This window comes from Neoarius graeffei, chromosome 8, assembly GCF_027579695.1.
Source record: "Neoarius graeffei isolate fNeoGra1 chromosome 8, fNeoGra1.pri, whole genome shotgun sequence".
Taxonomy (NCBI): domain Eukaryota; kingdom Metazoa; phylum Chordata; class Actinopteri; order Siluriformes; family Ariidae; genus Neoarius; species Neoarius graeffei.
Genome location: NC_083576.1, coordinates 73,589,666 through 73,810,383, shown reverse-complemented (window position 1 = coordinate 73,810,383; position 220,718 = coordinate 73,589,666). Strand labels below are relative to the sequence as shown.

Genomic DNA, 220,718 nt, shown 5'->3' with positions numbered 1-220,718 from the left:
CTGATACATAGAGACAAACAACCATTCACACTCACATTCACACCTACGGTCAATTTAGAGTCACCAGTTAACCTAACCTGCATGTCTTTGAACTGTGGGGGAAACCGGAGCACCCGGAGGAAACCCACGCAGACACGGGGAGAACATGCAAACTCCACACAGAAAGGCCCCCGTCAGCCCCGGGGCCCGAACCCAGGACCTTCTTGCTGTGAGGCGACAGTGCTAACCACTACACCACCGTGCCGCCAGAAATGTGAATACATGTTTTTCAAAATTGACCCAAACACCAGTTTATAGAATCAGAATCAGTCAATCAAGCAAGATAAGTACATTTTTCACTTCAGTTCAGTTTAGTTTAAACCTCAGTACAGTACTTCATGGCAATAGACAGGATACCTACACATATAAACACACACATACTGTATATACATTTCTGCAATGTTCAAGTGTTTCAACAGCTTTACTCAAAAACACTTTATGTGTTTTCCCCACAGATAGATTTACCACACAAAGGGAGCAGTGTTACAGCATGAGGACATCTCAGCTGTTCTTGGGGGGGGGGGGGGGGGGGGGGGAGGTCACTCTCTTTTTATCTCATCTCATCATCTGTAGCCACTTTATCCTGTTCTACAGGGTAGCAGGCAAGCTGGAGCCTATCCCAGCTGACTACGGGCGAAAGGCGGGGTACACCCTGGACAAGTCGCCAGGTCATCACAGGGCTGACACATAGACACAGACAACCATTCACACTCACATTCACATCTACGGTCAATTTAGAGTCACCAGTTAACCTAACCTGCATGTCTTTGAACTGTGGGGGAAACCGGAGCACCCGGAGGAAACCCACGCAGACACGGGGAGAACATGCAAACTCCACACAGAAAGGCCCCCGTCGGCCCCGGGGCCCGAACCCAGGACCTTCTTGCTGTGAGGCGACAGTGCTAACCACTACACCACCGTGCCGCCCACTCTCTTTTTATCTGACTCAAAATCTAATTTATAATTTATATCTTCCTCTTTCTTTCAGATAAGCTGTGCTTCAACACTCTGTTTCATAATGAGGACATGCAGGAGATCACTAAACACTTTGTGGTTTGCCACATTGATGCTCCTGGCCAACAAGTTGGAGCCCCTCAGATGCCAGCAGGGTAAACATCTGCACTAATACATATCACATGTATGCCCACAAACACAGGTACAAAAGCCCCTTTGTCTATCTATTTGAAGGTACCAGTACCCCACCATGGACCAACTGGCAGGTATGCTACCCAGCGTGGTGCAGCACTTTGGGTAAGTATGATTAAAATAGCTTGATTTAGAAGGAATGAATATGGTTAGATGACTATGATTTAAAGTGTGTGAGTATGGCTAGAAAAGTATTAGTTAGGATATGAGAGTGTGCTGAGAGTAATATGGATTAGGGTTTGTTAGTATTGTTAGATTAGTATAATTTATTCTATTCACATTCATTGGATATGAGCAATCATGTGCTCTGATTGGCTACTCTACTACTGTACTTGGCGATCAGCTCATATACCGTGAGTAGAGAAAATCAAAATGGCAGAGTGTGTTGCTGAACCAATTAAGGATGAAATAAAAACTCTACTCGAAAACAAAACATTACATTTAGCAGACACTCTTATCCAGATCAATGTACAACATGCCCAGAGCAGCCTGGGGAGCAATTGGGGGTTAAGTGTGTTGCTTAAGGGCACTTCAGCCATTCCTGCTGGTCTAGGGTATTGAACCAGCAACCTTTTGGTCCCAAAGCTGCTTCTCTAACCATTAGGCCATGGCCTACCCCCCCCCCCCAAAAAAAAAAATACAAAAAAAGCAACAAAATATGGAACAAAAGTATTTGATGGTAAGAACATGTCTTTTTTATTTTTCAATAATTATTATAGCATTTTTCACAAATTGCTACTCTGCTCTGTTTCTCAAAATCCAGTGAATGTTGATATAACTAGAAAAGCACTCGGAGAGCGCAGACCTCCGCCAAGAATCCTTAAAAAAAATCCGGGATCCAGAAGGTGATCCGGATCACCGCCAAAATTTAATGGATTGTTACTTGTGCCCAGTCACACCTCTGGAAAAAATTTCAGAGCAATCCGTTCATTACTTTTTCCGTAATGTTGCTAACAGACAAACCAACAAACAAACCAACGCTACCGAAAAAATAACCTCCTTGGCGGAGGTAATAAACAGTTATTCCACTCAATCTTGTCGTACATGGCTTATAGCCAACTCAGTGCTACGCACCTCATTGGCAGTCAGTTCATGTACGACTCGATTTCGTGGAATATCTGTTAAATATAAGTTAGAACAAGTAGTATGGCTTAAACTGAGTTAGTATAGTCAGAGTGAATGGTTGTTGTTAGATCAGGGATTGATTAGTATGTGTAGAACAAGTGAGTATGGCTGGACTAATATGTTTTAGAGTGAGTCAGCATGATTCAGTTAGCATGGTTAGAATGGGTGAGGTATAGTTTGATCAATATTGTTTATTAGAATAGTATTGAGTATTGTGAGTATTGTTATATTGGTATGGGAATGATTTAGTATGGTTGGATTAATAGTGGTTCGAGAGTGTGAGTATTGTGAGATTAGTGTGCGTAGAATGAGTTAGTATAATTAGATTACTATTGGTTACAGTGTATGGGTATGTTTACTAGTATGGTTTAGAATTAGTGTTAGCATCAGGAAGATTGTACTACTTGTGAATATATGCGTGATCATCTAATTTTGTGGTGTTATCACAATGATTATAATCCATCTCCAGATTTAAGAGCATTGTGGGAATTGGAGTAGGGGCTGGTGCATACATCCTCGCCAAGTTTGCTGTGAGTGTTGCTCCCTCCTTCTCTTTCTCTCTTTTTCTCTCGGTCTCACTCAGCTGGTTGATATTCACTTAACCTTTGAAGCGGACTCGCAGTTATTGAGTAGTTTAATAGTGCACAAGCTTTTATTCTTTAAATAACATGCATGCATAGAAACAGAAAGGCTGATCATGGTGAGAGTAGCCATCATTATGATCATCATAACTCTCTCTCTATCTCTAGCTGATCTTTCCTGACCTTGTTGAGGGTTTGGTTCTGCTCAACATCGACCCAAATGGGAAAGGTTGGATCGACTGGGCTGCTTCCAAACTATCTGGATTGACCAGCACGCTTCCTGACATGGTTCTACCTCACCTCTTCAGCCAGGTGGAAACACATACAAACTGAAAATCTAAAAACTTGCCAGGGAATGTTCTGTCTCCTCGATTTAGACTTGACTGAGTCTCAAAGCTCTTAAATATTCAATAAGATGTTAACGTCAGTGAGTAAAAGCTGCAGTGCAAAATGTCCCTGGAAAAGTAGATAAGTAAATAAAAGCATAGTTTTGGTGGTATCTAGAGTGTAATTATAAAAAGTATTTCACAAAATTCATTCTGGCTACAATGGTCCCAGTGAGATTAATGTCTCCAGTACAGGCAGTGAAGGTCTCCCTGGTCCTACAGACTGATGAATCTGTTTGGCATGCAGCTGAATATAGAAGAAATGACATGCTGGTTTGCAAAGTGTCTAATGCAGTGGTGATTGTTGGTTGTAGCATTAATGTGGCGTCTCTGTAACTGCAGGCAAAATAGGTACATACATCCTGTAGACAACACTTTAAAGCAATGGGAGACATTGGAGGGATGTAGGGTATTGCACTCATTGAAATGCTAAATAATGGATGAAATAAGTCCAAATTGAACAAAATGGACTCCAGTACTTATTGATTCACCACTCATCGAGATGGGTTCTGATACATTTGCTAAGCCAGCCATCATCACTTAACTCACTCATTGAGTCTTATCAGTTGGGTGAATTGGTATCTGTCATGTTTGACTCAGGCGGCACGGTGGTGTAGTGGTTAGCGCTGTCGCCTCACAGCAAGAAGGTCCGGGTTCGAGCCCCGTGGCCGGCGAGGGCCTTTCTGTGTGGAGTTTGCATGTTCTCCCCGTGTCCGCGTGGGTTTCTTCCGGGTGCTCCGGTTTCCCCCACAGTCCAAAGACATGCAGGTTAGGTTAACTGGTGACTCTAAATTGACCGTAGGTGTGAATGTGAGTGTGAATGGTTGTCTGTGTCTATGTGTCAGCCCTGTGATGACCTGGCGACTTGTCCAGGGTGTACCCCGCCTTTCGCCCGTAGTCAGCTGGGATAGGCTCCAGCTTGCCTGCGACCCTGTAGAACAGGATAAAGCGGCTAGAGATAATGAGATGAGATGAGATGTTTGACTCAAAATCAACTCAAATTAGTCAAGATGGCATGTTTGTTCACAAAGATGCATAACAGGCTAGAGTAGCTATCGCAAATCTAAAAAAAACAACCAAACATATGCACAGTCACACTATTTTTCACAACTGAGATCATTCATAAACATGAGTCAAAGTTGGAAAGGCTCATTACACTTAAAGATAAAGATACTACTACTACTACTACTACAACAGTGTTTGAGCATTGGGTGTTGTTTAAACAGCATGTACAAATATGGATTGCAATAAGTGGTTGTTGCACGTCATAGGAGTGGGTGGAGCACAGAAGGACGACAGGCCAGAACTGAGTTCTCAAAACTTTTATTTTTGCTTTTCAGCTTTGCAACCACACTCTCCCAGTCACCCGCGCACGCACACACAAGTCATCTGGTTGGGGAGAGAGCCCCTTTCCTCTACTCTCTCTCTCCTTATGTAGGGCGCGGTCACTGGGGAAGACACACAAACACACGTTAATAGACATCAGGTGCAGTGATTCTGCCACTTATCTTCCCTGACTCCGCCCTCCGGTCACAGACCGACGCTTGACCACACCCCCGCTGCCACATACCCCCACCGCCCGACTCAGGCCTGGCGGCTGTCCGGCCTGCAGCCAACTCCCCCCCCCGACGGGAGAGGAAGTCCGCCACAACCATCTGCGCCCCCGGTCTGTGGATCACCTTGAAGTTAAAGGGCTGGAGTGCCAGATTCCAACGGGTGATCCGCGCATTGGCATCCTTCATGCGGTGGAGCCACTGGAGGGGCGCGTGGTCCGAACAGAGGGTGAAAGGGCGTCCCAGCAGGTAGTAGTGGAGGGCGAGGACCGCCCACTTGATGGCAAGGCACTCTTTCTCGATGGTGCTGTAGCGCCCCTCACACCGACAGCTTTCTGCTGATATACAGCACTGGATGGTCCTCCCCCTCCACCTCCTGGGACAAAACAGCCCCCAGCCCTCTGTCCGACGCATCTGTCTGTAACATAAAGGGGAGAGAAAAGTCAGGGGAGTGTAACAGTGGCCCCCCACACAGTGCAGCCTTCACCTCAGAGAAAGCCCGCTGGAATTGCTCTGTCCACTGGACCGGATCTGGTGCCCCCTTTTTAGTGAGATCAGTCAGCGGGCTGGTGATGTCCGAATAATTAGGTATAAACCTACGATAGTAGCCAGCCAGCCCCAAGAACTGTCTCACCCCCTTTTTGGTCTTGGGCCTCGGGCAAGCCGCAATCGTGGCTGTCTTGTTAATTTGGGGACACACCTGCCCATTGCCCAAGTGGAAGCCCAGATACCGTATTTCCACCCGCCCAATCGCACACTTCTTCGGGTTGGCTGTGAGGCCCGCTCACCTCAGCGACCTAAGGATGGCCCTCAGGTGTTGCAGATGCCGCGGCCAGTCATTGCTACAGATTATTATGTCATCTAAGTATGTGGCCACGTAGGTGGCATGGGGGCGGAGGACCCTGTCCATAAGCCGCTGGAACATAGCGGGCGCCCCAAACAGCCCAAAAGGAAGTGTAAAAAATTGGTGTAAGCCAAACGGTGTGGAAAAGGCCATTTTTTCTTGGGATAGTGGAGTCAAGGAGATCTGCCAATAACCCTTTGTTAAATCCAGTGTCAAGTAAATGCGAGCCGTGCCTAGTCAATCCAGCAACTCATCAATACGAAGCATTGGGTACGCATCGAATTTAGACACCGCGTTGACTTTTCTATAGTCTACACAGAACCGGACCGACCCATCAGCCTTGGGCACCAAGACCACCAGGCTGCTCCAGTCACTGTGGGACTCCTCGACGATGCCCATTTCGAGCATGGCCTCGAGTTCTTCCCGAACCACTTTTTTCTTGTGTTCGGGTAGCCTGTAAGGGTGGCTGTGCACTACCACCCCCGGGGGCGTCTTGATGTGGTGTTCTATGAGGTCGGTGCGGCCGGGCAGGGGCAAGAACACGTCCGAAAATTCGGTCTGCAACTGGGCAACTTCTGCGAGTTGGATCAGGGAGAGGTGGTTTCCCCAGGGGACCGGAGAGGTACGCAATGTCAATGTTCCCTTTTGAACCCCTGGCCCCAGCTCCGCCTTCTCCGGAACCACTGACACCAATGCCACGGGGACCTCCTCGTTCCAGAGTTTGAGCAGATTGAGGTGGTAAATCTGTAGTGCCCCACCCCTGTCCGTCCGCCTCACCTCATAGTCGACGTCCCCGACTCGCCGTGTGACCTCAAAGGGTCCTTGCCACTTGGCGATCAATTTGGAGCTCAATGTGGGCAACAGTACGAGTACTTTATCTCCCGGTGCGAACTCCCTAAGGCGTGTACCCCTGTCGTACAGGCGGGTTTGCCGTTCTTGGGCCTGCCGCAAATTCTCCTGGGTTAGGTGTGTGAGTGTGTGGAGTTTTGCGCGCAGGTCAATCACGTATTGAATTTCATTTTTGCTCGGGGAAGGTCCCTCCTCCCAATTTTCTCGCAGTACATCTAGGATGCCGCGCGGCTTACGCCCATATAATAATTCAAACAGGGAGAACCCCATGGAGGCTTGTGGGACCTCTCACACTGCAAATAACAAGGGTTCGAGCCATTTATCCCAATTATGTGCGTCCTCGCGAACAAATTTTTTAATTATGTTCTTGAGTGTGCGATTGAACCGTTCGACTAAACCATCCGTTTGTGGGTGATAAACGCTGGTGCGGATTGGCTTAATACCTAATAACCCATACAGTTCGCTCAGTGTGCGTGACATAAATGAGGTGCCTTGATCAGTCAGAATCTCTTTGGGGATTCCGACTCGGGAGATGACGCAGAAGAGCGCCTCCGCAATACTGCGTGCTGAGATATTGCGAAGAGGCACTGCTTCCGGGTATCGCGTTGCATAGTCCACCAGAACTAAAATAAAGCAGTACCCTCGTGTTGACTGATCTAATGGCCCGACGAGATCCATCCCAATTCTTTCAAACGGGGTCCTGATTAATGGTAGAGGATGCAAAGGCGCTTTTGGAATGGCCGCTGGATTTACTAACTGGCATTCATGCCGTACACCACCTATGGACATCGCCGCGAATCCCTGGCCAATAGAACCGGGCCATTATTCGGGCTAGTGTCTTATCCTGCCCCAAGTGTCCAGCCATGGGATTAAAGTGAGCTGCCTGGAATACTAATTCCCGGTGGCTCTTTGGAATCAAAAGCTGTGTAATCAGCTCCTTAGTCTGAGTGTCGTGTGTCACTCGGTATAACCTATCCCTCATAATGGAGAAATAGGGGAAGGACGGGGCGGCGTTTGGCTGGAGCGTTTGACCATCGATTACTCTCACTTGGTCAAATGCATGCCGCAGAGTCGCGTCCTGCGACTGTTCTAATGGGAAATCCGCAAAATATTCCCCAAGAGAAGGAGGAGGAGCCTGCGGCTCCTCACTCTGACGGGGTGATGATGTAGACAGCTCTGTGACAGCTGCTCCTGCCAATGCCACACCGGGACCTCCCCCTGCTGAACTACAGCAGGACCCACTCTTCACTAAAAAAGCAAAGGGGGGTCCCATATACGTTTTTCGTACATCGGGGGAGTGCCTGTTAGAGAGCGCACTTGTCCTGGGCCATCGGCATAGTGAAGTAGGGTGGCCAGTTCCTTTCTTTGCCACCTTTAACTTCCCCAGTGTTTCCACCAGGTCCCCATTCACTGCTGGGTGGACAGGGAGCGAGCCCCAGATCCCCGTCGAGCCGAGGTTCGAACCAGGGACCGTTCGCTTAAGCGCTCTAACCACTTGGCCACCTGCGCTCCACTCTTCACTAAATGCCTCATTAACTCCCCAAATCCCGGCCAATCAGTCCCCAAAGTTATCGAGTGGGTAAGGCAGGGATTAACCGCCGCCTTTACACAAAATTTTTCCCCTTGAAAAAAAATTTGGACCGCCACTAAAGGGTAGTTGTGAACATCCCCGTGCACACAACACCTTCACCAATTGTGCTCCCCCCAATGCCTCGTCTTGCACCAGGCTTTGGTGGATTGAGGTCTGATTACAGCCAGAGTCCACCAATGCTTGATATGTATCCCCTTGGACACGCACCGGTATGCGATACGCTCCGGCCCAATCGAGGGCAGCTCCTGGCGCGTCGGGGATCCGAACCACTGCGCCCACCTCCATTGCCGAGCACTGCTGCTGGAGGTGGGCCATCTCCCCGCAGTGCCAGCAAACCGGCCTGGGCTTTCTCTCTGCACCGGCGCTCTGGGGCTCACTCACCTGAGGGGGGGAAGAGACAGACACAGAAGTGGGAAACGGGAGGGCACCACGGGTGCGGCGGGCTGGCTGGGGTGGAGCCGGCCCCCGCCTCTGCGGTGGGGGAACGGGGCGAGGTCAAGACACAGAAGGAGAGAGAGAGAGAGAGAGAGGAGATCTGCCGTCCTGCCATCGGAACAGCTGCCAAATGGTCCTCCGCCAGCTCGATGGCCTGATCCAGCGACGCCGGGCGATGGCACTGGACCCACTCCGCAGTCCCTTCGGGTAGTCGGGCGATGAACTGTTCCAGTACCACCTGATCGACAATTCCCTCAGCGTTGTGGTTGTCAGCCCTCAGCCACCGCCAGCAGACGTCCCGGAGTTGCTGGCCAAACTCATAACGGCTGGCCAACTTCCTCCAGGCACAGAGCGCGGAAGTGCTGTCGGTGTTGTTTGGGGGTGCGCCCCACACCCTGGAGGACAGCCCGGCGGAGGTCCGCATAGACCAGCCGGCTGTTGGTGGGGAGCTGTAGCGCAGCCAGCTGTGCCTCGCCCGTTAGCAGAGGGAGGAGGCACGCCGCGCGCTGTTCCACCGGCCAACCCGAGGCCTCTGCTGCCTGCTCAAAGAGCGTGAGGAAGGCCTCGGGGTTGTCATGCGGGCCCATATTCATTAGGGTGAGGTGGGAATGGCCCGTGGAGGTGGTGGACCCCGCCGACACAAGGAGGTGCTGGAACGCCTGTTGATCTTCCTGCTGTGCCAGCACCAGGGCCTCGAACCTTTGCTCCTGCTCCTTCCGGAGGGCAACTAGCGCCTGGTGCTGGCTCTGCTGGGCCGTGGCAAGGGCATGGACCAGGTCCGCAAAGGGGAAGGACTCCATGGGGCTGTTCTCTGTGCTTGGTCCCGGGTTTCAGCACCACTGTGGCACTTCGTAGGGGTGGGTGGAGCACAGAAGGACGGCAGGCCAGAACTGAGTTCTCAAAACTTTTATTTTTGCTTTTCAGCTTTGCAATCACACTCTCCCAGTCACCAACGCACACACACACAAGTCATCTGGTTGGGGAGAGAGCCCCTTTCTTCTACTCTCTCCTTATGTAGGGTGCGGTCACTGGGGAAGACACACAAACACACATTAATAGACATCACATGCAGTGATTCTGCCACTTACCTTCCCTGACTCTGCCCTCCGGTCACAGACTGATGCTTGATCACGCCCCCGCTGCCACAGTGGTACAGTCTTACAGATGCATATAAAGGCTAGAATTGTATCTGGAACAATTTGGGGGTTGATATTCCCCCAGGACAAATGGAATTATTCTATCCACATTCACTGGATATGAGCAATCATGTGCTCTGATTGGCTACTCTACTACTAGGCTATCAGCTCATATATCATGAGTAGAGAAAAACAAAATGGCAGAGTGCATCAAGTCAGATATATCACTTTGTTCTAAAATATTTAAAAGAAACAGAAATAGCTAAAATAATATAGCCCCCCTGAAAAAAAAATTCCTGTTCCACAGTCCAGCCCAGTCAGTGGTGATAATGCACTTTTAAGTTGGTTTGCCAGTCGCCAAAAAACCTTAAAGAAGAAGAAGAAGAAAATGGTGGAACGTGTTGCTGAACCAAATGAGGACAAAATAAAAACTCTACTTGAAATGAAAACCTCCCCAAAAAATTACAAAAAAGCAACAAAATATGGAATAAAAGTATTTGATGGTAAGAACGTATCTTTTTTTATTTTTCAAGAATTATTATTATTGGGCGGCATGGTGGTGTAGTGGTTAGCACTGTCGCCTCACAGCAAGAAGGTTCCGGGTTCGAACCTCACGGCCGACAGGGGCCTTTCTGTGTGGAGTTTGCATTTTCTCCCTGTGTCCGCGTGGGTTTCCTCCGGGTGCTCCAGTTTCCCCCACAGTTTAAAGACATGCAGACTCGGTACAATGGGGCCACTGTAATTGGCGCAAGCTGTTGTGGTTTCCCATGCCATGATGTATGTATGTGTATATATATAGATCTTCCTATGGCAAAAGCTAAATAAATAAATTATAGCAATTTTATAGCATTTTTCACAAGTTGCTACTGTCATTTTGCCAGTTTGTTTACATTCTAAGTGGAAATTATTTTGTTGGATGTTTTGTACAAAGTTTTTATTTATTGAATTTGCAAAAAATATAAATAAAAATGCTCTGTTTCTCAAAATCCAGTGAATGTGGATAGAATAAAAGAGTTATTCCATTCAATCTCATCGTACATGGCTTATAGCCAACTCGGCGTTACGTGTCTCATCGGCTGTCAGCTCATGTACCACTCAATTTCGTGGAATAACTGCTAATTGTTTGATTCAGATATACAATCTGTTGAAATGGACAGTTCAAAAGAATCGGTTTGGTAAACTGAATTGAACTTCAAAGAATAATGGTGAAGAACCTGTGTCGGATCATAATATCTTCTTTGAAGAGAGAGGTCAACTAGTGGGATTTAAAAACTAATGAAACACAGGATTGATTGACAATGATTAATTAATGTAGGCCAAGACAAAGATAAGGTAAACTAAAAGCAGAGAACATACTTCACAGAAGACCCATTTCATCCATCTTTAACAGAGAAATTGCTTATTGCACCTTTAATCTGCAGGAGGAGCTGATGAACAACAGCGAGCTGGTGCAGAGCTACAGGCAGCAGATCAACAACACTATCAACCAGTTCAACCTGCAGCTCTTCTGGAACATGTACAACAGGTAATTAGCATTGCAAATTAGACACCATCATGAATAAATTATATTGGGTGTAACAGTTTGTGAAGGTTTATCAGTCATCAGTCAGTAATATACAGTAAAGGGGAAAGTAAACTGTTAGCAGTTAAATATAACACAGAGACCAGTGTACTGAGTAAATGTCAGATGTTAGTAATTTAATTTAGTGCATAGTGTCTCGACCATTTGAGTAATATATCAGGGACAGAATCAGTCCGCTCTATATCTCTGAAGAATATTCAGGATGGTCAGACATTTCCATTTTATGCAGAACTATGAGTTTAAAAGCATCTAGACATGCAGTTAGGTTGACGTGGGGCGGCCTTGGGCTGAGGTGCCCTTGAGTCAGGTACCTGACCCCTGACTGCTCCCTGGGCGCTTTGGTGTGGCTGCCCACTGCTCTGAGTGTGTGTGTGTGTGTGTGTGTGTGTGTGTGTGTGTGTGTGTGTGTGTGTGTGTGTGTGTGTGTGTGTGTGTTCACTGCTTCAGATGGGTTAAATGCAGAGGATGAATTTCACTGTGCTTGAAGTGTGAATGTGATGAATAATAATAAAGGTTTCTATTGGATCAGAAATGATTTATTAATGTGAACTATCTGTGTATTCGTCTCTTAGCCGCAGAGATCTGGAGATGAATCGCAGTGGGACTGTACTCAACGCCAAGACACTCAGGTGTCCCTTCTCTCTGCCTTTCTATTGCTTTATTTATTTATTTATTTATTTATTTCTGTTTTTGATTCATTCTTTTTCTATCTCACACCTTCATTCATCTTTTTCTCTATTACTATTTCCACTACTCATTTCTTCTTCCTCTTCCTCTTCTTCTTCTGTTTCTATCACTATATTCTCATTGTCTAATTATTTCTTTCTCTCATCCACACTGTCTCAAAGTTTACTGCTCTCTCTACATAACAGTATCTATTATCTCTTTTTCCTCATGTGGTTTTCCTTCTCTTTCACTTCCTCACTTGATAAATAACTATAAAAGTCATGCAGCATCTCTAAATGGCTTGATGCATTATGGGTATCTTTCTTGCAATAGAATACAACCGAAATGCAGAATGTAGAACTATAGAATTGCAGAATTGCATGAGATACATATTCCCAAAGTAGTGCACTTCCTCACATTTCTCTTTTTGTCTTTTTTCCAATCGCTTTCGCTGTCTTTATAGCTTTATGCATAATGGTATACATCGATCAGCCATAAAATTAAAAACACTGACAGGTAAAGTGAATTACATTGATTATCTCATTACAATGGCACCTGTCAAGGGGTGGGATATATCAGACAGTGAGAGAGCAGTCAGTTCTCGAAGTTGATGTGTTGGAAGCAGGAAAAATGGGCAAGCGTAAGGATCTGAGCGACTTTGACAAGGAACAAATTTTGATGGCTAGATGACTGGGTCTGAGCATCTCCATCTTGTGGGGTGTTCCTGGTATGCAGTGGTTAGTACCTACCAAAAGTGGTGCAAGGAAGGACAACCAGTGAACTAGCAAAAGGGTCATGGGTGTCGAAGGCTCACTGAGTCACATGGGGCATGAAGGGTAGCCCATATGGTCCAATTCCACAGAAGAGCTACTGTCGCACAAACTGCTGAAAACATTAATTCTGGCTAAAACAGAAAGGTGTCAGAATTAACTTTTTCAGCAGTTTGTGCTACAGTAGCTCTTCTGTGGGATTGGACCATATGGGCTAGCCTTCGTGCCCCATGTGACTCAATGAGCCTTCGACACCCATGACCCTGTCACCGGTTCACCGGTTGTCCTTCCTTGGACCACTTTTGGTAGGTACTAACCACTGCATACCGGGAACACCCCACAAGATGTGCCATTTTGGAGATGCTCAGACCCAGTCATCTCGCCATCACAATTTGGCCCTTGTCAAAGTCGCTCAGATCTTTACACTTGCCCATTTTTCCTGCTTCCAACACATCTACTTCGAGAACTAACTGTTCTCTTGCTGCCTAATATATCCCACCCCTTGACAGGTGCCATTGTAACAACATAATCAATGTAATTCACATTACCTGTAAATGTTTTTAATTTATTATTGATTGGTGTAAATGCTCTGTCTAATCTGGTTCTTTCTCTCTCTGTTATATCTGTTTGTCTTCTAGATGCCCCGTGATGCTGGTGGTTGGAGATAATGCTCCAGCAGAGGAGGGCGTGGTAAGTGTTTTTCTTTTCCATTTCTTCCCTACTTTCCTTATCCTCACCCCTTCCTTTCCCATCTATAATCAAGCACTTATAGTACATTGTACTCAGCTGATTCTTGTTATTCAGTTCTTTTAAACTGAGACAAATATGTTTGTATAAATCTTTATATAAGATAGAGCTTTATTGTCATTGTTTTAGAAACAACGAAACACAGTTTAGCAGCTCTCGGTACTGGCAGTGCAAAATGCAAGGAACAGGGACTATAATAGACACATAAGAACAATAACACAAAAGAAACACAATAAATAGACATGTAAGATGGCGGCATGTCCAGATGCAGCGGCCCAGCATTTGTCACTTTTTCTTTTTTTTATTAACATGAAATATATGTAGATATTATGTCTTCACACTATTTATTTCATTCTTTGTGACACCAAATTTTCATTTAAACAATCACACTGTAGGCTCCTAACACACTGATTACGAAGTAAAAAGTCTTTAAGATGTGTGTTTGGCATCGACAACCAAAACTCTTCTTATTCCATCTATACTTTCTACACATTCTCTTGTGTCCCTATGGAATTTCTGGCAGTTTTTCAGAAAAACCGCGGTAAGCCAGCCTTCCCACTCTGTCTCTTTCTCACTGGGACAGATGGTACGGGATTTAGGTCAGTCTCCTGGACCGTGTGATCAAACATTTTAGCTATATTTTAAAGCTATGTATGAATCCCAGGTCACTGCACCATCACATCACATCAAGCCAGTGTGTGAGTGCAAGAGAGACAGTGAGAGAAAGAATAAATAAAGTAGGGCAAAGAGGAGGAATGGAGAAGGAGATGCCATGCAATCGAGAGAAAAGAGAGCAGGGATTACATATACTGTATAAGAGAAAGAAAAGAACAAGACGGAGTAAGAATGGGAGCATAATACAGAAGAATAGAGTGATAGAGACAAGCTGTATGAAGTGGAGGACAATTCAGTAGAGATGGAAAAAATAATTGATCCTTATATTCTTTGTACATATGCATACACATTTTTAATTGAAAGTTTGAAAAAAAAAACGTACATGATTTGTTTTTAATTTAAATTAAGGCTGAAAACTAAATAACTTCATATTCACTTTATATGTCCACTATGTAGTGTATCATATTCAATGAACGAATTGGCGTTTGAATTCAGTTATAGGAAAGATTTTGATAATGCCTGCTTTGAACTGGCTAGTTCTATGAAGGATTATATGATTTATATACTTTTATTAAATGTACTTTATAAATAAATAAATAAATATGTGAAAAGAAAGCACACCTTTCCACTGTGGACATGTCCCATATCATGCAGCATCTCCAGTTGTCTCAGTGCATTCTGGGTATTCTACTCCCACTAGGGTACATTGTTTGTATGCAGGCAAAATGCAGAACAGGTTGTAGTAGTCGTGTAGGAGTGCTTTCTTAACTTTCTGACTAAAACAAAGACACAATCCTAAAATAGTGCACTACATAGTGAGTAGGTTTGGACGGAACACAACTAAGCAGACTGTGTCTGATTGTTTGCATTAATAGTGTGTGTGTGTGTGTGTGTGTGTGTGTGTGTGTGTGTGTGTGTGTGTGTGTGTGTGTGCACATTTCTGCATAAATCTGACGCCTCAGGGATTTACAGCTGCGCAGCTACTGGAGTGGCTCGTAGTACTGAAATATCTGGGTCAGCACACACACATACATTGTGTGTGTGTGTTTATATATATATATATATATATATATATATATATATATATATATATATATATATATATATATATATATATATATAGACACCCACAAATACAAACTAGGACAAACGCTCAAGCACAACACACTCACTCAAAACTAGGTCGTTCAAACACATACTGCTACACTCAATAAATTGATCGACAGTTTCTCAAGTTTCAACTCAAACAGATCCAAACTACACACCTTATTCACTCTACACAGATCAGCTGTAACATTAAAACCTTTATCCTAATATTCTGAAGGTTCCCGTTGTCCCACCAAAACAGCTCTGATCTGCTGAGGCATGGACTCCACAAGACCTCTGATGCTGTGCTGTGATATCTGGTACCAAGATGTTAGCAGCAGATCTTTTAAGTCCTGTAAGTTGTGAGGTGGGGCTTCTGTGGATCGGACTTGTTTGTCCAGCACTTCCCACAGATACTTGAACAGATTGAGTTCTGGGGGATTTAGAGGCCAAGTCAACACCGTGAACACTTTGTCATGTTCCTCAAACTATTCCTGAACAATTTTTGCAGTGTGTCAAGATGCATTATCCTGCTGAACGAGGTCATTGCCATTAGGGAATACTGTTGCCATGAAGGGGTGAACTTGGTCTGCAACAATGTTTAGGTAGGTGGTACGTGTCAAAGTAACATCTACATGAATGCTAGGACTTGAGGTTTCCCAGCAGAACATTGCCCAGAGCATCACACTGCCTCCAACGGCTTGCCTTCTTCCCATAGTGCATCCTGGTGCCATCTCTTCCCCAGGTAAGCTGCGTACACACACCCGGCCATCCACGTGATGTAAAAGAAAATGTGATTCATCAGACCAAGCCACCTTCTTGAATTACTCCATGGTCTAGGTCTAATGCTCATATGCTCATTGAAGGCGCTTTCAATGGTGGACAGGGGCCAACATGGGCACTCTGACCAGTCTTCAGCTACACAGCCCCATATGCAGTGAGCTGTGATGCACTGTGTGGTCTGACACCTTTCTATCATAACCAGCATTAAGTTTTTCAGCACTTTTTGATTCGGTAGCTCTTCTGTGGGATTGGACTAGACAGAGTAGCCTTCACTCCACACGCACATCAATGAGCCTTGGGCCCCATTACCCTGTTGACGGTTCGCCAGTTGTCCTTCCTTGGTGCATATTTGGTAGGTACTAACCACTGCATTCTGGGAATATACGTGGTGTTGGCTGGGAGACAGCATCCCTCAGTGGCTGAAATATGTCACTACATTGAGTAATATAGTCCATCCAAACATTATCTGTAGCTGCTTATCCTGTTCGACAGAGTTGCAGGCAAGCTGGAGCCTATCCCAGCTGACTTATGAGAGGCAGGGTACACCCTGGACAAGTCACCAGGTTATCACAGGGATGACACAGAGACAAACAACCATTCACACTCACATTCACACCTACGGTCAATTTAGAGCCACCAATTAACCTAACCTGCATGTCTTTGGACTGTGGGGGAAACCGGAGCACCCGGAGGAAACCCACGCAGACATGGGGAGAACATGCAAACTCCACACAGAAAGGCCCTCTCCGGCCACTGGGCGTCTTCTTGCTGTGAGGCGACAGTGCTAACCACTACACCACCTGAGTAATATAGTAACACATTAAAATAAAAATGGTTGAAAGAAATACATCTGAATTCTTTTGTGTTTAGTTTTGTAATCAATTCATTTTTGAGCACTAATGGTATGTTGTGATAGTAATGTTAGATGTGAGTTTCCTCTCTTTCGTACATTCTGTGATTTAGCTAGAGTTCTGTTATACAGTGAGCAGTTATGGACATTCAGTGATTTTCTGCATTGAAGGATGCAAAAAAAAAAAGGCTTTTATTTCTGCATTAGAAAAGACACAGACAGTACTTTGCAAAAGTCTGAGGCCCCTTTTTTTTCATACAAACTTTGTTATAGATTTCTATTTTATGACTTCTACATTATCGAGTCAGGACAAAAACATTTTAGAGTTCAAAACATTCATTTGCCAGCACTATATTACAACCCTGATTCCAAAAAAGTTGGGACAAAGTACAAATTGTAAATAAAAACGGAATGCAATGATGTGGAAGTTTCAAAATTCCATAATTTATTCAGAATAGAACATAGATGACACATCAAATGTTTAAACTGAGAAAATGTATCATTTAAAGAGAAAAAGTAGGTGATTTTAAATTTCATGACAGCAACACATTTCAAAAAAGTTGGGACAAGGCCATGTTTACCACTGTGAGGCATCCCCTTTTCTCTTTACAACAGTCTGTAAACGTCTGGGGACTGAGGAGACAAGTTGCTCAAGTTTAGGGATAGGAATGTTAACCCATTCTTGTCTAATGTAGGATTCTAGTTGCTCAACTGTCTTAGGTCTTTTTTGTCGTATCTTCCGTTTTATGATGCGCCAAATGTTTTCTATGGGTGAAAGATCTGGACTGCAGGCTGGCCAGTTCAGTACCCAGACCCTTCTTCTACGCAGCCATGATGCTGTAATTGATGCAGTATGTGGTTTGGCATTGTCATGTTGGAAAATGCAAGGTCTTCCCTGAAAGAGACGTCGTCTGGATGGGAGCATATGTTGCTATAGAACCTGGATATACCTTTCAGCATTGATGGTGTCTTTCCAGATGTGTAAGCTGCCCATGCCACATGCATTAATGCAACCCCATATCATCAGAGATGCAGGCTTCTGAACTGAACGCTGATAACAACTTGGGTCGTCCTTCTCCTCTTTAGTCAGAATGACACGGCATCCCTGATTTCCATAAAGAACTTCAAATTTTGATTCATCTGACGACAGAACAGTTTTCCACTTAGCCACAGTCCATTTTAAATGAGCCTTGGCCCAGAGAAGACGTCTGCACTTCTGGATCATGTTTAGATACGGCTTCTTCTTTGAACTATAGAGTTTTAGCTGGCAACGGCGGATGGCACGGTGAATTGTGTTCGCAGATAATGTTCTCTGGAAATATTCCTGAGCCCATTTTGTGATTTCCAATACAGAACCATGCCTGTATGTGATGCAGTGCCGTCTAAGGGCCCGAAGATCATGGGCACCCAGTATGGTTTTCCGGCCTTGACCCTTATGCACAGAGATTCTTCCAGATTCTCTGAATCTTTTGATGATATTATGCACTGTAGATGATGATATGTTCAAACTTTTTGCAATTTTACACTGTCGAACTCCTTTCTGATATTGCTCCACTATTTGTCGGCGCAGAATTAGGGGGATTGGTGATTCTCTTCCCATCTTTACTTCTGAGAGCTGCTGCCACTCCAAGATGCTCTTTTTATACCCAGTCATGTTAATGACCTATTGCCAATTGACCTAATGAGTTGCAATTTGGTCCTCCAGCTGTTCCTTTTTTGTACCTTTAATTTTTCCAGCCTCTTATTGCCCCTGTCCCAACTTTTTTGAGATGTGTTGCTGGCATGAAATTTCAAAATGTCTCACTTTTGACATTTGATATGTTGTCTATGTTCTATTGTGAATACAATATCAGTTTTTGAGATTTGTAAATTATTGCATTCTCTTTTTATTTACAATTTGTACTTTGTCCCAACTTTTTTGGAATCAGGGTTGTACATAAGATCCCATTTTTCAGATGAAAAAAAACCATAATGAAGGCTGCTGGGTTTTGGTGCAAAATTAAGAAGCAGGTGTGACAGTCAAAGTGTTCAGAAGAACTGTGGCTGGTTCTGCAAGATGCCCAGTAAAACCTACAGCTCATTTCCTTATCAAACTGCACTCACTGTACCGGAGACAATTTTTTTTTAAAAGCAAAAGGTCGTCTCACACCAGATATCAACTTTGTTTTGTTTATTATGGTTTACTGCTGTTAATAGTATTTTTTAATGTTCACATTTCATTTCATTATTTTTAAAGCCATTTTTGGTCATATATATATATATATATATATATATATATATATATATATATATATATATATATATATATATATATATCAAGCTTGGCACTATTGTCTTCTGATGCTGTATGTACAGTGGGGCAAAAAAGTATTTAGTCAGCCACCAATTGTGCAAGTTCTCCCACTTAAAAAGATGAGAGAGGCCTGTAATTTTCATCATATGTATACCTCAACTATGAGAGACAGAATGGGAGGAAAGAATCCAGGAAATCACATTGTAGGATTTTTCATGAATTAATTGGTAAATTCCTCGGTAAAATAAATATTTGGTCACCTACAAACAAGCAAGATTTCTGGCTCTCACAGACCTGTAACTTCTTCTTTATGAGGCTCCTCTGTCCTCCACTCGTTACCTGTATTAATGGCACCTGTTTGAACTCGTTATCAGTATAAAAGACACCTGTCCACAACCTCAAACAGTCACACTCCAAACTCCACTATGGCCAAGACCAAGGAGCTGTCAAAGGACACCAGAAACAAAATTGTAGACCTGCACCAGGCTGGGAAGACTGAATCTGCAATAGGTAAGCAGCTTGGTGTGAAGAAATCAACTGTGGGAGCAATTATTAGAAAATGGAAGACATACAAGACCACTGGTAATCTCCCTCGATCTGGGGCTCCACGCAAGATCTCACCCTGTGGGGTCAAAATGATCACAAGAACGGTGAGCAAAAATCCCAGAACCACACGGGGGGACCTAGTGAATGACCTGCAGAGAGCTGGGACCAAAGTAGCAAAGGCTACCATCAGTAACACACAACGCCACCAGGGACTCAAATCCTGCAGTGCCAGATGTGTCCCCCTGCTTAAGCCAGTGCATGTCCAGGCCCATTTGAAGTTTGCTAGAGAGCATTTGGATGATCCAGAAGAGGACTGGGAGAATGCCATATGGTCAGATGAAACCAAAATAGAACTTTTTGGTAAAAACTCAACTTGTCGTGTTTGGAGGAGAAAGAATGCTGAGTTGCATCCAAAGAACACCATACCTACTGTGAAGCATGGGGGTGGAAACATCATGCTTTGGGGCTGTTTTTCTGCAAAGGGACCAGGACGACTGATCCGTGTAAAGGAAAGAATGAATGGGGCCATGTATCGTGAGATTTTGAGTGAAAACCTCCTTCCATCAGCAAGGGCATTGAAGATGAAACGTGGCTGGGTCTTTCAGGATGACAATGATCCCAAACACACTGCCCAGGCAACGAAGGAGTGGCTTCGTAAGAAGCATTTCAAGGTCCTGGAGTGGCCTAGCCAGTCTCCAGATCTCAACCCCATAGAAAATCTTTGGAGGGAGTTGAAAGTCTGTGTTGCCCAGCGACAGCCCCAAAACATCACTGCTCTGGAGGAGATCTGCATGGAGGAATGGGCCAAAATACCAGCAACAATGCTGAAAACCTTTTAAAGACTTACAGAAAACATTTGACCTCTGTCATTGCCAACAAAGGGTATATAACAAAGTATTGAAATGAACGTTTGTTATTGACCAAATACTTATTTTCCACCATAATTTGCAAATAAATTCTTTAAAAATCAGACAATGTGATTTTCTGGATTTTTTTTCTCATTCTGTCTCTCATAGTTGAAGTGTACCTGTGATGAAAATTACAGGCCTCTCTCATCTTTTTAAGTGGGAGAACTTGCACAATTGGTGACTGACTAAATACTTTTTTGCCCCACTGTATATATGTAACACGCCACGCAATAGTTGGACTGTGTACTGACATCAGTTAAAAAATCTTTGCAAAATTGAACTCATAAAATAATATATGCATGAAATGAGTCATATTTTGATGACTCATGAATAATAGATGAAATTAGTCATATTTTGATGCTGGCGCTAAGAAAGAAAGAAAGAAAGAAAGAAAGAAAGAAAGCACAACTTTATTCATCACACATTTGTGAAATTCCTCTCTGCATTTAAACCATCTGAAGCAGTGAACACACACATGCACACACACGTGAGCAATGAGCACACACACATACGCAGAGCAGTGGGCAGCCATGCTAACAGCGCCTGGGGAGCAGCTGGGAGTTAGGTGCCTCGCTCAAGGGCACCTCAGCCCAAGGCCGTCCCATATTAACCTAACCACATGTTTTTGGACTGTGGGGGAAACCGGAGCACCCGGAGGAAACCCACGCAGACACAGGCAGAACATGCAAACTCCGCACAGAAAGGCCCCCACTGGCCACGAACCCAGAACCTTCTTGCTGTGAGGCAACCATGCTAACCACTTACACCACTGTGCCACCCACTGTATTTCTATAGTAACTATTCTTTATTTAAAAAAAAACAAATTGTGCAATTGTGTATGGAAAACATATCATTTCAGTATTATGAGCAACCTTGTAATAAATTGATTGTTCCTTTTCCATGCGAAAATAAGGTGTAAATCCAGATACCGAGAATGCAAAACATTTGATTTTGTTCCTGCAAGGATTTCTCTGCTGATTTGAGTGTTCTTTTGGGTCTTTCTCTTGTTGGAAGATCTTATCTTCATGGCAGACTGTAGGTATCATGCCGCCATCTTGTGTCAGAACTACAATTCCCAGTCCACTTCCGTGTGACCTACGTCACGCGTGGGCGGGATCATCTACGTCATCATACAAGGAAACATAAAACAATGGGACAACGCTTCCATCTTTGTCTCTCACGGTTGGCTCCCGATGGATCTGGACGTATAAAGAGGCGCTCTCCACCCCAAAAAGACGTCTTCTTTCTTGCAAGATCCATCACTCAGCGCGATTTTACCTTCTTACCCTTGGCAAAGGTAAACTCTAGAGTCGCGCGATCTCTAAACTCAGCCTGAGTTACAACCGGTTTACTTGCATTAGAAGTGACGTCACGACTGCAGCCCAGGCAGTCAGAAGTTAAGAAGCGATTGAATCCTTTTTAACTCAAAAGCGCTGTGCATCTTATTCTGATCAGAGACTTTTCCTCACAAACGCTGAGGTTCGGACCAAGAACCCTCTGCTTTCCACGGGAACCACCCAAGTGCTCCGTTCGACCCGAAAGTTTCTCCGCCTCCATCACGAGCGGCTCACGTGCTCCCACGGCGAGGCCCGAGACTACACCGGCGAATAGTTCTTCATATCTTGCTAAAGGCAGGATTAAGTAAGATTTTGGCATTTGGGCATAATTAGGATAGTCTTAGGAATTTGCTTTTATTTGAAATAGTGTGAATTTAAACCCAGGTTTATTGTTACACTGTTGAACACGCAGCGTGTTGATTTATTTTGGTTCTATGTTCTCTCAATTGTTTAATAGATAGGCTGCGCATGCTTCTCTCTTTTATTCTTTACTACTAACATATAGTTCTCATTATTATACATCTTGATGTCATTAAGATTTCAGTGGATTCAGTATGGTTATGAGCTAGTGGGTTAGCTACAGCTTCGCTTTTGTCTGCTTAGCAACACAAAGCTAATCAAGGCCTACCATGTGCTCAGCAAGCCATCAGGCCTAACAAACACACTTTAGCTAGGCTATAGGGCCTTTCACAAACACATACTAGCAACACAAGGCTAATCTAGGCCTCCACCACGTGTAGTTAGCTACACGAGGCTAAACACAGAGCTAATCCTTTGTTCTGTTTAGATAACATTCTTTTGTTTAGCTACCAACAAGCTAGGCCTCCACCACGTGTAGTTAGCTACACGAGGCTAAACACATGGTCAAGTCCTTCACACTCCCTCTCTCTCTCTCTCTCTCTCTCACACACACACACACACACTTCACTGCTTGTATATATTGATTTATCTTTTTATCTTTGTATAATAAATTCATTTATTAAACAAACTGTGTTTATTTGTGTGAACAACATCTGAAGTCCCCAATTTTCTCAAAGAATTCAAAAAGGGTGCAAATGTTATATAATATGGTAAGTGATCTTAATAATTTGGAAATATACCATAATTTAGCTGTTTGGTAATTTATTATTAAGCACCAGGATTAATGGTATGATTCACTAAATGATTCCCTAAATGATTCATTGAACAATTCCCTAAATGATTCATTGAACGATTCACTGAACGATTCACTTCAAATGAGAGTGATTCTATGGTATGATTCAATTCAAACGAGTCAAATTAAATGATTCAATGGGATTGATTCATTTTAATTATTGACCTTCAAAATTTAATGAGACTGATTTAACGAGATTGATCACTTAATATCAATAATTAACTGATTGCACCCACAGTTAAAATGGTGCCCCGTGTGAGGCGATTGGTTTGTTGACTTCTGGATTATTGTTCAACAACAAATAAACTATCAGTTTAATTCAGCAACTGCTAAGGTATATCCCCAGGTGTGTTAAAACGGATAACAGTAGTGTGATAACCATATCACCAATACTCATAACCTATTCAACTTAGGATAAGAGAGCATTTCCAAATAAACCTTCATAATTAATTACATAATTAATTAATAATGATTAAATTAATAATTAACTTGATTAATTATCTAACATCCAGCCTAAGTAAAATGGCATCCCCTCATGTCTCAAAAATGGAAGACAACGCTCAAGACGTGTCTCTCCTTGAGGTCATTGCAGACCTCATTCACTGCTCTGCCTCCGAAAAGGCAAACATTAAGTACATGAGTGAGAGTGAATGCCAAAACAACCTAGACAATTCAAACAAACATATGAGAGATCCAAAAAGAACAACTATTAGTGTCCAAGTGGCACTAGGTAAGCTATTCCTATCATACTTCCAAAATGCTGATTCAGAAATCAGATGCCTTCGCGGAGAGGTTGAAAGGCTGACCACCAGCAACGCCAAGCTGACAGCCGATCATAATGATTTACATAGGGAGTGTGAGCTCTTGAAGACCTCCCTTGATAATTGCACCAAACGGCTAGAGAAAGCCGAAATGGTTGCTAAGAGGGCTGCCCAGGAGCAGACCCCCCATGAGCAGCGCGAGGGGCGTGAAAGACCCCCAACAATGCGCCAAAGCTCAGAGCGGGAAGAGGCGTCCGAACCGGACACCGTAAATGATCTGGTCGAGGACCAGACACCCCGCCAAACTCCATCAACTCGCTACTCGACTCCGTCGTTTAGCCAAGATGGAGCCATCCTGCGCTCATCCGAAGCCCAGGCCCGTAGCACACCTAGGTCAGTGCGCTTCAGTCTCCCTGATCCATCTCCAGACGAATCAGACCACGCATCTCGTGCGAAGCGGGAGCGATTCCAGAGTAGCTCAGACAGTGAGTACTCAGAAGAGCCAAGAAGGTCGCACAAGGACGTGCACCAAACCCTTCGTTTACGGCAAATTGACCTACTTGCCAAAGATGTCGAACAATTCGATCCCGACAATCAAAGAACAAATGTAAATAACTATTTACGAGAAATTGATCGATGCCTGATGGACCTGCCGAACGCCACAACACGTGAAAAACTTAAACTAATCTGGAAGACCTCCAGTAGTAGCGTTCGTGCCTTTTTAGAGACACTACCCCCAAACATTCGCGATAGTTATTCGAAACTTCGCAATTACATGAGGGAAGAATATGCACCATACACGGACGAAACCTCCGCGATATTGTGTGCATTACAAGTCAAACAAAAACGGTCTGAGGCGCCTCGTGAATATTACAGACGGCTACGTACTGCCTATTTCCAAGGTAGTAGTGCACCAGGGTTGGAAGAAGATAGAGGTTTCATATCTCTCTTCTTGCATAACCTCCACCCAAGCGTGCGGACCCATGTCACACTGACGTGTCGACAAGGTCGCTATTCGATGAGGGAAATTAGGCGACTAGCCCAAATGACCTGGGAGACCATTGTCAAAACCGCAAACGGAAATGATGATGAACCCAGAGTCCTTAGTCTCCAGGGTGAGGACAAGCCCCCGCTAACCTTAGGAGGTGAAGCACCGAAAGGGGGACCCACCTGGAAGAATTCCGGTCCAGCCCGATCCTTGCCGAACCATCACAATGGTGAGTGGAAAAATCGACAAGGTAAGGCCAGGAGGGACCGAGGGCGAGTCCACAGTGACGATGGCAATCGCCCATCAAATGAAAAGGGTCGTAGGGAACAAAACGGTTGGCAGCAAAACCGTCATCCCCGCTCTGACCAGAAACGGCAGAAGCGTTCCGACCGTAGCTCTAAAAGCAAGGGTAGAGACGACCAACACAGTGACTCAGACCAACCTGGTGAGTTCCACTCAGAGCTGGACTCTTTAAAAGCCCAGTTGGCTGAGATTAAAGAACTGTTACAGGAGACGTCAGACCCCTCAACAGATAAAACAAAAGAGCCCAAGAAAAATGGCAAAAGGCCATTCACTGGCATGACTAGGCCAGGAACCACGGGTATATCTCGTGAAAGGGGAAGGAGATCCCTCTGAAACAGCAGGCGAGGGTCAGGATGTAGGGCCCCCCCTGGTGGCGAAGGCAAACACACAAAACGCACTTCATGTGCGCTAAAGTCTTCACCATCATCTCTCAGACACACGGCTCTCACAAGGCGACCCAATCCCAACCAAGCCCTGCGACATAAACTTAGTCAACTTCACACAAAACAAAACCCCACAGTCGTTGAATCCCACAAAATATGCACAAACCCGTTGCGACGAGATCAGTGCGAACACCGATCAACCGAGCGCCACGCGAGATCAAATTTCTGAAGAACTTCAGTTCATGTCTTTGCACACCGAGTCCGGTGTCGAAACACCTGACATCGCGACTCCCCCTAGTGGCAAAAATCTCCCTCTATCCATCGACTCAGACACAGACACCCATTTCACCGCTGGTGTAATGGCTGCGCTGTGGAACATGTTAGGCGTCAAGGCGAAATTCCATATCGCGTACCACCCTCAATTCTCTGGTCAGGCTGAACGAGCCATTCAAACCATTGTGAGCATGCTGCAAAAGTATATCACAAACCATGGTAAAATTTGTGATGTGAAACTTCCCTTGGTGCTAAGGGCCATTCGGTCCACCCCTCATTGCGCCACTGAAGTCACACCCTTTGGGATGATGACTGGGCGAGAGTCGGTTCTTCCCCCGCATCTCCTATACAAACCAGAGGCCATGAGCGTCGCGATTGCATACACTGCACATCAACATGTCGCCGACCTACAACGCCACCTACAGTCAATCTTTACAGGTGCCCAAAAGAATCTCGATTCGAGAGTAGAAGGACACAAAGCCTACTACGCCCGAATCTCAGAGAAGTTCCTACCACCCTGGTCGAGACCTTTCGATCGTGGGAAAACCGTTCCCCGTCGCGTATCACATTAGGATATCTAGGCCTAATCAAATGCTTTCATATCGATTTCCATGATAATCGAATCAAACCTTTTGAACAGTTCTCACTCCAAAAGGGGGTGGACGACAGCTAGGCCCATCCTGTCCACCTAGCTTGTACGCATCACTCAACCATAAGCGTACACTAACATTCCCGGTCAGACTTCACCAACCCAATGAAGTAATAACCCTTCGGTATAACATGGTAGATAAAATACTAAAATCCGCTATTATTACTAGTGTGTATTCATCGCAAATACACCTGGCATATAGTCTTGGCAGTGCTATCCTCACTTTTGTGAATCCACAAAACTTAGAGATGTGCACCTTCACGAAAGACATCCACTGGGTCTGCCCAGGCAACCCATACATAACACTACACACCTAGCTAGATAAGATGGTCTGTGTCCCCGACAGCTAGCTGCAGTAGCGCATGCTTTCTAGCCAAACCCCCCACTGCTATCACCTTCCCAGAAGATTAGGTTTGCCAACCCAAACACTAATACTTCTTTCCTTCCTTCATTTCTTCTCTTTTCTTGTTTTTTTTTTTTATGCATAGGAAATTAAACGCTACATGTTTCATGTTCAATGTTTAATTTTTTTTTTTTTTTGATGTGGTTTTGATCTAGTTAGTTAGTGATTATATGCCCAAAATGCCCATAGTGATTATATGCCCAAAATGCCTCTGTCTCCAACTGTCTTACTGGAACTCACAAGTTTACACAGTCTTCACAGGACACCATGGACTGTGCAGAGCAACTCTACCTCAAGGACTATGGACACGGCGATGATACGATACGGTGCTCTCAGTGCTACGACTCCGTCATACCCCTGAGACCAAAAGGGGGACTGTAGGTATCATGCCGCCATCTTGTGTCAGAACTACAATTCCCAGTCCACTTCCGTGTGACCTACGTCACGCGTGGGCGGGATCATCTACGTCATCATACAAGGAAACATAAAACAATGGGACAACGCTTCCATCTTTGTCTCTCACGGTTGGCTCCCGATGGATCTGGACGTATAAAGAGGCGCTCTCCACCCCAAAAAGACGTCTTCTTTCTTGCAAGATCCATCACTCAGCGCGATTTTACCTTCTTACCCTTGGCAAAGGTAAACTCTAGAGTCGCGCGATCTCTAAACTCAGCCTGAGTTACAACCGGTTTACTTGCATTAGAAGTGACGTCACGACTGCAGCCCAGGCAGTCAGAAGTTAAGAAGCGATTGAATCCTTTTTAACTCAAAAGCGCTGTGCATCTTATTCTGATCAGAGACTTTTCCTCACAAACGCTGAGGTTCGGACCAAGAACCCTCTGCTTTCCACGGGAACCACCCAAGTGCTCCGTTCGACCCGAAAGTTTCTCCGCCTCCATCACGAGCGGCTCACGTGCTCCCACGGCGAGGCCCGAGACTACACCGGCGAATAGTTCTTCATATCTTGCTAAAGGCAGGATTAAGTAAGATTTTGGCATTTGGGCATAATTAGGATAGTCTTAGGAATTTGCTTTTATTTGAAATAGTGTGAATTTAAACCCAGGTTTATTGTTACACTGTTGAACACGCAGCGTGTTGATTTATTTTGGTTCTATGTTCTCTCAATTGTTTAATAGATAGGCTGCGCATGCTTCTCTCTTTTATTCTTTACTACTAACATATAGTTCTCATTATTATACATCTTGATGTCATTAAGATTTCAGTGGATTCAGTATGGTTATGAGCTAGTGGGTTAGCTACAGCTTCGCTTTTGTCTGCTTAGCAACACAAAGCTAATCAAGGCCTACCATGTGCTCAGCAAGCCATCAGGCCTAACAAACACACTTTAGCTAGGCTATAGGGCCTTTCACAAACACATACTAGCAACACAAGGCTAATCTAGGCCTCCACCACGTGTAGTTAGCTACACGAGGCTAAACACAGAGCTAATCCTTTGTTCTGTTTAGATAACATTCTTTTGTTTAGCTACCAACAAGCTAGGCCTCCACCACGTGTAGTTAGCTACACGAGGCTAAACACATGGTCAAGTCCTTCACACTCCCTCTCTCTCTCTCTCTCTCTCTCACACACACACACACACACTTCACTGCTTGTATATATTGATTTATCTTTTTATCTTTGTATAATAAATTCATTTATTAAACAAACTGTGTTTATTTGTGTGAACAACATCTGAAGTCCCCAATTTTCTCAAAGAATTCAAAAAGGGTGCAAATGTTATATAATATGGTAAGTGATCTTAATAATTTGGAAATATACCATAATTTAGCTGTTTGGTAATTTATTATTAAGCACCAGGATTAATGGTATGATTCACTAAATGATTCCCTAAATGATTCATTGAACAATTCCCTAAATGATTCATTGAACGATTCACTGAACGATTCACTTCAAATGAGAGTGATTCTATGGTATGATTCAATTCAAACGAGTCAAATTAAATGATTCAATGGGATTGATTCATTTTAATTATTGACCTTCAAAATTTAATGAGACTGATTTAACGAGATTGATCACTTAATATCAATAATTAACTGATTGCACCCACACAGACGCAACCACGTTGTTGGCAGAAATATCCTGGGATGTAGTAGAATTCAGGATACCATCAATCATAAGAGTTCTCACACTACACGTTGCAAAACAGTCTGATGCATCAGTAATCCATGGCCATATCTGACAGTGGAGTTAATGTTTTCTTGTTTCCAGTCCTGTTTTTTCCCACAAGTTTGATTTTGGTCTCATCTGACTGCAACTCACAGTTCCAACTATAGATCCACTAACGCTTCCTTCCTTATAATCAGCTGCTTGTTGTGTTGATGGTGTTTAATACTTAATTTCATAACTGCACTACACTGTTCCATTTCAATGGTTTTTACTAATTCTTTTTAATAGAGTCATTAATTCTGGATTTATATACCTAAATATTATATGATCCAATAATACTGTATATTGTGTTTTATCTAAGCTTGATTTATTATCAGTACTGTATAGCATGATGTTAAGGATATATCTATTTCAAGTTTTATTACATTAGACCAGTATTTCATGGCTCCCTGTTGATCTGCAAGTATGTCCAAGTATAAATACAATTTTAAGGAGTAAAATAGGAATCTGTATTTTAAAGATTTCTGTCCTTTTCTTATTTGTTAACCTTCAGGTTGAATGCAACTCCAAACTGGACCCGACCAACACCACTTTCCTGAAGGTAAAAGACAGTCAACACCTTGCACATCAACTTAAAAGCAGACGGCCTTTCGATTTCATAAAATCTGTGAAATTTAGCTCCCTCTGAAATTTGGTCATTATGATATATATGTTATTTACCAGCTGGGAGATCCGTATCGTGAAATACCGTGACCGAGGTTTTGAAAGGGCCTCGGTCAGTATTCAAGGCCGAGGTCACGGTATTTCACCATACAGACCGACCTTAAGCTGGTAAATAATATATTTATTTTTTTTCTTTACCAAATTCTAACAGAAAACGAGAGCGCCCAAAAGGGAAAACCGAGCTGAGCCGAGGCGAGCCGCCATTTTGAATCCTCATTCATGGCTGTAATGCACATTGCTTCCTCCTCGGTATACAAGTGCACTTCCATGGCAGGAAAAAAACTACATTTTGCCGCCTATGTAGTCCCCTATTTATACAAAATTGAGTCATTCAGGATTCAGCCATGTTTTTGCTCGGCATTAGCAAGTTACAGGTTTTTAGCTTTCTCTTGAAATGTTTTCTTTTATTTCTTCTTCCTCAGGGTAGTAAAACTCGCTTTCGCTGTGAACACTGTCATTATCGCTATCCATGCTGTAAAATTAATGCTATTTTCCTGAGAAATGCTGGCAAAAATTTATAAGATTTTTGATAATCTTATAAATTAACCTCATTAAAAAAAGATAAATGTTGACAAAAAATGCTACTATGTTTGTTGTTGTTGTGAACGAATGAGTCGCCAGAGGTCCGTAACTGGGGTCCGTAACTGGGACCCATATCGTAGGATACAGACCCGCTCTCCAGCCAATCAGAGCGCAGGATTTGATGGAAACCGGACCGCGAAAAAAAATAAATATGTTTATTTCTGTAATATCTCACAAAATATCAGGCCATTCTATGACTGGGAAGTTATTTAATTTGAGGGGATTATTTCCCGAGCAAATAATGTGCATGAAATCGCTTGCTTCGGGCAGTCAAGCAGACAGAGGAAGTCCGTGTGCACATGCACAGGTTTACCTGCTTCTTCTTCTTTTCCTTCTTCTTTTGGGTTTTCCATCATGCGGCATCCAGTGTTGCATTACTGCCATCTACAGGTTTACGTTTGGCTGTGCACTGGCAGTTCCATCATTCTGTCACTAAACAAACAGCTGATCACACCGAGGTGCTCGCTGAGCGCCGATATTTATTAGTTTGGTCCTGCGTTTCCTTTCCTTCGTATATAACATAACGGCTTTTCTTCTCGCTTTCCATTACTGTAGTCGGTCTTTCACGTTTCATTAGCACACTCACGTCCTCCATTTTTCTCTCCTGTTTCAAATTTGTACCCCACAATGCCTTGCACAAACAGGGAAAGCGCACCACATGATGCATGACGTAGTATCTTGTATTGGGTCATGGTGAAGCAAGAAATAATAGCAGAGAATTTAGGGCCACCTGGCCCAAAATTAATTAATTGTTCTATTTAAATAATAATAATAATAAAATTGGAAGTCTGTGATTTGAATTCAGTAGCTTTCGGTCCACTAAACAAAAATAATTGGGTGTCAGGGAAAATTCTTTTTATGACCTAAACTTGAAAAATCTGAAAGTCAGTCTTCCTTCAAATCTAAACAAATTACACAAATAAAAATTTCTTCATCAATGATGCACTGATTTCAAAACCATTCAACGAAGGCTATAACTCCTGTGTGTTTTGTTTCAGATGGCTGACTCGGGTGGACTGCCTCAGATCACACAGGTCAGATTACTGATCCAGGATCAGTATGTGCTCTGTTCCTATTGAGCTTTCACTTCATAGTCTAAATGAGCCCAGTGATCAGTGAAATCAATTTTATTGAAGCATTTTTATAAACTAAGTTCAAAAGTAATTAAGGCTTATGACATATCAAGTCTGTTCCATGTACCAGCTTGAACTCTGTTTCCCAGAATCCTCAGCCAAAGAGCAAACTACAAACCTAGTCACATGACTGCTCACATGATCAGTTACCCCACAGTCACCTGTTCCTAATCAGCACTCTGTATAAATACCCTAGGTTTATTGACTCTTGTGTTCCTTTGGTATTTTTTTTTTTGTGCACTGTGGAGACGTGTGCCATTGGAAATTTGAATTCAAATACAGACATTTGGAATTTAGTTGTTGGATTGAAATTGAATTTCAATTGGTTTGTAAAAGAGCAATGTAAAACCGTCAACTTAGTTTCATGCACAATGAAATTCAAATTGAACTACATGTACAATCATTTTCTAAAAAGTATTCAGTCTCTCTGCTCATTCATATTTTTGTTTCCAAATTAAAAATTTGGTTAACATACAGAGACAAAAGGGCGGCACGGTGGTGTAGTGGTTAGCGCTGTCACCTCACAGCAAGATTGTCCGGGTTCGGGCCCTGTGGCCGGCGAGGGCCTTTCTGTGCGGAGTTTGCATGTTCTCCCCGTGTTCGCGTGGGTTTCCTCCGGGTGCTCCGGTTTCCCCCACAGTCCAAAGACATGCAGGTTAGGTTAACTGGTGACTCTAAATTGACCGTAGGTGTGAATGTGAGTGTGAATGGTTGTCTGTGTCTATGTGTCAGCCCTGTGATGACCTGGCGACTTGTCCAGGGTGTACCCCGCCTCTCGCCCGTAGTCAGCTGGGATAGGCTCCAGCTTGCCTGCGACCCTGTAGAACAGGATAAAGCGGCTAGAGATAATGAGATGAGACAGAGACAAAAGCAGTTGAACACAGAACCCCTGCCCTGCAATTGCATCCAAACCCTGTCCATGGCTGACAGGACAAAAATAAAACATAAATTACAATAAATAAATTTCATGATTGCATGAAATTAGAAGCACAAAACACCCAAACGAGAACAGCTCAGCAGTTATATTTCTGTCCTAGTGCCTTGGAGGTCGTGAGTTCAAAACCAACAGTCGGACCAAAAATACAGTTGACACAATTTTAATCACCTAGAACAGTGTACTAGTTTAAGGTTGCTTCTTTATTTGATACTGGAGCTAGTAAGGTAATGTAAATTATTCTGTCCACATTCACTGGATATGAGCAATTGCGTGCTCTGATTAGCTACCCTACGACTAGGCTATCAGCCTAGTAGTAGAGCAAGAAAATATGCTAGCGTAGGAAGTAGTTGCATTTTTGTAGAAATGTTCATGTTGCTAACTTATTACATAAAGATAAAATATATTGGGTATTATTCTATCCACATTCACTGGATATGAGCAATTATGTGCTCTGTTTGGCTACTCTACTATTAAGCTATCAGCTCATATACCCTGAGTAGAGAAAAACAAAATGGCAGAGTGTGTTGCTGAACCAACCGAGGATGCAACAAAAACTCGACTCGAAAACAAAACCCCAAAAAATATTTTTAAAAAAGCAACAAAATATAGAATAAAAATATTTGATGGGAAGAACGTATCTTTTTTCAATTTTTCAAGAATTATTATTATTATAGCATTTTTCACAAATTGCTAGTCATTTCACCAGTTTATTTACATTCTAAATGGAAATGATTTTGTCGGACGTTTTGTATAAAGGTTTTATTTATCGAATTTGCAAAAAATAAAATGCTCTGTTTCTCAAAATAGAGTGAATGTGGAACGAATAAAACAGTTATTCCACTCAAACTCGTCATACATGTCAGCTATCAGCTCACGTACGACTCGATTTTGTGGAATAACTGTTAAATGTATTAGCTCAGTAGCATAAATAAACAGTATAATTTATTTCATCATTTAAACAGTTTTTTCAACATTTTCTCCAAAATTTATTCACCTGCAAATTCCTACCTGCTGACATGAAATGAATAAAATCATATAAAACCAGGCTGAATAATCTTATATTTGATTAATTAATAATAATAATAATAATAATAATAACAACAACAACAACAACAGGGGCGGCACGGTGGTCTAGTGGTTAGCACTGTCGCTTCACGGCAAGAAGGTCCGGGTGCGAGCCCCATGGCCGGCGAGGGCCTTTCTGTGTAGAGTTTGCATGTTCTCCCCGTGTCCGTGTGGGTTTCCTCTGGGTGCTCCGGTTTCCCCCACAGTCCAAAGACACGCAGGTTAGGTTAACTGGTGACTCTAAATTGACCGTAGGTGTGAATGTGGGTGTGAATGGTTGTCTGTGTCTATGTGTCAGCCCTGTGATGACCCGGCGACTTGTCCAGGGTGTACCCCGCCTTTCGCCCGTAGTCAGTTGGGATAGGCTCCAGCTTGCCTGCGACCTTGTAGAACAGGATAAAGCGTCTAGAGATAATGAGATGAGATGAGAAGTTATATAAGAGACTAACCTAAAAAACTTAAAATACACCAAAAAAAAATACACTGAGAGGAAAAAAATGCACATGATAATAGAACGTAATGAAAAGTAATATTTCATGTGGTGAAAGTAAATATTGCACATGGTGTTGGGAAAAACAATATTAGACATGACCGCTCAGTATAAATAAAGTGCATTTGGCTGATAGATTATATCTGCAAAAGTAGACAACTTAAGAACATTTAATTTTCGTACTGATTGTGTGTCAGTGATCATGATATTGTGAGTTCATTAACTCTCAACTGTTTTTTCCTCAGCCTGGAAAACTGACAGAAGCCTTTAAGTACTTCCTGCAGGGGATGGGTTACAGTAAGTGTTATTAATACTTGTTGTTAGTCTTTTTGAATTAGAGTAATTTAATTCTGGCTACTAATTTCATTTGAGATCTGTAATTCGAGTGAAATTTCTAAATCTGATCCTAATTGCATTCAGTCTGTGTGTTTAATATTATCAAGTCGTCAGCTTGTGTGTAAAGGGATGGAGAGATGTGTGTGTGTGTGTGTGTGTGTGTGTGTGTGTGTGTGTGTGTGTGTGTGTGTGTGTGTGTGTGTGTGTTGGTGCTTCTTGTGTGTGCAGGAGTACATAGTTTTGTTGTAACCTTTCCCTTTGTGTTTGTGTGCGTTTTCCTGTCCTCTCTCAGTCGCGTCTATAAAGGATCGGAGGATGAGTGGAGGGCCAGGTATTTCCTGTTTCCTCTCCTGCCTCCTCCATCTGAACCAAAATGATTTGTATTTTTCACTCTGTTGGATCTTACCATCCCTTCTTTCTTTTGTTGTCCCTGTTTAATGTATGATTTCTGTTGGTTTGGTGCCATTTTGCAGACCAGCCATCAAATGTCCCATCATGCTCTCTGCATGGCCGACTATGGTGGCTGCGGCCAAAACCAGAGATGCTTGTGAACAGGAGGCTTGCTTATCCAGAGAGCATGTAAACGTGTGTTAGGAAGATTGACGCTTGAGAATGTTCTTATGAGAGTGTTGTATGACCTGAGGATCTGATAAAGGCAAAAATGTACACAGAATAAGACCTGAGAACAGACTCCTCAGCTGCGAAACCAATGCATCGCTCCAACGCTGCTTCTGATGCACCCTTTTCAATGTCTTCCCAGATTTAAAATATACCATCGAACACACACATGTTAACATATAAAGATTCCAGTCAGTACTACAACTCCATCCTCCACTCAAAAAAGTCCTATCATACAATATATAAGAGTTTTAAACTTTTTCGAGGGATATTTCAACAAGACAATGCCAAACCATATTCTAAAGGCAAGTCACAGTTGATATGTTGAATTATTATACATACAGGACACTTTTTTGATGGAATAAAAACATTTATTTTTTTCGTGGTCCGGTTTCCATCACATCCTGCGCTCTGATTGGCTGGCGAGCAGGTCCATATCCTACGGTACGGGACCCAGTTACGGATCCCGGATACGGACCTCTGGCAACTCGCTCGTTCACAACAACAAACATAGTAGCAATTTTTTGTCAACATTTATTTTCGCATTTCTCAGGAGAATAGCATTAATTTTACATCATGGATAGCGATAACGACAGTGTTCACAGCGAAAGCGAGTTTTACTACCCTGAGGAAGAAGAAATAAAATAAAACATTTCAGGAGAAAGCTAAAAACCTTTAACTGTTGCTAACGCCGAGCAAAAACATGGCTGAATCCTGAATGACTCCTATTTGTATAAATAGGGGACTACATAGGCGGCAAAATGTTTTTTTTTTCCTGCCATGGAAGTGCACTTGTATACCGAGGAGGACGCAATTTGCATTACAGCCATGAATGAGGATTCAAAATAGCATTAATTTTACAGCATGGATAGCGATAACGACAGTGTTCACAGCAAAAGCAAGTTTTACTACCCTGAGGAAGACAAAATAAAAGAAATTTCAGGAGAAAGCTAAAAACCTGTAACTTGCTAACGCCGAGCAAAAACATGCCTGAATCCCGAATGACTCAATTTTGTATAAATAGGGGACTACATAGGCGGCAAAAATGTAGTTTTTTTCCTGCCATGGAAGTGCACTTGTATACTGAGGAGGAAGCAATTTGCATTACAGCCGTGAATGAGGATTCAAAATGGCGGCTCGGCTCGGTTTTCCGTTTCGGCCTCTCTCGTTTTCTGTTAGAATTTGGTAAAGAAAAAATATATATATTATTTACCAGCTTAAGGTCGGTCTGTATGGTGAAATACCGTGACCTCAGCCTTAAATACTGACCTCAGCCCAGAGGGCCTCGGTCAGTACTTTCAAGACCTCAGTCACAGTATTTCATGATACGGACCTCCCAGCTGGTAAATAACATATATGTATTCTATTCCCTTCTAGTGGGTTTTGTTCATTTGGTTTGATAGCATGCAATACTGTTAGCATATCGCTTATCCCACGTGTATTACGTCACTCTACCCAATGGAGAATGAGCGCTGAATATGGTTTTCGATATTGCATGGTTGTCAAGACAACATGACGTCACATGCCGGAGATGTAAAACTTCCACACTAGTGAGCGACTGTGACAATTTGTAAACAAACATGGCCGCCAGGTTTGCTTCGTTAAATACGGAAGATTTTGAGAGAATTTTGAAAGAGAAAGATGCGTTGAACACCCGAAAGGAATGTATATGTATAATAATAATAATATTGGCTGGCTTTTTTTCATGGTATATCAGATATATTCCATTCAGCCAGCATGATATTGAACACATCTTCGACTTGTTCAATATCATGCTACCTGAATGGAATATATCTGATATAACACTCAGCGCCAGACAATATTATTTTATTATATGGCAGCGCCATTGAATTCTTGGTTCTGATTGGTCAGGAGGTATTCATTTTCCGTAAGCAGCTCTGACAATAGTTCAAATAACATAATAACATGATAAATAACTTGGTGTGAGACTGTACACAACATTAATTCATAAAATTGTACGATATGTATGACGTGTCGCTCTTTAATAAACAGCTAATTGTTAGTGTGGCTAAATTGCTGTGTAATAAAACACTTTGGGACATGCTGTTATTGGGAAAAAAATACATTTTTGGATGGTAATGATACTGATTCACTCAATCACGCACTTTCAGTAAGCTCTTCATGTTGGACAGGGTCAGTGTGGATCAGAAGCCTATCCTGAGATCACTGGGCGTGACGTGGGAATGCTACTGAGTGATGAGGGGAAGTGGACAAGGGCCTGCTAAGAACTGTATTGGAATGAAGGACTGGATTTGCTCTTTGCTATTGCATGAAACTGTTATTTAAGAAAAAGAAAACCTTTTTTTTTCTGACATTCACTCTTGAATTCAGGTCAATGAACTACTATCAGGAACACTAGCATGCCATCCTAACCACCCTCCTTGCATCATAGCATGCAGATCAGTAACATTATACTACTGTTTTCACCTCTCTCTCTCTCTCTCTCTCTCTCTCTCAGTGCCATCGGCCAGTATGACTCGGCTGGCACGCTCTCGCACTGCCTCTCTGACCAGCGGTGGCTCCATGGATGGCACCCGCAACCGAGCGTGCACACACTCGGACAGCACTGAGGGTGTGGGTCAGCTCAGCCACACCATGGAGGTGTCTTGTTGAGCTCACACACACACACACACACACACACACACACACACACACACACACACACACACACACACACACACACAAACATGTGTAGTTGGAGGGCATGAAACAGACACCCGTAGGGGCTGAGTTGAAGGAAAGGGCAGAGATTTGTTTCTGTTCTGTAAAACGACACACTCCTCTGTTCTCTCTCCTGCCTGTTTCATGTTTATGCTCTAAGTGTATTCGTGGTTTTGCTCCCGTGTCTTCCTCTGTCCTGCTTACATCATACAAGCCCCGACAACAACTCCCACCATCCCCTGCTCTCATGTCCTATCACAGTCTCCAAGTGTGACTGGTGGCTTTAAAGCACTGTAGATTTGGAGTAGAATGAAAGAAATCTATAGCGTACAATAGTCAAGTGTTCTTTTTCCCCCCTCGGATACATTTATGACTAACTAATGAACTTGAGTGCTTATATTCTATCAACAAAACATAACAAGTCTGCATAATCTTCCTGAGATTCCTTTCATGGCAGATGTTTGCAATGTTGCAAATACACCAGTAATGGAACTTAAGGTATTTGCACCTTCATTTGTCAAAAAAATTATATATATATATATATATATATATATATATATATATATATATATATATATATATATATATATATATATATATAAATTAAGGCCTTTAAAGCTTCTATGCGTAAATATTTTTTATTCAGATTGAAATTACTGAGTGAAGAGAGCGTTGCTGGTGTGGCTTTCTCTGGAAATCCTGTCACAGTAAAGTAATTAGGCAGATGGCAGCAAGCTAGCTGGCTAGTATTAGGTGGCTAGCTAAAAGACAAGGAAAAATACACATTAGGTTGAATAACAAACTATACAAAGGGCACAAAGCAGAAAACACACACACACCAAAGGCAAACAGGCCTGTGCGTTTTCTTTTCATTCTTTTGTGTGTGTGTTTTAAAAGCTAGCTAGCAAGCTAATCATGGCCAGAGAGCAAGCTACTCTTGAGTCTGTGTGATATACTGTAGAACGGCTACTAAATTTCTCCATCTTTATAAGGGTTTATAAGCAGGTCGAAGGATATCCTGTGGCAGCATACTCTAACTCCAGGTCTCTGTCTTAGCCATGTGCAAAAGGATCGTTTGATCGAGGCTACAGCCAATCAGGATTGAAGATGTCAGTTCTTAGCCAATCATCACAGCTCATTTGCATTTTGAAATACTTCTGATAAATATGTGCTTGAAATAGCATCCTCCTCTCCTTTCCCTGTAAAAATCGGTTATAGGTGTTCTGTACCTCCTAAGCTATGTTGTTCTGACGTCAACCTAGTGTAGTGTGTTGTTGTGGGATGTCAACAGTACATGATTTCTAAACTCTAAACTCTAAAACAGTAAAATTGTGTGCACTCCTCTGCATGTTAATTGTAGTGTGCACTCCTCTACCAGTGATTCCTTCAGGTAAATGTAGTGTATTCATTGTAGTGTAGTAGTAGTAGTGTACACTATTCTAGTAATGACGACTCTGTCCGCTCTTTCTAGTACACTAAATGTAGCTCTAGTGGTGCCTACATTAGTAACTGTAGTATACTCTTTGTCATGTATACTGTTTTAGTGATGCCAACTCTATCCAGCTTTAGCATACTAATAATAGTGCACTACTCTGAAAGTGACGATATCCTTTAACTGTAGTACACTCAGCGAAGTGTGCACTAATCCTGCCATGATCATTCCATCCAAATCTAGTTTACTAACTATAGTGTTCGCTAATCTACCCGTAACTTCACATAAAGGTAGCGCACTCCTCGTAGTGTGCACTACTCTATCAGTGACTACTCCACCTGTAGTACACTGATAATAGTGCACACTACTCTAGCTGTAGTTGACTTAAGAATACTATTTTGCTGAGAATACTGTTTTAGCCATGACCATTTCATCCTACTCCAGTACACCAACTATAGTTTGCACTATTCTAGTGACTGCTTTATTTACATGTTGCATACATTACATTACATTACAGGCATTTAGCAGACGCTCTTATCCAGAGCGACATACAGCATACCCAGAGCAGCCTGAGGAGCAGTTGGGGGTTAGGCGCCTTGCTCAAGGGCACTTCAGCCATTCCTGCTGGTCCAGGGAATCGAACCAACAATCTTTTGGTCCCAAAGCTGCTTCTCTAACCATTAGGAAGTCTAACCATGACTTCCCCATGACTACTATGGACACTCCACTAGGGATGACAACTAAATTTGAATCTACAGTAGTTCACTAGGCGTAGTGTGCATTACTCTACCAGTGACTACTATTTGACTTGAGTATTCTCACTGAATACAGTGGTGCTTGAAAGTTTGTGAACCCTTTTGAATTTTCTATATTTCTGCATAAATATGACCTAAAACATCATCAGATTTTCACACAGGTCCTAAAAGTAGATAAAGAGAACCCAGTTAAACAAATGAGACAAAAATGTTATACTTGGTCATTTATTTATTGAGGAAAATGATCCAATATTACATATATGTAAGTGGCAAAAGTATGTGAACCTTTGCTTTCAGTATCTGGTGTGACCCCCTTGTGCAGCAATAACTGCAACTAAATGTTTCCAGTAACTGTTGATCAGTCCTGCACACCGGCTTGGAGGAATTTTAGCCCATTCCTCTGTACAGAACAGCTTCAACTCTGGGATGTTGGTGGGTTTCCTCACATGAACTGCTCGCTTCAGGTCCTTCCACAACATTTCCATTGGATTAAGGTCAGGACTTTGACTTGGCCATTTCAAAACATTAACTTTATTCTTCTTTAACCATTCTTTGGTAGAACGACTTGTGTGCTTAGGGTCGTTGTCTTGCTGCATGACCCACCTTCTCTTGAGATTCAGTTCATGGACAGATGTCCTGACATTTTCCTTTAGAATTCGCTGGTATAATTCAGAATTCATTGTTCCATCAATGATGGCAAGCCGTCCTGGCCCAGATGCAGCAAAACAGGCCCAAACCATGATACTACCACCACCATGTTTCACAGATGAGATAAGGTTCTTATGCTGGAATGCAGTGTTTTCCTTTCTCCAAACATAACGCTTCTCATTTAAACCAAAAAGTTCTATTTTGGTCTCATCCGTCCACAAAACATTTTTCCAATAGCCTTCTGGTTTGTCCACGTGATCTTTAGCAAACTGCAGACGAGCAGCAATGTTCTTTTTGGAGAATAGTGGCTTTCTCCTTGCAACCCTGCCATGCACACCATTGTTGTTCAGTGTTCTCCTGATGGTGGACTCATGAACATTAACATTAGCCAATGTGAGAGAGGCCTTCAGTTGCTTAGAAGTTATCCTTGGGTCCTTTGTGACCTCGCCAACTATTACACGCCTTGCTCTTGGAGTGATCATTGTTGGTCGACCACTCCTGGGGAGGGTAACAGTGGTCTTGAATTTCCTCCATTTGTACACAATCTGTCTGACTGTGGATTGGTGGAGTCCAAACTCTTTAGAGATGGTTTTGTAACCTTTTCCAGCCTGATGAGCATCAACAACGCTTTTTCTGAGGTCCTCAGAAATCTCCTTTGTTCGTGCCATGATACACTTCCACAAACATGTGTTGTGAAGATCAGACTTTGATAGATCCCTGTTCTTTAAATAAAACAGGGTGCCCACTCACACCTGATTGTCATCCCATTGATTGAAAACACCTGACTCTAAGTTCACCTTCAAATTAACTGCTAATCCTAGAGGTTCACATACTTTTGCCACTCACAGATATGTAATATTGGATAATTTTCCTCAATAAATAAATGACCAAGTATAATATTTTTGTCTCATTTGTTTAATTGGGTTCTCTTTATCTACTTTTAGGACTTGTGTGAAAATCTGATGTTGTTTTAGGTCATATTCAGATTAGATTAGATTAGATTAGATTAGATTAGATTAGATTAGATTAAATTAGATTAGATTAGATTAGATTAGATTAGATTAGATTAGATTAGATTAGATTAGATTAGATTAGATTAGATTAGATTAGATAAAACTTTATTGATCCCTTTGGGAGGGTTCCCTCAAGGAAATTAAGATTCCAACAGCATCATTACAGATAAACAGAGAAAAGAAATAGAGAAAAACTTCTAGATAAATTAAATTAAATTAAGTATTTACATATACAAATATAAAAGAATAAGATATGAGGAAGAGAGGGAGGGGGGAAAGGGGGAGAAGTGGGGTTAGGGTAAGTGTGTGTGTGGGGGGGAAGCAGGAAAGATATTGCACTTTATATTGCACATTATATTGCACATTGTCCGGTATTGCTTATTGTTAGGCTAGGCTACTGCTCCTTCCCATCCTCTGTCCTCCTGTTACTCCTCCTCCCCCCCCAGAGAGGAGTTGTACAGTCTGATGGCGTGAGGGACAAAGGAGTTTTTGAGTCTGTTCGTCCTGCACTTGGAAAGGAGCATTCTGTCACTGAACAGGCTCCTCTGGTTGCTGATGACAGTGTGCAGAGGGTGATTGGCATTGTCCATGATGTTCAATAGTTTGTCCATAGATCTCTTCTCTGCCACCATCACCAGAGAGTCTAGCTTCATGCCGACCACAGAGCTGGCCCGCCTGATCAGTTTGTCCAGCCTGGATGTGTCCTTCTTGGATGTGCTGCCCCCCCCCCCCCCCCCCCCCCCCCCCCCCCAGCACACCACGGTGTAAAACAGGACACTGGCGACCACAGACTGATAGAACATCCACAGGAGTTTCCTGCAGATGTTAAAGGACCGCAGCCTCCTAAGGAAGTATAGCCTGCTCTGTCCCTTTCTGTATAAGCGTTTGGTGTTGCAAGTCCAGTCCAGCTTGCTGTCCAGCCACAGCCTGAGGTACTTGTAGGAATCCACAGCCTCCACCTCGACTCCCTCAATCAGAACTGGTCGTGACCTTGGTCTGGACCTCCCAAAGTCAATGACCAGCTCCTTGGTCTTTGAGGTGTTGAGCTGCAGATGGTTCCTGTTGCACCACACAGCAAAGTCCCTCACCAGGCTCCTATACTTATACCAGGCTTTCTATATTTATGCAGAAATATAGAAAATTCTAAAGGGTTCACAAACTTTCAAGCACCACTGTAGTAGTGTTTCCTCCTTCATCAAATTTAGTGCAAATTACCTGTCACCAACATACCTTCTTCAACCAAATTTAGTACACTACATGTAAAGTACACTAGTTTTAGTGTGCATACTAAGCTTTTGAGTCCAATGTTGAGTGTAGTAGTATGCACTACTTTACCAAAGAATCCTGGTAGTGCACCCTTCAGTATTCTTTTAGTTCTACTCCAATAACTGTAGTGTATACTACTCTTGCATTGACTTCTCCACTCAACACTACCTACAGAGTGAACTATTCTAACAGTAAACACACATTATATTTTAGTATGCTCATTGTAGTGTGCACTCCCCTTTGGCATGGAAGTAGTTTTGCCTGGGATCGGTTCATCACCATTTCCTTTCTGTTGACAATCACCCTCCGACCCGAACCACACCGGAACCATGAACTGAGGCTGAACCTTTGTGTAGGTGGAGAGGTCATACGTCATAGGCCAGTCTGTGGAACTGGTAAGGGTCAAGGCGGCAACCTTGGTTTCCATACAGCATCGAGGTCAATGGAAGTGTAAACCAAAGTAACACACACACATGGGATAAACTTTAGAAACCACACCACACTCTGCATTCGGGCTCTTCTCTGGTTCTAATGAACAAATGAATGTGAAAATGAGCCACACTGATAGGGGATATTCAGCACATGAGCTGTGAAATGATTGGCTCGAGCTGCTCCATGACTGTATTTTAAGAAAGAAAGGTGCGAGTGCTCATTGTGTCTCCTCCCCTTTCATAAACAACTCAATTTCTCTTCCATTTGCCTTACTGAATGTCACTTTTCTCAGCTTCCTCCATCTTGTAGGAAGTGATGCACTCACTACTGCAGGGGTGTTTTCTGTTCAGGTGTGTCTGTGAGGGGCGGGGCTTTCTGGAGTGTCATGCTCCAAGCTCGGAATGTAGGGCAAATCCCAAATCCACAAAATTCCCTTCTCCTAAACAACTCAAGGTGCCCCGCCCCTTACAGATGCGTGCAGTCGCCCCAAAGGGCTAATCGACCCCTTGTCTTCTTCATTATTGTTGAGGTACCACTCCTAGTGCACACGAGAGGGTACAAACTCTGTATATGCTGTCCAGATAGAACAAGGAATAGGGCATATTTTAAATAAATAGTCTTTTTTTAGTGATATGAAAGAGTGAGTGAGTGAGTGAGTGAGTGAGTGAGTGAGTGAGTGAGTGAGTGAGTGAGTGAGTGAGAAAAATATGGGAGTCATGAAGGGTTTTAGAGTCTTTGGACAGTGCTTGACTGTGAAATGTGAAGGGAATGAGGAGACTGTGAAGGGATTGAGGTAATAATGATACTAATTGAATTAATACTGCACAAGACTTGTTAAAAACTTAATGTTGAAATGTAGCTCCATCCATCAAACCATAATGGAGAACAGAAACAGAAATGTTATTAAAAAAAGGATGTAGGTTTAACATTTAAAGTGAAGTAATGAAATGAATGGGTTTAATTAATGTGTAAAATTTGAGTAAAAACAGACCAGATTAGCCACCAGTAGAAGAAAGGTTCTCACACTTTAAGCCTGATATTAGACAAGCCGTAATCTCTCCTGTCTCTGTTTGCATGATACTGTATAAGCCCGAGACTGTTTTATTATTTCCGTCTGTCAGTTGTCAAGCATGCCTCCTGTTCTCCGCATAGCTGAGTGTTTCCCACCACTGATCTGAGTCCAGGATGTGTCTCTGACACTGTAGTAAATGAAAATGATGCCAGATCAGACTCTGAACATGATCTAGGATGTTGTCAGCGTGTCATTCCAAAACACATCGACTACTACTCGGACTAGGTTCAACACTCCGTGACCTGCTTTTCACTTCTTGAACTTCACTTTAGCGCTCATCACTCTCTTCTTGCTGTAGATATTTGCTGTTTTTAGATTATGCCAAGCAAAAAGGATTGCTTTGTCTTGTGAAAGTATACAGTTCACTTTTCCACAACCCAACTTATTATTATTATTATTATTATTATTATTATTATCATCCATCATTTTGTATTGAGCAATAAATAAGTTATTGTGTTTTGAGGTGGTTCCTCCTTTCAGAGCTCAAAAAGAAGTCTGTAGAGACAGTAGGACTGAACCTTTCCTGCCTGATTAAAACAAGTGTCCAATGTAAATCTATATAGAAGCCATCAATATATGTGTACTGATCATGTAACAACAATAAATAAACAAGAAGTAACAATAAAACGGCCTATTGTTGTCCTGCTTCTATGTGTGGTGTATCTGAAAGGGATTGTTCTGATACAGAAGATGTTGTTAGCATGTTTTAATTAGTTTACATTTCTTATACCTACTAGTACATATATTTTAATAGAGTCACTGTGGTATATTATAATCATTTCATATCATATATCATATTGTAAATAATTGTAATTATGCTATTCATTATAATTTTGTATTTTATTTTGTATTGGGGCACCTGGGCGAACAGCTATGCTGAAGTGTGTCCCTTGTATAAATAACGCTTATTATTATTATTATTATTATTATTATTATTATTATTTCAAGAACACAGCATTTTATGCACAATTATTCATCTTGAGGCAGAGGAAATACTCTTTGGATCTACAACTTTAATTAAAAGAAATAATAATAAAATACTAGAGAAACCAAACAAAGTTATTTTGTTTGTACTATCGCAGTGTATATTAATGCACACGTCCTAATTTATAGGGACAGCTAATAGGAAAAATGTTTCGATATCAGTAAAGAAACCAGTATATTATGTAAGAGACACTTTTCAGACAAAAACATAATGAAGGCTGCTGGGTTTTGCTGCAAACTTAAGAAGCAAGTGTGCCAGTCAGTGTCCAGAAGAACTGTGGCTGCTTCTGCAAGATGGTCAGTAAAACCTACAGCTCATTTCCGTATAAAACTGCATTAACTGAACCTGAGACTACTAGTAAAGCAAAATGTCATTACCCAAAATACTGATTTTGTGACTCTTTATTACTGTTTACTATTCTTTAGTGGGGTTTTTAATTGTAGAAACATTATCATTATTGAAGACATCTTTGCATGTGCCTAAGACCATCTCTTTCTCTCTCTCTCTCACACACACACACACACACACACACACACACACACACACACACACACACACACACACATTTGTCTCACTATCCTTGTGAGGACTTTCCATTGACATAATTATTACTGCAGTTAGTTAATGCTGTGCTGCACTGAAACCTAACCCTAACCTTAACCTCAGTAATGAAAAGGAAACTTTTGGCTCTTTTTATTTATTTATTTATTTTTTTATTTTTGTTTAAAAAACACAACAGCAATTTCCTTGTGGGGACCACCCAAATGTCCCCACAAGGTCGAAATGGTAAGATTTTACTATCCTTGTGAGGACATTTGGTCCTCAGTAGTATATAAACACACACACACACACACACACACACACACACACACACACACACACACACACACACACACACAGAGCTTTGGTTACTTTTCTTTTTAACAGTTATATTTTGTTTTTGTTCTTCTTTGTTCTCCATTGCAGTCATCTCTCTCTATATTTATGTGAGTTTTGTCTCGCTTGATCAGGATATCATTTTACGGGTCGCTTGGGTGGTCTGGGCTATTTTTATAGTAGTATTGCATGAGATATATTCTATGAAATCACTTCCAATATGACAATATTTTAGACTAATACTGTAATCTTCATCTGCTTTTAAAAAATCTGAATGAAAATAAAAGACTTGTTTTCAGATTTTAAAGCAGTAAATATTTATTCACGGAAAGTGAATATTTATATGATATAATGACACGCTCAAATAGCATTTCGGTTTCTTGTGACTCACCCCAAAAGAGTTTGCCATTGTAATGGATGCCATTCCCTCTGGTATCCTAACTCTTCTGGTTTGTTTACCATCTCTGGACCCTATATTAACCTCAGTGATTCATATATGCTTCTCTATCACATCCAAGAACAATAATCGCAATATTCGCGTATTATTCCAGGCAGATATCACCACCATCCCCTCTGTGGTTCAGGACTGGACTGGTCTTGTTGGTGACCTGAACTGGAGCAGTGTGTGGAACCTCCCATACAGATACCTCCTTACAAACAAAGTAAGGGAGGTGTCTTTAAGACTGATTCATAGATACTATCCTGCCAAGCATTATATGCTTAAGTTTAAGAGAGACATTTGTGTGGACTGTTCATTGTGTGAGACGGACCCAGAAACAATAATGCACCTGTTCTGGCAATGTCCCTTTACCATTATATTCTGGACAGAAATAACCCGGTACATTACAGTCAAGCTTGACTCTGATTTTTCTCTGTGTTGGAAATATGTACTGCTTGGTTTCCATAACAACAAAAGCAAAAAACAGAAAGAGTTATCCATCCATCCATCTTCTACCACTTATCTGGATCCGGGACGCTGGGGTAGCAGCCTAAGCAGAGCAGTCCAGACTTCCCTCTCCCCAGCCACCTCCACCAGCTCTTCCGGGGGAATACCAAGGCGTTCCCAGGCCAGTCAAGAGATGCAATCTCTCCAGTGTGTCCTGGGTCTGCCCCGGGGTTTCCTCCCGGTTGGGCATGCCCAGAAAACCTCCTTTGGGAGGCGTCCAGGGGGCATCCTAACAAGGTGCCTGAACCACCTCAACTGATTCCTTTCGATGTGGAAGAGCAGCAGTTTTACTCCGAGTCTCTCCCAAATGACCAAGCTTCTCACCCTGTCTTTAAGGGAGATCCCAGCCACCCTGCGGAGAAAACTCATGTATCCGCGATCTCATTCTTTCGGTCACTACCTAAAGCTCGTGAGAGTGGGAATGTTTGTGTGGACTGTTTTGCCTTTTGGCTCAGCTCTCTCTTTACCACAACAGACCAGTTTAGCGTCCGCATCACTGCTGACGCTGCCCTGATCCGTCTGTCCAACTCACTCTCGCTCATGAACAAATTCCAAGATACTTAAACCCCTCCACTTTAGGGGGGCGGCGTGGCTCAGGTGGATAAGGCGCCATACCATAAATCCGGGGACCCGGGTTCGATTCCGGCCCGAGGTAATTTCCCGATCCCTCCCCGTCTCTCTCTCCCGCTCATTTCCTGTCTCTATACTGTCCTATCCAATAATAAAGGTGAAAAAAGCCCAAAAAAAATCTTTAAAAAAAAAATTCCTCCACTTTAGGTAGCAACTCCCCCCTGGCCCAGAGTAGGCACTCCACCCGTTTCCAGCTGAGTACCATGGCCACAGACTTGGAGGTGCTGATCCTCATTCCAGCTGCTTCACACTCAGCTGCAAACCATCCCAGCGCATGCTGTAAGTCACAGATGGATGAAGCCAGAAAGAGTTGTGTTTGTTTTATCTGTAACCGCTTATCCCATGCAGGGGACAAGCTGGAGCCTATCCCAGCTGACCATGGGCGAGAGGCAGCATACACAAGTTGCCAGCTCATCACAGAGCTGACACACACACACACACACACATAGAGACACAAGCAACCATTCACAGTCAATTTAGAGCCACCAATTAACCTAACCTGCATATCTTTGGACTGTGGGAGAACATGCAAACTCCACACAGAAAGGCCCTTGTCGGCCACTGGGTTCGAACCCAGAACCTTCTTGCTGTGAGGCAACAGTGCTAACCACTACACCACCATGCCGCCCATTCAAGAGTTATAAATGTGTTGATCATTTTAGGAACATACCATGTTCATAAAGCCAAGTTTAGTCGTTCAAAACCTTCATTTATAGCCTTCAAAAAGGAAACTGAACAGTATATAAAAATAATCTCTGACTCTTAAAAACAAGAAAGCTGCTAAAACTTTTCATTTGTGCTCATTATTTAATGACTTTATTTGAAAACTCCCCCTGGCTCTTGGTTTGTTGTTTGTGTGTGTGTATTAATAACTGTATTTGTGTTTTGTTGCTGTTAATTTCAATAAAGATTAAAAAAAAACTTTGAAAACTACAAAAAAAAAAAGCTCGGGCAGCAGTTTTTTTACGTAACGCGTAATAACTGTATTTGTATTAATAACTGTATTTGTGTTTTGCTGATGTTATTTTCAATAATGATAAAAAAATTACTTTGAAAACTACAAAAAAAAAATTCCTTGTGACGCTTTTGCGCATGTGCGTCGTAAACCGTTAACGCATGCGTGGTAAAGCTCGGGTAGCAGGGGTTTTTTTTACGTAACGCGTAATAACTGTATTTGTATTAATAACTGTATTTGTGCTTTGTTGATGTTATTTTCAATAAAGATAAAAAATTACTTTGAAAACTTCAAAAAAAAATTCCTTGTGACGCTTTTGCGCATGGGCGTCGTAAACCGTTAACGCATGCGTGGTAAAGCTCGGGCAGCAGGTTTTTTTTTTTAACGTAACGCGTAATAACTGTATTTGTATTAATAACTGTATTTGTGTTTTGTTGCTGTTATTTTTAATAAAGATTAAAAAAAAACTTTGAAAACTACAAAAAAAAAGCTCGGGCAGCAGTTTTTTTAACGTAACGCGTAATAACTGTATTTGTATTAATAACTGTATTTGTGTTTTGCTGATGTTATTTTCAATAATGATAAAAAAAATTACTTTGAAAACTACAAAAAAAATTTCCTTGTGACGCTTTTGCGCATGTGCGTCGTAAACCGTTAACGCATGCGTGGTAAAGCTCGGGTAGCAGGTTTTTTTTTTTTTACGTAACGCGTAGTAACTGTATTTGTATTAATAACTGTATTTGTGTTTTGCTGATGTTATTTTCAATAATGATAAAAAAATTACTTTGAAAACTACAAAAAAAAATTTCCTTGTGACGCTTTTGCGCATGTGCGTCGTAAACCGTTAACGCATGCGTGGTAAAGCTCGGGCAGCAGTTTTTTTTTTTTTAACGTAACGCGTAATAACTGTATTTGTATTAATAACTGTATTTGTGTTTTGTTGATGTTATTTTCAATAAAGATAAAAAATACTTTGAAAACTAAAAAAAAAATTCCTTGTGACGCTTTTGCGCATGTGCGTCGTAAACCTTTAACGCATGCGTGGTAAAGCTCGGGCAGCAGTTTTTTTTTTTTAACGTAACGCGTAATAACTGTATTTGTGTTTTGTTGATGTTATTTTCAATAAAGATAAAAAAAATTCCTTGTGACGCTTTTGCGCATGTGCGTCGTAAAGCTCGAGCAGCAGTTTGTTTGTTTTTTTTTTAAACGTAACGCGGCGCATGCGCATTGCGAATCAACTCCAGGACGCGGATTCGGGACCTGCATTGTTTAACTCCGAGAGTGTTTATCATAATGTGTTTAGAAGCGGATTAAATCTCATCAGTTTTATAATGAGACACAGTTTATTTTACGGAATTATTCGTTTGAAATATCTTCAGGAATGTTTAAGACGCTATCCTCGGGTTTTTCGGGCTTTTTCAGATGCTGCTAATGAACCTTTGAAACGGTGGACTTTCACAGTCAGTCCTTTTATTAAAATTAGTTGCCATGTGCACTGTGATGTTTCAGTGCAGCCCCTGGATGCACACGCATTTCCGGGAGCGGATCGGGTGTTTGTTAGTGTCCACGGGCGCAGCGGTGATGACGTCACTGCACTGGACACAGTTCGGGTTCACTATGATGATCAGAGCGAGGAGCTACAAGTTGTCATTGATGAGGCCATCAGTAACCTGTCTGTAGAACTCACAACTCCTATTAAAAGTGGTGTGTGCTCTCTGTTTCTTCCACTATGCCTTGGAGGTGTTGTGTAATATGTTATGTGTGAGGTGTCTCCTTTTCATGAGGTGGTCTTGTGGATAAAAATATTCTCCATCATTCATTCATTCATTCATTCATTCATCTAAAGTAAGTAGTCAGGATTGTTATGGATCCAGAAGGGATGCTGGGTGTATGGTAGGAATCCACCCTGGATGGGACGCCAGGAGCATTGCTAGGGGAGGTTCCTGGGTGCCCATGACCCCCCCCCCCCCCCCCCCCCCCCCCCGGACCATACATTTTTTCAGTAGCCGCATATGAATATTACAATAGCACCCACTGTAATTTTTCTAACAGGTTTTTTTTTTTTAAACTAGATTGTCACCTCAGCCTCATTAGGGTTTCTATAACCTTGACATCCTGTGGTTTGGGCGCGAAAACCCAGTTTGGCGGCACGGTGGTGTAGTGGTTAGCACGGTCGCCTCACAGCAAGAAGGTTCTGGGTTCGAACCCGGGGGCCTTTCTGTGTGGAGTTTGCATGTTCTCCCCGTATCAGCGTGAGTTTCCTCCAGGTGCTCCAGTTTCCCTCACAGTCCAAAGACATGCGGTTAGGTGAGGTTAATGTGGGGCGGCCTTGGGCTGAAGTGCCCTTGAGCAAGGTACCTGACTCCTGACTGCTCCCTGGGGGCTCTAGTGTGGCTGCCCACTGCTCTGGGTGTGTGCGCGTGTGTTCACTGCTTCAGATGGGTTAAATGCAGAGGATGAATTTCACTGTGCTTGAAGTGTGCATGTGACAAATAAAGGTTTCTTCTTTGTCAGAGTGTGTGTATGGGAGAGGCGGATGTAAGTGCAGGTATGTTAAATAATGCACAGTGCGATATGAGCATAAAGTGTGTGAAACGCACACAACAGGCAAACAGTCCAAAACAGGCAGCACGATGGTGTAGTGGTTAGCACGGTCGCCTCACAGCAAGAAGGTTCCGGGTTCAAACCCAGCGGCCAGCGAGGGCCTTTCTGTGTGGAGTTTGTATGTTTTCCCCGTGTCTGCGTGGGTTTCCCCCACAATCCAAAGATATGCAGTTAGGTTGACGTGGGGCGGCCTTGGGCTGAAGTGCCCTTGAGCAAGGTACCTAACCCCTGACTGCTCCCTGGGCGCTCTGGTGTGGCTGCCCACTGCTCTGGGTGTGTTCACTGCGAGGATGAATTTCACTGTGCTTGAAGTGTGCATGTGACAAATAAAGGTTTCTTCTTCAAAACAGCAGGCAAAGTCGTAATCGAGGAAACAGGCAGGAGGTCAATCGAGGCGCGGACAGAATATCAGAGGCAAAACTATAGAAGATCAAGGGACGAGAAACAGGAGTCGAAAAACCAGGAGGTCAACAAGGACAGGGCCAGGAAACAACGCTCTGTAAGGCACACGAGACACGGCGTAATACTTCGCATCGTCCTTGCATGGGCGCAGTCCTTAAATAGCCTAAACATAGTTCATTGATTTAAAGACAGGTGTTCTTTGTTAACTGCGCGCGTGCCGGAGCTCGTTAGGCGCGCGCGCAGCCCGAGGCGCTCCTTCAGGTGCACGAGCCAAGGCGCGCAGGACTGAAACAGTTCTGCGCAAGCGCAACACGATCGCACTAGAAAGCATGGTCAAGCTGCCAGTGTAGCTGCAGTCTTTAGTTGCGAATTACGAGTATTTCCTTTTGTGTTAATAATTTGCCATGTCAAAACAAGCAAAACTTTCTTCCTTCTTTCGACGTGAAGAGAGGTAAGCAATTTATTATATATTTTTTTCCATCAAAGTTACATTTTGTGGCTTCGAAGCCAAGTTTTAGTGCCGTTTCTAGAACACATCATCAAGAAAACGTGGAAGAAACCGCAATAATGGAAGAGCCGGTTTCTAAGCTACCTAAAACTCATCTCATCTCATTATCTCTAGCCGCTTTATCCTTCTACAGGGTCGCAGGCAAGCTGGAGCCTATCCCAGCTGACTATGGGCGAAAGGCGGGGTACACCCTGGACAAGTCGCCAGGTCATCACAGGGCTGACACATAGACACAGACAACCATTCACACTCACATTCACACCTATGGTCAATTTAGAGTCACCAGTTAACCTAACCTGCATGTCTTTGGACTGTGGGGGAAACCGGAGCACCCGGAGGAAACCCACGCGGACACGGGGAGAACATGCAAACTCCACACAGAAAGGCCCTCGTCGGCCACGGGGCTCGAACCCGGACCTTCTTGCTGTGAGGCGACAGCGCTAACCACTACACCACCGTGCCGCCCGCTACCTAAAACTACCAATGGTAATTATTTTTTTGTTACGTAATGTACTCAGGCTGCCAGTCAGTGTGTGACCCACCCTTGAAAAATTCTAGCTACGCCCCTGGACGCCTCTCCTTTCGCAGGTCACAGAAATAAAGTGCATGTTTTCTTGGGGTGGTACCATCAAGGGGGCATGTTTCATTCCATTCGTGTGTAGGGCAAACTGGAGCATAAGGCCCTGTGGGGCATTCGGTTCTGCTACATTGAAAATGCATGGAATTTATCACCAGCATGTCAGATGTTCTTACAGATTACTCAGGAGCCAATTAAAGTGTGAGATAATTGTACCCAGTAAAATGAAGTAGAAATTGAAAGCTTGACTCTTCTGTTGGGAGTGTATTATCCTACACCTGTGACGAATAGGGTCGACTGTAAAAAAAAAAAAAAATAATAATAAATTGTATGGTAATCATATGGGGCAGAGTAAAATTAAAGATTAATTTCATGAGTCATTTCGAAGTTTTGAAAATTGCCCAAGTCGCGAAGCGACAAGGGTGATTTCGAAGTTTTGAAATCACGAGTGAAATTGATCCTTAATTTTACGAGGAACCATACGATTGCTTGTTTATAATATATAGGGCCAAATTCATACTTCGGAAGCCATTCAAGTTCACAACATTTGTCATTCATGTTTTCTGAACCAATCAGGGCGCAAGACTATCTTGCACGTTTGAATCAGTTTCTAAAGCGTCTTTCATCATGACCCGGCGACACGACACCAGGATTTTGAAAGTGGTTTACAAAATTTCATTGTAACTTCTTTACAAAAGCCATTTTGTTGACAAAATTTGATAATTTATGTAACCTTAACCAAGCAACGAACTAGCCAATAGCATTTTAGAAATACGGCCCTGTGTTAAGGAAAAAAGCCCTCCTTGATTGACCAATCAGAATTGAGTAATTTGGCCCTATGTATTATAACATTCAGTGCGTTTACATGCACATAGAGAAAATCGAATTTCTGCCGTAGCTCGACTGAAATCGAAGTTCTAAATGCCATGGAAACACCTTAGCTCGGCTGAAATCGAACCGAACTGGATTTCTCGTAATCGAGCTATGCGACCTAGATTATGCGATTGTAGCCGAGCTACTTAGTGCATGTAAACCCTGTCGAGCTACTTACTTCAGCACTGCCCCTTCCGGAAGTGACGAGTGACGAGACCACAAGCGGGAAACACAACAGCCTCGGTCGGCATGACAACAGTAGTAGAAACGTGCACTTCTGGAGCAATGAGGAGATAGAGTTCATGCTCATTCAGCTTAAGGAGTTGAATATTATTTATATATATATATATATATATATATATATATATATATATATATATATAAAATATATCTCGATGTTGCTGTCCTCGTCGTCGTTCTTCTTGTGAACATGGAACTGATAACTTTGTTTACACTCTTGAATAGCTCTTCTTCATGACGGCAACCGGATGTGTACCAACACGATGGGGCATGTAGCGCCACCTGTGGCTCGGGTGCACAATGTACCTCACACAATAGCTCGATTTCCTTGTGTGCATGTAGGATTGGATTTCTCTGGCACCCCTGCTGGGACCCTTAGCTCGATTACCGACAGTAGCTCGATTTGGATGTGCATGTAAGCGCACTGACTGTTAACAGCCAAGCTAAGAAGCCTTTATTTGTCATACATACTCTCAAGCAGAGTGAAAGTTCTCCTCCACATTTAACCTATCTGAAGCAGTGAACGCACACATACCCAGAGCAGTGGGCAGCTATGCTACAGTGCCCAGGGAGCAGTTGGGACTTAGGTGCCTTGCTCAAGGGCATTTCAGCCCAACCTCAGGCCATGGCTGCCCCATGTTAACTTAACTACATGTCTTTGAACTGTGAAGGAAACCGGAGCACCCGGAGGAAACCCATGCAGATACGGGGAGAACATGCAAACTCCACACAGAAAGGCCCTCGCCGGCCACTGGGCTTGAACCCAGAACCTCTAAAAATATCTAAAATAAATAAATAAATCTAAAAAAATCTTTTAAAAACCCTCTAAAATTTAATAAAGTTACATTCTTTGTCATTTATTAAAAAAAAAACAAGAAAGTGTGGGGCCTACCTAATGTCCCTGAATCCTAAATAAAAAAATAAATAAATTAGCTTTCATAGGTCACTACTGTATTATATATATATATATATATATTAATTATACAAGCTAATTAAAGGTACATCACATGCACTTTCCTAGGAAAAATATACATACTAAAGCTACAAAGATGTCCTCTTGATGGTATCACTCTAAAGACAAGTGTCAGTCTTTCGCACTGTGGCGCGTGCACCTGAAGGCACGCCTCAGGCTGCGCGCGCACCGAGTGAGCTCCAGCACGTGCGCTGTGAACAAGGCGCACCTGTTCTCAGTTAGAGAACTAGGTGTTTGGCTATTTAAGGACTATGCTAATGCGATGCGAAGTATTATGCCACGTTCGGTGCGCATTACCGAGCCTTTTTCCCGTGTTTGTGGTTTTCTTGGTTTCTCGACTCCTGTTTCTAGTTCTCGTTCTCGTTTTGCCTCCGACATACTGTTTGCGCCTCGATCGACCCTTTGCCTGTTTTCTCGTTTATGACCTTGCCTGCCAATATGGACTGTTTGCTTTTGTGTGTTTCATGCACTTTATGTATAGATCACACTTTATCATTAAAATAAACACTTCTGCACATCCATCCGCCTCTCTCGCATACTTGACAACAAGGAAAAGTACAGTAACTTTATTTCTCAGAGCCTTCTTCTTCCTGTTCATGTTAGGAGTTGCCACAGTGGATACTGTTCCTCCATCTCCTCCTGGCCACCGTATCTTTTTCCGTCATACCAACCGTCCTCATGTCCTACTCCACCACATCCATAAATCTCATCTTTGCTCTTCCTCTTTTCCTTCTACCTGGCAACTCCATCTCCAGCATTCTTTTCCCAGTATTGCTGAGTTTCAGTCATGACAGTGACTTTTCTTAGCGGTTTTACCGGAAGTGAAATAGCTGGTGGTCTAAACGGCTGCCGTAGTGCAAACAACTAGCGATAACTTATGAGAGTACGCTCATAATCTAGAAGCCACTGCTCGCTTTAGATATATTCAGAAGATTGCTATGCGCAATGGAATCGACCCCTACAGTCTGGGAAAGAAGGATTTGTCATACGATCTCGAAAACTACCCTTCAGTCGAGTTCCCCGACATCTCGAACTATCTGGTGTTGCAGACGTCCTTCTACACCGCAAAACAGATGAAAGCGTGGAAGAGTATGGAAGCTTACAACTTTTTTGTATGTGGCTGGGTAAAGGACCTCGCTATCAAGGCACTGCCGAATGAATCCTGTATTGTTGTTGCTTGTGTATGTTTTTTTTTTAAGCTTTTCGTTCGCGTCTTTACAACGAAGCACTGCAAGTTGAAGTGTAAATAAGCAACAGTTGGCTTGATTGTCACTTGTGTTGGCTCTTATCTCTCAGCTAAATCATTCACCCCTTTATCATCAGAAACCCCTTTAAAGACCTGGATCTTAGTTAAACAAGACGGAGAAGTGATCACGGCGCATTGTAACTGTACGGCTGGGTAAGAATTTTGTCGCGACCTTCATGTATATGGACTTTGTGAGGAGTGAGGAGTAAACAAGGAAACAGCTGGGACTTTAGCACTTCATGACTAAAAAAAGTACCGTAAAATAACGACACATAGCAAGAAAAGTACAGGTAGTCGTCGACTTACGACTGCCTGGTCGTAAACCGATCTGGTCGTAAGTCGGCCTATGTTAAATGAACGTAAGTATATTGTGATGTGTAATGATATTGTAATCATCTTAAAGTCTTTTATCAACATTTTCTTATATCATTACCTTGGCTCATTATTTGGTTTAAGTCAAACACTGCATACTACACTGCGTACAGTACAATTCGTTTAATATGTGCAAAACAAAAAATACGAAATACAGGTGTGAAAAATAGAAAACATTTTAGTTTGAAACATTCCAAAATACAAATGTAAAACATAGCGAAATACAAAATTTAGTGACCGCTGGCATCACTGGTGCTTGGCTGTGGGTCGTCTACGTCAGTGTTTCTCAACCTTTTTTCAGTCACAGCACCCTTCAGAAGTATGCAAGTTCTCAAGGCACCCCCATATAAAATATACGCAGTCACACTGATCATACGCTGACCCCGGCAGTGACACTGTGACATGGGAAAGGGGGCCGTGAGACAAATTTTGATGATGCATAAGATAATTTGTACTATTCTGTACAAATGCTTTGTCAACTGAGCTTTAGTAGACCACCAGCTAAAGTTTTGAATAATTAATGAGGCGGATGTGACGTCACGTGAAACTCAGCTATACCCTGGCTTTCTCCTCTATACGTGTTTCAATCTTTCCTCTCTCACTTTGTCTCCAAACGGTCCTACATGTGTTGTCCCTCTAATATTCTCCTTTCTAATTTTGTCCAAGTTTAACTTTATTTCCCCCCACCTCCCAAAAAATATGTTAGTAGGTAAACTGGCTACTTTAAATTGCACTTGGACTCTGAGAAATAAATATCCGAGAATTTTATTTCTCCGAGTGTAAGGGCAATTTATAGATTTTTTGGGGGAGGTGGGAGGAAACCCACACAGACACAGGAGAATCTGTGAAACTCCACACTGTCAGTAACCTGAGACCAGGATCAAACCAGGAATCATGTGACCTCTGTGGAAGAACACTGTTTCAGTTCCCTGTACTGACTCCATCACAATTCTTATGCATGTTTGTGTTAGCATCAGGATAGTTATTATTAATTATTAGTTAATAGTTAATTATTGTGGGTGGCACGGTGGTGTAGTGGTTAGCGCTGTCGCCTCACAGCAAGAAGGTCCGGGTTCGAGCCCCGTGGCCGGCGAGGGCCTTTCTGTGCGGAGTTTGCATGTTCTCCCCGTGTCCGCGTGGGTTTCCTCCGGGTGCTCCGGTTTCCCCCACAGTCCAAAGACATGCAGGTTAGGTTAACTGGTGACTCTAAATTGACCGTAGGTGTGAATGTGAGTGTGAATGGTTGTCTGTGTCTATGTGTCAGCCCTGTGATGACCTGGCGACTTGTCCAGGGTGTACCCCGCCTTTCGCCCGTAGTCAGCTGGGATAGGCTCCAGCTTGCCTGCGACCCTGTAGAAGGATAAAGCGGCTAGAGATAATGAGATGAGTTAATTATTGTTGCTATGAACAAAGAATCTCTGTCGGGTCTGATTCATATGACACTTTTACATGACACACTTGCTCAAACTTTATTTGAATCTGCAGACCTTCATGTTGTTAGTCATGGGAACGGTAGTGTGAGGATCCAGAACATGGAAAGCGATCTGTGTCAGGTACAGACAGAAAGAGGTCACTGCATCCTTCAGTCTCTGAAGGTAATACACCTTAACTCTGAAAACTCTATGCTGCTTTCTTATACTTAGTAAAATGGATTGACAAGGCCAAGCACACAAATACATTATTACCTCTGTAGTATTTATAGCTTTTATTTTCATGGTGTTCTTTATTTTTAGAGTCACAAAGTGCAGGTAAGTTCCAGTGGAGGAAACATCACTGGCATGGGCACCATCCATGGCGATGTGGAGATAATCACTGCAGGACACAGTGTAAGCATGTCACATCTTCTATTGTATCATACTGTATTCTACGTTTATTTTACAATTTATTAACATTTCATGATGATGTAATTTCTGTGAATTTTCTAGAGAGTTGATATTAAGAAGATCCAGGGAACATCCATGAATATGTCCACAGAACATGGGCCACTAAATGTGAAAACCATTTATGCCGAGTCCAGTGCTGTGGCTTCCTCTTCAGGGAAAATCCATATTGGGCATTTACACGGTGAGAAATGAGTGCAATCCAGATCTGTTCATTTCAGAGGCATTTCCAAGAGGTTGATACATAATAACTGAGGTACAGGAAATGCTGAGGTACAGAAACAATGAAAAAAAGGTGAAGCTTTCTGTTAGGAGATGTTTATGTAACATTTATGGAAGGAGTCTTCAGGGTCAGTGCTGTGTAGCAGTTTTCCAACACAGGAAAGTCTACATTAGCTGTTTAATTGCACTTCTCGTGTGTTATTCCTAACATTACATTACAGGTATTTAGCAGACGCTCTTATCCAGAGCGACGTACAACATACCCAGAGCAGCCTGGGTTCTATCTCAAGGGCACACCTTGATCAAGGGCATTCCCCTCCTTGGACACCTTGATTAAGTGCATTCCCCTCCCTGGACACCTTGATTAAGTGCATTTCTCTCCCTGGATACCTTGATTCAGGGCATTCCCCTCCCTGGACACCTTGATTAAGGGCACTCCCCTCCCTGGACACCTTGATCAAGGGCATTCCCGTCCCTGGACACCTTGATCAAGAGCACTCCCCTCCCTGGGGACCTTGATTAAGTGCATTCCCCTCCCTGGACACCTTGATTAAGTGCATTCCCCTCCCTGGACACCTTGATTAAGTGCATTTCCCTCCCTGGACACCTTGATTAAGTGCATTCCCCTCCCTGGACACCTTGATTAAGTGCATTCCCCTCCCTGGATACCTTGATTAAGGGCACTCCCCTCCCTGGACACCTTGATTAAGGGCACTCCCCTCCCTGGACACCTTGATCAAGGGCATTCCCGTCCCTGGACACCTTGATCAAGGGCACTCCCCTCCCTGGGGACCTTGATTAAGTGCACTCCCCTCCCTGGGGACCTTGATTAAGTGCATTCCCCTCCCTAGACACCTTGATTAAGTGCATTTCCCTCCCTGGATACCTTGATTCAGGGCATTCCCCTCCCTGGACACCTTGATTAAGGGCACTCCCCTCCCTGGACACCTTGATCAAGGGCATTCCCGTCCCTGGGGACCTTGATTAAGTGCATTCCTCTCCCTGGGAACCTTGATCAAGGGCATTCCTGTCCCTGGACACATTGATTAAGGCCCCTCCCTGGGCACCTTGATCAAGGGCACTCCCCTCCCTGAAGACCTTGATCAAGGGCACTCCCCTCCCTGGATACCTTGATCAAGGGCACTACCCTCCCTGGACATCTTAATCAAGGGCACTTCAGGCATTCCTGCTGGTCTAGGGAATCAATCCGGCAACCTTTTGGTCAAACGGATTTTTTGCTCCTCTAACCATTAGGTCATGGCTTCCCCAAACCAACATGTCAGAAGTTGTATTAGCATTAGCTCCCCTAATAATGTATTCACCCTATCTTATTGTGTGAGGACAATCGGAGCCCCTCCGTGCATGACATGATTTGGACATAGTTTTAGAAATTATGTATTTTAATGGCCTGTAACTAATTATATCTGTTTTTCTGACTTGCGTTTTGGGGATGTCAACCATCATGCAATCTGACACGCCCACCCAGTGTTCTGATCAGATGAAACATTAGTTTTTGTAGCATTTAACTATCATTAAATGGAAGTTAATTATATATTTTGAGTGTGTGCTCTGATTTATTGAACAGGTGAAGCACGTGTGAGGAGTGACACAGGAGATATCATCATTGGTATGAACATTTTCTGTTTGAAGTTAAATATAGAAATGTTTAATGTGTTAAAGTCATAAAGACTTTCTCTGATCCTGCCAGACAGTTCTAGCGGTGTCCTAACGGCACACACTAACACTGGAAACGTTGATGCGTATGTGAGCCAGATAGGAACAGCCGAGCTTCATTCACAGCAAGGTATTTTACAGTACTAATATTTATTCAAGCTTTGTGCTTCTTATTTATCCATAGACATAGTATTTTGGCTACAGATTTGTTATAGTTTTGCAAACCTTCCCTGGACTTCAGCCAGTTTTAGACCTCACACTCTGGTCATGAGTTGATACTAGCAGTCTTAGAATGAATGCATAATGTAAAGCATCAAAACGCGGCCGCCCGCGTGACCTCAGCTCCCGACAAAAGATTGGATCTAGGGCTGACTTTCAATGGATCGCAGCGATGGAGCTGCTCTGCCACTCACGACACCCCGGCCCAGAATCAGGGAAAAATACCGCGCGCTGACGTCATTAAGGTGCGACGCGAGGAAATAAAATAAATTCAACAAATGTTTGGGTTTTTACTGAACAAACAAACAAATAAAATGAACAAGTGACTTAAAAAAAAGAATGTGGGTGTCTTTGTAAAAACTGTTTTGATTGGCTATTACAACAGCGGTAGCGCAGAGTACCTGGCTAACTGCAGGAAGCGGTTAGCTGCACAGCTAATGTAGCCATTGCAAATGCACCGATTTTAAAACACGGCAAAACGACTTAAGTTATACACTTACTTCTTCGGTGTTTGTGGCTGATGCGGCAGGGATGCTTGGTACGGACCCAGGCTTCAGTGACAGTTGATGTGCAAAACCTGCCCTGTACTGTCCCAAGTTGTGGAAACATTCATCAGGAAAATGCTTCTGACAAACATACACCGTCTTAGGTAGACTCGACGGCGTATTATTGGAGTAAATAAAATTAAGCCACTGCGTTTTCAGGGGCTCTCCCGTCGGCAGTAAAAACAGACTCCTTTCTGTGTTGTCACATCCATGTACAGCGCAATTTCCATGTTTCGCTCGCTTAGGTGATGCCATGTTGTTGTGTCCTCTATGGTCTCCTCACTACAACTGGGCGGGCAATCCATACAGTGGGTGGGAATCCAGAGGGGGGGCGTGGGGATCATCTCCCTTGCTGACGTAGTAAAGGGAAGAGTTTATCAACGCGCCGTTTTGACGCGCCATTCTCAAATGTTGGGCATAGTTTGGTTTACACATTATGAAATTTCTAGCCACTGGGGTGACTTAAGAAGGTCAGAGGAACTCATTTCAATGTTAAAAAACCTCAGAAAGTGAAAATGTCATGCCATGGGACCTTTAATGGTATTTAGCAGATGCTCCTATCCAGAGCAACGTACAACAAACCCAGTGCAACTGCTAGGAAGCAGTTGGGGGTTAGGTGCCTTGCTCAAGGGCACTTCAGTCATTCCTGCTGGTCCAGGGAACCAAACCAATAGCCTTTTAGTCCCAAAGCTGCTTCTCTAACCATTAAGCCATGGCTTCCCCAATATCACATAATAATGTAAAGAATTATAGAGTATAGTTCATTTCCTAAAAGCTTTCTCCTTCCCTGTTATATCTGCAAAGGTATTGTGCGTGTTCGTGTCCCATCCACTCTAAAGGCCTGGGTGCAGTTGTGTGGGACGACGGTGGACGCCAGTTCAGAGATTGCTCAAGAGACACAAATTCAGTCATCTGACGGAAAAACAGTACTTACTGGTGAATATTTTCTTGATACTAACCAAGATTTTAGCCTTTTAGCCTCGCAAGAAATGGGCTAACTTTATAGTTCTACATTTTATCATTAGACACATTTTATCCAAAAAGCTGACAGTGATAACATGAGTACATTTCCACTATGACTAGAAAGAAGTGACACAAATGTGTTAAATGTCACTTCTTATCGACTTACGCCTGATAACGAGTCAAACAGTATGCTCCTCTTTGTGCAGTCATGAGGACTTGCTCAGAAAATTATTTGCAAAGAGAGAGTGCAATAAAGAAAATGGCACTTTGGGTTTCCTGGTTCCATGATCTATACCTGACATAAAACCATGAACCAGATGCCAGTACATCCTTGTGCCTTATAATCCCTCCTGTTTTTAAACAATAAGAACCCGGTGCTAATCACAGAAATGAGAGAACTGGGTCTTTTTAAAGGGCAAATAAACACAGTAAACAGTATAACCCAGCATCTGTGGAATATTAGATACATTCCAGTCTTTGTACTCATTGTCTTCTACTACAATAACTGCATTGAATTGGTCTGTGTTCAGGGCCACTGAATGGTGGCACACAGGAGGACTGTTGGATCAGTGCCACTGCTGACAGAGGTGTCGTGAGCATCAAGACCCAGAGCTGGTTTGAGACTCTTAAACTGGAGAGATGAATGAGGATTTACCTTTAAAATATTTATTATGTATGGTTTTGGTTTTATGTGTACAGTGTATCATTACTGTTTATATAGATGGAAAATAAATCATGAATACGTATATCACAGTCTCTGATGTTTATTTAGTTATCTTGTATTTTACCAGGAAGGTCCCATTGAGATACGATACATCTTCTTCCAGGGAGTCCTGGCCAAGATGGCAGCAAATAAGATAAAAAGTCTCATATACGTATACAAACAGAGACAGGTAACATTAACACAGACTAAAACACAGACAAACACTCTAAATCTCAAAACAGAGACATCAGGGAGTCAATGACTATAACGAACTATGGAAAAGATTTTAAAAAGGACACTTATTTGAAACAATGACGCTGAGTTTAAGAGATATTTAAACACATCCATAGAAGGCAAAGAATCCAAATTCAGAATGTTTTGCAGCTCATTCCATTCGGTTGGTGCGTATGAACAAAAGGCAGATTTCCCCAGTTTTGTCCGTGTGGTTGGAGGCTGAAGGAGAAGTTTGACTGATGAGCGAGTGCTGTATGTACGGTATTAGTACGAAATGTCAGTCAACTGCATATGTACTGAGGTAATTTGCCCATTAAAGCTTTTGCAATAAAAACTAGGCTATGAATTTTCTTTCTAATAGACAGTCTCTGATGTGAAGTTTATTTAGAAATATATTTTGCTACATACATGTTAAGAAATAGCCATAATACATACAGTACTGCGCAAAAGTCTTAGGCACCTTTTTTTTTTTTTAAGTACACTTTGTGATAGACTTCTATTTTATGACTTCTACATTATGGAACCAGTACAAAAACACTTGGGATTTCCAAATATTATTTTTCCAGCCCAAAATTGAATGTTACAGAAAAAAATGTTTATGTCAGTAAAGAAAGCAGGATATTACATAACAGACCACTTTTCGGACAAAAACATAATGAAGGTTGTTGGGTTTTGCTGCAAAACTTAGAAGCAAGTGTGACCGTCAAAGTGTCCAGAAGAACTGTGGCTGTTTCTGCAAGATGTTCAGTAAAACCTAAAGCTCATTTCCTTATAAAATAGCACTCACTGTACCTGAGACTGTTTTTTTTTTTAAGCAAAGGGTCGTCTCACACCAGACATTAACTTTTTTCATGCATTACTGCTTGTTGATCTTCATGGTATTTTTTAAAAATGTATAAACATTTAATTTCATTATTTTTGAAGGCATCTTTGTTTTACAGCATTTCATTGTATGTGCCTAAGACTTTTGCACAGTACTGTATGTTTGGTGGTGTCATTGCCACCTCACAGCTCCAGGGTCTCCAGCTCACTCCTGAACTTAAGTCTGTGTGGAATTTCACAGGCCATGTCCATATGAGTTTTCTCCTGTTTTTTTGGTTTTCACCCACATCACAAAACCATGCCTGTAGGTGGACTGGCTAGTCTAAATTTGCCCCTAGATGTGAATGTGTGTCTGCATGGTGCCCTGTAATGGGCTGGCGTCACAATCAGGGTGTATTCCCTCTTTACACGGAGTGTTCCTGGGACAGGCTCCGAATCCACCATGAACCAGACCAGGACAAAGAACAAGAAGCCTTTATTTTTGTCACATGTATTCTCAAGCACAGTGAAATTCCTCCTCTGCATTTAACCCATCTGAAGCAGTGAACATACACATGCTCACACAAGTGAGCAATGAGCACACACACATACCCGGAGCAGTGGGCAGCTATGCTACAGCGCCTGGGGAGCATTTGGGAGTTAGGTGCCTGTAAAAACACAAAAAGATGAATGAAAAATAAAAAATTGTAGGTATTTATGCCTCTTTTACAACTGGTTGAGAGTTCATTAAAAATGTCTGAGATAATAAAATGCAACAATGTTATGGTAGCTTAAAAATGTCTTTACAATGTTTTTGTATTTTACAATATTTTTGTATTTTAAAAGTGGCTTGTACAATGATTTAATGCAATATGAGTCTGTTTGCACTTGTGAATGTGTATCCATTTTGCTCAGGTCTGATAGTCCTCAGTCTGTAAAGTACTCTGCTTTTCTTTTATAAAATATAGTGTAGTATGGGTGGCACGGTGGTGTAGTGGTTAGCACTGTCGCCTCACAGCAAGAAGGTCCTGGGTTTGAGGCCAGCAGCCGACGAGGGCCTTTCTGTGTGGAGTTTGCATGCTCTTCCCGTGTCCGCGTGGGTTTCCTCCGGGTGCTCCGGTTTCCCCCAGTCCAAAGACATGCAGGTTAGGCTAATTGGTGGCTCTAAATTGACCGTAGGTGTGAAGATGTTTGGAGAGGAGATGGGCTCCACCAAGCAATCCAAGCCCAGAGAAAAGACATGAGAGATGAGTGACTATGTCAGCATCTCTTATGCCTCCCTACAACTGCAATGCGATTACAGGAATGAACAGAACAGAAATTGACCACAGGTGTGAATGTGAGTGTGAATGGTTGTCTGTGTCTATGTGTCAGCCTTGTGATGACCTGGCGACTTGTCCAGGGTGTACCCCGCCTCTCGCCCATAGTTAGCTGGGATAAGGACCCTGTAGAACAGGGTAAGCAGCTACAGATGATGGATGGATGCGGTGGCGGCTGGTGTGCCAATAGATATCCCTGTCTAGTCCGGTATAAGCATTCAAATGAACAGTCAGAAAATGACAAAAATTCCACAATAATAATTTAATTTCCTTCTCATAATCAGCAGTTTCACAGATAAAGTAAATTAACAATTTACAGCTATATTAGGCTCTATTTATGCTTTGGAAAGGAATGGTATCAAATACAATACTCAAGTTCTTGAGAGAAGTTTACAGCAAGGGTATGAGTTCAGCTGAAGCTATACAAATCAACACTGTGTGTGTGAGAGAGTGAGTGTGTGAGAGAGAGGGGGAAGGTGGAAGTTGGAAATTTGGAAACATTGGTCACGAATGGGCAGCACGGTGGTGTAGTGGTTAGCGCTGTCGCCTCACAGCAAGAAGGTCCGGGTTCGAGCCCCGTGGCCGGCGAGGGCCTTTCTGTGTGGAGTTTGCATGTTCTCCCTGTGTCCGCATGGGTTTCCTCCGGGTGCTCCGGTTTCCCCCACAGTCCAAAGACATGCAGGTTAGGTTAACTGGTGACTCTAAATTGACCGTAGGTGTGAATGTGAGTGTGAATGGTTGTGTGTCTACACTGTGTGCACAATTATTAGGCAAGTTGTATTCCTGATGATTAATTTTATCGTTGAACAAATACAGTGCTCTCAGTCAATCCAAATTGTTAATAAACCTAAAACCAGAATGATTAACAAAGGAAAGGGGAGTTTAGGCCTTCTCAGGGGAATATACAAGTGTGCAGAATTATTAGGCAACATTTAGTGTGCAGAATTATTATGCAACTAAATGAAAAGCTTAAAGTTTCCCATCTCACTTGTTTATTTTAATTTTCAGTGTAACAAATAAACAACTCAGAATTAACAAATAAACACTTCTAGCATTTCAAAAATATTCAGTGACCAATATAGCCACCCTTCTTTTCAATAACTGCCATGAGCCTTCCATCCAGTCTGTTAGTTTTTTGATTTGTTGACAATCAACTTTTTGTGCAGGAGCAACCATGGCCTCCCAAATGCTATTCAGAGTCGTGTATTGTCTTCCCTCGCTGTAAATCTCATGCTTAAGAAGGGGCCACAAGTACTCAATAGGGTTTAAGTCAGGTGAGGAAGGGGGCCATGTCATTACTTTGTCATCTTTAAGGCCTTTGTGGGCTCGCCAAGCAGTGGAGTACTTGGGTGCATGTGATGGTGCATTGTTCTGCATAACAATCATGGCCTTCTTGAATGATGCAGACTTCTTCCCATACCACTGCTTGAAGAATGTATCTTTTAGAAACTGGCAGTAGGTTTGGGAGTTGATGTTAAGTCCATCTTCAACCTGAAATGGTCAAACTAGCTCAACCTTAATAATAGCAGCCCATGCCATTACCCCTCCACCACCTTGCTGGTGTCTGAGTCAAAGTGCCCTGTGTCCATTAGTTATCCAGCTATGGGCCCATCCATCTGGTCTATCCAGAGTCACTCTCATTTCATCTGTCCATAAAACCTTTGGAAAATCTGTCTTCAGATATTTCTTGGCCCAATCTTCACATTTCAACTTGTGAGTCTTGTTTAGTGGTGGTCGTGTTTCAGCCTTCCTTACCTTGGCCATGTCTCTGAGCACTGAACACCTTGTCCTTCTGGACACTCCAGGTCGGTTGCAGTTCTAGAATATTGTGGCACTGGAGGATAATGGGTTCCTGGTAGCTTCATGTTTAATCCTTCTCAAGTCTTTTGCGGTTAATTTGTGTCTTTTCTTCTCCACACATTTTTTGCGACCCTGTTGACTATTTGCAACAAAACGTTTGATTGTTCTGTGCTCACATTTCTATAGCTTAGCTATTTCAAGAGTGCTGCATCCCTCTGATAGGCATTTTACAATTTTTGTCTTTTCAGTGTCTGTTAAATCTCTTTTTTGGCCCATTTTGCCTGAGATAAAGAAGCTGCCTAATAATTATGCACACCTTAATATAGGGTATTAATGACTTTAGGTCACACCCTCCCTCATTACACAAATAAATACCACCTGAGAATGCTTAAATCCAATTAGCATTCAAGTGTATCTAGTTTGCGGTTGGAAAACATGCATAGAAATAATGGTAGGGTCAGAGTACTCACTTGCCTAATAATTGTGCACACAGTGTATGTGTCAGCCCTGTGATGACCTGGGTGTACCCCGCCTTTCGCCCGTAGTCAGCTGGGATAGGCTCCAGCTTGCCTGCGACCCTGTAGAACAGGATAAAGTGGCTACAGATAATGAGATGAGATTTTTTCCCCAAGTGGAACAAGAAAATTAAGTAGCACCTTTAAAAAGTTGAAGTTTGTTTTTGGGGACCACCCTATAGAGATCTTGCAGTCACGTGACCGGAAAGTACACAGCCGCCATCTTGTCGGTCAACAGCACAGCTGAATATTGCTGCACTCGTGTACAGAATGGATCAATTTCAACCGACGGACTACACGGCTCATTTTTCTAATGAACAGATAACTAGATGTATGTCTAAAATAAACGATCTACAGATTAGTGACCCTTATGGCTTTCCGGACGGAGTTTTCACGACCGTGTCAGTGGATATTGAACTGCCAGAGGTGGAATACCGGGACGTGTATAATTACCTCATCAACTTTCCCTCGCTGTTCAGTGGTGAAGCACTGCGTGCTTATAAATCTCTGGACAGTTATCTTTACAGAAATTCAGGATTTGTCAGCGACTCAGATGTGGCATCTTGTAAACAAGAAAATGATCCTCACTGGATGGTTAAGTCACTTAAGTATTGAGTATAGCACTGACCAGCCGATTATAGAATAGAATTCCAAATCGTCCGTCTTGTTTACCTGGCGTTGGAAAGGTAGAGGTTTAGCAGTGGAGATTTGAGTGGCTGTTTTCTGAGCTTAGTCAACAGGCCGGCTCTGCAGCCTCGCTTTTGCTTCCTCTCCCGGCGCTGCCTCCTTCGCTTTGCTTCCAATAACAATCCACGGAGACCCCGCTGGTCTCGCTATCTCGTCCGGAATGTTTTTTTTTTCTCGTCCGGAATGTTGTGCATGCGATGGAAATCGCTACAAACCGTCATTTTCTGCTGGAAACCAATGTCCAGTAAGTCCATACGGTTGTAGTGGATATTGAAGTCCGGTACAGACGAACAACACGCAAAAATACACACAAAAAAACGTGCACAGGTAGGGAGAGCTTGTAGCCGCAGCCGTTGTAGTAGAATTGTATATAGTAGGTTTTTCCAGAAGAAAAGATAGAAGTAGAAGCAGAAGTAGAACCAGAAGTAGAAGTAGAAGGCGGAAATATGGCGTTTGACCGACAAGATGGCGTCTGTCACAATCTGGATCGGCTGTGACGTCACATGCAAGTGCTCCATTGCAGCCTTTTCTCAAAAGAGGAGTTCTTGCTTAGCTTATAGCGACACGCTGTGGACAAATAGGGGATTGCGATTTTTCGTCTCTGAGGAAAACTAATAAAAGTTCACAGAAGTGTGGTAAATTTAATATAAGTAAGAAAACAATTTGTCTTTTTGACTTTTCTCCTTGGGATTATATTAATGCCATTTAGTTTAAATAAATCATTTTCATATCGCTGTAAAATTATGAAAACGCGACCAAAAAACTCCGTGAAACCTTTTGGTTGGCCACTGATGCAAGCCTTTGAAATGGGCCGGATTTCCAACCGCTCTACACCTCCCTTTATTCACGCACTACAACGGATGTGAAGTCATGTCTTCTGCGCCCTATGTAGTGCACTACGAATATTACAAACCTAGCCTTTTAGAATTCAGCCACGGAGTTTTACGGTAACAAGAAACAAGTGCGCGTTTGACCAGCCATGGGTTTACAGGAAGTGTTTTTAAAAGCTTGTTTATAAAATATTATTGTTACTGTATTTCATAATGGGAGAAGACGGGGTTTTACAGAAGCTGGGGAATATGAAGGCGTTGTTGGGAATCGTAGCAGGAGCAGGAGCTTCGTATGGGCTGTACAAAATGTTAGTGCGCCCCTGCAGAGAAGATCCAGAGAGAAAGAAAATCAAGGCGAGACAGAGTGGGAATCTGCAGCCAGGAAGTCTGATGGCCAAAGTGTCTGGATTTAATGTCGTTAGTGGGAATCTGAGCGCAGAAGTTGCATCAAGTAAGACACAATTCATGGCAACAAACATCCAGCTGTGCATGAGTTCTAAAGCCCAATCTCCTCCCAACCCTGGTCCTGGAGAACCTCCTGTCCTTGTGTATTAGAATCACTCCTACAGGTTCCACCTGAAAGAGTTGAAGTCTTCTCATTAGTGCTTTAAAGGAAAACTCCACCCTGAGACACATTAAATGTGTTTATCTTGAAATATTTGTGACCTGTTTAGTGATCCTGGTACTAATCTTTTAGCTGGTGTTGTATTCTCAATATTCCTCTGAGAAGTTAGGAGGTATGTGCTGCATGACGTCACAAAGGGATGTTGTTATTGTAGGCGGAGTTGCCCTGCATTCATAATCATCCATCCATCCATTATCAGGGGCGGCATGGTGGTGTAGTGGTTAGCACTGTCGCCTCACAGCAAGAAGGTTCTGGATTCGAGCCCAGTGGCCGGCGGGGGCCTTTCTGTGCGGAGTTTGCATGTTCTCCCCGTGTGCTCTGGTTTCCCCTACAGTCCAAAGACACGCGGTTAGGTTAACGTGGGGCTGAAGTGCCCTTGACAGTGTTCGAAATACCCGTCTGCAGTCTGCATTTTGCAGAATGATTTTCAAGATTGCAGAAGAAAAATTAACCTGCAATTTTGCAGAATGAAAAAAATCAGTCTCGGGATTCAGTGGTTCTCAATTTAGCAAACCTGCGCCGCGCAAACCTGAAGCCGTTTTCCAGGTCAAAGTTGAGCAATATTTATGTAATACCGACGAAAGGCGACGACAACCAAATAAGGGCAGTTGCCGTTTTCTGATGTAACAACAAACATGGCTCCCAAGAAGAGGATTGTTTCTTTGGGGCAAGAGTCCGACAAAAACGCCAAGGAAACGAGAACAATTTTGTCGTATCTTGGCAAAACCGGCAGCCGGCGTGACTCCAACAACAACGACGACGACAGATCGCGCATCCGCGAGGTGGACAAAATGAAGACGGTCGCTGTTATAGTTGCATACATATATATTGGTAAATTGTATAGGTTTGTATATATTGTATTGTTGAATCATGCAAAATTATACTGATATTATATCCCTTTTGAAGACAGCAACAGTATTTTACCTTTATTCATAGATACTTTTGAATATCTTGTTTTCTCATACCAAGTTACACTACGTTCACACTGCAGGCTGAAGTGACTCAAATCCGATTTTTTCGCCCATATGTGACCTGTATCCGATCTTTTATTGACAATATGAACGACACAGATCCGATTTTTTCAAATCCGACCCAGGCCGTTTGGATATGTGGTCCTAATTCCGATTCCTATCCGATCTTTTCATATGCGACTTCAGTCTGAACCGCCAGGTCGCATTCATCCGACTTGCACGTCATCAACGAGCCACAAACGTCACTATTCTGCGGTGAAGTAGGCGGCGGGTCTCTCAAAAAAAGTTACAACAACATGGCGCATGACATCAATGCGACTCCGCACCCACACGTTCCTTTGAACGGAGGTTGCAGTCACTACCCCGCAGAACGCCTGAGCCAAAATCCTTGCCCTCTTCCTTCTCAACCTCCTCCTTAACATCAGGCTATTGTGCATGTTCTGGCTCCGTCGCAACAACAACTGCATCATCGCCAGGTACTCCATGCTGGCTACTGTCATACACAGGAAACTTTAGGTTACTTCCGTAAACACTGGCCATGCTCACTGCGTGCGACGTCGTCGTATCCTGCAATGCGCATGCGGAACACTTTTAGGTCGCTTTTTGCTCATACTGAGGATCACATACAAGTCGCATATATTTGTTAATGTGAACGACCTCACAAAAAAATCGGAATTGAGCATTAAGCCTTGCAGTGTGAACGTAGTGCTACACTAATACATGTTTTGTGTACATGTTCTATTTTTTTTTTTACTAGTGCTGTCTTGCCTGTGGTCCAGACGAGCACAAAGTAAAACAGTTGCCCTGTAAGACAAAGCTCATAGGTTCAGTTCTGTAGCTCTCAGTTCTGCCGTGATTAGTTTGTACCCGGTTCTCTGTTAGTTTAGAGCAGTGAAGCCCCTGCAGTCGTTCTCAGCTCAGTTCATGACCTTGCACTTTAGAAGCCAGGCGAACACAATGAACCCAAACGTCTTTCCATTTGCCAGTTGGGTTTTATTCCTTAATGGCATCAATTCTTTGCATCATCGTAAGATGTAACAGAGTGTAGAACTGAAACCTTGCTTTCAATTTAAAACTACAGGTTGCAGATGCAAACACTGTGAATGAAGTACATTTTGGGTAACAATCTATCGTTCAAGCTAGAAACTTAATCTTGACAAAATGTAACATGACGTGTAACATGAAAATGAATGTTTTGTTTCTTGAAGAACAGTTGTGTTCTATTGTTTATTGTGGTGATACTTTTATTAGTATGTTGTGTGGAAGGAAAATGTGTGGGTGTGATAACTAGTACATTTATGAATTACACTACGTTCAGACTGCAACCTGAAACGACCCATATCCGATTTGTTGTGAAATCCGATTTTTTTGTTAGGCCGTTCACATTACCAATTATATGAGACTTGTATGCGATCTCCAATACGAACGGAAAACGACCCAAAAGTGTCCCGCATGCGCAAATTGACACGTAATAAGCACATCTACGTAATACGTTAAAAAAAAAAAAGCGCACTCTTCAAGTTTGCAAGTAAAGCATGGAGATGAGGCGAGACCTGGCGATGTGGTTTTTGTGGCGGCGGCGGAACTCACACAATAATCTGATTAATGTGGGCAGCAGACTAATGAGACCGAAGGTGTCAAATTACTGGAAATTTCCAGAACAATCTTATAATCTTGTAATACAGGATGGTTTAACATCCAGGTCCCTACCAAATCCACCATTAGCTTGATCAATTCTATAAAAGTCTATTTAAATTCTGAAAACTGTACAAATGTTGTTGTTTTCCACCAAAGAGGCGGGATTAGCCAACGCAGAATAGTGACGTTTGTCTCTTGTTGATGACGTGTAGGTCGCATGAATGCGACCTGTCCGGTCAGACTGCAGTCGCATGTGAAAATATCGGATATGCATCGGAATTAGGACCACATATCCAAGCGGCCTGGGTCGCATGTGAAAAAATCGGATCTGTGTCGTTCAGATTGTCAATAACAAATCGGATACAGGTCGCATATTGGCAAAAAAATCGGATATGGGTCGTTTCAGGGTGCAGTCTGAACATAGTCTTAGTTGGTATACTTCAAGTTGTAGTAGCCCGTAGTGTCAGGGCGAGGGGGATGAAAGACCTGTGGAGGTATCATAGAATGATAACTTTGCTGCAGAGAAGGATCTGTGAAGACTGAAATTAAAAATAGAGTGAGAGAAGAAAGAATTACAGGAATGCTATGAGTTGTAAAGCTAGATATGATGTAAATATAGGCATTATTAGGTTGAGAAGGGTGTAGTATGGAGGCTTGTGTATTTGCAGAAAATATTTCCAAATTGCAGAACAAAATTTTGACATTCTGCAATATTGCAGAACACTGGAATAAAGTATTTCGACCACTGCCTTGAGCAAGGTACCTAACCCCTGACTGCTCCCCGGGCACTATAGTGTGGCTGCCCACTGCTCTGGGTATGTGTGCGTGTGTTCACTGCTTCAGATGGGTTAAATGCAGAGGATGAATTTCACTGTGCTTGAAGTGTGCATGTGACAGGGTCGCGGGCAAGCTGGAGCCTATCCCAGCTGACTACGGGCGAAAGGCGGGGTACACCCTGGACAAGTCGCCAGGTCATCACAGGGCTGACACATAGACACAGACAACCATTCACACTCACATTCACACCTACGCTCAATTTAGAGTCACCAGTTAACCTAACCTGCATGTCTTTGGACTGTGGGGGAAACCGGAGCACCCGGAGGAAACCCACGCGGACACAGGGAGAACATGCAAACTCCGCACAGAAAGGCCCTCGCTGGCCGCTGGGCTCGAACCCGGACCTTCTTGCTGTGAGGCGACAGTGCTAACCACTACACCACCGTGCCACCCATTCGTGACCAATGTTTCCAAATTTCCAACTTCCCAGTAGAAAACAACAGCTCAATTTGAACAGCTCTTCAACTCGCATTTCGGACTCAGAAAGTCAGTGTTTTTCCGAGAGCTCTGGCTTGTCTTGGGGTGAAAAAGTTAGAACCGGTTCCATGCATTTCAACCTAAAACAGGCGGGTGCCAATGCCAAAAAGATGGCACTGGCACGTTACTACAAAATTTCCTGTTCCAAAAATTGGAACCATTGACGTCACAGGCTGTGGGAGGGGCTGCCATAATTTTTCATGAAATTTGCTGGTGTTTTGAGAAGCTTGAACTTCAAACATTTTATTGACATTATAAAACATGAGGCTTTTGGAAAGTAATGAAAAGTTGAGCAAGTAGTGGTATAGGGAAGAGATGAGATCACTTTCTTTTGGTGATTTTTGTTCCTCCATAAACCACTCTGTATTTGTGTGTGTAGATATTTTTTGCCACACTCCACAACAGGAAGGCTCAGCACCACAGTCTGTGTCTTTCGCTCAAAGTTGTGTGGTGGATTCAGTTGTAAAACTGCGGCTTTTAACGATGGACAGAGTCCAGTAGAGGTTTCGGAGAGTGCGGTGGGAAGGCATGCGTGCAACTCGAGGTGGTGTTGAAGTTCATAACACCGCTCGCACTCCGCTACGGTCGGAAATGTGAAAGTAAGCAAGAAGCAGCTTTTATTTATTTCTGTCTGCTTCTTTTTTCTTTTTCCATACACACACGAGCATGCACAGGTGGATGCAGCGATCACAAGTAAACAGACCCACACATGCTACTAAATTGAGATGTGAGATTTTCCCCCACAAATATTACCCTGTTAACATTTCAACTTCCGCTATGTAACTTTCACTTCTCGCATCTGTCGAAATGCAGTCCAGTTCTCCAAAGGCATCAATGCAGAATTGGCAAATGCATCTAAAAGCTCACTGGTGCCACTATCAGCAGGTAGTTATGGGAAAAGTTAACTCAGAATTGTATTACAAAATGAATCTTGGATGCGATTGAAGAGCTCATCTCATCTCATTATCTCTAGCCGCTTTATCCTGTTCTACAGGGTCGCAGGCAAGCTGGAGCCTATCCCAGCTGACTACGGGCGAAAGGCGGGGTACACCCTGGACAAGTCGCCAGGTCATCACAGAGCTGACACATAGACAACCATTCACACCTACGGTCAATTTAGAGCCACCAGTTAACCTAACCTGCATGTCTTTGGACTGTGGGGGAAACCGGAGCACCCGGAGGAAACCCACGCGGAGAACACACAAACTCCGCACAGAAAGGCCCTCGCCAGCCACGGGGCTCGAACCCGGACCTTCTTGCTGTGAGGCGACAGCACTAACCACTACACCACCGTGCCGCCCGATTGAAGATCATATTTTAATTAAAAAGGTTGTGCAGGGTGGATTTTTCCTTTTAAACTAACATTTTGAACAACTGGTGTTGATAGAACCATTGCTTTTCTCCCTTTTGTTCCTCCCAGGTGAAATTCTCTCCAAATCCCCCAGTAGTCTGGAGCCTCGACACCTCAGCATGCTTCTGTCTGTCCTACAGAGCAGCCCGAACCCAACCGAAAGAAAACAAGTCCTTATAACTTTAGGAAACGCTGCAGCTTTTACAGTGAACCAGGTATTACATGTAAAACTTTGGATTTGCCAGTAATAAAATTGCAAAAACTTTTCATTTATTCGCAGCCCTTATATTTACTTCATCTTCTTTGTGTTGTGGATCATTCTCATGTCATTAATGACCCAAAAGACAGGTAGTGAACTAAAAATTTCTAAAGGTCCATCAGCTAAATAAAACTTTGCTTAGAAATGTCCAGATAAGCAACTAACATGACTGAATGGAGACAACACTTACGGTTTAATGATTACACGTTAGTGATTATTTTAAAACTATAAATAAGACACATCGATTTGAAGTCATGTTTAGTTTCGTACTGGCACATCACATTACCACTTGTGACGTGGATTCTGAACAGATGAGACGTCTGTTTTGAATGTGACGCTGGGAGGTTAAACGCGGATTTCTTTGCCCATTCGTCGTTAAACGTTCTATTTTAATTCTTAAATTTAAATAAAAAAAAAACAAGTCATGTCAGACCTAGTCTGGCTAACGCGACTTCAAAGCTCTGCGAGCATTTGGTCTGGCAAAGATATTAAGCCCAACCGTTTCCCAAAGGCGTGGTTGACCTGCCTCACTGAAATGCCTCAGTTTGCTACTGGTCGAAGTCAGAAAAGGCTGTGACGAAGATTAAACCAATCACATCACTCTTTCCTCTGACGTATGTGACACGACGGAAACTGCTTGAGTAACAGGAAGAAGATAAATACCTCCAGGGCTGCTCTTTGCTCCGTTTTCAATGAGAACTTCCCGTTGAATGCTTTCAATACAGCATCTACCGCTGTGTCAAAGGCTTGCTGCTGCTCCATGTTCGTAATGTTTCTAGTGAATGAAGCGCTTCCGGCATAGATTCTGTAAACAATCTATGGCTTCCGGTCGCAGTTCTACTACGTCACTGCCTTGAACACGCCTCTACCCAGGGCCGTTGGAGATGCTCAAAGTTGATTGGCTCCCGATTTTTCGGGAGCTTGGAAGAGCTGGAGATAGCTTGCCTTGCCAGACTAAGCTCGCAACAGGCCCTCGTGTTGCGTCACACTTAGGATGGGCGGGCCCAGGCTATGTCAGACCATAAAACAAAAAAAATCTGTGAAAGAGCGGGGAACCCTACCCCTTTTGGAGCTAACATCTATAGTCATGTAGCTAGTCTCTGGTCTAATGAGATACATTCAGCTGAACTGATTTACATAAATACTTGTGATTGGATAAACTGAAATTGATATATTACAGAAGCAGAGTTGGTTTATGTTTAGAAAATGTGAGTCACTAAACTACAGCCAGGTTGTTCTTTTATATACAGTGCTCAGCGTAAATGAGTCCACCCCGTTTGAAAAGTAACATTTTAAACAATATCTCAATGAACACAAACAATTTCCAAAATGTTGACAAGACAGAGTTTAATATAACATCTGTTTAACTTATAACGGGAAAGTAAGGCTAATAATATAACTTAGATTACACATTTTTCAGTTTTACTCAAATTAGGGTGGTGCAAAAATGAGTACACCCCACAACAAAAACTACTACATCTAGTACTTTGTATGGCCTCCATGATTTTTAACGACAGCACCAAGTCTTCTAGGCATGGAATGAACAAGTTGGCGACATTTTGCAACATCAATCTTTTTCCATTCTTCAACAATGACCTGTTTTAGTGACTGGATGCTGGATGGAGAGTGATGCTCAACTTGTCTCTTCAGAATTCCCCAAAGAAAATAATTTCTTTCCACCACAAAGGTGAAGGCTACAAGAAGATCAGCAAAGCTTTACTTATCAGTCAGAATACTGTAGCAAAAGTGGTACAAAAATTTAAGAAAGATGGAACTGCAACCATCTCACAGAGACGTCCAGGTTGTCCATGGAAGTTAACACCTCGACAGGAGCGTCTTCTGATGAGAAGGGTTGAAGAAAATCGGCATGCAAGTTCACTGCAGTTATCTAAAGAAGTAGAAAGCCAAACTGGGGTGACTATTTCCTGTGACACAATACGGCGTACACTGCAGAGGAATGGCATGCATGGATGCCGTCCATGAAAGAAGCCTCTCCTAAAGCCCAGGCACAAAAAAGCCCGCCTAGAGTTTGCCAGGGCCCATGCTGACAAAGATGAAGACTACTGGGACTCTATACTCTGGAGTGATGAGACCAAGATAAATGATTTTGGAACTGATGGCTTCAAAACTGCAAAGGTGAGGAATACAAAGAAAATGCATGGTGCCTACAGTGAAACATGGTGGTGGCAGTGTCCTTCTGTGGGGCTGCATGGGTGCTGCTGGTGTCGGGGAGCTGCATTTCATTGATGGCATCATGAATTCACAGACGTATTGCTCTATACTGAAAGAGAAAATGCTACCATCACGCCGTGCCCTTGGTCGTCGTGCACTTTTCCAACATGGCAATGATCCTAAACACACATCTAAGGCCACTGTTGGATTTCTGAAGAAGAGCAGGGTGAAAGTGATTCAGTGGCCAAGTACGTCTCCTGATCTGAACCCAATCGAACACGTATGGGGAATTCTGAAGAGACAAGTTGAGCATCACTCTCCATCCAGCATCCGGTCACTAAAAGAGGTCATTGTTGAAGAATGGAAAAAGATTGATGTTGCAAAATGTCGCCAACTTGTTCATTCCATGCCTAGAAGACTTGGTGCTGTCGTTAAAAATCATGGAGGCCATACAAAGTACTAGATGTAGTAGTTTTTGTCGTGGGGTGTACTCATTTTTGCACCACCCTAATTTGAGTAAAACTGAAAAATGTGTAATCTAAGTTATATTATTAACCTTACTTTCCCGTTATAAGTTAAACAGATGTTATATTAAACTTTGTCTTGTCAACATTTTGGAAATTGTTTGTGTTCATCGAGATATTGTTTAAAATGTTACTTTTCAAACGGGGTGTACTCATTTACGCTCAGCACTGTGTGTGTGTGTGTGTGTGTGTGTATACATTATATATATTTGGTTCTGTCTACTGAAACATTTTACCTGGTTTTGTATCGAGACCAGAGGCGACTGCTCTAGGACTACAAGGGAAACCCAGCTTCCTGTAAAATGTCACGCAAAAGTTTGTCTGTTAAATCTGTATTTCTCCTATTTAATTCTCTTGTTCCAAATCGATATTTTGTGCTCGAAAGTGCTCAGGTTTACGGCTAGTTCATTCAGCAGTAATTTATCGCTGGTTGTCATAATCAATCTGATAACGTGATTTTTTTTTCACCCCCATAGAAGCCTGTGGAAGCATAACCCATTGAAAACCCATTATCTCTGTAGTTTAATGCCACTACGGGATATGATTTGATCTTAGTGCAGCAAAGCGAGACATTGATTGGACAATATGCTTTTAAAATGTAATTTCCAGACACCCAGCTTCACTGGGGGTCTGTGGAAAGTCACTGACAGTAAGATGGGACTGTACGCTGGGTTTTTGTATGATGATTGGAGCAAATCTCAAATCTGTTTTGAATGTCATGTGACTGACAGCGTTTTAAAATTATACGTCGCATCGATCAGAAGGATTCAAGCTCAGTCCATGCAGAGTGTTGGCAAGTGAAGTTGTGAGCCTAGCTGCCGCCCATTCTCGTTCTTTTCCTGCCAATATACAGGTCCTATTTTCATTTGTATGTACTGTAATTAAAATTGTAAATATCGAGTTCACAAGTTTGTTACTTGCTTTCATTTCGGTTCAGTAAAATCTGTTTATTTTTAGGGGAAATCTAGCCAGCCAGCTAGCTAGCTGTTAGCTGTGCAGAATGGCAAATGTTGCTAATGTTGTTGACCTGATTTTGGAGAAGAGATTTGATGCTCTTCCTTACAAGCAGAGGCTCAAAATTAAACAGCAGGGCAGATCAATACCCAAGATCGATTTAATTCAAAAGTCAGGGAGACACAATCGCTCGTTTCCGCTGTCTTGGCATGACAAAATAAACTGATTAACTGGGAGTGCTTTGACCAAGAGAATGTACTGTTGGCCTTGTCTCTTAACGAGACCATCCCAGGGATGGATTATTTGGTCAAAACTGGGTTTTGGAGGGGGCGGCACGGTGGTGTAGTGGTTAGTGCTGTCGCCTCACAGCAAGAAGGTCCGGGTTCGAGCCCCGTGGCCGGCGAGGGCCTTTCTGTGTGGAGTTTGCATGTTCTCCCCGTGTCCGCGTGGGTTTCCTCCGGGTGCTCCGGTTTCCCCCACAGTCCAAAGACATGCAGGTTAGGTTAACTGGTGACTCTAAATTGACCGTAGGTGTGAATGTGAGTGTGAATGGTTGTCTGTGTCTATGTATCAGCCCTGTGATGACCTGGCGACTTGTCCAGGGTGTACCCCGCCTTTCGCCCGTAGTCAGCTGGGATAGGCTCCAGCTTGCCTGCGACCCTGTAGAACAGGATAAAGCAGCTAGAGATAATGAGATGAGATGGGTTTTGGAGATTTGGCCAAAACTGGGTTTTGGAGATTTGGCCAACTTTGACAGGGCATACAAAAGGCATGAAAAAATCAAGGAACACTTAAGTTCATGTGCATGCTTAAGTTTACTTGGCAGAGTCAGAGTAGAACATGGCAGAATTCACATATAAATAACAACAAATTGACAAATAACAAACGAGACCGTCAATGACAGCGCAGCTCATTCTGGCCCCGTCTAGTCCAGAAGGAACGACCTAAGTGGGCCACCTTGCGCAATAAATGTTGCAAGCTGTATACACTATATACAAGCTATATATAGAAGTGATATCCACCCTAGGAATACCGACCTATTTGCCAGAAAGAATCCAGAACAGCGAGGAATTTACCGAGAAGAAGCGATTTTTGTTGAACTGCTCATTAAGGCTTAATTAGTCCATAACTTCATTCATAATTGTAATTAAGCAAATCTGTGTAGAAGTTCTATGCACCCTAGTTACCCCTACCTTCATGCCAGAAAGAATCAAAATCGGTGAAGAATTGAGGGAGAAGAACCGATTTGTGTGGAAACTGCACGTTAGGGATTAATTACTATGTATATCTTCATTACCTCGCCCGGGATGGAGTCCACCACAGGGCGAGGTATTGTTTTTGGTTGGGTTTCTTTGTTTTTTTTGTTAACTGGACCAATCTTCACGAAACTTTCAGGATAGATGGGCACTGGTCTCAAATAGAACCTCCAGCATTTTGAGGGTCATCCGGTCAAGGTCACCAAAAAGGTCAGAATCTTTTTTGTTGTGGCTAATGCCTCATATAGAGGCGCTAGCCACTACGTCATCGTGCTGTAAGAGTGTAACACTCGCGCACTGCGCATACACACACACGTGTTCTGATTAAAATGGCCGGTGCGTGTATACAATTTGGTTCACCGTTTGAAATAAATGGACTAGACTAAAGAAATCGCTTTCAGACATGTTTATGCTTATTGTATAGGGAAAGTGCGTTCCATTGAGCTCTAGTGCCGCGCCATTTCCGGGAAATAAGAGTTTGGGTCATGACGACAGCGTGTGTATGTCAACCTCGGTTCGGAGGTTTCAGTTTCGAAAACTGTAAGAGGTAAGAGTCGAATAATATAAAGTAAAGACACTTGGTATATTTTACTTCTGTGATTTTTAAATTGTTCATTTTTGGATTACGCTTCATTTTTGTGGCTACTGCCTCACAGAGTAAATATATATGCTGTATTTACTGTATGGACGTGGGATCAGAAAACAATTTTATTTGTAAGCAGTAGCCACATGGACCCACAGGGTACCTATTTTTTTCACGATATCTTCCTTCATATTCGTCATAAGTGCTACCGGGTGAGGTTTGTTTTGCCTGGCAACCCTTATTAATTGCAATTATGCAAATTTGGGTAGAAGCTATATGCACTCCAGGCAGACCTACCTTCCTGCCAAAAAGAATAAAAATCCGTGAAGAACTGAGAGAGGAGAAGCGATTTTCGTGAAATGTGGACGACGCCGGACAGACGACAGACAACACATGATGGCATAAACTCATCGCCTGTCAGTCAGATGAGTCAATAATTGAAATATTTTAATCCACAGACCCAAAACTGATCTTCCCGTCTTTCAAAGGCCACCAGCCGCCTCTGATCGAGACTGCAGTCCACCACTTGAAGTCCCCTGACTTATTGTCTTTTTAGTAAACCTCCAGGGTGGGCTTACAGGTTAGGTGTGTATAAAAAAAGATGTCAATATCAAGTCTAGCAGTTCTCTTACAGCTGATACACTTGTATCAGCACCACATATATACAACCCCGATTCCAAAAAAGTTGGGACAAAGTACAAATTGTAAATAAAAACGGAATGCAATAATTTACAAATCTCAAAAACTGATATTATATTCACAATAGAACATAGACAACACATCAAATGTCGAAAGTGAGACATTTTGAAATTTCATGCCAAATATTGGCTCATTTGAAATTTCATGACAGCAACACATCTCAAAAAAGTTGGGACAGGAGCAATAAGAGGCTGGAAAAGTTAAAGGTACAAAAAAGGAACAGCTGGAGGACCAAACTGCAACTCATTAGGTCAATTGGCAATAGGTCATTAACATGACTGGGTATAAAAAGAGCATCTTGGAGTGGCAGCGGCTCTCAGAAGTAAAGATGGGAAGAGGATCACCAATCCCCCTAATTCTGCGCCGACAAATAGTGGAGCAATATCAGAAAGGAGTTCGACAGTGTAAAATTGCAAAGAGTTTGAACATATCATCATCTACAGTGCATAATATCATCAAAAGATTCAGAGAATCTGGAAGAATCTCTGTGCGTAAGGGTCAAGGCCGGAAAACCATACTGGGTGCCCGTGATCTTTGGGCCCTTAGACGGCACTGCATCACATTCTATTCTGAATAAAATATGGAATTTTGAAACTTCCACATCATTGCATTCCGTTTTTATTTACAATTTGTACTTTGTCCCAACTTTTTTGGAATCGGGGTTGTACTACCTTATCACTATTGCATTATTATTTTCTGCTGTGCTGAGAATAACATTTGTAGTGGTCTTATGGTGGTCCGTTTCCATTGAGCGCTTGGGGACAGAACCCCTAGTTCCGGTAACTAAAACACACTCACTCATGTTCCGGGTCAAACATTTTCCTCCTTCCAGGATCTCCTTCGTGAATTTGGAGGTCTTCACGTCATCGCCAGCTTCCTTTCTGACCCTGAACCTGATGTCAGAGTGCAGACTCTGAACGCCTTGAATAACCTGAGCATGAACATCCGCAATCAAGAGCAGCTTAAGGTTTGCTTCAGAGTTTTGCACATCTTCATTCCAAAGGTTCTTGCACAGCACTGCAATGATCTCTCCTCCTATTCAGGTCTATGTTCCGTCAGTGTTGGAGCTGATCGAGATGTCCCCTGTGAACTCGGATCTTCAGCTGGCAGCGCTGAGGTTACTGACAAATTTGACCGTCACAGATGATCATCAGCATTTACTGAAGAGCTCCATCACACTCCTCTTGTCATTACTTGTAGTGAGCAACGCCATTCTTCAGGTGCTGAAAACCATAATATGGTTTTCATATTGTTATATTGTATGCGGTTGAGAATATTTGTTGACAAATTTTACTCTTTTCACATCTTTGCTTGTAGATCCAGGTTTTGAGGGTTCTAGTCAATTTATCGTCTAATCCAGACATAATGGACGACATAGTACAAGCCCAGGTGAAGTATGGCTACATTTACTTAAATAAATAATGTTTTTAACTAGTAAACTCTTATTGAAGGGGTTAATGTGATTTATATTAGTTGTAGGGATAGAATTGTTAACACAATGATAAAGATTTTTCCAATTAAAACAATTTTATCAAACTGACTCAGGAAGCAAAGCATATTACAGGGGGGCAAAAAAGTATTTAGTCAGTCACCAATTGTGCAAGTTCTCCCACTTAAAAAGATGAGAGAGGCCTGTAATTTTCATCATGGGTATACCACAACTATGAGAGACAAAATGAGAAAAAAAAATCCAGAAAATCACATTGTCTGATTTTTAAAGAATTTATTTGCAAATTATGGTGGAAAATAAGTATTTGGTCAATAACAAAAGTTCATCTCAATACTTTGTTATATACCCTTTGTTGGCAATGACAGAGGTCAAACGTTTTCTGTAAGTCTTCACAAAGTTTTTACACACTGTTGCTGGTATTTTGGCCCATTCCTCCATGCAGATCTCCTCTAGAGCAGTGATGTTTTGGGGCTGTTGCTGGGCAACACAGACTTTGAACTCCCTCCAAAGATTTTCTATGGGGTTGAGATCTGGAGACTGGCTAGGCCACTCCAGGACCTTGAAATGCTTCTTACGAAGCCACTCCTTCGTTGCCCGGGCAGTGTGTTTGGGATCATTGTCATGCTGAAAGACCCAGCCACATTTCATCTTCAATGCCCTTGCTGATGGAAGGAGGTTTTCACTCAAAATCTCATGATACATGGCTCCATTCATGCTTTCCTTTACACGGATCAGTCGTCCTGGTCCCTTTGCAGAAAAACAGCCCCAAAGCATGATGTTTCCACCCCCATGCTTCACAGTAGGTATGGTGTTCTTTGGATGCAACTCAGCATTCTTTCTCCTCCAAACACGACAAGTTGAGTTTTTACCAAAAAGTTCTATTTTGGTTTCATCTGACCATATGACATTCTCCCAATGCTCTTCTGGATCATCCAAATGCTCTCTAGCAAACTTCAGACGGGCCTGGACATGTACTGGCTTAAGCAGGGGGACACGTCTGGCACTGCAGGATTTGAGTCCCTGGTGGCGTAGTGTGTTACTGATGGTACCCTTTGTTACTTTGGTCCCAGCTCTCTGCAGGTCATTCACTAGGTCCCCCCGTGTGGTTCTGAGATTTTTGCTCACCGTCCTTGTGATCATTTTGACCCCACGGGGTGAGATCTTGCGTGGAGCCCCAGATCGAGGGAGATTATCAGTGGTCTTGTATGTCTTCCATTTTCTAATAATTGCCCCCACGGTTGATTTCTTCACACCAAGCTGCTTACCTATTGCAGATTCAGTCTTCCCAGCCTGGTGCAGGTCTACAATTTTGTTTCTGGTGTCCTTTGACAGCTCTTTGGTCTTGGCCATAGTGGAGTTTGGAGTGTGACTGTTTGAGGTTGTGGACAGGTGTCTTTTATACTGATAATGAGTTCAAACAGGTGCCATTAATACAGGTAATGAGCGGAGGACAGAGGAGCCTCTTAAAGAAATTGTTACAGGTCTGTGAGAGCCAGAAATCTTGCTTGTTTGTAGGTGACCAAATACTTATTTTACCGAGGAATTTACGAATTAATTCATTAAAAATCCGACAATGTGATTTCCTGGATTCTTTCCCCCCATTCTGTCTCTCATAGTTGAAGTGTACCTATGATGAAAATTACAGGCCTCTCTCATCTTTTTAAGTGGGAGAACTTGCACAATTGGTGGCTGACTAAATACTTTTTTGCTCCACTGTATATTGTGACCTCAAAATACATGTTCTCTGGCTTTGGACCAATCATGGCTTCATATGCAGATTAATCAAAGGTGACAGCTGAGCTAAATTGCTAGCAGTTAGTTACATACTTGGGCTCGTTGTAATATTCTGGAGAACACAGTACACTCAGTCATGTAAGTTTTGAGGACATACTTCTGAGAAATAGCCATTATTATTATTAATTAATTATTTTTTAAGTTAGAACAATTTTAAAACTAGATAGAGACTGTGACTAAAGTCACAGTGATTTGTGCTAGCTCTTACAAACCGGGACATCTGGTCACTGTACCCTATAGATCCAGAATGATAAGAGATAGAGAATGGCACTTAGTGAGGAAAAAAAGCCAGTTTTTCCATAGATCCTTCTGGTTCGGTGGTCCAGATCAGCACCAAAAGTTATAGCAACTTAATTCAGCCCAGAGGTATTCTGTATGTGAAATTTAGTGATGATTGGTTGAAAAGTGAGGAAGAAATACAACCCCAATTCCAAAAAAGTTGGGACAAAGTACAAATTGTAAATAAAAACGGAATGCAATGATGTGGAAGTTTCAAAATTCCATATTTTATTCAGAATAGAACATAGATGACATATCAAATGTTTAAACTGAGAAAATGTATCATTTAAAGAGAAAAATTAGGTGATTTTAAATTTCATGACAACAACACATCTCATAGTTGGGACAAGGCCATGTTTCCCACTGTGAGACATCCCCTTTTCTCTTTACAACAGTCTGTAAATGTCTGGGGACTGAGGAGGCAAGTTGCTCAAGTTTAGGGATAGGAATGTTAACCCATTCTTGTCTAATGTAGGATTCTAGTTGCTCAACTCTCTTAGGTCTTTTTTGTCGTATCTTCCGTTTTATGATGCGCCAAATGTTTTCTATGGGTGAAAGATCTGAACTGCAGGCTGGCCAGTTCAGTACCCGGACCCTTCTTCTACACAGCCATGATGCTGTAATTGATGCAGTATGTGGTTTGGCCTTGTCATGTTGGAAAATGCAAGGTCTTCCCTGAAAGAGACGTCGTCTGGATGGGAGCATATGTTGCTCTAGAACCTGGATATACCTTTCAGCATTGATGGTGTCTTTCCAGATGTGTAAGCTGCCCATGCCACACGCACTAATGCAACCCCATACCATCAGAGATGCAGGCTTCTGAACTGAGCGCTGATAACAACTTGGGTCGTCCTTCTCCTCTTTAGTCCGAATGACATGGCGTTCCTGATTTCCATAAAGAACTTCAAATTTTGATTCGTCTGACCACAGAACAGTTTTCCACTTTGCCACAGTCCATTTTAAATGAGCCTTGGCCCAGAGAAGACGTCTGCGCTTCTGGATCATGTTTAGATATGGCTTCTTCTTTGAACTATAGAGTTTTAGCTGGCAATGGCGGATGGCACGGTGAATTGTGTTCACAGATAATGTTCTCTGGAAATATTCCTGAGCCCATTTTGTGATTTCCAATACAGAAGCATGCCTGTATGTGACGCAGTGCCGTCTAAGGGCCCGAAGATCACGGGCACCCAGTATGGTTTTCCGGCCTTGACCCTTACGCACAGAGATTCTTCCAGATTCTCTGAATCTTTTGATGATATTATGCACTGTAGATGATGATATGTTCAAACTCTTTGCAATTTTACACTGTCGAACTCCTTTCTGATATTGCTCCACTATTTGTCGGCGCAGAATTAGGGGGATTGGTGATCCTCTTCCCATCTTTACTTCTGAGAGCCGCTGCCACTCCAAGATGCTCTTTTTATACCCAGTCATGTTAATGACCTATTGCCAATTGACCTAATGAGTTGCAATTTGGTCCTCCAGCTGTTCCTTTTTTGTACCTTTAACTTTTCCAGCCTCTTATTGCCCCTGTCCCAACTTTTTTGAGATGTGTTGCTGTCATGAAATTTCGAATGAACCAATATTTGGCATGAAATTTCAAAATGTCTCACTTTCGACATTTGATACGTTGTCTATGTTCTATTGTAAATACAATATCAGTTTTTGAGATTTGTAAATTATTGCATTCCGTTTTCATTTACAATTTGTACTTTGTCCCAACTTTTTTGGAATCGGGGTTGTAAGTGATTGAAAAAAAAATCCCGTTTTTCATGGATCATTCTAGTTCGGTAATCCGGATCAGCGCCAAAAGTCATAGCACCTTAATTCAGCCCAGAGGTACAGTGGTGCTTGAAAGTTTGTGAACCCTTTAGAATTTTCTATATTTCTGCATAAATATGACCTAAAACATCATCGGATTTTCACACAAGTCCTAAAAGTAGATAAAGAGAACCCAGTTAAACAAATGAGATAAAAATATTATACTTGGTCATTTATTTATTGAGGAAAATGATCCAATATTACATATCTGTGAGTGGCAAAAGTATGTGAACCTTTGCGTTCAGTATCTGGTGTGACCCCCTTGTGCAGCAATAACTGCAGCTAAACATTTGCCGTAACTGTTGATCAGTCCTGCACACCGGCTTGGAGGAATTTTAGCCCATTCCTCCATACAGAACAGCTTCAACTCTGGGATGTTAGTGGGTTTCCTCACATGAACTGCTCACTTCAGGTCCTTCCACAACATTTCGATTGGATTAAGGTCAGGACTTTGACTTGGTCATTCCAAAACATTAACTTTATTCTTCTTTAACTATTCTTTGGTAGAACAACTTGTATGCTTAGGGTTGCTGTCTTGCTGCATGACTCACCTTCTCTTGAGATTCAGTTCATGGACAGATGTCCTGACATTTTCCTTTAGAATTTGCTGGTATAATTCAGAATTCCTTGTTCCAACAATGATGGCAAACCATCCTGGCCCAGATGCAGCAAAACAGGCCCAAACCATGATACTACCACCACCATGTTTCACAGAAGGGATAAGGTTCTTTTGTTGGAATGCAGTGCTTTCCTTTCTCCAAACATAATGCTTCTCATTGAAACCAAAAAGTTCTATTTTGATCTCATTTGTCCACAAAACATTTTCCAATAGCCTTCTGGCTTGTCCACATGATCTTTAGCAAACTGCAGATGAGCAGCAATGTTCTTTTTGGAGAGCAATGGCTTTCTCCTTGCAACCCTGCCATGCACACCATTGTTGTTCAGTGTTCTCCTGATGGTGGACTCATGAACATTGGCTAATGTTAATGTGAGAGAGGTCTTCAGTTGCTTAGAAGTTACTCTGGGGTCCTTTGTGACCTCGCCGACTATTACACACCTTGCTCATGGAGTGATCTTTGTTGGTCGACCACTCCTGGGGAGGGTAACAATGGTCTTGAATATCCTCCATTTGTACACAATCTGTCTGACTGTGGATTGGTGGAGTCCAAACTCTTTAGAGATGGTTTTGTAACCTTTTCCAGCCTGATGAGCATCAACAACGCTTTTTCTGAGGTCCTCAGAAATCTCCTTTGTTCGTGTCATGATACACTTCCACAAACATGTGTTGTGAAGATCAGACTTTGATAGATCCCTGTTCTTTAAATAAAACAGGGTGCCCACTCACACCTGATTGTCATCCCATTGAATGAAAACACCTGACTCTAATTTCACCTTCAAATTAACTGCTAATCCTAGAGGTTCACATACTTTTGCCACACAGATATGTAATATTGGATCATTTTCCTCAATAAATAAGTGACCAGGTATAATATTTTTGTCTCATTTGTTTAACTGGGTTCTCTTTATCTACTTTTAGGACTTGTGTGAAAATATGATGATGTTTTAGGTCATATTTATGCAGAAATATTGGAAATTCTAAAGGGTTCACAAACTTTCAAGCACCACCGTATTCTGCATGTGAAATTTGGTGATGATTGGTTGATAACTGAGGAAGAAATAGCATCCTAAAAATGTTAGGAGAATAATAATAAGAATAATAAACTAGATAGAGACTGTGACTAAAGTCATAGTACTTTGTACTAGCTATTACAAACCGAGACGTCTGGTCACCGTACCTGTCAGGGATGGGTGGAGACGAATGTAGGTGCAGACGATATTTATTAAGAAAAGTGCAATCAGGCAAATGGTCCAAATCAGCAGGCATAAATCAGAAACGATAAACGAGCAGTAGGTCAGGTGAGGTACAAACAGAACATCTTAGGCACAGACAAAGGCAGAATCAAAGGACTAGGAACAGGAACTAGGAATTCAGAAACCAGGAAATCAAAACAATGCAATGTGTCTAAACAATTCAATACTTCGCAACCCGAGTAAGTCTTTGGTGTCCTTATATATGCGTGCTGATTGTGCCTTAATCCAGCGCCAGTGTGAGTCATTAGCGGCACGCATACGTGAATCAGTTCTCAGCGCAAGCCGTCCAGAGCGCGCGCAAGAGTCAGGAAACATGCACAGGTGTCACCGTATCCCATAGATCCGGAATGATAAGAGATAGAGAATGAAGCTTAGTGAGGAAAAGTTGCGCCCTGCCGCCCTGAACAAAATTTAAAAAAAAAAAAAGCTGATGGAAAAATCATGAAAATTGACAGCGTTAAGTGATTGAAAAATAGCTCCTTTTTTCATGGATCATTCTGGTTCAGTGATCCGGATCAGCACCAAAAGTCATAGCAACGTAATTTAAAAAAAAAAAGTCCTTCCCACGCCATGTGGCGCCGATCTCCGTAGCCCTCGGCCTCTCACATAGCTAGTGTTACAGTGGGGGGGCTAGTCCTCTGGTAACCACAAGAGTTTGACTCCCCACTCGCATCTGTATTGCAGCGTGCCTTGCCAGAAGGTACCATTTTTATGATGGTCTTTGGTATGAGCCGACCGTGAGTAGAACTCGCAATCTCGAGGCGGACACACTAACCACTAGGCCAACTCGCAGTGCAACATAATTCAACCCAGGGGTATTCTTCATGTGAAATTTGGTGATGAGTGGTTGAAAACTGAGGGAGAAATAGCGTCTTAAAAAATGTTAGGAGAATAATAATAAGAAGAAGAAGAAAGTAGAAAGATCCTGAGTGAGAGTAACAGTTTGCGCTAACGCAAATTACTATTGTACAAGTGTGCACTTGAGGACTGCTCTCCAGGGCCATTATATTGTAATTTTTAAAGAATTTTTAAAATGTTGAACACTTAAAGCAAGATAAATGTAGGGCTATTTTTATAAGGATTTTGTATTTTTATATATATACTGTACCTAATAAAAATATATGTAAAAAGAAATGACGTGCCAAAGAAATGTGTGTTAAGTGCAGTTGGGATTTTACTCATACAGGCCCCCGCCTCCCTAGTGCTCCTCTTTGATTGCGGCACAAACACAGAAGTGCTGCTTCGGCTTCTGGTCTTCATAGGGAACCTGCGGGCCTGGAGACCATCTGCACAGGTGGCTGAAGCTCTGAGGACGCGACTTGACTCCCTCTACTGTGTGCTGCTAGACAGCTGCTCTAAGATCCACAGCAGACTCCCTCTACTCCTCTCCCACCCCGACGGAGAGGTCAGAGCTCAGGTGGTGCGGCTCCTCGCTTAAACTCTCCTCTGGACTCCGCCTTGAAATCCATCAGACATGCTGTGACATGATGTGCGAGATCCAGTCTCACGTTGCCAGTGCACCTAGAAATACAGCTGTGTGTGTTCAGTGGGATTACGTCTCGTGATTCAGTGTTTGATGGATACAAATATTTAATGAAGTAGTAAAGTAAATATAATGGGTTATTAATAATAATAATAATAATAATAATAACCCAACAATAATGGATCAATATGAAATGAAAAGAATTCTGCAGTGTTTTCAACCTAAACTATTGACTCCATAAGGGTTTCTTAAGGTTTACTTGGATTGTTACCGGTTCTAGCTTTTTAAAGGAGTTCTAAGTTTCACTGAACCCTTTACTGTAGAGTTCTAAAGTTATGGGTTCTCCTACAGCAGCAAACCAAAGAACCCCTAGAACCTTTTACTGTGATTACCACATAAGAGTTTTTGACATATTTCCTTATTGAGAAAAGAACACAAGGCCTTCCTTCCAGCCAGCCGTTATCTTATCCGCCAGGGTCGCAGAGGAAGCTGGAGCCAATCCCGGCTGACTTCAGGCAAGAGGCAGGGTACGTCCTGGGCAGGTCACCAATCTATCACAAAGCTAACACAGAGGCGAACAACTATTCACACTCATATTCACACCTATAGGCAATTTGGTTCAAGTTTGTCACGTATTGGGGAAGCCAGAAACAGTTTTGGGCCCAAAAGGTTGCCAGTTTGATTCCCTGGACCAGCAGGAATGGCTGAAGTGCCCTTGAGCAAGGCATCTAACCCCCAACTGCTCTCCAAGTACTTCAGCACAGGTGCCCACTGCTCAGGGTGTGTATGCTTACATCCCCAGATGGGTTAAATGCAGAGAAAGAATTTCACATGACAAATAAAGGCTTAAAAAACGTACAGATTGCAGTGTACAAAGTACAATGAAATTCTTACTTGAATGCACCTCAACCAACCAGACAATAAGTGTCCGACAAGTGCAACCTTAAACTGCAAAGTACAAAATACTGCAGCATATAAGAGTAGCCACTTGACTTTAACCACGTGTCTTTGGATTGTGGGGGGAAACCGAAGCAAACACAAGACACATTTACGTAAAAGAAGAAGAATCCTTTGAGAGCACAGCGAAATTCCTCCTCTTCATTTAACCCATCTGAAGCAGTGAACACACCCAGAGCAGTGGGCAGCTATGCTACAGCACCCGGGGAGCAGTTGGGGGTTAGGTGCCTTGCTCAAGGAACTTCAGCCATGATACAGAGGGAGGGGGAAAGTGCTCCCCCAAGGGTGCTTCTCTAACCTTTAGGCCATGGCTGCCCCCCATATAATTAAAGCCTATGAGCAGTTGTTGAATTCTGTCAGTAAACATTTAAAATACTTAACAGTTATTCCACAAAATCGAGTCGTACATGAGCTGATAGCTGATGAGGCACGTAGCGCCAGGTCGGCTATAAGCCATGTATGACGAGATTGAGTGGAATAATTATTTTATTCCATCCACATTCACTGGATTTTGAGAAACGGAGCATTTTTATTTTTTGCAAATTTGATCAATAAAAACTTTATACAAAACGTCCAATAAAATAGTTTCTAAACAAACCGGTGAAATGACAGTAGCAATTTGTGAAAAATGCGATAATTCTTGAAAAATAATAAAAAGATACGCTCTTACCGTCAAATACTTCTATTCAATATTTTGTTGCTTTTTTGTATTTTTGGGGGGTTTCTTCTTCTTTAGGCTTTTTTTGGCAGTTAGCAAACCAAGTTATAGGTGCATTACCGCCACCGACTGGGCTGGAGTGTGGAACAGGCGATATGGGGGCCTATATTCTTTTAGCTATTTCTCATTCATCTCATTATCTGTAGCTGCTTTATCCTGTTCTACAGGGTCGCAGGCAAGCTGGAGCCTATCCCAGCTGACTACGGGCGAAAGGCGGGGTACACCCTGGACAAGTCACCAGGTCATCACAGGGCTGACACATAGACACAGACAACCATTCACACTCACATTCACACCTACGGTCAATTTAGAGTCACCAGTTAACCTAACCTGCATGTCTTTGGACTGTGGGGGAAACTGGAGCACCCAGAGGAAACCCACGCGGACAACATGCAAACTCCGCACAGAAAGGCCCTCGCCGGCCACGGGGCTCAAACCCGGCCCTTCTTGCTGTGAGGCGACAGCGCTAACCACTACACCACCGTGCCACCATAGCTATTTCTTTTTCTTTTAAATACTTGATAATTTTCAGGGGGTTGTTTTCGAGTAGAGCTTTCATCCTTGGTTGGTTCAGCAACACACTCCAACATTTTGTTTTTCTGTACTCACGGTGTATGAGCTGATTGGGCGGCATGGTGGTGTAAGTGGTTAGCACGGTCGCCTCACAGCAAGAAGGTTCTGGGTTCAAGCCCAGCGGCTGGCAGGGGCTTTTCTGTGTGGAGTTCGCATGGTCTCTCTGTGTCTGTGTGGGTTTCCCCCACAGTTCAAAAAGACGTGGTTAGGTTAATATGGGATGGCCTTGGGCTGAGGTGCCCTTGAGCAAGGCACTTAACTCCCAAGTGCTCCCCGAGTGCTGTTAGCATGGCTGCCTACTGCTCTGGGTATGTGTGTGCGCTCATTGCTCACGTGTGTGTGCACTGCTTTTGATGACTTTTAAATGCAGAGAGGAATTTCACAAGCGTGTGATGAATAAAGTTCTTCTTCTTCTGATATCCTAGTAGTAGAGTAGCCAATCAGAGCATGCGATTGCTCATATCCAGTGACTGTGGATAGAATAAAATAAGATTTGGTGTTTGGATGAGAGATAGCTGTTATATAGTTTTGCGTAACTACAACTACTTATCTGTAGTTCTGTAATTCGTTTTTTGGGAATCAATTGTACAGGTTTGAAACTTCGTTTCCATATATCATTGAATGAAAAATGAACACGTTCAAGTATTTTACAAAAATACATACTCTGCATAACCTTTTGTCCACCACCGAAACTACTGATTAAATATTATAAAAGCTCTGCGGTATTCCTTTAAAATACATTTTGGGTCGGTTAGCAGAAAGGTTTATTTACATCTGAAAGTGAAGCCATTCCTTTTTATCAAGCTTCACTCCTTTGTGCCTGCGTCCCTCCTGGAAAGCAGCAAGGGAAATGGACAAGCTCAGAGTAATGAAAGCAAACAAGATACAGACACTGTATACAAACAGTTGATAAGTTAAAAGGAAAAACTACTGCCTCTGTTACGCTGTCGAGGGCACTTATTTGTCCCCTTAGAGAGGAGTGTCACCGCTAATTAATACAACATTGTTCCTGTGATGAAACATTTCTGTCCTGATAGGGAGTGGTCTCTTTCACGATGACTCCGCCCCACCTCAGTGCTCACCGGATGGTTTCATCTCATCTCATTACCTCTAGCTGCTTTATCCTTCTACAGGGTCACAGGCAAGCTGGAGCCTATCCCAGCTGACTACGGGCGAAAGGCGGGGTACACCCTGGACAAGTCGCCAGGTCATCACAGGGCTGACACATAGACACAGACAACCATTCACATTCACACCTACGGTCAATTTAGAGTCACCAGTTAACCTAACCTGCATGTCTTTGGACTGTGGGGGAAACCAGAGCACCCGGAGGAAACCCACGCGGACACGGGGAGAACATGCAAACTCCACACAGAAAGGCCCTCGCCGGCCCCGGGGCTCGAACCCAGGACCTTCTTGCTGTGAGGCAACAGCGCTAACCACTACACCACCGTGCTGCCCCGGATGGTTTCATAAAGATGAAAATGATGTAGGCTGAAACGTAAGCCGTGGTCTTCAAAGTCACCACACCTCAACACAGTTGAACACCTCTGGGAGATTTTGGACCAATTTAGACACTAATTGAGGGATTCTATTTTGGAAGAATGGTGTTCGTTCATTTAGTACACTTCCAGAGGCTTGGAAGGTGCATTAAAACAGTTCTGGTGACACGTGTTTTTTCCTTTAATATTTCACCTGGCTCTAAATATGTTATAATATTCCTCGGGCTCGTTTCAGTGGATAGTGTGTGCTCAGTGAATGCCTCCTGAGAGATGCCCCTCCTTTGCCACATATCAAGTTGCTAGAACCAAAAACCTTTTCTAACCAATGAATGAGTCTTTCACGCTAAATGGTCTCATATACACAAAATGCTTCCTGTACCTTTGCTTTTCTTAGCTAATCATATATTGCAAAAGTAAGATATGCTTGAAATATCTTTGTGATGGACAACAGATGCACTTTGGCTGTTTGATTTTTTTTCCAGTGCGGTGTTTTGTTGTTGTTTTTTTCTGCATGTGTTTGCAGTGCAGTTCAAGTGTTTGCTCGCTTATGTGTTAATTAAGTCTGCATTATAAGCCAGGTGTTTAATTAATGCATCTGTTTGGTCATTTATATTACTGTAACTGGAAAAGCCAGTAATGTGAAAGTCTATGAATTGTACCATAGTGAATCTTAGTCGATTGGTTGTCCTGTGATCTGCTGCACCTGTAGGGAAAATGCATTTTTCTGAGTAGCATAACATGACTGCCACTGCTGTTAATGATTGGTAAATTCGGGCTCATTTTAATGTTTGTATGAAAATATTTGAAATAAATTATTTTATTATGGATAACTCATTTATGAATTGTGAGTTTTAAACTCGTCATGCAAGTAGTAGCAGTACTGTCAGAAACAGGGGTACAGTCGGAGTCCATTTCTGTCCCCCAGGGTACAGTCAACACTAATGTGTCCCCTAGGGTTTATTATTGGACCTCAAGGTAACTATGTGTTCCTTTTTAGGGCCAAAAAGGTACAACCCCGATTCCAAAAAAGTTGGGACAAAGTACAAATTGTAAATAAAAACGGAATGCAATAATTTACAAATCTCAAAAACTGATATTGTTTTCACAATAGAACATAGACAACTTATCAAATGTCAAAAGTGAGACATTTTTGAAATTTCATGACAGCAACACATCTCAAAAAAGTTGGGACAGGGGCAATAAGAGGCTGGAAAAGTTAAAGGTACAAAAAAGGAACAGCTGGAGGACCAAATTGCAACTCATTAGGTCAATTGGCAATAGGTAATTAACATTACTGGGTATAAAAAGAGCATCTTGGAGTGGCAGCGGTTCTCAGAAGTAAAGATGGGAAGAGGATCACCAATCCCCCTAATTCTGCGCCGACAAATAGTGGAGCAATATCAGAAAGGAGTTCGACAGTGTAAAATTGCAAAGAGTTTGAACATATCATCATCTACAGTGCATAATATCATCAAAAGATTCAGAGAATCTGGAAGAATCTCTGTGCGTAAGGGTCAAGGCCGGAAAACCATACTGGGTGCCCATGATCTTCGGGCTCTTAGACGGCACTGCGTCACATACAGGCATGCTTCTGTATTGGAAATCACAAAATGGGCTCAGGAATATTTCCAGAGAACATTATCTGTGAACACAATTCACCGTGCCATCCGCCGTTGCCAGCTAAAACTCTATAGTTCAAAGAAGAAGCCGTATCTAAACATGATCCAGAAGCGCAGACGTCTTCTCTGGGCCAAGGCTCATTTAAAATGGACTGTGGCAAAGTGGAAAACTGTTCTGTGGTCAGACGAATCAAAATTTGAAGTTCTTTATGGAAATCAGGGACGCCGTGTCATTCGGACTAAAGAGGAGAAGGACGACCCAAGTTGTTATCAGCGCTCAGTTCAGAAGCCTGCATCTCTGATGGTATGGGGTTGCATTAGTGCGTGTGGCATGGGCAGCTTACACATCTGGAAAGACACCATCAATGCTGAAAGGTATATCCAGGTTCTAGAGCAACATATGCTCCCATCCAGACAATGTCTCTTTCAGGGAAGACCTTGCATTTTCCAACATGACAATGCCAAACCACATACTGCATCAATTACAGCATCATGGCTGCATAGAAGGGCCCGGGTACTGAACTGGCCAGCCTGCAGTCCAGATCTTTCACCCATAGAAAACATTTGGTGCATCATAAAACGGAAGCTACGACAAAAAAGACCTAAGACAGTTGAGCAACTAGAATCCTACATTAGACAAGAATGGATTAACATTCCTATCCCTAAACTTGAGCAACTTGTCTCCTCAGTCCCCAGACGTTTACAGACTGTTGTAAAGAGAAAAGGGGATGTCTCACAGTGGTAAACATGGCCTTGTCCCAACTTTTTTGAGATGTGGTGTTGTCATGAAATTTAAAATCACCTAATTTTTCTCTTTAAATGATACATTTTCTCAGTTTAAACATTTGATATGTCATCTATGTTCTATTCTGAATAAAATATGGAATTTTGAAACTTCCACATCATTGCATTCCGTTTTTATTTACAATTTGTACTTTGTCCCAACTTTTTTGGAATCGGGGTTGTACATATATGCTCCCAAGCAGTATATAAAAGGTACAAATGAATACCTTAAAGGAGACTGCCTCAGTGACAAGCCGTTGTACCCCTAAGGGTACAACGATGTACTTTATTTTCTGAGAGAGTGTAATAATATAATACATATGCACATGCGTCTGTAAACTTAATCACTTTGGATAGCACCTAGTACGTCTAGCTCTATTCAAAAATTGCCCCTAGGTGTGAAGGGTTGTGTGGTGTTGTGTCATGGACCGGGATCCCATTTTGACTGTATTCCCACCTTGAGCCTGGGATAGGTTCTGGATCTGCTGTGACCTTAACCAGGATAAAGCAGTCACTGACGATGAATAGATGGATGAATAAGTAAACAATTACTGACTGTACCCTTTTGGTAGAAGTCTGGTTCAGAACTAGGATTATGCAAGACCCCCCAAAAAATGTTGTTCGATGTTGGGCATGAGGGGTCATTCAGGTATAAAGCATGCAGTGTGAGGAAAGGCCATCGTGATTAGCATGGGATCTTAATTATTTACTTATATCCTCAGTAAATTATTTGTTCTGGCATGGTCACTGTGGTTTAAGTGACTTAATGTTTTTATATTTTGAGATAAGGAACCTAAAATATAATCTAAAAAAATCTAAAGCCTGATTGGTTGAAATTAATTTATAGGAATAAAAACTGTCCCAAGTCTCCCCCGTTCCAAATCTCCCCACTTTCCCCTACAGTTGGAGACTGTATCTCATATTGTGCATGCACTGTGTGGGTCTTCATCAGTGTCACAGTAGAAACTTGTGGATGTATATACAGGGTTTTACAGGGTTCACAAACTGTGAATAGAAACAGTCATAAATGGTGAACCTACACAGCAAAATCTGCATACCGTACCCAAATTAACACTGTCAGATTTAATTTCAACACTTTTAAAGTGACTACGGGCGAAAGGCGGGGTACACCCTGGACAAATCACCAGGTCATCACAGGGCTGACACATAGACACAGACAACCATTCACACTCACATTCACACCTACGGTCAATTTAGAGTCACCAGTTAACCTAACCTGCATGTCTTTGGACTGTGGGGGAAACCGGAGCACCCGGAGGAAACCCACGCGGACACGGGGAGAACATGCAAACTCCGCACAGAAAGGCCCTCACCGGCCACGGGGCTCGAACCCAGACCTTCTTGCTGTGAGGCGACAGCGCTAACCACTACACCACTGTGCCGCCCCCCCCATAACACTTAAAAGGTGTAAGTACAGCTCTTCCTGGAAATGATTTTCAAATTAAAGTTTGCTGAAATAAAGTTGGACATATTTTGTGTTTTACAATTAAACATTTATTTTAAACATTTGCACCCCAAAAAAATGAAGTCACAGTAAAAAATTTAACAATATGGAACAATATATGTCCTTCCACTCTCATTAGAATATTGCTTCTGAAATGGTCTAAAGTAAGTCAGCTGGTCAACAAAAATCAAAGCATGTTCATTACTTTGTTCCTGTATACAGTATGCATGAAAGTCATTAGCATGGTCCCTCATGCAGCAGTCGGTGAAGCGCGCGTAGATCTTCTGGCTTCAGCCAATCGATGTGTGTCTATGCAGTGGGCGGGGTGGCATGAACACTTCAAGTGTAAAACCCAGGATCGGAGTTGAGAGTTAGAAGTTCAGAGTTAGTATTTATACAATTACACTGACAGGTTTGATTTAGTGACGCTTTGTTTTTACACCCCATTTTGACACCAACTACTTATCAACTGAAGTCAAATATAATGGATTTAACTCTATCAGAGTAAAATTAACTCTACTTTTGCTCAAATTTCACTAACACCCAAAATTTAACACTTCTGAATTTGCTGTGTACACGATCCATTTACAGTACTGTGCAAATGTCTTCGGCATCCTATTTTTTTCATACAAACTTTGTTATAGATTTTTATTTTATGACTTCTACATTATCGAGTCAGTACAAAAGCATTTTAGAGTTCCAAACGTTGTTTTCCAGCACAAAATTAAATGTTAGAGAAAAAAAAAGTTTGTATCTGAGCAGCATATTACATAAGAGACCACTTTTCAGATTAAAAAAGAAAACATAATGAAGGCTACTGCACTGTCAGAAACAGGGGTACAGTAGGAGTCCAGTTCTGTCCCCCAAGGTACAGTAGACTACACTCATTATTGGAGCTCAAGGTAACTACGTCAATTCAATTAAACTTTACTCAGACACAATATATAATATGGGGTGGCACGGTGGTGTAGTGGTTAGCACAGTCACCTCACAGCAAGAAGGTCCTGAGTTCGAGCCCAGCGGCTGACGAGGGCCTTTCTGTGTGGAGTTTGCATGTTCTCCCCCGTGACTGCGTGGGTTTCCTCCAGGTGCTCCGGTTTTCCCCATAGTCCAAAGACATGCAGGTTACGATAATTGGTGGCTCTAAATTGACCGTAGGTGTGAATATGAGTGTAAATGGTTGTTTGTTGCTGTGTGTCAGCCCTGTGATGACCTGGCAACTTGTCCAGGGTGTACCCCGCCTTTCACCCATAATCAGCTGGGATATGCTCCAGCTTGCCCGTGACCCTGTACAGGATAAGCGGCTACAGATAATGGATGGATGAATGGAATATATAATATGAGAAAGAAAATGTACTAAAAGGCTTAGTACAATTATCCATCCATCCAATATCTCTAGCCGCTTTATCCTGTTCTACAGGGTCGCAGGCAAGCTGGAGCCTATCCCAGCTGACTATGGGTGAGACGCGGGGTACACCCTGGACAAGTCGCCAGGTCATTGCAGGGCTGACACAGAGAGACAACCAACCATTCACATTCACATCTACGGTCAATTTAGAGCCACCAATTAGCCTAACCTGCATGTCTTTGGACTGTAGGGGAAACCAGAGCACCTGGAGGAAACCCATGCAGACACGGGGAGAACATGCAAACTCCGCACAGAAAGGCCCTTGTCGGCCGCTGGGCTTGAACCCAGAACCTTCTTGCTGTGATTAACCATTAGTGATGCTCTGGGATGTCCCTGTAAAGAACTTTGCCAGCCTGTTATCTCCATATGAGAATCCGCCTTGTGTCTTGGCCAAACTTTCGCATGTTGACACAAAACTTGTCGTGTGGGCGTGCGGTCGCCTCTCTTGCCGGGTCGCCATGACGGCGCACCTGAGCAAGCACACTTTTGCATTTTCTCCAGAAATGCATTCTAGTTATTATTATTACCTCTGCCAAGGAGGTTATGTTTTCAGTAGCGTTTGTTTGTTTGTTTGTTTGTTTGTTTGTTAGCAACATTACGGAAAAAGTAATGAACGGATTGCTCTGAAATTTTTTTCCAGAGGTGTGACTGGGCACAAGTAACAATCCATTAAATTTTGGCGGTGATCCGGATCACCTTCTGGATCCCGGATTTTTTTAAAGGATTCTTGGCGGACTCTTGCGCTCTCCTAGTGCTCTTCTAGTTTCTTTTATTATAGCTTACTGATTACTGTTTATAGTATTTTTTAGTGTTGAAACATTTCATTTAATTATTTTTAAAGCTATTTTTGGTCTACAGCATTTCTTGACATGTGCCTAAGACTTTTGCACAGTACTGTGTATGGTAGATGGGTGGTATAAAAGTAAAATACACTACCGTTCAAAAGTTTGGGGTCACTTTGAAATTTCCTTATTTTTGAAAGAAAAGCACTGTTCTTTTCAATGAAGATCACTTTAAACTAATCAGAAATCCACTCTATACATTGCTAATGTGGTAAATGACTATTCTAGCTGCAAATGTGTGGTTTTTGGTGCAATATCTCCATAGGTGTATAGAGGCCCATTTCCAGCAACTCTCACTCCAGTGTTCTAATGGTACAATGTGTTTGCTCATTGCCTCAGAAGGCTAATGGATGATTAGAAAACCCTTGTACAATCATGTTAGCACAGCTGAAAACAGTTGAGCTCTTTAGAGAAGCTATAAAACTGACCTTCCTTTGAGCAGATTGAGTTTCTGGAGCATCACATTTGTGGGGTCGATTAAATGCTCAAAATGGCCAGAAAAATGTCTTGACTATATTTTCTATTCATTTTACAACTTATGGTGGTAAATAAAAGTGTGACTTTTCATGGAAAACACAAAATTGTCTGGGTGACCCCAAACTTTTGAACGGTGTTGTAGGTGCCAGTGAATGGGCATGTCCATGTACGTAGGAAATACATTTCCCACAAGCCCCAGTGTGGCGCTGCTTGCCGGCGCACAGTTCATCTGTGCTGCAATCACATGAGCTTTGTTATTGTAGTGCAGGAGCTGTAATGTCCGCTCGGAGAGAACCTCGAAGAAGAGCAACTAATAACGAGAATGAAGGTATTTCTTTTCAACAGAAATCCATTTTGCGTCATTTTCTGTTTAAATTATAATCTGTAGAATGACGTCATTAGCGCTGTTCGCTTTCCTCCAGCACTACACTGCATTTCCAAACAGTGCGCACCTGTTAACTATGTAAACCGTATGCGTTCTATTCTCACATGCTATTTAGTACTCTAGTATGCTGCTTGCACTTGCTATATTGTTTGCATACTGTTTTTGTACATGTTTGTAGATCACATCTTGCACTTACATAGATTAGATTAGATTAGATTAGATTAGATTAGATTAGATTAGATTAGATAGAACTTTATTGATCCCTTTGGGAGGGTTCCCTCAGGGAAATTAAAATTCCAGTAGCATCATTACAGATAAACAGAGAATAGAAAATAGAGAAAACTTCTAGATAAATTAAGTATTTACATATACCAATATATATAAAAGTCCAGCAGAAGAGGTATTGCACATTGTCCAGTATTGCTTATTGTCAGGCTAGGCTACTGCTCCGTCCCGTCCCGTCCCGTCCCGTCCTCTGTCCTCCTGTTACCCCTCCTCCCCCCAGAGAGGAGTTGTACAGTCTGATGGAGTGAGGGACAAAGGAGTTTTTAAGTCTGTTAGTCCTGCACTTGCGAAGGAGCATTCTGTCACTGAACAGGCTCCTCTGTTTTTTTTTTTTGTTTGTTTGTTTTGTTTTTATTGTGTACAATTGTGAACAATAGCCAGATAGAATACAATTCCACTTGGCCAATCATCTGGTTCACTGTAGCTCATCTGGTAGTGGGAGGAGTGGTCAGAAGATGCCTGTGGACCCTGCATTTAAAGGCCTGGGGGCCAGTGTCTACGGGTCCAACTACATATTCTGAAAGGCTATTCCATACCTGGACAGCAGTGTGGAAGAAGGTTCTGTCCAGGGTGCAGGTATTAGAGGCTGGGAGGTCCAGGGCATGATCTGGCATCTCTGCATAGCTGTGCATAGGCGGGTGGTTCGCCGTCTAGGGTATGGCTGGGGGAGCATATCCCGGAGATCCGTAGGGCAGTGGTGGGTGTGCATTTTAAACAGAACTGTAGCAGCAGCAGCAGCAGCCTGTCTTCTGTGGCCAAGACTGGGGATGGAGAGTTTTGTGCTGGCAGTGTTCTGGTCCACTCCTATAATCTTTAGGGCCTTCTTCTGGATGTTGTCGAGTGGTTGCTGATGACGGTGTGCAGAGGGTGACTGGCATCGTCCATGATGTTCAGTAGTTTGTCCATAGTCCTCTTCTCTGCCACCGTCACCAGAGAGTCCAGCTTCATGCCGACCACAGAGCCGGCTCGCCTGATCAGTTTGTCCAGCTTGGATGTGCTGCCCCCAGCACACCACGGTGTAAAACAGGACACTGGCGACTACGGACTGATAGAATATCCACAGGAGTTTCCTGCAGATGTTAAAGGACCGCAGCCTCTTCAGGAAGTACAGCCTGCTCTGTACCTTCCTGTACAAGTGGTTGGTGTTGCAAGTCCAGTCCAGCTTGTTGTCCAGCCACAGCTCGAGGTACTTGCAGGAATCCACAGCCTCCACCTCGACTCCCTCGATCAGAACTGGTCATGACCTTGGTCACTGGTCATGACCTTGGTCTTATATATATTATATATGCACTTTATATATTATATAAAACCTATGCTATAATTTCACAATGCGAGATTTAGTGATTCATTGCATATATTTGCACATTATTTAGTTAAGAAGGATTAATTTGAGTTGCTGCCAGGAGTACAGGTGACAGACGGATGTAAATGTGAGAAAAGAGTTTATTCAGGCAGATTGGCAAACAAATCCAAATCATAAGGCAAAAAGCAGAATTACAAAACAGGCAATGATCAGGTGAGGCATAAACCAAAGCACAAAACAAGTCAGACTGGATAATCACAAGGCTTAGTAAAATCAGACACAAAGAACTAACCGTTTACTTCACAATGACAAACTGTGAACAGAGTCCTTAAATAGGTGAGGTGTGATTGTGTACAGGTGTGCATAATCAGAATTCAGGAGACTGTGAACAGTGAGGTGCATGTTGGGTGTGGTCCATGGCAGCCATATTTGACTTCCATGGGGAAGTCATGGACTAATGGTTAGAGATGCAGCTTTGGGACCAAAAGGTCACTGGCTTGATTCCCTGGACTCACAGGACTGGCTGACATACCCTTGAGCAAGGCATCTAACCCCCAACTGTTCTGGCAAGACCTTGTGTCTGATTAGCCAAAGAAAACTTGATGATGTGGTTATTCGAATGCCGCTGTGGATTCTGGGAAGTGGAACCTTGAGTGCAAGCAGGTGCAGATGTGACAGAACCCTCACCTCCCCCCAATGAGAAGCTCACTCTGGGAGCAGTACTTTTTCTTGGGTGGCTCTAGGGGTGAGGGCCTGGTTTATCTGGATGCTTGTCGTCGAATTCTTGGCTGAGATATCTTTAGCAGGGACCCAGCAGCACTCTCGGGGGCTGTAGCCCTTCCACTCAACCAGATATTCCAAGTGGCTAGAGTTGAGGATGTCATGAACGATGTAAGCTGGTTGACCGTCAAGGGTGAGGGGTGCAGGAGGTGAAGTGCAGGGAACATTGGTGTTTAAAGAACCAGGAATGGCAGGTTTCAGGCATGATACGTGGAACGTGGGCGAGAGTCTACTGTATTTGGAGAGGTCCAGCTTGTAAGTAACGTTGCTGACGCATTGCAGAACTTTAAAGGGGCCGATGAGTTTTTTTGCAAATGTGTGGGTTCCTGATGTCCTTGGTTGATAGCCACACTCTGTCACCTGGGTTATACTGGGGGGTTTCCCCTATATAATGGTCACTGAAGTGCATGCACATTTGCGCCATTTGCTCTCAGCACTGATAGACACTTTCTCATGCTTGTTCACTTAGCTTGAACCAGTTGTCACCAGCAAGTACGTCAGTGGGAGAGTCATCCCATGGGAAGAGGGGAGGTTGATAGCCAAGTAATCACTGGAAGAGCGTGAGTTGGGTGGCAGAGTGGCACAGAGAGTTCTGGGCATGTTCACCCCATGGCAAGAACCACAACTAATTCCTATGGTTTTCAGCGCAAAAGACCCTGAGAAAGCATCCAATGTCTTGGTTGGCCCGTTCCACCTGTCTGTTAGACTGTGGGTGGTAACTGGATGTTAGGCTTACTAAAACTCCCAGCTTGTCCATAAGCTTAGACCATATTCGAGACATGAACTGTGAACCACAATCACTGATGAGATCTTCTGGGATACCAAAATAATGAAACACATGGGTAAAAATGAGACCCGGTAGAAGGACAAGACTTAAGATTTTGAAAATTGATCAATAATGATCATGATTACTGTATTGCCTTGAGTTTTGGAAAGATCTGTTATGAAGCCTATGGCAGTATGTGACCAGGGATGCTGAAGCATGGACAGTGGCATGAGTGTGTCTACTGGAAGCACCTGGGGTGCTTTAACCTGTGCATACGCAGAACATGAGGAAGTATAACTGTTGATATCTGTCAACATGTTGGGCCACCAGTAATCAAGTTCACAACAGTTGGTAAGTGCGCTTATCAACTGAAAACATGCGAAGAAGAGTGCCTAGTGGTCTTCACGAGGATTCAGTCATTTACTGTAGCAGTTTTCAGATACTCCAGATTTTTGTGATCAGTGAAAATGGTGAAAATGGAGATTGCCCCTTCCAGCCAGTGTCGCTACTCCTCCAGTGCCAGCTTGACAGCCAAAAGCTCCTGGGTACCAATATCCTAGTTCTGTTCTGTGGGGCATGTTTCCTGGAGAAGAAAGCTATGGAATGCAACTTGGGCTTCTTGTTGAGATGCTGCGACAGCACTGCTCCGACTCTGGACTCAGATGAGTCAACTTCTATGATGAAAGGCTTAGAGGGATCGGGGTGTTTCAGGATGGGAGCTGACATGAAGGCTGTCTTGAGTTGTGCGAAGGCTCTTTTGGCCTCTTGGTTCCAGTGGAGGCGCTTGGGACCCTTTATGAGCAGGGTTGTGAGTGAGGCGGCAATGGAGCTGAATCCATTGGAGCTGATGAATTGCCTGTAGAAGTTGGCGACTCTTAGGAAACACTGAAGCTCCTTAACTGTGATGGTAGTTGGTCATGTCATAACTGCTGAGACCTTGTTCTCATCCATAGTTACTCCCTCTACACTGATAATATAGCCAAGGAAGGATATTTGGGAGACATGAAATTCACATTTCTCTGCTTTGACAAACAATTGGAGTGCAGGGTAGCCCATGTGGCATCATGCAGTACTTATAGTGACCGGAGGTGGTGCTAAAAGCTGTCTTCCACTCATCATCCTTATGGATGCGTACCAGATTATAAGCACTGTGTGGGTCGAGCTTAGTAAACACTTGAGCTGATCTGAATTATTCAAGGGCCAAGAGAACTAAAGGCAATGCGTAAAGGTATTTCACTGTGATCTGTTTGAGTCCTCTATAGTCAGTGCATGGCCTAATGTCCTCTCCTTGATTTGCCTTCTGACTACATCTATAGTGTCTTCCCATGTTTTCACCCTATTCTATTTATTTATTTTAATTATAATTCTTAATTAAATAAAGAATGATACAACATTTCTAACCACTCTAATGCAGAAATAGATTCTTATGTTACTACAAGGAAAAACTGTCATTTCCCTACCAGCCTCACTTATTTCTCTGTCTTGAAATTAAGACACTTCTCTTTTTTTTTTTTTGAAAGAGCTCTGAAACCACAAGTCTGTTCATAGTTCCCCTGGTCATTTCCTTATTTTGCACCTTTAAACATGAGGCATCCTAAATGAAGATACGTGATATAAAGCTGTATATGTTCTTACCTGAATAGGCTAAAGACTGTACTTGCTAAAAACAGTTTACACTCAAGCTTCAATCACTGAACACTTGATAACTTTACTTTGATACTGTAGATTTTTATTAGGTTCTGTTATAAGACTATAGACATTATCTGTTGTCACCCAGATGAAGATGGGTTCCCTTTTGAGTCTGGTTCCTCTCAAGGTTTCATCTTCATATCGTCTCAGGGAATTTTTCCATGCCACCTTTAACTCTGGCTTGTTTAATAAGGATATACTAAAATCTATATCCAGAGTTCTGTAAAGCCACTTTATGACAATGTCACTTGTTAGAAACACTACAACTATTACTACTGCTGCTACTACAACTACTACTACTACTATTACTGCTGCTGCTGCTACTTGCTACTACTGCTACTACTATTACTATTGCTGTTACTACTATTACTACTGCTGCTACTACTACTATTACTACTGCTGCCACTACTACTATTACTACTGCTGCCGCTACTACTATTACTACTGCTGCTGCTACTACTATTACTACTGCTGCTGCTACTACTATTACTACTGCTGCTGCTACTACTATTACTACTGCTGCTGCTACTACTACTACTGCTGCTGCTGCTACTACTATTACTACTGCTGCTAGTACTACTACTACTACTACTGCTGCTGCAACCATTACTACTGCTGCTACTACTATTACTACTGCTGCTGCTGCTGCCACTACTACTGCTGCTAGTACTACTATTACTAGTGCTGGTACTACTATTACTACCGCTGCTACTACTACTATTACTACTGCTGCTGATACTGCTATTACTACTGCTGCTAGTACTACTATTACTACTGCTGCTACTACTACTATTAGTACTGCTGCTGCTACTATTACTACTGCTGCTGCTACCATTACTACTCTTACTACTGCTGCTGCTACTACTATTACTACTGCTGCTGCTACTACTATTACTACTGCTGCTGCTACTACTATTACTACTGCTGCTGCTACTACTACTACTACTACTGCTGCTACTACTACTACTACTACTACTATAACTACTGCTGCTGCTACTACTAATACTACTGCTGCTGGTACTACTAATACTACTGCTGCTGCAACCATTACTACTGCTACTACTACTATTACTACTGCTGCTACTGCCACTACTACTGCTGGTACTACTATTACTACCGCTGCTACTACTATTACTACTGCTGCTGGTACTACTATTACTACTGCTGCTAATACTACTATTAGTACTGCTGCTGCTACTATTACTACTGCTGCTGCTACCATTACTACTGCTGCTACTACTACTATTTCTACTGCTGCTGCTACTACTATTACTACTGATGGTACTACTATTACTACTGCTGGTACTATTATTACTACTGCTGCTGCTACTACTATTACTACTGCTGCTGCTACTACTATTACTACTGCTGCTACTACTACTATTACTACTGCTGCTACTACTACTATTACTACTGCTGGTACTACTATTACTACTGCTGCTGCTACTACTATTACTACTGCTGCTGCTACTACTATTACTACTGCTGCTACTACTATTTTACTACTGCTGCTACTACTATTTTACTACTGCTGCTACTACTAATACTACTGCTACTACTACCATTACTACTGCTGCTACTACTATTACTACTGCTGCTGCTACTTCCATTACTACTGCTGCTACTATTACTGCTACTATTAGCATTACTATTACTACTACTATTACCACTACTACTACTACTACTACTACTGCTGCCGCTGCTACTACTACTACTACCACTGCTTCAACTATTACTATTGCTGCTACTCCTATTATTACTACTACTACTACTACTACTACTACTACTGATACTATTACTACTGCTGCTACTACTACTACTATTACTACTGCTGCTGCTGCTACTACTGTTACTACTGCTGCTGCTACTATTACTACTACTATTACCACTACTATTACTACTACTATTACCACTGCTACTACTGCTGCTGCTATTACTACTACTACTACTACTACTACCACTGCTTCAACTATTACTACTGCTGCTACTCCTATTATTATTACTACTACTACTACTACTGCTGCTGCTACTACTACTACTGCTGCTACTACCACTACTACAACTGCTGCTGCTGCTGCTACTACTATTACTACTACTACCACCACTACTGCTGCTACTACTATTACTACTGCTGCTAGTACTACTATTACTACTGCTGCTGCTGCTACTATTACTACTGCTGCTACTACTATTACTACTGCTGCTACTATTACTACTGCTGCTACTACTATTACTACTGCTGCTGCTACTATTACTACTGCTACTACTACTATTACTACTGCTGCTACTATCACTACTGCTGCTGCTGCTACTACTATTACTACTGCTGCTACTACTACTATTACTACTGCTGCTGCTACTATTACTACTGCTGCTACTACTATCACTACTGCTGCTGTGGCTACTACTATTACTACTGCTGCTAGTACTACTATTACTACTGCTGCTACTACTACTATTACTACTGCTGCTGCTACTATTACTACTGCTGCTGCTACTACTATTACTACTGCTGCTGCTGCTACTATTACTACTGCTGCTACTACTACTATTACTACTGCTGCTGCTACTACTATTACTACTGCTGCTGCTACTACTATTACTACTGCTGCTACTGCTACTATTACTACTGCTGCTACTACTAATACTACTGCTACTACTACCATTACTAATGCTGCTACTACTATTACTACTGCTGCTGCTACTACCATTACTACTGCTGCTGCTACTATTACTACTACTATTACCACTACTACTACTGCTGCTACTCCTATTGTTATTACTCCTACTACTGATACTATTACTACTGCTGCTACTACTACTGTTACTACTGCTGCTGCTACTATTACTACTACTATTACCACTACTATTACTACTACTATTACCACTACAACTACTACTACTGCTGCTACTACTACTACTACTACCACTGCTTCAACTATTACTACTGCTGCTACTCCTATTATTATTACTACTACTACTACTACTACTACTACTACTACTGATACTATTATTACTGCTGCTGCTGCTACCACTATTACTAATGCTGTTGTTACTACTACTGCTGCTACTACTATTGCCACTACTACTACTGTAACTACTAAAACTATTGCTGCTGCTGCTACTACAACTACTGCTACTACTACTACTACAACTGCTGCTGCTGCTACTACTATTACTACTGATGCTGCTAATTGCTACTACTACTGCTGCTGCTACTACTATTACTACTACTATTACCACTACTACTGCTGCTACTACTATTACTACTACTATTACCACTACTAATACTGATGCTGCTACTACTATTACAACTACTATTACCAGTACTACTGCTGCTACTTGCTACTACTACTATTACCACTACTACTGCTGCTGCTGCTACTTGCTGCTGCTGCTGCTACTACTACTGATGCTACTACTATTACTACTACTACTACTGCTGCTGCTACTACTACTTTTACGACTGCTGCTACTACTATTACTACTGCTGCTGGTACTATTACTACTGCTACTTCTACTACTACTGCTGCCGCTACTACTATTACCACTGCTGCTGCTACTACTATTACTACTGCTGCTCCTACTATTACGACTGCTGCTGCTACTATTACTACTGCTGCTGCTACTACTATTACGACTGCTGCTGCTACTACTATTATTACTGTTGCTGCTACTACTATTACAACTGCTGCTGCTACTACTATTACTACTGCTGCTACTACTACTAATATGGCTGCTGCTACCACCATTACTACTGCTGCTGGTACTACTATTACTACTCTTGTTGCTGCTACTACTATTACTACTGCTGGTACTACAGTTACTACTGCTGCTACTACTATTACTACTGCTGCTGGTACTAGTATTAACACTGCTGCTACTACTACTATTACTACTGCTGCTACTACTTTTACTGCTGCTACTACTATTACTACTGCTGCTGGTACTATTACTACTGTTGCTGCTACTACTATTACTACTACTGCTACTACTATTACTACTGCTGCTACTACTACTATTACTACTGCTGCTGCTACTACTATTACTACAGCTGCTGCTACTACTATTACCACTACTACTACTGATGCTGCTACTACTATTACCACTACTACTACTGCTGCTGCTACTACTATTACTACTGCTGCTGCTACTACTATTACTACTGCTGCTGCTACTACTATTACTACTGCTGCTACTACTACTATTACTACTGCTGCTGCTACTACTATTACTACTGCTGCTGCTACTACTATTACGACTGCTGCTGCTACTACTATTACGACTGCTGCAGCTACTACTATTACGACTGCTGCTGCTACTACTATTACGACTGCTGCTGCTACTACTATTACTACTGCTGCTACTACTATTACGACTACTGCTGCTACTACTATTACGACTACTGCTACTACTACTACTAAAATGACTGCTGCTACTACTGTTACTACTACTGCTGGTACTACTATTACTACTGTTGTTGCTGCTACTACTATTACTACTGCTGGTACTACTGTTACTACTGCTGCTACTACTATTACTACTGCTGCTGGCACTACTATTACTACTGTTGCTACTACTACTACTACTACTATTACTGCTGTTGCTGCTACTCCTATTACTACTGCTGCTACTACTTTTACTGCTGCTACTACTATTACTACTGCTGCTGGTACTATTACTACTGCTGGTACTACTGTTACTACTGCCGTTGGTACTATTACTACTGTTGCTGCTACTACTATTACTACTGTTGCTACTACTGTTACTACTGCTGCTGGTGCTATTACTACTGCTGCTGGTACTATTGCTACTGTTGCTGCTGCTACTACTATTACTACTGCTGCTGGTACTATTACTACTGCTGCTGGTACTATTGCTACTGTTGCTGCTGCTACTACCATTACTACTGCTGCCGGTACTATTACTACTGCTGCTGGTACTATTGCTACTGTTGCTGCTGCTACTACTATTACTACTGCTGCTGGTACTATTGATACTGTTGCTGCTGCCACTACTATTACTACTGCTGCTGGTACTATTACTACTGCTGCTGGTACTATTGCTACTGTTGCTGCTGCTACTACTATTACTACTGCTGCTGGTACTATTACTACTGCTGCTGGTACTATTACTACTGCTGGTACTACTGTTACTACTGCTGTTGGTACTATTACTACTGTTGCTGCTACTACTATTACTACTGTTGCTACTACTGTTACTACTGCTGCTGGTGCTATTACTACTGCTGCTGGTACTATTGCTACTGTTGCTGCTGCTACTACTATTACTACTGCTGCTGGTACTATTACTACTGCTGCTGGTACTATTGCTACTGTTGCTGCTGCTACTACCATTACTACTGCTGCCGGTACTATTACTACTGCTGCTGGTACTATTGCTACTGTTGCCCTGCTACTACTATTACTACTGCTGCTGGTACTATTGATACTGTTGCTGCTGCCACTACTATTACTACTGCTGCTGGTACTATTACTACTGCTGCTGGTACTATTGCTACTGTTGCTGCTGCTACTACTATTACTACTGCTGCTGGTACTATTACTACTGCTGCTGGTACTATTACTACGGCTGCTGCTACTACCATTACTACTGCTGCTACTACTATTACTACTGCTGCTGGTACTATTACTACTACTGCTGGTACTACTACTCCTGCCACTACTACTGTTGCTATTTGCTGCTACTACTACGATGACGACGACAACTACTACTACTAATAATAATAATCATATAGATATTGCACATGTATACTGATTAAAATTCCTGCAACCCCAATGTAAAAGGCTTTTATAAGATTATTTTATAAGGTTTTGTGATTATTTATTGGTCATTCATTTGATTACGGCATGAGTCACAAAGACTTTCAGTCCACAGCTGAAAGAAAATAATTACAATAGGCTGTTTGTGATTTAAGTAGATTATATTTGTCCATTATATGAACTTAGTTGAGGATTGAATTTCAAGAGTTTTTTTTTTTTAAACTGATTCAGGAAATATCCATAATATTTTTGGTTGTTTATATGTGTGTTCTGCTTCTTATTTTCACTTAACTGACCTCAGAGCTTTCATGGGACCAGAATAGTGCTAGAGGTTGTGCTGGTATTAGTGGTTCTCCCCTTGACTGCTGTTGTGACCATGTGTGTGGGAAAGACCAGCAAGTCAGTACAACTGACTGCCACCTCCATTTGCCCTGTTGCCCTTATGCACCTAAACACAGAAACAGAGGTGGGCAATTCTTTTTTTTTTTTAGTTTTATCGGCAATTAAAGTCTTAGGTTTTACTTTACTGTACAGTACATTGCTATGTTTTTGTTGGTTTCTAGTTTTGTTTACGATCAGTTTCCACTTTTACTCTCTGTTTGTAGGAAACAGCACACACACAGCTAATGAGCCGTGGGATGAAGTATCATATTGTAAGACCACTATAAGTGCTGAAAATGAGGTGGAGGCACAAAAACTTGCCAATAATTACAAGGTAGGTGCTTCATTCAGGACAAATGAGTGTTAGTTTCTGTAAACACCCACTGACCTGGTTTCAGTTATGAAGTACGTTTTTGTGTTTGTGTGTTTCCTCCATGTGAAGTTTGGATTCAGAAAGTGGAAAAGCCATGTGACTGAGCGACCCTTTGAGGACAGATCAGAGATTGTGAAGGAACTCTACTCAGAGCTCAACATTATTAAACGAAACACAGGTCAGACTCATGGAAATTATATTAAACCAAAAACAGTTTAGACTCACTCAAAATGTTTAAACCAAACACAGGTCACTTACAGGTTACAGACCCTCTTAATAATTTTAAACCAGAATTTAGAGTCAAATTTATTAAACCAAACACAGGCCAGACTCACTAATCTGATAATCAGACAAACACAGTTTAAACTCTCAATGAGATTAAACCACAGTTTGTGCTCACTTAGAATTATTAAACCAAACACAAGCAATCTTATTCAAAAGTATAGCCTCAAGCATCAATTTGTGGGTTCTAAACTTTTTCACTCAACAGAAGGAAGCAGCCCAGTCACCTAAAATTAAAGCTGCGAGCAGCAATAAACAGTTTTCAGGCTTGACAAAGCAGAGCAAAGTCGCTTCAGCTAGTTTAATTCTGTTTAAAGAAGGAGTGAGACACACATAACACACATAAGTGACACACTTGTTTAATCATCAAAATGTATGCAGAAAAAAAAATCAAAATTCAACAGTGTCCATGTAATAAATAACATCCAAAAACTCTGTCATATTACTGTTTTTCACATTATGCAAATGATCAAAAAATCCATCGTAGTGGGATTTAGTGTCTAAGAGTCTTTTTTACTGAAGCCACTGAGATGTACAGTGGTGCTTGAAAGTTTGTGAACCCTTTAGAATTTTCTATATTTCTGCATAAATATGGCCTAAAACATCATCAGATTTTCACACAAGTCCTAAAAGTAGATAAAGAGAAGCCAGTTAAACAAATGAGACAAAAATATTATACTTGGTCATTTATTTATTGAGGAAAATGATCCAATATTACACATCTGTGAGTGGCAAAAGTATGTGAACCTCTAGGATTACCAGTTAATTTGAAGGTGAAATTAAAGTCAGGTGTTTTCAATCAATGGGATGACAATCAGGTGTGTGTGGGCACCCTGTTTTATTTAAAGAGCAGGGATCTATCAAAGTCTGATCTTCACAACACATGTTTGTGGAAGTGTATCATGGCACGAACAAAGAAGATTTCTGAGGACCTCGGAAAAAGCATTGTTGATGCTCATCATGCTGGAAAAGGTTATAAAACCATCTCTAAAGAATTTGGACTCCACCAATCCACAGTCAGACAGATTGTGTACAAATGGAGGAAATTCAAGACCATTGTTACCCTCCCCAGGAGTGGTCGACCAACAAAGATCACTTCAAGACCAAGGTGTGTAATAGTCGGCAAGGTCACAAAGGACCCCAAGGTAACTTCTAAGCAACTGAAGGCCTCTCTCACATTGGCTAATGTTCATGAGTCCACCATCAGGAGAACACTGAACAACAATGGTGTGCATGGCAGGGTTGTAAGGAGAAAGCCACTACTCTCCAAAAAGAACATTGCTGCTCATCTGCAGTTTGCTAAAGATCACATGGACAAGCCAGAAGACTACTGAAAAAATGTTTTGTGGACGGATGAGACCGAAATAGAACTTTTTGGTTTAAATGAGAAGCATTATGTTTGGAGAAAGGAAAACACTGCATTGCAGCATAAGAACCTTATCCTATCTGTTAAATATGGTGGTGATAGTATCATGGTTTGGGCCTGTTTTGCTGCATCTGGGCCAGGACGGCTTGCCTTCATTGATGGAACAATTAATTCTGAATTATACCAGCGAATTCTAAAGGAAAATGTCAGGACATCTGTCCATGAACTGAATCTCAAGAGAAGGTGGCTCATGCAGCAAGACAGCAACCCTAAGCAAACAAGTTATTCTACCAAAGAATGGCTAAAGAAGAAGAAAGTTAATGTTTTGGAATGGCCAAGTCAAAGTCCTGACCTTAATCCAATCGAAATGTTGTGGAAGGACCTGAAGCGAGCAGTTCATGTGAGGAAACCCACCAACATCCCAGAGTTGAAGCTGTTCTATACAGAGGAACGGGCTAAAATTCCTCCAAGCCAGTGTGCAGGACTGATCAACAGTTACCGGAAACGTTTAGTTGCAGTTATTGCTGCACAAGGGGGTCACACCAGATACTGAAAACAAAGGTTCACATACTTTTGCCACTCACAGATATGTAATATTGGATCATTTTCCTCAATAAATAAATGACCAAGTATTATATTTTTGTCTCATTTGTTTAACTGGCTTCTCTTTATCTACTTTTAGGACTTGTGTGAAAATCTGATGATGTTTTAGGTCATATTTATGCAGAAATATAGAAAATTCTAAAGCGTTCACAAACTTTCAAGCACCACTGTATATCTGTGCCAAATTTCATGTCATATGGACTCTTGGTGTAGGGGAGCTGGCATTTAAAAAAAATTTTATCTGGTAGATCGGGATCCTGTTTCTTAGCATTTGCACATCATTTCCAGTTATGGTGTCAAGTTTCATGTCTCTAGCTCGTTCCAGCTCATGGCAAATTGACTGAAGACATAAGATGGAAGATATTGATGAAAAGGTCATGCCCACATTCATCAGTCAATATGACACTTTGGATCTTGATTGATACTTGCTCCCAGATTTTGTGCACCAAAATTGGTGAAATTCTGTCCACCAGGTTTTGAGGTACACGTTATTGGTATTTGTGGTGCTCCCTATGGATCGGGCTCAAAATGCTTTGGTAGGTCCATTCCCAAACACGGACTGAAAATATCTACCAAGATTTATCACGATTGGGCAATTTGTTAATGTGCTGTGGCCAAAATTGCATTTTTGGGCCTTAATTACAGCACCACCATCTGGTCGATTGGCATCATGATTCTTTGGAAGAACTTGTACATCATTTCTAATTATTGGACCAAGTTTCATGTGTCTAGATTATTCTCGCTCATGGCAATTTGAGCCGAAGTGACAGACCACAAAAAATAATTAACTGGCATAAATACAATAAGGTTTTACCCCTTTGGGGTTAGAAACCTAATAAAATTAAATATTTGTTTCTTTAAATAAATAAATTTAACACAAAGTTAATGTGCTGTTACTTTTTTATTATAACATTGTGTTTTAATAAGCTCTCTGTTTTCTTCTGTTCCTCTCTCTGTTTTATCAGCCTCTTTATTTACATGCGGCAATGTTTTGTATATATTTCTGTTTGGTTGGTGGATCTCTCTGGTGTACCTTCTCGTTGGTATCATGATGTACATCACCATTATTGGAGCCCCTCATGGTAAACTGTTTTTACAACAATGTCATTACAACATCTAAAACTGGTACATCTTTTTAAAACTAGGTTTTGTTTCTTTCTTTTTTTTAAATAGGTAAATTGTGCTTCAGACTGTCTCACTACTTTCTGTGGCCATTTGGAAAAGCAATACAGAAGGTTGAGCTTTTATAATCTTTATATCATTATTCTGCATGCTGTTTTTTCGAATGTAACATTTTCACATTATTTTAAGTGATGATAGGTGTGATAATATTTCACTGAAAGCATTTAATGCCCAACATACTGTGTCGTGTGCCATTTTTTGTCTGCTTGTATGAAAATCAGGCATTATCTGTGTTTTTTGACTCATTGATAGAATCGAACATAGAGTATGTGAGAACGGAACATACAGTCTGTCAGAGCTGAGCTTTCTTGTCTGTTCCCTCAGGTGAGTGTTCCACTGTCAAATGTCAGTGTGAAAGTCTGCAATGATTTACGAGATGAAGGGGATGAGGGGAAGGCAGCCTCGCCACTACTGACACCCAACACATTGGTGGAGAACATGGAGGAATCATCCAGGCCTCCAGAGCAGCGCTACTGGGTAGCATACCAGTTAATATCGAATAACGGTCTTTATTCTATCCACATTCACTGGATATGAGCAATCATGCGTTCTGATTGGCTACTCTACTACTAGGATATCAGCTCACATACCGTGAGTAGAGAAAAACAAAATGGCGGAGCGTGTTGCTGAACCAACTGAGGATGAAATAAAAACTCTACTTGAAAACAAAACCCCCCAAAATAAAAAAGCAACAAAATATGGAAAAAAAGTATTTGATGGGAAGAACGTATCTTTTTAAAACTTTTCCAGAATTATTATTATCGCGTTTTTATCCCCCGCTGGCCGAATTTTTGGAGGAATTTCACGAAATTGTTGGAGGAATTTCACAAAACTTGGCAGTATTCTTTGTTATATGTTGGTAGTATGCATATTGTAATTTTGTTAAATTCAGTCACATTTTACCAGAGTTACAGCCCTTGATTAAAAAAATTATAATTTGACAATTTCATGAGAGTGTGTTTTCCTTCTGAAATCAACTCCTCTCACAGTTTGTGGAGGAATTTCACCAAACTTGGCAAAAAGCTTTGTTATATGACCGTTATATGCATATTGAAATTTCATTTAATTTGGGCAGATTTTACCAGTGTTATGCCCTTGATCATTAACAAACTTTTACTTTGGCAATTTCATCAAGGTGTGCTTACTTTCTGAATTCAACTTCCCTCACATTTTTTATCCCCCATTGGCCAAAAGGCCCGAAGGTGGATTATGTCGTGGCGATGTCTATCTGTCCGTCCCGGGAACGGTGCTCACCTTCTGAAATCAACTCCTCTCACAATTTTTGAAGGAATTTGACAAAACTTGACAGGATTCTTTGTTATATGTTGGTAATACACATATTGCAATTTTGTTCAAGTCAGTCACATTTTACCAGAGTTATGGCATAGTTGCCAGCGGGGGGTATTGTGCTCTCAGAGCACTCTTGTTCACAAATTGCTAGTCATTTCGCCGGTTTGTTTCCATTCTAAGCGGAAATTATTTTGTTGGATGTTTTGTATAAAGTCTTTATTTATCAAATTTACAAAAAATAAAAATGCTCTGTTTCTCACAATCTAGTGAATGTGGATAGAATAAAACAGTTATTCTACTCAATCTCGTCGTACATGGCTTATAGCCAACTCAGTGCTACACACCTCATTGGCTATCAGCTCGTGTACGACTCGATTTCATGGAATAACTGTTAAATATATGACACAATTTTTTATTTCTAAATTTCTACCTCTGTTAAAAAAACAAACAAAACAAAAAACACCTCGAGCTTGTACTACCTGGCCCTCCTTGACAAATTGACCAGTAACTCTTACTATGTTACTATTAACTTTCCAGAATCATCATCATGTTTCATCAGAATCATGTTTTACTTTCCAGAATTATCTGAGTGTGTATGCGTGGGTGCTGCTGGGATATCCTCCTCTGGTTGTGGCTCATGGCGTGTTGTGTATACTCTCCTGGCTCTTGGTCGTCACCATCCCCGTGGCCAAAATGAGTGCCCGAATCCTGAGCAATGTCTTGCTAATGCCCCCTGAGCAAGTTGTCATAAATGATGTTACTGGAGTGAGACATGAAAATGTACATCTTGCATTGCTTCATAGTGTAACAGAAGATAATGTACTGTAAAGATCAGTATGTTTCTAGTTTTATCAGGTTATACTTGTTGTGAAACAGTTTGGTTCTCTTTATACTTGTCCAGCAAGCATGATGTGAGAAGTGACTTATTTTTATGTTTAGTAAAGAACAGATATACAGTGGAGCGCCGTTATAATACAGATCACTATTACACGAAAACTGTTGTAACCCGGTCAGATCATGGCTCCCAAAATTTAAATTTATGCAGCTGCATTTGAGAACTCAACAGTCTCAGACTCGGAAGAAGAGTTACCTGAAAATGCATTAAGATGGATTGAATGCAGTGATACTTCTATGATGAACGTCACACATCTACAAAACATGCTTCATTTCGTCCGACTACAGGCCTGCATGAGATTTTAACACATGAAAGTTACAGACATTTTCAGTAAAAACAAGGACTAAAATGTGCTGTGTTATGTGCTATGCCTGAACGCATTACTCATCTCATTATCTCTAGCCGCTTTATCCTGTTCTACAGGGTTGCAGGCAAGCTGGAGCCTATCCCAGCTGACTACGGGCAAAAGGCGGGGTACACCCTGGACAAGTCGCCAGGTCATCACAGGGCTGACACATAGACACAGACAACCATTCACACTCACGGTCAATTTAGAGTCACCAGTTAACCTAACCTGCATGTCTTTGGGGGAAACCGGAGCACCCGGAGGAAACCCACGCGGACACGGGGAGAACATGCAAACTCCACACAGAAAGGCCCTTGCTGGCCACGGGGCTCGAACCCGGACCTTCTTGCTGTGAGGCAACAGCGCTAACCACTACACCACCGTGCCACCTGAATGCATTACTGTTGCACAATAATCATTGTTCTATTCATTGAACACCTCTCGTTTACTTGTTACAACATGCAGTTAATTATTACACGATTGTCCATATTGTTCTCACTGCTACTGTAATTTTACAACCCCGATTCCAAAAAAGTTGGGACAAAGAACAAATTGTAAATAAAAACGGAATGCAATGATGTGGAAGTTTCAAAATTCCATATTTTATTCAGAATAGAACATGGATGACATATCAAATGTTTAAACTGAGAAAATATATCATTTAAAGAGAAAAATTAGGTGATTTTAAATTTCATGACAACAACACATCTCAAAAAAGTTGGGACAAGGCCATGTTTACCACTGTGAGACATCCCCTTTTCTCTTTACAACAGTCTGTAAATGTCTGGGGACTGAGGAGGCAAGTTGCTCAAGTTTAGGGATAGGAATGTTAACCCATTCTTGTCTAATGCAGGATTCTAGTTGCTCAACTGTCTTAGGTCTTTTTTGTCGTATCTTCCGTTTTATGATGTGCCAAATGTTTTCTATGGGTGAAAGATCTGGACTGCAGGCTGGCCAGTTCAGTACCCGGACCCTTCTTCTACGCAGCCATGATGCTGTAATTGATGCAGTATGTGGTTTGGCATTGTCATGTTGGAAAATGCAAGGTCTTCCCTGAAAGAGACATCGTCTGGATGGGAGCATATGTTGCTCTAGAACCTGGATATACCTTTCAGCATTGATGGTGTCTTTCCAGATGTGTAAGCTACCCATGCCACACGCACTAATGCAACCCCATACCATCAGAGATGCAGGCTTCTGAACTGAGCGCTGATAACAACTTGGGTCGTCCTTCTCCTCTTTAGTCCAAATGACACGGCGTCCCTGATTTCCATAAAGAACTTCAAATTTTGATTCGTCTGACCACAGAACAGTTTTCCACTTTGCCACAGTCCATTTTAAATGAGCCTTGGCCCAGAGAAGACGTCTGCGCTTCTGGATCATGTTTAGATACAGCTTCTTCTTTGAACTATAGAGTTTTAGCTGGCAACGGCGGATGGCATGGTGAATTGTGTTCACAGATAATGTTCTCTGGAAATATTCCTGAGCCCATTTTGTGATTTCCAATACAGAAGCATGCCTGTATGTGATGCAGTGCCGTCTAAGGGCCCGAAGATCACAGGCACCCAGTATGGTTTTCCGGCCTTGACCCTTACGCACAGAGATTCTTCCAGATTCTCTGAATCTTTTGATGATATTATGCACTGTAGATGATGATATGTTCAAACTCTTTGCAATTTTACACTGTCGAACTCCTTTCTGATATTGCTCCACTATTTGTCGGCACAGAATTAGGGGGATTGGTGATCCTCTTCCCATCTTTACTTCTGAGAGCCGCTGCCACTCCAAGATGCTCTTTTTATACCCAGTCATGTTAATGACCTATTGCCAATTGACCTAATGAGTTGCAATTTGGTCCTCCAGCTGTTCCTTTTTTGTACCTTTAACTTTTCCAGCCTCTTATTGCCCCTGTCCCAACTTTTTTGAGATGTGTTGCTGTCATGAAATTTCAAATGAGCCAATATTTGGCATGAAATTTCAAAATGTCTCACTTTCGACATTTGATATGTTGTCTATATTCTATTGTGAATACAATATCAGTTTTTGAGATTTGTAAATTATTGCATTCCGTTTTTATTTACAATTTCTACTTTGTCCCAACTTTTTTGGAATCGGGGTTGTATAATGACTTGTAATTAACTCGGCGGTGCTACTACGCTGTATAGAATTATGCTTACAATTGTTCAGAGTAGGCCAAAACTTGTTTTTAATACCTTGCAATGCAAACATAGGATATCGCTATAGAAGAAGTGAGTTTTGTAAAGAATAAATTTATTTTATATATGCATATAGATGTAAATAAAATGCATTTAAATAACATAAGCATCCATTGCTCTAATCCAGGACAGATGCATATAATCAGTCTTAAGAAATGCGCTGCTCAGAGCGTGGAAATTTTTTTTTTATATACATATTATATGTTACATTGACAGTCAACAATAAAAAATGAGTTATCAGCATCGCAAAAACAATCATAGTTCTTGCAATTTCTTTGTCGGATATCTTAAAGCTAGACGGCCTTTCGATTTTATAAAATCAGTGAAATTTAGTTCCTTCTGAAATTTGGTCATTGTGATATATGTTTATTTCTGTAATATCTCACAAAATATCAGGCCATTCTGTGGCTGAGAAATTATTTAATTTGAGGGGATTCCCGAGCAAATAATGTGCATGAAGTCGCTTGCTTCGCGCAGTCAAGCAGACAGAGGAAGTCCGTGTGCGCATGCGCAGGTTTACCTTCTACTTCTTCTTCTTTTGGGTTTTACAGTAGCTAGCATCCACAGTGTTGCATTACTGCCATCTACAGGTTTACCTTTGACCGTGCACTGACAGTTACATCATTCTGTCGCTAAACGAACAGCTGATCACACCGAGGTGCTCGCTGAGCGCCGATATTTATTAGTTTGGTCCTGTGTTTCCTTTCCTTCGTATATAACATAACGTCTTTTCTTCTCACTTTCCGTTACTGTAGTCAGTCTTTCACGTTTCATTCGCACACTCTCGTCCTCCATTTTCCTCTCCTGTTTCAAATTTGTATCCCACAATGCCTTGCGCAAACAGGGAAAGCCCACCACATCATGCATGACGTAGTATGTTGAATTGGGTCATGGTGAAGCAATAAATACTAGCGGAGAATTTAGGGCCACATGGCCCTAAATTCATTAATTGTTCTTTTTAAAAAAAACTAATAAAATTGGAAGTCTGTGATTCAAATTCAGTAGCTTTTGGTCCACCAAACAAAAATAATTGGGTGTCGGGGAAAATTCTTTTTATGACCTACACTTGAAAAATCTGAAAGGCAGTCTACCTTTCAGGGCAACTGGTTTCATCTCATCTCATTATCTCTAGCCGCTTTATCCTTCTACAGGGTCGCAGGCAAGCTGGAGCCTATCCCAGCTGACTACGGGCGAAAGGCGGGGTACACCCTGGACAAGTCGCCAGGTCATCACAGGGCTGACACATAGACACAGACAACCATTCACACTCACATTCACACCTACGGTCAATTTAGAGTCACCAGTTAACCTAACCTGCATGTCTTTGGACTGTGGGGGAAACCGGAGCACCCGGAGGAAACCCACGCGGACACGGGGAGAACATGCAAACTCCACACAGAAAGGCCCTCGCCGGACCCGGGGTTCGAACCCAGGACCTTCTTGCTGTGAGGCGACAGCGCTAACCACTACACCACCGTGCCGCCCGGGCAACTGGTTTATCTAAAAAAAAAAAAAAGCTCCGAGAATGTTTTCTACTCCAGCCATGTCAGATTTTCCATACCGTTATATCACGGATTCACTCATAACATGATCGGATTCTTTGGATCCCAACTACCGTGCTACAATGGCGCTCCACTGTCCTAACTTGGCTAAACGTGTATGAAATTGTTTGAACTCCGTTTATTGTAACTTGCTTTTTTTTTTTTTTTTATTAAAATCTCAGGAAGGTGAAGGTCAAGCCATTTTGTGCTGCTACCATGCAGTGAATATCTACTACTACAAGTACACGGTTGATGGGATCAATGTTTTTGCTGTCAGTATCCTTCTGAATTAAGCAAGTAGAAGTGGTGTGGATTGGAAGGAAGGTTGCTTCACACAGTGCTTCACATGTTACATTCAGTGTGAATTCTGTGGAAAAATGAATGAATATATATTTTTTATTTTATCTAGTTTTTATTCCCTGTGGGTTTCCTTAGTTAACTGTTTCTAGATCTCCTCCCTTTGGTCATTGTCTCTCTGATAACTGGCTATGTGGACCGGGGCAACCGTTTTGTCAGTGCCGAGGTTAAGTTCACCACTGCAATAGGTTCACTCATCCCATTGTCCTACTACATTGGAATGGGTATAGCCAGGTGAACAAACACACATACACACACTTTACTGTGCAAGTCTTAGGCAGCTCTTTATATGAAAAAAAGTTTTATTATATAAATATATACTCAAAATAATTTTTACAGATTATATAATTTATCTACTTTTTCTTTGGGGTATACAATTTATTCATATATATTTACAACATAATATACAGTATATAATTAACAATTATTATGTGAAATTGAGTCGTACATGAGCTGATAGCCGACGAGATGCGTAGCAGCGAGTCGGCTATAAGCCATGTACGATGAGATTGAGTGGAATAACTGTTTTATTCTATCCACATTCACTGGATTTTGAGAAACAGAGCATTTTTATTTTTATTTTTTGTAAATTTGATAAATAAAAACTTTTATATGAAATGTCTGACAAAATCATTTCTGCTTCGTCGGACTTCTTAAAAACCTATCGATGGCTGCACGAATTGACTTTAATGTTGTTTTTGTCGAAAGTGCCATCTTGCTGTCGTGCCGAGGTATAGAATAGCTTTAGACATTTATTTAATTCTTCCTTGGACATTTTAAAAAACTGGTGACTTAACTCACAATTCTCCCCACAGATTTGTTTGAACTCATGTGATCACATGATTAGTTATGCATATGGTTGCCTGGATACAAAGCCTGTCACTTTAACTCAAGGCTGAAGGCCCAACTCACAAATCTCTGCATCCTGTTTCACTCTAATGTTATTCTGAAAGTCCTGTTTTCACGCTTCTTTCAGGATGTCGGTCTGTTCACTGCTATTCTTCGTCTGTCATGCTGTCTTCTGTTTACAAAATAAGTTACACCTCCAGGATGCGTAGTCTGGATAGCACATTTATTTATTTATTTATTTATTTATTTACTGACTGACACAGTTTCTTGACAGACCATGTGCTTTTCAGATCATCCACGATATAAGATCATCAGATCGCCTGACCCTAAGTTATAATAACTATTATCCTATCCACATTCACTGGATATGAGCAATCGTGTGGTCTGATTGGCTACTCTACGACTAGGCTATCAGCTCATGTACCATGAGTAGAGAAAAACAAAATGGCGGCGCGTTTTGCTGAACCAACCGAGGAAAATACAAAAAAAAAAAGCAACAAAATATGGAATGAAAGTATTTGATGGTAAGAATGCATTTTTTTCCCAAAGAATTATTATAATAGCATTTTTCATAAATTGCTCCTGTCATTTTGCTGGTTTGTTTACATTCTTCATCTTTAAGCATTAAAATTTGTTGATTTTTTTAGAATGGTGACTCTAAATTGACCGTAGGTGTGAATGTGAGTGTGAATGGTTGTCTGTGTCTATGTGTCAGCCCTGTGATGACCTGGCGACTTGTCCAGGGTGTACCCCGCCTTTCACCCGTAGTTAGCTGGGATAGGCTCCAGCTTGCCTGCGACCCTGTAGAACAGGATAAAGCGGCTACAGATAATGAGATGAGATGAGATGAGATTTTATTTTGATTTTAAAAAATCACAGGAAAATCTCATCTCATTATCTCTAGCCACTTTATCCTGTTCTACAGGATCGCAGGCAAGCTGGAGCCTATCCCAGCTGACTACGGGCGAAAGGCGGGGTACACCCTGGACAAGTCGCCAGATCATCGCAGGGCTGACACATAGACACAGACAACCATTCACACTCACATTCACACCTACGGTCAATTTAGAGTCACCAGTTAACCTAACCTGCATGTCTTTGGATTGTGGGGGAAACCGGAGCACCCGGAGGAAACCCACGCGGATACGGGGAGAACATGCAAACTCCACACAGAAAGGCCCTCGTCGGCCGCGGGGCTCAAACCCGGACCTTCTTGCTGTGAGGCGACAGCGCTAACCACTACACTACCGTGCCGCCTGCAGGAAAATTATTAAGTTAAAAATAAGTAACTTATTAAGTAACAGACATTTTTGCATTTTTAATAAAAACATCATGGAGTCATCGAGGAATTTTACCCTCATTCACAAAAGCAAATCAGAGCCAGCATCTGTAGAACTGCGGCAGATTTTCAGAATATTCTCAGAATTTTTAATTTTATTTTTATTTATTTATTTTTTTTAGATTTGCTCATAAAATTGCACAACAATGTATATAAGAGAACTCATGCCTTTTTAAAAGAAGTGTAGTCATGCCAAGTACTGATTTTTTTAAAAATTTGTTTTTAGAAAATGTAAATTTCATTTTCATGCTACAGAATTTCTTTACATGTGCTGTACGCACATTCTCTCTCATTTTTTATCCCCCGCTGGCCAAAAGGCCCAAAGGGGGATTATGTTGTGCCGATGTCCGTCCGTCCATCCCGGGAAGGGTATTCACCTTCTGAAATCAACTCCTCTCACAATTTTTGGAGGAATTTCACGAAACTCTACAGGATTCTTTGGTATATGTCAGTAATACGCATATTGCAATTTCGTTCAATTCAGTCACATTTTACCAGAGTTATGGCATAGTTGTCAGCGGGGGATATTGTGCTCTCAGAGCACTCTTGTCTTTATACGAACATCATGAACATCTCATCTCATCTCATTATCTCTAGCCGCTTTATCCTTCTACAGGGTCGCAGGCAAGCTGGAGCCTATCCCAGCTGACTACGGGCGAAAGGCGGGGTACACCCTGGACAAGTCGCCAGGTCATCACAGGGCCGACACATAGACACAGACAACCATTCACACGCACATTCACACCTACGGTCAATTTAGAGTCACCAGTTAACCTAACCTGCATGTCTTTGGACTGTGGGGGAAACTGGAGCACCCGGAGGAAACTCACGCGGACACGGGGAGAACATGCAAACTCCACACAGAAAGGCCCTCGCCGGCCCCGGGGCTCGAACCCAGGACCTTCTTGCTGTGAGGCAACAGCGCTAACCACTACACCACCGTGCCGCCCCATCATGAACATCTGGATATTAATTTTTGTGAAACAGAGCCGAACTAAAACGATGCTCACTTTGTCTCTGCCTGTGTTTGTCTGCAGTATATCAGCTCAGAGTAACTTTGCAGTTGGTGCAGTGGTCAATGCCACATTTGGCTCTATCACCGAGCTTACCTTTTACATCACAGCCTTGCTTAGGGGTCATTCCCAGGGCAACAACTGCTTACAGGAGATTGTGAAGGCAGCATTGACTGGAACATTGCTCGGATGCATTCTATTCATCCCGGTAAGTGATTCAGTCCAAATGCATACCTGTATAGAGTGCACAGTCATTGATGTTCCTCTTACTCATGGTCTCTCTCGCTCTCTTTAATGCGAAGGGGATCTGTATGGTCATTGGAGGGCTGAAACACAGTGAGCAGAGGTTTAATAGCCGCTCAGCTGGAGTCAGCGCCTCTCTACTTTTCATATCTGTTGGAGGTGAGCACTCCTTCTGTTACTCTCTCTCTCTCTCTCTCTCTCTCTCTCTCACACTCACACATTACACAGTTGTCTTCAGTGATAATTGATTATATGTATTTCCCACTACATTTAAATGTGTAACAGCATTGCTCTGGTTTTTAAACACCGTTTAGATGTACAGTGGTGCTTGAAAGTTTGTAAACCCTTTAGAATTCTCTATATTTCTGCATAAATATGACCAAAAACATCATCAGATTTTCACACAAGTCCTAAAAGTAGATAGAAACCAGTTAAACAAATGAGACAAAAATATTATACTTGGTCATTTATTTATTGAGGAAAATGATCCAATATTACATATCTGTGAGTGGCAAAAGTATGTGAACCTTTGCTTTCAGTATCTGGTGTGACCCCCTTGTGCAGCAATAACTACAACTAAACGTTTCCGTTAACTGTTGATCGGTCCTGCACACCGGCTTGGAGGAATTTTAGCCCATTCCTCCGTACAGAACAGCCTCAACTCTGGGATGTTGGTGGGTTTCCTCACATGAACTGCTCGCTTCAGGTCCTTCCACAACATTTCGATTGGATTAAGGTCAGGACTTTGACTTGGCCATTCCAAAACATTAACTTTATTCTTCTTTAGCCATTCTTTGGTAGAACGACTTGTGTGCTTAGGGTCGTTGTCTTGCTGCATGACCCACCTTCTCTTGAGATTCAGTTCATGGACAGATGTCCTGACATTTTCCTTTAGAATTTGCTGGTATCATTCAGAATTCATTGTTTCATCAATGATGGCAAGCCGTCCTGGCCCAGATGCAGCAAAACAGGCCCAAACCATGATATTACTACCACCACCATGTTTCACAGATGGGATAAGGTTCTTATACTGGAATGCAGTGTTTTCCGTTCTCCAAACATAACGCTTCTCATTTAAACCAAAGAGTTCTATTTTGGTCTCATCCGTCAACAAAACATTATTCCAATAGCCTTCTGGCTTGTCCACGTGATCTTTAGCAAACTGCAGACGAGCAGCAATGTTCTTTTTAGAGAGCGGTGGCTTTCTCCTTGCAACCCTGCCATGTACACCATTGTTGTTCAGTGTTCTCCTGATGGTAGACTCATGAACATTAACATTAGCCAATGTGGAGGACTTCCGGTTGAGTGATGAGAGGAATGGCGGCGTAGCTTGAAGCTCCCACCAGTCGGAGATAATTAAATCTCCCCCCAACTAACGATAAACCAAATTCAAATAGAAGTTACGAGGGATGAGCGGGGGGACACGCCAGAAAGGCCGAAAAACTCTGAAAACACAGGAAAAGACTAACGTAATGGAGGTAAGCGGTGAAACAGGGGATAATGGCGGCGAGGCAGCAACCGAAGACGTTACGCCAGCACTACACAAATACTTGTCGGACATGACTAAAGAAATCCGTGAACTCAAAAACGACATAACAGCACTCAACACGAGTTTTAAACAGGAGTTTGCTAATTTTAAAGAAGAAGTTTACAACAAGCTTAAGGTAAACAAAGACGAACTACAAGATCAGAAAAAAAGTCTCAGCGAGGCGCAAACACGCATCGAGGAGCTAGAGGCATATAACTTGGAAGCTAAAGACGCTCTGTTGACAACACTGCGTGAGCAGAGAAAGCTACAGGATAAGCTAACCGATCTCGAGGGAAGGTCCAGGAGGAACAATGTACGGATATTTGGAGTCCCGGAGGGCTTGGAGGGGGACTCGGTCACCCGCTTTGTCGAGGAGCTACTACAGAGGGAGCTGGCTCTGCCGGAGGGAACGAGTCTGCTGATCCAACGAGCACACCGAGCGGCAGCGAGGAGACCCGGTCCCGGGGAGACTCCCCGGTCCATAATCATAAACTTTCTCCGGTTTGACACAAAGGAGATGATATTAAAGAAAGCCTGGCAAAAGCGGGTAAAAATTGACAACTCGTCTCTGTACTTTGACAACGACTATGCGGCCGAGGTGGTACAGCAACGCAGAGCGTATATGGAGATCAAAAAGACCCTCAAGGCCAAAGGCATCCGGTTCCAAACGCCCCTGTCCAAGATCAGGATCCACTGGACCGATGGGCCTCGGCTCTACAACAGTGCGCAAGAAGCAGCGAAAGAGATGAGGAAAAGGGGAATGGATGTACAGATGAAGGAAACTGGTGAGGAGCGCATGATGGAGCAGCGGATTCAGGCGGCATGGTCATGGCAACGCGTCGGGGAACCAGGGGCGTGTGGAGGATTAACGCAACGCACCAGAGGAAGGCTGCAGGAGTTCAGGAGAGCTGAAGATGGAGGAAACATCTGATTGAAATGGGAGATCCGGACGGGCATAAAGTCTCATCTCAAAATAAGTGATCCATCATCATATCTTAGCTATATAGTACAGTACGTTAATGAGCAGACCTGGATATTTATGAGTAAAAGAGAGGTAATATGTTCCTGGGATAACGTCGGGGTTGGGGGGGGGGGAAGATGGGGAAATAGAGACAAAGTCATTTCAATACCCCAGGAGATAATCTTTGTTTATCCATTTGTTTATTGTTAAATACAGAGTTTAAATGCAAATTTACTACTATATACTACTAGGCCTTTTATACTTTTCATTTTGACTGGTGGAGTGGGAACGCAGAGAAATGTTGGACACTACTAGAAGGCAAGAGGGTCTATATGCAGGACCTCTATCCACCTCTAGTGAGGGGCCCCCCCATTACTGGGGGACCTTCCCCTCTCCTACCAACAGGGGCACGGGCATGATTGAAGAGGCCCGTTGTTATCGGAAGCATTGTTCTGGAGTTAGAGTTCTTATTGTTGTTCGAGTTAAAGGTGTCAGTGGGAGAGAAGAGGGAAACTTAAAGAGTGGAGATGACGCAACATAGCCAGCTTAAAGTGGTGTCTCTGAATGTGAACGGGTTAAGTAACCCAATGAAAAGAGGGAAGGTAATAGCAAAACTAAAAAAAGAAAGAGCACAGGTTAATTTTCTACAGGAAACACATTTGTCAGATCAAGAGCATGAAAAATATAAAAGACTGGGATTTAAAAATACATACTATAGCTCATTCAAAAATGGGAGGAAAAGGGGGGTTTTGATATTGATACCGAATGGAACAAAATTTGAGACCTTAAAGGAAATTAAAGATAAGGAAGGAAGATACATTTTGGTTAAAGGGAAAATTGGAAATCAATTAGTTACACTCGTCAATGTCTACGCACCTCCGGACAGTGATAAGAGTTTTTTCAAGAACTTATTTGAAGTTGTTGTTCAGGAAATAGAAGGGATACTGATATGTGGAGGGGATTTTAACAGTACACTGAATCAGGATTTGGACACAACTAGCGCAAAGAAAAATAGCAAAACTCAAGTGTCCCGATACTTAAATACTGTATTAACAGAGCTGGGAATTTCAGATGTCTGGAGGGAACTACATCCATTCGAAAGGGACTTCACATACTTCTCAGCTCCCCACTCAGTCTATTCAAGGATAGATTATTTTTTTATGAATGCAGCAGATAGATTTAGAATAGAAGAGTGTAAGATTGGAGTAGCAGACCTGTCAGATCATTGTATTCTGCACCTGACACTGAATATGATCAGCAGGAGACGGAATACAATATGGAGAATGAACGTTGGTGTACTAAACAATCCAGGATTCGTTGAGGACATCAAAAGAGAAATAAATACATACAAGGAAGAGAACGACAATGGGGAGGTAGACTTTACTACTCTATGGGATGCCATGAAAGCAGTTATGCGGGGAAAACTAATATCTCAAGCAGCATTTAATAAGAAAGATAGGTGGAAATTATATCAGATGAAGATTGAAGAGCTGAAAAAATTAGAGCAACAACATAAAGACTCGAATGATACAGGTTTACTTCAACAAATCAAGGAAGTGAGGACAAAAGTGAATGAGATACTAGGAGACGAAGTGGAAAAGAAATCCAGATTTCTAAAACAGACTTATTATGAATCAGGCCCAAAAGCTTCAAAATTACTAGCTAGGAGACTAAGGAAACAGCAACTCATGAATACAATTCATAAAATCAGAGATCCCATAACCAATTCATTAGAATTTGAACCAGGAAAAATAGAAAATGTCTTTGAAAAGTACTACAAAAAACTATATACACAATCACAATCAGCGGATGAGGAAGTAATAAGAAACTTTTTAAGTTCGTTAGATCTACCAACAATAGGAGAGAAACAGAACGAAAGTTTAAATTCATGTATCACAGTAAAGGAACTGGAAGAAGCCATTAATAAGTTGAAATCAAATAAAGCTCCGGGGAGTGACGGCTTCCCGGCAGAATGGTACAAAATGTTTAAAAAGGAATTGGGCCCAATGTTATTAGCAGCCTTCAATGAAACCTTAAAAAAAGGCAAGATCCCCCCCTCTTGGAAAGAAGCGATAATTACAGTGATACCCAAGGAGGGAAAAGATACGGAATTCTGTGAAAACTATAGGCCTATATCAATATTAAACTGTGATTACAAGATATACACAACCATCCTAGCTAAAAGAATCGAAACTTTTATGGCAGAACTAATTAATGAAGATCAATGTGGCTTTATCAAGGGACGCCAAACACAGGACAATATAAGGAGGACTTTACATATAATTGAAGAAGTACAAAAAAAGGGAGAAAGTGCACTGCTGCTCAGTTTGGACGCAGAAAAAGCTTTCGATAGCGTCAGTTGGAAATTTTTATATCTTACTCTAGAAAGATTCGGCTTTAATGCAGACTCCGTTAACATTATTAGAACACTTTATCAGGACCCGAAGGCTAGAATTAAAATAAATGGTAACCTCACTAATTGGTTCAAACTGGAAAGATCTACTAGACAGGGCTGTTGCTTATCGCCAACTCTCTTTGCAATTTACATAGAACCTTTGGCCCAGGCAATAAGAGAAGATGATGATATAGCAGGGATAGAGGTAAAGGGCACAGAACATAAAATTGGTCTATTTGCAGATGATGTTATAATCAGTCTAAAACAACCAGATGTCTGTCTTCCAAGACTTATGGAAAGATTGGATTCATTTTATTACTTGTCGGGATATAAACTCAATGTGACAAAAACACAGGTACTACCCATTAACTATAACCCACCCCAAGCCATTCAACAAACATATAAATTCAAATGGAAAGCAAAAACAATGAAATATCTAGGTGTAAATATTAGTGGAAACTTAACAAAACTGTACGAAATTAATTATGGGACTCTAAATCAAGAAATTCAAAAAGATATAGAAAGATGGAAGGCGCTAACATTGGATTTTAGCTCCAGAATAGAAATCATAAAGGTGAATGTTTTACCGAGGATATTATACTTATTCCAGTCATTACCAACAGAAATCCCCACATCACAATTCAGAGAATGGAACAAAAAAATCTCACGATTCATCTGGGCAGGGAAAAGACCAAGGATAAAATATGCAACTCTTCAGATTCCCAAGGACAAAGGCGGGTTAGCCCTACCAAACCTCTTAGAATATTATTATGCTGCCCAAACTCGGCCTTTGGTGTATTGGTGTGACCCTGAGTATACTGCAAGGTGGAAAGAAATAGAATTAAAAAGAGAGGGATACCACATCCAAAGTATGATTGCAAACAGGGACATGTTTAAAAAATATAAGAATATGCTTGATCCAATTACTAGATTCACTCTGGAAATCTGGTTCACAGTGATTAGGAAATACAAGTTAGAAAGTGAAACAAAAATTTTGAGCTGGCTGATTGGTGACTCTAAATTTAAACCAGGGGTAATGGATAGTAGCTATGAACAATGGATAGACAAGGGGATTACAGCAATTTGTACAATAATGGATCGGGGTAAAATTAAAAGTTTCCAAAAACTGAAGAGGGAATATGGACTGGAGGATTGCGACCTGTTTAGATATTACCAAGTTAGAGACTTCTTTGACAAAGAGATAAAACCAGATCTTCCCCAGGAGTTGAATAAAGTAACTATAACACTGTGTAATGCATATAGAAACATCACTGGAAGAGTGGTCTCGGCACTGTACCAAGGGCTAGAGAGGAGCAGAGGAACTACTACACTGTATGTGAGAGACAGATGGGTGAAAGAAAGTAAAATGCTGTTAACTGAAGAGGACTGGCTTAACATATGTGATGTACAGCGAACCACCACCAGCTCCAGGATGTGGAAGGAATTCTGTTGGAAAAATATGATCAGGTTCTTTATCACTCCCAAAAGAAAGAACAAAATTACAACTACACAACAAACATGCTGGAGACGGTGTGGAGAGCAGAATGCAGGTCACACTCATGTTTTTTGGGAATGTACTAAAATAAGAAACTATTGGAATGATGTGTGGGCAGAATTGAAAACGATACTGGGATATGAATTACCAAAGTCATGTGAGATATTATACCTGTGTAACCTGACAAAGGAAAATGTACAATACGAAGATGGATATCTGGCAAAAATTCTGTTGGCTGCGGCCAAGAAAGCAATTACCAGGAAATGGTGTAGAGAGGACCCTCCTACTCTGAGGAACTGGCTGGACATAGTGGAGGAGATAATCAACATGGAAAAATTTACTTATATATTGAGACTTCAACAAACAAAATTTGATAAGAAATGCGAGAAATGGATGGATTATAAAACCCAAAGCAGAGGCACCACTGAAAACTTGGACTGATGTCAGAGACAATTGAGGACTATTAATAACAAGTACCCCACTGACCCTGTAATATGTTCTGTAATGTTGTGTTGTTTTGTCTTTGTTTTTTTTTTGCCAAAAATTAATAAAATTTGAGTTAAAAAAAAAAAAAAACATTAGCCAATGTGAGAGAGGCCTTCAGTTGCTTAGAAGTTACCCTGGGATCCTTTGTGACCTCACCGACTATTACATGCCTTGCTCTTGGAGTGATCTTTGTTGGTCGACCACTCCTGGGGAGGGTAACAATGGTCCTGAATTTCCTCCATTTGTACACAATCTGTCTGACTGTGGCTTGGTGGAGTCCAAACTCTTTAGAGATGGTTTTGTAACCTTTTCCAGCCTGATGAGCATCAACAACGCTTTTTCTGAGGTCTTCAGAAATCTCCTTTGTTCGTGCCATGATACACTTCCACAAACATGTGTTGTGAAGATCAGACTTTGATAGATCCCTGTTCTTTAAATAAAACAGGGTGCCCACTCACACCTGATTGTAAACACATTGATTGAAAACACCTGACTCTAATTTCACCTTCAAATTAACTGCTAATCCTAGAGTTTCACATACTTTTGACACTCACAGATACAGTGGGGCAAAAAAGTATTTAGTCAGTCACCAATTGTGCAAGTTCTCCTACTTAGATGAGAGAGGCCTGTAATTTTCATCATAGGTACACTTCAACTATGAGAGACAAAATGAGAAAAAAAAAAAAATCCAGAAAATCACATTGTCTGATTTTTAAAGAATTTATTTGCAAATTATGGTGGAAAATAAGTATTTGGTCAATAACAAAAGTTCATCTCAATACTTTGTTATATACCCTTTGTTGGCAATGACAGAGGTCAAATGTTTTCTGTAAGTCTTCACAAGGTTTTCACACACTGTTGCTGGTATTTTGGCCCATTCCTCCATGCAGATCTCCTCTAGAGCAGTGATGTTTTGGGGCTGTCGCTGGGCAACACGGACTTTCAACCCCCTCCAAAGATTTTCTATGGGGTTGAGATCTGGAGACTGGCTAGGCCACTCCAGGACCTTGAAATGCTTCTTACGAAACCACTCCTTTGTTGCCCGGGTGGTGTGTTTGGGATCATTGTCATGCTGAAAGACCCAGCCACGTTTCATCTTCAATGCCCTTGCTGATGGAAGGAGGTTTTCACTCAAAATCTCACGATACATGGCCCCATTCATTCTTTCCTTTACACGGATCAGTCGTCCTGGTCCCTTTGCAGAAAAACAGCCCCAAAAGCATGATGTTTCCACCCCCATGCTTCACAGTAGGCATGGTGTTCTTTGGATGCAACTCAGCATTCTTTCTCCTCCAAACACGACAAGTTGAGTTTTTACCAAAAAGTTCTACTTTGGTTTCATCTGACCATATGACATTCTCCCAATCCTCTTCTGGATCATCCAAATGCTCTCTAGCAAACTTCAGACGGGCCTGGACATGTACTGGCTTAAGCAGGGGGACACGTCTGGCACTGCAGGATTTGAGTCCCTGGCGGCGTAGTGTGTTACTGATGGTAGCCTTTGTTACTTTGGTCCCAGCTCTCTGCAGGTCATTCACTAGGTCCCCCTGTGTGGTTCTGGGATTTTTGCTCACCGTTCTTGTGATCATTTTGACCCCACGGGGTGAGATCTTGCGTGGAGCCCCAGATCGAGGGAGATTATCAGTGGTCTTGTATGGCTTCCATTTTCTAATAATTGCTCCCACAGTTGATTTCTTCACACCAAGCTGCTTATCTATTGCAGATTCAGTCTTCCCAGCCTGGTGCAGGTCTACAATTTTGTTTCTGGTGTCCTTTGACAGCTCTTTGGTCTTGGCCATAGTGGAGTTTGGAGTGAGACTGTTTGAGGCTGTGGACAGGTGTCTTTTATACTGATAACGAGTTCAAACAGGTGTCATTAATACAGGTAACGAGTGGAGGACAGAGGAGCCTCTTAAAGAAAGTTGTTACAGGTCTGTGAGAGCCAGAAATCTTGCTTGTTTGTAGGTGACCAAATACTTATTTTACCGAGGAATTTACCAATTAATTCATTAAAAATCCTACAATGTGATTTCCTGGATTCTTTCCCCCATTCTGTCTCTCATAGTTGAAGTGTACCTATGATGAAAATTACAAGCCTCTCTCATCTTTTTAAGTGGGAGAACTTGCACAATTGGTAGCTGACTAAATACTTTTTTGCCCCACTGTATGTAATATTGGATCATTTTCCTCAATAAATTGTGTGAAAATCTGATGATGTTTTAGGTCATATTTATGCAGAAATATAGAAAATTCTAAAGAGTTCACAAACTTTCAAGCACCACTGTATTTAGCTAGTTAGCTTGCTTGAGACGTTTTGGTGTCTTCCTGATGATGTGAGACAGTGTGTAGGGAAGAATTAGTGACTACTAAAACTGTATTTAAAAAATAAAGAATTATCCATCTTTTCTAATACGGTCTACTGTAAATACAAAACACATCACAAAAATTCACTTTTTAGTGCTTGTGCACATACATTTGGGTATCTGGAGCCTACCAACCTACAAACTCTGAAATGAGACACCCAGTCAGTTTCTTTTGTGTTGCCTATTTGAGAAACCATGAGCTTCGACAAGGCGTTCAGATTTGTCTCCTCTTTCTATGTCACAAGTGGAGCTCATTAGAATAACCTCGCCCCCTCATCTGAGTATCTCCACTAATGGCTTGAGAACTGCCTTTGTGAATAAATATTCATGAGGAAAGTACTCCCTGATTGGCTTGCGGAACAGGCGATGGACTGAGCAGTGGCTTATTATCATTTAAAGGGGAACTGAAGTCATTTTTAAACTTGCTTTATTTCTTAATTAACGTGTTATTCAATTACATTTTCGGTTTTATTAACCTTATATCATGACTCGTATTGGCATATTATATTACACTTATCTGCCTTTTCGGTTTTTAGCCATGTTGAATGTAGTTCGTATGGTCCACGGCAGGCGTCGCTTATCCGCGCGATCTTCACGAGACTTGTGCGAGACTTCAAACGTGAAGTGTCAGCGCCGTCATTTTGAAAACTGTTTACACAGTGGCCAGATCGCCATATCATTCCAATTTAGATTAATTTCGAGATTTGCCAGCTTCATCAGCGATAGAGATTATTCCATACGACTTCAAACCAACGTGGAGTAGAGAAGAGTTGGAAAGACGACAGGATAAGGGCGAGTCCGTTGCACTGGTATTTACATCATTACTGTCGCACAATTGAAACGTGCCAGATCAGGCGGCTGGTGGGTTTTCAAAATAATAAATACATGCATGTATTTTTGTGATAAATACATATTATACTGAGCGCATTTCCCACATAATCCTCACTAAGGTTTCGGACAGCACTACAAAATGGCGTCCCCGCTATATAGTGCCCTATATAGTGAACAGGGAGCGGTTTCGGACACAGGGAAAACTTCCGGCTTGATTACGTCAGCATTCAAAGGAGGGCACATGCGTCTTTTGACAACGTTGGTCACTTTGATTTCCACTGTCCGTTTTACTTCCGTCCTACGATGTCTCGCACAGGTCTCAACGAATCTCGTTTACGGCCATTGCTTTGATATATGGACTGATTTATTACAGAGCATATTTCAAACACTCAGAACTTGCTATAGCAGTGACAAAATAGCTGTCAGAAATGCATTCCTATATTTTATAAAATGCGATAAATAGAATTTTGATGATAAAAAATTTGCCTTCAGTTCTCCTTTAAAGGAACAGGCACTCAGTCAAATCAGCCGTTTTGAACAGGGCTGTTTAGACAGGATGAGAAGGGAGCTGTGGTGTTTTATCCTTGTGGTGTTTTGACCTAAACATTTAATTCATTTTTCATTTCATTATCTCTAGCCGCTTTATCCTGTTCTACAGGGTCGCAGGCAAGCTGGAGCCTATCCCAGCTAACTACGGGCGAAAGGCGGGGTACACCCTGGACAAGTCGCCAGGTCATCACAGGGCTGACACATAGACACAGACAACCATTCACACTCACATTCACACCTACGCTCAATTTAGAGTCACCAGTTAACCTAACCTGCATGTCTTTGGACTGTGGGGGAAACCGGAGCACCCGGAGGAAACCCACGCGGACACGGGGAGAACATGCAAACTCCACACAGAAAGGCCCTCGCTGGCCACGGGGCTCGAACCTGGACCTTCTTGCTGTGAGGCAACAGTGCTAACCACTACACCACCGTGCCGCCTGAACGCATTACTGTTGCATGATAATCATTGTTCTATTCATTGAACACCTCTCGTTTACTTGTTGCAACATGCAGTTAATTATTACACGATTGTCCATATTGTTCTCACTGCTACTGTAATTTTATAATGACTTGTAATTAACTCGGCGGTGCTACTACACTGTATAGAATTATGCTTACAATTGTTCAGAGCAGGCCAAAACTTGTTCTTAATACCTTGCAATGCAAACATAGGATATCGCTATAGAAAAAAGCGAGTTTTGTAAAGAATAAATGTATTTTATATATGCATATAGATGTAAATAAAATGCATTTAAATAACATAAGCATCCATTGCTCTAATCCAGGACAGATGCATATAATCAGTTTTATAACCCACGCGGACACGGGGAGAACATGCAAACTCCACACAGAAAGGCCCTCGCCGACCACGGGGCTCGAACCCGGACCTTCTTGCTGTGAGGTGACAGCGCTAACCACTACACCACCGTGCCGCCCTGACCTAAACATGTCACAGACATTTCATTAAGACGTCAGGGATCTGTGACAACTTGGGGTGTAATATGTCACCTTTAACAGACCAAAAATGCAACATCAAAACAGCTAAGTCAGGAACACATCAACATGAAGTTTAAAAAGATAGAGTAGGTCCTAATAGAATATCACATGCACATTGCTGATTGGCTACTGTGAGACGGCGGAACACAGAGAGTTGGAGGATGTTTACGGTAATTATGTAAAGTAAATATGAGCCAGAATGAACCCTACTGATGCTTTTATTCATGCTTATTTTTATCAGCATTCATATAATGTTATTTTAGATACGCTGTCAAGTTGTCTTTGCGTTACTATGAGTATGCAAATGCTGAAAACTCATCTAAATGAAGCCAGGGTGTTCAGAAGAAATCACTGCTCACTCTACTAGCACAATTAACTTCACGTAAAATCATTTCCATTCAGTTAACTAGATGAGAGACTGAAAAAGTGCCCTTCTTTGTGATAGTCAGACTCCATGTCCAATCGGCAATGAGAACCTGATGTTCAGTAAGGACCTCCCCTTTCCATTCTAAGTTAATGTTGATGTGTTATTGACTTTGATATTGTGCTTTTGGTTTTGCTGTTATGTTTCTAATTTGATGTTGTGGGTTTTTTTTTAGCTCATCTGGCCTGTAGGCCAGGCCGGATGAGCTTATGCGATCACGCATCGTCTGTCGTCATTGTCCATCCACAGTTTACAAAAATCACTACGCCTTCTACAGGATTGATCAGATTTCGATCAAACTCACATCCAACGTTCCCCAGGTGGGTGTACATAAAACTTGTCGAAACGGTGGTGCCACCTGTCATATTTACGATTTTATGGGTGTCTGAAATTTTTGGGTGACTCGTCACATCAAACGCTACTTTTCGTAAACTGCTGGGACGTTTTCACTGAAACTCACCTAGAAGACCCTAAAGACATATTCCAACAAGAGTTGTTCACCAGGTGGCACCACCTACCATGGATGAGGCTACAGAGGTGTCACGTGCAATTTCACGAAAATCGCTACTCCTCCTACAGGAGTGATCAGATTTTGATCAAACTCATATGGAATGTTTCCCAGGTTGACGTGTATAAAAGTTGTCAAGACGGTGGCGCCACCTGTCATATTTAACATTTTATGGCCGTTTGAAAATTTTGGGTGACTCATCACACCAAACACTACTGTTCGTAAACTGCTAGGATGTTTTCACTGAAACTCACCCAGAAGACTCTAAAGACATATTCCAACAAAAGTTGTTCACCAGGTGGCGCCACCTGCTATGGCTGAGGCTACACAGGGGTCATATGCAATTTCACAAAGATCGCTACTCTTCCGACAGGATTGATCGTATTTCAAACTCACACACAACAGTGGCCGGTATGAGCTACAGCCTCATTGAGGCTTTTTTCACTTGTGAAAATCGGAGATTTTTGCAAGTATGTTGATCTGTCTGTCTGTCCGTTCATTTGTTGGTGCTCTAGCGTCATCATTTCTTGACCAGTCTTCACCAAAATGCACAGGACAACTCACTAGGGTCATACAAAGACATCATTAGTTTTTGGTGGGTCAAGGTCAAGGTCACCAAGGTCACATATTGTAAAAACACCTAATCGGCCATAACTTCCGTTTCTTTGTGATTTTCGCAAGTATCGTGCTCTGCACGACTTTTCATTTTTGTTTGTTTGTCAATGTGTTTTGCACTTACAGGCCACTTTCTTAAGGTTAAAATGCACTTGGGAATCAAAACTGATTCTGTATCTTCCATGATGTATGATTACATCATTTATGTGAGGAACTTTTGTTTATGATCATTCCAATGATGGCACATTCTTTCCTCATTTATTCTGATTACTGCCACTTTAATGAATCTGTATGTCTTTCTGTGGTAGGTGTATTTGCCCCTACACTCTTCTCTAAAGCCTGTGGGAATCTGGTGTGTGAAGACTGCACTAATTCCTCTGGGACCAACAGCAGCAGTGGGACTTTCACCTGCAGGAACTGCCACTATGACCTGGTGAGACACGTTCAAACACACTTCAGCTATGCCCTTCCTATAATGCTGTTTCACTCTGCCCTACTGTGTGCAGTTATTAGCCAGTAAGTGTAAATGGTACCTAGAAAACGAAGAACAAAGCCGCTGCATCTGATACCTGATCATTATGTCAGTGGCACTGCTGTGCTCAGAATAAACCACCACCCAAATAATATCTGTTCAATAGGTGTCCAAAGGTGGGTCGCTTTAAATTAAAGGAAAAATCCAGCCTGAAATATTTAGTTTATTAAACTTCTTAAAGGTTTTGACTGCAAAGTTGAATTCTGGACAAAATGTTCTATTTCTATTGCTGTTGGAGTTTCGACATGTTTCGCTGCACACACACACACACACACACACACACACACACACCATGTATCCTATGTGTAAATGTTTTCCCGAGATAAAAAGCGTCCTGTGTTTTATGATTCCGGAGATTGCTGAAGCAAGTGAGCAACAATATCATGTGACCACCTCATGTGTGTTTGACCTACTTTTAACCAAAATAAGTCGGTATGGGCAAACATGGTGGACTCCGCTTCTCCCGCCAGCTAAAAGCCAGGGGAAAAGAAAAGGAAAATATGAAGCGCATCAGCTGGAAAACATTCCAGAAAAGCAATGGAAACCAAAAGGTTGTCCACAAGAATTTTCATGAAGGGACAGATTGACCACTGGAATTGACTGAAGGATGAAACAGGTGTGAAATCTGACAAAGAATTTGCAGCGCTTGTCTTGGATGTTTTGATCTTACAGAGAAAGAAACGCTAACACAAAATCAGTAACAGAGAAAAGATATATTCGTCTTTTGTTTCGCGATTTCGTGAATAATTCATGATTATTCTATCCGCATTCACTGGATATGAACAATTGCGCGCTCTGATTGGCTACTCTATTACTAGGATATCAGCTCATATACCATGAGTAGAGAAAAACAAAATGGTGGAGCGTGTTGCTGAACCAACCGAGGACGAAATAAAAACTACTCGAAAGCAAAACCCCAAAAAATACAAAAAAGCAACAAAATATGGAACGAAAGTATTTGAGAAGAACTTATCTTTTTTATTTTTCAAGAATTATTATTACAGCATTTTTCACAAATTGCTACTGTATTTTTCGCTGGTTTGTTTACATTTTAAGCAGAAATTATTTTGTTGGACATTTTGTATAAAGTTTTTATTTATCGAATTTGCAAAAAATAAAACCAAAAATGCTCTGTTTCTCAAAATCCAGTGAATGTGGATAGAATAAAACAATTATTCCACTCCAACTCGTCGTAAATGGCTTAGGGTAGTATCTCACTGGGCTACGACAGCTTGCGACAAACTGCGAACGTCATTCGCGAGAGAGTTTCAAAAGTGTCTTGAAACATTCGCTCGACTTCTCAATTTCCTCGCATGAGTCGCAAAGTGTCGCTCCTTCGTCGCTGAAATTTTGAACATGTTCAAAAAATTTGCGCAACAAAATTTCTCTCAAAATAGCCGCAAATGCGTCGCTGGTGTCGCAAAGCTGTGATGAACCCTTCTCAAGTCAGTTTCCGTGAGATAGGAAGTGCGAGTTGAGACTGTTAGGACTAGGACTGTTTTGGCCTCTAGAGGCCGCTGTTATTTCCTTTTCTTGTCGTGTTTATTTTGGCCTCTAGAGGCCGCCACTGTTCCTGTGTTTTGTGTTTGTGTTAATTGCCTAATTATCTTCACCTGTGTCCTTAATTAGTTTGTCTATTTATACCCCTGAGTTCAGTCCTCTTGTCACGGAGTCTTTGTGCTGTTATGTTTATCTCCAGTTTCCTTTGTACTGTGTTTTTTGATCTTCTTAGCTTTTGAATTTTTGCACTTTGCTTTTCTTTTGGATTATACTCTTTGGTTTTTTTTTGTCTTTTGTTTTGCCCTGTATATAGTGTATATAGTTTAAATAAACCTTTTGATTCTTTTTCTACTTCCGCCTCACGCCTCTGCATTTGAGTCATCCCCCTGGTGGCCTAGTGGGGGTTTGCTGGATTATCACACCAACGAACCAGGTTCGAATCCCAGCAAAACCCTAACAGAAAGACTCCGTCATGACCGACTCAGCAGAGGCTGCTTCAAATGTCTACCCGGCCAACCTTCAGGGAATTATGGCAGCTTTGACACGCTTCGGAGCGACCATGGACGCTCATGGACGTACGCTCACCAGCCAACGTGAGGCCCTCGCTCGCCACGAGGAACTGCTTCAGCAAATTGGGAAAACCCTGGCACAGCTGACATCTCTGCCTGCATCTCCTGCTCCTGATCCAGTTCCTGCTCCTGATCCAGCTCCCACTCCTGCTCCAGTGCCTCCTGCAATGCTGCCTTCTTCACCTCGCGAACCCAGCCTTCCTGCACCACAGAGGTATGACGGCAAGCACAGTGAGTGCCGAGAGTTCCTTACCCAGTGTCAACTCACCTTTGAGCTTCAGCCTACCACCTACACTACGGATCGCCGCAAGATTGCCTTTGTGATCACCTTATTAGCTGGCAAGGCGCGAGCCTGGGCTACTGCTATCTGGCAAAGACAGGGACCTGAGTGCTTTGATTTCCAGCTGTTTTCTGAAGAGATGCTTCGGGTCTTCGATCAGGCAGACATCAGTACCGACGCAGCCCGAAAGCTCATGTCCATCCGGCAAGGAGGAAGCGTCGCAGATTACGCCATCTCGTTCCGAACACTCGCAGCAGTAAGTGGATGGAACGAGACTGCCCTGGTGTCAGCCTTCCACCATGGTCTGTCTGACCCCATCAAGGACGGTCTGGCCTCTATTGGATGCCCAAGTGACCTCGAAACCCTCATCTCACATGCTATTCGTCTGGACAACAGGATGAGAGAACGCCACCAAGCCTTGAGCCCCCCCAGCCTCCCTACCTCTACCTGGAGACCGTCTACCTCCTTCAGTGACTGTCCAGAACCCATGCAAGTGGGTCGTACTCGCCTCTCCGCATCTGAGAGGGAGCGCAGAAGGAGGGACAAGTGCTGCATCTACTGTGGCAAGCCTGGTCACTTCCGAGCATCATGTCCCGAACTCTTGGGAAAAGGACCGCCCCGTCCAGCCGAGGGAGGGTTGTGACGGGGCCTACCCTCTCTCCCGGACTCCCTGGCCAAGGAATCTACATCCCGGTCTCCATCTCCTGGGGTGAGTCTGTCCACTCTTGTCAAGCTTTGATAGACTCAGGGGCGGCTGGGAACTTTATGGATATTCACTTCGCCCAAAGCATCAATATTCCGACTGCACCTCTTGAAGTCCCACTGTCTGTGTCTGCCCTCGATGGCCAAGCGTTAGGTGATGGAAGAGTCACCCAAGTTACTTCTCCAGTTTTCCTCCAGTCTCAAGGTCACAAGGAAGAAATATCCCTGCACCTGATTCCTTCACCTGAGTTCCCAGTTATTCTAGGCCTTCCTTGGCTTACTCGCCACAACCCTCGCATAGACTGGGTAACAAGCCAGGTTGTGGAATGGGGCCCTGCATGCCATGCCTCTTGTCTGCTCTCTAGCTCTCCTGTGTCTCCTGCCGAGCCCCCTGATCTCACCGAGTTATCTCAAGTTCCCACAGAGTACTGGGATCTCAAGGAGGTATTCAGCAAGAGCAGGGCCGCCGTTCTTCCTCCGCACCGGGCCTACGACTGTGCCATCGACTTGCTCCCTGGGACTACCCCTCCTCGTGGCAGACTGTTTTCACTCTCTCAGCCAGAACGCAAGGCCATGGAGGAATACCTCAAAGATGCCCTGGTCTCTGGGTTTATTCGACCCTCCACTTCACCTGCTGGAGCCGGCTTCTTCTTTGTCGGCAAGAAGGATGGGGGGCTCCGACCATGTATTGATTACAGGGGCCTGAATAAGATCACTGTGCGCAACCGATATCCCCTTCCGCTGATGTCCACTGCTTTTGACCTGCTCCAAGGCGCCACCGTCTTCACCAAGTTGGACCTACGGAACGCATACCACCTCATCCGTATCCGACAGGGAGACGAGTGGAAGACTGCCTTTAACACCCCATCTGGGCACTACGAATACCAGGTGATGCCCTTCGGACTCACCAACGCACCAGCTGTTTTTCAGGCCCTAATCAACGACGTCTTAAGGGACATGATTAACCTGTACGTCTTTGTCTACCTCGATGACATCCTTATCTTTTCCAAGACCGTGCAGGAGCACCGCCACCATGTCCGCCAGGTTCTCCAGAGGCTGCTACAGAACAATCTGTTCGCCAAGGCCCAGAAATGCGAATTTCATGTTCCCGAGGTCTCCTTTCTGGGATTTATTGTACGGACAGGCCAACTCCAAATGGACCCTGCCAAGACCCTGGCCGTCCGGGACTGGCCTACTCCCAAGTCCGTTAAGGAGGTTCAGCGGTTCTTAGGATTCGCTAACTTCTACCGCAAGTTCATCAGGAACTTCAGTTCTGTGGCAGCACCCATGTCAGACCTCACCAAAGGGACAGGTGGATCTTATGGCTGGTCTCCTCAGGCAGAAAAGGCGTTCAAAGACCTCAAGGACCGCTTCTGCACGGCACCCATTCTGGTTCTCCCGGACACCTCCCAACCATTCATCGTGGAGGTGGACGCCTCGGACAGTGGTGTCGGCGCGGTGCTCTCTCAACGTTCGGAAGGAAAGCTGCACCCCTGCGCTTACTTCTCCCACCGCCTGAGTCCTGCTGAGTCCCGGTACGATGTGGGGGATCGAGAACTGCTAGCGGTCAAACTGGCCCTTGAGGAGTGGAGGCACTGGCTGGAGGGAGCACAACATCCATTCCTGGTTTGGACTGACCACAAGAACCTGGAGTACCTCCAGCAAGCCAAGAGACTGAACCCTCGACAGGCTAGGTGGGCCCTGTTTTTCAGTCGGTTTGACTTCACCCTCTCATACCGCCCCGGCTCCAAGAACACCAAACCTGACGCACTGTCCAGACTGTTCTCTGCCACTAACAGGGAGAATGAAGTCGGGCCTATTATCCCTGTGTCCCGGATTGTGGCCCCTGTCCGCTGGGGTATTGAGGAGGCTGTCCGACGAGCCCAACGCCAGGACCCCGGTCCTGGGACGGGGCCACCAGGCCTCTTGTACGTCCCACATCAAGCCCGGGCCAAGGTTCTCCAGTGGGGTCACTCTTCCCCTCTCACCGCCCACCCGGGAGCTCGGAGGACCCTGGACTTCCTGAAAAGACGCTTCTGGTGGCCTAACATGGAGAAGGAAGTAAGGTCATTTGTCCTGTCCTGTGAGGTTTGCACCAGAACCAAGAACCCACGACAGCGTCCCCAGGGTCTCCTGCATCCTCTGACCATTCCCCGGCGTCCCTGGTCCCACGTGGCAGTCGACTTTATCACGGGTCTCCCTGAGTCACAAGGTAACACGGTCATTTTGGTCTTAGTTGACAGATTCTCCAAGGCCTGCCGCTTCATACCACTGTGCAAACTCCCCTCTGCTCTTGAAACTGCGAAACTTTTGTTTAATCATGTCTTCCGAGTCTTTGGTCTTCCACAGGACATCGTCTCAGACCGAGGGCCCCAGTTCTCCTCCCGAGTGTGGCACGGGTTCTGCAAGGTCATCGGAGCCACTGCCAGCCTCTCCTCTGGGTTTCACCCACAGTCCAATGGTCAGACGGAGAGGCTCAACCAGGACCTGGAAACCACCCTGCGAGGCCTGGCTATGGATAACCCGACATCGTGGAGCACCTGGCTGCCATGGGCGGAGTACGCCCACAACACCCTGCAGTCATCGGCCACCAAGCTGTCGCCATTCCAGTGCCAATTCGGGTTCCAGCCACCTCTGTTCCCGGACCAGGAGGAGGACGCGGGGGTGCCCTCGGTCAACCAATATGTGAGACGGTGTCGCAAGACCTGGAGCAAGGTCAGGAAGACCCTCATACAGACCTCCAGAACCAACCAGACTCAGGCCAACCGCCATAGAAGACCTGCACACGCTTTCCGCCCTGGGCAGCGTGTTTGGCTGTCCACTAAGGACCTTCCACTGCGGGTGGAGAACCGCAAGCTTGCTCCTCGCTACATTGGCCCCTTCAAGGTGGTGCGCAGGGTGAACCCTGTCTCCTACCGGCTCCAGTTGCCCCGGACTCTGAGGATCAACCCCACTTTCCATGTTTCCCTGTTACGGCCCGTACTGACATCTACGTATGCCCCTGCCCCTAGGAACCCCCCACCCCCCCGCATCTTCCAGGGGCAGACTGTGTTCACTGTGAATCGCCTGCTTGACTCCCGCCGGGTCCGCGGCGGGTTGCAATATCTGGTGGACTGGGAGGGCTATGGTCCTGAGGAGCGCTGCTGGGTTCCTGCTCGGGATGTCCTTGATAAAGAACTATGTCGGGACTTCCATTCGGCCCATCCGGATCGCCCTGGGAACGTCAGGAGACGCTCCTAGAGGGGGGGGTCCTGTTAGGACTAGGACTGTTTTGGCCTCTAGAGGCCGCTGTTATTTCCTTTTCTTGTCGTGTTTATTTTGGCCTCTAGAGGCCGCCACTGTTCCTGTGTTTTGTGTTTGTGTTAATTGCCTAATTATCTTCACCTGTGTCCTTAATTAGTTTGTCTATTTATACCCCTGAGTTCAGTCCTCTTGTCACGGAGTCTTTGTGCTGTTATGTTTATCTCCAGTTTCCTTTGTACTGTGTTTTTTGATCTTCTTAGCTTTTGAATTTTTGCACTTTGCTTTTCTTTTGGATTATACTCTTTGGTTTTTTTTTGTCTTTTGTTTTGCCCTGTATATAGTGTATATAGTTTAAATAAACCTTTTGATTCTTTTTCTACTTCCGCCTCACGCCTCTGCATTTGAGTCATCCCCCTGGTGGCCTAGTGGGGGTTTGCTGGATTATCACACCAACGAACCAGGTTCGAATCCCAGCAAAACCCTAACAGAGACAGGAAGTGCAAGCCAGTGTCTCACTGGTCTGCGACAGCCTGCGACTAGTTGGAGACACAGCAATTGCGGTAAAATATGCGAATATCAATTCATTGTGATTCCAAGTGAAAATTGTCGCTAATTCGCATATTTTATCGCAATTGTTGTGTCTCCAACTAGTCAAAGGCTGTCGCAGCCCAGTGAGATACTGGCTTTATACGTTGTCGTACATGGCTATCAGCTCATGTACGACTTGATTTCATCGAATAACTGTTAAATGTCAACCATACATTACATCCCTGTGACTCAAAACTCTCCGAGGTTGATGTTTTCTGCACGTCGCTATCTTGGTGTGATGCAGTTCCATAGTTATGCTAATTAGTTAAAGCTCCTCGCGTTCAGCTGTTTCTGTAGGGCCATACTGTTTACATCAAGAGGGAGGAAAACAGTCCCAAAATGGAAAAAAGCGACCCTCAGCACATCAAAATGATCACATCTCGTCTATGTGATATTGTTCTTGTGAGACATAGGAAAATACCATGCATAATAATAATAAAAAAATTAGCATTTAACATGACTTTGCAGTCAATACCTTTAAATTGACATGTTGGTTTATTTTCACTTTGGTTAACAGTTTCCTAAATTACCCCCAATGTCCTTCAACAGCCCGTTTGTTGATAGTGGTGCCAGTGGGATTTAAGCCTTGTGCTATCTTTTTTTGAACTGGCAACCTAGTGTATGAATCTACCAGTGGCGGCTGGTAGTCTTTCAAACGGGAGGCTGGTCAGTTACGATATTTCCAGATTTTAAAAGAAAAAAGAAAAAAACACATCAATTTTGCCCATACTCTTGCCTCTGATCTGGCTGATTGTTGGCAGCGTCACAAACTGTGAAATAACAGGTTCTTTTGGCCCATTAGCCTACTGTCCAATATACATGATGGTGGTGTTGGGGGGGGTATATTTTAACATTTTATATTTTAAAATTGTGGCATGTTGTTTAAAAATTGATCATTATTGAAAGCAGCTCTTTGTCAGGAACCTCAGCAGTAACAGCAGAGTGTTCTGGAATAGGCACAAGCACTGACCTTGGGGAGCCAAACATAGAGCTGGGTGCCACACATTTCATTCAATGACACTTTCCCTATATTTTACTTATTTTGACTGAGAAATGTTTTATTGACAATTTTGATAACCCTTCACTTTTAATCCAGGTATGTAGTGTGAAATGTTCTCGGCTGTGTTTTTGTTTAAAAATGTTTTCCAAATCGTAGCTGTGTTTAATTCATATCCAGAGAAATATATATTCCAATATAATATACTCAGCATAAACATTTTAAATAGATTCTATATTTTTGGTCCATCCATGACATACTGTATTACTAAAGTAGCCTATTTACTGTTGTTGATGTGGGTCACTTGCTGTTAGCCAATTCACTTTCTCGTACCAGAACAGCTGAAAGGAACAAGTATTATTCCCTACCTTTTTCACCAAGTCAATTTGAGGCGTTGGTCTACCCTGCTCTTTAATTTTAATTTTTTCCTTGAAAGGAAGACTGACAAATGGCTTCGCCAAAATTAAATCAACAATGCTTGGCATCCGTGCGCAGCTTTCTTGCTAGCTGACTAGCCCCCTCAAGTTCAAGTTCAGTCACTCAAATAAACGAAATTTCTGGAACTAAGATAGCAAACTTGACAACACTATATTTACACTTTCTTTACAATGAAAATATATACAAACTAAAAAAGCTGGTAGAAACCGTATGTAATGAATGAAATCGAAATGTAAGCTGATCTCTTACAATACACCACAGCACTTGCGAATCCGCATGGGACTGAACTGAAATTCACCGCTGCCTGTCTATATTTGAAACGAGCTGTCAATCAAAGAAAATATCCGTCCGCTTTCACCAATCACCAGTCTCCTCACGGAAAGCTTTGCCATGTCCCTCCCACTGTGAGGCTGGGAGTCCGGTGGGCGGGCGTTTTTGCAGTATTTGTCCAATAACCGTCTTGCATTTTGATAATGAAAAGCGCATAGCTCCCAAATGCCATTGAAGTCCACTGAGGCTGGGAGTCCGGTGGGCGGGCGTTTTCGCAGTATTTGTCCAATAATCGTCTTGCATTTTGATATTGAAAAGCACATAGCTCCCAAATGCCATTGAAGTCCACTGAGGCTGGGCTGCATCGTGCTGTCACGAGGGGGAAAAACTCACGCGCACATTAGGTGAACTGGGGAAAGTTATAACGGAATGATTTCGCACTGTAGTTGGGTTGAGCACATATATTTCTATGATTCTGGATCTGAAATAGCAATGTTATAAGGTCGGCTATAACATAAGCCTAGCGCAATTCATCCTACACGATGTTCGTCATTTTTAGAGGAGGCTGAGCCTCTCTCGTTGTCTTAGAGCAATCGCCCATGGAATCTACAGTACTTGTAATTTGTTTTGTTAGCTTCCTACTTTGTTAATCCTCTATTCAATTCCTTTTCTGTTTCTTTAGAGTGAAAACAACTACAGCCTGTTTCATAGCCATATTGAGTAAGTAGCCATCATTTATTTTTAGCTCAGTTCACATGTTATTCCTAAAGCACCTTGGGATTAAGCAGTGGATTTATCACTGCTGTCTCACAGACCCCTGGTGTACACAGTGTCAGTTCTCCTGCCGGTGTCATACATCATCGGCCTTCTGTTCACTCTGAAGACTCACTCGCACATCTATGACATTCATGTTGGTGATGGAAGTGGTGAGGTTTCACCTACACCAACAGCAAGAGACAACACGGAAATAGCACTTTGAATAACGGAAGATTTTAGGTTATAACAGTGAACATTTTTGAAATGGCTGTTGTGTGTGTGTGTGTGTGAGTAGCAGTGGGTCATCTAAGTGCAGTGGTTCACTGGTCTCGCTGGAGAGCTCTGATCATTCTGATCGTCGCCACAATGCTCATGTCTGCCTGCGCTGACCTCATCACAGAGTACATCCAGCCCATACTGAGCCACCCGAACATCTCCCAGGCATGAACTGCAACACACACACCCTCAGACACACTGTATTATACCAAGTATGATAGACTGTTTACGTTTGTTTATTTTCATTTCCAAATTTGTACAGTGATGTTTAAGTCTGTTTTATTTAAAGGATTCATATTATGAAAAACTCACTTTTTCAGTGCTTGTGCACATACATTTGGGTATCTGGAGCTGACCAACCCACAACCTCTGAAGTCAGTTTCTTTTGCGCTCCTGTTTCAGAAAACATGAGCTTCAACAAGCTGTTCAGATTTGGCTCCATTTTCTATGTCACAAGTGGAGCTCATTAGAATTATCCTGCCCCCTCATCCGAATATCTCCACTCATGACTTGAGGACTGCCTTTATGAATGAATATTCATGATGAAAGTGATCCCTGATTGGCTGGTGTAAAAAAAAGGGGGTGGGGTGAACAGGGGCTCATTATCATTTAAAGGAACAGGCACTCAAATCAGCTGTTTTGAACAGGGCTGATTAGATCTCAGGGAACTGCGTCAACTTGTAGAAAAGAGGTATAATATATCAACTTTAATCATTGTGTTTCAGGCATCCAGTTGGCCATCCCAGGTCCTCTTTTTTGAAAAATATTTAGCTGCCTTTGACAACCTAAGAGGTTTCATATGAATAAAATGTAATTGGTGCTTCTTTTTTAATAAACATGCAAGTAAGTGACATCATTGAAACCATAAAAATGTTCTATTATGTCATGTTTAGAGGAAACTTATTCTGGAGCCTACATGAAGATCAGTGGTGCAACGGAGAGAGCTAAATTGGCTGTATAGGGGACTTTCACGTGATGTCATCGCAACTGCAGATTTGCTTACGTGACCATGTTGCCTGGTGAGCTTTGTGTTTGCCAGCACAAAGTGTACGCGAGTGATTATGAGCCAAATTCAGTGCATCTACAGATAAACTTGTCGAAATTACATCTAAAAGAACAATGCCAGTGATCTGTAGTGCTTTTGGATGTAATAACAGACATAGAGATAAGCCTGGTTTAACTTTTCACTGCTTCCCGGCGAACCCGGAAAGACGAGGAAAAAAAATTAGCTGCAGTTAAACGGGAAGACTGGATGATAACAAAGCATTCTCGTGTGTGTGTAGAACATTTTATATCAGGCTCGTCTGAAAGCTCTGTGCAGCGTTAAAATGTCGACCTGGATGTGAGCTTTGGACACAATATATTTTATTAGACGTGATGCCGGGGCAGCACGGTGGTGTAGTGGTTAGCGCTGTCGCCTCACAGCAAGAAGGTCCTGGGTTCGAGCCCCGGGGCCGGCGAGGGCCTTTCTGTGTGGAGTTTGCATGTCCTCCCCGTGTCCGCGTGGGTTTCCTCCGGGTGCTCCGGTTTCCCCCACAGTCCAAAGACATGCAGGTTAGGTTAACTGGTGACTCTAAATTGACCGTAGGTGTGAATGTGAGTGTGAATGGTTGTCTGTGTCTATGTGTCAGCCCTGTGATGACCTGGCGACTTGTCCAGGGTGTACCCCGCCTTTCGCCCGTAGTCAGCTGGGATAGGCTCCAGCTTGCCTGCGACCCTGTAGAAGGATAAAGCGGCTAGAGATAATGAGATGAATGAGATGTGATGCCGAGACTAGCAGCATGTTTGTTATGTACTGATAATGTAGACAAAGCGAAATACCATAAAATATGCTAGATCTCGGCCCTGGCTTGTTTATTACTATTAGAAGTCTACATTTGAGCTTACCTTTGTCATAATAAGACATTTTTCTTTATCGGGAATTTCCCTTAACATTCCGGCACAAAACCTGCCTCAAAATATTGGTAGGAATCTGTACTTTTGTAAGCCTTGAGCATCTGTGATGTATTTAGAAGTACCAAATAGTACCTAGTTGTGGATGTTGTAGTGTCCCAAATCCAGTAGCTGGTTTGCTGAACACTTTTCAAGTGGAAAAAATACATTTGTGGGTAAATTAAGAAGAAGAAGCCTTTATTTTTGTCACATATAAACTCAAGCACAGCAAAATTCCTCCTCTGCATTTAACCCATCTGAAGTGGTGAGCATGCGCACATACACACACACACATAGAGAGAGGGTAGTGTGCATAATAAATAAATACATGTGTGGGTAAATGATATGGCTCTTTGATGCCTGCATGTTTCAGCTTTTGGATGTAACGCGATCTGCTGGTATAAAATTAACTTTTAATTGTTTCAGAGAGATTGTACTGACTGCAGTTGTCTCGATTTTCATTATTTACTGTCGCAGCTGTTTCTTTGTTTGCCCGGCAATATGGCGGACGCTATGTGATAAATAAAAATCTATGACGTCGGTGAAAGTCCTCTATAGGTGGGAGGGGTGACGTTACTTTCATTCCCCTGTAAATCAGAGTAATTCTAAGCAAATATATGTGATTTTGAGCTTATGTATGTGATAGAGGTCAAGCAGCTCTGTCCACTGAGTGTTCAACGCCACTTTGACGCAGCAGCAGGAACAGCAGTTTGAAAAGATGTGGTAGCTTCACATGTTTTAGAGAAAGCCCTGGTTATTAGCTGTTGCATGACCAAGAGATCTGAGAGAGCTAGCTAGCGGGCAGGAATTTGCAAATGACCAAATTTGGCAGAAATTGGGGTACAAAATGATGTTCTCACTTTTATGATGTCTATACTCATTTGATAAACATAATGCAAGGCCCTGCTTATTTGCATGAAGTCTCAAAGCTAAATTTGAGAAAGCCAATTGTTTTGGTCTTAGATCCATCTTCAAACTGCCTCATGATTGTTCATGTAAAGATGTTTTAGTCATGGCCACAGACATCTACAGACACTTGAACACTGATGGTCATGCCATTCCTCATCCTTGGTTTATCAAGCCTTAGTCTTTACCTGTGATCTGAACAATATAAAGGAACTCTTTCAAATACAACAAAGGGGGTTGTATTTAAGAGGGGGGTAACCTTAGACTAGCACAACCAACATCGAACAGCAAGTGGACTCACGGATCATTTACCCATCTGGTGACTCGTATGTGAAACGATCTCCCTACAGAACTGACACATCTTGATTCTTTAATCAAGTTTAAAAGTGCCATAAAGAAAACGAATCTTACTAGTGACACATTGTGCAAATGTAATGTTTGTGATCAGGAAAGTTAAATTGCATTTACAACCCCGATTCCAAAAAAGTTGGGACAAAGTACAAATTGTAAATAAAAACGGAATGCAATAATTTACAAATCTCAAAAACTGATATTGTATTCACAATAGAACATATCAACATATCAAATGTCGAAAGTGAGACATTTTGAAATTTCATGCCAAATATTGGCTCATTTGAAATTTCATGACAGCAACACATCTCAAAAAAGTTGGGACAGGGGCAATAAGAGGCTGGAAAAGTTAAAGGTACAAAAAAGGAACAGCTGGAGGACCAAATTGCAACTCATTAGGTCAATTGGCAATAGGTCATTAACATGACTGGGTATAAAAAGAGCATCTTGGAGTGGCAGCGGCTCTCAGAAGTAAAGATGGGAAGAGGATCACCAATCCCCCTAATTCTGCGCCGACAAATAGTGGAGCAATATCAGAAAGGAGTTCGACAGTGTAAAATTGCAAAGAGTTTGAACATGTCATCATCTACATTGCATAATATCATCAAAAGATTCAGAGAATCTGGAAGAATCTCTGTGCGTAAGGGTCAAGGCCGGAAAACCATACTGGGTGCCCGTGATCTTCGGGCCCTTAGACGGCACTGCATCACATACAGGCATGCTTCTGTATTGGAAATCACAAAATGAGCTCAGGAATATTTCCAGAGAACATTGTCTGTGAACACAATTCACCGTGCCATCCGCCGTTGCCAGCTAAAACTCTATAGTTCAAAGAAGAAGCCATATCTAAACAACGATCCAGAAGCACAGACGTCTTCTCTGGGCCAAGGCTCATTTAAAATGGACTGTGGCAAAGTGGAAAACTGTTCTGTGGTCAGACGAATCAAAATTTGAAGTTCTTTATGGAAATCAGGGACGCCGTGTCATTCGGTCTAAAGAGGAGAAGGACGACCCAAGTTGGTATCAGCGCTCAGTTCAGAAGCCTGCATCTCTGATGGTATGGGGTTGCATTAGTGCGTGTGGCATGGGCAGCTTACACATCTGGAAAGACACCGTCAACGCTGAAAGGTATACTGTATCCAGGTTCTAGAGCAACATATGCTCCCATCCAGATGACGTCTCTTTCAGGGAAGACCTTGCATTTTCCAACATGACAATGCCAAACCACATGCTGCATCAATTACAGCATCATGGCTGCGTAGAAGAAGGGTCCGGGTACTGAACTGGCCAGCCTGCAGTCCAGATCTTTCACCCATAGAAAACGTTTGGCGCATCATAAAACGGAAGATACGACAAAAAAGACCTAAGACAGTTGAGCAACTAGAATCCTACATTAGACAAGAATGGGTTAACATTCCTATCCCTAAACTTGAGCAACTTGTCTCCTCAGTCCCCAGACGTTTACAGACTGTTGTAAAGAGAAAAGGGGATGTCTCACAGTGGTAAACATGGCCTTGTCCCAACTTTTTTGAGATGTGTTGTTGTCATGAAATTTAAAATCACCTAATTTTTCTCTTTAAATGATACATTTTCTCAGTTTAAACATTTGATATGTCATCTATGTTCTATTCTGAATAAAATATGGAATTTTGAAACTTCCACATCATTGCATTCCGTTTTTATTTACAATTTGTACTTTGTCCCAACTTTTTTGGAATCGGGGTTGTAGTTATATTTTGACTTAACGTCATTTTAATTTTTGAATTTTAATATTATGTCTTATATAAGACCTCCTTGATATGATATTTGATATTTACCTATAAAAGTAGTTTAATGCTTGTTTTATAATTTAAATCTTTTAGTAGTTTGAATGTATTTGTTACAAGTCTTTGACTCATTGTACATATTGAAGATAAATAAAGCAATGATTGATTGATTGATTGATTGATTGATTGATTGATTGATTGCTGCCGCTCATTAAAATGAACAAAATGTAGCGGAACAAACTTGCAAGTGGACGTTTGTTTTCCTTCTTCTTAATTTGATCCCTCTGTTGGTATCTTCTCAGTACTTTATAGGTGTGACAGTTCTAGCCATGGTTCCTGAAATACCAGAGATAGTCAATGGTATACAGTTTGCTCTTCAAAATAATATCAGCTTGAGGTGAGTCTCCTACTCAAACACAAAGCCATGCTCAATATTGTACAGCAACTGCGTAACAGATACTTTAGCCTCTGTGAGATGTCTGTGTTCCTCTTCTAATCATGCACATATGTAGGTCTGCATTTGTTTCCATGCACCACAAATTTGCCGTTTTCTTTACATCATTAAGGTGCCAGTTTATTTGGTATACCTGGCTATGAATGTCCATTTACTGACTGTAGATACATCTTATTTCAGCCCCTGACTAACAACACAGGACCAGTGCTAAACAGTTATTATTTTGACCATTATAATGTGTGTGTGTGTGTGTGTGGTGCAGTAGGTACATCAGCATGGCATCTTAGTGTCACTGCTGGGTTAAAAAAAATAGTCCTGCAGTGGTTGTGTGGTGAAAAACAGACACTGATTGGCATACTTGTGCCATGAAAATGATGACTAACACAGACTAATATGAGAGGAATGTTTAATAAGTGTACACAGTGTTTAAAAAACCCAATCAATGATTAGTTCCAGGTTGTAAAACTACAAAATGTGGAAAGGTTCAAGAGGGGGTGAATACTAATTCAAGGCACTGAATGTGTACCTGATAAAATGCAATGCCCGTCTGTGGTGCTCACTGCTGCGGTGTTGTGCTTTGCAGTTTAGAGGTCGGGAGTTGCATTGCGGTTCAGGTGTGCATGATTCAGATCCCCATATTGATCCTGTTCAACGCCTTTTATGTAAGTCGCTATGGAAAATACACTCATACAGATGCCTCAGACATAATATTACTTTCCTCTGGCTAAATATAATGAACTGACTACTGAAGATTCATAATATGGACATGAATCCCAACAGAATGGTAAAAGACTTTTGGAGAGTTTCTGGTATGAAAGAAAAGACAGTTCTTTCGGTCTTTTACAAATAAAACACACCAAAGATGTTTGATGAAAAAGTACAAAGAAACCTTTTGTTAGTATTCGGATATAAGATGTATCTTACAGCCTGGCTTTATTTTTCACTTTGAAGAGAAAGATGAAAAATGTTGATGTACAGAAGATATTGTTGGACCTCATGGAGAATTATATAGAAAGGATATTACACGGTTGCGCGAAGATGTGAAATTTATCTTTGAGTGGTGAATATATTCACACACACACAAAATGCAAGTTAATCAAAAGAATTTTAATTTTGAACCAGTTCGACATTTTGACCACGTCCATTTAGCCAGCAGGAAAACACTGGGAGTGACATCATCAGAGTGAAATATTGGGAATTATTATACATACAGGACACTTTTTCAATGGAATAAAAACGTGTTCTATTCCCTTCTAGCAGGTTTCATTCATTTGGTTTGATAGCATGCAATATTGTTAGCATATCGCTTATGCTACGTGTATTACGTCACTCTACCCAATGAAGAACGAGCGTTGAATATGATTTATGATTGTAGCAGTTCGTAGGGGTGGAGCACAGAAAAGACGGCAGGCCAGAATTAAGTTCCACAAGAACCTCTTTATTTTATGTCTTTTCAGACTTCAGATACTCTATCCACACACGCACGCACACACACACACACCAGTCGTCTGGTTGGGGAGAGAGAGCTCCTTCCTCTGCTCTCTCTCTCCTTATAGGGCGCAGTCACTGGGGAAGACACACAAACACAGATTAACCAACATCAGGTGCAGTGATTCTGCCACTTACCTTCCCTGACTCCGCCCTCCGGTCACAGACCGACGCTTGACCACGCCCCCGCTGCCACAACGATATTGCATGGTTGTCAAGACAACATGACGTCACACACCGGAGACTCAAAACTCCTGCGTTAGCGAGCGACTGTGACAATTGGTAAACAAACATGGCCGCCAGGTTTGCTTCATTAAATACAGATTTTGAGAGAATTTTGAAACAGAAAGATGCGTTGAACACACAAAAGGAATGTGTATGTATAATAATAATAATAATATTGGATGACTTTTTTTTTGTGGTATATCAGATGTATTCCGTTCAGCTGAATGATATACCACTCAACGCCAGCCAGTATTATTTAAATATGTCACTCAGATCTGTGATGTGGCGGCACGGTGGTGTAGTGGTTAGCGCTGTCGCCTCACAGTAAAAAGGTCCTGGGTTCGAGCCCCGGGGCCGGCAAGGGCCTTTCTGTGTGGAGTTTGCATGTTCTCCCCGTGTCCGCGTGGGTTTCCTCCGGGTGCTCCGGTTTCCCCCACAGTCCAAAGACATGCAGGTTAGGTTAACTGGTGACTCTAAATTGACCGTAGGTGTGAATGGTTGTCTGTGTCTATGTGTCAGCCCTGTGATGACCTGGCGACTTGTTCAGGGTGTACCCCGCCTCTCGCCCGTAGTCAGCTGGGATAGGCTCCAGCTTGCCTGCGACCCTGTAGAAGGATAAAGTGGCTACAGATAATGAGATGAGATCTGTGATGTATTTCATATGAAAAATCCAAATTTTTCAACACAAGAAGGTAAACTTCATATCTTCAAGCCAACTTGTGATGTTTTTTTTTTTATTATATAGACACATTCACAAACAAAAAGGACCCAAATTTATCAAGAGAATTCATCAATTTCCTCATGAGTGGCGTATAGAGATTTATGTCACGGTTTTGGCTCTCCATGTCCCGGATGCAGCTCGTATGAAAAATACAAGTGCTATATTTCCCAGTAAAACACTTGTGTCCATATAATATAAATATATATGATTGCAAATATAAGTTAAATTGAATGAAGAGTTTTCCCAAAGCTTATTATTATTATTATATATTTTTTATTATTCTAATAGGATGTTGGCTTTGTGCTCATCTTCAGTGACCTTCATCTGTGGGCCAGCATCTTCAGCGTCATTCTCGTCAACTACATTTTCATGGATGGAAAGTCCGATTACTTTCAAGGTAAGAGTTAACAAACAGGTCATGTGATATAATCTGTTCATTGATCTTTTTTTCCTACAGAAAATAAAATAAAAGGGTGATCCCTAGTATTTTGAGACGATGATTAGGTTTCTGTTGCATTTTTCTGCATTCATTCTGTCAACTCCATTCCATCCTGCCTACTGTCTCATCATTTTTAATATTAATTTAATCATCATTTAATATGGGGCAGCATGATGCTGTAGTGGTTAACGCTGTCGCCTCACAGCAAGAGGGTCCGGGTTTGAGCCCCGTGGCCGGCGAGGGCCTTTCTGTGTGGAGTTTGCATGTTCTCCCCGTGTCTGCGTGGGTTTCCTCCGGGTGCTCCGGTTTCCCCCACAGTCCAAAGACATGCAGGTTAGGTTAACTGGTGACTCTAAATTGACCGTAGGTGTGAATGTGAGTGTGAATGGTTGTCTGTGTCTATGTGTCAGCCCTGTGATGACCTGGTGACTTGTCCAGGGTGTACCCCGCCTTTCGCCCGTAGTCAGCTGGGATAGGCTCCAGCTTGCCTGCGACCCTGTAGGACAGGATAAAGCGGCTAGAGATAATGAGATGAAATGAGACATGCCAAAATCTAAACCAATGACCTTCAGTACAAAGTTTTGAAACTGAACCTGACTAAAATGCAACAAAATTTTATCAAACATGACCAGTGATGGAACAAGTCATCCAAAATGATGCCACTTTCAATAGTTTCATTCTTCTAACTGGTAAAAGTAGACGGCCTTTCGATTTCATAAAATTGGTCAAATTTAGTTCCCTCTAAAATTTAGTCACTGTGATATATGTTTATTTTTATAATATCTTAAAAAATAGGCCATTCTGTGGCTGGGAAGTTATTTAATTTGAGGGGATTCCCTCGCAAATAATGTGCATGATATCACTCGCTTCGCGCAGTCAAGCAGACAGAGGAAGTCCGTGTGTGTGCGCATACGCAGGTTTACCACCTTCTTCTTTTTCTCTTGGGTTTTACAGCAGCTGGCATCCACAGTGTTGCATTACTGCCATCTACAGGTTTACCTTGACCGTGCACTGACAGTTCCATCATTCTGTCACTAAAAGAACAGCTGATCACACCAAGGTGCTCGCTGACCGCCGATATTTATTAGTTTGGTCCTGCGTTTCCTTTCCTTTGCAACATAACGTCTTTTCTTCTCGCTTTCCATTACTGTAGTCGGTCTTTCATGTTTCATGTGCACACTCATGTCCTCCATTTTTCTCTCCTGTTTCAAATTTGTATCCCACAATGCCTTGCGTGAATGGGGAAAGTCCACCATGTCATGCATGATGTAATATCTTGAATGAGGTCACGGTGAAGCAAGAAAAAAATAGCGGAGAATTTAGGGCCACGTGGCGCGAAATTCATTAATTGTTCTTTTAGGGGGAAAAAGTAATAAAAAGGGAAGTCTGTGATTCGAATTCAGTAGCTTTCAGTCCACTAAAAAAAATAATTGGATGTCAGGGGAAATTCTTTTTATTTCGTCATTTGTTAAAGGTGGTAGCAAGAAAATAAAACATGAACCCAGACAATAAATTTGAGCCCAACTCAGATATTTGAAATGTAATTTCCAAACCAGGCGGCACGGTGGTGTAGTGGTTAGCGTTGTCGCCTCACAGCAAGAAGGTCCTGGGTTCGAGCCCTGGGGCCGGCGAGGGCCTTTCTGTGTGGAGTTTGCATGTTCTCCCTGTGTCCGCGTGGGTTTCCTCCGGGTGCTCCAGTTTCCCCCACAGTCCAAAGACATGCAGGTTAGGTTAACTGGTGACTCTAAATTGACCGTAGGTGTGAATGTGAGTGTGAATGGTTGTCTGTGTCTATGTATCAGCCCTGCGATGACCTGGCGACTTGTCCAGGGTGTACCCCGCCTTTCGCCCGTAGTCAGCTGGGATAGGCTCCAGCTTGCCTGCGACCCTGTAGAAGGATAAAGCGGCTAGAGATAATGAGATGAGATGAGATTTCCAAACCAAAAAGCAAATCAGATCTTGTCAGATTTTGACAACCATCTCAAACCTTGCTGTGAAATACTTTGCTCAACATCTCTTTAATCTAATAATTAATCCAACGCCTTTGTGCATGAAGAATTTCCCTGTGATTTCTTTAACATTTCCAGTCTAGCTATCTCTCTCTGTCTTTCTCTCTCTGTCTTTCTCAGGTACAGCGCTCGTGGTCGTGTATCTCATCCTGCTTGCGCTCTACTTTTTTGCTCCTTCGCCAGCAGGTTGTTAATAAGAAGACTAGTCTGCTTTCATATGCACCTTTTTTGGACTAAATCAACACTTAAAGTGCTTCTACATTAATACATCATATGACACATCTACATTCTGAATCGCTGCTTACTGATGCACAAAATGAATTACAATCAGAAATTACACACAAGTCCAATTAACCATTTATTTGCATAAATTAAGTTGTTAGCTACTGAAAACAACAGTGAGGTTGTTGGATTTCTCAGTACATTGCAGGGTTTTGGATTCTTGTCAGCATCTGTGTCATTAAGTAGGCTTAGATTTATACGCATCAGTGTGAGATCTGCATTTCATAAACAGAAATTGCAGTACAGCACCAGGGACTTTACTTGATAATGTAGAAATCTGCTGCATAGAGCACATGGTAGAAAGTTTTGTAAAACTGGTTACTGGTTAGAAACCTCTTGTGTGTAACAGTGTTGGGAAACAGATATGTATCTCCTAGTTTAAAAAGAAAAATATTTTTAAAATATTTTATCATGTTATTTATTTTATTTTTTTAAGGGTGGTTTTTTTTTATCATCGTAGGCTAATACTATAATTCAACTAGTAATAATGATAAACCGAATAATGATTTTTGTCTTTTGTGTAATTCAGTATATTAATATCAACAAGGATTTTGTGTTTCTTGGAGGTGAATTAATGTATGAAATTTGTCAGTTGGAATTTTGCAAATCAGGATTATGTAAGAGCTGTTAAATTTTTTTTTCCATATCCTGTTCCTTCTCCCTCTGTCTCATAAGAGGTCTGTCATCATAATAGATTTTGTAAGACCTCCTGCTGCTTGTGGAAAATATCCTTTACATCACATCATACGTTTATTATTATACCCTTGGACAAATTACTGTGTACGAATCATGTACAGTACATTTATAGGAAATTGCCAACATACAGCTTGATTAATGTCTCCAGTCCATTTTAATTAAATTTAGGAAAACGGTTTGTTATGTGAAGAAGGTACAGTCAAGTCCATAAATATTTGGACATTGACAAAGTTAGTTATTTTAGCTGTCTACCCCAATGCATTGGAATTAAATTTAATAATGAATATGACCTCAAAGTGCAGAGTTTCTGCTTTAAATTTAACTTATGTGTGGTCCCTCTGTTTTAAGGGACCCAAGGTCAGTTGGCTGCTCAGCTCTTCCATGGCCAGATGTGTGTTACTCCCTCACTATTTTACTTGCAAATAAATGGTCTAGAGCTGATTTGAAGTGTTGCATTTACATTTGGAATCTGTTGCTGTAAACTCTCAATTTGAAATCCAAAGAGCGGTCACTGCCAGTCAATCAAGGCATCAGTGAAAAACCTGATCAAACCCATCAAAGAGCGAGCAAAAACATGAGGTGTGGCCAAATCAACTAGGTTATACTGTACAGTCTTATAAAGAAAGAACACACTGGTGAGCTAACACACCAAAAGGCCTGGAAGACCACAGAAACCAACCATCGTGGATGATAGAAGAGTTGATAAAGAAAAAATCCTTCTCAACTGTTGGCCAGCTTCCAGGAGATAGGTGTATTTGTGCCAAAGTCAACAATGAAAAGAAGCCTTCACCAGAGTATGGCTTATCACACTGTTAAACCTAAAAAACAGGAGGTAGAACCAGGTAGAACCGCTAAAACAAGAATAACTTTGTCAATGTCGAAATATTTACCACTGTGACTCTATTAAAGGGGATACATTCTGTAGATTTTACACAACACTGTCCATCTGTGCTTTCGACTTGCCATTTATTTCACTTTCTTTAATATCGTGTTGATTTTTTACAATTACTATTTTATATATCCTAAGTACATAAACATAAAATTAGACCAAAAACAAATAATGCCCCATGATGTTTACTTTTGAAAAGTTCTCCAGATCTGATCTATGATTTTGGACAATGTACATCAACAAGCTTTTTTAAAGTGTACAACAGGGTCCAAAAATAAAAGACCACTAATGAAAATGCTTCAATGTTGCATTGTTTTTATTACAAATTATCAGCAAAATCTTTGTGAATCTTTGAACTATTTACATAAAAGCACTGAAACATTTATCATGGACTCCAAATGTTTGTGTAAAACCTGACAATCCATGTTCGAGCAAATCCTTCTGTATGTCTTCTGAACACATGCTTCAATGGAAGAGGTAAGACTCAAGGAAAATCAATCAATCCATCCATCTAGCTATCTATATTTTGAAAATTCTAAAAATCTGTTCATTTCCATTTTTAAATGAATGTAAATTCCCATTTTTTCACAGTACATACATACCAGTACCTGAAATATCTACTAGTGCATCTCAAAAAATTAGAATATTGTGAAAAAGTTCAATATTTTCCATCTGTTATTTAAGAAAGTGAAAATGTTATATATTATAGACTCATTACACATAAACTAAAATGTTTCAAGCATTTTTCTATTTTAATCAGTATGGCATACAGTAGAAAAACAAAAAAAATCTCAAAATATTAGAATATTTCATTTCGAGTTTGAGTAAAACAGTATGAACACAGTGCATCTCTCGGTCTAGTTCAGTACACACAACCACAATCATGGGGAAGACTGCTGACTTGACTCTTCTCCAGAAGATGATCACTGATGCCCTCCATAAGAAGGGTAAGCCACAAAAGGTCATTGCTGAAAAAGGTGGCTGGAAAAGGTGCACAAGCAACAGGGATGGCCGCAGTCTTGAGAGGATTGTCAAGAGAAGTTGATTCAAGAACTTGGGAGAGCTTCACAAGGAGTGGACTGAGGCTGGTGTCAGTGTATCAAGACCCATCACGAACAGACATCTTCAAGAAAGGGGATACAACTTTCGCATTCCTAATATCAAGCTACTCCTGAGCCAGAGACAATGTCAGAAGTGTCTTATCTGGGCTAAGCAGAGAAAGAAATGGACTGTTGCTCAGTGGTCCAAAGTCCTCTTTTCAGATGAAAGTACATTTTGCATTTAATTTGGAAATCACGGTTCTAGAGTCTGGAGGAAGAGTGGAGAGGCACAGAATCCAAGGTGTTGAAGCCCAGTGTGAAGTTTCCACAGTCTGTGATGATTTGGGGTGCCATGTCATCTGCTGGTGTTGGTCCACTGTATTTTATCAAGTCCAAAGTCAACACAGCCACCTACCAGGAGATTTTAGAGCACTTCATGCTTCCATCTGCTGACAAGCTTTTTGGAGATGCTGATTTCCTTTTCCAGCAGGACTTAGCACCTACCCACAGTGCCAAAACAACTACCAAATGGTTTGCTGACCATGATATTACTGTGTTTGATTGGCCAGCCAACTTGCCTGACCTGAACCCCATAGAGAATCTATGGGGTATTGCCAAGAGGAAGATGAGAAACACCCGACCCAAAAATACAGATACGCTGAAGGCCACTATCAAAGCAACCTGGGCTTCAATAACACCTCAGCAGTGCCACAGACTGATCACCTCCATGCCACACCGGATTGATACAGTAATTCATGGTAAAGGAGCCCCAACCAAGTATTGAGTGTATAAATGAATATACTTTTCAGAAGTTGGACATTTCTGTATTGTAAATCCTTTTTTTGATTGATCTTAGGGAATATTCTAATAATTTTAGATACTGGATTTCTGATTTTCATGAGCAATAAGCCATAATCATCAAAATTAAAACAAAAAAGGCTTTAAATATTTCACTTTACATGTAATGAATATAGAATATATGAAAGTTTACCTTTTTGAATTAAATTATGAAAAAAAGGAACTTTTTCATGGTATTCTAATTTTTTGAGATGCACTAGTATTTTTATGAATCGACACCAATAAACTCTGGAGGCAGAAAATCAAGAAATAGTCAAATACAAAGTTCTAAACAATCTCAGTTCCACTTGCATTGCAAATTATAGTATACAGACTTTAAATGTGCACATATTCTCCCACTGCAGCAAATGCAGTACCTGTTGCAATAACCTAACCAACATGTCCAGACATGTTGGTTAGGTTATTGCAACTCTCTAAACCAGTTTAGAGAGTCAGGAAAGATTGATATGGTTGGAATGAAGAGTTAATTGTCTTGTGATTTTGTGCACAGTGCTTTACATCTCGCCTTTAGGTTGTAGAATTCAGTGCGGAACTGAGGGTTCACCACTGCATAAATGATCGGGTTGGTGAGGGATGTCATGCAGGCAATGGAGACCACAAGGACTTCAAACTCCTGGAAGAGCTACGAAATAGGAATATTAAGAAGGAACAAGTGTCATTCTATCAAAAATATATATGAAGAAAGGCTCAAATTTCTAACTCCTGTGTATACGTTAGTTTTCTGATATTAAAGACCTATACAGATTAAGCCTTCAGACTTACAATGTATAGTTTGCATACACCGATCAGCCATAAAATTAACAAGAAGACAGAGTCCTCTATATCCCCCGCCCTATATACCAACTATATACCAAGTTTCAAGATATTATTTGTCACATTTTTCAAGTTCTGCTGCAGGAAACCAACCCTACCTCTTTACACCGACCTCAGCAGCCCATGGCATAAACCCACCGGACCTTTGGTCCAGGTGAGCTAAAAATTAAAATTTCTAACATTTCTTAGTATCAAAAGGCGCATATACATTACTTAATCAACACATATACCAACTTTCAAGACCATACCACTCATAGTTTTCAAGTTGTGCTACGGAAACAAAACCTACCCCTAAGACTAACCTGAGAGACTAAGTCTGAAATTGTTTCCATGGAAACATGAAAAATTAAAATTTCTCCAATTTCTTAGTATGAAAAGGCACATCTACATCACCTTGTTAACATGTAGACCAAGTTTCAAATCCGTATCATGAATAGTTTTGGATATATGCTCTGGAAACGAACATTGCTCTTAGAAACTAAGTCAAAATCTATTTTTATGTAAAAATTTGAAAAATACTTCTTTTCAAAAATCCAAAGTAAAAAAAAGGCACCAGTTCACATGTTGCTTGATTTGTATACAAAGTTTCATGAAGATATCTTCAGTAGTTTTAAAGATATGGCCTGGAAACGAAAACGTGACCGGACGACAGCCAGAAGAACGGACGGACGGAACCCATTTCTATATCCCCCGCCACACTTCGTTTGGGTGGGGGATAATAACACTGACAAGTAAAGTGAATTACATCAACTATGTTGTTACAGTAGCACCTGTCAAGTAGGCAGCAAGAGAACAGTAAGTTCTTGAAGTTGATGTGTTGGAAGCAGGAAAATGGGCAAGCGTAAGGATTTGAGCGACTTTGACAAGGGCCAAATTGTGATGGCTAGATGACTGGGTCTGAACATCTCCAACATGGTACATCTTGTGGGGTGTTCCTGGTATGTAGTGGTTCGTACCTACCAAAAGTGGTCCAAGGAAGGATAACTGGTGAACCGGCGACAGGGTCATGGGTGTCGAAGGCTCATTGATTCGCATGGGGCAGGAAGGCTAGTCCATATGGTCTAATCCCACAGAAGAGCTACTCTGCCTTGCAAAATCCAACTGCAGTATCTGCATATTGTGTCACCTATTCGCTATTGGACCGTCTTTTGCCACCAACACAATACGCAGATACTGCAGTTTGCACAAACTCCTGAAATAGTTAATGCTGACACCTTTCTGTTTTAGCCATCATTAACGTTTTCAGCAGTTTGTGCTACAGTAGCTCTTCTGTGGGACTGGACCATATGAACTAGCCTTTGTGCCCCATGCAAATCAATGAGCCTTCGACACCCATGACCCTGTTGCCAGTTCACCGGTTGTCCACCCCACAAGATATGCCATTTTGGAGATGCTCAAACCCAGTCATCTAGCCATCACAATTTGTCCCTTGTCAAAGTCGCTCAGATCCTTACACTTGCCCATTTTTCCTGCTTCCAACACCTCAACTTCGAGAACTGACTGTTCTCTTGCTGCCTAATCTATCCCACCCCTTGACAGGTGCCACTGTAACAACATAATCAATGTAATTCACTTTACCTGTCAATGTTTTTAATTTTATGACTGATCGGTATATATTTAAATTATAAATAAATTAAATTATCATATTTAACTCATATACAGATTGAGCCATCAGATTTACAAAAGTTTGCTTATATGTAACTCATATACAGATCATCATGCTTTCCCATTTCGCATTACAGACTAAGTCATCAGATTTACTTGTTAGTTTGCTTATAATTTACTCGTATAAAGAGTAAGCCATCAGACTTACGTCCCAAATCTGGTTTCTGTTCAGAAAGGTGCTCAGGAGCACTGTCCCAATCAGCGGCATCCAAAAGACTAGGAAAGTAAGAATGATGTAACCAGAGCGCTTGGCCAGCTTGCTCTCTTTCTTCTTATTGGCTCTGTCCTTCTTGGCGAAGGATGGCATCATGCACACTTCTCCCATCACCTGCAAGTTTTGGCCTGCTGGAGCAGTCTGAGCACCATCTGCTGCTGGAGGAACCTGCTCTGAGTTTGGTTTCTCATCATCTTTTGGAGGATCAGCTTGGTGGTCCTCACTATTCTTTAGCTCTGTCAGTTTTGTTGCATGGTTGTGCACTTCTGAAACAACTGTCACAATTTGCTGGTTGGTTTCTGTTGGAGGAAGCTGCTCAGAGTTTGGTTTCTCATCATCTTTTGGAGGATCACCTTGGCTGTCCTCACAATTCTTTAGTGCTGTCAGTTCTGTTGCGTGGTTGTACACTTCTGAAACAAGTTTCACAATTTGTTGGTTGGTTTCCACTGGAGGAAGCTGCTCAGAGTTTGGTTTCTCATCATCTTTTGGAGGATCACCTTGGTTGTCCTCACAATTCTTTAGCTCTGTCAATTCTGTTGCGTGGTTGTGCACTTCTGAAACAAGTGTCACAATTTGCTGGTTGGTTTCCGCTGGAGGAAGCTGCTCAGAGTTTGGTTTCTGAGCATCTTTAGGAGGATTACCTGGATTCTCACCATCAGTCTCCAGGTCTATCGGTTCAGTTGAGCTGTGGTGCAGTTCAGAAACAAGTATCACACTTTGTTGGTTGGGATGTTCAAGTGTCTCTTCTGTCTTGGTATCCAGGGTTTTGGTGTCACTAGAAAGAGGCTGACTATTAGCAACAGTTGGCAAAGTCTTTTGATCCTCAGGATCTCCGTTACATGACTTTGTACCCTGTGCTGGCCCATTTGCTTCTTGCATTAAATGAGTATCATTAATTTCTTTCAGTGCCACTGGTTCAGCCACAATGGCAACCTCAGCTTCCACAGCTTCCTGTGATTTTTTCTTGTCTTCAGGGACATTTTTGTTAGGTGGGACAGAAGTGCCCTTGTCAAAAATTTTTCGGTTGTGTGCTTTGACCAGGATGAATATGTGGGAATAGAAGCCAATGATAAGAGTTAAGCATATGGACCAGACAGGCAACAAGACGTAACGTCCAAATGAGCCATATGTCTTTAACGCATCCCAATGCAAAGCTCTACATTGAACATAGACAGAGGAGTCTTTTGTAAATGTGACACACAGAGCTGATACCACAATGGCCACTGCCCAAGTGAGTGGGATCCAGACCTTAACACGTTTTCGCCGCTCAGCAGTTTTAAATGGATTAGCTATGGCTTGGTGTCGTTCAGCACTAATGCTTGCCAAAGTGAACAACTGGACACAGCAGCTGAGAGAAAATGACATCACCTGGCTATCACAGAGAAGGTCCCCGAGGTCTCTGGTGTTGGTTTTGTTCAAGACAACAACCAGAAGCAACGGACAGTCAATAGCACATCGCAGCAAGTCAATGACTGCAAGATTAACCAAGAGTGCATTGGTGGAGGTCTGGAGGGATTTCTGACAGTACACTGCATATGTGACAAAAAGGTTGGCCGTGATTCCCACAAAAAACGTGACAAGCAACACAGTACAGTTGGTCACCAAGATGGCCAGATGGCCATTTTTTTGCCATGTATTCTCATTCACTTGTCCCCAAGGGTTAGTGAAATTGCCAATCATTTCCTAACTTCATTTAGCATATTGGCATAGCACCTATTATCAATTATTACCAATTTCTATTTCCTAAAGAGGCTAGTCATAATGAAGCTTTTCAAGTGAAAATATTTCTCAAAGAAAAGGTCGAGGGAAGAGAAGTCTTACGTTAATAGTAAATTTTGCAGCGCAAAAGTAAATTAGTAGATGTGAACAGATAGCTGTCAATAACAGGTACTCCATTTTTGTAAAATGATCAGATTAAAACATCTATAAACTAGACTGAATATTTTTAAAACAAAAAAAATTATAAATATATTATTTGATAACAGTAATGTTAACATACCTCAACAATTAGGCTCAATCTTCCAAATCTGTTGCTTAGTGTCCTATTGAATTTTTTTTTTAAAGATCAATAGTAGGTGCTATGCTTTTAATTTTTAATCCATCCCTGTTGCTTCCATATTCAGTGAATGAAAACGAATAAACTCTGAGCATTGTTGCATCTTCAGTTGAGTCGTGTCTCTCGAGCGACTGCAAGTGCAAAACCACTTTGTTTTAGCCCTAAAACTCCATGACAACCACACTGCTTACGTTATACAGCCATTTTTCAATTAACACCCTGCCAGGGCACAATCATGGGGGAATTGTTGTTTTTATAAAGTCAATTCGTTAGCACACAGACATTTAAATCCATCCTGAAGCATAACCAATTACACACAGAGGGGGTGAATTTGATTAGATTATAATTTTATCCCTTTGGTATTGTCTTTTGGCTGCATATAATAATAATAATAATAATAATAATAATAATATAGATATAATGTAGGAGTGTACTAAGATTTCTCTTAACCTATCTTTCTGTAACATTCCTGTGACTTTTTTTTGATAACTTGGATAAAAATATTTCATAATTTTCATGATTTCACACAGTCAGTATAATATAGAAACAGACATTTTTAGGCAAGTAGCTTTTTTTTAATCACCATTCACTGACTTATGAAGGTCAACACACTTCTCCCTCATTTGGTTTGTGTTTTCTCTCATCTTTCCCATGTTGATGGATGACTCAGGGAATTCGGTCTCTGCGTCACCTCATTTTTATCCCCCAGTTAATCAGGAAGTTATGAATTACAGCTTGAAAAGTTCCTACACACTCCAGTCAACTCAAAACTATACAGTACAATTTAAATGGGAAACATTCTTCAGTTACACTATGTTCACTAGAATTTCCAGGGGTGCCAATAACAGTGGCAGATGTGTTTTTGTTGAAAATAATTATTTCTTGATGAGGGTTTTGTTTTACTCTGACTAAAGTTATTTCCATTAAAAGGTTGGGTTGTTCTTTTTTTTTTACAGTGTGAGATGAAGCAACTTCACCAAAAGGTGGACCCCCCCCCAAACTTTCCAAGGGGATGCCAATACTTACATACCTACAGAGACATGAATGTCAACTGGAACCACTATAATAAATGTACATTTGAGGTCCCCCTTCTTTTCAGGCCATTATTATAGGTGCATCACACTGTGCTGACGACTTCCCACATCTACATTTAGAGAAAAAGGATTTGGATTAATGAAATGTGTTTGGCATTTACCAACGTAATTAAAAAAAAAACAACTGGGAACAAAAGGGAAAGATCAGATGGAAAAATAGCCTCAAATAGAAAATGGTAGAGCCACTGTTCTGTATTGTTCCTCCAAACTCTTCCAGCAATTCACTGGACAGAGAAGCCACGGTGCTGATGAATATTAGCCCATGATTTGTCTTGCAGCTGACACCACTGTCAGAGTCGCTGGTATAGAAAATCAATTAAACACCTTCTGACCAATTAGAATCAAGAATTCAACAGTGCTCTGGGTTATCTGTTTAGCAAGGGCCTGTAGGACCTGTATGGTGGACACACCATATAAATAAATTTTTTAAAACATCTACTCATTACAGAGAAGCTTTTGTCAGATGTTTCTAGTGTTAGCACTTATAACAGTCCTACAACTTCCAATACAGAAAAGTCTTCAGAATCAAGGGCTTTGTGGTTTCCTTAGTAACATGACAAATCGTTTTTTTTTTTCCTTGCCTTCTTAAATTCAAAACAAACAGAGAGACTAAGATGCTGGTGAGGGAACAACCATTTATAGCTACTATAACACAAATGATAAACTGTTTTTGGACATTCCACAAAATTAAAATGTAACTGTAAATGGATAAAAGGTACGGTGTCATTCTTTAATGACGAAATAATTGGAATCATTGGTAATTTGTTGTAGTGTAAGAAGAATAAAACAAATTGGGACATGGTGATGTAGGAAAACAATCAGTTCAGAGCATCCTGCAATTTATGTAGCTTGTATTATGATTTATTCCATATTTAATCCACACTTACTTTGCCTACTTAGTCACAATGGAAATTAGAATTCAATAAATGGAAACCTGGGTATCATCCGATCTCTGATAAACAAAAATAAAAGCAGCTGTACTGTTTATTACCTGAAATCCAAACAGATACAACTTACACTGAGTTTCAGTACAGCTTATTAAATGAAAGGAACTCCAGAGTAAATCATAAAAAAAAAAAAAACAGCCACAAATTTAACTGTAAACTACAGATAAACTGCAATTTTGATACTGATGTGCTTAAGTTAGGAATACATAAATATCCCATGAAAGTGTTTAATAAATAATAAATCACAAGTGACGTCAAATAAAAGGTCATCACAAAGCAAATACAATAAACTCTGAACATAGTGTAATTAGAAGAGCTACAGAATAGTGTAGTCAATTATTTCAGTTCAGTGCACTTCCATTCATTTAAAAAATAATATATATATATATATATATATATATAAATAATTGTCACACATACACACAAACTAATTCTGCATATGTGCAGATACAAAAATGGACTAATGATTTAAGTCATGTCAGGATGAAAATTCAGTGCAAAGATGCTTTTCAATACATTACAATACACTTATTTATACTGCCTGATATTGAAAGCTGGTAACATCACATCAAATAATATATTGGTCACTTAACTGAGCAACAGCTGCTTTAACCAGATACATCACATACGGTCAATGAGTTGTTCAAGTGATTTAAAAAAAAAAAAAATAGAATACAGTATTTTATGTATAAAAACATCAGGCTGTTACTAAATCAGTGAACATCACAAAAGCTATTTAAATGCATACAATGCCTCATCTACTTTCTACAGTTGGTCTGAATCGGAAACCTTTATATGCATTTTTACATAATTTTTGCGCATCAAATACACAAGGGAGGATGTGGATAATGTAAATAAACTCCCTCACCACCAATTTTAAAATCTCTAGGTTAAAAGAAAATAAATAAAAACTCAATAAAAACAGTTGGTGGGGGAAATCCAAAAATATTTGTATCCAGACAAGTCACTCAACACTAAAACAAATAGAATTCACCATGTTGCAAATATAAAAATAAGGTACTGGCATCTTAAAATACTGAAGCACTACAGCATTTTACAGATGGGAGACAATAGCCCACTACGATATGTCACATGTGCCATGATTGTTAGCCTGAGTACGGCTGAGCCCTAGTGTTTAAACAGATACTGAGAAAAACATGCAACCCTTCTTTTTTTTTTTCCCCCAAATACAATGGTAAAACCTACATCTCTACTTGAGTAGATGTCTGTTTCTTCACTAGCTACAATCACTATCAACACTAGTATGTAGCTGATCAATCTGCTCAGATCAACTGGGCCACTGCCAAATTATTGACAGCATCTGCAATGCTGTTGTATATTAAATAAAAGTTTTATACTATATAATAAAACCAGGAGATGTTACTCGTGCTCTAGTCCGAGCCTGTGCATTGGTTCTGGAAGGGAGTATTAAACGGCAGCTGTGCTGGACTGCTCCGGCCAGAACGGGGCCTCGTGTTGAAGTGGTGTGCGGCGCGGATAGAACGTGTGCTGCAGGTCGTAGTTGAGCAGGCAGCTAATGGAGGCCATGTAGATGTCCGCAAAGCGCGAGAGGCGGCGGGAGAAATATGTCGGGTTGTGAAACGTGCGGAACAGACTACCGAACTGGCTGTTGAACATGTTCTTTGCCTGGGACCTGCCACGTCAAGACAACAATTATTCACATGTAGAAAATGGTGTATACAAAAGAAAAAAAAAAAAGGCAGCGTTTACAAGTGCAGTATTTATAGAAAAAAAAAGAAAAAAGAAAAAGCTATCTATCTATCTACTAGTGATACGTCGTTCGCAAATGATTCAGCTCTTTGAGGCGACGTCACATATGAGCTATTTCCTTTCATGTAGGCAATGACATCACTCTTACAGAATAAAATTTCATCAAAATGCTTCAATGGAAACCTTATTTCAACAGCTGTTCATAACTGAATGACGAAGCACTGCTGCTTGTTGTTATGGGAGGTGATCAGGTATCAGGATAGCTGGAAGTGAACCTTCGTACATGAATGCACAAACATTAAAGTGCATATCACGGGTAAATTCAGGAGCAAAATCAATGTGATTCTCCTATTTTATATTAAACTTTGGTCAAATATCTGTCACATTTTGCGCAATTTTTTTTTTTACCTTGCGCAATACCAGAAAAATTTCAGTTGAAATCGAGCCATTTGAGGCGGATTGGTCCGCCTCTGAAAAAACTTGCCATTCGGATTTCCCGGCAAACATTGATTTTCGTGGCGGCACGGTGGTGTAGTGGTTAGCGCTGTCACCTCACAGCAAGAAGGTCCGGGTTCGAGCCCCGTGGCCGGCGAGGGCCTTTCTGTGCGGAGTTTGCATGTTCTCCCCGTGTCCGCGTGGGTTTCCTCTGGGTGCTCCGGTTTCCCCCACAGTCCAAAGACATGCAGGTTAGGTTAACTGGTGACTCTAAATTGACCGTAGATGTGAATGTGAATGGTTGTCTGTGTCTATGTGTCAGCCCTGTGATGACCTGGCGACTTGTCCAGGGTGAACCCCGCCTTTCGCCCGTAGTCAGCTGGGATAGGCTCCAGCTTGCCTGCGACCCTGTAGAACAGGATAAAGCGGCTAGAGATAATGAGATGAGACATTGATTTTCGTGACGTCATGTGCAGGACGCCGCCCTCTGAATCCTACGTCAGCGTTGGTTTATGAGAAAATGACCTGGTGATTTTCTGCAAATTTCTTCAATGTTATCACGTAATTATTAAAATGGTTAACAGATGTATCGTAGGAGGGTGTAGCAACACCAATCTTGATGGGATTAGTACTCATCGTTTTCCAAAAGACCAGACAATGAGAGAGAAATGGGAGCGCTTGGTCTACCCAGGCTGTGCACTGAAACCGTGCAAAGCTCGCGCAGCCTGCTGGCGCTTCCGCACGTAACGTCACGAATCTGGCTCCAGACTCCCTTGGGATTTTTCCAGACACGTTTTATTTTTATTTTTTTTCTGCTGTAGACAGATGGCCTTGTGCAAAATTACCCTTCTGGATGAGTGTGTAAAGGGACATACTTCCATATTAAAAAAACAAAATTGGTTCAGGATATGCAATTTAACGCATTTCCTATATTTGCAGTGCCTTGCTGATTCTATAATCATCTAAATGGTTTTCATAAACTGCAATGCAAAAGTTTTTTTTTTTTTTTTAAATTAGAAAGTAGAGGAGGAGGTCATGGAACCTTTTTGGAAAGCAGAGCAATAACTAGTTAAAAGTATTGCAAATGTGGATCGGTTTAGAACAAAAAGACGAGCCATTCGGGAGCCGAAAGAGTCGACTCGTTAGCGAAGAGTCAAATAATCTGATTCACTGAAGTGTCAGAATTTCCATGACGACTATACACCGTCAACATACTGCACATAGTACATAAACACTAAAATACTGATACTACAATTTGTAGAATGTATGAGTGAAAGGAAATAATTAAGGCTGCTGTTACCTCATGTCCTCCCTCTCTTTGATCCACTGCTGAATCACTGACTGTGACGCAGCGTCTCGATGCACCTACCACACACAGATTAAACAAATTTCAGGGAAGTCCTGTATGTGTCTCAGAATACAAGATAAGATTTCACTTTCTTAAATAGGATTCTTATGAAAAAAGGGACACAACGCAGTCTTAGTGTTAATCCCTAGGATCATTTCCACCTACATCAGTGATCCAAAAATCACATTTTAGTTTACAGACCGTGGTCAGTTCATGATTTATTTCAGGAATGGAAGTTTTGCTGCTGGTTTCGATCACTCTGCCCTGTGACTGCACATTTGAGATGTTATTGTTACTTTATTATTTGTACTAATCAATCTTTTGATGCTTATTTCTTCTGAAGCCATGTTTTTTTTCTTTTTTAAATCCCCCACCCAAATGAAGTTTGGCAGGGGATATAGAAATGGTTTCCATCCGTCCGGTCGTCCATCAGGTCACGTTTTCGTTTCCGGCCCATATCTTTAAAACCACTGAAGATATCTTTATGAAACTTTGTATAAAATATCAAGCAACATGTGAACTGGTGCCTTTTGCCATTTTGGATTTCTGAAAAAAAAAAAAAAAAAGTATTTTTCAAATCTTTACATTTAAAAAACAAAACAAAACAAAACAAAAAAAAAAACTGATTTTGACTTCGTTTCTAAGAGCAATGTTTGTTTCCAGAGCATATCCAAAACTATTCATGATACGGATTTGAAACTTGGTATCCATGTTAACAAGGTGATGTAGATGTGCCTTTTCATCTCATCTCATTATCTGTACCTGCTTTATCCTGTTCTACAGGGTCGCAGGCAAGCTGGAGCCTATCCCAGCTGACTACGGGCGAAAGGCGGGGTACACCCTGGACAAGTCGCCAGGTCATCACAGGGCTGACACATAGACACAGACAACCATTCACACTCACATTCACACCTACGGTCAATTTAGAGTCACCAGTTAACCTAACCTGCATGTCTTTGGACTGTGGGGGAAACCGGAGCACTCAGAGGAAACCCACGCGGAGACGGGGAGAACATGCAAACTCCACACAGAAAGGCCCTCGCCGGCCACGGGGCTCGAACCCAGACCTTCTTGTTGTGAGGAGACAGCGCTAACCACTACACCACCGTGCCGCCCCAGATGTGATTTTCATACAAAGAAATTTGAGAAATTTTAATTTTTCATGTTTCCATAGAAACAATTTCAGACTTATGAAACTATGAGAGGTATGGTCTTGAAAGTTGGTATACTAGTGCATCTCAGAAAATATTGAACTTTTTCACAATATTCTAATTTATCATCAGTTATTTAAGAAAGTGAAAATGTTATATATTATAGACTCATTACACAAACTAAAATGTTTCAAGCATTTTTCTATTTTAATTTTAATCCGTATGGCATACAGTACAAAAACAAAAACAAAAAATCTCAAAATATTAGAATTTCTCATTTCGAGTTTGAGTAAAACAGTATGAACACAGTGTATCTCTCGGTCTAGTTCAGTACATACAACCACAATCATGGGGAAGACTGCTGACTTGACTGTTGTCCAGAAGATGATCACTGATGCCCTCCTCAAGGAGGGTAAGCCACAAAAGGTCATTGCTGAAAAGGCTGGCTGGAAAAGGTGCACAAGCAACAGGGATGGCCGCAGTCTTGAGAGGATTGTTAAGAAAAGTTGATTCAAGAACTTGGGAGAGCTTCACAAGGAGTGGACTGAGGCTGGTGTCAGTGTATCAAGACCCATCACGAACAGACATCTTCAAGAAAGGGGATACAACTTTCGCATTCCTAATATCAAGCTACTCCTGAGCCAGAGACAATGTCAGAAGTGTCTTATCTGGGCTAAGCAGAGAAAGAAATGGACTGTTGCTCAGTGGTCCAAAGTCCTCTTTTCAGATGAAAGTACATTTTGCATTTAATTTGGAAATCACGGTTCTAGAGTCTGGAGGAAGAGTGGAGAGGCACAGAATCCAAGGTGTTTGAAGCCAAGTGTGAAGTTTCCACAGTCCGTGACGATTTGGAGTGCCATGTCATCTGCTGGTGTTGGTCCACTGTATTTTATCAAGTCCAAAGTCAACACAGCCATCTACCAGGAGATTTTAGAGCACTTCATGCTTCCATCTGCTGACGAGCTTTTTGGAGATGCTGATTTCCTTTTCCAGCAGGACTTAGCACCTACCCACAGTGCCAAAATGACTACCAAATGGTTTGCTGACCATGATATTACTGTGTTTGATTGGCCAGCCAACTTGCCTGACCTGAACCCCATAGAGAATCTATGGGGTATTGTCAAGAGGAAGATGAGAAACACCCGACCCAAAAATACAGATACGCTGAAGGCCACTATCAAAGCAACCTGGGCTTCAATAACACCTCAGCAGTGCCACAGACTGATCACCTCCATGCCACACCGCATTGATAGAGTAATTCATGGTAAAGGAGCCCCAACCAAGTATTGAGTGTATAAATGAATATACTTTTCAGAAGTTGGACATTTCTGTATTGTAAATCCTTTTTTTGATTGATCTTAGGGAATATTCTAATAATTTGAGATACTGGATTTCTGATTTTCATGAGCTATAAGCCATAATCATCAAAATTAAAACAAAAAAGGCTTTAAATATTTCACTTTACATGTAATGAATATAGAATATATGAAAGTTTACCTTTTTGAATTAAATTATGAAAAAAAGGAACTTTTTCATGGTATTCTAATTTTTTGAGATGCACTAGTATGTGTTGATTATGTAATGTATATGTGCCTTTTGATACTAAGAAATGTGAGAAATTTTAATTTTTTTAGCTCACCTGGACCAAAGGTCCAGTGGGTTTATGCCGTGGGCTGCTGAGGTCGGTGTAAAGAGGTAGGGTTGGTTTCCTGCAGCAGAACTTGAAAAACGTGACAAATAATATCTTGAAACTTGGTGTATAGTTGGTATATAGGGCGGGGGATATAGAGGACTCGGTCTTCTTGGGGTTCTTTTTGTTTTGTTACTTTATTCTTAACTTTGCTAATAAAATATATAGGATTTGCCTTATATATCCAAATAAGTCAGCCATTTATATTAGTTATTTCTCTGAATGACAACACAGCACCATACTGTACATTACAGTGGCACCTTTAGAGTTCATTTGTTTCTATCTATCTATCTATCTATCTATCTATCTATCTATCTATCTATCTATCGTGGGGCAAAAAAGTATTTAGTCAGCCACCAATTGTGCAAGTTCTCCCACTTAAAAAGATGAGAGAGGCCTGTAATTTTCATCATAGGTATACCTCAACTATGAGAGACAGAATGGGGGGAAAGAATCCAGGAAATCACATTGTCGGATTTTTAATGAATTAATTGGTAAATTCCTCGGTAAAATAAGTATTTGGTCACCTACAAACAAGCAAGATTTCTGGCTCTCACAGACCTGTAACAACTTCTTTAAGAGGCTCCTCTGTCCTCCACTCGTTACCTGTATTAATGGCACCTGTTTGAACTCGTTATCAGTATAAAAGACACCTGTCCACAACCTCAAACAGTCACACTCCAAACTCCACTATGGCCAAGACCAAAGAGCTGTCAAAGGACACCAGAAACAACATTGTAGACCTGCACCAGGCTGGGAAGACTGAATCTGCAATAGGTAAGAAGCTTGGTGTGAAGAAATCAACTGTGGGAGCAATTATTAAAAAATGGAAGACACACAAGACCACTGATAATCTCCCTCGATCTGGGGCTCCACGCAAGATCTCACCCCGTGGGGTCAAAATGATCACAAGAACGGTGAGCAAAAATCCCAGAACCACACGGGGGGACCTAGTGAATGACCTGCAGAGAACTGGGACCAAAGTAACAAACGCTACCATCAGTAACGCACTACGCCACCAGGGACTCAAATCCTGCAGTGCCAGACGTGTCCCCCTGCTTAAGCCAGTACATGTCCAGGCCCGTCTGAAGTTTGCTAGAGAGCATTTGGATGATCCAGAAGAGGATTGGGAGAATGTCATATGGTCAGATGAAACCAAAATAGAACTTTTTGGTAAAAACTCAACTTGTCGTGTTTGGAGGAGAAAGAATGCCGAGTTGCATCCAAAGAACACCATACCTACTGTGAAGCATGGGGGTGGAAACATCATGCTTTGGGGCTGTTTTTCTGCAAAGGGACCAGGACGACTGATCCGTGTAAAGGAAAGAATGAATTGTATCGTGAGATTGAGTGAAAACCTCCTTCCATCAGCAAGGGCATTGAAGATGAAACGTGGCTGGGTCTTTCAGCATGACAATGATCCCAAACACACCACCCGGGCAACGAAGGAGTGGCTTCGTAAGAAGCATTTCAAGGTCCTGGAGTGGCCTAGCCAGTCTCCAGATCTCAACCCCATAGAAAATCTTTGGAGGGAGTTGAAAGTCCGTGTTGCCCAGCGACAGCCCCAAAACATCACTGCTGTAGAGGAGATCTGCATGGAGGAATGGGCCAAAATACCAGCAACAGTGTGTGAAAACCTTGTGAAGACTTACAGAAAACGTTTGACCTCTGTCATTGCCAACAAAGGGTATATAACAAAGTATTGACATGAACATTTGTGATTGACCAAATACTTATTTTCCACCATAATTTGCAAATAAATTCTTTAAAAATCAGACAGACAATGTGATTTTCTGGATTTTTTCTTCTCCTCATTTTGTCTCTCATAGTTGAGGTATACCTATGATGATAATTACAGGCCTCTCTCATCTTTTTAAGTGGGAGAACTTGCACAATTGGTGACTGACTAAATACTTTTTTTGCCCCAGTGTATCTATCTATCTTCCTTTCAATACTGCCACTTTTGCAGTTTTTAATTTTCATTCATCACAATTCTTGCTTTTAGCACTATTGATGCACATTTACCTGTACAAAGCACATACAGAGATCTATATATTTTTCCTGTATATTGTATAGTTGGCTTGTTTCTGGGATTTTTTTTAAACTCTATTTTATGTTGTACAGTGTCTCCCACCCCCCGCATGTCTGATAACTTGCTGCTGTAACATAAATTTCCCAGCTTGGGATCAACAAAGTAACTATCTACCAGTAGTATTTCTTTGGTTTTATGGGCCATTGCCAAATTATTTGACCAGTCAGAATTTCAAAGACAAACAAAACTGAATACCCAGGAACCCCCTGGAGCAGTGATCACTCAATGAGGTCTCACCTGCATCTGCTCCAGCAGGTTGGTCAGACTCTGCAGCCAGGTCATGGTATGTACATATTCCTCCGTGTTCATGATCTTGATCTCCTTGCGTAGCTCAGGGATGATGGCCCCTGTCCTCCAGCCATGCTTCAAGGTCAGGTCCTAAAAACAGAAGCACATCACTCATTCAATTTCTTCCTAAATTAGAGTTCAGTCCTGGGAACTCACTGTACTGTACTGTACTGTTTGTCCAGGCAGAACTGCACATACTGCATACGTGACCCAGTTCTCATAATCTTCCTCTAATCTGTCTGTAGGATGTGTAATTACACTGAGCAAGAATTTCAATACGTTTTCCCATACTTAGAAAAGAATGATCTTTGAAAAGAAAAATCTTAAGGTGGCTGTTAGTTCACCAATTTATTTATTTATTAAATGTAGTTTGTTTTCATGAATTCTCCAACATATTTCTAAATTTGTACACACTGTTCTTCCTCTACTCCTTCAGAGGGCAAAATTTATGGTCAAGTGGTTTTTAATATGTGTGTGTGGATACCATAAAGAGAAATGGCATCCATCATTACTTTAAGACAGGGGTGGGCAAACTTTTTGGCTCAGGGGCCACATCGACTTTTGAAATTTGCCAGGCGGGCCGGGCCAACACCAAATTCATACATATCGAACATAAACCGGAAAAGCTTTAGTGTTATTGTAAGGCCTTCACTGTCAGAGACCCAAATGCAGCTCAGATTGACATTTATTTTAGTTCTCAGTCAACAAAGGCAGAGCAGAAAAATGCTTGCAGTTCAATAGATTGGCACTGGATCCATCCAGAAAAGTAACACACACACACACACACACACACACACACACACACACACACACACACGTGACAGTAAGAAAAGTAGCACACTTAATTCTTAAATTACATCTTTGAGCTGCCAGGATGAGTAGGATGCCAGTGTATTTGTATATTTGTATCATTTTATACATACAACTAAATTGCATATCATTAAATTGAACTAAATTACGTATCAGTACATATCATTTTTGTACATTTCACTGAACTCGTAGATTTACACCTGAGTGTTTTTTTTTTTTAAGCATCCACTTCCAGCCTGCCAGTACAACCAACCACCATTAGTAGGAGAGGTACCACACCATTCCAAAATGTTTGCAGTTCAACAGTTTGGGTACCACATCATGCCAACATATTTGCAGTTCAATGGTTTGGCACTGGATCCATCCAGCCCACAAAATCAAACAAAACAGCTCAAGAAAGCAAAAAACTCCAAACTGGTTTTCAGGTTCAAAGTCACTCACTGAAATATTTCCAGTCCTCAAAAAATCAAAACACAGGTTCCAAACAGGTTTTCATATTCCAAAAGGCCACTCATAGATCAGAATAACCTCCACAGGCAAAAGCAAGGTCAGCTGCTCATAATACACCTATAATAGCAGACAGGGACATAAATGAGTTAATACTCACATTCACTCAGCAACCGCTGAGCTGTATTCATCCGTGCTTGCGCTGACTGATTGTTAGCATAATTAGCATGCTTGGAGGAAAAGTGCCGTTTGATGTTATATTCCTTTAAAACTGCAACGGTTTCTTTGCAAATAAGGCATACAGCCTTTGATCGGACTTCAGCAAAAAAATATTTAGTTGTCCATTCTTTATTGAACACCCTGCACTCGCTGTCCACTTTTCTTTTTTTAGGACCACTCACTGTAAAGTTTTATCCTGTGTTCTCGAGATCATCAGTGGCACGGGCGCCAGAATGACTTCCATGGCACGCGCTGCACCACTCTGCAAATGTAATCTCGCGTGAATACGACTGACTGGAAAGACGGATCTCTAGAACACCTGTCTACGTGATAACACTGACGCTTATAGTTTATAGATCTGCTCAATCGCGTTTATATGATTGTCTTCCGCGGGCCGGATTAAAAACGCCAACGGGCCGGATGTGGCCCGCGGGCCGTAGTTTGCCCACCTCTGATTTAAGACATAATGTTTCTTAATTAATAAAAATAAAAGAAGGTACATGTCCAAACTGTTGATTGGTACTATATGGATGGATGGCTTGATAATTAGAGGAAAATACAACATTACATAACAGAACACAAGAAAAATACATTATTTGTATATAATTATTTTTATAACTTAATATTAATATTTAAAGTCTGTCTTTGATACGTTTTGCTGAATAGTACATTTAATATTTATTATTAGAGACTAGCAAAAATTGGTGGAAGTGATATTGGAGGGGGAAAAAAAGCTAATTATTTGTGATCCTGCAACACATTTTCAACACATTTATATTTATAATTTATTATAGTTATTTACATTTGTAATGCAAGTGATTTTGTTGTGTCTGACTTGAACCAAATTAAAAGGTTGCTGTTTTGTGCAAGTCATTTCTTGAGCCATACATTTTTCCTTTTTTTTTTTTTAAAAAAACATGAAATGCTTCAGATAAAAATCATTTTAAAAAGCTCAGTAGTCTTGAAAGAAAAATACTGGCTAGGTAACGGTATCCGCCGATACTCAAGGTTTCAGTGTTGGTAGAGATAGGAGTGGTATCTCTACTTATTGCATTTAATATAGAAATATACAGTGGTGCTTGAAAGTTTGTGAACCCTTTAGAATTTTCTATATTTCTGCCTAAATATGACCTAAAACATCATCAGATTTTCACACAAGTCCTAAAAGTAGATAAAAAGAACCCAGTTAAACAAATGAGCCAAAATTATACTTGGTCATTTATTTATTGACGAAAACAATCCAATATTACAGATCTGTGAGTGGCAAAAGTATGTGAACCTCTAGGATTAGCAGTTAAGCTAAGTTAGGCGGCACGGTGGTGTAGTGGTTAGCACGGTCATCTCACAACAAGAAGGCTCCGGGTTCGAACCCAGCAGCCAGCGAGGGCCTTTCTGTGTGGAGCTTGCATGTTCTCCCCGTGTCTGCGTGGGTTTCCTCTGGGTGCTCCGGTTCCCCCCACAATCCAAAGACATGCAGTTAGGTTGATGTGGGGCGACCTTGGGCTGAGGTGCCCTTGAGCAAGGTACCTGACCCCTGACTGCTCCCCGGGCACTTTGGTGTGGCTGCCCACTGCTCTGAGTGTGTGCGTGTGTTCACTGCTTCAGATGGGTTAAATGCAGAGGATGAATTTCACTGTGCTTGAAGTGTGCATGTGACGAATAAAGGTTTCTTCTAATTTGAAGGTGAAATTAGAGTCAGGTGTTTTCAATCAATGGGATGACAATCAGGTGTGAGTGGGCACCCTGTTTTATTTAAAGAACAGGGATCTATCAAAGTCTGATCTTCACAACACGTTTGTGGAAGTGTATCATGGCACGAACAAAGGAGATTTCTGAGGACCTCAGAAAAAGCGTTGTTGATGCTGTAGGAGGCTGTAAAAGGTTACAGAACCGTCTCTAAAAAGTTTGGACTCCACCAATCCACAGTCAGACAGACTGTATACAAACGGAGGAAATTCAAGACCATTGTTACCCTCCCCAGAAGTGGTCGACCAACAAAGATCACTTCAAGAGCAAGGCATGTAATAGTCGGCGAGGTCACAAAGGACCCCAGGGTAACTTCTAAGCAACTGAAGGCCTCTCTCACATTGGCTAATGTTCATGAGTCCACCATCAGGAGAACACTGAACAACAAATGGTGCGCATGGCAGGGTTGCAAGGAGAAAGCCACTGCTCTCCAAAAAGAACATTGCTGCTCGTCTGCAGTTTACTAAAGATCATGTGGACAAGCCACACGCATGAAAACGGGTCAGGAGTGAAAAAGGTGAGAACGGTGCGCGAGTGGTGACGTGGCCTCTGGTGTTGTTTTATTTTGTTTGGGGGGGTCCTCCCCCAGAATAAATATTATAGCCTCCTTACTAAGTATACTGTATTGACATTTGCACAAGGACATACAGTACAAATACAAATTCAAATACATGTAGTTATAGTGAAATTATGCCCTGGAAAAAATGCGAATAATAGAACGAAGAAAGTGGAGAACACACAAGGAATAGTGATCATTTTTTCCTTTTATTTGCCTGGATCACCAGTGTCTCCATGGCCTGCTTTCGCCGAGTTGCCACATGTTTCAGCCTTGCCCGCTTCTCTCCTTCAGCAGTCTGTTTCTTGGCCTGCTGAGCACTGCAAGTTGCTTGAGAGCCATACTTGCTCTGCTGCTTTTCCTCCTTGTTCACCCTCTGCTGGTGTTTGTTTGTGGCTGCTGCAGAGTTAATGTTCTTGCACAATGTTCTGTCCACTTCCCCAAACTTCACGTCCTCCCTTCTAAAGAGCTGCATAGTTGTCTTCCCCCTGGACATCAGCGTGTACTTGACCGTCTGTATTGCATTAAATGTTTCCACATTCATGTTGCCACTCCTTTGATCAATTACATCATTCATCAGACTAAATGAGGACTCGACTCTAGGTCCATGAAAGATGGAGAGGCAACACTTAACCAGTGCACCCAGGGAGGGGTACTTGTCTGGTTTGTTGAAGACATGACTCCACCACTCCACGATGCTCTCTCCCTCCTTGAAGCTGGGGATGGTCAGGTCAACACTGAACTGCACAAGTTCCCTCTGGATATCCTGGTCTGCTGGCAAGAGGTGCCCCAGCATACCACTCAGCCTGCCAAGATATGGAAGTACCTGCAGCTTTCAGTTCTTTTTAAATCAAGGCTGAATACTTTCTTCTTTGCTGCTGTCTTTTATTAAATCAAATTTGAGACTTTTAATTTGATTTCTTTCAGCACGGACAGCACTACAAAATGGCGTCTCCACTATACAGTGCCCTATAGACCCCTTCGCATGTTTGTAAACAAACCGACCGTTGCCAGGATACGCGCGCAGCCTGGACTCAGAAACAATGGCGCTGCCCATAGACCGGCATTATGAGCTGTCAGATTATGCAAAACAATTGTCGTTACAAGATCGAGAATGCTACATAAATAAGTTAACTCTAACAAGTGGACATCGCCTACCGGATCCGTATTTAATTAAAGAGTGGATGGACGATGTTAGTAAGTTCCCTGGTATACAATGGCCAGATATATACTCGTACCCAGAGGTGGAAAGTAACGAATTACATTACTCACGTTACTGTACTTGAGTAGCTTTTTTGTGTACTTATACTTTTTCAAGTAATTTTTAAAGAGTGTACTTTTACTTAAGTATGTTTTCTTTTAAGTAGTGTACTTCGGTACATTTTACATCACAACCGTTACTGAGTAAAAAAAAAAAAAGGCTAAAACAGAGAAGGGGAAATGCGTTCTGGAAATGAATCACGGGAAGGACAGTTGTCACGCGCGCGAGTCTCACACAGACGATGGCGGACATGCACCGGCGCTTTAAGGGGGGGGCTTCGGGGGGCTGTGATTTGAGTTATAATCCTGTTAGTATAATAGCATATTTCCATGGGGATAATAAAATGTCTAAAATGGCATCTACTGAAGAAATTGATGAAAAGATTGTAGCCTATAATTGTCACAGTTCAGGCAGCAGACAGAGTAAGCATACTGAGGGGAATAGCAATACAAAGCTAGCGCAGATCCACATTTCTCGCTAGCTGTGTTGGGTGTGTTGTTAACCCGTGTGGATTTAAGTGAAATACTTGAGAAGTTCTGTGGTCAAGACAACGTTTTAAGGTAAGGACGCTTGATTATTAATGTTTGCCCGCCGTGGCTTGTTGTTGACGAAAGGCCCACATGATTTTGCCTTACTGTATGCAGCTACTGCTAGCGTCATGCTTTGAACTAGGCTAAGCTCATTTGCGCTAAAGGATGGGTTTATTGAAGGACTTTGATGTAGCTAGTTTCTTTTTAAAAAATCGTATGCTCAAAACAGTATGCCCGTGTTCATCATGTTTAACTTTTTTCTTGATGGAGTGCGTGAAATATTGTTGCAAGTGGTATTTCGATGCAGTCATGTCAAAAAGGCAGTTGAACGCACGGTCTTATTCAAGGAGAAGGAAGACTTGCATGATGCTTGAACATAGATCGGTAAAATAGACCCTAGTAGGACTTGGTTTCGTGTATTTCGGTCTGTAGAGTTATGAGTTTGGCCGCTGTCCATGGTGTTTACGTTTCATGTGGCCGCCGAGCCAAGTACCTTGACTTGCAGTGAATGTTTGTTTTCATGCCGCCGAGCTATTTTTATGTATTTTATTTTTTTAAAAGGACTTGTCTGTAGGTGTGTGTGTTTTATGTTTACAACACATAGGTCTACATTATAGCGCACGCACGCTTGTGTGGTTATCTCTGGCCATGCCCCTGTGTGAAAGTTACGCAGTATCACTGTCCTGTCCGTGGTAATAATCAGAACCGGCTCTGTAATGATAATGCGCACGTTCTTCTCTCCCTCTGTGGTCGGATGTGTTGAGCGATGTGAGCGTGGGCCTTGCACAGCTACGCTGAGCCAAACGTAACCTATTGTAGGCTTCTAGGCTAATTACGCGCTTACACTGTAAATGCTTGACACGTATTGCAAATAAAATAAGAGTGTTTTCCTGGCCAACAGTAAGGGTAGGGTTGACAGGTAGCCTATGAGGGGCCTAGCCCCTGGGCCACGGGTGTTGATAAAGCGCCCCTGCGGACATGAAGGAGACCGAGGAACCTGTGGTGGACGACCCTGCAGAAAACGCAATTTCTTCCAGTAATGAAGTGCACCCCTGGCCCTACATATATGATCACTTCAGCTTCGTAGAGAAAAGGGATGACAGTTTCATTATGCAATGCAGATTATGTGTGCCCAAGAAGACAACCATTGCGGCATACAAAAATTCGACGTCTAATCTGCGCAAGCATGTTGAGGTAAGTATTGTCATTGGTATCATAATCACGGGCGCAGATAGAGGGTGGGACGGGTGGGATTTGTCCCACCCAGATTTAAATTCACCTCGTTCGGTCCCCCCCACTTATAGGGAGGAAAAAACATCTATGCTGTCTTTCTTTGCATAAGGCAAACCTCACGGAAAAATCAAAAGACTAATTACCATTCGGTTTATTGAGGTGCACAGCAGTGTATACATAGTTGCAACAACTCACATAAAACAAAACAAAGACTGATATTCGGTTGGTTGAGCTGCGCAGACTGCACAGGTTGTGAGCTCGAGCTTGGTTGCTGTGGTTACCCACAACAAGTTTGACAGGCATATCGGGGTTGGTTTGCTGGCAGCTTTGTCCCCCCCATTTTTTTGTCCCCCCCAGTTCAAAAAACGTATCTGCGCCCCGATCATAATGTTTCCTTTCCATAGTAAAACCGACAATAGGCTGGTTATATTCCAAAAATAGTGGATGGCATTGCTAATGTTGAAGTAGCAACCTGTTGGTACTGTAACATAACGGTAACTAGTCTGTTATTCGGTTGGCTAATCATGCAAGCAAGTTAGCTCGCCAACCTGACGTGATCAGTCCTCCTACCATTCTACATCCAACAGGCCAGAAAGGAATACTAAGCAAAACAAATAATGTTTGAATTGAATTGTTCAATAACACACAGTGCACACAGGCAAGCTACGAGATTTCGGTGCAACATTTCACTTTCATATTTCGTGTACAATGCTTTGTGTGTGGTCAGGGCGATGTAAACGACATGACTGTGTGTATTGACCTTTTTTGTTTGTCTCAGTTTTAATGCAGCATTATCCTAAGCATTCAATTTGATACACTTCCTTTAAATAAAACATCTGGGTTGAGATGTACATATATCCTTGTTTCCTCTTCTTTTTCATTTTTGCACAACACAATGGAGGCAGAAAACACCCATTGTTAAAAGTAACGTTTTACTTTTACTCAAAGTACATTTTAAATGATCTACTTTTTACTTTTACTTGAGTAGATTTTTTGTCTGGTAACTTTACTTGTACTTAAGTAAAATTTCATCAGAGTAACAGTACTTGTACTTGAGTATAATATTTTAGTACTCTTTCCACCTCTGCTCGTACCTTTAGCTTTAGCTACAACAGCAAATACCAACGCTAAACAGCAATTTGCAGGAGGTAATGGCATGAAAGGAATGATAGTGTAAAGAGTGCAGCTAAGAGAAATCAGAGCTGCGTAAAAAGCGAGAGGCAGAGAGCAGAAATGAAACTGAACGGGGCGGGAGCTAGGTTACAGCAGTCAACGTAAGTTGGCATTTAGAGTGAGGGCACACAATTTTACCTTTCCATCCTTGCTTTAAAATTGTGATTTTCGGCATACACAAATAATGATGGCACAAAATCTGGACTGCTTGAGTCAAGCGAGACCTCTCCTACAAACAAAATTGCATGCAAAGCTAAGTTAACATGCTAACAATATTCATTACATTGTGTAACTATGACCCAGCTAATCAGACAAACGTTACCAAAGTATTTTGCTACATCAATAAACGAAGACTAGAAAGAATAAAAAAAGAGATTTAATAAATAGCCTGATCTTACCTGTGATGAAGTGGGCGCTGCAAACCCGCACATTTTTGATGGTGCTTTCATCCCAGTCTACACGTTTGATGGCTTGTAGTCATAGACATCGGCGATTTTTTTGGAATGGGTGAGATCCTGCTGGAATTCTGAACATTTTAACCCCATCACTGCTACGATTCTGACGCCCGACAACACAACAACTAGGCATTCGCTGAGTCTTTTTTGAGTCCAGGCTGCGCGCGCAATTTCCGCTTACGTATGAATGACGTTTACTGCGAAGGGGTCTATGTAGTGAGTAGCGAGCAATTTCGGACACAGGGATTGTCAAAAGACGCGCGCACCCTCTTTTGAATGCTGACGTAATCAAGCCGGAAGTTTTGTTTGTTTTGATAGCAATCAGGAAAGTTTGAAAAAAGTAGGAAATTCAGTCCGATGACTCAATCCAGCTTCTGGTGGTCTGGTCTGCACTCTGACTGATGTGTGCACGCTCTGGCCAGCAGGAGAAGAGGCGCGAAATGATGCTGCTTGCCCTTCGCAGCGAGATGTACTCGTTGCTATCGCGTCAATATCAAAGCAGGAGGAGGAGGCGCAAACCGGCACGAACTGTCTATGGATGCGAAGCGACCTCCTTGCCCTTTGGGTCAATATCAAACCCCCCCAATTTTTTTTCTCATCGGATCTACACGATTCACGTAGGTCACCCATTTTGGTTTCAAAACGGCGAATTTCGCCAAAAGGTGAGGGATTTTCATGTATGAAGCCAGAAGGCTATTGGAAAAATGTTTTGTGGACAGATGAGACCAAAATAAAACTACTTGGTTTAAATGAGAAGCGTTATGGTTGGAGAAAGGAAAACATTTCATTCCAGCATTAGAACCTTATCCCCATCTGTGAAACATGGCGGTGGTAGTATCATGGTTTGGGCCTGTTTTGCTGCATCTGGACCAGGACGGCTTGCCATCATTGATGGAACAATGAATTCTGAATTATACCAGCGAATTCTAAAGGGAAATGTCAGGACATCTGTCCATGAACTGAATCTCAAGAGAAGGTGGGTCATGCAGCAAGACAACGACCCTAAGCACACAAGTCGTTCTACCAAAGAATGGTTAAAGAAGAATAAAGTTAATGTTTTGGAATGGCCAAGTCAAAGTCCTGACCTTAATCCAATGGAAATGTTGTGGAAGGACCTGAAGCGAGCAGTTCATGTGAGGAAATCCACCAACATCCCAGAGTTGAAGCTGTTCTGTACGGAGGAACGGGCTAAAATTCCTCCAAGCTGGTGTGCAGGACTGATCAACAGTTACCGCAAACGTTTAGTTGCAGTTATTGCTGCACAAGGGGGTCACACCAGATACTGAAAGCAAAGGTTCACATACTTTTGCCACTCACAGATATGTAATATTGGATCATTTTCCTCAATAAATAAATGACCAAGTATAATATTGTTGTCTCATTTGTTTAACTGGGTTCACTTTATCTACTTTTAGGACTTGTGTGAAAATCTGATGATGTTTTAGGTCATATTTATGCAGAAATATAGAAAATTCTAAAGGGTTCACAAACTTTCAAGCATCACTGTAGATACTTGAAGTATCTACAGTGTAACAATACAATTGATTTTTACATGAAAAAATGTTTTGCTGTATTTACAGTCATTTATTTTAAACTATCCTTGACCTCTGTTATAAAAGTCAGTTTTGATTAAACAGGTTCTTTCTTTTCTTTAATCTAACATATGGTACAAATGCAGTGGATTACATTAAAACACGATAGTATGCCTGTAATATACTGATATTGTTTCTGTTGTATTACCGAAATCTGCATGCAAACATGGCAACTCAGAGGCGCTTGGCTGAAATATTTTCTCAGTCTTTATGCTTAGTTCTAGTATGCATACGCATGTGTTGCTTACAGCAAGGTCACTGTAGATGTGGTCTCCAAAATATAAAACCTTCGAGCCCCTCCAGCCAGTGAGTCTCAAGAACTCATACAGGTTTCCCTGGAAACAAAGAAATGCACATAACTCTTACAATCTAAAAAAAAAAAAAATAAAAAACACAGTCATGACAAGGCTCCAGTGCTATATTTCAAACTTCTGAATGTACAGGATAGGAGTGGCACTGGGAGAATATACATGAGCTGTCTGCCATTTCTAGATTCTGCCTAAAGGGCATACAGTACCTGTTTATAAATCTGCCCCTTCTCCAGGTGATGAATTCTATCCCATAGCAACACTCCTTTATCAGTAACTCGTCTGAATGGCCTTTAAAGACAGACAGACAGAGACACATGCTTACATTTGTGGAAAGAAAAATCAACAAGGTGCTTGTTACTGTGTCTGAATGTCACTTATACAAGTTTAATTCAACACTGCCAACTTCCTGGAACTCACTTTCTACGGTCGTTGAAGAAACTTGGCTTGTCAGCCTGCACTATGACAACATCAAATAGGTCCCTCCAGTCTTTTCCAACAATGTAGTTCATTCCCCGATCTCTAAACAAAGACATAAGCACAAACACAAAGCATTTACAGAAGCCTGTCCTTAGCGAGCACCAGATTAAAGGCGGCATATACAGTGGTGCTTGAAAATTCGTGAACTCTTTAGAATTTTCTATATTTCTGCATAAATATGACCTAAAACATCATCAGATTTTCACACAAGTTTAATCAAAACTGACTTTTATAACAGAGGTCAAGGATAGTTTAAAATAAATGACTGTAAATACAGCAAAACATTTTTTCATGTAAAAATCAATTGTATTGTTACACTGTAGATACTTCAAGTATCTACAGTGATGCTTGAAAGTTTGTGAACTCTTTAGAATTTTCTATATTTCTGCATAAATATGACCTAAAACATCATCAGATTTTCACACAAGTCCTAAAAGTAGATAAAGAGAACCCAGTTAAACAAATGAGACAAAATTATACTTGGCCATTTATTTATTGAGGAAAATGATCCAATATTACATATCTGTGAGTGGCAAAAGTATGTGAACCTTTGCTTTCAGTATCTGGTGTGACCCCCTTGTGCAGCAATAACTGCAACTAAACGTTTCCAGTAACTGTTGATCAGTCCTGCACAACGGCTTGGAGGAATGTTAGCCCGTTCCTCCGTACAGAACAGCTTCAACTCTGGGATGTTGGTGGGTTTCCTCACATGTACTGCTCGCTTCAGGTCCTTCCACAACATTTCCATTGGATTAAGGTCAGGACTTTGACTTGGCCATTCCAAAACATTAACTTTATTCTTCTTTAACCATTCTTTGGTAGAATGACTTGTGTGCTTAGGGTCGTTGTCTTACTGCATGACCCACCTTCTCTTGAGATTCAGTTCATGGACAGATGTCCTGACATTTTCCTTTAGAATTCGCTGGTATAATTCAGAATTCATTGTTCCATCAATGATGGTAAGCCGTCCTGGCCCAGATACAGCAAACAAGCCCAAACCATGATACTACCACCACCATGTTTCACAGATGGGATAAGGTTCTTATGCTGCAATGCAGTGTTTTCCTTTCTCCAACCATAATGCTTCTCATTTAAACCAAAAAGTTCTATTTTGGTCTCATCCGTCCACAAAACATTTTTCCAATAGCCTTCTGGCTTGTCCACATGATCTTTAGCAAACTGCAGATGAGCAGCAATGTTCTTTTTGGAGAGCAGTGGCTTTCTCCTTGCAACCCTGCCATGCACACCATTGTTGTTCAGTGTTCTCCTGATGGTGGACTCATGAACATTAACATTAGCCAATGTGAGAGAGGCCTTCGGTTGCTTAGAAACCTTTGGGTCCTTTGTGACCTCGCCGACTATTACACGCCTTGCTCTTGGAGTGATCTTTGTTGTTCGACCACTCCTGGAGAGGGTAACAATGGTCTTGAATTTCCTCCATTTGTACACAATCTGTCTGACTGTGGATTGGTGGAGTCCAAACTCTTTAGAGATGGTTTTGTAACCCTTTCCAGCCTAATGAGCATCAACAACGCTTTTTCTGATGTCCTCAGAAATCTCCTTTGTTCGTGCCATGATACACTTCCACAAACATGTGTTGTGAAGATCAGACTTTGATAGATCCCTTTTCTTTAAATAAAACAGGGTGCCCACTCACACCTGATTGTCATCCCACTAATTGAAAACACCTGACTAATTTCACCTTCAAATTAACTGCTAATCCTAGAGGTTCACATACTTTTGCCACTCACAGATATGTAATATTGGATCATTTTCCTCAATAAATAAATGAGCAAGTATAATATTTTTGTCTCATTTGTTTAACTGGGGTTTCTTATATGTATTGGTGGATATATTGAAAATTCTAAAGGGTTTACAAACTTTCAAGCACCACTGTATGTCCAGTCTATTCAAAATACTCCAGCTGTTCCTTTGTGTGTATATGTAGAAATAGATTAGATAAAACTTTATTGATCCCTTTGGGAGGGTTCCCTCAGGGAAATTAAGATTCCAGCAGCATCATTACAGATAAACAGAAAAAAGAAATAGAGGAAATTTTATTTTAATTTATCTAGAAGTTAAGTATTTACACATACAAATATAAAAAGAATAAGATATGGGGAAGAGAGGAGGGGGAAGGAGGAAAAAAACTGAAGTGTAAAGGCCATGTACATGTACTTACACAAAATCCAGGGGGCTGTTGGTGATTAGAAACATTTTCTTTCCATTTGCTGAAAGCTTTTTTAAAACCCCATGGGTCTGTTCACCATAACAGATATACTTCTCTACAAAAGAAGGAAAAAAGATAAAAAGGAAGATTGGTAAATAATATACTGACACATTACTATGTTTATACTATATTTAGTTCACAGGAACTTTTCTAAACTGTCTTTGTATGATCAATTTACTCCAATGAATTATTTGTAACAGGAAAAAAAAAGTCTGAAACAAACAGTTTACCTATATCTGCCTCCACGGCTCGATACAGGATTCCCTTCACATGGACGTCTCTTATGGCTTCCTGGAAACACGGAAAATAAAGAAGGCGTTTAAAGTACATCTCAAAGCTAAGAACAAAGACCCAGCGTTCAACTTCAAAGAAGCCAAATGGACACGGCAGGCATGCCAGTCTCCCTTCTGTGAGGGCTCTCATTAATTTACTCAAGAAAAAGTGACACCTATGGGCACTTATCCTGCATGAACAGAAAAACACCAGTGCTGCCTTCCCTGAATCCTAAGCAAAATTCTATTATGCGAGAACAAAGTGCTGACCTTTACGTTAATTAAGCGTCATGGAGAGTAATTGTTGACCTGGAGAAAGGGGAGAACGTGTGCTGAGACCATGTGCCAGAACTCCGAGTAGGTTCTGCTTTGTGTTGAACAGCAACAACTGGAGAAAACGATGGATGGAAATTTACAGGGACCTCGAGTTTGGTTTTTCTCCCAAACTTTACCTCAATTTAGGGACTCATTCAAAAAGTTTTAGAAGACGTAGTAAAAATTTTATTGGGAAACTGATACCTCATGGAAAATAAAATGCATCTGCACCGAACCCACAGTGCTGCTTGAACACCAATCTATCTATCTATATTACACTGAAATTAGCTCTTTATTGATGATGACGGACAAATAAAATAATATTCTGGCACACCTTTGGCAAGACCAGTACATTCTATTTCCAGGAATTGTGCCTGTTGTGCTCTTTAGAAATATGTTAGGCCTATAACAAGCTAAAAATAAATAAATAAGCAAGGAATAAAACACTTGGTGGTGTGCCGTTATAGGAAAGTAATCAACAACAGGGTGGAGGTAATCCAATGAGATGCAAAGCAGAGTTAATATTAGGACCTCTAATTGATTTATTCCTTTTATACCAAAGTGATTTTCTACCGACTGCCATTTTTATTAGTTAACAATTGACAAGTCATACTATTGAACTGTTTATATTTAATATATATTATAGGACACCCACAAAACAAGGTAGGTCCTGTATCACTTACATTACAACAGTTATAAACAGTCGTTCCATCACCAGCCTCTCTTTCTTCAAGTTAATAAGACAAAAGAAAAAAAATTATATATATATATATATAATTCAGCTGGATAGTACAGTGGTAATGCTCACTGACTACGACGCAGGAGATCGGGGTTTGAATCCCGGTCGGGGCAAAACATCATCCAGTAAGGGTTCTTAGGCAAAAACCCCTCGTGATATATCAGCCTACCTCAGGAATGAGTGAAAACATAACTGATAGAGTCATACCGGCTCAGACGTCGCCCGGGTCAACAAGGTCTGCGTCAGTTGCTAGGGAACCAGGGCAAACTGATGAGAAATGGGCTACTGGAACAAGACATCGATGGACGAGGACAGAAAATACGGATTTGCTGGAATGCTACTATACAAGCAATCCCAGAGAGAGGGGATACATGCAGAGAATGTGGGACCATTGGATACTTCGAAACCCACAATCAAGGCTAACAAAGAAACAGCTATTAGCCCAGTGTTCCAACATCCATAATCGAAATCTGCTATCACAACTAGAGATTAATGAAATACAACAACGATGCTACGGCAAGGGGGAGCCAGGAAGACAGGTCAGCGGGGAGATGTCATCATCCCCACAACCAGAGATTGGGTACCAAGCCCCAACAGCTAACAGCCTCAACACAAGAGCTGCTGACCTGAGAAGGAAGATCGTGACCCAACTGGAAACCTGGAGCCCCCGACGAATACCGAAGCTGAGTTGCCAAGTACCTTCAGAAGATCTACTAGTAGATGTGAATGCTGCTCTGAAGACAATCTCCACAAGAACCATCACTGAGACCAACAAGCTGATACACAGTACAGCAACAGTAATCATGGAGATGCTTGGACACAAGGTGGGCTCGGGACATAACAAACAGTATCCACCATGGAAGAGACGATTAGAGGCCAAGATAAAGGCAGCAAGGAGAGAAGTTAGCCAGCTAGCTGAACTACAGAAAGGGAACATGGTGAATAAAGGGGCGCCCAGGAAGTACAACTCACTCTCCATACCAGAGGCACTCGAAACTGCCAAACAGCGACTAACAGCTCTGGCCACCCGATTGAGGAGATACACCAAGGAAGGAGAGGCCAGGAGAATAAACAAGCTGTTCTCCACTGAACCAGCCAAGGTGTACTCTCAATGGCAGGGGAACAACAACCGGTCAGACCCACCAAGAGCTGAGGTGGAAAAATACTGGAAAGACATATGGGAAAGAAAGGCATCACACAACACCGATGCCCAATGGTTAGTGGACCTAAGAGCTGACCACAGCAACCTCCCAGAACAAGAACCAGTAACCATCTCAATGGCAGACGTCCAAGAAAGAGTGTCAAAGATGAAGAGCTGGACAGCACCAGGCCCCGATATGATCCATACGTACTGGCTGAAGAAGCTAACTGCACTCCATGAACGCCTAGCAGCACAGATGAACCAGCTGCTGAGGGATGGAACCCACCCAGAATGGCTAACCCAAGGCAGGACAGTCCTAATCATGAAGGACCCCCAGAAGGGACCCATCCCATCCAACTACCGGCCAATTACCTGTCTCTGCACAACATGGAAGGCCCTGTCAGGCATCATTGCGGCAAAAATGAGTAAGCATGTGGCTCAATACATGAGCGAGGCACAGAAAGGAATTGGCAGTAACACCAGAGGAGCCAAGCACCAGCTACTGGCCGATAGAACAGTCGCCCGAGACTGTAAGAAGAGACAGACCAACCTGTGCACTGCCTGGATTGACTACAAGAAAGCCTACGACTCAATGCCACACACATGGATACTGGAATGTCTGGAACTGTATAAGATCAACAGGAACCTAAGGACCTTCATACAGAACTCAATGGAAATGTGGAAGACAACCCTAGAGGCCAACTCAAAACCCATTGCCCAAGTCAACATCAAGAGCGGCATATACCAAGGAGATGCGCTATCACCACTGCTGTTCTGCATAGGCCTGAACCCCCTCAGTCAGATCATCACGAAGAGCGGCTACGGGTACCGATTCCGTAGTGGGGCAACAATCAGCCACCTGCTCTACATGGATGACATCAAGCTGTATGCCAGGAACGAGCGAGAAATAGACTCGCTGATCCACACCACCCGGATCTACAGCGATGACATAGGGATGTCATTCGGATTGGACAAGTGTGGCCGGATGGTCTCAAAGAGAGGCAAGATGATCCGGACTGAAGGGATTGACCTACCAGAGGGCAACATAGGTGATATCCAAGACAGCTACAAGTACCTTGGCATCCCACAGGCTAATGGAAACCATGAAGAGGCCACAAGGAAGTCAACCACAGCCAAATACCTCCAGAGAGTAAGGCAGGTCCTGAAAAGCCAGCTGAATGGTAAAAACAAGGTCCGAGCCATCAACATGTACGCACTACCAGTCATCAGATACCCCGCTGGTATCATAAACTGGCCAAAGGAGGAGATAGAAGCCACAGATATCAAGACTAGAAAGCTCCTCACCATGCATGGAGGGTTCCACCCCAAGTCCAGCACCCTGAGACTATACACTAAGCGGAAAGAGGGAGGCCGAGGGCTAGTGAGCGTCAAGACCACGGTCCAGGATGAAACATCGAAAATCCGAGAATACATCAGAAAGATGGCCCCAAAGGATGAACTGCTAAGTGAATGTCTCAGGCAGCAGAACCCTGATGAGAGTGCAGAGGAGGAGGAGGAGGAACAGACAACCTGGAGAGACAAACCCCTACATGGCATGTACCACCGTCAGATAGAGGAAGTGGCTGATATCAAGAAATCCTACCAGTGGCTGGATAATGCAGGACTGACAGACAGCACAGAGGCACTAATCATGGCAGCACAAGAACAGGCCATAAGCACAAGAGCCATAGAGGCCAGGATCTACCAGAGTAGATCAGACCCAAGATGCAGACTGTGCAAAGAAGCCCCTGAAACAGTCCAGCACATAGTAGCAGGGTGTAAGATGCTAGCTGGATCAGCGTACATGGAGAGGCACAACCAAGTGGCTGGGATAGTATACAGGAACATCTGCAACCAGTATGGAATAGAAATACCCAAGTCCCAATGGGCCATACCACAGAAGGTGGCTGAGAACAACAGGGCCAAGATTCTGTGGGACTTCAGCTTCCAGACTGACAAACAGATCCTGGCTAACCAACCGGACATAGTGGTGGTGGACAAAGAGCAGAAGAAGGTGGTGGTGATAGATGTGGCAATCCCAGCTGACGCAAACATCAGGAAGAAGGAACATGAGAAACTTGAGAAGTATCAAGGGTTGAAAGAGCAGCTGGAACGGATGTGGAAGGTCAAGGGTTGCGTGGTCCCCGTGGTAGTGGGGGCACTTGGGGCAGTAACCCCCAAACTGGGAGAGTGGCTCCAGCAAATCCCAGGAACAACATCTGAAGCCTCAGTCCAGAAGAGCGCAGTCCTAGGAACATCGAAGATACTGCGCAGAACCCTCAAACTCCCAGGCCTCTGGTAGAGGACCCGAGCTTGAGGATGACATGGATACCACCCCCCCGCCGGGGGTGAGAAGGAGATTTTTTATATATATATATATATATATATATATATATATATATATATATATATATATATATATAACTAAGAAACAGCAAAGTCATGTGTCCTGAAGACCTTCCCATGAAGGAAATGTACTGACAGGAGTGGCAGAGGTTTATAACCATCAGAAACTTCTACAGCCATACAGGTCTCTGTGCATGTTATTACAGAAACAATAACACATCAGAAAGAGAAAATTTATAGAAAACTATCATTTGAATTACAGCCAGAACTACTGGCAGAGCTGCTTTTATAGAAAATTAATCAACACCTTCACACCAATCAGATTCAAGAATTCAGCAGCACTGTGGTGTATGAAACAATATATTTCGTTACATCATTATTAACGTACAGAAGCCCAACACTTCTTGTAAAATTTATATAAACCGCAGGAAGGACCAGTCGTAGAAGACAGTGAAAGACTGTTACTCTCTTTCTTTCTTGGAGCTGAAGAACCCGTCATAACTGAGCTGGTCTGTCATCACTTCCTATGTCACCTCACCCCACTCTCGATAGAGGAGTACACACAGATGGTGCAGGCAGAAATGGCAATCTAAATTTACATTACTGCCTTCAATGCAAACAGCAAGATTTAAGGTCACGCATTATCTTGATCTGTATTCGTACAATTTTTTAATCTCACTATTAGCACAAGATGTAACTTATTTTTTTTTTTTAACTCACCTAACTTAAACCAAAAGAGTTGCAAATCAAGTTTACATCCACAGACATGAACATCATCATAAACATGAATGTCATGGCAATGTTGGGCTTTCAGTGACTTCTTTGAACTATTCTTTCTCTCCTGTGGCAACATGCATCTTTCATGGGGGGGGGACCCCACACACACCCAAGAATTTGGTGAACAAGTTATTTTGTGTTTCCTGAAATTAACACAGGCTCAAAATTATACATACTGTGTCAAAAATATACATACACTCAATTAGATTATTAATTCAGTGGTGCTGAAAGCGCCAAAATGTCTTAATTTGCCAAACCCAAGGCCTCTTAACTTCCTGTTAGTGATAATGATTTATTACAGCTGGTAGCTTCTCTATGCAAACATACAAAGCGTTTGTTTGACCAGCACTCACTGAATTGACCAACATACAGTACAACAGGAAAGTCCAAGGAGCTCAGTGCAGATCTGACAAAGAGGATCACAGATTTAACACAAGTCAGGAATGCCTCTAGGAGTCATTTCTAAACAAATGCAGATTCTAAGATAATCAGTTCAAATAACTGTATGCAAGTACAAGTTATTGAGAGGTTTAGCTATTTTGCCAAGTCACTTTGCTGGAAGAAGACCCAAACTTTCCCCCTCAGCTGAGAGGAAAGTGGTTCAGATGTTCAGGAACAACCCAAGAACCACTAAGACACAGACCTACCATGAACTGGAAGACTGTCTACAGCAGAGGTGGGCAAACTACGGCCCGCGGGCCACATCCGGCCCGTTGGCGTTTTTAATCCGGCCCACGGAAGACAATCATATAAACGCGATTGAGCAGATCTATAAACTATAAGCGTCAGTGTTATCACGTAGACAGGTGTTCTAGAGATCCGTCTTTCCAGTCAGTCGTATTCACGCGAGATTACATTTGCAGAGTGGTGCAGCGTGTGCCATGGAAGTCATTCTGGCGCCCATGCCACTGATGATCTCGAGAACACAGGATAAAACTTTACAGTGAGTGGTCCTAAAAAAAGAAAAGTGGACAGCGAGTGCAGGGTGTTCAATAAAGAATGGACAACTAAATATTTTTTTGCTGAAGTCCGATCAAAGGCTGTATGCCTTATTTGCAAAGAAACCGTTGCAGTTTTAAAGGAATACAACATCAAACGGCACTTTTCCTCCAAGCATGCTAATTATGCTAACAACCAGTCAGCGCAAGCACGGACGAATACAGCTCAGCGGTTGCTGAGTGAATGTGAGCATTAACTCATTTATGTCCGTGTCTGCTATTATAGGTGTATTATGAGCAGCTGACCTTGCTTCTGCTTGTATCTGTTCCTGGACTTTTGCCTGTGGAGGTTATTCTGATCTATGAGTGGCCTTTTAGAATATGAAAACCTGTTTGGAACCTGTGTTTTGATTTTTTGAGGACTGGAAATATTTCAGTGAGTGACTCTGAACCTGAAAACCAGTTTGGAGTTTTTTGCTTTCTTGAGCCGTTTTGTTTGATTTTGTGGGCTGGATGGATCCAGTGCCAAACCATTGAACTGCAAACATGTTGGCATGGTGTGGTACCCAAACTGTTGAACTGCAAACATTTTGGAATGGTGTGGTACCTCTCCTACTAATGGTGGTTGGTTGTACTGGCAGGCTGGAAGTGGATGGTTAAAAAAAAAAAAATTCCACTCAGGTGTAAATCTGCGAGTTCAGTGAAATGTACAAAAATGATATGTACTGATACGTAATTTAGTTCAATTTAATGATATGCAATTTAGTTGTATGTATAAAATGATGCAAATATACAAATACACTGGCATCCTACTCATCCTGGCAGCTCAAAGATGTAATTTAAGAATTAAGTGTGCTCCTTTTCTTACTGTCACGTGTGTGTGTGTGTGTGTGTGTGTGTGTGTGTGTGTGTGTGTGTGTGTGTGTGTTACTTTTCTGGATGGATCCAGTGCCAATCTATTGAACTGCAAGCATTTTTCTGCTCTGTCTTTGTTGACTGAGAACTAAAATAAATGCCAATCTGATCTGCATTTGGGTCTCTGTCAGTGAAGGCCTTACAATAACACTAAAGCTTTTCCAGTTTATGTTCGATATGTATGAATTTGGTGTTGGCCCGGCCCGCCTGGCAAATTTCAAAAGTCAATGTGGCCCCTGAGCCAAAAAGTTTGCCCACCCCTGTGGTAGCATGATGCTCTGGGGCTGTTTTGCTACCAGTGGAACTGGTACACTGCACGAAATGGATGGAAAAATGAAGAACAGAATTCTTCAGCAGAACCACAACCAATCAAAAACTTGGACAAATTTGGGTGAACTAACAGGACACTGATCTCAAACACGCATCAAAGCCGGTTGTGGAATGGATAAAGAAGGCCAACATTAAACTTTTGGAATGGCTTTCCCAAAGTCCTGACCTCAGCGCTATCGAAAATGTGGCATGCGCTTAAAACTCAGGTCAATGCCAGGAAACCTACAAATTTAACAGAACTCTACCAATTCTGCTAAAAAGAGAGTGGTCAAATATCCAACCAGAGTTCAGCCAGAAGCTTATTAATGGCTACAAAAAGTATCTGGTCAAGGTCAAACTTCCTAAAGGACATTTAACCAAATATTAGGTGTGCTGTATGGATAATTTTGTCCCTGCATGTATAATTTTGATCCCATGTTGATTTTAGAAAGCCTCAAATGAATTAAAACGTATGCACCAAAGTCTTTTTTTCTATTAAAGATGTGTCTGCCACAGAAAAAGAACAGTTCAAAGAAACCATCAAAAGCCCAATATTGCCATGACATTCAAGTCCATGTATGTAAACTTCTTACAGCAATTCTATATAATAGTAACTTTGTGTCTTCTGGTCTGACCTTGACATCTTTGTAGAGATGCACAGGCTCATAGTCAATGTTGTGCTTCATGAAGTAATCATTGACACATGACAACAGGGTCATCTCTGGCAGGGAGAAGATGTCCATGAACTGTTTCATCGTGTGTCCATGGGAACTCTGAAAACAGGACATGGTATAAGGAATCAAAAAAAAAAAAAAGACCAACCTTAGTCGAATTCAGTAACGAAGCTTCTGAGAGTTATATCATCTGTTAACATCATTGTAGTAACCTGATTTCTACATTTTTAGACTTTTTATCATTAATAGTGGCCAAGAAATGCAATGACCAACCACAGACCTAACCCATCAGCAAACATGTGAGGATATCTCCTTTACTTAACACCAACGGTTTCATATAGACTTTTAAGGTGGAAAAAATTGTGCATCATCAGCTAAGCGGTGGTAATCATAGCAGTCATATGATCTGAACACTCAGCTCAGTAATTTAGTATTTAGAGGGAACAAGAGTGGACCTAGAAGTAACCCCTGAGGAACTCCTGTATCCAAGCTGTAAGATAATGAGACTAAACTTCTTCAGGCTGAGGTAGGATTACCTAACTGATCTGTTGTAACTGGTCAGTAATTGTTTTTTTTTTATCTTTCTCCAACCAGGATTCACAGTTGGGGGGGGGGGGGGGGGGGGGGAATCCCCCCCCAAGCAACTACGAAAACATTTTATTCTAATACCAGTATTGTAAATAAATTGAGCTGTCCAAGTTGCTGTCATGGAGACATAATGGTGCAGCTCCTAAGCTCCAGACATCATCAGGTCTTGGTTTCAGACCAGCAGCATCTGAGAAAACAGCTTTTGTTGCATAAACATGCAGAATAAATAAAAGATCAGGCACACTTCTGTGAAAAAGGGGTTCACCAACCTTGCCATAAAAGTCACTCATGATTTCCAGAGGTACATGGGAGCCCTCATACATAGCAATGACTTCTTTGTCTGGTACAGGGTGAAGACCCCTACAGGAGAACACAAACATACATGGCATTATTATCATCATCATCATTATTATTATTATTATTATTATTATTATTATTATTATCCTCCTCCAAATCTTACAGATGCTATAGCGCATGGACATTATGTACCTGTAAACTGTTCCTTGCTGGATGTAATGAAAAGCATCTATCTTCATCAGTAAACCCTGTAAACAGGAGAGATCATGATCATGCACTGATGCAAACCAACAGCACGCTCCATGAACACATACACACCTTCTGAACATCATAGTGCAGCCCCCGAACCACAAAATTAGGAATGTAGTTATAGTTCTTCAAGCCATCTGGGTACTGGAGCAATGAAAAATAGGGTCAAATATGACTCTGAACACCATGCATCATAAATCATAAATCCTGAACCAAATAGTTCTAGCTAAAGTACAGTGACCAACCACTCCATAACCACAATAATCGATTCACAACAACTTAAACGTTCACGTATTAGAGTGCTCCGCGTATGAAAGTTGATCACACGATGCAGCAGTTACATTATCCTGGTGGCTTTAGCAGTACTAATATGTTAAAATGAGCCGACAACTAAACTGTTTCTATATTAGACTTGTATTCTTGTGTACTGACCCTGTGCTGTTGGATAAGAATATCTCGAGCCACGTTGAAGATCAGAGTGTGAAGGTGGCTGGAGTAAAAGGCCAAGGTGTAGTCGTAGTCAAAACCGTAGATCTCAATGTCCTGCAAGCTCATCTCGTTGTTGGCAAAAATAGTGTCCGGATTTACAAAGTTGTTCAAGATTGCTGGGATTAAATCTGAGGCACAAAATGACAGCATGACAGAGGTTTCCATTTTGGATGTCCATTAAAACCTTTTCAATGGTTCACCCCCTAAAGTCCTTGAACATTATTCAGATATTCACTTAAAGCATATTATTCAGTTACTACACTAAAATTAATTATATGTAGCCAGAGAGTGAAAAACAGACCAATTCTTAGCCTGATAACAGCACTTGAGAGTTTAGACTACTGAATTTTACAAAATGGTTGCACAAATAGGGTTTTTGATCAAGGTTAGCAGGAATTATTCTATCCACGTTCACTGGATATGAGCAATCGCGCATTCTGATTGGCTACTCTATGACTAGGCTATCAGCTCATATACCGTGAGTAGAGAAAAACACAAAGGCAGAGCGTGTTGCTGAACCAACGGAGGATGAAATAAACTTTGAACCCCCCCAAAAAAGCAACAAAATATGGAAGTACAGTGCCTTGAAAGTATTCATACCCCTTGAACTTTTTCACATTTTTCCACCTTACAACCACGAACTTAAAAGTTTTTTATTGAGATTTTATGTGATAGACCAACACAGAGTAGCACATAATTGCGAAGTGAAACGAAAATGATAAATGGTCTTCAAAATTTTAAACAAAAATCTGAAAAATGTGATGTGCATTAGTATTCAGCCCCCCTGCGTCAATACTTTGTAGAGCCACCTTTTGCTGCAATTACAGCTGCAAGTCTTTTGTGGTATGTCTCTACCAGCTTTGCACATCTAGACACTGAAATTTTTGCCCATTCTTCTTTGCAAAATAGCTCAAGCTCAGCCAGATCGGATGGAGAGCGTCTGTGAACAGCAATTTTCAAGTCTTGCCACAGATGCTCAATGGGATTTAGGTCTGGACTTTGACTGGGCCATTCTAACACATGAATATTCTTTGATCTAAACCATTCCATTGTAGCTCTGGCTGTATGTTTAGGGTCATTGTCTTGCTGGAAGGTGAATCTCCTTCCCAGTCTCAAGTCTTTTGCAGCCTCCAACAGGTTTTCTTCCAGGATTGCCCTGTATTTAGCTCCATCCATCTTCCCATCAACTCTGACCAGCTTCCCTGTCCCTGCTGAAGAAAAGCATCCCCATAGCATGATGCTGCCACCACCATGTTTCACAGTGGGGATGGTGTGTGCAGGGTGATGAGCAGCGTTAGTTTTCTGCCACACACAGCGCTTTGCATTTCGGCCAAAAAGTTCAGCTTTGGTCTCATCTGACCAAAGCACCTTCTTTCACATGTTTGCTGTGTCCCCTACATGGCTTCTTATGCTGGTCTTTCAACAATGGCTTTCTTCTTGCCACTCTTCCAAAAAGGCCAGATTTGTGGAGTGTACGACTTATAGCTGTCCTGTGCACAGATTCTCCCACCTGAGCTGTGGATTTCTGCAGCTCCTCCAGAGTGATCATGGGCCTCTTGGCTGCTTCTCTGACCAGTGCTCTCCTTGCTCGCTCTGTCAGTTTAGGTGGACGGCCATGTCTCGGTAGGTTTGCAGTTGTGCCATACTTTTTCCATTTTCGAATGATGGATTGAACAGTGCTTCTTGAGATGTTCAGAGCGTGGGATTTTTTTTATAATCTAACCCTGCTTTAAACTTCTCCAGAACTTTATCCCTGACCTGTCTGGTGAGTTCTTTGGTCTTCATGATGCTGTTTGTTCTTCAGTGTTCTCTAACAAACCACTGAGGCCTTCACAGAACAAGTGTATTTATGCCAAGAGTAAATTACACACAGTAGGACTCTATTAACTAATTAGATGACTTCTGAAGGCAATTGATTGCACTGGATTGTATTTAGAGGTACAAGAGTACAGGGGGCTGAATACTAATGCACACCACATTTTTCAGATTTTTATTTGTTTAAAATTTTGAAGCCCATTTATCATTTTCGTTTCACTTCACAATTATGTGCTACTCTGTGTTGGTCTATCACATAAAATCTCAATAAAAAACTTTTAAGTTCGTGGTTGTAAGGTGGAGAAGTGTGAAAAAGTTCAAAGGGTATGAATACTTTTTCAAGGCACTGTAGCTTTTTTTTTATTTTTCAAGAATCATTATAGCATTTTTCGCAAATCGCTACTGTCATTTCGTCAATTTGTTTCGATTCTAAGTGGAAATTATTTTGTCGGATGTTTTATACAAAGTTATTAATCGAATTTGCAAAAAATAAAAACACTCGGTTTCCTCAAAATCCAGTGAATGTGGATAGAATGAAACGATTATTCCACTCAATCTCCTCATACATGGCTTATAACGCTATCAGCTCATGTACGACTCGATTTCATAGAGTAACTGTTTAATATCTAATCTCCATTGTGATATTTATATTTGCCTATAAACCACTAACAATGCTGATTTATTACGTGTAAGATAAAACTGAACAGCTATGATAGTAATGTGCTGCAATTATATTAAAAGTACAATATATATCAAAAATAGTACATTGTACTACTCTCTTTACATTTCAAAACAACATTTGGGGTTTTTGAGAAGGTGGTATAGAGAAATAGTAACATATCCAGGTACATATACCAGTTTTGCACTCAAGTTTCCATTAATGAAGAGTTATAACATCAACGAAACTGACTTCATGTTAAAACTGTTAATGTTATAATCATGTCTGTTACTGTCCAGGTGAGGATGGGTTCCCTTTTGGGTCTAGTTCCTCTCGAGGTTTCTTCCTCGTGTCGTCTAGGGGAGTTTTTCCTTGCCACCGTCACCACAGACTCAAACTCCACAGCCTCACTGAATCCTTCCATTCGAATATGAAAGGCACAGTGGTCTTCGACGGCTCTGTCTTAGACGCGTTCAAGATTCACAGTGGTGTCAAGCAGATATGCGTGCTCGCTCCCACGCTATTTGGCATCATCTTCTCTGTACTCCTGGAGTACACTTTTGGCTCTGCCACAGAGGGCATCTATGTCAGGACAAGTGATGGAAACTTGTTCAGCCTCTCAAGACTTCATGCCAAGACTAAGGTCTGGACTAAATGCCTACGGGACTTCCTGTTTGCTGATGACGCTGCCATCAGTGCTCATTCAGCTGAAGAGCTACAGTGCCTGATGACTCTCTTCAGGTGATGGCTGAAACCACTTTGGCCTCACCATAAGCTTGAAAAAAGAATCATGGCTCAGGGTGCCGAGGGAATCCCTGAAATCAAGATCGGCGAGCATACTCTGGATGTAGTCAACACCTTCACATACCTTGGCTCAAAAATAGCAGACACCCTCTCTCTGGACTCTGAACTGGGAAAGTGCATCAGGAAAGCTGCCACAACGATGTCCAAGCTGTCCTCCAGGGTATGGACCAACAACAAGCTAAACCTGAAAACCAAGATGCATGTCTACTGAGCATGCATCATCAGCACTCTCCTATATGGCAGAGAGTCTTGAACGCTGAAAGCCCACCAGGAAAGGAAACTGCACACCTTCCACATGCGCTGCCTCCGTCGCATCCTGGACATCACCTGGAGAGACCGCGTCACAAACACTGCTGTGCTACAACGCACCGGTATGTCGAGCCTGCTAAAACAGCAAAGGATGAGAACGTGGAACGCATGGAGGATGGCAGAATACTGAAGGACCTGCTGTATGGCGAACTAGTAACAGGCAAGCGTCCCACTGGGAGACCGTACCGGAGATATAAGGATGTGTGCAAGCGGGATTTGAAAGCCCTAAACATCGATGCAAGTGCCTGGAAACAACTAGTGCAAGATAGAGAAAGGTGGAAGAAAGAGGTGGAGAAGAGCCTTGCGGTGCTTGAAGAAACCATCGCCAAAACACTAAGAGAAACAGCAACGCAGGAAAGCACCACCACCAATACAGATTGAAGTCCTTCCCACACCATGTGGTGCATAGGGCGGCGCCGATCCCTGTTTCCATAGCCCTCGGCCTCTCACCTATTACACAGCTAGAGTTACAGTGGGGGGCTAGTCCTCTAGTAACCACTCGCATCTGTATTGCAGCGTGCCTTACCAGATGGCAGCAGGTACCATTTTTATGATGGTCTTTGGTATGACCCGACCGTGAGTAGAACTCATGATCCCTCAATCGAGAAGTGGACATGCTAACCACTAGGCCAACTCGCGGTACCAATACAGATTGCTACAGCTTTTATCATGAGCTGCCAGCGGGACCATCACTCAAGGATAGAACTACATAGTCACAACCACCGCTGCTCAAGGACGTCATCTCTGAGCACAATTCCATAGTCTCCCGAGACTGATGGATGCCTACTACTACTTAACCATTTCAGATCCTTGGTATGACCCGACCATGAGTAGAACTCACGATCTCCCGATCGAGAGGCGGACACACTAGCCACTAGGCCAACTTGCGGTACCAATACAGATTGCTACAGCTTTTATCTGCATGAGCTGCCAGCGGAACCATCACTCAAGGATAGAACTACATAGTCACAACCACCGCTGCTCAAGGACATCATCTCTGAGCACAATTCCACAGTCTCCCAAGACTGATGGATGCCTACTACTACTTACCCATTTCAGATTTTTGGTATGACCCGACCGTGAGTAGAACTCCTGATCGAGAGGCGGACACGCTAGCCACTAGGCCAACTCGCGCTACCAATACAGATTGCTACAGCTTTTATCTGCATGAGCTGCCAGCGGAACCATCACTCAAGGATAGGACTACGTAGTCACAACCACCGCTGCTCAAGGACGTCATCTCTGAACACAATTCCATAGTCTCCCAAGACTGATGGATGCCTACTACTACTACGAACCCATTTCAGATCACGTGACCTTGAGTCCAAGGAGGTCTATTAAAATTCTTTCAAGGTTGTCTCTAAAGCCACGCCCCCAAAGCTAGGAAAGTCTGAATGCTGGTGCAAGAAGCGGGGTTTTTGTAATTGATTGACAGGCAAGCAGAGACGCCTACTATGCTGCCGACTTAATGTCACTGATCTCACCTTTAAATCACAGAGCCTCACTTTAATTTAGCTTTTGGGTTATTAGAATATCAGTAGCATAAAATTTTTAAATCTTATTTTTCATTAGAAAACAGAACGAAACAGTATGACGCCTGGTAAACATAAATATCGCGATAAATGGCTAAAGTATCATATCGCCCAGCTCTAATCTGAATTTTTTTTTTTTTTTATGACAAATATACAGAGCCGAACCTTCAGTTTGCTGTTTGGTCTCATTGTAAACAGACCACAGCCAGTCAGTCGTGTCTCCTCCTGTGTGTCTGGTGGACAAGCCGGCCACTGACAGCGTGTGTCCCGGGACTGAGTGACATTTCACCCCGCTGGAGCTGAGAGCCGAGTCTCCACACGCTGAATATAAAGTCTGAGAGCGTTTAAACAGCTTTCTGACCCTGACCAGGCGAGAAAGGAGCAAAGACGAGACCGACATGTTTTTATTTTATCCCGCTGAAGCGTCGTTTTCACCAGAGAACTGTTTGAATGAGCTACATGTGTGAAAGTCTGACCACAGCTCCAGATTTGCCGAAATATTTATATATTTACAACACAAGCCCTTACTTCCTTGTCAAAACTCCGCCCACATTCGAAAGTTCCGGTTTCGAGTTCAAAACTGAATTTCATAATAAAAGTCATTCACAGTAAGTGGCTTTGCCTTAGGGCTGCGTACCTAAACGTAACATCAGGTACAGGTCCGGGCCTGTACCTGAACATTCTCATCTCATCTCATTATCTCTAGCCGCTTTATCCTGTTCTACAGGGTCGCAGGCAAACTGGAGCCTATCCCAGCTGACTACGGGCGAAAGGCGGGGTACACCCTGGACAAGTCGCCAGGTCATCACAGGGCTGACACATAGACACAGACAACCATTCACACTCACATTCACACCTACAGTCAATTTAGAGTCGCCAGTTAACCTAACCTGCATGTCTTTGGACTGTGGGGGAAACCGGAGCACCCGGAGGAAACCCACGCGGACACGGGGAGAACATGCAAACTCCGCACAGAAAGGCCCTCGCCGGCCACGGGGCTCGAACCCGGACCTTCTTGCTGTGAGGCGACAGCGCTAACCACTACACCACCGTGCCGCCTGTACCTGAACAATTTGACAAATTCTTCTGAACTTCTTCAATAATGACAGAAACATTAATAAACTGTTGACAACTTGTCAGTATCTTTATTCAAAGAAAACCGAACATAACTAGGTTTCCTACCTCACTTCTCAGTCACCCTATAGTTAACTTGGGACAAAAAGTCATAAGTTGTCTCACAGCGAGAAGTGACTACATTAGACCCTTACAAAAATTAACCATGGTTTTACTATGAAAACTAACCATGGTTTTACCATGGTTTATAGTTATTCATGGTTTTCATGGTTTTTTGGGTAACCATGAAAACCATGGTGCATTTTACCTCAATGTTCATTTAAATTTTTAGGATCTAAGTAAATGTTAATGTATCTGGGCTGTTAATCGAGATCCTTCTCTACAGCATTGACTGTTGGACGAAAGCATGGTAATACTACAGTTAGTGCATCCTTTTAAAAACCATACTATCCCTTTTTAATCTAATTTCGTAGTTACTATGACCTATTACACATACAACTATGATGCTACCACAGCTACTGCAGTACTATGGATAAACCACAGTAATGCTATGGTTGGTTCATAGTACTTAGAATCACCATGAAATACCATAGTAGAACCATGGTTACTACCATGGATGAACCATAGTAATACTATGGTTGGTTCATAGTACTTAGAATAACCATGAGATACCATGGTAGAATCATGGTTACTACATAAAAACCATGGTAAAACCATAGTAAACCATGGTAGATTTTCGTAAGGGGAGTACTACAGACTACGCGGCCTTTAACTTACGCAGCAAAATTACACAAAGCAACAAAGGCCGCCAATGCCAGCAAAGGAAAAATGGCTGACCTGCTTTTGAGTCTTTTTGACCAATCAGAACGCTGGATCAGCCAAGCTCTCGCAATGTCTCGTGAGACTGTGGCGAGAGGATCTCAAATCAAAGATGGCTCTGATTTCAAGTTTAATGTTTCAGTCACAAAATAAGCATATACTTGGTGTAAATTTATATTGGTACAGTACCGGTACTTCATGATCCGGTATTTTGGACCTGTACCGAATCGATTTTCACGGTACAGTACCGGTACACAGTACTGGTACGCAGCCCTACTTTGCATACAAAGATTTCAAATCATTGATCAGATGCATAGCTGATCAGATGCATAGCATTTTCAAACGGAGGGTCACACACTGACTGGCAGCCTGAGTACATTATCTCATCTCTAGCCGCTTTATCCTGTTCTACAGGGTCGCAGGCAAGCTGGAGCCTATCCCAGCTGACTACGGGCGAAAGGCGGGGTACACCCTGGACAAGTCGCCAGGTCATCACAGGGCTGACACATAGACACAGACAACCATTCACACTCACATTCACACCTACGGTCAATTTAGAGCCACCAGTTAACCTAACCTGCATGTCTTTGGACTGTGGGGGAAACCGGAGCACCTGGAGGAAACCCACGCGGACACGGGGAGAACATGCAAACTCCACACAGAAAGGCCCTCGCCGGCCGCTGGGCTCGAACCCGGACCTTCTTGCTGTGAGGCAACCGTGCTAACCACTTACACCACCGTGCCTACTGAAAATATTTTCTGGAATTAGAAGGTGAAGAAGTGTGCTACGAAGTGTTTTCATTTCAAATCTAATGTTGCCCTTTAAATTTTGCCCCTTGCATATTTGACAAGGTAAAAACAGCAAATTTAATAATGTTGAATAGTGCCTAAATCAGCCCTAGATGCCACCAGAATGCACCATTTGAAGTCCATCCATCCATTATCTGTAGCCGCTTTATCCTGTTCTACAGGGTTGCAGGCAAGCTGTAGCCTATCCCAGCTGACTACGGGTGAAAGGTGGGGTACACCCTGGACAAGTCGCCAGGTCATCACAGGGCTGACACATAGACACAGACAACCATTCACACTCACATTCACACCTACGGTTAATTTAGAGTCACCAGTTAACCTAACCTGCATGTCTTTGGACTGTGGGGGAAACCGGAGCACCCGGAGGAAACCCACGCGGACACGGGGACAACATGCAAACTCTGCACAGAAAGGCCCTCACCGGCCACGGGGCTCGAACCCGGACCTTCTTGCTGTGAGGCGACAGCGCTAACCACTACACCACCGTGCCGCCCCCCCGTGATATATATATATATATATATATATATATATAAAAACATCCATTTTTATAGTACCACCTGTACAGATTTATGCAGGTATCCAATCATTTGGCAGCAACACGATGCATAAAATCCATGCAGCTCCATGTCAAGATCTTCAGTTAATGTTGACATCAAACATCAGAATGGGTGAATTGTGATTTCTGTGACTAACCATGGTATGGCTGCTGGTACCAGATGGACCGGTTTGAGTATTTCAGAACACACAGTCTCTACAGTTTACACAGAATGGTGTGAAAAAGAAACAAACAAAAATGGTTGACAAAAGGCCAGAGGAACATGGACATATTGTTTCTTTACAAGCATGGTGAGCTGAAAAACACTTGAGAACACACATCAAAACCTGAAGTGGATGAGCGACAGCAGTAGAAGACCACATTGGGTTCCACTTCTGTCAGCCAAGAACAGGAATCTTAACCTACAGTATCATGGGCACAGGCTCACACACACTGGACAGTTTAATATTGGGGAAAAAAAAACCCAACACCCAGATGATTTTTTTTTAATCTTCAGTGATTTATGTAAATATTAACTGAAAATCGTGACCTGTATCTGCATGATTTTATGCACTGTACTGCTGCCATATGATCTTCTGATTGGACTGCATTAATGAGCAGATGTACATGTGTTCCTATTAAAGTGGACAGTGAGTGAGTCTGCAACAATTGCAGGAGCCTAGAGTCAACATGCTATGTGGGAGCCCCTATCACAAGGCTGGTGTGAAAATAATACTTTAAAATATTGTTCATATTGTTCGCTTTTATTTATTAGATTTAATTGAAAAAATACAAACAGATTTATTCTTCCATTATGAAACATCACAAAGTATTTCAAGGTCACCACATGACAAATATATACAAATTTATATATGAAAACTGACATCAGTGTTTCTCAGAGGCTGTCTGTCGAGTCTTCAATCCAAGAAGTTCTGTCTGCAGTTCTCCAGGTTTCGGAGGAACCTCTGGAATGCTCTAGAAAGAAGAACTACTTAGATCAATTTATCAATAAAAAGATGATGGTCCTTATATATATATATATATATATATATATATATATATATATATATATATATATCTGTGCAAAAGTCTTGGGCAGATGTAAAGAGATGCTGTAGACTAAAAATGGCTTAAAATAATGAAATGAAGGGCGGCACGGTGGTGTAGTGGTTAGCGCTGTCGCCTCACAGCAAGAAGGTCCTGGGTTCGAGCCCCGGGGCCGGCGAGGGCCTTTCTGTGCGGAGTTTGCATGTTCTCCCCGTGTCCGCGTGGGTTTCCTCCGGGTGCTCCGGTTTCCCCCACAGTCCAAAGACATGCAGGTTAGGTTAACTGGTGACTCTAAATTGACCGTAGGTGTGAATGTGAGTGTGAATGGTTGTCTGTGTCTATGTGTCAGCCCTGTGATGACCTGGTGACTTGTCCAGGGTGTACCCCGCCTTTCGCCCATAGTCAGCTGGGATAGGCTCCAGCTTGCCTGAGACCCTGTAGAACAGGATAAAGCGGCTAGAGATAATGAGATGAGATGAGATAATGAAATGAAATGTTTCAATATTAAAAAAATACTACAAACAGTAAGCCATAATCAATGAAACAGTCAGTATTTGTTGTGAGACGACCTTTTGTTTAAAAAAAAATAGTAGTCTCAGGTACAATGAGTGCAGTTTTATAAGCTGTAAGTTTTACTGAACATCTTACAGAACCAGCCACATTGCTTCTTAATTTTGCACCAAAACCCAGCAGCCTTCATTAGGTTTTCTATTTTTAATCTGAAAAATGGTCTCTTATGTAATATGCTGCTCAGATACAAACTTTTTTTTTTCCTGCAACATTTAATTTTGTGCTGGAAAGCAAACATTTGGACTCTAAAATGTTTTTGTACGGACTCGATAATGTAGACGTCATCAAATAGAAAACTATAACAAAGTTTGCATGGGGAAAAAACAAACAAACAGGGTACCTAAGTTTTGCACAGTACTGTATATAAAAAAAGTTACAGTAATATCCTTAAAACATACCAAATCAGGGCGGTAATACTGATGGACGACCTCAGCACCTGCAAACATGGATAACACACTGGCTGCAAACATTTTCATGTACCTTGGCCAAGACACACCCGCGGGCATCTTTATACCAGCAGAAGTTCCTGCAACTGGCCCATAAAAAAGAATAATTATTGCCTGAAATATTATTTATGCTTTTACTCTATTACAACTGTCAGATTTTTTAATCAATTCTTACATGTACACTAGAAATACAACAATCCTCTTTTTCCATTTCTGATAAAACAAAAATATTAAACATCAGCCAGTATTTGATAGTGATCTGACTCGGACATCCTCACAATAACCGAGTCAATTCTCTAAGCAGTGGTAGTACAGCAATATTTTAATGATGGTTTTTAGACTATATGAAATCTGTATCTAGTAGCGTTGGGAATTTTTAGTGAGTTTGATCATTTGGTTCAGTTTACCAATAAGAGCCGACTCTTTCAGCTCACAAACGGCTCACTGGCTTCTTTTTTTTTTTGGTTCTGAACCAGACCACATCCACAATATATTTGTTCTTCTTTGTCTAACTCTGGCTGAAATTGCTGAATGAATTCTTATTATAAAGGTTTAATTAACAGAATAACATTACTTTCTATTACACTTTGTGAAACCTATTTTAAATGGTTACCTCACCATGGTACAACAAATACAGCAAGCATTTCTGTATTCATGTTTCCAATGAAGCAAAGATCAAGCAAAAACCAAAGAGACATGAAGGAGAGAGAGAGACACACACACATGACCGAGAGACACGAGAGAAATAATGAGAGAGACACAAGAGAGATGAGAGAGAGAGAGAGAGAGAGATACATGAGAGATAGATGCAAAAGAGAGAGAGATGAGAGAAACAAGACAGACCGAGACACAGAGAGAGACACGAGAGAGATGAGTGACACAAGAGAGATGAGAGTGACACGAGAGAGACACAAGAGAGAGGAGACACGAGAGAGAGAAAAGAGAGAGATGAGAGAGACACGAGAGAAAAGAGACGAAAGAGAGGGATGAGACACGAGAGAGATACGCGTGCGAGAGATGAGAGACACGAGAGAGAGAGATGAGATGAGAGATACGCGAGAGAGAGATGAGAGACACAAGAGAGATGAGACGGACATGCGAGAGAGAGATGAGAGACACGAGAGAGATGAGACAGACACGCGAGAGAGAGATGAGATGAGAGAGACATGCGAGAGAGATGAGAGAAACAAGAAAGATACACGCAAGAGAGATGAGAAAGACACGAGACAAGAAAGATACACAAGAGAGAGAAAAGAGAGACAGAAGATGAGAGACATGCGAGATGAGAGAGACACGAGAGACAAGAAAGATACACAAGGGAGAGAAAAGAGAGACAGACAGATGAGAGACAGAGATGAGACAGCGAGACAAGAGAGACAGATGAGACAGCGAGACAAGAGACATGATTGTGAGAGAGATGAGATGAGAGAGACACAAGAGAGACAAGATACACAAGAGAGAGAAAAGAGACAGACAGATGAGAGACAGAGATGAGACAGCGAGACAAGAGAGAGACAGATGAGACAAGAGAGAGACATGAGAGTGAGAGAGATGAGACAAGAGAGACACAAGAGAGAGAAAAGAGACAGACAGATGAGAGACAGAGATGAGACAGCGAAACGAGAGACATGAGAGACACGAGAGCGAGAGACAGATGAGACAGCGAAATAAGAGAGAGACATGAGAGACACGAGAGCGAGAGAGAGACAGAGACAGCGAAACGAGAGAGACATGAGAGACACGAGAGCGAGACAGATGAGATGAGAGAGACACAAGAGAGACAAGAAAGATACACGAGAGAGAGAAAAGAGAGACAGACAGATGAGAGACATAAGAGAGACAGAGACGAGATTCAATTACACAGTAGGGTAACAGCACTCAATATTCACCTAAGAGAACTGATTCAAAGAACCGACTCTTTCAGCTGACACGAATCTGTAGTGTCGGTTTCAACCGACATTAAAGTTTACTAGTGCGGTTCATCAGGGGGGAAATTGTGACTGCTTTTATATATAAACTTTATTTACAATACACAAGAGTTTCATATGAACAACTGCATAACTGCAGATGGAGAAATAAAAACAACACACAGCCAGATATAAGGTGACATTCATCTGTAAAAACTAAGCTGGGTGAAAAATATGAGCGGCACAGATTTAACGTCAGCATATTTAATGATACCAACTATCTTAATTTATGCATCAAGATTCAAAAACACACACAAACCTTTGACAACTGATTTATATTAAGTAGTAAGGCAAGTGAACATGTCTTCAACACGACTTCGTTTTCTTCTTTGAATTGATTCTATAGGTGTTTTACTGCCACCTACTGGTCTGGAGTGAAAACACAGCTCTCAACATTTCTCTATTTAACACCAAGATAGCAAGTTTATTTTTTTAACACTTTATTGAAAAAGTACAAATGTACAAAACCAATATGGCAACATCGTCATGTTATCGTCCTATTAAATATAGGGAAGAACAAAGAAATTATCAACGGGAACAATCTGGTAAAAAATCTAGTATAAACAACTTATGATACAACACTGAAAATAAATTATGCAGGAAGTGTACATGGATAGAAGGGGAAAAAAGGAAAACAAGTAAACAAGCAAGACATACTACTACTACTAATAATAATAATAATAATAATAATAATAATAATTTTTAAAAACCTCATACATACAAGGGGAAACAGTTTTATCTCAGTTACAGTGGCATGCAAAAGTTTGGGCACCCTTGCTGAATATATCTGTTACTGTGAATAGTTAAGTGAGCAGAAGATGAACTGATCACCAAAAGGCATAAAGGTAAAGATGACACATTTCTTTTCAGCGTTTTCTGCAAGATTTGTGTATTATTTTTGTTTTGTACAATTGGAGAGTGAAAAAAGAAAAGGAACACCATGCGAAAGTTTGGGCACCCCAATACATTTGAGTTCTCAGGTAAATTTACCAAGGTTCCAGACCTTAATTAGCTTATTGAGCTGTGGCTTCTTCAAATTCTTCGTTAGGAAAGGTCAGATGATGCAGATTTCAAAGCTGTATAAATTCTCTGACTCCTCAAACTTGTCCCTAAAATCAACAGCCATGGGCTCCTCTAAGCAACTCCCTCGCATTCTGAATGATAAAATAATTGATGCTCACAAAGCAGGAGAAGGCTACAAGAACGTAGCAAAGTTTTTTCAGGTAGCTGTTTCCTCAGATTGTAATGTTATTAAAAAATGGCAGTTAACAGAAACAGTGGAGATCAAGGTGAGGTCTGGAAGATGAAGAAAACTTTCTGAAAGAACTGCTGGTTGGATTGCTAGAAAGGCAAATAAAAACCCCTGTTTGACTGCAAAAGACCTTCAGAAAGATTTAGCAGACCCTGGGGTGGTGGTGCACTGTTCTACTATGCAGCGACACCTGAACAAATATGACCTTCATGGGAGAGCCATCAGAAGAAAACCTTTCCTGCGTCCTAGCCACAAAATTCAGCGTCTGAAGTTTGCAAATGAACATCTAAGCAAGCCTGATGCATTTTGGAAACAAGTCCTGTGGACTGATGAAATCAAAATAGAACTTTTTGGCCACAGTGTGCAAAGGTATGTTTTGGAGAAAAAAGGGTGCCAAATTCCAGGAAAAGAACACCTCTCCAACTCTGAAGCATGGGTGTGGATCGATCATGCTTTGGGGTTGTGTTGCAGCCAGTGGCACAGGGCACATTTCATTGGTCGAGGGAAGCATGGATTCGAATAAATACCAGCAAACTCTGGAAGCAAACATCACACCATCTGTAAAAAAGTTGAAGTTAAAAAGAGGATGGGTCCTACAATAAGACGATGATCCAAAACACACCTCAAAATCTACAATGGAATACCTCAAGAGGCACAAGCTGAAGGTTTTGCCCTGGCCCTCACAGTCCCCTGACCTAAACATCATTGAAAATCTGTGGATAGATCTCAAAAGAGCAGTGCATGCAAGACAGCCCAAGAAACTTGTAGAACTGGAAGCCTTTTGCAAGGACAAATATGCAAAAATCCCTCAGGTAAGAACTGAAAGATTATTAGCTGGCTACAAAGTGTTTACAAGCTGTGATACTTGCCAAAGGGGCTGTTACTAGGTACTAACCATGCAGGGTGCCCAAACTTTTGCTTCAGGTCCTTTTCATTTTTTGGTATTTTACGCCTGTAAATGATGGAAATAAAAATGTAATCTTGTGGAAAATATTAAAGAAATGTCATCTTTACCTTTATGCCTTTTGGCGATCAGTTCATCTTCTACTCACTTAACTATTCACAGTAACAGACATTTTCAGCAAGGGTGCCCAAACTTTTGCATGCCACTGTATCTAATTCAATGGGAAAATGTTTTAAAATATCATACAATATTTCTGCTTTTGCTCCTTTTACAAATTTTAAGGATCTTAAGTATCATCTAAATTAATTCAAGTAAGAAACAAATTTGGGGGATGATTTTAGGATTTTATTCTTGTGTATACAAAACTTAGCCAGACATAGCATTACATTACTAGAGAGTTCATGTTTGTTTTGCAAGATCATACCAAATGTTATATTGTCTCTCGAAATATAATCTGGAAATGCTGAGACTTTTTTGTTTTATCCATTTGTGAATGCCAAGACAAATTGTTTTACACCGCATGAGAAAAATATATGATTTGTGTAGTTCTCATCTCATCTCATCTCATCTCATCTCATCTCATTATCTGTAGCCGCTTTATCCTGTTCTACAGGGCCGCAGGCAAGCTGGAACCTATCCCAGGTGACTACGGGCGAAAGGCAGGGTACACTCTGGACAAGTCGCCAGGTCATCACAGGGCTGACACATAGACACAGACAACCATTCACACTCACATTCACACCTACGGTCAATTTAGAGTCACCAGTTAACCTAACCTGCATGTTTTTGGACTGTGGGGCAAACCGGAGCACCCGGAGGAAACCCATGCGGACACGGGGAGAACATGCAAACTCCGCACAGAAAGGCCCTCGCCGGCCACGGGGCTCGAACCTGGACCGTCTTGCTGTGAGGCAACAGCGTTAAGCACTGATTTGTGTAGTTTCAATATCATTTTCACAAAATGAGCATAAATTATCATCAATGTCAAAATGTAGTCGAAGTAATTTTTTAGAAGGATAAATGTCATTCATAATTTTAAAGTGTGTTTCCTTCATTTTGGGGGGTATTTTGGGGACCAAGCAAGTTGTTCAGAAATGTACAGCTGTACAGTCTGTGAATCTTTTTGTCCCAAATCGCACACCATCCTCGGTTAATCCAATGAGTTAATTCATACAAAATGGTCGAGTCCATTGCAAGCCCAGAACAGGGGGTGGTAAAGATTAACACGTTTAGTTTTATTTGGAATTAAGTTGCAAATTCATGCAGAAAGTCTCTTTTTTTGACATTGTGTTAAAATCTAATACATTTCGAGGGGTTAAAATATGCAAATAGGATGTATAACAAACCAAATAGGGGACATATCCAGGACAATGTCACCTTCTCTCTACCTACTATTTAGTAAGCTAGTATGCTGTTGTGAAACGTAGTGTTGCAACTGCAATATTATACATATTAAAGCACTTGCATGTGTATTCCTTTAAACTAGCAGTTATCAAATTCAATGATTAAAAAACCTGACCTTGATCCCTGTCAGCTGTCCAATTATCAGCCAATATCAAACCTCCCCTTTATCTCCAAGATCCTTGAAAAAGCTGTGGCACAGCAGTTATGCTCATATTTACATAGGAATAACATCCATGAAAATCTGTGGTTGGTAGAAGAGAGCAACTGGACTTGCTTGAAAAGTCTTGAAGACGTTTCGCCTCTCGTCCGAAAGGCATCATCAGTTCTGTCTGTCTCTGTTCAGTGATGGTCGTTCCAGGCTGACAAAATTGAACGATCCTCTCTGGCTAAGATGTCTGCCAGTTTTCTGGAAGTCCTCTCATACTCCCGCACTAGTCGAAGGGAACTCATCCCAAAGTGTGTAGAAACATATCTGTGAAGATACTCAGTCGTCCAGGTACATAGTAATCTGTGGTTGGTAGAAGAGAGCAACTGGACTTGCTTGAAAAGTCTTGAAGACGTTTCGCCTCTCGTCCGAAAGGCATCATCAGTTCTGTCTGTCTCTGTTCAGTGATGGTCGTTCCAGGCTGACAAAATTGAACGATCCTCTCTGGCTAAGATGTCTGCCAGTTTTCTGGAAGTCCTCTCATACTCCCGCACTAGTCGAAGGGAACTCATCCCAAAGTGTGTAGAAACATATCTGTGAAGATACTCAGTCGTCCAGGTACATAGTAATCTGTGGTTGGTAGAAGAGAGCAACTGGACTTGCTTGAAAAGTCTTGAAGACGTTTCGCCTCTCGTCCGAAAGGCATCATCAGTTCTGTCTGTCTCTGTTCAGTGATGGTCGTTCCAGGCTGACAAAATTGAACGATCCTCTCTGGCTAAGATATCTTCACAGATATGTTTCTACACACTTTGGGATGAGTTCCCTTCGACTAGTGCGGGAGTATGAGAGGACTTCCAGAAAACTGGCAGACATCTTAGCCAGAGAGGATCGTTCAATTTTGTCAGCCTGGAACGACCATCACTGAACAGAGACAGACAGAACTGATGATGCCTTTCGGACGAGAGGCGAAACGTCTTCAAGACTTTTCAAGCAAGTCCAGTTGCTCTCTTCTACCAACCACAGATTACTATGTACCTGGACGACTGAGTATCTTCACAGATATGTTTCTACACACTTTGGGATGAGTTCCCTTCGACTAGTGCGGGAGTATGAGAGGACTTCCAGAAAACTGGCAGACATCTTAGCCAGAGAGGATCGTTCAATTTTGTCAGCCTGGAACGACCATCACTGAACAGAGACAGACAGAACTGATGATGCCTTTCGGACGAGAGGCGAAACGTCTTCAAGACTTTTCAAGCAAGTCCAGTTGCTCTCTTCTACCAACCACAGATTACTATGTACCTGGACGACTGAGTATCTTCACAGATAAACATCCATGAAATGTATCAGTCAGGATTTAGACCTAATCATAGCACAGAGACAGCTCTGGTTAAAGTAGTAAACGACCTACTGTTGGCGTCTGATCAGGGCTGTGTCTCGCTACTTGTGTCGCTTGACCTTAGTGCACCATTTGATACCATTGATCATTCCATTCTTCTGGATAGACTAGAAAATGTTGTGGGAGTTAAGGGAACGGCCCTCTCCTGGCTCAGGTCTTATTTAACTGATCGCTATCAGTATGTTGATGTAAATGGTGATTTTTCTAGACATACTGAGGTAAAGTTTCGTGTTCCACAAGGTTCTGTCTTGGGTCCACTGCTTTTTTCTTTATATATGTTACATCTGGGTGATATTATTCGTAAACATTGTATTAGTTTCCACTGTTATGCTGATGACACACAGTTGTATGTTTCTGGAAAAACAGATGAGAGACACCAGCTTAATAGAATTGAGGAATGTGTAAAGGACATTAGACACTGGATGCTTATTAACTTCCTTCTGCTTAACTCTGACAAGACCAAAGTACTTGTACTAGGACCACATGCACCTAGAAGTAAGTTTTCTGATTACACAGTAACTCTGGATGGCCTTTCTGTTTCTTCATGTGCAGCAGTAAAAGACCTTGGAGTGATTATTGACCCCAGTCTTTCATTCGAAACTCACATTGAGAACATTACCCGGATAGCTTTCTTTCATCTCAGAAATATTGCTAAGATAAGAAATTTAATGTCACGACACGAAAAAACTAGTTCATGCTTTTGTTACCTCCAGGTTGGATTATTGTAATGCCTTACTGTCTGGATGTTCCAATAAGTGCATAAACAAGCTCCAGTTAGTTCAAACTGCAGCAGCAAGAGTCCTTACTAGAACTAGAAAATATGACCACATCACCCCATCTTATCCACACTGCATTGGCTCCCAATCAAATTTTACATTGATTATAAAATACTACTATTGACCTTTTAAAGCACTGAATGGTCTCGCACCACAGTACCTGAGTGAACTTCTGGTCCTTTATGACCCGCCACGCCTACTTAGCCTGCACCTTTTGATCTATCTGCTGGTACCTTGTATAGTGAAGGCTACATCAGGGGGCAGAGCATTTTCTTACAAAGCCCCACAGTTATGGAACAGCCTTTCAAGTAATGTTCAGGAATCAGACACAGTCTCAGCGTTTAATTCTAGGCTGAAAACATATCTGGTTAGTTAAGCCTTGTGTTAATGGTGTTTGTGAGGTAAAGGTGTAGATCTGGAGGGTCCTCAGACAGGGTGTTTTGGTAAACTGGGATGTATGGATGCTGTCAGTCGCCCACTCACTTGCTCACTCGAGTTTGTTGATGGTGTAGTGGCTGCTGCTTTATGTCCCGGGGTTCCTTCATGCCTGTGTTACCTTCTGGCTCTCCCTTTTTAGTTATGCTGTCATAGTTAGTTGCTGGAGTCCCTGCTTGTACTCAGTGCAATATGTATGCTGTTCCTATTTATTCAGGTGACCTTGGGCATACCCAACAACCTGTGGTTCCCCCCCCAAATCTGTCCCTCTGAGTTACATGTTGGTCCTGGGATCAAGATGCTGACCTCTTCTGCTCCTTGGACCTGCCTGATCCATCCTGGTGCCCTGTGTCTGGTTGGAGTCTCATCGCATTGCTCCTATGGAGGGCAGCCCCATGTGGACAGTTGGGGGTCGCTCCTGGAGGACGCTCTGGACTCTTGCAGTGGTGCTTTTGTGGTTGGGGACTGCAGTTGACTTGCTGACTTTGGGACTGCGGTTGTCATGAACGGTTTTGTGCTCGGGTTTCCGTCGGTGGGGGGTTTATAGCATCAACGAAGCTGACTTTATGTTAGGACTGTTAATGTTATAGTCATGTTGTCTGTTTTTGCCCAAATGAGGATGGGTTCCCTTTTGAGTCTGGTTCCTCTCGAGGTTTCTTCCTCAAGTCACCTGAGGGAGTTTTTCCTTGCCACCATCGCCACAGGCTTGCTTATTG

The 220,718-nt window shown here is 42.0% G+C and overlaps 7 protein-coding genes across 16 annotated transcripts in view; 4 read left to right on the top strand and 3 right to left on the bottom strand.

Moving 5' to 3' along the window:
* Window positions 1-37,903, top strand: part of ndrg4 (NDRG family member 4) — an 86,841-nt gene extending 48,938 nt beyond the window's left edge. For both annotated transcript variants that reach the window (XM_060927037.1, XM_060927036.1), the window contains 11 exons: window positions 1,028-1,148; window positions 1,228-1,290; window positions 2,780-2,840; window positions 3,060-3,203; window positions 11,107-11,210; window positions 11,840-11,896; window positions 13,342-13,393; window positions 29,462-29,509; window positions 31,212-31,247; window positions 34,084-34,135; window positions 37,272-37,903. In XM_060927037.1, coding sequence (XP_060783020.1) covers window positions 1,028-1,148; window positions 1,228-1,290; window positions 2,780-2,840; window positions 3,060-3,203; window positions 11,107-11,210; window positions 11,840-11,896; window positions 13,342-13,393; window positions 29,462-29,509; window positions 31,212-31,247; window positions 34,084-34,135; window positions 37,272-37,426 — 893 coding nt within the window. In that variant the 3' untranslated portion in view covers window positions 37,427-37,903. The remainder of the gene's footprint in view (window positions 1-1,027; window positions 1,149-1,227; window positions 1,291-2,779; window positions 2,841-3,059; window positions 3,204-11,106; window positions 11,211-11,839; window positions 11,897-13,341; window positions 13,394-29,461; window positions 29,510-31,211; window positions 31,248-34,083; window positions 34,136-37,271) is intronic.
* Window positions 37,904-49,559: 11,656 nt separating this feature from the next.
* On the top strand, window positions 49,560-62,530 carry fam185a (family with sequence similarity 185 member A). Its single transcript, XM_060928225.1, has 8 exons — window positions 49,560-50,188; window positions 57,765-57,874; window positions 58,013-58,105; window positions 58,205-58,343; window positions 59,967-60,008; window positions 60,090-60,185; window positions 61,624-61,755; window positions 62,313-62,530. The coding sequence occupies exons 1-8, from the start codon at window positions 49,705-49,707 to the stop codon at window positions 62,423-62,425; spliced, it is 1,209 nt and encodes a 402-aa protein (XP_060784208.1). The 5' UTR covers window positions 49,560-49,704; the 3' UTR covers window positions 62,426-62,530.
* A 6,252-nt stretch (window positions 62,531-68,782) lies between these two features.
* On the top strand, window positions 68,783-94,300 carry armc10 (armadillo repeat containing 10). Its single transcript, XM_060928224.1, has 6 exons — window positions 68,783-69,122; window positions 74,640-74,785; window positions 81,850-81,984; window positions 82,061-82,237; window positions 82,335-82,406; window positions 89,420-94,300. The coding sequence occupies exons 1-6, from the start codon at window positions 68,885-68,887 to the stop codon at window positions 89,669-89,671; spliced, it is 1,020 nt and encodes a 339-aa protein (XP_060784207.1). The 5' UTR covers window positions 68,783-68,884; the 3' UTR covers window positions 89,672-94,300.
* A 5,996-nt stretch (window positions 94,301-100,296) lies between these two features.
* On the top strand, window positions 100,297-168,514 carry cax2 (cation/H+ exchanger protein 2). Of its 8 annotated transcripts, none has more exons than XM_060928221.1 (20): window positions 100,297-100,388; window positions 111,353-111,517; window positions 111,657-111,766; window positions 111,875-111,983; window positions 115,022-115,138; window positions 115,230-115,291; window positions 115,563-115,715; window positions 117,108-117,308; window positions 121,709-121,802; window positions 121,976-122,117; window positions 125,109-125,292; window positions 125,387-125,486; window positions 138,790-138,914; window positions 148,283-148,320; window positions 148,414-148,526; window positions 148,652-148,797; window positions 153,890-153,984; window positions 154,625-154,703; window positions 156,764-156,872; window positions 168,393-168,514. In XM_060928221.1, exons 1-20 carry the CDS (start codon window positions 100,337-100,339, stop codon window positions 168,395-168,397), a joined length of 2,199 nt encoding a protein of 732 aa, XP_060784204.1. In that variant the 5' UTR covers window positions 100,297-100,336; the 3' UTR covers window positions 168,398-168,514. The 8 variants fall into 8 exon arrangements, with proteins under 8 accessions (XP_060784204.1, XP_060784201.1, XP_060784199.1 ...); XM_060928218.1 differs by lacking the exon at window positions 168,393-168,514 and adding an exon at window positions 159,044-161,067 and having other exon boundaries at window positions 117,108-117,293; XM_060928216.1 differs by lacking the exon at window positions 168,393-168,514 and adding an exon at window positions 159,007-161,067 and having other exon boundaries at window positions 117,108-117,293.
* Window positions 163,152-167,060, bottom strand: parietopsin. The gene is made up of 2 exons (XM_060927127.1): window positions 165,315-167,060; window positions 163,152-163,310 (listed from the first exon to the last, which is right to left on the bottom strand). The coding sequence occupies exons 1-2, from the start codon at window positions 167,058-167,060 to the stop codon at window positions 163,152-163,154; spliced, it is 1,905 nt and encodes a 634-aa protein (XP_060783110.1).
* Window positions 168,515-169,148: 634 nt separating the features above from the next.
* nt5dc3 (5'-nucleotidase domain containing 3) lies at window positions 169,149-206,945 on the bottom strand. Of its 2 annotated transcripts, XM_060928212.1 has the most exons (14): window positions 206,585-206,945; window positions 201,245-201,429; window positions 200,882-200,956; window positions 200,756-200,811; window positions 200,536-200,626; window positions 199,640-199,777; window positions 191,483-191,543; window positions 191,205-191,307; window positions 188,963-189,064; window positions 188,752-188,833; window positions 188,483-188,569; window positions 178,162-178,302; window positions 172,944-173,008; window positions 169,149-171,131 (listed from the first exon to the last, which is right to left on the bottom strand). In XM_060928212.1, exons 1-14 carry the CDS (start codon window positions 206,817-206,819, stop codon window positions 170,906-170,908), a joined length of 1,647 nt encoding a protein of 548 aa, XP_060784195.1. In that variant the 5' UTR covers window positions 206,820-206,945; the 3' UTR covers window positions 169,149-170,905. The 2 variants fall into 2 exon arrangements, with proteins under 2 accessions (XP_060784195.1, XP_060784197.1); XM_060928214.1 differs by lacking the exon at window positions 200,882-200,956.
* A 3,457-nt stretch (window positions 206,946-210,402) lies between these two features.
* LOC132890245 (ubiquinol-cytochrome-c reductase complex assembly factor 6) lies at window positions 210,403-214,031 on the bottom strand. Its single transcript, XM_060927035.1, has 3 exons — window positions 213,947-214,031; window positions 211,673-211,806; window positions 210,403-210,632 (listed from the first exon to the last, which is right to left on the bottom strand). Exons 2-3 carry the CDS (start codon window positions 211,778-211,780, stop codon window positions 210,543-210,545), a joined length of 198 nt encoding a protein of 65 aa, XP_060783018.1. The 5' UTR covers window positions 211,781-211,806; window positions 213,947-214,031; the 3' UTR covers window positions 210,403-210,542.
* Window positions 214,032-220,718: the final 6,687 nt, after the last annotated feature.

What these genes read in the sequence shown, in the direction of transcription:
- fam185a (XM_060928225.1), top strand. Translation starts at nt 49,705, where the DNA reads ATGCGCATTGCGAATCAACTCCAGGACGCGGATTCGGGACCTGCATTG. An exon ending in TAATCACTGCAGGACACAGT is followed by an intron (nt 58,106 to 58,204) that starts GTAAGCATGTCA and finishes TGAATTTTCTAG; the next exon opens with AGAGTTGATATTAAGAAGAT. An exon ending in CACAGGAGATATCATCATTG is followed by an intron (nt 60,009 to 60,089) that starts GTATGAACATTT and finishes TGATCCTGCCAG; the next exon opens with ACAGTTCTAGCGGTGTCCTA.
- armc10 (XM_060928224.1), top strand. Translation starts at nt 68,885, where the DNA reads ATGGGAGAAGACGGGGTTTTACAGAAGCTGGGGAATATGAAGGCGTTG. An exon ending in GCAATCAAGAGCAGCTTAAG is followed by an intron (nt 81,985 to 82,060) that starts GTTTGCTTCAGA and finishes CCTCCTATTCAG; the next exon opens with GTCTATGTTCCGTCAGTGTT. An exon ending in TGAGCAACGCCATTCTTCAG is followed by an intron (nt 82,238 to 82,334) that starts GTGCTGAAAACC and finishes CTTTGCTTGTAG; the next exon opens with ATCCAGGTTTTGAGGGTTCT.
- cax2 (XM_060928215.1), top strand. Translation starts at nt 100,337, where the DNA reads ATGTCCGCTCGGAGAGAACCTCGAAGAAGAGCAACTAATAACGAGAAT. An exon ending in CTGGAGTGAGACATGAAAAT is followed by an intron (nt 117,309 to 121,708) that starts GTACATCTTGCA and finishes TTAAAATCTCAG; the next exon opens with GAAGGTGAAGGTCAAGCCAT. An exon ending in ACTTTTCATATCTGTTGGAG is followed by an intron (nt 125,487 to 138,789) that starts GTGAGCACTCCT and finishes TTTCTGTGGTAG; the next exon opens with GTGTATTTGCCCCTACACTC.
- parietopsin (XM_060927127.1), bottom strand. Translation starts at nt 167,060, where the DNA reads ATGATTGGCAATTTCACTAACCCTTGGGGACAAGTGAATGAGAATACA. An exon ending in ACAGAAACCAGATTTGGGAC is followed by an intron (nt 163,311 to 165,314) that starts GTAAGTCTGATG and finishes CCTATTTCGTAG; the next exon opens with CTCTTCCAGGAGTTTGAAGT.
- nt5dc3 (XM_060928212.1), bottom strand. Translation starts at nt 206,819, where the DNA reads ATGTCGGTCTCGTCTTTGCTCCTTTCTCGCCTGGTCAGGGTCAGAAAG. An exon ending in AACAGCCCCCTGGATTTTGT is followed by an intron (nt 189,065 to 191,204) that starts GTAAGTACATGT and finishes GTCTTTGTTTAG; the next exon opens with AGATCGGGGAATGAACTACA. An exon ending in TTCTTCAACGACCGTAGAAA is followed by an intron (nt 188,834 to 188,962) that starts GTGAGTTCCAGG and finishes CTGTCTTTAAAG; the next exon opens with GCCATTCAGACGAGTTACTG.
- LOC132890245 (XM_060927035.1), bottom strand. Translation starts at nt 211,780, where the DNA reads ATGCCCGCGGGTGTGTCTTGGCCAAGGTACATGAAAATGTTTGCAGCC. An exon ending in AGTATTACCGCCCTGATTTG is followed by an intron (nt 210,633 to 211,672) that starts GTATGTTTTAAG and finishes TCTTCTTTCTAG; the next exon opens with AGCATTCCAGAGGTTCCTCC.